The 276,492-nt window shown below is 39.4% G+C and overlaps 6 protein-coding genes and 1 non-coding gene across 18 annotated transcripts; 4 read left to right on the top strand and 3 right to left on the bottom strand.

The window, feature by feature from the left end:
• Window positions 1-39,191: 39,191 nt before the first annotated feature.
• ACTRT3 (actin related protein T3) lies at window positions 39,192-46,208 on the bottom strand. 3 transcript variants are annotated; one of them, XM_007502248.2, is made up of 4 exons: window positions 45,883-46,020; window positions 42,560-42,685; window positions 40,530-40,720; window positions 39,192-40,387 (listed from the first exon to the last, which is right to left on the bottom strand). In XM_007502248.2, exons 3-4 carry the CDS (start codon window positions 40,592-40,594, stop codon window positions 39,469-39,471), a joined length of 984 nt encoding a protein of 327 aa, XP_007502310.1. In that variant the 5' UTR covers window positions 40,595-40,720; window positions 42,560-42,685; window positions 45,883-46,020; the 3' UTR covers window positions 39,192-39,468. The 3 variants fall into 3 exon arrangements, with proteins under 3 accessions (XP_007502310.1, XP_007502311.1, XP_001366003.1); XM_007502249.2 differs by lacking the exon at window positions 40,530-40,720; XM_001365966.4 differs by lacking the exons at window positions 40,530-40,720; window positions 42,560-42,685 and having other exon boundaries at window positions 45,883-46,208.
• A 6,791-nt stretch (window positions 46,209-52,999) lies between these two features.
• Window positions 53,000-53,072, top strand: TRNAV-AAC (transfer RNA valine (anticodon AAC)). Its single transcript has one exon. It is a non-coding gene; the product is annotated as a tRNA-Val (tRNA).
• A 3,873-nt stretch (window positions 53,073-56,945) lies between these two features.
• MYNN (myoneurin) lies at window positions 56,946-83,643 on the top strand. Of its 4 annotated transcripts, none has more exons than XM_001365731.5 (8): window positions 56,946-57,077; window positions 57,650-57,994; window positions 64,708-65,510; window positions 66,191-66,350; window positions 68,402-68,580; window positions 69,365-69,448; window positions 70,160-70,246; window positions 78,000-83,643. In XM_001365731.5, exons 2-8 carry the CDS (start codon window positions 57,720-57,722, stop codon window positions 78,260-78,262), a joined length of 1,851 nt encoding a protein of 616 aa, XP_001365768.2. In that variant the 5' UTR covers window positions 56,946-57,077; window positions 57,650-57,719; the 3' UTR covers window positions 78,263-83,643. The 4 variants fall into 4 exon arrangements, with proteins under 4 accessions (XP_001365768.2, XP_007502305.1, XP_056663368.1 ...); XM_056807390.1 differs by having other exon boundaries at window positions 56,958-57,063; XM_007502243.3 differs by lacking the exon at window positions 69,365-69,448.
• On the bottom strand, window positions 73,188-124,098 carry LRRC34 (leucine rich repeat containing 34). Of its 6 annotated transcripts, none has more exons than XM_056807393.1 (15): window positions 123,719-124,098; window positions 119,441-119,567; window positions 118,805-118,926; window positions 118,655-118,719; window positions 117,851-117,934; window positions 116,743-116,871; window positions 115,903-115,998; window positions 113,952-114,106; window positions 113,298-113,453; window positions 109,360-109,486; window positions 98,971-99,182; window positions 86,755-86,843; window positions 74,162-74,288; window positions 73,661-73,780; window positions 73,188-73,412 (listed from the first exon to the last, which is right to left on the bottom strand). In XM_056807393.1, exons 1-11 carry the CDS (start codon window positions 123,885-123,887, stop codon window positions 98,979-98,981), a joined length of 1,434 nt encoding a protein of 477 aa, XP_056663371.1. In that variant the 5' UTR covers window positions 123,888-124,098; the 3' UTR covers window positions 73,188-73,412; window positions 73,661-73,780; window positions 74,162-74,288; window positions 86,755-86,843; window positions 98,971-98,978. The 6 variants fall into 6 exon arrangements, with proteins under 6 accessions (XP_056663371.1, XP_056663370.1, XP_056663373.1 ...); XM_056807392.1 differs by having other exon boundaries at window positions 86,749-86,843; XM_056807395.1 differs by lacking the exons at window positions 73,188-73,412; window positions 73,661-73,780; window positions 74,162-74,288 and adding an exon at window positions 78,028-78,161 and having other exon boundaries at window positions 86,749-86,843.
• A 28-nt stretch (window positions 124,099-124,126) lies between these two features.
• LRRIQ4 (leucine rich repeats and IQ motif containing 4) lies at window positions 124,127-147,558 on the top strand. Of its 2 annotated transcripts, XM_001365479.4 has the most exons (6): window positions 124,132-124,304; window positions 128,363-129,440; window positions 134,205-134,378; window positions 141,672-141,810; window positions 143,743-143,939; window positions 147,265-147,558. In XM_001365479.4, exons 2-6 carry the CDS (start codon window positions 128,400-128,402, stop codon window positions 147,424-147,426), a joined length of 1,713 nt encoding a protein of 570 aa, XP_001365516.2. In that variant the 5' UTR covers window positions 124,132-124,304; window positions 128,363-128,399; the 3' UTR covers window positions 147,427-147,558. The 2 variants fall into 2 exon arrangements, with proteins under 2 accessions (XP_056663369.1, XP_001365516.2); XM_056807391.1 differs by lacking the exons at window positions 143,743-143,939; window positions 147,265-147,558 and adding an exon at window positions 142,127-143,696 and having other exon boundaries at window positions 124,127-124,304.
• A 14,385-nt stretch (window positions 147,559-161,943) lies between these two features.
• LRRC31 (leucine rich repeat containing 31) lies at window positions 161,944-174,764 on the bottom strand. The gene is made up of 8 exons (XM_007502242.3): window positions 174,426-174,764; window positions 171,519-171,686; window positions 170,512-170,679; window positions 170,165-170,332; window positions 169,357-169,524; window positions 168,177-168,344; window positions 166,637-166,804; window positions 161,944-163,725 (listed from the first exon to the last, which is right to left on the bottom strand). Exons 1-8 carry the CDS (start codon window positions 174,529-174,531, stop codon window positions 163,394-163,396), a joined length of 1,446 nt encoding a protein of 481 aa, XP_007502304.2. The 5' UTR covers window positions 174,532-174,764; the 3' UTR covers window positions 161,944-163,393.
• A 60,331-nt stretch (window positions 174,765-235,095) lies between these two features.
• On the top strand, window positions 235,096-252,629 carry SAMD7 (sterile alpha motif domain containing 7). Its single transcript, XM_056808480.1, has 6 exons — window positions 235,096-235,198; window positions 238,410-238,488; window positions 242,244-242,938; window positions 247,591-247,712; window positions 250,167-250,277; window positions 252,402-252,629. Exons 1-6 carry the CDS (start codon window positions 235,096-235,098, stop codon window positions 252,627-252,629), a joined length of 1,338 nt encoding a protein of 445 aa, XP_056664458.1.
• Window positions 252,630-276,492: the final 23,863 nt, after the last annotated feature.

Below are 276,492 nucleotides of genomic sequence, written 5' to 3' on the forward strand. Positions count from 1 at the left end.
TCTCTTTCAGGATCATGTACTAAGATTGTTCCATCTAAACTCTAAAGCTCTTTCTAGTGACTGAACCACTAGCTGGCTAAGTGACCTTTGTTATCCTCCAAAACGCACTTCAGCTGTTTCCTCATTTGTAAAAGGATCTAGTTGGACTAGGTGATCTCTAAGATCTCCTCCATTAGAATGTAAGCCTCATGAAGTCGAGGTCTGATTTTATCTTTCTCTGTATATCCAGGGCATAGCCCACTGTCTGACATGTAGCAGTTGCTTAATAAATACCCTTTTTTATTGGTTAATTCTACTCATTGGTTTCCCAAGAATTCTAATTAATAAATGACTCATAATAAATTGATGATGTTCACCCCCACATGCAGTGACATGATGGAAATACATTTTTTCAGACTTAAACTCTTCTAGGTATTGAATCAGGAAAGGAAGGCAGAGTTTCATCAGAGCCTAGTAAATGTTTATTAAATTGGGTTACTCTCCTGACTTCATGCAGGATTCAGTACATAATGCATCTAACCCATTTTCAGAGGCATGTAGATTGCATAATGGAAAAGGCTCTGGTCCTGGTGTCAAGAAGACCTGAATTCAATTCCAGCCTCATACATTTACTAGCAGAAGAAAACCTGGGCAAATTCCTTACCCACTTTCTGCCTCTGTTTCCTCATGTGTAAAATGGGAATAAGAAAAGTACCTACCTTCCAGGGTTATTGTGAGGATTAAATGAAATATTTGTAAAATGCTTTGCCAACTTCAAAATCTCGATAAATATCATCTATTATTACTCCCTTCCATTGAGATTAGGCTTCTAGAGGACAGGGACAGTCAGATGCTTTCTCCTTACAGTATTTACTGAGCACTTGTCTTTTACTCCAGAAATGCTATTTTTGATTGGTGAATATGATCATTCTCTGATGAAATTAATAAAGTACCGTTTGATCAGATGACAGGGTGGCATCTTGATTAACACAATATCGCAGGAGGTTGACAGAGGAAGGAGGAAGGGAATAGGAATTTATATAGCACTTATATTTCAGGCATCAGGTAGAGCAGAACCTGGATTTGGAGAAAGAGGGTCTGGGTTCCTGATCCCAGCTCAACCACTTACTACCTTTGTAATGTTGGGAATTGGTTTTGTCTTCTACATATGATGAGGGTAGGCTAGAGAGAAGAAAAATCTCCTAAATCTTTCCAGGCCTAAACTCCATAATCTATAGCACATAACCTATAATCCTTAAGAAAGCGAAAGGAATATTGACTATAATCATTGTTTGGATTTGCTCTGGGCTCCATTTTTCCAGGGGTTTCTGATACATAACAAAAAAAAAAATTTGTGACTATAAACTAAGCTTGAAAAACGCAGACCAATCAACTAAAACGTGTCCTAACTGCACCAACAGGGTCTGTAATAAGAATGATCCTAGGAACCTTCTCTGATAAAACCTTCATTATCTCACTAAGAGGGACTAGAGATTTCCAGATTAATTCTTATCAGTCTATCTCCTAGAGACCCCAAATGTCACGCCATGGAGTTACTGTGAAGAATTTGCTGATACATTTGTCCCTCAAGCAATCATCTTGGGGGGGGGGTCTTCCTTTTTCTCTTCCTCATCCTTTAAACAATAAAAGTTGGCTAATTTTGTATCTAATGGGCTCCTCCCCTCATGAGAGGTTGCCTGCTTGCTCTGCTGAGAACACATTAAAATACACTTTACTTCTTCCTTGTTTTCTAGTGTATTTCTTGTCCTCTGTAGTCAGACACTTGAGAAGGTGGTATGTTGACAACCTAAGTCACTTCCCCTAGTCAAAACAGTTTGGCTTTGCAGTAAAAACAAAAGGTATCGCCCAAAGGTAGAGGAAAATGTAAATGAAGCTTTTGTTTTTTAAAATAGACTAGGAATAAAAAAGAGACTGAAGCTTTGTTTGAAACTAAAGCACCCATGGCTCAGTGGGTTGAGAACCAGCCCTAGAGACTAGGAAATTCTAGGTTTAAATCTGGCCTCAGACCACTCTTCTGCCTTGGAACCAATACAGAATTCTAAGATGGAAGGTAAGGGTTTAAAAAAAAAAAGAAAGAAAGAAACTAAGGTACCTAGACCTTCTGCTTGGACTTTAGGAAATAAAAGAATGTTCCTTCTTGCACCATCATAATCTCTGGCATTTATGAAGTTTCTTAAGGTTTTTTTTTAATTAGTAAGGGGAAATGTCATTTTATTTTTTGTTATATACTTAGTAACCACCAATAATAAGAAAAAAGTTAACTAAACAAATGCATTATGTGAAAGATCACAAACTCTACATTGTTTAAGATATGTAAATTATATATATGCTAATATAAACATCCTCTGCTTTTACGTTCCCTTTGAATTTGTTTTTCTTTTATACTTTTTCTTTTTATGTTGTGGCTATATTTTTTTAATATAATCATGGTATCTCTTTTCATCTGGTCCTATATTTCCCTTGTTTTCTTTATATGCCCAATATTTGTCATTTTAATAGCATAATATATCCATTATTTTTTTTAACCCTTACCTTGCATCTTGGAATCAATACTGTGTATTGGTTCCAAGGCAGAAGAGTGGTAAGGGCTAGGCAATGGGGGTCAAGTGACTCTCCCAGGGACACAAAGATGGAAAGCTCAATCCACTGAGCTACCCAGCTGCCCTTATAATAAATATTATATTCAAATATTACAATCTGTTAGTCATTTCTCTTATCCATTGCATTTGTGCTATTTCCAGTTATTTTGTTTTCCACGAATATTTTCATACAAATACAGATTTAAAAAAAAAAAAAACTCTTACATTCCATCTTAGAATCAATAGTATGTATTGATTCCAAGGCAGAAGAGTGGTAAGGGCTAGGCAATAGGGGTTAAGTGACTTGACCAGGGTCACACAGCTGGGAAGTATCTTGAGGTCACATTTGAACCTAGGACCTCCTTCCTAGTCTCTAGGCTTGGCTCTCAATCCACTGAGCTACCCAGCTGCCCCCAAGATTTTCTTTTTTTAATTAATTTAAATTTTTATTTAGAAGATTTTCCCATGGTTACATGATTCATTATCCCCATTCCCACCTCTCCCTCTCTCAAAGCTGATAACCAGATCCCCTGGATTATCCATGTATCGTTCAAATTCTATTTCCGTGTTATTCATATTTGCAGTAGAGTGATTCTTTAACATCAAAACCCAAATCACATCCCTATTGCACTACATGGTCGATCATGTATTTTTCTAATGCATTTCTGATTCCACAGTTTTTTCTCTCGAGGTATCTTAATATTTTCAAAGCACTTTACATATCTTATCTATCTTTGCAACAGTTCAGTCCAGATAGCTGCCATTATTATCCCCAGAAGGGGAAACTAGGTGGGAGAAGTTGTGATGGCTAAATGTGGCACTGGTAGTGTGCCTGGTTCATTTCTTCCTGACTTCCTATAAGCAATCCACTCATCATGCCAGAAGAATTAGAGACAAGGAATAGAAACTAATTCTATGGAGAGATGGGGCTTGACCAGTAATTAGCCTGAGGCCACGACAGGATCATCTTTGTTTCTGCCCACCTCCAGTGATACTGTGCTAATTGAGGTAGGATACAATCAGTTCAACAATAAACAAGTCTGCTCATCCGGAAATAATCAAAAAATAAATGCTGAATTCTAGGAAGTTAAGCCGTATAAGGTACTTTGCTCTCAACCCTCCCCCCCCCCACCCCAAACTAATCACTAGTTTAATACTAAGACTGAAAACACGGAGGCATTAGGAAGGGGGCTGAAGAGAGAAAAGAAATGAAGTCTATTTAAACCTTTTTTCCCCCTCCAATGAATGGAAATGAAGGGGAGGGGATGAATTTTGCAGTTTGAAATCTGAAGTTAACATTTTCTGATGAAGGCATGGATCTCCTGTTATTTTCTGGTTTATATGGCCTTGAGAAAAGAAAAGAAACTGCCTCAGAAAGTGAGGAAAATAATCTGGGAAAAGCCAAAGTTTAATTTTTTATTTTTAAAATTTTAATTTTTATGAGTTTGGTTTGCCTAACCACAGTAAGGTTCCAAATGAATTGGCAGAATTTAATTGCCTAGATAACATAGAAGAAAAGTTGCCAAAAAGGAATAAGGATAGAGTATGCATTTACAATTTTCGTTTATTTATTTTCAAAATCTTACCTCTACCATCTTAGAATCCAAACTATGTATTGGTTCCAAGAAAGAAGAGCAGTAAGAGTTAGGCAATAGAGGTTAAGTGACTTGCCCAGGGTCACACAGGAAGTGTTTGAGGTCAAATTTGAATCTAGGACCTCCCATTTCTAGGACTTGCTGTCAACCACTGAGCCACCTAGCAGCTCCCTACATTTGCAATTTTTAAAGAAATTAAGTTGGAAATGTTTTACTGATAAAAAAAAAAAAAACAAACAAGCAAGCATCTTTGTAAACCTTGAAATCATCTCTGGACATTTAAAAGTAAAGTTGTGTCAAGATTTGAGATTCTTAAGAAAATTCTGCTAATCTGAAACTATTGGAAAACAGAAGTATGAGATGAAGAAATTAACCGTATTGGAAAGGAAAATACTGAACCATTTCTCAATGCATTTCTGTGACTCGTAGTTAATGGGTTAATCATTCAGGAGAGAGACAGAGACTGAGAGAGAAATTAAATGGACAATCTAGACCATGAACACACTTTTCTGGTTTGTAGGGTTTTGTTGTTGTTGCTTTAAATCTCTTACCTACTTCGATACTGTGTATAGATTTGTAGGCAGAAGAGCTTAAGGGTTGGCCAATAGGGCTTGAATGACTTGTCCCTTTTAGAGGCACGCAACTAGGAATGTATTTGTTTTTTTAAGCCAAGGAGTCGGGGCAGTTTTTTTCCGAAGCACAAATCCAGGCCATCAAAAAAAAATGGCAGGCAATTTAGAAAAAGAAAGACTTTTTCACTCTCTCTGGAAAAACAATTTTGACTTAATTAGTCTCTCTTCAAATGTAATTAGCCAGACTAAGCGCCCCGGATCTTCCCCTAGGGTGATTTTTTGTAGCTAAGGTAATGGTTCCTCCGACCTGGGTTCAATTTTTGACAACGCAAATTCAGCAGAGGTCCTGTTTTTTTTCACTTCAATTTAGATCGAGGAGCTGGTGTTAATCTGATATTGTTGCTGCAGTACAAAATTTTACTTAAAAAAAAAAAAGATTGCTGAGGCGTTTGTTTGTTTGTTTGTTTTAAGGTATTTGTCTTTTAATAGCCCATCAACAATGACACGTGTAAAACCCAGTGGAATTGCTCGCAGGCTACGGGAGGGGGGGTGGGAGGAGGGGAGGGAAAGAACATGAATCATGGAACCATGGGAAAATATTCTAAATTAAGTTATTAAATAAATGTTTTCCAAAAAATAGAATAAATAAATAGCCCATCAATACCATAATATTTGCGATATTATCATATCTGCTTTACCCACGAACCTGGCGCATAATATTGGGAAATGAGACCCAGATAAAAGAGAAAGCTGGTAAATCAGTGGCTAGAACAAGAGACCAGAGTTCAAAGACAGCAAGGAGCCGGCAGTCAAGTGACTTAATTGTTCGCAGTTTTATTTTCCTCATCTGGGCAAAGAGAACGGTGATGTGTGACTTCCTTGGATTGTGATCTATTCATTGTTTTTAAGACAGAGAAAGCTACTCATTTACATAAAAGGGCTTCCTCTTCTGTTATCATGCAAATTGATTCTACAAACCGCTAAATGCTTCAATGATGCTCTTTTGTTATGTATATATATTTTGGGGTAGAATAGAAGTTTACCCCACTGCTAAAGGAGACTCCAAAGCATTCCCCAAACAAATTGCACAAAGACTTTTGTTCCCAGATCACCAGCTGCAGAAAGCCAGGATCCTCCGAGCTGTCTGGGTTCATCTATTCCACTATAATTCACTTTTCTTTCTTGAAAGCTGGAGGCAGAAGTACCGGCTCATTGTGCAAGTATCTTCTCCCCTAGCCAGTGAAGACTTGCCAAGCAAAGAGACTGTATTTTATGAGAGTGGGTCTACATCTCCTGGACGGAAAGCCCGTATATTAATTCCTGATGAATAATCCTCCTAGAAAGAACAGTGAAAGGTTTGAGTACATGAGATGTATCACTCACAGATGTAGATATCATCCTCAAACTCCTCATTTTTTCATTCCTCCTAATACTAGGCAATTTTTCTTTTGCAACACATCTCCAATACACTCTCTTCTCTCTTCAGATGCCCTCATCATCTCATGCATTGATTACCGAAGTATCCACCTAGCTCAAATCTTTCCCCACTCCAGTGCATCCTCCACTCAGCTTTCCTTCTCCAAAAAATTCCAGTGGCTCTCTGTTACCTCCACTATCTAAAATAATATTGTCTATTTGGTGTTCAAAGTCTTTTGTAACCTGACCCTCCCATCTTTCCAATCTTCTTACCCTTCTCTCCTTCCTCACTCATGTACCTGGGACCCAGTGATTGTCATTTTGACTGTTCCTTTTTTTAACTATTATTATTTATTCGTTTTCTACATTGAAATGCCCAGGTATCTCTCTCCCACCTTGCTTCTCTCCATATGAGAGAAGGCATTATTTGACAAAAAGATCTATGTAAATATAAAATTATATCTTGATTATTTCTACTTATCCGTTCTTTCTCTGGAGGTAGACATACACAAATAATTCTTCAAATAATATTTCTATTGCTGTATATAAGGTTTTCTTGATTCTACTTGTTTCACTCTTCATTTCTATTCCTTAAACAAAGACATTCTTCCATCTCCAAATCTGGGCATTTTCACTAGTTGCCCTCCATGAATAATAGAATGCTTTCTTTCCTCATTTCCATCTCTTTGCTGCCCCGACTTTCTTCAATTCCTAGCTAAATTGCCACTTTCTACAGAAAGCCTTTCCAGACATCTCATTTCTAGCACCTCCTTCTTTTAATGATTTCCAATCTATTCTTGTATATAACCGGTTTGTATTTAGTTATTGTATGTTGTCTCATTTATTAGATTGCAAGTTCCATGAGAGCAGACATTGACAGTCTTTATAATGTATATCTTTCTTTGCATTTTGTATTTCCAATCCTTAACACAGTGCCACACACATAGTTGGTGCTCAATAAAATGTATTACATGACCACATATGTAAAATCTCTATCAGATTGCTTACCATCTCAGGGAGAGGGGAACTGAGGAATGGTGGGCAAGAGGGAGAGAATTTGTAACTCAAAAAAAAGTTTTGAGAATATTAAATATTGTTTTTATATGTAATTGAGGGAAAAATAAAATGTCATTTAAAAAAAAAAGAAATACTTATTGCCTGACTGCAGAGCCAACTGTTAAATGGAATTATAACTTTAAAGGATGTTAACTCAGATTCCAGACTCCAAATGCACTCTTGCAAACATTGAGATACAAAGATAAAGAAACCCTCTCTGCCCTTGAGATTACTTCTAAAAGAAGACAAACTGCAGATGTATAAGTATATTGTTAAAAAAAATCACGCAATCATTGAGAGAGAGGCATATACCACTGGAATCTTGGACAAGTTACTTTTTTAAGTTATAATTTGAGCTAAGCTTTGAGGGAAACTGGAGGGATTTTTTTAAATGAGGTTTTTTTTTTTTAATTCTGAATTTAAACACCAAAAATGAGGATATCCATATACAACCAGTAGAATACTAAAAGTCATCTCTATGAAACCATGAATCTATGAAATACTTCTGGCTTTTAAATATATATATGACATTCTACAAGTAACTTTCTTATTCTATTAATGGAACACGAATGCATTGTTGCAATAGCCAAAAATAAAATTTTTTTTAACAATTAAAAAAATGTTACTTTTTGTCTTAGAATCTATACTAAGTGTTGATTCTGGGGCAGAACAGTAGTGGGCTAAGAGATGGGGGTTAAGTGATTTGGCCAGGGTCACGCAGGTAGGAAGTATCCGAGGCAAGATTTGAGCCCAAGGGGCAGCTGGATAGCTCAGTGGATTGAGAGTCAGGCCCAGAGACAGGAAGTCCTGGGTTCAAATTTAACCTCACATACTTCCTAGCTGTGTGACCCTGGGCAAGTCACTTAACCCCCATTGTCTAGCCCTTACCATTCTTCTGCCTTAAAACCAATACCCAGTATTGATTCTAAGATGGAAGGTAAGGGTTTATATAATATATATGTATATGTATATATTTATTTGAATCCAGTACCTCCCATCTCCTAGCTTGGGAATCTAGCCATCCAACTACCCCTCCACAAGATATATTTGCTATCTACCCAAAGAACCATAGTCAGAGGATCGAAAAGTCTTTTTGATGAGCCATTATTACCTTCCTTGGGCATCCCTGAATATATAATGATGTGGATGTAGGGGGTAGAAACCCCTGCTATTGTTATTGCTATTTATATGGGTGGGAAGGGAATAAGCATTTATTAAGCACCTTCTCTGTCAGGAACTGTGTTAAGTGCTTTATTAGTGATCTCATTTGATTCTGCTATGAATTTCTAGATGGCTTGGGTTGTATAGAAATCTAGTAGAGGCTGTTTTTCAAGTGGGTGGTTTCAGTATTTACCATAAATCATGACAGAGCAAGGTGAAGCAGGACAGTGTGTGGATGAAACAGCAGGTGGGTCAGTGAAGGTGTTCAAGGAAGTCCATGAGGACATATTTGCTATGACCAAGCCAAGGTCTCATCTGCTGAAGTGGGCTTGAGTCCTGTTCAGATCAGGAACTGGTTTGGTAACCAAAGATCAGGAAAGAGGAAAAACGAGAGATGGCTCATAAGAAATGTTCAAGCAAACTGTGTCCTAGAAAAAAATCCATCCTCATTCAAGTGAACGGAGTTCCCAAGATTGTTCTAGTCCTTCATCCTTGGGTCCCTTTCAATCAAATGTAGTGGAAATTAATGTTTATAATGAACATAGAACTTTTATCAACCTTTAAATGCCAACTTTTCTTTTCCCTCTTTCCCATTATTCCAGTGGCACTGAATTTTCAAACTCAATATGAGATCTGTGTCTTTAAAAAATGTTATCTGGCTAAATGTAACTAAAGGAAATCTATTTTATACACAGACATTTGTTGATCTTAATTTTAATTTTTTGGTTTTTTATTTGTCAATGTTAAAATATATTTGGGGAATAAAAATAAAAATAAAGAAATAAAATGTCTTGATTTCAAATCTGGACTCAGTCACTTTCTAGCTGTATGGCCCTGCATAAGTTACTTAACCCACTTTTCCTACCCCTTGCCACTGTGTCTTGGAGTTGTTATTGAAACTGAAAGTAAGAGAAAAGGAAGGAAAGAAGGAAAGAAGGAAGAGAGGGAGGGAGAAGAAAAAGTATGACATCATCAAACTTGTGCTTTAACAAAATTCCTGGTAGTTATAGGAAGTATTAATTAAAAGTGAAAGGTGTCCAGCCTTCTTGTGGAGTGCTAAAGGATAGTAGGAAAGGGTGGGGGGTGACAGGGAGGGGAGAAAAAAGAATGAGACAGATTTTTGTTAAACCCTTACCTTCCATCTTGGAGTCAATACTGTGTATTGGCTCCAAGGCAGAAGAGTGGTAAGGTCTAAGAAATGGGGATTAAGTGACTTGCCCAGGGTCACACAGCTGGGAAGTGTCTGAGGACAGATTTGAACCTAGGACCTCCTGGCTCTCAATCCACTGAGCTACCCAACTGCCCCCCTCTTCTTCTTTAAATGAAATTCTTTCATACTCTATTGAGCAGAGTTTTGAGCCTCCTATTCTTGGGGTGAGACCCTGAAACAAACTTGGGTGGGTTTTCCCTCAACATATGGATGGGAAGGGAATAAGCATTTATTAAGCACCTTCTCTTATGACAGGCACTGTGCTAAGTGCTTTATTCGTGATCTCATTTGATTCAGCTCTGAATTTGTAAATGGCTTACATTACTTTGAGGACTCTGTCACCCACCAGAAAAGGCTTTTGGTCAAATCTGTTATTTCAGTATTTACCATAAATCATAGAGTATGGTGAAGCAGGACAGTGGGTGAAGGAAACAACAAGTAAGTCAGTGAAGGTGTCCAAGGAGAATTAAGAAAGTACATGGATAGACATGAGGTCCTGAGTTCAAATCTGAATTCAGATACTTCCTGGCTGTGTGACCTTGAACCAGTTACTTAACTCCCATTGCCTAGCTCTTGTCACTCTTCTGCCTTAGAATGAACACTTAATATCAATTTTAAGACAGAGGGCAATTTTTAAAAAGAAAAATATTTGTAGCATATTTTTCTGTTTGGAGATTCTCTTAGATAATATCATGTGACTGAAGAACTCATTTTACAAGTTATGCAGACTCCAGAGCATGGTTATATTTTCCTTCAAGGTTATAGGGATACCCCTTGAAGGATTAGAAGTAATTCTGTAAAACCACTGGCTTGAATCTCTACCAATATGTCCCCCCCCCCCACAAGATATGAGTTTAGTATTTAGTCTTAAGTAGATTTATTTTTTAAATTAAATCTTTTCAGAGTCAGCAGAAATTTACCATCCTCACCCCTGCAAATTGGGGGAAAAAAAAGAAAAACAAAACCCTTCCTAAAAACAGGCAAAAGAGGGGGCAGCTGGGTGGCTCAGTGGATTGAGAGCCAGGCCTAGAGATGGGAGGTCCTAGGTTCAAATCTGGTCTCAGACACTTCCCAGCTGTGTGACCCTGGGCAAGTCACTTGACCCCCATTGCGTAGCCCTTACCACTCTTCTGCCTTGGAGCCAATACACAATATTGACTCCAAGACAGAGGTACGGGTTAAAAAAAAAAAACAGGCAAAAGAGTTTCCACATTGGTTTTAGTCCAAAAGAAAAATATGTGTATATGTATACACTATGTATAAATACATTGGTGTGTATGTAAAGATATATATATATATATGTATGGATGGATGGATATATACGTATGATGTATACATAGGTCAGCTACAATATATTTTCGACAGCACAATGCAGATAAATACTTTGTAAATGTTAAAAAGCTCTACTAATGTGTGATGGGGCAGCAAGGTGGCACAGCGGATAGAGTACAGGGTCTGCAGTCAAGAAGACCTATCTTCCTGAGCTCAAATCTGACCTCAGAAACATACCAGCTGTATGATCCTGAGCATGTCACTTGACCTCCATATGCCTCAGTTTCTTCAACTGTACAATGGAGGTGAGAGGATAACATTTGTAAAATGATTGACATAGCTCTTAACACAAAAATGCTAGTTATGTGATTGTTTCCTTCATCTCTTCATCTGTCTTCTCTCTAATTCTCTCTTTCCCCTCACATTTCTCAGCTGAGTAAAATGTATTTCTGTATGCTTGTATATTCTACCCTCCTTTGGCCAGCTCAAGTACAAATGGCATGCACTTCTACTTTCTGTCCCCCAATTATGGAAGACAATTTCCCCCTAACCTACCTTTTCCTTTCCCTCTAGTGTACTCTTATTCTCCTATTTCCATTTTATCTTAAGATCTTCAAATCATAACAAAGCCATTCCCTGACCTTCTGTCTAACTGGATTCCGTCTCTGAACCCTGGTGATGCTAGACTTGAGTGTAGGGACTATCTTTTGCCTTTCCTGGTGATCCTAACACTTAGCAGAATGCCTGGCACATAGTAGGTGCTTAAGAAAAGTTGACTGACTAGCCTCCTTAAAATTAGCCACTTAACATCAATTAGCTTTGACAAAGGAATGTTAACTTTGAAGGTATAGCAAAAATCTAGAAAGAAAATAGCAAGACATGCCATAAACATTTCACCTATAACCTCCAGGGCATTCTCTCTATTAAACTACCACCTTGTGTCTCTGGGGAATATGCTTCAGATTTCATTCTGTTCCTGCATAGCCTTTGGTCCTGCCAAATTCATTTCCAGATATGGTAAGATTGTCAGATGAGCTCTTGTCTCTGCCACTCAAGGTCTGGGTCCAGAAAGTCACTCCTAGCTACTTAGAGAATCATTGATTGGACCAACTATAAAACCTGGCCTGGAATAGAAATCCTGGATTCTTTTTTGCTCACTTTCCTGATCTCCAGAGGAATCTCCTTCACCTATAAAGGGAAAGAATAAATGTAAAGGTCAGCCATTCAGGCTAATTGGACTCAGCATGGTTTTTCACTGAACTGGATGAATGGAGTCCAACAGGGAACAGAATAAAAGAACTGAGGCCAGAGGGATGGAGGAAGCCACCTGAGGTCTTTTGAATGACTCCACAGCCAAAGAATCTCCTATTCATCGCATTGTTATCTTGGCAGAACCAATTAAAGAATGTCTATTCAGTGTCTTTACAAAACAATTCACTCACATTCTTTAGCTTTTCCAAGGGGAAAGATGCTCTCAAAAGCACTAGGAACTCTAAGCTCCCCATTATACTTCTATTTTATTCTGAATTTAAGCATTAAAAAAAAGTATCCCTCACTACATACACAGTAGAACAAAAAAAGATGGTTTCTAATCTGACAGTGTCAGTTCCATGCTAATTGCTTTTTTAAGAAAGAAAGTTGGTAGTGTATTTTTAAAGTAAGTTTTTATTGATTCCTTATTTTCAAAGTATACTTATTATACTTATTATAATTATCCTCAGCATCCCTTCCCATTCTCTCCCCACAGAGTCAACTTATATAACAAATAATATTTTTTTCAAAGAGAAAAAAAATCAGCACACCCAATGGCTACATTGAAAAAAGTCTGAAAATGTCTGCAATATGTAACACCAGTGGATCTGTTTCTCCCACAAAGGGGTAAGTGGGGAGTATCCTCTCATGCTTAGGCTTTTAAATTTTTGTTACATTCACTTTAGATTTTTTTGAGTGGGTTGGTTGTTCTTTCCATCCACATGGTTATTGTCAGTTTCTATATTAGTTTTTTAGTTCTGCTTAACTTCCCTCTGCATCAATTCATATGGATCTTTCCTACAACACAGTAATACTCCATTGCATTCCTGCACCACAATTTGTTTACCCATTCCCCAATAGATGGGCATCAACTTTATTTCCAATTCTTAGCTGTCACAAGAAATGTTGATATAAATATTTTAGTGTATGATGGGATTTTTTTTATTAATGACTCTCTTAGGGTATAAAGCCAGTAATAAAATCTCTGCTTCTAAGAGAATAGCTATTTAGTTACTTTTTTTTTTACATAAGTCCAAATTGCTTTCCAAAACTATTGTAGCATTTCACAGTCCCATGAACAACGTATCAATGTGCCTACTACTACTACTACTACTACAACCCCTTTAGCATTGACTACTGTAATTTTTTACTATCTTTGCTAATTTGCAGGTATGAAGTGAAACTTCAAGGGTGTTTTGATTTACATTTATCTTATTATTAATGATTTGAAACATTCCTTTCATGAGGTTGTAAATACTTTCCAATTGTTTTGAGAAATCCTATTTCATCACAGTGACCACTACTGGGGAATAGTTGTTGGAAATTAAAGTATGCTGTATATAATATATTACTTATACAGGTGTGATATAATATGTGAGCAAAGAAATATAGGTTTATATTAAATTAAATAATTAATTTAAATATGTATATAAGTATACATATATGCATATATATTTATATATTTTTGCTACCAAACCCTTTCAGAGAAATTTGATAAAAAAATTTTTTTCTCATTTGCCCTCTTCCCTTCTCAACTTGGCCACATTATTTTGTCAATTCAGAAGCTTTTTGGTTTCATGTAATGAAAATGTGTCTAGTTTACCCTTTTGTAAGTTCCTTCTGTTTCTTATTTGGTTAAGAATACATTCCTCTAAACAAGGCTGTATATGTTCTGTTGCTCTTCTAATTTTTTAGTAGTATTATCTTTGATATTAAGGTCTTATATCCATTTCAAATGTATTGTGAAATTTGGGATAAATTGTTAGTCTAAACAATATGGAAATATGTTTTGCAAGATAAATTCCAGTAAGGGGAAGGTAAGGGTGAGAGAGAGACAGTTTGGATCATATACTTCAGAAAACTTATGTGGAAAATTGTCATTACATGTAATTGGTAAAAAATATCTTGATCAAAGAAAAAGAATTTAATGAAAAATAAATAAATAAATTGTTGATCTAAGCTTAATTTCTGTGAAATTGCTTCCTAGTTTTCTGAGTAGTGTTTTTAATCAAATAAGGAGTTTTTTCCTTCATAATTTGTATTTTCCAGATTACCAAACACTGTCACTTAGTTCTATTGCTTCTGATTCTTTTTTCTCTAGTCCTTTCCATTTATGCATCTCTCTTTTTTAACCAGTACTAGATGATCTTGATGACTAATGCTTTACAATATAGTTTGAGTTCTATAAGTTTTATCTCCTCTTTGTTTTCATTTCCCTTAAAATTTTAAATCTTTTGTTTTCCTGATGAATTTTGTTAATATTTTATCAAGTTCTATAAAGTATCAATGTAGTAATTTGATTGGTAAAGTTAAAAATATGAATTGATAATCTTATCATTTTTGTAATATTGGCATGGCCTAGCCATGAGCACTGGAATATTCTTCTTTTTAAGTTCTTATTCCTTAAGTATACTGTAATTGAATCTATATGTGTCTTTTATATGCTTTGGTAGATCAATTCCCTGATATTTTCTGTATTTTATAATTATTTGGAATGTGGTTTCCTTTTTTATTATTGATCCTTGGTTTTGTTATTATCATGTAGAAATACTATTGATTTTTTGAAGTTAATTTTATAGCCTGCAACTTTACTGAAGCTTGTCTCAATTACTGGTATCCTTCATGATTGCATAGGATTTTCCAAGTATAACATCAGCTTATCAGAAAAGAGAAAGTTTAAACTACTCTTTATCTTTGTGCCTTTCATTTCTTTCTTTTGACTTGTTGCTAGCATTTCAAGAAATTTCAAATAACAGTGGGGAGAATGAACATCTTTGCTTCACTCCTACATTTATCAGAAAAGCTTCTAATGTACCTCTCACGTATATATTTTTTGTTTTAGATAAATGCTTTTTGTTATATTTTTAAAAGGTTAAAAGAATGCTATATTTTGTCACAGATTTTTTTTTGCAACTATTGAAATGGTCATGTGATTTTGGTTGTTTTGTTTTTTAATAATGAATAATTATAATGATTGGTTTTTCTAATGTTGAACCATACCTATATCCCTGGTCATTCTACTTGGTCTTAATGAATGATTTCTTAGATAATTTTTTTTTCAGTTACCACCCAACTTTTTATTTCCAAACTGGCTCCCAAACCCATCACAAGTTTGGGAGTATGAGGTGAAAGAAGGGAGAGAAAAAAGACCTGAATATTGTTATCCATATGCTCAAAAATCTAGCTGTGGACAGGATAGGGGCTGAAAGAGTATCTGGGGTAGGGGCTGAAAGAGGATCTGAGATAGGGAAAAGGTCAGGGGATTTTCAGAGGAATCTCCTTAAAATTTTGAAACTATTAGTTAATGATATTTTTCCTTGTCTTATCTTTCTTTGGTTTGCTTATCAGGACTATATTTGTCTCATAAAAGGATTCTGGTAGGGTACTTTTTAATCTTTTGAGAATAATTTGTAAAGTATGGGTCCTATTATTCTTTTAAAGTTTGATAGAATTCTGTGAGTCAGCATGAGTAGTTTTTTCCTTTGGTAATTGCTTTGTAACAAGAACTATTTCCTTTCCTCATACTGGGTTATTTAAGATCTCTATGTGGTCTTCTCAAATAAATATTTTATATTTGTGAAGGTATTCCTTTATTACTTTTGTGTTCTCAGTTTTGTTAGCATATAACTACATAAAAATGTTCTGATTATTCTTTTTGTTTTTGTTGTGATTTCAACTTGCTCATTTGTGTTTTTATTTATTTGACTTTGTTTTTTATTGATATTAGCTAAAGGTTAATCGATGTTATTAGTCCTCTCAAAGAAAAACATTTTTATAAAATTTTATACATTATTTTAATGGACTTTTAATTTCTTATTTATTTCTCCTCTAATTTTTGATATTTCCTCTTCTGTGTTCATTTTAGATAGGTTTTCTTTGTTATTTAAAAATTAATATATATTCAACTCAGTCTTTTTTTCTATTTAGCATGTTTAAAATAAATGTTTATTTATTTTAATATATATTTGTAGAGATATAATTTTCCCTCTGAACACTATTTTAGCTCTATCCTCCCCCCTCCCTAATTTTGGTATTAGTTTCATTATTATAATTTTCTTTCACATAATTTAAAATTATTTTTATAATTTGTTTTGAACCATAATTATTTAGGATGTCACTTTTAAGTTTCCATTTGAGTCTTTTTTGTCCGTGGCCCCTCAACCAATTTCTATATTTACTGAATTATGCCTATAAAGTATGTTTTTTATTATTGTTGTCTTTTTAGGATTGTTGCAATATCTCTGTGTCCTAATATAGTCAGTTTTTTAAAGTTCCTAAAAGTGTGGAGAAATAAGTATATTCTTTTGCAGTCCTATTTAGAAGATGCCATAATTTGTTTAGATTTAGTTTCTCAGGCAATTTGTTCAGTTCCATATTTTCCCCTTTTCTTTTTCCTTCTATTAGAATCATCTAAAATTGAGAGGGCTATTGAGTCCACTGTCACTATTGGGTTACTTTCTTTGTCTTCTTGTAGCACACTTAATGTTTCTTTTATAAATTTGGCTGCTAAGCCATTTTGGAATTTATTAGTTTATTATTGATATTGATTTATTATCTATGGTTCTTTCTAGCATGATATAGTTTTCACATTTATCTTTTCAAAAATTTTAATGGTAGTTTTTGTGTTATCAGATGGAATTATTGCAATTCCCACCCTTTTTTGGAGGGATGGATTAATTTGATTTTTAGGAAATATTTTTCCTTTCCCCTCAGTTTTATTTTGTGAATGTCTTTCATTATTAATGAATTTCTTATAAGCAACATATTATAGGAAGTTTATGATTTAATCTGTCACTTTTTTGTTTTATTAGATTTTCATTTTGTAGGTTTATTCATAAAGTTATAAGAATTGGGTTATATTCCCTCCATTTTCCTATAATAAATTTCCCCCCCAAGTTATGATTTTCCCACTTCTACTACAACCACATTACTGAGTTTCTTCATTTACTTTAGCTCAATCTTAATTTAGGATGGCAGTAATACCACTGACTCTCTTCCTCTGGTGTCTGATCTCTTGCCTTCTGTTTGTTACCACCTTCCTTTTGGAAATTCACTTATTAATTCTGTTTTCTTATCTGCTTTTATCCATCTTAAAAGTTCTCTCCTTTCCTTTTTTCCCCTTTCAGTTAGTCAAGTAGATTCTCCCTTCCCCCTTCAATAGTACTATTCATTAATTCTTTTACATTTCATTTTTTATACCTCTTTCCACAGATTCTCTCACTTTTTTATGTTTTTATCCTCTTTTTTTACTTTAATAACAAATTCCCACATAAGTTTTCCAAAGTTATATGATCCAAATTGTCTCCCTCCTTTCTTTACTTTCACCTCCCAGAGCTGGAAAGCAATTCAGTCTGGATTATACATGTAATATCAGGCAAAATATATTTCCATATTATTCATTTTTGTAAGTGAATATATAAAACCATAACATATACCCAAATAAATAAGTGATAAATCAATATGATTTCATCTGCATTCCTACTCCAACAGTTTTTTTCTCTAGAAGTAGATAGCATAGCACCCTATCTCTAAAAGGTTCACCATCACTGCTCTAGGTAGTTTCTGCCACTGCCTGATAGAATTTGTCTCACAGATTCTTCTTTTACATTGTGGCTCACTCCCAGAGCAATGCTAATTCCTGCAGATGATAAAGAGGACATCATCCATGTAGGATATTCCTCCACCACCAGCATGCATATTCATTTCACCACTGATCTACACCTATTCCCAGAGAACTTTCTTTTCCCCACATGCCTCAAAATCCCTCTCTGGTCCATGCTCTTCCAGTGTCCAGGTGCTATTTGTCCCCAGGAGTTCTAACTCCACATCCCCCCACCAAAGTAGGATAAGTAGATCTTTCAAGCACTAAATCCTCCAGGTCACACTGAGAGCAAAGTCCAATTTCCCTTTAGAGAACATCTCTCTTCACCCATTGGAGCATTTATCAATGGAAAACTTTCCTACCACCAAATCAAGACTTTCTTCCTTCCCTCCTTTTCCATTAAAAAACAAACAAACAAACAAACAAACAACCCTTATCTTCAGTCTTTGAATCAATCCTGTGTATTGGTTCCAAGGCAAAAGAGCAGCAAGGGCTAGGCAAATTATTTGCCAGGGTCACACAGCTAAGAAGTATCTGAGATCACATTTGAACCTGGGACCTCCCTTCTGCAGGCCTGGCTCTCTATCTGCTGAACCAGCTACCTGTCCCAGACTTTTCAATCTTTACTTTCTCTTTACTCACTCTCCTATAGGCTCTTCTCTGAGAGATAGAAACAGAGATAGATAGACAGACAGATACATAGGGGTCACCTACCTACCCCTCATTGCTAGTACTGGATTTAACCAAACTCATCACACAGTCCCCTTACTCTCTTTGCTCTCCTCCTTCTCCACTCTCCTATTTTGTAACATAGTCCCACAAAAAACATTCACCTATAGGCAGAATGCTGCCAGTTTCTGTCCCTAACTCAGCAGTCAGCTTCTCAGCTGTTATCTCCACTTAATCTTTATCCCTGTCTCCTTATATACATCTAGAAATAAGATTTACTGGTCTCTTTGATGTTACCTTTTTTGTTGTTGCAGTCCTTGGTTGCTACATTTGTTCGTGCCTCATTAATTTCTATTGTCTAAGGTTTACAAGAGGAAAATAATCTCTTCTGGTCTGTTGCCTGCTCTACAACCACCCATCTCCAGGAATGTTTCAAATGCCTATTTGTTATTGAAACCCATCTTTTCTCATTTATAGTTAAGCTTGGTTTTTTAGGGTGAGTCACTCTAGGCTGAATCCTAAGCTCTGTTGCTTTTTGGGACATATTCCTTTCCCTTCATTGTTTTCTAGGTGGTGTAAAATAGTTTTATATTATTTGAATTTCCTTTTCTTTGTATTTGAAAATCTTCTGATCCTTAGCAGAATCTGTTTCTGAATTGAATTGTTGATTTTAACCTGTTTAATGTCTCAGAGTTTGCAGACTTGGTCCCCCCCCTTTTTTTTTCCTTGGAAGTGACTTATGAATACTTTCAACTAGTATTTAATTTTCTGTATTGTAAGTTCTGAACAGTTCTCTTGTATCATCTCTTACTTTAGCATGTTGAGGGTTTTGTTTTGTTTTCTTTTTGTCCTGTTCTGGGAGATTGATGATGTTAGGGTTGTCTTTAGGTTTTATTTGGATACTGAGCATATTTTCTTTGAATGTTATTTCTTGTTGCTTATTTTCTTCTAGAGTGGCTTATTTTCACTTGTACTTGTATTTCCAATCTATTGTTCTCTCTTTTGCATCTTTGATGAGGCTTGCTATTACAGACAGATTTCAGTTTTTCTCATCTATCCATTATTTTTACCTAGCAGTTCATAAATTCTGCTCTCATAATTCTCTTTTAAACCACTCAGACACTATGGGTTGTGGTTCCATAGTCTCTTTACATTCTATAGGATCCTCTCTCTAATCAAGTGTTAGATTCTTTATTTTTCAATACTTATTCAAAGATGATTGAACTATATGGTTGTGATGGGATACTGTTTCGCCATAATAAATGGTGAAAGGATGAGTTCAGGAAAACTTAGAAAGACATATTTGAACTGATGCAAAGTGAGCAGAACCAGGAGAACTCTGTACACAGTAACAGAAATACTGTATGATGATCAACTTGAGGGACTAAACTATTATTAGCAAAGCAAGTTTCCAAGATATTCTCAAGAGACTCTGCTGGAAAATGCTATCCACAGCCAAAAAGAGAACTTTGTTGGAGTCTGATTGTAGATCAAATAATGCTATCTTCCACTTTATTTTATTCATGAATTTTTAAAAATTATATGTGTGATGTATTTCTTCAGTCATGGCATGAACAATATGAGAATATGTATTGCATGAAAGCACTGGTATAGTCTATATCAGACTATTTAACATATGGGGTGGAGGAGGGAAAAGACTGAGAGAATCTGAATTGTAAAATATTGGGAAACAATGGTCAAAAATTGTTTTTACATGTAATTAAAAATGGAAAACTAAGAAAAACATAAGAAAAAAACTGAGGCCAATGGGAAAAAAATGACAGCTAAACTTGTTTATTCAGTCTGGAGACTGTATTTCCTACTGCAATTAATGTTTTCCTTATTGATTTTTCTGCTTTTGTTCAAGGTCTTTGATTTTTTTCTTCTGAGATCTTTAGTAATTTCAGTCTTTTTTGTTTCTCTCTTTCCCCTTATTGCTCACTTTCTAACCCTGTACCCTCTGATGATGGTTTCCTTAGGGACTGAATCTCAAAGCATTTTCTCCCATACTTGGCAATTTACATTTTACTAGCCTTGTTTTTTGCCCCAAGTGACTTTTAGGGAGAAAGAACTGTCCCCATTTGGATGTTGGGCTCTCTCTTAAGTTTAAATTTTTTTTTATTTTTTATTTTTTGTAATTTCTCAGAATGGAAACTGATAAAGGTTTGGCCAAACATCTTATATCTTTTACAATGAAAATCTCTATCATCAATATTATATATTTTCCCCTATATTTAGGGGTTTAGTCTCATCAAATACCTAGTTTACTTGACTCTGCTTTTCTGCTTTTTCTCAGTATAGACAATTAAAAATTGATATTTTAGCTCATCTTATTTATTGGGGCTCCATATTTAATTTAAAACTGGATCAGTTTTCTGGTATAACAAATAAAAAGGCGATTTGAAGGCTTAGTGCCAGAGTTAGAAACATTTGTTGAGACATAGGAGAGAGAGGAGAGAGAGGAGAGAGGAGAGAGGAGAGAGAGAGAGAGAGAGAGAGAGATTTCCTTTAGGGTAAGATCAGGTCCCAGATTTCAGCCCAGCCTGGTCATTTTCATATTGCATTGCTCCTTGCCAAGCATTAACCCAGGGAATCAGTCTGTTCAAGAACAGAAGTAAAGACCTCTCTCTCCTTCCAGAGTTTGCCTTTTAAACTCCACTAGTTCCTTATTCTGTGACAACCTGGCTCTCATGGTGATACTAGGGGATGCCAGGGCTAGACTCTACTCGGGATTGTCCCCTAATTTCCTTCACACACTGCTGAGTTCATTTCAAAAGTGACAACTAGTCCTCTAAATAGTGATAATTCGTAGTAATTTTTTCTCCTCTCTCACCTTTTGGGTGGAAACATTCTTTTATTTTCTAGAGCTAAAGCAAATGATTGAGGGGCTTTCCTCTGAGACAAAGCCATGAGACTGCCTTTTATTGTGATTAGTTGTGGAGTATAATCAAGGCAGTCTGCTTTATTAAAAAAAATGTAAAACTCTAATTCTAATTATCTGGGGCAGCTGGGTATCTCAGTGGATTGAGAGGCAGGCCTAGAGTTCAAATCTGGCTCAGACACTTTTCAGCTATTGATTCCAAGATGGAAGATAAGGGTTTAAAAAAATAGTTGAAGAAACAGTTTTAGAGAAGGGAAATGATTTGGGGTTACAGGATCATAGATTTAGAATTGCAGAATTTAGAACTTGGAGGTCATCTATTAGCCAACCTTTTTTTTTTTTTACAGAGAAGGAAACTGGACGTTGAAGAGGTGAAAGAGTTTACACCATGTTCCCAAACTGCAGAGTGGTATTACAAGACAGATCTGGTGCCCCCAAATCTAGCTTTTCCTGCTGTTTTCTGTACTCAGTTCTACCTACAATATTTGATCATGTATTAATCCCATCAAATGATAATGTTTTCCTATGCTTATCAGAATACAATCATATTAATAATTTTAAAACAGCATTTCAGGGCAAAAGTCACTGTTGAATAACATGAAAGACAAAAGGGGCCAGACAGCCTCTGCTTTCAAAGAATTTACAATCTAGTTGGAAGTGTAAATTGGAGCATAAATGACAGGAGTCAGGTGCACTTTTTATTGTGTAAAGTACCATGCATGTGGAGCAGTAAGCCTATTGCTTCACTGGCTTTCTGTCTTCAGCGAGGTCTTATGTATGGTTTGGGGGCACTGGGATAACATTGGTGCATGTGGGAATTGGACCATTCAAACAAAGCATAGAGGGATTGGATCGTTCAAACAAAAGGGCAGGAGACAGAAGGTGGCAAGGGCTGTTGGAGATCTCCAGGCAGGAAGCTCAGGAGGTACCAAGCTGTCAAGACAGGAAGGAGGCTCAAAGCAGGAAGCAGCTGAGGCCAGGATGTCATCAACAAGTCAGGACCAAGCTGGAGTCAGTTCTGTGGTCTGTTCAGTCGCCTGCTTCCCAAATTATTTCAGTATTCCCTGGAAAAAGGGGAGCTCAACTAAAGAATGATTCCAATTTCACGGAAGATTACTGGAAGGACAATTTTAAACATTTGCATTGATTTGATGCAGCGGTCCTTTCCCTTAAGGAGTAGTACCTAATGTAGTAAAGGCAGGAGAAAGAAATTCAAATAAATAAGCAATTAGTCAGGGTTCACAAAAGAAATATGCAGTGAAATCAGTTCACGACTATCATTTATTACGATATTATTTTAGTTATGTCTAACACAGGCTAGACACAACACTCTGGAGGCATAAGGAACAAGGGAAAGAATTTCTGCTTCTTCGGGGCTCGCATTCCTTGGAGGTCATCTCCAAGATTTCTCAGATGAGGAAACCGGGCCGGTGCAGAGGATTCTCCCTCAGGGCACGCAGGTAGCCAGCAGGCGGGCCAAGTCAGGCTGCAGAGGGGCCTCATTAAAGCTCCAGTTTTTAGGTTCTGGGCGACAGGAGAGGGCGGGGATTTCGGTTAGCTGGTGCCCAGGTTTCATTTTCTCTTTCCGAGTCAGAAGCCAGCTGCGGTGTGCGCAGGCCCCTCCGCCGGCCAGAGAGAGAAGCCGCGGCTGGGCCTTGAGAGCTGGCAGCAGCCCAGCTTTCCCAGGCACTCCGAACCTCCTCTTTTGGCTCGCTTGGCCACCAGAGGAGCCGCGGCGGGCACAAAGCGCGCGGAGTTAGGGAGCTCTTTGTTCCCGCCCGGGTAGAGGCGCCCTGCGGTGCAAGTCGGGGTGGGGTGGGGGGGTGGGGAACGCCGAGTAACCATTTGTATCCTTGGGCACATCTGGCGGTGGCGGTGGCGGCGGCGGCAGCGGCCAATGAATGGGGCGGGCGCGCGAGGGGGGTGGGGCGGGCCTTGTCAGGGTATAAGAGGGTCCTCCGGGCGTCTCGAGGTGGGGCGGCGAGTGTCGAGCGGCGGGTTTGTCCGTCCTGGTTCTTCTAACCCTAAATTCGTGCAGACGGTGGAGGCTCCTCCTGGGTGGCGCTCGCTGTTTTGGTGGCTGACTTTCAGCGGGCAGGAGGAGTCGGAGCGGAGCCGGAGATATGCGTAAAAAACGTCAGCCGAGGTCGGGCGGCCCCGCTCGTGGCCCGTCCGCCCCGTCCGGGCTCGGCCCCGGCCCGAATCCCCTGGGAACGCCCCCCGCCGGCCCGCGCTAGCCCTCGGAGCCCCAGCTGCCCGCGAACAGAGGCGGCGGCCGTCTCGGGGCCCCTGCGTGCAGGAGCACCCACTGCGGTCGCCAAGAGTTGGGCTCTGTCAGCCTCTGGGTGCTCGGGGTGCCGGGGGCACGCCCCAAGGCCAGGCGTGGGGCGGGGGCGCAGGGAGAGTAAACCTGAGCAACCCCCTGCTGGGCACTCCCTCGAGTCATGGGAATTGCCCCTGGGCACAGCTCACACACCCTTGGAAGAGGAGGGGATGGGTAGAGCCGCAGTTCCTCTCCTTTCCCTAGCAGAGTCTCAGCGTGAACAGGGGGTGGGGTAGTGGTAGTGCAATATGGTGAACTTTGGGGGTGAGGGTCGGGCAAGGTCCACGCAGCTTGATTTTGTCTAATGGCCTGAAAAGGGAATGGACTAGGTGTGGGGCTGGGGAGCAGCCCCTTCTAGGGCTGGAGGCTCAGCAAGTGTCCTAGGTTGGGGATGGAGTGGTGGCGGTGAGGACTCATGGAGAACTGAAGGGTGGTGGTGAAAGGAGAACATCATTGTAAAGGTCTAGATCGTAGGGAAGAATTGGAGGGCTTTAGAGATTGTCACCTTTTCAACGGGAGGCATCAGTTTGCAAATCCGAAATGTGTTTAGAGCCCACTGTTCTAGTCACAGCTTCAACTTGAGATTCAGAGCAGATTTATACTTCCATCCTACAGGAAGCATTTTTATGTGTGTATGGGGGGGAGGGGGGTTAAGGCCAGAAGAGGGGAAAATTTCCTGGTACAAGAGCTAGCTTGTGGAGGGTTCTGACTACCAAATTTGTATTCGATCTTAAGAGGGGACAGCGGAGCCATTGGAGTTTATATAGAGCTGGGGGTGATGAGGACAATAACTTGTTGGAGAGGGGAGAAGCTGGGAGGCCATTCGATTTGGAAGATACTTCTGTGGTTCTAGTGTGGGGTGATAAGGGCTTGAATTACGTTGATGAATACAATTAGGGCTTATGAGTAGAGAGGAGGGATTGATGGGAAAGGAACTATTTCACCTCCAAAGCTATTGGCAACTCCGCGGTTCTGTTAGATCCAGGAGAATGGAGTCTGGAGAAGGAATCAGAGTATGGGTTCATGGAAGAATGGTGATGTCCTTGATAGAATGAAAGGGGCATGAAGACAAAAGGCTTTTAGAGTGTTGGAGGGTGATATCCTAGACCAGAAAGGTTAGGAAGGGATCTGTGTTGTGTAGATGTAGAGGGAGGTGGTTTAGGAAGTGAACGGAGAGTAGATTTGTAGAAGGCCAGAAAGACACAGGGTGAGAGCTGGAGAGGCCCAGGATTGTGGGAAGTTGATCCTGGGAGGTGCTAGGCTGCAATCAGGGCAGGAGGGTTGAGGTAGGGGTAGAAAGGGGTAGAATGGTAGGGGGAAAGGACAATTCCCTATAAAAAAGCTAGTTGGATAGAAAAGAATGCTTAGAAGTTTGGATGGATGATATACTGGATATCAGAGGCTTCAAAGCCCAGGCTTCCTTGGATTATATTTGACTCCCTTCAGGATAAAAATACCTCCCTGAGGGGGCAGCTGGGTAGCTCAGTGGATTGAGAGCCAGCCTAGAGATGGGAAGTCCTAGGTTCAAATCTGGCCTCAGACACTTCCCAGCTGTGTGACCCTGGGCAAGTCACTTGACCTCCATTGCCTAGCCCTTACCACTCTTCTGCCTTGGAGCCAATTGACTCCAAGATGGAAGGTAAGGGTTTTAAAAAAAAAATACCTCCCTGACTGGTGTCACTAGTACTGCTTTACAGGGACACAATGTCCTAGAAGTGGCATGAACTGGGTCTCCCTTTTATTTCAATGAAGCATGAGTTTTAGATCAGTAAAATTTTCTAAGTTGGCAACAAGGGTAAACAAGCCTTGGCTTCTCCCAAAATGAAGGTTTTATTCTATAGTATCTTTTGTTCAATGATATGTTTAACCTGGATAAGAGAGTGCTGAGGAAGAACATGCAGGGAGCAGGGAAGAAGGCAACTTGTATAAAATTAGGCATTCTAAAAAAAATTATAATTATATAACTAATTGTAATTAAGGGTCAAGTCCTAGGCCCTGTAGTAATTTCTTGGCATATAAAACTAAAACAACCCCCTCTCTCAAGTAACTGCTATTCTACCTGGGTAGACAATGTGTATATATGTAATATTTATTATTACACATATACTTATATTTTCATATGTGCTAACAGCTTGGATTGGAAAAAGCTTAAAAATTTACAAATATTTTATCCTCACAACCTTGAGAGTTAAGTGCCACTAATATCTTCAGTTTATGGAGGAGGAAACTGAGGCAAAGGTTAAGTGATTTGCACTGGGTCACATAGCTAATCCATGTTGGAGGCTGGATTTGAACTCAGTTCTTCCTGACTCCAGGCCCAATGGGCTGTTTGCTATTCAATTCACTATGATTAACATACTTATCAATAATACTGTACAACTTTAAGTACCAGATAATAGGGAGTAGACCTTAGCCCCTGGGGCTATGGGACAAGTGACATTTTGATCCTAAGATCCCTAAAAGGTAGAGAGGAGGAAAGGCATAGGGACTGCCTGTTCTAATGTCACCCATTAATTGATAATTAAACCCATGTGACCCAGTTAGGTTGCTGATCAATACTACAGAGAAGAAAATAATGTTAGAGACAGCCTTGAAGTATACCCCTATAAGACTTCTAGCCATATAATTTTAAATGACATTGAAGTGAATATTGACAACCATGGACATCATTGTCATGTTAACTTAGGAAGTATATCCTTTCCTTTTGGGTTTTTTGTTTTTCTAGATTTTTTTTTATAGAAATAGGTCATCGTTACAACCCCTATACAATACACTTTTATAGTTGCACAAATCTTTAGAAACATTTCAATATAACATACCAAAAAAAAAGCAAAACATGCATTTTTAAAAGTTTAAGTCCATGAAATGGAAAACTACTAAAATATAAGATTACATGTATAAATAGGAGGGGGATAGTGTTTGTATGATTTGTTGATAAAATAAAATTTAAGAAAAAGATGAATGCAGGAAATATTTTGGAGTAATGCTGGCTTTGGAGTCAAGAAGATCCAAGTTCAAATTTGGCCCCAGACACTAATTGTGTGACCCTGAGCAAGTCACTCAACCCTGTTTGCCTGTTTCCTCATCCTTATAATGGGGACAGTATCACTTGCCTCCCAGGGCTGTTGTGAATTGCAAGTATTAGCTATTATGTCTGAGAATTCCAGTAGAATGTTGAGTCCTCGAGGAACTTGTATTTAATAGATTGCCTAAAGATCTGTTCCAAAATTGCTCAATTTCTTATCTGGTATGGGTTAGACTATAAGATCATAGGTGCAGCCCCCTCATATTACAAAAAACAGCCCAAGAGAAGGTAGGGGACTTGCTTCCAATATCCTCTCTGTGGGGAGTATTTTTCACAATTGGTCTCTGGTCTGTTAAGTTAACCTTTCCTTATAGTATCTAACTGAAACCACACTAGAGCTTTGTAAAGCCCAGGTCTTATAACAGGTTGCCCCAATCTCCCAATTCCAAGTCTTCCTCATTTATCTTGAATTGTGAGTCAATCCTAAACACTGTGGTCCAGGACCTTCCTCATTCCTGATATCTTCACTATATTTGCACTCAATTGCTAGTTGCAAAGAAAATGCCCTAATCGAGGAGCTCTGCTTCTTGGAGGAATCAAAATGTACTCCTCTCTGACTGAAATGCAAATATAGTGAAGATCACCTCTCCCCCACCAAACTCACTTCTCTTACGGCAGATGGGAGTATCTGAACTACCTTGCCTAGAAGCCAATCCTGGCCAGAATCCTCCCTGCCCTTGTAGGGGCATTCTTCCCTCATTGTCCCCTTCTTTTCAAAGCTGATTTTGAGAGCTGGGTCTGAAAGACCAGTGCCTGGGGAATTTAGTTTTGATGTGGGGACAAAATGAACCCTTTCAAAAGCTGACAAAAGGAGGATTACTTGGCTTCAGCAGGAGGGTATTCAACAGGAATAGCCAATGAGGACACCTCAAATTGATCATCTGAGCTAAGCTCCTTATCCTGCCTGACCCCCTATGTTCCACCATTCAAACCACACCACCCCTCTCCCTTTGCCCCCCCCCCCCCCCACTGGTCCTCTTGCTACTTTCCTCAGTCCTTGCTGCCAGTCTCAGCTTTGTCCTCTGATTCCAGTAAGGCTGGACAATTCTCATATCTTAAGGAAAAACTCCTAAAATTTATGGGTAGCAGTGTCCATACAGATCCTAGCACAGCTGACAAAGTAGCAACTGTCTCCTGTATTATTTCCCCTAAATGGGGTGGAGGGTGGGAAAGACCTTTCCTCATCCCCACATCTCCAAAGCAGCCTGGAAGGAAAGAAAGTACCTCATTGACTTTTTTGGGGGAGGAGAATTCATTGTGGTCAGTGGCAATTCACAGACCCAATCCCTGTTAACTGACTCAGCAGGGGCCCCTTAGCTCCTTAGGCAGCTGGTTCTAGCATTCCTTTGAAGATGTAATCAATGGGCTTTATCTTAAATCTTCAGATGCTTTAGGATGTCCCTTTCTTGATCTGAGTTCTAGTGTCAATCAGTGTTTTGTTGTTTTTTTAATCTAGAAACTGTTATTGTGTAATTTATTCTCAGTTTTGCTTACTTTCCTCTGAGGTCTTTCCAGTTTTCCTTTGAAATGTACCTTTTGTCATTTTTTATAGTATAGCATTCTGTTATGTTCACCTGTAATTTGTTTAGCCATTCCCAGTAGAAAAACTCCCTTAATTTCTTAATTTTTAGCTACTACAAAAATAGGTAGTACACATCTTTTCATATGGATCCTTTCCCTCTCTTTAGGTATGGACCTAGTAGTGGTATTGCTGTATGCTTGGGAACTTTAGAATTGTTTTCCAGAATGGCCGGATCACTACACAGCCCCAACAGCTCATTCATTTAATGGCTTCCCAAACCCCTCTAACATTTATCATCTTTTTTTTTTTTTTGCTCTTTGCCAGTCCAGCTGGGTGTGAAGCTTCAATGTCGATATAATTTTCATTTTTCTAATTATTAGTGATTTAGAGTACCTAATTTTTCATCATTCTTTTCCTGCATCCCAATATCAGGTTGATGTTGTTCTGACCACAACTCTCTCCAGTGCTGCCTGAACCAGATTAAAATTTAATTGGGATATTTAACAAATAAAAATACAATAAGACATAATATCAATATGTGGTTTTCTCAGTCAATCAAAGCAGCCCACAGAGATCATTAGAGGCTAATGGCCCTGTTTCTGAATTTAACCTGCTTTAGAGTAGTACCCAGGTAAGGAAGACAAAATAATTCCTTTTAGATATTCCTGTTAGATGGTATCCACATTTTTCACCACCAAGAGGAGACTGGGGCCCCAATAGTTTTTTTTTTTAACCCTTACTTTCCATCTTAGTATACTGTGTATTGGTTTCAATGCAGAAGAGTGGTAAGAGTTAGGCAATGAGGGGGTTAAGGGACTTGCCTAGGGTCAACCAGCTGGGAAGTGTCAATTGCAGATTTGAACCTGGGACTTGCCTTACTCTCAGTTCACTAAGCCATCTAACTGTCTCCAAACTTCAATAATTCTTGAAGATAATGTCCTTGGAGTACAGCTCTAATGAGTAATCTGGTCAAAAGTAACGAGGCCTGGGCCCTCAAGGGTCCCACCAGGTCTACAAAAGAAAGTAGTGGTCAGGGCCCATGAGTACCCATTAGAGAATTTCCAGATATTCTGTTGCTTTCGATTAGCTTTTCAGCATTTTTTTTTCCTTTTGCCCTTTCCACATCTATATGCAGCCTAGTCCTTATCTCTATCCTCCCCTACACCAGGGATCTTTACAACTCCCCACATTTCCCTCCTCATATAAATATACCCTTCTTAGAGTGATTTCCAGTTCTAGGGACTCAGACACCTCAAATTCTCACACAGGGCTCAGAGGAACTTCCTAACCCCTTAGTCCAAGAATAGCCCTGCCTCCCAAAAACCTTGGGGCAAATTTGGACTAATGCACTTGCTCCCTGTAACAGAAAGAATTCTTTCCCCACCCTATAACCTCCATACAGTTCCCTATAACCTGCATGAGATATAGCAATCAAGTTATCAACTCTGGGGTTGAGAAAAACCAAAGCAGACAGTTTACGAGTTGCCCAGGGGAACACAGCTAGCGGTCAAATTCTGACTTTAGGCTCAGTGTACTATTATCAGATAGCAACCCCTGCCTGGCTGCCTCATCTGAGGTCCATGGAGGGTAAGATTCCAAGATGACAGAGATTATTATATAAATACTTTGAGTTAAGGGGAAGTATTTTTCTTCCCTTAACCTCCCCCAATTTAACAGAAAAAAGTAAGAGAATGATAAAGTTTTTAAAAAACCTCCTTACTGGCAACAACAGGATGACTTGACCATTTTATCTTTAAAGAGTCCTCCATCTTAAAGATTTATTATCAGCACAGGATTTTCTGATAAGACCATCAGAGGCTGTAATTTTCCCCAAAGGGAGGGGGAAAAACCATTTGACCTTTAGCAATGTCTCTGCCAAGGATGGGCTATGTTCGGACATTTTTCAGTCCTGTCTGTGATACCATTTTTTTGTTTGTTTTGTTTTGTTTTTGTTTTTTAAACCCTTACCTTCAGTCTTGGAATCAATACTGTGTATTGGCTCCAAGGCAGAAGAGTGGTAAGGGCTAGGCAATGAGGGTTAAGTGACTTGCCCAGGGTCACACAACTAGGCAGTGTCTGAGGCCAGATTTGAACCTAGGACCTTGGACCTCCCGTCTCTAGGCCTGGCTCTCAATCCACTGAACTACCCAACTGCCGGCCATTTGAGGTTTTGTTGGCACTTTCTGAAGGGATTTCCCACTTCCTTCTCCAGTTCATTTGACAAATGAGGAAACTGAGGCAAACAAGGTTAGGGGACTTGCCCAGAGTCACAGAGCTAGTGTCGGAGGCCATATTTGAACTCATGTTGCTGACTCCAGGCCCAGTGCTCAATCCATTAAGCCATCTAGCTGACTTTCTGTTCTGTTAAGAGTTTCTGCCAACATCATCTGCAATGGGGATAAACTAGATGCATTCCCAATGAGATCAGGAGTGAAACAAGGATGACCATTATCACTGCTATTATTTAACATTGTACTAGAAATGCTAGCAGTAGCAATCAGAGAATAAAAAGAAACTGAAGGTATTTAAAAAAATAGGCAATGAGGAGACCAAGCTATCACTCTTTGCAGATGATATGATGGTCTACTTAAAGAATCCTAGAGAATCAACCAAAAAATAGTGGAAATAATCAACAACTTTAGCAAAGTTGCAGGATACAAAATAAACCCACATAAGTCATCAGCATTTATGTATATCTCCAACACATCTTAGCAGCAAGAATGAGAAAGAGAAATTCCATTTAAAATCACCCTAGACAATATAAAACACTTAGGAATCTATCTGTTGAGACAAACACAGGAACTATATGAACACAACTACAAAGCACTCTCCACACAACTAAAAGTAGATCTAAATAATTGGAAAAACATTGATGGCTCATTGGTAGGATGAGCTAACATAATAAAAATGACCATCCTACCCAAACTTATTTAGTACCATACCTATTGAACTACCAAAAAACTTTTACTCAATTAGAAAAAAACCATAACAAAGTTTATTTGGAAGAACAAAAGATCAAGAATATCCAGGGAAACAATGAAAAAAAATGTGAAGGAATGTGGCCTTGCAGTACCAGATCTCAAACTATACTATAAAGCAGTGGTTATCAAAACAATTTGGTACTGGCTAAGAGACAGAAAGGAGGATCAGTGGAATAGACTTGGGGTAAGTGACCTCAGCAAGATAGCCTATGACAAGCCCAAAGATCCCAGCTTTTGGGACAAAAATTCACTATTTGATTAAAAACTGCTGGGAAAATTGGAAGACAGTGTGGGAGAGATTAGGTTTGGATCAACACCTCACACTCTACACCACGATAAACTCAAAATGGGTGAATGACGAACATAAAGAAGGAAACTATAAGTAAATTATGTGAACACAATAGTGTACATGTCAGACCTTTAAGAAAGGAAAGTTTTTAAAACCAAGCAAGACTTAGAAAAAGTCACAAAATGTAAAATCAATAATTTTTTGTAAAATCAATAATTACATCAAAAGTTTTTGTACAAACAACGAATGCATCCAAAATTAGAAGGGAAGCAACAAATTGGGAAACAATCTTCATAACAAAAACCTCTGACAAAGGTCCAATTACTCAAATTTATAAAGAACTAAACCAATTGTACAAAAAAAAATCAAGCCATTCTCCAACTGATAAATGGGTAGGGGGCACGAATAGTCGATTTTCAGTTAAAGAAATCAAAATCATTAATAAGCACATGAAAAAGTGCTCTAAATCTCTTATAATCAGAGAAATGCAAATCAAAACAACTCTGAGGTATCACCTCACCCTAGCAGATTGGCCAACAGGACAGCAAAGGAAAGTAATGAATGCTGGAGGGGATGTGGCAAAGTCCAGACATTAATTCATTGCTGGTGGAGTTGTGAACTGATCCAACCATTCTGGAGGGCAATTTGGAACTATGCCCAAAGGGTGATAAAAGACTGTCTGCCTTTTGATCCAGCTGTAGCACTGCTGGGTTTGAACCCCAAAGAGACAATAAGGAAAAAGACTTGTACAAGAATATTCATAGCTGCGCTCTTTGTGGTGGCAAAAAATTGGAAAATTGGAAAATGAGGGGATGCCCTTCAATTGGGGAATGGCTGAACAAATTGTGGTATATGTTGGTGATGGAATACTTTTGTGCTTAAAGGAATAATAAACTAGAGGAACTTCATGTGAACTAGAATGACCTCCAGGGACTGATGCAGAGTGAAAGGAGCAGAACCAGGAGAACAATGTACATAGAGACTGATACACTGTGGTACAATCGAATGTAATGGACTTCTCCATTAGCGTCAATACAGTGATCCTGAACAATCGGAAGGGATCTATGAGAAAGATCACAATCCACATTCAGAGGGAAAACTGTGGGAGTAAAAACACCTAAGAAAACAACTGCTTGATTACATGGGTGGAGGGGGATATGATTGGGGATGTAGACCCTAAGTGAAGATCCTAGTGCAAACATCAACAGCATGGAAATAGGTTCTGATCAAGGACACATGTAATGCCCAGTGGAATTGTGGGTTGGCTACGGGAAGGGGAGGGAGGAATAGAATATGCTTTTTGTAACCAAGGAATAATGTTTGAAATTGACCAAATAAAATTTTAAAAATTTTTGAAAAAGTTCCTAAAATGCTCTCAAGACTCAAATTCTACCATAAGAAGTTGAACCTCACCAGCCCCAGCAGTTTTCTTTAGTGCGTTAATTTCTTCCCTCCATTCTGTCTACTTACTTTTCACACTTCAGTCTTACAGAGGTTTTAGCACATGAGCTCAGCCCACGCAACAATAGCTTCAGCAGGATTTGAAACCAAGTTCTCAGATTCCGCGGCCATTACAAATCCAGACTAATAACGATTGCCACAGCCGCCGGGGCCTGCTTCCCTCCACAAATACTTATCTTGTATGGCTGTATATGCGAATAGGCTTCTAGCCTATAAATTCTATAGCTCCTGGAAAGGGGGGGTGGGGGGAAGAGAAGGCATTTCGCGCTCATAGACTGGCATCCCAGAACCCACCAGTAGTGGGCACTTTGGAGACTGATGCTTCTCATGCCAAATGAGGGATTCTTGGCCCTCAGTCCCGGAGTCCTTCTGCTTCTCCTCATTTCTTGGCCCCCCAGAAGTGAGCCCCGGGTTCTGTTCCCAAACCCTTTAGGACCTTCCGGCCGTGCAAAGATCCAAGAGCCATCAGGCCCAACAATGCATGCTCCGGGCGGAGGTGAGGTCCTAGTTCTCTAACCTGGAGAAAGTGACAATCAACAGTTAAGCTCTCTTCCTGCCCTCCCCACGCTAAGGGAGATGAGGGATTTCCTAGGAACGCCTCTGCCTCTTGTGTGTGAGGGGCACCCTGGGGGTAGCTCCCATGGTTTGAGGGAGAGCCCAGCCGTCTGAGTGCACCTCTGGATTACTCTCCCTGTAGCCCCGGCCCCCCGCTCGGTCTTGGGGCTCGCCCTGCGGTCCCCCGCGCAGCCCGAGGCTGACAGAGCCGAACTCTTGGCGGCCACAGTGGGAGCCCCGGCACTCAGGGACCCGAGACAGCCGCCGCCTCTGCTGGTGGGCAGCCAGGGCTCCGAAGGCGAGCGCGAGGCCTGCGGGGGGCACTCCCAGGGGGTTCGGGCCGGGGCTGGGTCCGGACGGGGCGAACGGGCCACGCATTGGGGCTTCTGGCCAGGCTGATGTTTTTTGCGCGTCCCTACTACGGCTCAGCTTCTGCCTCCTCTGCCCGCTGAAAGTCAGCCACCAAAACAGCGAGCTGGGGCAGCCGCGACCCTTACCATGATAGAAACGAAACGCAAGCCAGCCAACCCCACTTACCTGCCCATCCTCTCAAGGGCTGCCCCCCCCCCCACCTTTTATCCTGGCCGCCCAATTGGCATCCAGTTTGCCCAGCTGCTTGACCTGGGCGGGGAGGGGGGAGGGGGAACCACACCTGAGTCAAGGATAGTGGGTGTTCCATTGCCTGCCAAAGTTAGCTAACACGGGCACAGCGAGAAAAGTGCACGGAGTTCTCCCTACGCTACCCCAATGTAGCACGCACTCACCTTGTTGCAAAGCGTGCAAATTGAGGGAGAGTGAGAGTGTCTAAGGAGCCCCCCATTATCAGGAAGGTCTGGGTGTGTGGAGCCTTCTGATACTAGGAAAGAACAAGATGACGAAAGACTCAAAGCCCTCTACCTCAGTTTCCTTATATGTAAAATGACTTGGTTGGACCAGAAGATCTCTAAAGTTCTTTCTAGACTCTTCATTCTTTTGACACATTTCATCAAGATCCAGGTGTCAGGGCTTCTCATCCAAGAGTGGAATGTAAAGTACCACAGATTCTATTAACAGAACTGAAGGCAAGAAACCATCCCTCCGAGAGGTCCCTTCCAGAGACCTTGAAATCTCGAGCTCCTTGATTTTGGGCATTTATCATCTTTGGGGGTAGCCAAAGGCAGATCTTTCTAAACGTTCTGATGATGCTTCAAGTCAAGAACCTTAAATGGCTCTCTAGTACCTGCAAGTTGTCTAAATGTTTTAGACTGTAATGAAGACCCAGCCTGATCTGGCTTCAGCTTAGATCTCTAAGTCATATTTCTCACTTTAGGACATGCAATAATTTCTGTAAGGTGCTTTATAAAACAAAGCATCAAGTTAATGCAAAGGATTATTACCTTTATTACTTCCTATAAGAACCTCAGAGGCAGCATGATCTAATGCAATGGGCTCCAAATTCTTTTGATCAGCTAGACTTTATCACTTGTGCACATTCATGTAATTATGTATTTATAAATTATATACATGTACAATTGTTCTAATTTATAATGCATTAAAACAGATTAAAATAAGCTTCTTTTTAAATTGAAAATTTTTATTTAATTTAGAATATTTTCCCATGATTCCATGATTCATGTTCTTTTCCTCCCCTCCACCCACCAGTCCACCAGCAATTCCACTGGGTTTTACTTGTGTCATTGATCAAGACCTATTTCCATATGATAAAATAAGCTTCTTAAAGGAGCAGATTAAAGATGAACGTTTTTATTTGTAAATGATTCAAAAAACTTTTTGGTGTAGCAATTTAGTTGATAACTTTTAGTGAGAGTAATATGACTAAATATATTTAATTATTTTTGAAAATTCCTTGTAATTCCCCGAGTAATAGGGAAAATTTGTAAATTATAATTGTTATTAATTCATTAAATATAATCAATGTAGGTACCCTAGCAGTTGCATTTATTGTTGTTTTTAATATGAGTTTTATTGAAAGTTGTGCAAAACAAAAAATCAAAAAAGTTCTTAAGACAGTGAAAAGTCAAGGTTCTCACTTTGAATCATGTGTCAATTTGAAGAAAAATTAACCATGTACCTTGTATTTCTTGACTCCTCCATAGGAGAGAGAGGGGCAGGATGGAGGGTGGGAAAAATTTTGAACTGAAAATAAAATTTTTAATTAAGAAAAAGAAATATCAATCATGTACAAAGACAAAAGAAAAGGCTCTCTGATTTTCAATTTGAGTTATAGGAAAATATGGGGAAATTTATAGGAACAGATGCAAAGTACAGTAGACTAAATGGGGGGAAATTTATACCCAATGATTACAATGCAAATGTAAAAGGGACTATTAGTGGCACAGCTAGGTGGTTCAGTTGATAGAGTCAAGCATGGAGATGAGAGGTCTTGGGTTCAAATTTGACCTCAGATACTTCCTAACTATGTGACCCTGGGCAAGTCACTCCAATTTATTAGCCCTTAACACTCTTCTGCCCTGGGATGATACTTAAGTATGGATTCTAAGACAGAAGATAGGGGTTTTTTAAATGACAATTGGAAATAAAGATTGTAATTATAATAATAGCATGCTCATTGAGGTTTGTCAAGTGCTCACTTATTTCCTTTGATCTTGGCAACAGTTTCATAAGTGCTGTTACCCTCAAAGACGGTGACACCAATCAAGGAGCTCAGAATTTCAGGATCACAGATTTATTATAAGAAGAGACCGACCTCTTGGAGAGATGATTTCTTACCCTCACTTTAGCCTCTCATTTAAAAAAAAAAAAATCATTACCTTCCATCTATTGGTTCCAAGGCAGAAGATTGGTAAAGGCAATGAGGATTAAGTGACTTACCCAGGGTCACATAGCTAGGAAGTATCTGAGGTCAGATTTGAATTTAGGACCTCCTGCCTCTAGACCTGGCTTTCAATCCACTAGGCCACCCAGCTGTCCCCTCGCCTCTCATTTTTTGGACAAAGTAATTCATCTACCCTACCCAGGGTCACTCAGTTAATAAATGGGTGAGAGGACTTAAACACAGATTTTGAGGACTTGAAGTTCAGGGCTCAATCCACGGCACCGGTTTAGCTACCTATGGATGGGAAACACATTATATTGTCACTTAATTGATGTTAACTGTCACCCCTCCCTTTTACTTTTTTGTTCTCATGAGGGATAGTGATGGAGAGGGGAGAAGCATATTGGCAAATAAAGGTGACATGAGGCAAATGAAGGACAAAAGGGAGCAATGAGTGTTATACAAAAGTTGAATAGGCTGTCTCTGGGGGCTGTGATCCCCCTTTCATCTGAGGTGTTCAGGCAGAGACTAGAAGACCACTTGTTAGAAATATTTTACAAGGGATGTTCATTTAGCCAGGTAGGTGCTGACTTAAGTGACCCTGGAGTTATCCATAGACCTTTATGAGCAATGAGCTTCTCCAGGTCCACAGCTCTCACTCAAATGCCAAGATGCCTTCATGATGGTCCCCCTCACTCCACAATGAGGTCAAGGCTGGGGAGGTCACACACACACACACACACACACACACACACACACACACACACACACACACACACACACACACACGGCCACTGGGCCAAGCAATGTTTTTTGCTTTCTTCTGTGGCTTCTCTGAAAGTCAGCCAACAAACCACGAACTTGATGTAGGAGACTTAGATGACACAGACCTTGTTCCCAAGCCTACTCCTATCATCCTACTGGAAGTCTACAGTGGCCCCCTTGAACCTTTTAGCGCCATTCCAGGCTCACACAGCTAACAAGTCTGAGGCAATATTCAAACCAGATTTTCCTGACTGTGTCTAAAACCCCATTCACTCCACCCAAGTACTTTGCTGTGCTGTTCCCAATATTCCTTCACTTGTGGTATATTCATTTGCCTTCTTAACACTTTCACCTGCCTTTGGCTATTCTTCTAGTCCCAAGCTACTTAGTAACCTCCTGTAGAGAAGGTAAGTGTTTGAAACCTTTGCATTACATTCAGAGAGGGTTGTGATCAGGAGAAAGTGGTTGCCAACAAAGCTTAAAATGTTATTAGAAGTATTAATGGCAATTCGTAAAGTGCTTTTAGCACTATAGCATTTTATATATAAATAAATGTATGTATGATATGGAAAATATATAAATATAATGTTATATATGTACAGAAATATAATTATATTCTTACATATAATTTTATAATTTATATGGCAACTTATAATGAAATTCATAGTGCTTTAAGCACTTTACAGATCTTAAATCTCATTTGGTCCTAACAACCACTCTGGGAGTTGAGTGCCTTCATGATCCTCATTTTTTTTAACCCTTACCTTCCATCTTAGAATCAATATTAAGTAATGATTCAAAGGCAGAAGAATGGTAAGAGCTAGGCAATTGGGTTAAGTGACTGGCCCAGGGTTACCCAGCTGGGAAACTTTCTGAAGTTAAATATGAACCTAAGACCTCTGGTATCCAGACCTGGCTTGAGCCACTGAGCTGCCTCTCATTATCATTTTTTTTTATAGACAAGGAAAATGAGGCAGACAGTAGTTTAAGAAACTTGCCCTAGTCATACAGTAAGTACTCTACTTACACACTTGAGAATGGATTCGAACTCAGGTCATCCTGAATTCAGGTCCAGCACTTTATCCACTGTTCCACCCAGCTTCTATTTATGACTTTGATTACATTGTTATTACAATGCAAGGTATTGCAAAATTTTAGTGGAGTCTTGAGCATTAATAACCTAGAACTCCACTAAGACTTAAAGGAAACACTGTATTTATTTTAAAAAAACAAACAAGTTAATAGGGGGCAGCTGGGTGGCTCAGTGGATTGAGTCAGGCTTAGAGATGGGAAGTCCTAGGTTCAAATCCGACCTCAGCCACTTCCTAGCTGTGTGACCCTGGGCAAGTCACTTGACCCCCATTGCCTAGCCCTTACCACTCTTCTGCCTTGGAGCCAATACACAGTATTGACTCCAAGATGGAAGGTAAGGATTTAAAATAAAACAAACAAGTTAATACAGAATTTATTATACTGAAGGCATCCAGATGGTTCATCTGACAGGGACAGGAAGACGTGAGTTCTAGTCTGGTCCCAGGCATTTATTAGATGCTGCTTAAATTGGGTTATAAAAGTGTTCGGGAAGAGGGCTCACAGCTCAAAGTAAGATTCAGGGAGAAATCTGAAGTGAGTTGAACACAGATCAGAAGCTTTAGAATGTAAGCTCCTTGCAGATGGAGATTTTCTTTGCGCCAGCCGCCGCCCCCCCCCCCCCCCACTGGATATGTATAGAAAAGTTTTCCAAATAATTCTCAACTCTTTGGTTAGGACTATGAGTCTGTCCTTAGGGAGAAGGTGAGATGAGACTCACAGAAGGGGAAATGAGAATTTTGTTGTTAGAAGCTTAGTGTGAAACTCTGACCATTGAATAATAGTCTCTGAGGTAAAATCAAGGCTGTTCTCTATTTCCAATACATTGAAATTTGGGTACATGCATACCAGCTGAGGACACTTTTAGTGGCTATTGTGAGGACTTAAATTTAAGCTAAAATCTGAAGTTCTCAGGAAAGCATGAGATGGAGGAAAGTGAACCAAAAAGTCACTTGGGGGCAGTTCCCTAAATTTGAAATTACATCTGGGTCAAACCAGGGCTTGGCATGTTGGGCTATGAATTACACATTCTACATATCCTTAGAGTAGGTGACCAATAACTATTTGCTGATTAATTATTAAATAAATAGTCATTATTTTCCCCTTCAGTGTTTTATTGTAGATGTGGACCAAAGGCATAGTTAAAATGTCTTCCCAGAAAAAAATTAGGTAAAATCTCTTCAAATCCTCTCTCTCTCTCTCTCATTCTCTCTCATTCTCTCTCTCTCTCTCTCTCTCTCTCTCTCTCTCTCTCTCTCTCTCTCTCTCTCTCTCTCTCCTCTCCTTTCTTTCTTTTTCATCCATTCTTTCTTTCATGTACACATTTTCTTAGCATCTTATCAGTGATGGATGGATTTTCAGAAGCATCGTTGGTGTATAATGTTGGCTCCAACCTCTTTAAATTCTGCAGTAGTGATCCACATATCTTGAAAGGCTGGCAGGGAAGCAAGGATAGACCCTCCCATCCACCCAGATACTTTTCTGTCTGGTGGAGCAGAAACCCTCACAGAAGTGTTGGCAGGTACCATGAGAGCCAATTCTTTTACTAGTCTCTTGTCTAAACCAGGGAAACAGGTTGATCCTCCAGCAAGGACAATATTGGAGAAGAAGGAGTTCCTTAGGTCCATGTCACACTTCATTATACTGCTGTAACAGAGTTTGTCAATGCCAGGGGCCTCCAGATTCAGGTGCCCTGGAAGAAAAAGGCTCTCTGGGCAGCGGAACATTTCATCATGGAGTTTGATGGTCTTTCCATCAGGCAGTTTGTAAGTTTTCTCCAACACAGCAGGATTTTTGGTTGTTTCATCTTCAAAGTTGGCAGCCACATAACAGTAGTTCTCTTTGATGTTTTTTACAACCTTTTTGTCGGATGGGCTAAGTAGCAAAATGCCATGGTCTTGGAGGAGTTTAATAAGGTACTCAGTGAGATCTCGTCCAGCCAGATCCAGCCGAAGGACACCGTGAGGTAGGCAATAGCCTTCAAAGATGGGCACACACTGGGATACCCCAGCACCTGAATCCAGCACGTACCCTGTGGTATAGCCTGAGGCAAAGAGGGCCAGGACAGGCTGGATAGAGACATAAAGGGCTGGTACCTCAAAATTCTCAAAGAATAACTCAGTCATCTTTTCCCTGTTAGCTAGAGGGTTGAACGCTGGCTCTGTGAGCATGACTGGACTCTCATGGGACTTCATTTTCAAGTTATTCTCATAAACATTTCTCCACATGGCCTCCATGTCTGCCCAGGAGGTGATCAGGCCTCGTTCCACTGGATAGCTGTAGAGATTATAGGAGAATAAAAAGTCGCCCTTTGGTTTTCATTTCCTTCCCCTCCACCCCTAAAAATTTTACTTGTCCCCAAGAACAGGAACCCAACTTGAAGGCACTAGGATCCCATGTAGGGATCACTATGTCTCACCGAGGACCTCTGTTCCCAGCAGCTAGTGCCCCTGATGTCTCTTCTCTTTCTTTGTCCCTTCCCATCTTCCTCCTTCTTATTTTCCCCAGCTTCTGGACTTTCTTCCCTCCCTTTGAGAGGGATGGTAGTCAGATAGAAAGAGTGTCACATCACCTGGATATGAGCCTACCACTTACTATCATCCGTGTGACCTTAGGCAAGGAGAAGAAGGAATCATTTATGATAGTAATAGCTAATAGTTATATTGTGCCTACTCTGTGCCAGCCACCGTGCTAAGTCTTTTATAATTATTATTTCGTTTGTTAAATAGCCATAGTACTAATTTGTGGCTAGAATTTATATGGTACTTTAAGCACTTTACAAATATTAAATGACCCTGGATAGTAGATGCTATTAAAATCCCCATTTTACAGATGAGAAAACTGAGGCAAACGGGTTAAGTGACTTGCCCTGGGTTGCACAGCTAGTATTTGAACTCAAATATTCCTGACTCAAGATCCATTGCTCTGTCTACTGCATCACCTAGATGGCCCCCCAAATTTTATAAAGCATTCCTTCCTCCTCCTCCCCCCAGTACAAGAGGTATTACAAGAAGCTCCCAGTACCATAGGGACTGTTTTGGTCCTTTATATTTTCAGTCCTTAGCACAATACCTGGTTCATAGTAAACGCTTAATAATAAGTTCTTATTGAATGATCACAACATCCTTTCACTGATGAGGAAAAGGAGAAAATCATGGCGAGAAAGTGATTTCTCCAAAGTCACCCAGCTAGCAATCATCTACAGGGCTGGGAATCATCAGTGCCATTCAATGAATCAAGCTTCCAAGTGCCTACTTAAATGCCAAGACCCAGCACCATACCCTGGGGAATGGAGTGATAGAAATGAAAGGGTTGGCAGAGTTGCTGAGGTTAAAACCTGAACCTGCAGAGGAAAGAAGAGATTCACATATCAGGCTGAGGTGAGAAGAAATGCATTCCAAGCCCAGAGGTCAGCTTGTACAAATACAAAGAGGTGACAGATGCCATTCCAAGTTCTGGGACCAGTCAGTAGTCCTTCCAGTGCCACCAGAAGAGAATGCACACAATGGAGTAATGTGAAATGAGTGTGGAAAGGTCCTTTCCAAGCAGTTTGTGGAAGACCTTCAAAGCCAGACTGAGGAATATATATGTTTATTAATATATATAAAATAATATATTATGTAAGTTAACATATTATACCAATATAGCAAATATATTAAATTATATATAATAAATAATAAAATAGAGAAATAAAAATAGAAGAGAAATTCTAAGTAATAAAAATATAAATTATAATAAAATAAATTTTATTTATAATACAATCCCTTACCTTCCATCTTAGAATCAATACTGAATGTTGGTTCCAAGGCAGAAGAGCAGGAAGGACTAGGCAATGAGGGTTAAGTGACTAGTCCAGGGTCACACACCTAGGAAGTGTCTGAGATCAGATTTGAATCCAGGACCTCCCATCTCTAGACCTGGCTATAAACCACCAAGCTGCTCAGCTGCCCCCTAGGAATATATCTTTTGCTCTATAGGAGATAGGGAGCCAACAGAAAATCTTTGAGCAGAAAAAGACAAATGATTTTTAGTAAGATCTTCTGGGCAGCTTTGTGGGCTATGGATTGAAGAAGGAAATGAGTGGAGGCAAGGAAGAAAGCAATTACAAAGAACAGTTGATGAGGTCCCAAGCTCAGGAGAGAGCCAGGTGATCTGAGAGGAGATATCTGCTAGTGAGTGGTGGTGTTGTTCGAAGAGGACCAGTGGCCTCGCAGGGTGATGACTTGCTCATGAGTTGGATTGAAGTGAGGCAGAGATGCACAAAATCATCAGCTTCACTTTTTCTGCCAGAGTAATTGAAGTCCAGTGGCGAGACAAAAGTCAGGATGACTGGCGATGGCTCAGGATGCAGTGGATGTCCCTGGTGTCTTCAGTGTCTGAACAAGCTCTAAGCACTCCACAACGTCTGCTTCTGTTGCCTTCATGGCTGTTGGAACAAATTGTACTCACCTTCTTCCTGGGGAAGTCTTCAAATACATGGGGTGGATGCTCCCTTAAGTCTCTCACTGACCAGTTTGAGGCTTGTCGGTTATAGGGTCAGATCAAGGAGAGTGGACTTTTGCCTTTATAGGACTCCTAAACAAATCACAGTGTAATGTACTTGGTAGGTGTCCTGAATGAAAGATGAAATGACTGGGGAAACAAAGGTTCGAGCTTCTGAGTATATTGATTTATTAAGCAATGCATGCCAAATGCATAACAAATTGGGACCAGTTAAAAACAATCAAATAAACCCAATTAATTAAAAAGAAACAGTTAACCAGAATAGAAAATTAGGTAACCTAATTTCTAATTGGAGGAAAGATTAGGGAATTTCTAAGTTGGGGTGGGGCAAATAGGTATAATTCCTTGAAATTAGAAAGAGATGTCCCACTCCCCTCAAATGTCTAGATTCAAAGAAACATGGAAACATTTACTGGTTGACCAATATGGGACCAGTTTTCCGACAAGACATATGGGTTGCTTGAGAGGTTTAGTTATGGAAAAACTCTTGGCATCACTCTTTATATCTGACTGGTTTTCTGGACAACATGACCTAGGTTCTTAGTTAAGGGTCTCTAAGCAGCAAGAGGGGCAGCTAGGTGGCACAGTGAATGGAGTGCTTAGTCTGGAGTCAGGAAGACTCATCTTTGTGAATTCAAATATGGCCTTAGACACTTGCCAGCTGGGTGACCCTGGGCAAGTCATTCAACCCTGTCTGCCTTGGTTTCCTTCTCTGTAAAATGAAGTGGATGGTAGATCATCTCAGCAGGTGGAGATGGTATTGACATTATCAAAGTAAAAAACCACAGGACTTGAAATGTGATATGATTGGGATAGGGAAGAGCCCAGAAAGACTCAAGGTAAAGAATCTGGCATGTTAAATCTGAGATACTGATGGAGGGCATCTAGGAGAAAGCTCCCAGCAGGTAGTTGGTGAGGCAGATCTGGAAGTCAAGGTGACAGCTGAATGTGAAACTGAGAATTAGCTACAGAGAAATATTTGAAGTCACAGAAGTCAAAGAGATGACCAAAGAAAGCCCATAGAGCAAAAAGGGTCCAGAAAAGAACATTGGGGAATACCCACAGAAGGGGGCAGTAGATGGTTGATGACCAAGCAAAGGAGCTATTTAATAGATATGAGGACCAGTAGTCACAGAAGCTAAAGGAGAGAAAAGTAATCAGAAGGTGGAGGGTCAATTATTTGAATCTAAAGCTTCAGAGATTTAAACCTTCTTGAAGTTATAGTTCACTTAAGTTATAATCAAGGCTAGAAATAGAGAAAAAAATGATTCAACAAAGGTATGCTTAATCCACAGTATAAGTATGTTTTCATGATGAAGAATTAAGGAACATGTATCAGAGAGGTCAAGTAGGATGAGGACTAAGGAAAGGCCATAGGACTGAGCAATGAGAAGATCCATAGTGGGCTGTGAGAGAGCAATTTCTGTGGAGTAGTGAAGTCAGAAGCCAGACTGGAGACAGAGATAAATGAACGGCTCTAGAAAGTGGACAGTGGAAGACTGAAGGGATAGAAGGCATGAGCAGATAGGTGGTAAAGTGGATAGAGTGCTGGGTCTGGAGTCAAGAAGATGAATCTTCCTAAGATCACAGCCTGAGATACTAGCTGGGTGACCCTGGGCAAGTCAGTTAACCCTGTTTGCTTCAGCTTCCTTGTCTGTCAAATGAGCTGGGAGAAGGAAATGGCCAACCACTCCAGTATCTCTGTCAAGAAAACCCGAACTGGGCTCATGAAGAGTCATACACAAGTGAACACCAACAAAGGCAATAGGTTAAGAGGACTTGGACCCATATTTCCGGATTCTGGGTCCTGCAAGCACTTTTTACATCTACTCTTGCTGCCGATAAGTTGCTTGGTTTCAAGGGGCTCATCATCTCTGAGTCTTGGTTTCATCCTTTATAAAATGGATTATGGATTAGGAGCTTGGAGGGAACTTCAAGGCTGGGAAGAGTTAGGTGATTTGTCTAGGGTCACATAGTTAATAAGTATCTGAGGTACAATTTGAACTCATATTTTCCCAATTCTAAGTACAATGCTTTTTACCCACTGTACCACCAGGCTGTCTACTCTTGAATGCCTGCTGTCCTCAACAAATGAGATGTGTTAAAGTCTTTTATATGAGATTCTATTTCCCACCCATCAGATTTTTGAGGATCATAATTGTTTGTGGAGCTACCTCAAAAAGGTCATACCAATGTCATGTTGGTGGAGCTGTGGATTGGTCTAGCTATTCTAGGAAGCAATTTGGAACTATGTCCAAGAAACTATGCATACCCTTTGATCCAGCAAAACCCTTACTTGGCCTATACCACCCCAAAAAAGAAAAGGAAAAGGACCTATATCTACAGCTCTTTTCATGTTGGGAAAGAACTGGCAACTAAGGGGGGATGGCCAAACAATTTATGATATAAAATGTTGTGCCATAATAAAGAGAAACTAAGGAGGACTTGGATGAATCGATGTAGACTGACATGAGCAGAAATATAAGGACTATTTTATTTTCATCAACAAAATTGAAGGACTAAAGAACTCTGATCATTGCAATGGGCAATCTCACTCCATTCAATGATGAAATATGCCACCCACCTCCTGACAAAGAGAAACTGAACTCGAGGCATAGAATGAGACATACATTTTTGTACATGTTTAATGCAGGAATTTGTCAAACTTAACTATGCTCGCTATTACAAGAGTCTTATTTTTTCTTCTTTTTTTTCCAATGAGGAAAAAATGTAGGAAGGAGTGAAAATAGTTTATTTTAAAAAATAAAATTATTTGCTTAAAAAAGGGCTTCATAAAAGGTAAAATGCTCTTTGAATATGCTGTAAGTTTTTATGTTCTCCTCTTCCTTTATTTTGCTTAATTCTACCCCCACCCCTTTTCTCCTGGCAGAAAGTAAGGAAACAATCTCCTTATGACCATTTCTGTTTTTTTCTTCTGCCCTTTTCTTTTTCTAAGTCTAATTTCTTCTTCTCTTTTCATAGGCTCAGAGGATTTAGACCTTAGAAAACATATTTCAGGACCCCTCCTTTTTATGACTTAGTAGACTGAGGTCCAGTGAGCTTGACCATACCAAAATCACCCTAGGTAGCAATGAATAATGGGTAACATGCTGAGCGTTGGACCTAAGTGTACAAACTTGAAAAATCCAGTTTCCTTTCCACAATTTGCCAAGCTTCTGTCCCTTTTGTCCTTCCCCTTCCATCATTTGTCATCTCCTCTTCTCTTTTACACTCACCCCCTAACTCCTTAAATAGAAAATGGAGTTTACCTGATGGAGAGGGAACATCTCCTGGCCTGTGCTTCCTCTCCCACAAACAGATCCCTCGGTGAGCTTTCTGAGGCCCCGGGTTTGCCCTTGGCTCTGCCTACTATGTTGGCATAGATGAACTGTGGCTCCCTGTTCCCCGCCAAGCCAGCCTTCAGCACTGAAGAGCCATTGTCTATCACTGCAGCAATGGAGTAATTATTCATCCTGTTGGTGCCTACACTTCCCTCCTTGTCATTGGCCTGGCCACTAGCATGCTCTCTTGGGCTCTAGTCAACTCTTCCCTCACTTCCCTGCCTTCTTTAAGATCTCCACTGGCCCAAGACCTCTACAGTGTGAGTAACAATGCGCTCATTATGAAGTCACTAGGAGTGTCCAGCTTTGGAAATCTACTCTTTAATGGATAGATCCTGAACACGGCATGTAAATAAACTGGGGCAAAATAAAACTGTTACAGTTATTGACTTATAAGAACCCTTACAACTTCTTAAATTAAAAAAAATTAATATGCATTATATTATTTTGCCACTTATTTGTTTTACGAGATTTAGTGTTGAATTTCCAAAATTTTTGCATGTATTTCTTCAATTCTTCACCATGAAAAGGCACATCACATTGTATTTTAAGTATATCCTTGTTGAATAGTCCATTTTTCAATTTCTAGACTTGATTATAATCTTTAGGTTTTTTTTTAATCCTTATTTTCTTTCTGACTTACTATTAGTTCCAAGAAGAGCAGCAATAGCTAGCCAATCAGGGTTAAGTGACTTGCCCAGGGTCACACAGCTAAAGTTCATATTTGAATCCAAGTCCTCCTGACTCCAGACCTGGCACTCTATCCATTGTGCTACCCAAGTGCCTCTAATCTATAGGTTTTCAGTGAGGTATATAAATCAAGACAAGTTCCCATATCATTCAGGCATAGTTTAGCTCCCTCTTTTGAATACATTTCTTAACATTTCATAATGTGGTACAAGTTTGGGTTGTATTTTATCTCTATTTGAGGATTTATCTAATTCTGTAATAATTCTATTTTTCACTACATACATATATATGGATTAGAGTTCATCATTCCTTCCATGGAGATCTGACTTTCAGGCCTACTAGAAATAAAAATCCTCCAAATATTTTGGGGTGGGTATTTTACAATGTCATGAAGAAGCTCAGATTTTAATGACTCGCCTAAACTTCTGACAATTTTTTGGGTAGAGCCTGAATAAAAAAGTGAGATTCCCTTTTCCAGACTTCAGTACTTTAGTCCTTATGTTGTCTTGACCATGAAAAACATTATGTTTAATAATGACAATTGAAAAAAAAACTAGTTCTTCTTAATGTTCTTCCCATTTCAAGAAGTCTATAAATGCACTAGGATAATCAATAACAATCTTTCCAGTTTACTAGTTCCTCTCAAATTCTCTACTTGTTTTTCTGAAATGAGGCTGCTTTAAAACGATAATTTGTCAGTTCTCTTAGCATTATTTTTTTCCACCAAATTTTCCTTTGTGATACATTGAAATTTATCTAATTTTATTATGGGTATTGTTAAATTTTAATTGTGGTTGGACTCTGAATATCCAGGAATTTAATTTCTAAATCCCAAATGAATTACTAAAGTAAATGGAATTTATGGTAGTTTATTTACAATAGAGGGAAGATATTAAGGAATGAGAGAGAGAGAGAGGAAACTCCAGCTTCCTCTGAGCCAGGTAGAAATATTAAGGCCCTAATCAGGGAGAAGAGTTTCAAGAAGATGGCAGGGTCACTAAGTCACTCGCCAATGGTGACCATCTAAATGGAAAAAAGTCTTGGTGTCTGTCTTCTGGTTGCTTCTCAAGTGTCTGTCTTCCAGTCTTTCCTTCGAGTCAGAGAGCTCTTTGATCTCCTCAAATAGAATTTGTATATATATATATATATATATATATATATATATATATATAGTCTTCTGCATCTGGTCCTCTTTTAAAGATCTTTTTCTCTTGTGTCACCTCCCCTAAATTTCACGTCTACCAATCACAGCAGACCCTCTCTCTAGGACTGCCCACTCTTTAGTTCACACCTTTTTTGGGTTAGATTATACCTTTTTGGGTTACTTAAAACTTTTTTTTGTTAGTTCACCTTTTGTAGTTACTTAACACCTTTTGTAGTTAAAATGGGTAGATCTACTTAAAATACTGAGTTATCACCTTTTGGGGATTACAATCTAAAAATAGATTGTGGATTACAATTCAATCTTCCCAATACCTTCACTGTTACAATCAGGAGATAGCTAAATCCAATCTTTACAGTATGAAGGATCCTTGATATGTTTGACCTCAACAGTTATCACAATGTTTCTAATAGTCATTGAAGTATGATCTTTAAGAGCTTCAACTTTTGCATATTTCTTTGGAATAATAGCCAGCTCTTAAAAGTTATAGTATTAAAATCAATAAAAGGAAGCAATAAAATGTGTATTAATGAAATCTAGTTCTCTACTGACTGAGACCAAACTAAAGGTGAGGAAACCAGTTCTGTTCAGTTCCATATGATAAAGGTCAAACATTTCAGTCAACCTAATGTCAATAGAAGCACAAACTTGTAACTACTGTTGAAACAAAAATGAAAACATATCATCTTGACCCAAGTAATTTGAATATCACTATAGTGTATTGCCCTTGTGGTCCATCATTGCATTGCTATTAATAGCAGTCTATTACATTTGATCATCCCATAATATTTCAGTTACTATGTACAGTGTTCTTTTGGTTCTACTTGTTTCCCTCCACGTTAGTTCATGGAGGTCTTCCCAGTTATAGAAATCAAGCAGTTCATCATCTTTATGGCACAATAGTATTCCATCACCATCATATACCACAATTTGTTCAGCCAGTCCCCAATCCAGGAATACCTGCCCCATTTTCCAATTTTTTGCCACCACAAAGAGTGGGGTTATAAATGTTTTTGTACAAACTTTTTTAATCTCTTTGGGGTACAAACCTAATAGTGCTATGGCTGGATCAAAGGACAGGCAGTCTTTTAAAGCCCGTTGGGCATAATTCCAAATTGCCTTCCAGAATGATTGGATCAATTCACAGCTCCACCAGCAGGGTATTAGTATCCCAATTTTGCCATGTCCCATCCAACATTTATTACTTTCCTTTACTGCCATATTGGTCAATCTACTAGGTGTGAGGAGGTACATCAGAGTTGTTTTGATTCTAATCATTTTAAAATATGCTTAAGGAAAGCTTGGATTTCTTCTCTTGAGAACTGCTTGTCCATATCCTTTGACCATTATTACCAATCTGATATGAAGCTATTTTAAAAAATGCATAGAAGAGGATAGAAGGCCAGGAAAAATCATAAGCAAACAGAGCAGCTTTGAAAGTTATGTTTTAAAAGAGTTACATATTTAATTTATTATAATTTGTTATATTTGTATAAAATAGTTATGTATAAAATGTACTTATTTAACATTATATTTATATAGTATCTGTAATTATGCATAATATATAACATGGAAACATAATATTTACTATCTAAGGAATACTTATATATTTATTTAAGTATTAATGTATATAAACAGATTTATACATATTTAATTAGAATGCAAGCTATACATAATTGAAACTCATAGTTTCATGAACAATCTTCTCCTAGTCTACTGTGTTGTATAAATGTGCATTTTATTTAGCATTTAAGTTCACAATTTCAACAATAAAAAAGCGTGGGATGATGCTTTTTCTGATTATCCCATCTAGTAAATACTTCAGCTGCTCCCTTCTAGGTCTCCTGGGGATTTTGGATCTTTCAGAAATCACCAATTCACCATCTGGGCAGTTTTATCTTCAGCTACTCGTTTGTCTAAGGTTAAAAAAGAACAAATGTCATGTGCTCTAGAGGATTGTCAGCCAGTCTGAGAAGAGGGGTGAAATTGGGTCCCCTCCCCCATCAGCCTGCTAAAAGTAATCTTTCCTCTCTGGTTGCCAGGGAGCAGAGAGCTGGGTTGGTGGAGGGAATGGAGGTGGCCTTTTAATAAACCTCTTCTGTTCTGATCAGCCACCAAAGTGTCATCACACAGTATGAACCGATGAATCATCATGGCCAGAAATAGGCTCACCCTAAAGTTTCTGTGTGGTCATTTGGAACTGGATCCAGGCGGAGAATATCTCCTATCCCCATGTTTCAAGCGCGAGAGTTCATTTTTTCATATTTTGTATTAATTCCTATTTATTAGGGAGGATTACTATGTATTCCTCAGTCTGGGATCTGGGTCAGAGATCTGCTACTTCGGCCATTTTCTTTGTCCTCAGGAGTCCAAAGGAATGTCTTCCTTTTTAATAGGATTTGTTTAATAATCAAAGGGGAGAAGGGTATTTTTCTTGTGTATGTGTTTCCCTTCATGTAGGTTTGGGGAAAGATAGATAGAGCACCTCTTAATTGGCTATCACCAATTAAAGATGTCTTGGGATGGTCAAAGGAGGAGCTGAATGATGAGCTCCTAAAAATCTATTTATCAGGCTGCCCTATGAATCTTGTGTTATCCTTAGTAATGACAGACCACTGTGAAGACCTATATCATCTTGTTCTGATGCTGGCCTAACCAGTAAGCCCGATATAATAATTAAATTTATATTCTTACCCAAACATCAGTCTCTTGAGATAATTTTATTTTATTTTCTCTTTTTAAATATTTTCCGTGGTTACATGATTCTTGCTTTCTCCCTCTTCTCATTCCTACCCCCTTCCAGAATTGACAAGAAATTCCACTGGGTTATATATACATACATACATATATGTATATACATATACATATATATATATATATATATAATCACTTAAACCTATTTCCATATTATTCATTTCTGTAAAAGAGCAATTCTTTAAAACCAAAACCCCAAATCACATTCCATATAAACAAGTGATAAATCACATGTGTTTCCGCTCCCACAGTTCTTTCTCTGGATGTGGATAGTGTTCTTTCTCGTAAATCCCTCAGGATTGTCCTGGATCATTGCATTGCTATTAGTAGCAAAGTGTATCACATTTGATTATCCCACAATCTTACAGTTCTTGAGATCATTTTAATTGTACTACAAGGATTGATCCCCATGCGTCACTTCACTTCATTCCTATTACTCTTTCTTGATTCTTATCCTATTTTACCTGGTACTCTTCCTACAAAAAAAGAAATGGTAAGTGTTGGGAGTAGTAAATATAAAACATCACAAAGAACAAAATTAACTCCAATCTAACAGATGACCAAAGATTTGATTGGACTATAAGAATTATCCTGCGTCATCATTGGTACACAGTCAGACTCCTGACTTGTCAGAATTAAGATAAGAATTTATTACAAACAAGAAAGACTAGTAAGAGAAAAAAAAGGATGACAAAATTAAGAAGAATTTAAACCTGAATCATTTAAAATTTACAAAAGGGAAATGGATAAGAGAAATTACATCAATACTGATGACAATAATTTTGATAGAATGTTAAGTAAATGTAAATTAATTACTACAACAAGGAGACCAAAGGAGCTCCAAAGACATTTTAATTAGTAAATGTGTAAATTAACTGTCAAATGGGAGAGATAGCTCTCAAAGACAATGTTGGGTTAGAATGTAAAATTGTTTAAATATCTTTAAAAGGATGATAGATAATTATAAGGAGATTCCAGGTTATATGAGCAATAAGATGGAAGATTAGACATTTTCTGTGATCCCCAGAACTTCTTGAACCTTTCCAAAACAGAAATTATATACCAAAGATATAATGACAAGCTGTCTCTATGGTTTAGGATATCCAGAATGTAAAAAAATAATGTAAAAAAAATACCAAAACAAACCCACTATTTTCACTGACTTTCTGATCACTCGGTACTCCTCCCTCATCTCCCATGAACCCAGGAATAGACCCAAAGTTCAGGCCCACAGATATGCCACAAAATCCAATCTAACACTCAATTGTTCCTCTCCCACTCTCTTTCTAATGCAACAGACACCATGTCCAGGCTGTGGAATAGCCAGCAGGGCTGATACCAGCCCTTCAGGAGCAAAGTCTGCTGGTAACCACAAGCCCAAAGCACCAGCATTGTACAGCTTGGAACTACTGATGCCAGAGCAGAGAATTAAGCAACAATGACAGTGGGAAAGAACACCAAGTCAGAACATTTGTGAGTGAGTGAGTGAGTGAGTGAGTGAGTGAGTGAGTGAGTGAGTGAGTGAGTGAGTGAGTGAGTGAGTGAGTGAGTGTGTGAGTGTGTGTGTGTGTGTGTGTGTGTGTGTCGGGTTGAAGCCACTAAGAGCTGAGTTCAAGTTTTGCCTCTGACACCTCTGGACTGTGATCTGAAAACGCTGCCATCCGTATCCTGAAAGTTTTCTTATGAAAGGGAAATCACAGCACAATCCATCTCCCTTCTGTATCCATTATGTTCAGGTGTCTTCGTGGTATCCATGAGTCAGCAAAGGGCATTGACCAATAGGAAACCAAAGAGGGGGATAAAGGGGTAGGGGAGGGAAAGGAACAGAAGGAGGAGGGGAAAGTGAGGCTGGAAGAAAGAGGGAACCAGATGGAGAAGGAGGAGGAGAAGTGGGAGGAGGGAAAGTGGGGAAAGGGATGGAGGAGAAAAGGATGAGAGGTGGGAGAAGGGCAAAGGACTAGGAAAGAAAGAGAATTGGGGAGAGAGATAGAAGAGAAAGGGATTCCTGGGGCTTGTCTTGGCTGTTTCATTGGCATCATCTGTTGGACTCAAATTTGTCCTTTTAATTTTAAAAATTATTTTATAAAAAATTAACGAGCATTACTTTCTCTTTGTCCCCCCTCTCGTCCCACCTAAAAGAGAAATGAACGCAAAGCCCTTGTTAACAACCACGCCGTTAAGTAAATAATGGCCCACATCCAAAAATGTGCGTCTCATTTTGAATTCCTTTTTTCCCCTTGCATTCTTTTGATAAAGGGAGTTGTGACCCCTCCGCGTCTCCCTACAATCCGCCCCTGCTTTTCGTTGTCTTCTTTCGCTCTGAGAGACCTGGAAAGATAAATTACTTTCACTTCAGTGGCTTCAGCGGTAAAAGAACAACTTGAGGCTAGATACCAGGACTTCCTTATCAGAGCCTTTTACAAGACTCGCGGCAAGTAGGTTTCCGTAGTGTAGTGGCTATCACGTTCGCCTAACACGCGAAAGGTCCCCGGTTCGAAACCGGGCGGAAACACTTTTCAAAATAACCTTTTCCAGTTTTCACATTTCAGAAAAGGTTCATTCACGCATGCACGTATTTTACAACATTTTGAAAAACATCTTCACTCTCAGCGTGTCCTTCGCCTTTGGGTCACATGCTGGCTCTGGATAGTAAAGCATTTTTCATATTGATTCTAAAGGTTCCCAGGTTTGAGAAGGGAGTTTCTTCCTTCGCGTCGAGTCCTCTAGCTTTCCACTGTGCTACCTAGCCCAAGCAGCTCTGGGGCCGGTAATGTTGCTCCAGAACCAGGGCTGAGCATGTCCCTGGCATCTCCCTGGCTCACCTGTGGGGCTCAGGAGGGGAGCGGAGACTGGGGACCAGCCCAGGGAGGTGGGAGTGGAGTCAGGAGAAGGCAGGAGAAAGGGGGTAGCCGCCTGCCAGAACCAGGAAACAATGTCTGCGCTAACAGCAACATTGTATGAACATTGCCGTAGTTCCCTCCGGAGAACCTTCAGATCTGATCCCAGTGCAATGACCAGCCAGAGGACTGATGGTGAAGGATTCCAGCCACCCCCAGATAAGGGACTCTCCATGCAGAATGAAATAGCTCTATTTGGACAAGGTCTACGTGGGCATTTGTTTTGTCTGTGCACATTTGCCACTTTTGTTGCTAGCATTTTGCTTTGTGGTTATAATTTTCTCTGAGGGAGGTGGAGTGTGGGAGAAAGAGAAAAGAAATGCTTAGTAACGAACCAAAAATCTAAGTCCCCCAAAGGAGAGTGGAAATAAAGAAATCTATAGGCTGTTTTTGTTTAGTACACAAATAATTACTCTGAACAGGGACAGGGAAAGGAAGGGAGGGAAGTGACCCAAGGAAGGCAAAAGCTTTGCTTAGCACAGTTCTTGTTTATTGATTGATTCGTGAGGGCTAGTTGAGGAAATCTATTTAACATCTCAGCTTCAGTTTTCTCATCTGTAGAATGGGGATAATAGTGCCTGGCTCCCAGCGTTTTTATGGGGACCAAATGGGATAAATAATTTGAAAACCTTAAAGTTCACTATAAACACTAGTTTCTCTTCCCACCTTCTCACTGTAGATTTCCCACAGAATTCCTTCCTTCTCTTTTCCCTTCATACAACTTCACTTGGTGATCTCATCTTCAATGGATTAACTACTCTCTCTATACTGATGATTCTCAAATCTTTCCATCTGGTCCTAACCTCTCTGTTGATAATTGTATCTAGCAGGGAAGGTACCAGGAGAGGGGAAGAGCTGGTAGATAAATGAAAGAGTAGGGAAGACAGAGTGGGCAATCTGTTGGAGAAGATGTGATCCCTTGGTAAGGATTAAGGCTGAATCATCATGGAAGACACATGGTGAAGGAGGAGACAGAGGCAGAAAGTATGAGTGATAGATGAGAAAGAAGGACCTTCTCTTGAATGTATCAATTTTTTGTAAAATATGATGCTAGGCTTCCAGGTGAGAGTGGTGTAGGAGGGAGCCATGGGAAGTTTGAGGATAGATGAGAAATTTGGGAAGAGCCACTGTAGAGAATGGAAGAGTGACTTGATAAGGCAGGGAGAATAGATTGCCTAGTAACATTGAGGGACCAATTGAGGTTGTGTAACATTAATTTTCAGTGGAATCAGAACAATTGCAAGATTGTTTCCAGCTTTACTCAGCAGTTGATATGTACAAGGGAAGGTGGTAGATTGTGAGGGTAGAAGAGCTGAGTCTTTGCAGGGAACAATCAATAAATTGTTAAAGGGACTAGGGATTCAAGAAGGTGGATAGTATAGAGTTGAAGAGAAGATGGCCTGGAAGAGAATTGATGGGTCAAGGAATTGGGGGTTTCAGTGTAAAAGAAGTCAGGGGAGAGGTGAGAAACCAAATGATTATTGCCAGATTCTTGAATTTGGAGGTGGTACATTTGTGAATGGCAAGATGGAAAATGTGGTCATCTGTGTGAAGGTCAGAGGTAGGGTGGAGGCACAGATCTTTGGAAACAGGTTGAAGAACTGAGTGGTTAGGGCATTTGAGGGAGAGTTCATCAATATACTGGTTGAAAGAAACAAAAGCTGAGACTTTCTGGCTACATGTTTGTAGTGTGGCTACTTTTAGTAAATCTGTAGATAAATTTCTCACATTCCTTACAGAGATTTGTTAACATGAAATTGAAACTTCTAAGTCCATTCTTATCTCATCCAACCCAGTGCTGAACATTTATTGAGCCCTTACTGTGTGTGTGAGGTGCTGGGAATGTATGGATCTGATATTCTACTGGAGAGATAGGTAATTTCTTTGTGGACCGAGGGCATAGTCACCCTGGTGTTTCAATAATCCATTTTTTTTAGTACTACTGAATTTCTTTTTTCCTATTCTCTGAATACACAAAGAAGTTTAGGTGTCTAAGTGAGGCTTGGAGTTGGGAACACTCCGCTTCCTAAGTTCAAATTTGGCATCAGACATTAACTGTGTGAATTACTTAATCCTGTTTGGCTTAGTTTCCTCATCTGTCAAGTGAGCTAGAGAAAGAAAAGGCAAACTACTCCTGTATCTCTGCCAAGAAAACCTCAAAATGGGATCATGAAGAATTGGACATCACTGAACAACAAATCTGAATTTTTAGTAAGAGATAAATAAAAGCCACCTCACTCATTTTTGAGTAGGAGAGAGAAGAGCAGGAAATTGTTCAGATATACACGGAAAAGAATGTCTTGTTGGAATATTTCTTCAACAAGAATCTATTAAACACTATATAACAGGTAATTAGTTAGGTTAGGGGTAAAAATAAAAAATAAAAAAAGGAAATAGTTCCTTTCTTTGAGAAGCTTGGGTTCTAGGTGGCATCATGGATAATGTGGCATAATTGGAATAAAAAATATCAGAATTCAAATCTAGTCTTAGACACTTATTAGCTGTGTATCTTTGGGCAAGTCATTTAACCTCTGCTGGACTCTTTCTTCTTCTGTAAAATGGATGATATTAGCATCTATCTATCCGGAATGTTGTGAGGATCAAATTAAATAATTGTAAAACACTTTACAGTTTTAATCTAGTATAATGGCAGTATAGTATAATATGTTGTGACAACACACACGTGTTGTTGGCAGGGCAGGGCGCAGGGGAGAACAATCTATACCCGCAGAAGGCAGTCAGGTGAGCAGTAGAGAGAACCTAGAGTCAGGAAGAGTTCGAAGTCCATCTCAAAGATACTTGAACTTGTTACAAGTCCTTGAGCAAGTCACTTAACTGATTGCTTCACTTTCCTCTTTCTAGATACTAGTTACCACCCAATTTTGCTGCAAGGATTAAATGAAGTATTTGTATATAAATATTATTTAAAACAAATTTAAAAATAGAGGGCATCCCAAGAGTCATCCATCTATGTATATCTTTAGTCTGGACATCCCCGAAATACAAAGTAAATACAAACAGGTATTTTTACTCTTTGTTTCCAAAAATGGACTGCTGCCATGAGCCAAGAACCACCTCCGCATCCCAAATCACTTTGCGTCCGAGCTCATCCACAAAGGTAGAGGTGGTCTCCTTCTTGATAGAATGTGTAGACTACAAATCCCAGCAAGCACCGCTCTACTCGCCTTCCGGCCCGGTACACCACACCGAACCCAGCTTTGGTCGAGGGACCCAGGCCTGGGCTTGGGCCCCTCAGGCCCGGGAGGGAGTTGCATGCCCTCGAGCAAGAGCGGCTGGGCCCGTCCCCTGGGCTATCTGTGGATGGACTACAAGTCCCAGATGGCAGAGGGGCCGCGGTGGGCGCAGGGGATGATGGGGACCGTAGTCTCGAAGGCTGGCGGGTCAGCTCGACCCGCACTAAGGCCCTGCGGCCCCGGCATAGCCAGGGCGGGGCGCGCACGGGGCCCCCAGTGTTGCTAGGGAACGCCCGCAGACCGGAAGTGAGCACGGCGGGCGCGGAAGCCGGGATCCGGGGCGACGGAGCGCGGCGGGCGCGGTGACGTCCCTCTGACATGGCGTCGAACGAGTGAAGAAAGTGCCTCCCGGGTGGGTGCCACCAGGTGAGACAGGGTGTCCGCGCGCCGCGCCGCAGGCTTTCCCCTCAGCTCGAGTTCTACAGTCGGCCAGCTCTTTAAAGGCACCCCCTTGGTGGATATAGACACGTCCCCCAGCCTAAAGAGGCCCCACGGGGCTTCTGCCTATGGGCTCTGATCCTAAAGGCCTGGTCCCCTCACCCGTCTTCCTTGCACCTGGATCAGCCCCGGAGACCCCAGGCCTCAGTGTCCGCGGCAGTACTCGGGGTCTGACCTCCCTACCCTCATCCCCCGGCCCCCGACGCCAAGCGGCCCAGACCGCAGACCTCCCGCCCCTCGGCATCCCCTTCTCTGGGTCTGACCCCTTCTCCCGCTGTCCCCCCTTTCCTTATCTGGACTTGACCTCTTCCCTTCCTCCACCCCCACCCCCACCCCCGCGTCTGACCCCTCCTCCGGCCGGGGCATCTCCTTATCCGGACCTGACCCTTTCCCTTTCTCCGTCACTCCCCCGACCCCTGGGTCTGACCTCTCCCTCTCCTCCACTACACTCGTTCTCCCCGTCTGACTGCCGCTTTCCCCCATCCCTCCCGCCCCCTTAGGTCTGACCCCTGCCCTCTCAACCCCCTCCCCTGGGCGGCCTGGCTCGAAGACCCCAGCCCGGTGCCCAGGATGCTGCCGGCCGCGGCGCACCACTGCGGGCACCTTCTGGAGCGGCTGAACGCGCAGCGCGAGGCGGGCTTCCTGTGCGATTGCACAGTGGTCATCGGGGAGCAGCAGTTCCGGGCACACCGCAACGTGCTGGCCTCGTTCAGCGAGTACTTCGGGGCTGTGTACCGGGACTCTCCGCCGCCGGCCGACGTTTTCCTGGACCAGAGCCAGGTGAAGGCGGACGGCTTCCAGAAGCTGCTTGAGTTCATCTACACCGGCACGCTGCACCTGGACAGGTAGGGCCCTGCTTTGCAGCCCCTGGACGTTCCATGAGACAGCCCCGGAGCCGCGGGATCAAAGTTTGACACAGTTTATGGGGGGGAACTCGAGCTCGGCTCCGTAGAAGTTAGGAAGACCAGAGGCAGAGCGCCGCGAGGCCTAGGGAGCTCCGGGGGACACAGTCTGGTCAGCTCAGGGGCCTGCCGGGCTTCTGGGGGGCCGCGGTGGGGATGGGGCAGAATCAGGACAGGAGACATGACAGGAGCTGGAGGAGAAGCTGCTGAACTCGAGGAGAATCTGGGGAGGAGGAAGAATATCTTGGTCAACCTCCTCAGCTGTCCTCAACAGAAGAGGAAGGGGGGGCAGTGGGAGATCTCCAGCCCCTCCCCTGATCTTGTGGAGGAGTCTGGGGGTCCCTTTGTCTCCTCCCACCTGATGCTTCCTCTGGGGTGGGTTCCCGACTCTCCCAACCCTCCGGAGCCTTTGGAAGTGTCCCAAGTTCCAGAGAGGAGCGTCTGAGTGCCCGGAGTTTGGGGTTTCTCTGGGAAGCTCATGGCCAGTCTCAGCTGCTGAAAGGAGCTTTTGGTCAAGGAAACCTTCAGTTTTGTCCCCAGATTTTATCCATTTCCTCTAGTGGGATTTTGCCCTGTGTCAGGTCATGTCTGTCCCCCCTCCCCCCAGCAGCAGGTAGAAAGCCAGGCAGAGCTGTGAAGGGCAGACAATGACCACCAGCTCACTGGCGCTTAGAAAGCATTTTCTACCCAGTTGTGGATACTTGATATGCCCATCTCGGAACTGATGGAGCTTCCAGCCAAACGATGGTCTGAGCATTTTGGAGGTGGGACTAAGATTTAGGAGACCTTATGGGGACCCTAACCTCTTGGTGGTCCCATCTGGACTCCCACTTGGTCTTTGGGCAGCTCCCGTCTGCAGCCTCCAGGCACAGGGCATGCTGGGCAGGATCAGCCTTTGGAGGCCCAGCTGGCCTCCACCCTCCTGCACAACCTTGCCAGGCTTGGAGCAGAAAGGTTTTAACAAGCAAGCCACAGGCCAGCCAAAAAGAAAAAAAATACCTTCAGAAAGGAACAAACCACAGCAGAGATGCTCTTCTCACTACTGTTTCTTGCCTTTCCAGGCTCAGCAGGAGCTGTAAGAAAAGCTTTAAAAAAGGCCGCAGCCCCTTCTGTGTGGTCAGAGAATGACCATCCCCAAAAGGAACCAAGAGTTGCTAGTCACACCTCTGGAAGGAGCAGCTCCCCAATGGCAGAGGAAAGAATTCCGGGGGGCTTAGCTTGTAGGGGCAGCTGGGGAGATGGATTCCAGCCGCCAGAGCCCCTGCTGGCTCCCACTTCCCTCCTTTCCTTGAGAGCGATGCTGGCTTTTCACATGGATCCTCAAGGCTGACTGCTGGTGTTTGGTCTAGAAAAGCGGACAAGTCAGCCATAGTCTAGTTCCACCCTGCCTCTCCTTACTTAGCTTCTCTCCTAATATGAGGAACCCCTTATTTTCTTAAGTATGAAAGGGGTGAAATTGAAGTACTATTTACAGAGGGCTGCACAAGCATTAAGGTATTTTAGGTTAAAAGTACAACATTTAAACTTTCCTCTGGCATCCATATTATTTTAAACTTTGGAATGCTTTCTCATTTTTAAGTTCTAGAGGCCTAACCATAGTCCATAAGGAGAAATGAGTTACTTTATGTACTCTTATACAGAACATTTCCAACTTAAAAAAGTACATATTTGAATGACAGGATCATAACTTTAGAGCTGAAAGGGATGTTAGAGGCCATTGAGCTCACCTCCCTCATTTTACAGATTGACAAAATGAGGCAGAGAAGGCCAGGTCCCATAGTTAGTACCTAAGGCTGATTTGAATTTCTGTTCTCAACTTGAAAGCTCTTGAAGATGCCAGCATCCTTAGTTGCTTGGATGTTAGAACATTAAAATTTTCAGGCTAATTCTGAGAGAAAGGTTACTTAACTCACATTAGGATGGAAATACAATATACTTATAATGAAAAATTTCAGAAAGCAATATGGTTGAAATTCTAGTAACTAAATAAAAAAAGAATAAATTTCATGACAGCTTCTTTTGATGACTGAAATTTGAAGACAAATAGATTAATTTAGAGGAAGACAAAGAAGGCGTTAATTTCAAGTATTTGGCACTATTTAAAAAATAAACTTTCAGAATTTATTTTTCTTTAATAGTTGTATCATTAATAATATTTTAGCTTAGCCATGACTAAGATTTTTTCCTACTTCAGTGATAGAAAAGAGAGGGGACCTCAGAAAGTCCTTAGAAGATGCTTGTGGGAAAGTGATTGGCTAAGATATAGGGAACCTTAGAGCTTATCTAGTTCAGCTCATTTATTTTATGATAAGAAAATAGAGATTCTTGAAAATTAAAAGATTGACCCAAACAAGGTCATATAACTAGTTAATTAACAAAACAAGGATTACTGGGTTCAAGCTTCTGGAGGACAGGGTTGTGTCAAACATTTCTAGGACCTCCTGTTAATGCATTATGTGTAGAGTATTCAGTAAATAACTGGTCACCAGGCCTCTAGGACTCTGCTTGTTCCTCGAAGCGCTGCTCTATCCACCTTGTAAGCAGTTAGAGAGAAAAAGGGAAGCGCATGATAGGTCTATTTTTCACCTCCATTCCCCATAAGGGAAGAGAAACTTCTTAGGAAGAGCCATGAAGTCAGATTCTTTCTGGTTCTGGCAGTTCTGTGACTGCCTCTATCGAGCCTCCTAGCTTGTGGGTGATGAGGGCTTTTAGATAAGAGAGGAGACTTTCTTTGCTTGGCCCCAGAAAAGAGAGCTAAGAGCAGTGGGTGGAGTTTACAAAAATAACAGATTTAGTTCTGTGTAAGAAATGACTTCCCCCAGTTTGAGCTGGCCTGACCGGGCATAGGATAGGCCTCCTCAGCAGGTGGCGTGTTCCCTCTTAGTGGAGGTCTTCAAGCAAAGGCTGGGTGACTACTTGTCAGGTAAGTTGTACTAGGGATTCTTGGTCATTTATGGGATTTGCTGTGTAAAAGGGACCCCAATCTTTTCTGAACAGTGTTAAAGGGATTTCTTTATCTCTCTCCTTCTGTCTCTTTAAGAGCAGAAGATTTCTAAGTAAGAGCAGCACATCTGGGAGGAGTTCTGACAGGCTTCTGTGAGCCAGAGCTGAAGATTCCATTACCTAGGAGAGAGGAAGATCTATAGGGGAGGATCAATAGGCAATTAGGACTTTTACTTTTGGTCTTGGAGGGAGCAAGTTGGGCTGTCTTTGTCTCTGTGACTGACAGTTTTTTTTACTACTGACAGGACAGAGAAATGGATTTAAGGAGGTTGTAATTGATTAATGTTTATTGATTACCTTAGGTAGGTAGTGAATATATTTCTAGGTAGGAGTAGTGTAGATAAGTTAGATCTGATCTGCCTGTTTTTTAGAAATTTTAGGTAGGTTTAGGATTTTGGGTATAGTCATAAGGTATTAGAGTAATAATCTCTTTCCTCCTTTCTATTTTCTATCTGAACTTTTTAAAAATTAAATTTAGTGTTTTTATCAATCAAACTGCTCTCCTCACTTTTGTCAAACTACTACCAAAATTAACCCTTAACAGCCTGGTGAGCCAGCTAGGAGGTTGATTAATCTATTAAATCTTCTGTTCCTTTCCATTAATAGGCAAAAGGGTAGAAGTGCTAGATATCATGGGAGAGGTAGTGAAGGAGGAGGTTCCACTCTATGTCAAACAACTCCCACTACCAGAGAACTTTACTGAGATTGAGATGTTACATCTCACAGTTTTAGATTGCCTCCAGTTATTACTGTTTCTGGGATTATTTGTTCTGTCAGGATTATTTCAAGGATACCAACTTTATCAAATATTTGGTCTAATTCTAAGAAAGAAAACAGCTGAAAGATAGCTTAATGGAAACTAGAGTGGCATACCTGGAACATTGTATCTTTCAAATGGCTGAAATTTTCTCAACAGAATGAACCACTCTAGAGTTGCACACCTTGAAGATAGCATCTCTCAAATGGCCAAAACTATTTCTCAACAGAATGAAATTATTTCTTGCTTTACCCAACCTGCCTCTCCTACTGTTTATACTTCTTCCACCAAGGCAACTAAAGCAAAAGCCCCAAAGAAAGAAGATAAAATTCTATTCCCCTTAAGAGAAGTACCAACTTTTAATTCCAAAAAAGAGCTAGTTAATATTAGACATCAAAGACCATTTACCCCTCAGGATATTGAGGGATTTAAGCCGAGGACCTCTTCTTTTGAGGAGGAACCCATGGCTGTTATAAAAAGGCTAGAAACCATATGCCAACAATTTGACTGGATTGATTTTGAGCATTTGCTAGATGAATTGTTAACAAAAAGGGAAAAGGATAAGGTTATCAGGCTTACTAATGAGGTTTGGGGAATGGGTGTAGTTCATTGGCCTCTGCAGGTCCCTCGATGGGATTTTAAAGATGTATAGGACTACAGGAGATTGTGTCAAGCTAGGGAGGCAGTACTTAACTCAGTGAGAGCATGTTCTGACAGACCTGGTACCTGGACAAAATTTGAGAAACTAAAGAGATTGGAGAAAATCCTTCACAGTTCATGGACCGACTCATAGAACTAGGAGGAAGATATATAGCTCTAGATTTGATCAGAGAAAGGGATATTAGACAATTGAGAAGGCAGTTTGTGAAAAATTGTTGCAGGGTGGTCAAGGACTATTTTAAAACCAGTTGTCCTAACCAGATGAACATGGACCTTGATGAATTAAGGAGAGTGGCAGTATATGTGTATAATGGACATTAAAGAAAAGATGACAATGATAGTGATTTAATGGATGTATTAAGAAAGTATTAAAGGAAAAACTTTAAAAAAGAGATACAAATTTTGGGTTAGCTATGGCTCCTGTGCAAGAATATACAAACCAAAGCCCAATGTGTTACTTATGCAGAAAAAGGGGATACATAATGATAAATTGCAAATGCTGGAATCAATTATTCAATAATTTTAAGAATAATGGTGGAAACTTTAGGAATAAGTATTCTAGGAACAACAACTATTTTAGAAATAATAGAAACAATTTCAGAAATAACAATTATGGAAATTATGGGAATGATAGAACTAATAACTAAAATGAGGCAAATGACATGTTATAATATATCCAAAATGGGGCATGTCCATGCAATAGCCAAAATGTAAATCCTCCTCAATGAGAGGAATCTCAGAGAGGCTCACACAGATCTTTATGAAGGGTTGAGAGGGGAGAAAGGACTCTGGAATTAAAGATGGAAACATTTGATTTTCCAGACTTCTATAAAATTACACCAGTCATCCTAGTCCATTCTCTCCCAGATAGCAATGAACCACATGTGATGCTAAAAGTTGGAAATGTTACATAATTGTCTTCTAGATACTGGGGGCATCAAGATTTGTCCTGATGAATACACCTTATTCTAATTGTCATTCTATTGGCTCTATTAATATTGTCAGGGTGTCTGGAACCTTTGGAAGTCCAAAAGCTTACACCATGCATAGTATCTGTGGGACCTTTATCCGTGGAACATTTGTTCCTTCTAATGCCTAACTCCCCTATGAATTTATTGGGGAAAGAACTAATATACCTGAATCTTTTTGGGCTACATCTTCTACTGATGTAGGCCTACTTAAATCAGCTGTCCCGGTCCAAATTAGAATGAGAAGTGGCCCACCTCTGTCTATTTGGCAATAGCCATTATCAAAAGCAATCGAAGGAATTACTCCAGTGATAAATTCTTTAATTAAACAGAAAATGATAATCCCATGCAAATCAGATTACAATACGTCTATTTTGCCTATTAAAAATGAGACAAAAATGGAAAACCTGTTTATTGATTTGTTCAACATTTAAGGGCTATTAATAATCATGTTATCAAATGACACCCTGTTATTCCAGGTCCATCAACTATTATTTTCTCTATTCCTAGCACTACTAAATATTTCACAGTAGTAGATTTGTGTTCTACCTTTTTTCAATACCTATCCATGAAGATTCTTGAAACATATTTGCATTCACCCAAAAAGGGTCTTAATATATGTGGTGTAGTCAACCTCAAGGTTATGTAAAAAGTTCAACTTTATTTTCCCAAATTTTGGCATAAGATTTGGCACATATCGAGTTTAAGAGTCATTTTAATATACTTTGTGGATGATTTGCTCTTGGCCTCACCAAATGCTAAAGCATGCCAAGAAGATAACAAACATCTGTTGTAATTATATAAGAGAGTACACAAGATCTCAAAATCAAAGGTTCAGTGGTGTCTTCCAAAAGTAGAGTATTTAGGATTTGTTTTAGCTGAAGGTTCCCGTTTCATTTCTCCTAAGCATATTGAAGATATCCAAAAATTGAGTGCCCTAGGACACTGGAAGGTGAAGTTGAAGTGTGTATAACTTGGAGTTCCTGTATTTACCCCTTTAAAAAGTGCCTAGTGCAGATGCTTCCTAGCCATGTAACCCTGGGCAGGCTACTTCACTCTGTTTGCCTAGCCCTTACCCTTCTGTCTCAGAATTGTTTATGTTTTCAGACCCTGTAAAATGGAGGTTATAATTTTGTATTTGCACCTTGTTCTAAATTAATTTACTAATATTCATGTTGATTTCTCTGTTCTAAATTACCTGGCCTATTATCAAAAATAAAAGGTTTTCTTTGACCAGAATATTGTCATTGAGCCTTGTTTCCTTGCAGTTGGAATGTTAAAGAAATTCACCAGGCTGCTGACTATCTCAAAGTGGAGGAGGTGGTCACTAAGTGTAAGATAAAGATGGAAGATTTTGCTTTTCTTGCTAATCCCTCTTCTACAGAGATATCTAGTATTACTGGCAACATTGAGCTGAACCAACAGACTTGTCTCCTTACTCTTCGAGATTTTAACAACAGGGAGAAATCAGAAACTTCTGTTGATTTGGTTCAGGCACATGCTAAGAAGGTGCCTTTAGAAAAGAAATCTCCTCAAACCAAAAAGAAGAAGAAGACAACTTTTAGTTCCCAGAAAAATGTGCAGAATAAGCCAGTACAATATTCCAGTGACCTGTTAGAGAATTCTTCTGTTGACATGTTTCTAGATCTAAATAAATTGCCTTCACCAGTAACAGAACAAATTGCACAGGGAAATGATACCTCAGAACTCCAGCTAACTTCAGTTGTGGGAGATGATAGTTTTACAACACAAGATATCATTTTGCAAACGGTCACAGTAAAACAGAAACGGGGAAAATCACAGCCAAACTGTGCTTTGAAAGAGCACTGTATGTCTAACATAGCTAGTGTTCCGAACACTTACCAGCTGGAGGCCTCTGGAGAAGACCTAGATCAGAGGTACCCGAAGACCAAGCCCATGTGTAACACTTGTGGGAAAGTGTTTTCAGAAGCCAGCAGCCTAAGGCGACACATGCGAATCCACAAAGGGGTAAAGCCCTATGTCTGCCAACTGTGTGGAAAAGCATTTACCCAGTGTAACCAGCTGAAAACGCATGTCAGAACTCACACAGGTAAGTTTGTGTATGTGTTTTTTTTTAATTAACATTTCCTTAGGGTCCTGATTATTTGTGGCTTGAGATCTGTATATTTTTGCATACAGAAAAAAATCAGAAGTATTAAATTGTTGAAGTATTGTTAAATGTGGATTTCATGATATTCATGGTTTATTCCTGATGCCCAGAATACATACATAATGCACTAATTCTGTAATTTTTCAGAATTAAAAGCAAGCTGTTCAATTTGATCTTAGCCTGCTAGTCATTAAGAGGAGCAAACATTTTGAAGGCATTAAAAATCCTCTATGAGTGTTTGACATTTTTTATTTGCCAGAGTGCCTCTCTGTCAACTTCTCCCTTTAGCTGATCCACTTCTAGGTCTTTGCCACTGTTTTCATTGAAGTAATCAGAGCTTGCATTCTCCTCCTCTCACTGTTACTTGTACTAATGAATATTCCTATTGCTCTTTTCCCTTATATTGGACTCCATATTTTTGAGAAGCTAACTGATTCTTGTCCCATCAGTCTTTTCATTGAATGAGGGGAGAAAGATCTGGTTGCTGCAGTCAGTTAGCCTTCCTTTGTGCAGATAAATAGGAAAGTGATGACGAACTTCTTCACCTTTTTGGATCCAGCCAAGTACAATACAAAATTTCCTTTTAAATATAAATGCTTTTCTTTGAATTTTTTTTTTAGGTGAGAAGCCATATAGATGTGAACTCTGTGACAAAGGGTTTGCTCAAAAATGCCAGCTGGTTTTTCATAGTCGCATGCATCATGGTGAAGAGAAGCCCTATAAATGTGATGTATGCAATTTACAATTTGCAACTTCTAGTAATCTCAAGATTCATGGAAGGTAAGAAAAATCTACCAGTCTGTTACTTGACATAGTAATAAGGATGTCAGTACTGTGTGGGAGTACATTAGGCAGTTCTAGGTTCAAGTCTGGATTCCAGTGTAGACTTTGACCTGATGGCATTTCTTCAGTGTCTCCATGTGTACAAATGGTCAGAAGTCTGGTGGCCTTCCATCAGGGTGCTGGGACAATACAGGAGATGATATTTTTAAAATAGGCACATTCCGAGTGCTCTCGTTCCTAGAGGAATATGGATGGTGCTTTAAGAGTAGATATTACATTTTTCAGGACCATTCAGATTTCATGTTATTATTCATCCTGTTTTTCCTTCCCTCCTCTACTCGAGTACATAGCACAGTGCCTGGAAGACAGCAGGCCTGTTCCAAGAAACGTTTGTGTGCTGACAGTGACAGAGGAGGACTTCTGAGGGAGAAGACATAGCTTTGTGGCTGTTTCCCACTGTCTAGAGAGGCTTCAACAAAGGCAGAAGTTTTTGGAAAGATTAACAGTTTCTAATTCCTGCTGCTGCTAATCTTGACTAGCTAGTAGACCCTGAAGGTTAAAGTAGCATGAGCTGAATTGTCCATGTGCCTCAGTTGGTCACCAGGCAGCACTCCCAGCTCTTGTGGGGTAGGATAATCAGAAACAGTGTTCTTAAGATTAAATTGGATTTGGAATTTTTTTTAAACCCTTACCTTCTGTCTTAGAATGAATACTAAGCTCTGGTTCCAAGGCAGAAGAGTGGTAAGGGCTAGACAATGGGGGTTAAATGACTTGCCCATAGTTCCATAGTTAGGAAGTGTCTGAGATAAGATTTGCACCCAGGACCTTCTATCTCCAGGCTTGGCTCTATCCACTGAGCAATCCAGCTACCCTCTTGTATTTAGAATTAATTGCCAAATAAGAGGGACATTTTTTTTTAAAATATATTTTATTTGATCATTTCCAAGCATTATTCGTTAAAGACATAGATCATTTTCTTTTCCTCCCCCCCCCCACCCCCCATAGCCGACGCGTAAGTCCACTGGGCATTAGATGTTTTCTTGATTTGAACCCATTGCTTTGTTGATAGTATTTGCATTAGAGTGTTCATTTAGAGTCTCTCCTCTGTCATGTCCCCTCAACCTCTGTATTCAGGCAGTTGCTTTTTCTCGGTGTTTCCACTCCCATAGTTTATCCTTTGCTTATGAATGGTGTTTTTTTCTCCTGGGTCCCTGCAAGTTGTTCCGGGCCATTACACCACCACCAATGGAGAAGTCCATTACGTTCGATGATACCACAGTGTGTTTGTCTCTGTGTACAATGTTCTCCTGGTTCTGCTCCTCTCGCTCTGCATCACTTCCTGGAGGTTGTTCCAGTCTCCATGGAACTTCTCCACTTTATTATTCCTTTTAGCACAATAGTACTCCATCACCAACATATACCACAGTTTGTTTAGCCATTCCCCAATTGATGGGCATCCAAGAGGGACATTTTAATGTTTGTGAGGAGCTGATGGAACATCAATTTTACATATGTTTTTTAAATTATTCATTTATTTACACACATACACCTGAGATATCACATGGTATAGTGGATAGAGAGCCAGCCTTGGAGACAGGAAGGCCTGGGTTCAAGTTCTGTCTCTGACCTATCCTGGCTCCATGCCTTTGGGCAATCACTTCCTCCCTTAGTCTTCCAGGCAGTTCAGGGAACTCTTTGAATTGCAGGAAAGGTGCCAGGTTTCCTAGATAAAGGTATTCTCCTCTGGAAGTTCTCTGTTGTAATGGCAGAGGGTCTGGACCAGTGGTTCCTCTAAACTCTCAACCTCTAAGGAAGTGTGTGAGGACAGATTTGAACCCAGGATCTCGTGTCTCTACCAACCTATTCTGAGATACCTGGAACAGTGGCTTCTGTTTAGAAACACTGGTCAAGTGAAGGCTGAGTGGGGGAGCTTGACTCTTGACCTTTGAAGCTGCTTTGGAAGCTGCCCCAGGCTGTTGGCCAGTGTTTGGGGTGGCCTCTGTCCTGGTCTGATCTTTAACCATTTTCTGTTGCTTCTCTGTTGCTAGGAAGCATAGTGGAGAAAAGCCATATGTATGTGACAGGTGCGGACAAAGGTTTGCTCAGGCCAGCACGCTGACTTACCATGTTCGTCGGCACACCGGAGAAAAGCCTTACGTGTGTGATACGTGTGGGAAGGCATTTGCAGTGTCTAGCTCCCTCATAACTCACTCTCGAAAACATACAGGTGAGAATTGGCTGAGAAAAGGTGATGGATGAAGGAGAGAGAGAGACATGAACCAGAGGAGGAGGGCGAAGAGAGATTCCAGGAGTGGTGTGGGCACAGCTCGAGACTGGTCCTGTACCAGAGGGTGGAGCATAGATTTCCCGGGGCATTCATTCAAGTGTACAGTTAAACAAAAAAGCCAAAGTCTTCTTTAGGGCCATCCTGGTAATAACAGGCACATGGCATTTGTTTTTCATAAAATTTTATAGACTGGAAAAAAAAATCGAGAAGAATGATGATTTAATTTTTTTATTCAACTTAGAATTTCAACTTCTCTATCTTGTATCTTACAAGGAATGCCCTTCAAATTCATAGTATCTAATTTGAAACATTTTGCAGGTTTTCTTTCTGTAGGACTGTTTTTAATAGTCTCAGTTATATATTTATTCTCTTCTATTGATGCACTAGTTTTCTTATTTCTACAGCTTTTAATGGTTGATAAATGTAAATGAATTTTAAAAATTACATTAAAATTCAAAACTTGTTTCTACCAGAAGAGATATTTATAGAAATGAGACCTTATGTGAAAATAATCAACTTATGTTAAAAGTAAAAAATATTAGTTACTAACATTCATGAAGTTGAATCTTTAAAAAATATGCTAGCATCCCTCTAAAATCTTTTAGGAGATTAGAGGTTTTAATTGAAATGTTATTCTAGAATAGTTTATTTGAGGTAATCTGTAATTGATAAAATATTTTACTGGTATAGTACACCACCTCGCTATCTTTTATTTTTCATCTAGGTGAAAAACCATACATATGTGGTATTTGTGGGAAAAGTTTTATTTCCTCAGGAGAGCTCAACAAACACTTTCGATCCCATACAGGTCTGTGTTTAGGGAGAATGTATTATTCTTTGTTCTCGCTTTCTATAATTTCTTTTGATGTAAGCCATAACCCAAAGTTTGGTACAGAGTTGTAAAAATAAATTTTAAACAGACATACTCTTATAAGCAATTCAACTAAAATGAAGAAAATAGTTACTGTTGTAAAAGGTGAAAACGGCATACCGAGGAAAACAACATTGATGTCGGTTATTTTTAATCCTTTTAAAATGGCTTCTTCCTTAGTATTGTCTAGGAAGTGCCTAATAACATTCTCCATTTGTTTGACTTTTTAATATTAAGCCTACTACCTCCAACCCCCTGCTTTGATTTAAATAAAATTTATGTACAATATTGGCAAGTAAGGGAAATTTGTAACTAGTAAAAAATTATCACTTTGTGGTACTATTACTTTATCGAATCAAAATTTATGGAAAGAAAACAAGGAGAAATTTTGTGGTATTTTAGAAGAAGTTTTAGGTCTTTTTCTTTTTAGAGAAAGGAGTTCCTATCTGTGTTTAAATCAGACTTTGTGGAACTTTTTTGTTGTTTTTAGAATTGGACATAACAAAAACTTTGTAATTATATTTAAGAGCAACTTGATATTTAACCATATTAGGTTCATGTACCTGTTGATATGTATATATTTTGCTTTAGCTGCCAATCTTTAGAAATGATGAGTTTTTTTAACTAAACTTTTTCTTTTCATCCCAGGGGAAAGACCATTTATCTGTGAATTATGTGGAAATTCCTATACTGATATAAAAAATTTAAAGAAGCACAAAACAAAAGTCCATTCTGGTAAGTGCTTAATGCTATATTGACATGTTTCTGTCTAAAAGAAATAATTGCATTATATGTAAGTCTGCTTCCACCTTGAAGACTTGAAATTTCTGAAGAGGAGAAGCAAAAAAGTTGGGATTTAATGTCAGTGCATCTTGGTTAGAATTGGGAGGACCGGCAGAGACAACAGTCCTGGTTCTCAGTGCCTCCTGCTGGGGGGAGGCTGACCTTCAGTGAGCCAGCAGGACCCAGGTGGGCTGTGTTCTGGTCTGGAGAGACTTCAAGTCTAATCCCAGACTGAGGCTTCTGGGGCCCTCTTCTGTGTGTGGCAGCAGCAGGGAATGATCATGCAGGATTGCAGAATCGAGCTCCTACCTCTCACAGGCCCTAATAAAATACCCAGCCAAGGACTACCCACATTAGCCTGGAGACTTCTAATGGAGAAACACTTCCTGCTTCCCCTGACAGCTTGTTCCACCTCTATGTCTCTCGTTTAAAAATTTTTTTTTCAATTAACAAGATTTATCCTTTCTCTTCTTTACAACAATATCATTGTAACATATGCATAATAAAACAAAATAATATGAGAAAATAAAGTGTATACAAGGGACCTCTAACCTGATCTTTTTATTATTTTTACTTTATTAAAAAAATTGTTTTTAAACCCATACCTTCTTTCTTAGACTCAATTCTATGTATTGTGGTAAGGGTAAGAGGGTTAAGTGACTTGCTCAGGGTCACGCAGTTAGGAAGTGTCTAAGGCCAGATTTCAACCTAGGACCTCCCATCTCTAGGCCTGGCTCTCAAACCACTGAGCCATTTAGCTGCCCCCTTTTTATTTTAAAATAAAATTTTGATCTCTTCTTTTTATATCTCCTACAGGTTCTACTGTATTCTTCTTCAGTCCTTCCCAAAAAGCTGTCCCTTATAAAAAATTTTTTTTAAAGAGGAAGAAAAAAATTTGTAAAACTCCCAACATTTTTTAAGAGTTTTCGATTATATGTAGTATTCTATGCTCATGGCTTTGAGATACACCTTTTCATATGCTTTCTTTTGAGGCTGTGCTTGGCCATTGAAATTTCCTAGCATTCAATTTAGATTGTTGTTTTTTCCTGTTGACATGTTGTATATTTCCTGTTGTAGTTGTATATACTATTTTCTGGGTTCCATTTGTTTATTTCACATGTCTTTTCCTGCATCTCTGAATTCATATGCATGTCATTTCTTATAGCATAATAGAATCCATTATATTTGTGGACTAATATGTTTAGCTCTTTCCCCATCTTTGTGCAGCTACTTCATTTCTAGTTACTTGCTACCTCAACAATAGTGCCGTAAATATCTTGGGGTGTTGGAGAACCATTCTTTTCACCACTGACCATGTACCCAGCAGTGAATCTCTGGTGTAAAAAGTATGGACTAAGATACATATATATCTGAATGAGAAACAGGAGGGGAAAAAAGTGTCCAGGAGAACTGACCTCATCCAGGTCATTTTAAGGCCCTTCATGCCTGAAATCAGAAGGAAACAATTGAAAAAGACCCATGATGATTCCATAGCAAATGTATTCTCTGTCCAGGACTCTGGGACTCTCTCATCACTGTCCTCAGAAATGGCCTTAAACAGAGGTTGGAAGAGAAGCTGTTGTAGATACTGGAGGGATGTAATGGAGGAGACAGTTTTAGGGGATTGATTGTCAGGGTATCTAAAGCAGGGCGGGAATTCAGGTTTAGAAAGGGAACAGCATTTATTAAGCACCTACTCTATGTTAGTCACTGAGCTAAGTGCTTTGTAATTGTATCTCATTTGATCAACAACCCTGGGAGTCAGGGGCTACTATGATCTACATTTCATAGATGAGGAAACTCAGAGGTGAAATGACTTGTCCAGGGCCACACAGCTAGGATAGGTCTGAGGCTGGATTTGAATCCAGTTCTTCCTGATTCCCAAGTCTAGCTCTCTCTGTCCCTCCTTGTCTCCCTCTTTCCCTCCCTCCCTCCCTCCCTCAAATACAAGAAATGAAGGCTAATTATGCCACTTGGATGTCTTCTGCATAGAGATAATTGATAGACATAATAGAGATATAATAAATCTAATTGAATCCTTGATGAAACCAACAAGGAGAATGGAAAGGAGGCTTATTAACATTGGCTTCTGTGATATAGAAATGGAGGCTAGAGGATGATCCAGCAAAAGGATGTACAGATGGCGCAAGGGAAGGTAGTGGATGAATATGAGAGTACAATGTGGCCCTCTAAGAATAGTACCTGGGATCCTAAAGTGCAGAACAGCAGACAATGGGTAGGAGAGGTGAGGAGGCTCAGCAAAGTTGGTGGATTTTTTTTTTTTAAATAGTAATTGATAGACTTATCACATAACACATAGGGCTGGGCTTGGGGTAAAGGGGACAGTAACTGACCAGTTCCAGATTGGATTCTGTTCTTTCAATCAAGAAGAATGATCTTCGGAATGGACAGAATAGAACAGAATTGGCCAATAGAGATTTTTTTGTTTTTTAGAGGTGGAGTGGGAGCGTGGACCTGTAATTTCCTAGGTGAAGAAAATTCCTAAGAAATCTCTCAGTCAATGAGTAGCAACAACTATCCTGCAGCTTAGAATGTTAAAGAGTTACTTTGGGGGTACTAATAGGACATGTAACTTGCCTACGGTCACATAGTTGGGATGTGTTAATGGTGGCATTTGACTCCAGGCTCTCCTGATTCTATATCTGACCTTACTATGACACACTACTTCCCAGGGGTAGTGATCACAAAAAGCCAGTATTACTCCATCCAGAAGAGATCAAACAGACTCATCTAATTTCCTTTTTTTGACATCTAGAATGTTGTAGATATAGTTTACCTAGATTTTAGCAAACTGGTTTAAATTCAAGTATCTCAACTCATCAGAAGGATGCAAAGTTGTGGGCTAGGTGATAACAAAATAAGAATTCAGAACTGGTTAAATAGCTAGACTTTAGGAGTTAGTCATTAGGATGAATTTAGAATGAGATCACCAGTGGAGTGTCCCAGGGATTAATGCTTCATCCTCTGTTGTTTAACATTTTCATCAGTGACTTGGATAAGATGTTGATGAGATGCTCTGAGATTTGCAGGTGTACATTGGATGTCATATTTAAGATGATCCTCAAAGAGCTCAACAGGCTACAACTCTTGGATGAATCTAATAAAAAGAAATGTAATAGGAATTAATGTATAGACTTACAGTTCGCTTAAAATAAATTCATGATATGGTATCCAAGCCAATCAATGAAAATCTTATTTGAACTGAAGCTGCTTTAATAGAGGCATATTGTCCAGGACTAGGAGAGTGCTGGTCAGATCTCATCAAGAATGTTGTGTTTTATTTTGGATATTACATTTTAAGAAGGCCATTGATAAGCTTAACTCAAATTTGGAGGGTTTTATTACCTGTAGTCTGGTTGTGTGTTGACTATTTTGCCATGGAAAGCCATGTAACAAAAAAAAGATACAAATGACCCCCATTCTTTTGTGATCCTCTTCTTATTCTGTAGCTGTGATGACAGGTTGCTAGGAAAAGGGAAGAAAGGATAATAATGAGAATGATTTAATTTTTAGATGTTCTGTGAGCATTAATCAGCTGTTGATACTAGTGTGAGATCCTTGTCTTTTGAGAGGTGCATAGACATATTACTTGGGAGTGTGTGTGTGTTCAGGGAGGACTAGCATGTCTGGTGTGAGGGTTTGCTGAGCCCTTTCTAGGACTGCTTGTCTAGGACTACTCAACTCTTACTTGTGGCCCCAAAAAGCTATAGCACATGTAGCATTCTTACCCTGGTAAACCACTGGGCAAATGGGCTAAACCAGGTTGAGGGTCCTTGTTATGACTTCTTTTACTCCTCTTTGTTGAGGTTCTTCACAGGCTATATGTAGCATCCTGCTCATACCTACCAGGTGCTTCTCCATAGTCCTTGGTGAGGTAGCTGTTCAAAAAGCCCAGATTTTTATTGATCTTTTTATGTCATCCATCTTTCCCAATTTTATTCTTTTAATTTCTCTCCTCTCTCCTTAGCCATTCCTTATAACAAAGAATAAAGGGGAAATGGTTCTGTAGAGTTAAGCCACATATTGAAAAAGACTAATAAGTCTGCAAGAATTTTGTTAAATATTATATTCTACACAACACAGATCTAAAGAAAAGCCAGAAAAATGTAGTCCCTGCTCTTAAGGAGCTCCTAGTCTAATGGTAGAGACAACATGCAGATAACTGTACAAAGCAAGAGAGAGGGGACAAATAGATCATCTCAGGAGGAGGCCACTAATAGCATTAGGGGGTTTGGAAACATCTTGAGATTTGAGGAAAGCCAGGAAATGGAGATGAGGCAGAGAATTCCTAGGCATGAATTGCCCAGTCAAGGGGCAGTATCTCAGTGAATTGAGAGCCAGGCCTAGAGACAGGAGGTCCTGGGTTCAAATCCAATCTTAGATACTCCCTATGTGGCCCTGGGCAAGTCATTTAACTCCCACTGCCTACGCCCTGCTTCTCTTCTGCCTTAGAACCAATATTGGTTCTAAGACAGAAGGTAAAGGTTAAAAAAAAAACCAACACAATTATGAGATGGAGTTTCTTTCGTGGGAAATGACAAGGTGGCTAGTGTTGCTGGATCCCAGCATGTATGAAGGGGAGGTGAGATGTAATAGAACTGGAAAAGTAGGAAGGGGCCAGGGATAGGAAGCTTTAAAAGCCAAGCAAAGAATGCTGTATTTGATCTTGGTGGTAATGAGGAGGCCCAGATTTACTGAATGTGGGAGTAGTGGGTGTAACATATCATTGGAGGGACAAGGAGAGTTAGAGCTGGACAGAGCTGGACAGGGTCATGTTTTTGGAGACGATAATGGCCTCCATGGGAGTTGATGAGATTAAGGGATGGAGAAGAGCAGAGTACCCAGGACAGAGCCTTGGAGGATGGCAAGGAGAAGCCATATTCTACAGTGGGTCTGAGAGAGTTCCTCAAGTGCTCCACATTGTTTCACTTACTTTAGTGGCTCTTTCTACACATGCTATTGATGTTCTGCAGAATTTTCCTGGTTCTGCTTCAGTGTCAGTTCATAAAAGTCTTCCTATGTTCGTCATATTAAAAATTTCTTGTAGAACTATAATATTCCATTGCTTTACTGCTACTCCCTAATCAGTGATTCGTTTCCAGATCTTTGCTATTACAAAGAATTCTGCTACAGATATTCTGGGATATAACAGGTCTTTTTGCCATTGGCTTTTTGGGGGATGTGTGCTTAGTAGAATCTCTGGGTTAGAAAATATGGAGAGCTGAATCCGAATTGGAGCACCCTCAGATACATCAGTGTGCTTGTCCTTCACAACATCCCCAGCACTCATTATTCTTGTGTGATTAACCGCCCAGAGTTGTTTGGATTTGCATATCTCCCATTGTTAATGATTTGGAGTATTCTTTTAACATGGTTGCTAATGGTGTGCAATTCTTCTCATTAGTATTCGTATCTTTGCTTATCTATTAAGATGGTTTTGGGCCTATACATTTCTGTATAATCAACTATCAGAGATATTTGACATTTTTTTCCTCAGTCATCTACTTCCTTTACTAACCTAGTTGCATTTTGCTCATGAAAAAGCTTTTTAGTCTCCTGTAGAAATTTCTGTCATCACATTTTATATATATATATATCACTCTACCCAGAGCTGTGAATGTACCTTATCTGATTATTTCCTAATATTTTTTATGACATGATGTTTAATATGCAAACACATTGGGAAAATAGGCAGGCTTCTGAGAAAGTATTAATAATTATTCACATTATATCAGAGACTTTCCTAACAATAACCTTATACTAGGGGTTCTCAACCTCTCCATGTGTAGCAATGAGAATACATAATGCATATCAGGGATTACATTCCGAATCAGAACTGTAGCAAAATGACAGTTTGGAAGTAGCCCCCAAATAATCTTTTGGTTTGGAGTCACCGCAACATGAGGAAGTGTGTTGCCGGGTCACGGCATTAGAAAGGTCGAGAACCACTGCCTTATACGATAGGTTTAGGTGGGAAGATGGAGGCTCAGGGAAATCACTTGTCCTCGGCCATGTGGCTGCTAGCAGTAGGAAAGTGAGTTGAAGGAACTTGGTTGGAGAGAGATGCTATGATTGCTTTTGGACTGATTGCATTGTAGTGCCATCAAGGCAAGCAACTGGAAAAAATGTCAGACAAAGCTGGATTGAGAGGTTAGTATTTGAGTGTTAGCATAAAGCTTGATGGCTAGGAGAGTTGAGCAGCCCCAGAGTGCCAGTGATTAAGATTTTGAAAGAAGGTCTTTAAGATTTCATGTATCTGTGGTCTCAATTCCAGGATATGTCCCAGCCCCCAGACTAGCACTGGAAACAAAATAGCTTGGCTGTAAAAATCACTATGGAGGCAAGACGCTCATAACGCAGTAATAGTAACAAATAATAAACTGATTATTCATTTCTTCATGACATTTTACATATATTAGTTCTAAGACAGAAGGTAAAGGTTAAAAAAACCCATATATATGTATGTATATATAGATATAAGATCTCATTTACATCTTACAATATCCCCAAGGGATAGTTGCTTTTATTGACCCCTTTTTATAGATTAGGAAACTAAGACCCAGGAAGATTGTGATTGGCTCTAATAGTCACACAGTTTGAATGTCTGAAGCAGGATTTGAATTCAAGTCTTCCCAAGACCAGTGCTCTATTTGCCACACCACACTGCCTGGGAAAATAAGACAATCTCTGCTCCTAGTGGCCTAGTTTTTTCACTTAACCAAGTGTAATAATGAGCTGGCATCACTGAGTCACCAAGAAAAGGATAACTTGTAAAGTATTTTGTTGTTCAGTTATGTCCAACCCTTCATGACCCCATTTAGGGTTTTCTTTTCTTTTTCTTTTTTTTTTAACCCTTACCTTCCACCTTAGACTCAATCCTGTGTATTGGTTTTAAGACAGAAGAGCTGTAAGGGCAAGGCAATAGAGGTTAAATGACTTGCCCAGGGTCACCCAGCTAGGAAGTGTCTGGGGCCAGATTTGAACCCAGTACCTCCCATCTCTGCACCTGGCTCATTTGACAAATGAGGAAACTGAGGCAAACAGGGTTAAAGGACTTTATCCAGGGCCACACAACTAGTGTTTGAGGCCATATTTGAATGTAGGAAGAAGGGTCTTGGCCTGGTGCTCTATCCACTGTGCCTGCCACCTAGTTGCTTAGAGACCTTATTAATGTGGGGAGTTTGAATGCTTAGACCATGAGCTTGCAATTGTAGAAGCATTGCAGTGTGGCAAGAAAAGGATAATAGTCCCTGCCCTCAAAATGTTTACAGTCTGGTAAAAAAACAAACAAATGTAGTGTAGCTAAATAAATGTTGATCCACATGTAAAAACATTCTAGGTGGTACTAAAAGAGAAGCCATGAGGTCATGTTATAACAACATTGATAATATAGCATTTGGAGATTGATTTAAGATTTGTGATGTGCTTTACACAGGTTATCTCATTTGATCCTTAAAATCACTTTGGGAAGTGCCCTGATTATCTTATCTCCCTTGATAAATAAGGAAGCTGAGGATAAGAAGGGTCTGGGGCTGGGTTTAAATTTAGCTTTTCCAAATTCCAAGGATGGAAAACACTTAGGTGGGAGTTGAGGGAGGTCAGCTTCTGGGAGCAGTTAATAGAGCAGATGGGCTTCTAGGTATTTGATGTCTTTAAGAATGTTTATTTTGTTTTTTCCTTTCAGGATCTGAAAAAACTCTAGATTCCAACATGGGAGATAACACTTTTAATGAACAAGATTCCATGCAGAAAAGTCCTTTGTCAGAACCTTTAGATGTGAAACCTTCTGATATGACTTTACCATTAACTCTTCCCCTTGGAACGGAGAACCACCAGATGCTGTTGCCTGTAACAGATAATCAGTCTCCATCATCAGACACATTGTTGAGATCAACTGTAAATGGGTATTCAGAACCACAGTTTATTTTTTTGCAGCAGTTATATTGACTTTATAAGCAATATGGAATTAGCGAAATAGCTCTGGTAGTGAACATAGACCTCTCTGGCAAGGTGAACATACTCATTAAATGTCATTTGGGTTGTGATCATTTTTCATTCAGCTAAGTAAAGGCACCTGATCCTGCGTCTTCACTGTGCAATGCTTTCTGTGTTTCGTTTTGTTTTGTTTTGTTTGCTTCAGAAGTTAAGAGTACGGGCACACCATTTTTGGAGAATGAATCATAGCATAATGGTATTTTAAAAAGAGGGAAAAAACCATTGTCATCAGTAGTTGTCCTGAAGACTACATTTTTGTATTTTTAGACTCCCCATCCTTAATTTCTTTGATAGAATTGATCACTTCACTAAATGAAATACCACCCTCCTAATTTTCATTTTTTCTATTATTCAAAAGGATAAAATGATGAGTTCTAGACTTCATCTAGAATTAAGAATTCATGTTTCTGGCCAGAAAAATCTAAAGACCAAATTAGAATTTTTTTTTTCTTCTCTAATACTACTCATGCCAGTTTGGGGCAAGCAATCCTTTAATAAAATGCAAGGAAAAAGTATAATTAAGCATTGTAAAGCTCTATTCCACCCCCTTTCTCCAACACTGCTTTTTCAATATTCTTTTAAAAATAATCTATCAATAGATGTTTAATGCCTTTATTATTGGATCAAAAAGCAGTTTCAAAATTTGACCTTCATTGATAAAAGCTTTGGAAAAATTACTGAGTGCACTTTTGGCAAGGAAAGTACAGGCTGAATTTATTATGGCAGAATTTTTTAAAAGAAATATTAACTTTGTCTATTTTGTGCCTATTATGTACACATCTTTAAGATTGAAATTTAATCCTGACAGTGAAAAAAACAAAAACTTTAAGTTTAAAACAAACTGCAAGCAACTGCTGAAACTTGGTACCAGGTACCATCTATATAAAATACTAAGATGCCAGATTTCAATATTAGAAGGAAAATAGATTTTAAAAGCCTACTTTTTTAGAACTACAAATGTATAAATCTTCACCAATATGACTTCTTTCCCTTTTTAGTGTTCTCCATCTTCTCTAAACCATGGCAATAAGTTGTTTTGGTAGCTTTACAAAAGTTCTTATCAACATGAATTAGGCACAAGCTGAGATTATTTTCATATTTATTTACCACTAAATCACTCCTGTCCCGATTCTCGTCACCAAAATGGCTTTTTGTGGTGTGTTGGTTTCTTTTTAAACCATTCTCTACTGTTTGATTAATAGGAGTTCAAGTTCCATGAAGGCATTTTGTGTACTGCTGATTAAATGCCTTGACTCGTCATTTCTGCCAAGTAAGCAATAGTCACAGGTTTTTCTTTTCTTAAGCTACTTCTGTAATAAATCTAATGCATTTTCTATTTGTCTTGAATTCCCAATTATAGTCTTTTCTACTTGGTGCACAGGTCGAGGTAAAACCTTGTATGTACTATATCATATTATATAGTATAGAAAATCTTTGTAACAGCTGTGAGAACATCACTGACCTCGCCACACCCTTTAATTAATGACCTGGTGGACTGAATAGTGGGTTTGAAATATTACTTTTATTTGGGGGAGGGCACAAGTAACTTTATTGTAACAAATTAAAGGCAGCATTTGAGTACAAAAGAAATTAATTAGTGGACTAGAAACATACATTTTTGTTGATCAGATATATTGATTACTATAAATTTCCTAAGTATATTTCAGAACAAAATGTAAAGTGACTACTAATCCATTCAGATTTAAATTGATCAGGATTTTAGTGGAGTATAAAGAAAATATAACAGTCAAATAAATCCCATTCCTGTAAGATAATACCAAAAAGTGACAGGGATTTCTAAAATCATCATTAAGTCAAACATCTCATTAAGAAATTGCTTGTTTCTAAACTGCTACTCTGCTGTCATCGCATTCTAGGTTATCTTCTTAGAGTAATCATGAGCCCTCATCAGGGCCTTGGCATGATGCAATTTGGGTTTTGTTCTGTGCTTCCCCCACCCCTTCCCCAAGTGCTGGCTAGTTGCTCTGTTATATCTTTTTGATCACATATCATTTGCTTTATAATTTAATATTTCATATTTATAAGTCATCCTAAATAATTAAACTACTGCCTGAGTCTGTTCTTACCTGCTTTCCCAAAACAGCAATATAAAGAGAACATAAAATCCTGCACCTCCTTGGGAATGTTCTTTTACTAGTTGGATTTTTTTATGATATGCCTCTGCTTTTCTTATTGCTGATGCTGTTTAGTATTTATATGATGCCAGCCTTACAAGAAACTCTGTGTCACCCACATTGAAACTATTTTAAATGTCTTCTTTTATATCACTTTATGGGTTCTTTGGGCAAACTGGCAATTCTATAACTGAAAAGTCCATTGTAAAAGACATGACCCTGGAATTTGACATACGGCTTTTTGTAGCTCAACCTACTTCAGTCATTTATTGTTTTTTTTTTCTAACCAAATCTATGTTTCAATTTGTGTACTCATTTAATAAGTTGTTTCTTGGCAGACTTTGTCTATCTAAAAGAAAACATTTTAACCTATGTGTCAGATCATACAGTTAAAGGTTATGGTAAGTTCATCTTTTAACTGTTAAATTAAATAGATCTTCAATGTGCTATTGTGGGAAGAGATTACTTGTTCTTTTAAAATGAATTTGTTATTTACATTGAATTACTGAATTAATTCTGAAGAGCACACTGAGAGGTGGAATGTACTTTCTATGTGAATTTGTTTTGTACTTGTAATATTAGATTATTTCTACTGTATTCTTAGATTTCCAACTAAAAAGCTTAGATTTATATATCAGTCATTTTAGATGTTTGTAAATAGCATTTGTTGGTGTTCTTTATTTACAGATTATTTTTAATACTGATTTTAGAAAATTATTTTAAACCTTTTCAGAGTCTGATATAGTTCTATTGCAGCAATAATTAAATAGTATATCCTACAAATATGCTGTTTTCAGAATTCATGGAAATGACTACACTTGATAATACTTAACTGTTACATGAAATTAATGTCATATATACTGACTTTTTAAGCATTGTTCTTCCACATTTCTTGTCACTTAAGCAGTAAGAGATGTTTTCATGTAAACTTTGCACCTACTTCTAAGAGATTTTTACATGTTTCTGGATGTTGGCTGGAAATATGTTGTGGCAGAAAGACATGTTTTACATGATTTTAAAAAATAATTTTCAAACTTCACTAAAATTAGGCACTGTAAGAGGTTCTTTTTTCTTTTTCTTGAGTAATTCTTCATATCCACTTTTATTTAGGAGAGTTAATTGAAAGAGTTTAGAAAATACCAGAAAATTTATGGTATAAACAAGGCACTTTTCTAAAACTATAGAACAGTAGTGAAATTTTTTGTTAACTTAAAGAACAAAGGACATTACATAACCAAATTTTTCTAATAATAGGTAATCTGCTTTTGAATATCAGATAAATATGAATTCATACTCTATTGCCTATAGAGTCACTCCTTTGAATATACTACTTGGTGAATTTTTGGAATGATCTATTTTATAACTTCTATCTGACAGTTTTTGATCCCAAGGTAGGGCACAACATTTAATTTCTAATGGATGGTCAGAATTGGAACATAAGAAAGTCATGAGAGTCCTTTAATAACCACATGGTTCGCCACTCTGTGATATGGCTGTTTTGTATTTAGCCACACAATTGAAAGTGAAGTGATCAACTTTAGGAAAGAAATGTACAGATGTGTGACTCTAATCCCTGAACCAGTCATATTCTCTGAGGGAGCAAGTAGTCAGTCCCACCTTCCTTTAACATTTAGCTTTAAATACAGACTAACAATTTCAATTGAAATAGAAATTCACTGAATTTAGGGAAAACTATCTGGCAGTTGGGCTGTGCCAGTGAGTGCCCACAGGACTTTGAAAAAGGATCAAAGTGGTTGAGTCAATCTAGTCTTTTTTTTTTTTTCCGAACCTTACCTTCTGTCTTAGAATTGTTACTGGGTATTGGTTCCAAGGCAGAAGAGTGGTAAGGACTAGGCAGTTGGATTAAGTGATTTGTGCAGGGTGGCACAGCTAGGAAGTATCCGGGGCCAGATTTTAATCCAGGACCTCCTATCTCCAGGCCTGGTTTTCAACTCACTGAGCCATTTATCTGCCCTGAGTCAATCTAGTCTTGAGAGCAGTGAGTCCATGGAAAGAATTCAGTGGAAGAACAACCCAAGATGGATTAAAAGCAGAGATAATCGATTTGGTTTATCTGTCCTATGGGGAATTGAGTTCCCTCCCCCAACACTTGCCTTGTGACTTTGTGGTAACACAAAAGCTTCATAAAGTTGAAGAATTGCAATTTAAGCAATAATAAATTTCCTTTTTAAGTGCTGCATCGTGGACAATGTGATCCAGTCGGTGTCTGATTTTTTGGGATATAGCTATATTTGATTCTATAAATTAATGGAAATGATGCATTGAAGTCCCCATTGATCTAAAGTGAAGAGTGAAAAGTGTTTTACTATATGTGGGGTAAGAAAGAAGTCAGAGGATTATTGCATATCTTACATACTTTTTCTTTTTTTTTCAGAAACAAAAATGCTACCAACTTTACATAAATTATGACTCCCACCTCAATCACTTACTAGCTTGTAAGAACAAATCAATTAATTTTTCTGAGTTCCATTTCCTGTGGAAGAAGATGAGATGGTACCGTTTATTTCCTAAGCCTATTATGAGGAAAATCGAGAAGGGTATTTAGTATAATAAAGAGTTCTAATCTGAGAGCCAGAGGATTTGAGCCTTGCCACTTAGGAGTTGGGTGGCCTTAGAACAGTCACTGAATTTCTTTAGACCTCAGTTTCCTTGTCTGCAAAGCCAAGAGGTCAGCCTGGATGGCTTAGTCTCTTCCAGCCCAAAATCTATGATCCTTTGTGTGCCATGGTACTTGGCAAACTTTAAAGCATAATAGGATGCTTTCTAGTAATATGAATTTTTGGTACGATATATAGGAATGAGGATATTTGCTTGTATTTATATCAAACTAAAGTTTATAAAGCAATTTGTATATGTTACCTCGTTTGTGTCAGTAATCTTTGAAATTGGTAGTTATTATCTCCATTTTGCCTATGAGGAAACTGAGTCTTGAGTGGTTAATTGAATTGTTCATGGTTAGTAAGTGCTAAAAGTGGGGTTTGAGCTCAAAGTTCAGGTCAATTTACCTTTGCATATTTAGGTAAATTACATTTATGAAAAAGGATACCTGACTTTTTCTGGAAAAGAACAGCATAGTTTCTGTTACTAGTGTTTATTGATTGTTTAATTCTTATTGGCAAGTGTACCAATGTGTTTAAATTAACTTCATATTAAAATTCAGTTCAGCGTTGATACATATTTGGGCACATGGAAATTTCTTGGTGTTTTATATGTATTTTTGTATGCTGAATTCAGTAATGCAGATGAATTTCAAATATACTATTATTCTATGATGTAATTTAAACAAATTTTTTAATCTTTATTTTTCATCTTAGAATCAATGCTGTGTATTGGTTCCAAGGCAAAAGAGTGGTAAGGGCTAGGCAGTGGGGGTTAAGTGACTTGTTCAGGGTCACACAGCTAGGAAATGTCTAAGACCACATTTGAACCTAGGACCTCCAGTCTCCAGACTTGGCTCTAAATCCAGTGAGCCACTCAGCTGCCCTTGTTGTGATTTGTTTTAATAGAAATTATGCAATTTGAGGTGGTGATAGAATGGTTTGGTTGAGGAAGAGGGAGAGCTGAGGGCACAAGTCTGAGGAATCAGGAGCTGACTTGTTTTCAGATCATTCTCTTTGATTTCCTATCTTCTTTGGCAAGGCAGGTTTGGGTCATTTATACTCTTGCTCCTCCAGTAGACACTGCCTTTCCTTGCTAGAATGTGAGCTCCTTGAGGGCAGGAAGAGACTCACCTGCTTGTATTTGTGTTCTCAACAGTTAGCACCCTGCAGCTCATTGCTTAATCATTAAATGTATTTTTATTCATTTGTGCATTTTCAGTAATCCACTGAAATTTAAAATTTAGCAGTCAGTGGTGTGCCAAGCCAAGGATCAACTGGTAAATGTTGTTATTTTTAGTCTTGTTTTCTCAGGTGTTTGTTCTTTGTAGATGTTAATATGCATTATGTAAATTAACAGTATGCATATCAATCATCTGAAAAGTTTTTCTTACTTGTGTGGTGGGCTTCATTGTTAATCTTGGGGATTTTTATCCTCTACATAAGCCATACTCCTCCAATTTAGAAAGCGAAGGAACTCAATTTTGGTTATCAAGTAGAAGAAGCTCAGGAAAGGGAAGTCTTGGGCCCCTTCAGTTCTGTTGTGTCACTGCTATTACTGTATTAAGTGGCTTAATGGCTTGCTCATTTTTAGGCTGCTTATTCCTATAATTTGAAGTGAACAAAAAGAATATTCAACCAGTTACAATTTTTGCTTAACACATATCAAGAATTTTCTCCCAAGTTAAAACATATCATGCAGTATGTAATTCTACTAGATTTAAGACCTATTTTATTATACAATGAAGACTGCCTATATCAACTCACCAGAAACTTGGAATTTGGGCACAGATACATCTATAGGTTAATCGTAATCTCAGGGTGTCAAAGTAGGAAACCAACAAGGTTGGGGTGATTTCTCCATATAAAGTAACTTTCTACTCTCCTTTAAAAACTAGAGCAGGGGGCAGCTGGGTAGCTCAGTGGATTGAGAGCCAGGCCTAGAGGTGGGAGGTCCTGGGTTCAAATGTGGCCTCAGACACTTCCCAGCTGTGTGACCCTGGGCAAGTCACTTCACCCCCATTGCCTAGCCCTTACCACTCTTCTGCCTAGGTAAGGGTTTAAAAAACAAACAAACAAAAAATAGAGCAGATTAAAATGACATGGTTCATGATCCAGCAATCATTTAGCTTCTGGACTAAGGATGTAATTACAATGTGTGGAAAACATGAATTTTTTTTTGAGAAGGGTTAAAGATAAAAGTTTCCTGGGAATAACTGTGGGGACCTGAAAATGATTTCTTTCTTAGGATTACAATGAGGTATACTGCAGCTATATTTCTGAATCAGCAGAGCTGGGGGAAAAGCATATTAAAAAGCAAACTGTGAAGCAGCTAGGTGGCTCAGTGGATTGAGAGTCAGGCTTAGAGATGAGAAGTCCTGGGTTCAAATTTGACTTCAGACACTTTCTTTGTGGCCCTGGACAAATCACTTAACCTCCACTGCCTAGCCCTTACTACTCTTGTGCCTTAGAACTAATACAACACAGTATTAATTTTAAGAAGGAAGGTAAGGGTTTAAGGAAAAAAGGAAAAAAAAGACATCAGACATTTTCCATTATGCTAGTTTTGCTTTTATTCTTTCATTCCTTGATAGGATTGGGAGGAGAAATGGTGGGAAATGGAAATATTATAATAGAGGTAGTTGTGGTTTAATGGACAGAGAGAGCTTTGATGAAAAGGACTGAATATAGAAAGAAAAATGTGGTAAACCAAACAGTGATTAGTTTTGAAAAAGTTTTCTTGCCACCATTGAACATTAAATTTTGTTCAAGGAAAAAATTTTGTTAGATAGTGGGTTGAAATAATACTCAGGTTGGAAAACTGCAGGCCAGAAATTGTCAGTAGCCTATGAAGTTAAGGATTAGAAGAAATATTCAGAATTCATTTCTTTTAGTCTTATTTAGACATCTTCCTGGAAAATCTAGGAATGGGAAACACTTCTTTTAAGATCCTGCCAGTAGGAAAAAGTGAAGCCAGGGCCAGGGGAGTACAAGCATGCTGGTGAATGGGTGTAGAAATTTTAGGAAGCGATGGTCCATTGATAAGGACAGCCAATCATTAATAGCCAAATTTTACTGAATTAAATAGGTATAATTTTAATAAGCAGTAATTGTTAAAAGTAAAACCAATTCCTGGGAAATCAGTGAACGATAAGACAAATTTTTGAAATCAGAACCAAAAATACTAGGTTTTATTTCTACAAATGTGACCAAAAACATTTGGCTGCTTTTAACTTGCATTAGTTTTTTTTAATAAGTATTTTTCATACCTTTTATTTTGAAAGAGACTAGATCTATAATTGTATTGGTATAGGGAACTTCCAGGTGAGAAAATGTCTTCTGCCAATGCAGACCAACCCTTTCTTTATATCTTAGCAAATTGCCAAGAGCGCCAAGGAGATTGGGTGACTTGCCCTTGTTCACCACAGCAAGTTGTCCCAGTTTCAAGGCCAGCTCTCTGTCTGTTCTAACATAGCTGCCTCTCAGTTGCCTCTGTTTTAATATCACCTACATTTCTCACTATTTCTGTTCCCAGGTCTTCCAAGGAACCAAAGAATAAAAGCAAAACCAACATATTGGAAAGTGTCTGATGTTATATGAGATGTCCCATACCCATCATCCCCCATCTCTGCAAAGAGGAGGTTTTTTCATATACCTTTTTGGGGCATCTGTGGTTCTTACTTACCCGTACCTGTACTGTCCCCCTGCAGCTGTTACTTTCACGTTAATCTGTAGACAGTATACTTGATGGAGTCAGTATATAAGACCCAATAGAGAGTTCTATGCAGCCATAAAAAGAAAAGAAAAGCAAGCCTTATAATCATCATGTCTCATTCTGTAAATATATAACCCCCCTTTTTCATTGTCTGCAAAAAGCGGAGAAATCAGCTGAATTTATAATCTTGATTTTACTTTGATCAAAAGGGAGGTGTTGAGGTTATAAAAGATTTCCATGATGAAAGTACCCAAGCTTTAGAACTTTAGTGAGACTGCATACTAAAGGGTTTGTAAAGGAGCCATTTTTTCTTAATGAAACCATCCATCTCCTGTGAAAAGAAAGGGCTGGTAGTTGTCTGAACAGGACCCTGCAAGAAAACCTGAAATAAAAATGGGAAAGCCATGATAAGTGGAGATTTGATCCTACAGACTGTGCAGGGCTGTGGGACAAGAGCTAGATCTGGAATTGGAAGAGGCTAGGACAAGTCATTTTACTAGTTTGAGCCTATTTCTTTATCTGTGAAATGGAGCCAATAGGATTTGAAGTGCTTTATGTAAAATGTTTTACAAGCCTTACAGGACTTTATAAATGTCTACTGTCATACCTCTTAAGACTATTAAAAAATTAGAGTGGGGGGCAGCTGGGTGGCTCAGTGGATTGAGAGCCAGGCCTAGAGATGGGAGGTCCTGGGTTCAAACCTGGCCTCAGACACTTCCCAGCTGTGTGACCCTAGGCAAGTCACTTAACCCCCATTGCCTAGCCCTTACGGCTCTTCTGACAGTATTGATTCTAAGATGGAAGGTGAGGGTTTAAAAAAAAAAGAAATTAGGGGTTTTAGTAAATACTAATTAAGTGCCAGTTGTTCTGTGTAGGGCCTGGTACTGGGTATTCAGTTCAATATAAACAGGATCTTAGAGCTTGACCTAAATGAAGTCCATCTCCCTTATTTTACAGATGATTAAATTGAGGTCTAGAGGTGTTAAATGACTTTAACAAGTTAATTAAGTGGCAGTGTAAGCTCTCTGACTCAAAATAGGGCTTTTACTTCTGCATTATCTTGAATATTCTCATGCAGATTAGAATGTTACATAGGAAAATCGATGTTATAAGAATTGGAGGGATTTCGGGGGGAGCTGTGGATAGATGGGGAAAGGTTTCATGGATGTGGCGTTTGAGCTGGGCTTTAAAGAAACAGGATTAGCATTTCAGAAGGGTAAATGATACAGGGATAAAGTCAGAGAGGCCAAGATGAAAGTTGTTGAAGACAGTGAAAACTTGGGATATCCTCTAAGTTTTACATCATGCTTAAGAGAACAATAATAAACAAGAGACTTTAAAAATTATGTTGCAAGAAGGTTGCCATCAACTGATAATACATTTTTTCTCATACATTATGAAAAAAAACTAGTTGGCTTTAGATTCAAAAGACCTATTCTGTTCTGTCATTACCTGTGCAATCTTGAATAATCATGCGACCACTTGCACATATTATCCTATACCAGACACTGGGCTAGCCACACAAGATACAAAGACAAAAATGAACAGGCCCTGCTTTATGGAGCTTACATTCTATTGTATGAAGCAACTTTTGCCTAATAAGAGTTTGTACAATGTAAGCAAGTCACTTAACTTTTGGGGACCTCAGTTTCCTTTTATGTAAAAGATGACTGGACTGGATCTCCTCTAAAGCTTCTTCTAGTCCCAATTCTGTTTGCAGTCTGCATCAGTGCAGGAGAGCCACCCACATATTTGAAATAATGGATCTCTTGAAGTATGGTGCTACAGTATTAAGAGTTTTATATAACATTTGCTCACAAAGTAAATATCAGATGGCAAAACTAGCAGAAGGATCAAAGTCGAGGATCACCATTATTCCAGGACAAAATTCTTATACCACCTACCAGGGTTTTCTTCTCATCTGGATAGATGGGCCAAAAATTAACTCCAGACTGTGGGCCACAGAATGATTTGGCAAGACAGACTCATTTTACATTCCCTTACACTAGCCTCAGGCTACTACTAGGTTTGGCTTTGTTTTTGGGAAATCCTCAGCTTGAATGATTTTCTGAGATCTTAAAATGATGTGACTTTTGTGAAAAGGAAATTTATGACAATTTGTTTTTATTCATCCTTGCTTAAAACAACTGCTTAAGAAATGTTGGTTGAATTGTCTAAAGAGATTCTAAGCAGAACATGATTCTGATCAGAAGGATAACTCGGAGGTCATCCATCCTTAAGTACGATTCTCTGAAATGGGATACTGGTGGCAATATGAGTTTATACTTGGGTGCTTCCACTCTTCAGATATTCCTTTTCTTCTTTCATTGTCTTATTTTCTCTCCTTTACTAGTAGCTATCCAGGGAAATTAAGGAAGGAATACATCATGTCCTTGGTAACCTAGCTGAAGGGTACAAAATGTCAATTTTTGCTAAAGAAATCCTATTCAAAAGAAATTTACAGATTTTGTATGGTTCAAGGTAACAGATCATTGCACTTATGTGTACCTCCGCCCCATTCTCTTCACTCTGAAATAGTGTAATATTTATGCAATTCCATGAATAAAATGCAGTATACAACAGGAGCACACATAATGGGATCTTGCATTTTTGACATCTCAGTTAATTGTGTGATTGTGAAGACTGAAGATTTTGGGCACAGTAACAGAATTTTAAGAGTTGGAAGGGACCTTCGAAGCCATTTAGCCCAATCCATACTTGGACAAGAATGTTCTCCAAAACATAACCAATAAGTCATCAGCTTTTACTTGAAGACTTCTGATGAGACAATGTGTTTTGCTCTTGGGTGACTGATGGAAATTTTTCCTCATTTCCTTGCAATTTTGACCCACTGCTTCTAAGCTAGGGCTGGACTATTCTGATTGGTGACTGAGTGAACAGCATTAAGTCCTCTATTTTTAGGTGGCTCCAAATCAGATCATCCAGACCCTGCCTCATGTCCTGTCCATCTTATCCTCAAGAAGCTGGATGAAGCAGTGGCTGAAACCCACCTTGGAAAACTGAATGTGATGCTGATAAAGCTGACAGAAAAACAGTCCCAGCAGCTGGGCCTCCCTGTAGAGGGCTCCTTCAAGTCTGACCACCACCCTACTGAATCCTGGCCAGCCCAAAGGCTCCAACAGACCAACCACAGCTTCTTGCCTATCCAGTCCCTCCTGCAAAGAGCAATAAATGGCATCTAGGTTAAAAAAAAGCAAATGGTCCAGTATTATCCCCCAAATAGATGCATCTGGAGAACAGCACCCTGTGGGCAATCATTCTTCTGCTTGACTTGCAGTATGTTTTCTGTGTGTAACTGTAGTGTGGCAAAAAAAAAAAATCCTGGACTTGTTTAAATCCTATCCCGGACATGCAAGAAAACCACCTGCACTCTGTTGGCCTACTTCGTCATCTGTAAAATAAAAGTGATACCTGTTGTGCCTAATTTACAAAGTGGTTATAATCATAAAGTGAATTCAAGTATGGAAGGCCCTCATAGACCTGAATGGGTTGTGTCAGCATCCAGGATCATTATCCTGACCCTGGCAAATATCTTTCTTTCGCAAATCTGTCTAATGATAGACCCTGGGACCAAAACCCCTTTTCCTCTTACCCAGTCTCTGCTGAGACCCCACCACCACCCCCCTCCTTCCTCTAGCACCTGCCCGAACCTGGGACAGAAACTGCCACGATAGCAACACCTGGCAGAACATCAGGACTTTGCTGTCAGGTCTATACAAATGACCTCCTGCATCACTGACCACTGTGCCTGGGAGCTTCCCACCCCAGGGACCAAGGTTCCCAACCTCCTTAGGGCTGTCCTAGCCACTGAACCCAAGTACCTCAACTTTAAACCTTTACCTTCCACCGTAGAATCAGTACTATGTATTGGTTCCAAGGTAGAAGAGGAGTAAGGGCTAGGCAAGGGGGGGTTTAAGTGATTTGCCCAGGGTCACTCAGCTAGGAAGTGTCTGAGATCAGATTTGAACACAGGGCCTCTAGTCTCTGGGCCTGGCTCTCAATCCACTGAGCCACCTAGCTGTTCCCCTGCCAAGTACTCCAACTTTGATAAGAGATAACACAGGTTACCTCATCTCAGATTGTCACCCAAGAAAAGATTGCCCCTTCCCCCCATGCTCTTCCTTCCCCCTTCCTCCTTCCCCTTCTTCCAATTGAGCCTTGCTGCATTACTCAGTCTCTCTGTCTCATTTGCCTCAGGTTGGTCCCCTGTCAGTCAGGTCTGACATCTTCCTATTTTATGCCTGCAATTGTTTTCTTGGTGGTCTTACTTCCCTCTGTGCTTATCCTGAGCTCTGGAAATAAAGATGTAACGTGCCCCATAAAACACTGGTCCTTGTTGCCTTTGGCTATTTGAGGAAATCAATACCATCTCATAGTGTAATTCTTTTCTTCTCCTCTGATCCTTCCATTTTAATAACAATTTCTTCATTTCTTCCCCTGACCTATAGGATGAATATCAGTAGTAATATAGTTCAGTTCCCCTTACACAGAGAATATTGCCCCTTATGATCTGGTGCTGAACCTGCCTTTGAAATCTTACAGTCTGTAACTGCAGCTTAATGGTTGTAGGAAGTCTGAGACGACAGGACTCGAAGCACCGTTTGCCCCTTGTCTACTACTCCACCAGTGGTCCACCCAGAGATTCTGTTCCTGTCTGTTTTATGAGTCACCACAGCCAAAGTTTAGCCTTTAGTCTGTTGCTGGAGTTGAATCCTCTCCTATTCATTTTCCTCCTCCTATTGCTGAAGTCCTTCCTAGCTTGCAAGAATCTACCTGAACTTGCATTCCATTGGCGTTGCCGTTGAAAACTGGCATCACTTTGGGTCCCAGGGAGGGAGATGTCAAAGGAAGACATTAGTGAAAGATAACATGAAATGAAGCTGTGCTGTTAGTAATTTATCTGGGTTTGATTTTGGAGTACATGCACTGTGGGTGTTCTGGAGAAAGAAAAGCAGCTTTGGAACTAGTGTGAGAAGTCTAACAATTCTACTGTTGAGACATGAACTTAATTGTGACGGGGGGATTGAATTGTAATTCTGGGATAGGAGATGGATAGGTAAAACATTAAGCATTTACTACTTATCGGTCACCATACTAAGTGCTGGGGATATTTTAAAAAAAAGGGCTCTACCTTTAGGGACGGTGACATTCAAATGGGGGAGCACAGCACTTCTGAGGAGCTGGAAAGGGTGGATTACTCATTGGCACAGCATGGAAATGGCTAGAAATTTAGGGGGAAAGCGATAGCAAGGATGTTTGGTAATATTTGGATATGAAAATATTTTTTAGCTGTGCTTGAATATCATCGTAATTTTTACACGAACAGCATTTCAAAAAATGAAACGCACTACCCAGAATGATTTGAAATGTGCTTAGTTTGACTCTTGAGGCTGCCTCATCAAACCTCTTCCAAAAAAACTGATTGGGAAATCCATGGGAAAGTCAGTGTGGTTTTTACCAGCCCAGGAAAGCTTAGGGAAATGAGTCTATGACACACAACAGTCTTAAAGAGAGCTAAGGCTAGGCAATAGGGCAGAAAGCTCTCTGGAATAAGATCCCAGGGGCTCCCTGAACTAGCACAGGAAGCAGGAATGGGTGCCATCTGGCAGTTCTGTGTGCCCTAGTTATAGGTAATGAATAAGTTCAGAAGCAAACAGTAACTGTTCCAGTCTCTAGCCCAAGGTGGAAACCTGTAGTAGAAAACCAAGGCAGAAATCCTCTATTCACTTGCAGTCTCCCAGCAGGCTTATAACAGCTGTCTCTGGTGGCAGTCTACTGAAACTCCCAACCAAGGATAAGCCAACAGACCCACAGTTGAGTCAGGAACTTGCAGAACTTGAAGAGGAGGACAGTAAGCAGACTATAGATTAGATGATTTCACATTGGGGCAGCAGGCCCCCTCTTCCTGCTAGTGAAGAAAAAAAGCAGGAGGTAAAAGCTCCAAGCTAGACATTACCCCCCAAAGAAATGCTATTTATAATAGGGAAATTCAAGAAAAAACCCCAAAGTAGAATGACTAAAACATCTACAAACAAAGCCTCAAAGAACAATGCAGCTTGAAAACAAGTTCAAGAATTCTTGCAAGAATTAAAAGTTTTAAAAAGAGCTAAAAAAAAAATTCTTAACCAAGTGAGAATAGTGGGGAAAATGGGTGAAATAAGAGCTATGGAATAAAGTATAAAACATTACCCAAGAAAAGACTTGAAAATTAAACTATTAACTTGATTATTAACTTCAATTAACTTCAATTCAATTAACTTGAAAATTAAAATGGATTTATAAAGAGGAGTTATTGAAAAGAAAAAACAAAAAAGAAACTGAAAGGACAAAAATTAGAAAAAAGTGAGATATCTCAAAGCAAAAAACAACTAACCTGGAAGATGAATTGAGGAGAGAGAACTTAAGAATCATTGGACTACTTTCAAAATCATGACCTAGATATCATATCTTAGGAAGTCCTAAAAGAATATTGCCCCGATCTCTTAGAATCAGAGAGTAAAAAGAAATTGCAAGAATCTAATGGTCCCTTCATGGAAGAAATCCCTAAAAGAAAATTACCAGGATTATTTTAGTCACATCACAGTCCTGATTTCAGGTAAAAAAAAAATACTGCTTGAAGCCAAAAGAATGAACTTAAGTTCTATGAAACCATATTAGAGAACACAAGATTTAGCAGTTTCTAGAAGGCAAATTTATCTAGTATCATAACCAAGAATAATTTCCTGTGAAAAACAAGGAGGAAAAATGGATCTTTAATGAAACAGGACTTCTAAGCATTCCTGATGAAAATCCTGGAGCTTTATAGAAATTTTACATGCAAGCACAAGAGTCAAGAGTTCCAAAGTTAAACATGAATGAGCAATCATGAGACATTTAAGCGATGTTTACATTGTTTATGGAATCATGATACACTGTTCTTTAGTGGGAAAGATGATACATGTATACCCAGAGAGGGAGTCTAGTACGATGAATTTTTTCTGTTATGTTTTGGTGATTTTAATAAAAATGGAGAGAATGAGAAAGAGGAAATCACTGGGAAAAGGGGGGGAGGAAGAGGAAGCAGGGGAAGATTTACCTTATATAAATGGGATACAGAAGTAGTTTTTGCAGCAAGCAAGTAGAGGGAAAGTAGGCAGTACTTGATCTTCTGTTATAAGAGAGAATACACAAAGTTGGGTACATAAATATATTTCACCCATCAGGGAAATTGGAGGGAAAAGTCTTAAGGGAAGGAAAGAGAGAATAAGAGAATAGAAAGGATAAGTCAAGGGAATAGTGAAAAGCCAAACAAATTCTTAAGCAGGGGCCTGGAGAAGAATTAAGAGAATAGGATGAAAAAAATAAACAACAGTCATAACTGAATGTGAATAAGATCAACTTACCCCCATGAAATAGCAGATAGATTAGAAATCAACAATATGTTATTCACAAAAAAACCCTCAATTGAAACAAAGCTACACAGTTAAAAAGAGGGGCTAGAGCGGAATCTGTTATATTTAAGCTGAATTTAAAAAGCCAAAAGTAGCAATCATCATTTTGGACAAAGCAAAAGCAAAAACAGACCTCATTAAGGGAGATAAACAGAAACTACATTTTGTTTAAAGGTATATATGATAGTGAATTAATATTAAACACATGTATCCAATGGCAAAGCATCTAAATTCCTAAGTGAAAAAAGGTAAATGAATTATAGAAAGATATAAAACATTTTATTTATAATAAATAAAAGGAATATAAAGTAAAAATATAATGTGGGGGAGACTCCAGTTTACTCCCTCTGAGACCTAACAACAAAAATAAAACAAGAAAGAAGTCGAGGACCTAAACAAACTTTAGAAAAGTCAGTTGTGATATCCCTCTTAGTAATACTGAATAGGAAAAGGAAGGACTATTATACCTATTTTTCAGCTATTCATAGCATCTTCACAAACAATTAACCATATAAGTAGGGCTCAAAAGCATTCTAAACAAATGCAGAAAATCAAGAATATTGAATACATAATTTGCCAGTTATGCAATAGACGTTACATTCAATAAAATTCCATTGAAGATTTTAAAAGTATTGGGAATTAAATTCTAAAGAGTGAATAGGTCAAAGAATAAATTAAAAATGACCAATAATTTCATTAAATATAATGACAACAATGAGAACCCACCAAAATTAGATTCAGGCAAAGAAATACTTGAGGAAATTGATGTGTCTAAATGCTTTTTTTTTTTTTGAGAGAGCATACTATTTTATTTTATTTTTTTGGTCAATTTCAAACATTCCTTGGTTACAAAAATCATATTCTATTCCTCCCTCCTCTCCCCCCGCCCTTCCCATGGCCAACATGCAATTTCATTGGGTATTACATGTGTCCTTGATCAGAACCTATTTCCATGCTGTTGATGTTTGCATTAGGATGTTCATTTAGGGTCTATATCCCTAATCATAACCCCCTCCAACCATGTAATCAAGCAGTTGTTTTTCTTTGGTGTTTTTACTCCCACAGTTTTTCCTCTGAATGTGGATAGTGCTCTCTCATACATCCCCCCGGGTTGTTCAGGGTCACTGCATTGTCACTAATGGAGAAGTCCATTACATTCGATTGTACCACAGTGTATCAGTCTCTGTGTACAATGTTCTGGTTCTGCTCCTCTCACTCTGCATCAGTCCCTGGAGGTCATTCTAGTTCACATGAAGTTCCTCTAGTTTATTATTCCTTTAAGCACAATAGTATTCCATCACCAACATATACCACAGTTTGTTCAGCCATTCCCCAATTGAAGGGCATCCCCTCATTTTCCAATTTTCCAATTTTTTGCCATCACAAAGAGCGCAGCTATGAATATTCTTGTACAAGTCTTTTTTCCTTATTATCTCTTTGGGGTTCAAACCCAGCAGTGCTACAGCTGGATCAAAAGGCAGACAGTCTTTTATCACCCTTTGGGCATAGTTCCAAATTGGCCTCCAGAATGGTTGGATCAATTCACAACTCCACCAACAATGAATTAATGTCTGGACTTTGCTACATCCCCTCCAGCATTCATTACTTCCCTTTGCTGTCATGTTAGCCAATTTGCTAGGTGTGAGGTGATAACTCAGAGTTGTTTTGATTTGCATCTCTCTGATAATAAGAGATTTAGAACGATTTTTCATGTGCTTATTAATAGGTTTGATTTCTGTAACTGAAAATTGCCTATTTATATCCCTTGCCCATTTATCAATTGAAGAATGGCTTGATTTTTTGTACAATTGATTTAGCTCTTTGTAAATTTCAGTAATTAGACCTTTGTCAGAGGCTTTTGTTATGAAGATTGTTTCCCAGTTTGTTACTTCCCTTCTAATTTTGGTTGCATTGGTTTTGTTTGTACAAAAACTTTTTAATTTGATGTAATCAAAATTATTGATTTTACATTTTGTGACTTTTTCTAAGTCTTGCTTGGTTTTAAAGTCTTTCCTTTCTCAAAGATCTGACAAGTATACTATTCTGTGTTCACCTAATTTGCTTATGGTTTCCTTCTTTATGTTCAAGTCATTCAGCCATTCTGAGTTTATCTTGGTGTAGGGTGTGAGGTGTTGATCCAGACCTAATCTCTCCCACACTATCTTCCAATTTTCCCAGCAGTTTTTATCAAATAGTGGATTTTTGTCCCAAAAGCTGGGATCTTTGGGCTTGTCATAGGCTATCTTGCTGAGGTCACTTACCCCAAGTCTATTCTACTGATCTCTAAATGCTTTCTTTGGGATAACAGAATAGGTCAGTTAATGGGCTATGCAGCTAAAAAAAATAGAAAATGAATAAATTAAAAATCTATGATTAAACAACAAAATAGGAATCCTGAAAAGCAATGGAAGTTCCACAAAATTCAAAACAAAAACATTAATAAAAGAGCTTTTTTGGGGTGGGAGGAGAAAACCAATCAAAATAACAAAGTAGATAAGCTATTAGCTCATTTGGAATAAGAATGAAGAAACCAGATTACTAGAATCAAAAATGAAAAAAGTTGAATTCACAACCAATGAAAGAGAACTTATTAGGATTCTTTTGCCTACCATATGCCAATAAAACTGACAATCCAAAGGAAGTGGATGAATATTTACAAAAATATGAGTTGTCCAGATCAACAGAGCAGGAAATAAAAGAGTACTTAGATAACCCTATATTATAAGAAGGAACTGGATTCAAGCCATAAATGAAACACCCCAAGGGGAAAAACACGCCAGGACCAAATGGATTTAAAAATTAATTATTCCAAACATTTAAATAATTCTAATACTACATAAACTTTCTAAAAATAGGAAAAGGAGAGATTATTTCCAAATTCCTTTTATGACGTTAAAGACATCCTTAAAGAGTCAAAGAAAAACTTCCAATATCTCTAAATGAATATCGAGGCAAGAAATTTAAATACAATATTAGCAAGGAGACTATAGCAAGATAATCACAAAGATCATATACTATGACCAGGCTGGATTTATGTCAGGGTTCAGAGGTGGTTGGATATTAGGAAAATTATAAACATTAATAGCAAAAACAAAAATTATATTGGCAAGTAAAATAATCATTTTTTGACAAGATCCAATGCCTATTCCCGTTTGTTTTTTAAAACATTAGAAAGCAGAGGAACAAATGGAACTTTCCTTAAAATTATAAGTAGTATAGAAAATCAAGAGTCAGCATTATCTGTAATGGGGATTATTAATTTTTCTAATGAGACTGGAGGTAAAGCAAGGATGCCCATGATCATTTACTTTACAAAAATCAAATGCTAGAAATATTAGCTATAAGAATAAGAAATTGCAGTATAGACAAAGTTAAAATGACCACTTTTATGCATGTGATGCTGGTTTCCTTGTGAAAACCCTAGTGAATCCACTCGAAAACTCCAACAACTTCGACAAAGTTGTAAAATAGAAAATAAACACAAAATCATCACCGTTTCTGTGTATTACTGACAAAATCCAGCAAGAAGCAATAGGAATTCCAATAGAAATAACTAGTCAGTATAGAATACTTGGCATCTGCCTGCCAAGACACACACAGAAACTATATGAACACAATTACAGAATATTTTACATAAATACAGACATCTAAATAATAGGACAAATAGAAATGACTTCTGGATTGGCAGAGCCAGCATATGACAGTACTATGAGTTAATTTACTTATTCCCTTCCATGGAAGTTGAACTAAAGGATTTTTTTAGAAGAAAATAAAATTCTGGTGGGATCAAAGGTGAAGAACTTTGGGTAAAATAATGAAAAAAGGTGGGAAGGAAGGAGGAATCTTGCAGTGCCGAATACCAAACTATCCCACAAGGCCATAACAACGAAAACAATTTGGTACCAGTTTAGAAATAAAGAGATTGATCGGTGGAATATATTGAGAATACAATCGAAAGAAGCAAAAAGTATAGTAACCTGATATTTTATAAACAAAAAACTTGGCAATTGGAGCATGAACTCATTCAACAAAACTTGGGAAAAATAGCGAGCAGTCTTGGAGAAATGAGGCGCAGATCAAAATCTCACAGTGTATAATAGGATAAGCGACAATCAAATTAGGGGAGCCTGGGAGAAATTGCTTGCTATTTCCATGGATGAGTGTCCGTGCTTTGTCCATGACCAGAGGAGATAGATTCGTAGGAGGTAACATGGACAGTTGTGATTACATTTTTGTCTCTTACTTGGGGATCAGCATACAGTGGGTCAGTGTGTGTGTGTGTATTTGCAAAGGGGAGAGGTCAAGATTTTGTTTGCATGCATGTACATGTGTCTACACATATAGATACATGTATGCATGCATGTGTGCATAGGAGTCAGGGATGAGGAAGAAATTTAGACTTGTTATTCATAGGTGTGGGTGTGCACTTAGTATGTTCTTTTGGACACTTAACAATTTCAGTGATTTACCCATAATTACCAGTGAGTGTGAGAGGTAAAGTTTGAATCTAAGCCTTCTCGTTTCTGTGGCTGCCTCTCCTACTTATATTCATTTTTAAGAACTTCAGCTATGTTTTGGATAATATTGGTAGAAATTTAGATTATATTCATTGCATTTATAGCCTTTTAAACAATGACATGCTATTTTAATCAATTAAGGGAAATCAATTAACTACCCTAAGTAACATATCAAATCTGTGACAATAAAACAGAGATAAAAAACCAACGTAGAAATGACTTACTTTTGTTTTCATAGATGTGCAGCTGTTGGCACAACGGCATACCCTGAATTTGCTTCAGCACTGTTCACTTCTCCAAAAGTTGGTGTCCAGTAATAATGTCTTTTAATACCATGAGAGAGCTCGGCAAGGTACACGCAGCCATCGACTTTATAGGGCTCCACATCTGTATTTTCTTGTTTTAGACGACCCGTTTCTATTAAGTTTGAAAACGCCTGAAATGAAAATGAAAGCATCGTCTTTGTGGGCGATTAACACTGGTTTACATGAAAATAGTTTACTTTCTACCACATTTTATATCAAAGTTTAAAAAATAAAGACCAAGTTTCACAGGGTGGGGCGGCTTTAGGGGTATAATTCCTATATTTGTTCATTAGCTTCGTACAATCCAAGTGTTCTAGATCACTATAATTCATGCGGTAAATGGTATTTCTCAATGAATGTATCTTTGAAACCCCTTCATTTTTACAGCTGGTTAACAAATCTTTGCATTGCTCATTCTGGTGGATGCACAGTTACCCTGTCATTCAGCAGTCCTAGTTTAGTATTCCTCCATTTAACTTCCAAATTTATTTTAAAATCCTATCAGTCAAGTCACTGTATGGATTCACTTGACCCAATTCCTGCCTTTGCTACCTAACATTTGGGTGACCTTACGCCACTGTTTGTTTTTTACTTTAGTTTCTTCATCAGTAAAGGAGATGATTTTTTTTTTTTAAACCCTTACCTTCTGTCTTGGAGTCAATACTGTGTATTGGCTCCAAGGCAGAAGAGTGGTAAGGGCTAGGCAATGGGGGTCAAGTGACTTGCCCAGGGTCACACAGCTGGGAAGTGTCTGAGGCCAGATTTGAACCTAGGACCTCCCATCTCTAGGACTGGCTCTCAATCCACTGAGCTACCCAGCTGCCCCCTAAAGGAGATGATTTTTTAACAAACCTTACCTTCCGTCTTGGAATCAATACTGTGTATTGGCTCCAAGGTGGGGTTAAGTGACTTGCCCAGGGTCACCCAGCTGGGAAGTGTCTGAGGCCAGACTTGAACCAAGAACATGCCCTCTCTAGGCCTGGCTCTCAATCCATTGAGCCACCCAGCTGCCCCCTAAAGGAGATGATCTCTAAAGCTCTTTCTAGCTTTAAATCAGTGATCCCTAGAGGTGGTGGCCATTTGGTAACTTCCAACTTGAATTATGTTTAACTAGGTGCTAAATTTAATTATTTCTTCATACTTGCCATAGAAGAGGCCAGATTAGATGCTCTTGAGAGGGCTTGAAGCTAATTTCCATTTCCATATACCCTCAAAATGTCACATTATAGCTAAAAGGATCATTTAGGGATCATCTAACCTAGTCTTCAAAGGAGGAAATTGAGGACTGACTAAAAAGAAGTGACTGATTTATAGTAATATTAGGCCAGGTTCATTTGGTTCAACGTGGGCTTCTGAGGTGTAGTCAAATCGAGCCCAGATCTCACAGTTCTAGCCCAAGCTGGAGGGCATCCTAGAGAGGGTATATATATAGCTCAGCCATTTTTGCTAGGGACAGAAAGCAGAGATCTGGGGTTAGTGTTCTTCTGGTTCCTAAGCTTATTTTTACTGAAATACAAGTAATGGTCCCCGGTCTCATGTCTCAGTAAATTTGGAGCTGGATGGGACTCCAGACACCATCTAACCTAACCCTCTCATTTTATAGATGAGGTCCATGGAGGTTAAATGATTTTGTTCCAAGTCACAGAGCTATGACCAAACGAGATAGAGAGCATTATAAGATGCAAAATGAATAATTTAAATTATATTAAAAAGTTTTTGTACAAATAAAACTAATGTAACCAAGATTTGAAGGGAGAAAAACAATTTTATAATAAATTTCTCAAGTCTATAGAGAATAAAGTCAAATTTATTTATTTATTTAAATTAAAACCCTCACCTTCCATCTTCTGTCTTGGAGTCAATACTGTGTCTTGGTTCCAAGGCAGAAGAGTGGTAAGGGCTAGGCAATGGGGGTCAAGTGACTTGCCCAGGGTCACACAGCTGGGAAGTGTCTGAGGCCAGATTTGAACCTAGGACCTCCCATCTCTAGACCTGGTTCTCAATCCACTGAGCTACCCAGCTGCCCCCTAAAGTCAAATTTATAAAAGTACAAGCCATTCTCTACTTGATAAATGGTCGAAGGATATGAATAAGCAATTTGTAGTTTTCATTTTCTATGAGTGTGGAAGTGTGTTTTGCATGATAAGAAAAAATGAAAATCACAAAGGTGAGTAAACTTCAGGGGTTGGATTAGAACCCAGGTCCTCCAATTCCAGAACCTGTGCTCTTTTTCACTGTGCCAAGCTACCTCCATAGGAAAGTTCAAGTAGTTCTGAAAGGCCAGAGCAAAGAAGGTCCTCCAATAGGGGTTTAGGGGCTGGTGCTGTTTCTCCCTTGTAACTGTGCCCCTACTCCACTCCCCATTGCCTCCTTCACGTTTCTTCTCTCTCCTGCCCTGATCCTGTAAATCAGGCTCAGTTAAAACATAGCCCCATAGCTCTCCTCCATCCATCACCAGGTCTGCCTGGGACAAATCTCAGGTTCCCCAGCTTTGGTTCTTTTTCCAAACTAAATCAAATTAGGCTCAAGTTAAAGGAAATGCAAAGCCAAGTTTAGGAGAAATAAAATTACGCAGGTTAGACGCAGTCTTTAAAAGAATAAATGGACACACTTAGAAACAAGGGCCAGTCAAATTCATCCGAGGTGGTGGGGAGAGGAGAGAAGGCGGAAGAACCATTAGTCGCCATATAGCTTTACTTCAGGACTCCGGCCACTTGAGTGGCCACCTCAGTAGAAAACAGTACATCCTGCTCCTCACCACTTGTCCCGTTAGCTTTCCCCTCTAGGAGGATACCTGGTTTGAAGAAGGAAACTACAGATGCTATTGTGACTGGAACTGCATTGTTGTTTCTTGGGCTGGAGGAAAGTTTCCCCTCTCCCCCCTCTTTAAATGTGCTCAAAACTTCTGGTATGGGGTGGGGTGGGGGGCTCCTTTCCCCAGGGCTAGGCTCACATTAGGTAGAGGAAATACACTTCTCAGGATCTGCAAGTTAAGCCCTCTTGCAAGATACACCTTAAGCCTTACCAGAAAGTTACTTTTATCTATTTTAATGAGTTCCCGAAGATACCTTGGAAATCAGACCTTTATTAAAGAATCTGGAGACAGAGATTTTCTAGGTTAGTTTCATTTGAACTGTATTTTGATTTGTACAAAATCTTTTCAGTTTTAATCAAAATTGTCCGTTTTTATCCACTATGATGATCTTAATCCCTTTGCTGGATGAAATGCTCTTCTTCTGTTTATAGATGCAAAAGGTTTCCTGTTTTGATTTGTTTATAATGTGACTTTATGGTTAAGTCATGAATCCATTTTCAGCTTATTGTAGAATATGGTATAAAATGGTGGTCCAAACTGAGTTTCTGCTGGACTGCTTTCTAGTTTTCCCAGCAGTTTTTGTTGAATAATGAATCCTTTCTCTAATAGTTGGGGATCTCTGGGTTTATTGAACACTGTTACTATTATTTAAATCTTGGTATTATGTCCCCAGTCTGAATCATTAATCAACTTTGTTATTATTATTATTTTTAAACCCTTACCTTCTGTCTTGGAGTCAATACTATGTATTGGTTCCAAGGCAGAAGAGTGGTAAGGGCTAGGCAATGGGGGTAAAGTGACTTGCCCAGGGTCACACAGCTGAGAAATGTCTGAGGCCAGATTTGAACCTAGGACCTCCTGTCTCTAGGTCTGGCTCTCAATCCACTGAGCTACCCCCAACTTTGTTATTTTTAAATAAATAATGAATAGTTTTAATAATTGATAATAAGTATTGAGGTCTGCTGCTGCCAAATAGCTTTCCTTTACTTTTTCCCCCCTTGATATTTTGATCTTTTGTTTTTCCAGATGATTTAAAATTTTTTTCTAATATAATTTATTCTTTTACACTTTTGATGAAAAATGCTATCCATTTCCATAGAGAGAACAGATGAGGGGGCAGCTGGGTGGCTCAGTGGATTGAGAGCCAGGCCTAGAGACGGGAGGTCCTAGGTTCATATCTGGCCCCAGATACTTCCCAACTGTGTGACCCTGGGCAAGTCACTTAACCCTCATTGCCTATCCCTTACCACTCTTCTGCCTTGGAGCCAATACACAGTATTGACTCCAAGACGGAAGGTAAGGGTTTAAAAAAAAAAGAACAGATGAAATCAAGGGCAGATTGAAATATTTTTTCTTTGCTTTTTCTTTTTCTGTAACATGACTAATATGTAAATTTGCCTTGTATTTCTTTACATTTCTATATTCTATATTCTATACATTTATCATCTTGCTTGCCTTCTCAGTGGGCAGGGGAGGGGCTAGAAGAAGAGAGAATTTGGAGCTCAAAACAAATCAATTATAAACATTTTTTTAAAGTACAAAGAAGAGTGGTGATACTACAGATGTAGAATGTTACATGTACTTTTAGATAAAGATAATATAATATTCATTTTGCTTAATTGTTTTCTTTGCTACATTCTCTAAAGGTTTATAAACTTTAAAACGTTTGGTAACTTGATTAACACCCTCCTAAATAATATTATACTTTTTATTATATTGGCATGCTCAAACCATGGGTAATTAACATCTCCAACTATTTGGGTCCAATTATTTCTGAAAAGAGTATTTTGTAGTTGTTTTCATATAATTTCTATGTATATCTTGGTGGTTAGACTCCCAGATATTTTCCATATTCTGTAGTTATTATGAATAGAATTACTTTGTCACTTCCTGCTGGTTTTTATTGGTAACATACAGAAAATCTGCTAGTTTGCAAAAGTTATTGTTACAGTTAACTTTTGGTTGAATCTCTAGGATTCTCTAGATGATTATATTATTAAAAAACTAAAAATTGTTGCATCTTTGTTTATGCTTTTCCCCTCAATTTCTTTTTCTGGTCTTATAGTGAACACTTCTAAAACTATGCCTAGTAGAAATGGCGATAAAGGGTATCCATGCTTTACCCCTGATTTGACTGGAAAGGGCTCTAGAGTTTCTCTGATATATAATGCTGGTTCTTGATTTTAGATACACACTATCATATTATCAAAAGTGTGAGATAACTTGCCCCCAACTAGCTTTCCTTTTCTCTTATACCAGTGTGTTCTGTTTCTCTTTCTTATCCCTCAATTTTGTTTTTGGATATCATCCCACTATGTTCAATCTACTCCTTGATTTCCAAGAATATTTCTTCCCAGTATCATAGTAGTGATAATGATCTTAAGTATCCTAAATACCCTAAGAACTTGAAGTACTCTTTTACCTTAAGTATCTCAAGTATCATAGATATCTTCCCATGTAGGAATGTAACCAGTTTAACACCACTGAATCTCTGGAGATTTCTCTTTCTGTGTACTTTTTAATGCTTCTCTTGAGTGTTGAATTTGATCATCTTTTCAGCTCTAGTGTTTTTGTCAGGATTGCTTTGGAAGTTCACCATTTCATTAAATATTCATTTCTCCTTTCTGAAGGATTATGCTGTTTTGCTGGGTAGGGGATTCTTGGATGTAATTCTAGATCTTTTTGTCTTCTGAAATACATATTCCAAGGCCTCTGGTCCTTTAATGCAAAAGCAGCTAGGTCCTGGCAATCCTGACTGTGGCTCAATAATATTTGAATTTTTTTCCTTGCTACTTGCAATATTTTCTCCTGGTTCTGAGAGTTACAGAATTTGAATATAATAGTCCTGGAAAATTTTTTTTAGGATTTGTTTCAGGAGGTGGTTGGTAGATTCTTTTAATGTCTATTTTCCTTTTTCATTTGAGAATATCAGGGCAATTTTTCCCTGATGATTTCTTGTAATATGCTTTCCCAGATGGCTTAAAAATTGTATTTATTCATTTTTATGTATTTTCCCATGGTTAAATGATTCATGTTCTCTCCTTCCCACTCCCAGAGCTGAGAAGCAATTCCACTGGGTTATATATGTATTACAGGATGGATTTTTTTTTTTGATCATGGCTTTTAGGTAGTCCAATAATTCTTAGACTTTCTCTCCTAATTTTCTGGGTCAGTTTTTTTCCCCCAGTGAGTTATTTCAAATTTTCTTCCATTTTAATTCTTTTGACTTGATTTTATAGTTTATAATGTCTTAAAAAGTCATTAGCTTCCATTTGACCAATTCTGTTTTTTTTTTAGAAAGTTCTTTTCTTCAGTGGAATTTTGTGTCTCCTTTTCCATTTGGTCAATTCTAAGTCCTTAAGGAGTTGTTGGGGTTTTTTCAGTGTATTCCACCTGACCCCCAAAGCTGTTGGTTCTTTCTCTCATTTCTTTTCCCAATTCTTCTTCTACTCTTATTATTTAATTCTTCTAATAGTTCTTTTTGGGCCTGGCATCCTTTTACATTTTCCTTTATGGCTTCACATGTTTCTGTTTTATTGACCTCTTCTGATCTCTGCTCATTACTAAAGTAATTTTGTAAGCCAGTTCTCTCTCTCTCTCTCTCTCTCTCTCTCTCTCTCTCTCTCTCTCTCTCTCTCTCTCTCTCTCTCTGTGTGTGTGTGTATGAGTGTATGACCTTGCCTATATGTTGAAGTTCAGCTACACTGGGCTGCTCCTTGCATTGCTGGTTTCTGTGTCTTGTGATGCTTCTTCTGTTGAGGTTCTTCTGGATGCCATGTGCTGGACTGCTTTTCCCTTTTGCCCAGTGAGAAAGGTCTTTCCTGTTGTCCTTCTATGGTGTCTTGGACAGAATACTTATATCACCCTATCTTTTGTTGATTCTGTTGCTCCAGAATTTTTTTTTGAGGCATTTTTTTTCTTGTTTGTGATTGTTTAGAGGTGGGTTTGAATGAGTTTGAAGAGTTCCTTACTTTACCATCCTAGCTCCTGGAAGAGGAAAGTCCACATATGTATATTGTGTGTGTATAGATATGTATAATCTTGATTGAGCCACAATATGATTTTCTATGCTTCTTAATGATTTAAAAAATTATATTTTGTCAAAAATGATTTTTATCTATTGCCATGATACTATATCTTGAAGTTAATACAGTCTGTTATGTTATAATCTTCTTGATATTAAATCCACCCTGAATTCTTGGTATAAATCCATAATTACCTTTTTGCTAACATTTTAATAAATATTTTTGCATCAGGATTAATGAGGAACATTAGTCTGCAGTTTTCTTTTTTGTTCCCTGTTGGTTTAGTTATCAAGATCATATTTGTATCACAGAAAGAATGTGATAAGTTTACTTCCTTTTCTCATTTTGGCAAATAGTTTATGCAATGCTGAACTGTTTCTTGAATGTTTCAGAGAATTCATTTGTATGCCCATCTGTTACTGGTTTTGTTTGTTTTGGTTTTCCAGAAGCTCATTTATGGCTTTTTCAGTTCATTTCAAGAATGAATACTTCATCATCATTTAGTTCCTTCCAGTAGTTCAAATGCGATTTATCTGTGTATGTTTCTTTTGAATCCTCTATATTTTAAAGCTTCTGTTTGTTTCTGGTCTTTTCATTTAGGAATTGTTTAAAGTCCTTTATTTCATTATAGAGCCCTTTTTCTTTTAGGATTATATTCAGCCTTATAGAGGGCATTCTTAATCATGAGCTTTTTGCTTTTTAGAATACTGTATTTTTTCTAAGACTTTTTTCCCTTTATAGGGAAGAATTGAAGCTTCCAGGTCTTTTGCGATCCTGACTATGATTCTTATATTTGAATTCTTTCTATCTGGCTGCTTGCAGAGCTCTTTCTTTGATGTGGAGGATTTGCCTTTCTATACATTTTCCAAATCAGTTATTTTTAATAGTATATACCTTACCCATTTTAAAATCTATTTTTTCTAATATTTTAATTTTGTTCTCATACTTCTTATTGTCTCATGGAATCACTTATGGAATCTATTACTTGAATCAGGTTTTTCCACTTTCTGTTTATAAATTATTTCTCCCTCCAATTCTTTCCTACACTTCTAATTCTATTTTTAAACTTCTTGCTTTATTTCTCCCAGCTATTTTTCTCATCTTTGTGACCAAATTATTTTTTTCTGATGTTCTGCTTATAGAATTTGTAGAGCAGGGGTGTTAATCATGTGGTCCATGAGTCTTAAGGTGTTCACAGCACTCCAGAGTGTGGTGCAAATGAGATTAAAATGTAACTGGGAAATATTTAACAAAATAAAGAAAAATACACTAAAACATGGATAATGTTAACATGTGGTTTTCTAAGTCACTATGTGTGTGGAAAATTAATGCTGCATTGGAATATTAATGAAGAGTCCTCTTTCCCCTTTGCATCCCCAAGCAGTTTGATTTTTAAAGCTGAGGTAAATAGTGCCTTCACCCCCATCCCGGCTATGTAATTGGGTTAGGTCTTCCCTTGTCTTGTTTAGATCTTTTAAGGGCTGGCTGGGTATCTGCTCCTTGTTTGTGTTTGGGAACTAGGTAATGAAGTTGGCTAGGCAGCTGCCATGTTGGGAAATGTACAGACATTCAGCCATTCTGGGCTACCACTTGGTGAGCCTCTTGGTTTCCTTGGGGCACTTCTCTTCCTGTGACAAAGGAATTCCATTCTCTGATCCTATTAACTTTGAGCCTGTTTCTGATCTCTAGCTAGAGACCTCTTGGGATGTCCTGGGGAGGAGCTGGATGATGATGTCACAAAGGGTATATGAGACATACTGGGAGAATTTGGCTTTTTGGGGCCCCGCTCTTCTGTCTGCACTCTTGCTTTCTTTTCTTCCCCAGCCTTGCTGCCTGGCTGTTCACCATCATGTCTCTCTTTTTTGATCCCTGCTTGAGTTTTTGGCATCTGTTCAGACTGTCAAGGGAATCTCTACTGGCTAGTTAGAAATTTTGAGCGATCATTAATAAATTAATATTTATGTGGCATCTAGTTGGCTCAGTAGACTGAGAGCCAGACCTAGAGATTGGAGGTCCTGGGTTCAAATCTGGTCTTGGACACTTCCTAGCTGTGGGTTTCTGGACAAATCATTTAACTCCCAATTGCCTAGTCCTTACTACTCTTCTGCCTTGGAATACTTAGTATTGATTCTGAGATGGATGGCAAAGATTTTTGTTTGTTTGTTTGAATATAATTGTTTTATTTTGTCAATGAATCACTCAATCAATGAACTTTTATTAAGTGCCTACCATATATCAGGCACTATGTCATGCACTGGGAATTTAAAAAGAGGCAAAAGATAATCTCTGACCTCAAAAAGCTTAAGGTAAAGTTTGTTTTTTTTTTTTTTAAAGGGGATATTTACTAAGGGAAAGTGTAATAAAATGGTTGGTACAGAACATCTCCCCAAAGGTCTGAGGTTCGGGCTTTTGAAAAATATTTATTTCCTAAATAAAAAAATACAGCCTCCAGAGAATTTCATTGGTTATAGGTATATCTGGACCCATAATATTTCTTAATAGTGTTTGGTACCTTCTGTTTACTCATATTTTTAGCCTTAGTTCCTGATTTAGCACATGGAGCTAGACCAAGCTCTATCCCCTCTTAAATGGGGGTTGGTCAAACCCCATTTGGTTCCAACTTTGTTTCCCTGGGTTCCTTCCACTGGCTTCTCCATCTGGTATATATGTGCTGAGAGCGCCAACAGTTGTCAAGTGCCCATCAGAACCCTGCAGTTAGTTGTCCTAGGCCAGGGCATTGCCATAGTCTTCTATCCCTCGTGGAGATTGCTGGTTGGGGATGCCACTCTTTTCCATGAAATTAGCCCAGTTCAGGCACTGCTATAGTCTATCGTAGCTCCTTTCCCCAAGGATTTCTCCAGTCAAGGTGCTGCCACTGGCTTTTGGCTTCTTTATCTTCATTTGTGCTAGATTCTCTGGAAAGACACCTTTTGTGGCATCTACAGCTTCTGGCTGTCTTGCCATGCAATCTTAGGATGGATAAAGGTGCTCATTTGTGTTTCTCTTTGCATTTCTTGTTCATTTTTCAAACTGGTGCTCTTTTTAGATCATACGTGGAGCACAACTGGGAAGACCTTTCCTATGACTAACTCAAGCAGAAGTCTGAGATTTCTAACTGATATTTTTTTCTTTTAATTCTTTTCAAGCTTGACATCCTTAACTATTAACTAAATATGAGGGGGTTATTGTCCTACACACAGGAGATACCTTTCCTCAAGGAGCTTACGGTCTAGCGGGGGAGAGCTCGCAAAGTGTCAGCAAGTATGGATCAAAGAAATCTTATCTATAGAAATTTTAATCTCAGAAGTTACTGATATAAGTAGATTTTATAAAATGTGTTTTTTATCAAAATTTTAAAATTTCCTGCAGAGAATCAGAATTCACTCTGATAAGACAGAGGTGACACACATGCATTAGACATGAGAAAAAAAAAAGAGGATCTTGAAATGCAAAGAGTGAACTACTTACCTCACATGTTTCCTTATCAAATTTGTTTCCCCAGATATAAATATGAGAAAGTGTGGTATTTGTTTTCATTGATTCTGAGAAACCAATAAGTCCTTTTCCAGTTATGTTATTGCTCACTATAGATAGTCTAAAAAGAAAATTGTAAAATATTAGGCGCCTTAGAAATCCAAAGCTACAAGAAGAGTTACAGATTCAAGGGTTATATATGAAATCTGTTGCTAAAACAGTTTGTTTAATCTTAACAAAATCTTAGCAATAGTCTTCAAAGTGTTTCATAATTTGTACTTGTCAACATGGAAATCTAGAAGTCCCCGGTTTATTTAGTTTGAGGGTAGAAACCCCAGCTTTTGACCTCCTCACAGGAGAGGTTTCCCCTGAGCGAAGGTCCCACTTCACCAGACAATAGATGTCCACTTTGGCTTTGGCACAGTAGGTAGTGTGTCAGTCTCGCAAGCTGAAGGTCCTGAATTCGATCCTTGGAAAGGAGGGTGTGATATACTGGAAAAGGCTTCTGGGGACAATAGAGTTACTTGACTTCGGATGGGGTCTACCTCCCACCTGAAGTGGATGTCTATTGGCTGGTGAAGAGGGACCTCTCAGGGGGAACCTCTCCTGTGACAAGGTCCAAACCTGGGGTTTCTACCCTCAAACTAAATAAACTGGGGACCTCTGGATTTCCATGTTGACATACTATATAATTATCCATGATTATCCAAAAAATGTAAGTACTTAAAATCATCTACGATTGGATGCTTAAAAATATGATGCTTTCTCATTGAGCTATGCTTTTGAGTCTAGATCTTTTGTTTTAATAAATGACAAATAAGGTTTTTAACTCCTGACCTTTTTATTTGAGCTTTATGATTGAAGGGTTATATAGAGTTAAACCCCTTTTAATAGCCCTCAGTTGAAAAGAAATGTAGCAGGGACCAAGGAAGGGAAGGAGTATTGTTCAGTGGGTGGGACACTCTAAGACCAGAATCTAACTGTATGAGTTAACACCAAACCTCCTGACTTCATGAAAGACTATGGATCTCACTAACCCTCTGATAATGCAAATACCTTTTCCTTCAGTTTCCTTTGGCTATTATACTTCTATATGATGTTAAAGGCATTCCTGAGAAGAAAGTATTCTTAAGGGCAAGAATTTTCTGCTTTAATTCTTGAAGAGGATTTAGAACTAGTATCAAATTGGGATAATTTATTCTTTTTTTTATATACCATATTGTTCCTGTATCAAGATCCTGGATTAGAGGCTTCAATGAGTCTTTGACTTTGACATTTCCTTTGTTCTTAGGGACTCCCAGGAATGTTTTTCCCAATAAAACCTGATTGGTAGATAAAACTCTTCCTGCTAGGTACATGACTGCACCTCCCCTTCCCCAATCCAATCACCTTTGGAGATGGGGAAGGTTTGAGAGTTTTGATGAGCAACTTTATTAACAATTTTTTTTAAACCCTCACCTTCCATCTTAGAATCAATAGAGTATCAATTCCAAGGCAGAAGAGCATTGAAGGCTAGGCAATGGGGGTTAAATGACTTGCCCAGGATCACACAGCTAGGAAGTGTCTAAGGCCAGATTTGAACCTAGGACCTCCTGTCTTTAGGCCTGGCTCTCAATCCACTGAGACACCTAGCCGCCCCCAACCTCATTATCTGTTCACCAATCAGAGAAGTCTTGGTCTATCCAAGGGAGGAACTGAATAGTGAACTCACAAATTGTATTTATAGACCTTCATAAAAGAACTTCCATATCTTTGATTATCAAGAGGATCACTAACTTATTCATTTATTAATTAAATGCTAGCGTAATCAACAAATTTATAAAATGGCTACTGATGAAGAGACTCTGACTCTTTCTTTTCCTGACCAGAAAAATTTTACTCTGGACCCAAGTAGAGGTTTTATTCCACATGGGAGTGATTGCTTTTCTGATAGGTAAAAATAGAGGTTTAGTGGAGGTATCTCCTTATTCCCAACAATCATATACTCTTTGGGTAATATCCATGTTAAATGTATTACTTTGTGTCTGTATTTTTTTACATAGATAATCCTGGGTGACTGACCTATTTTTATATTGTTTAAAAATATATTGAGAGAAGGAAAGTACGTTCATGAAGTAAGGGGTATTTGGGGAAGAAACCGGTTCCCAAAAATTAATAGGAGGTTTTTCTCTGAGTGTGGTTTGCTCTTGGAGGCTTCTGGCCTTTCAAGAAAGATTTCCCTTTGGGGAAGTGATCCTCCCAAAGCTTTTTTTAAAGGAAGGGCCTCCCAGAGAGGGGAGGCCTTTCTTCCAGAAGCTTAAATAAAAATAGGCTTCAGGTTTGAGGCACAGTCCTGAATCTCCTTACTCTCTCACTTTTACCTGAGGGTAGACATTTGTGTTTAACATTTTACAAATTAAAGGTTTAGCTGAATTCTAAAACTAAAGCTTCTGCTTTTGACAGACTTCTTTTCCTCAGGTTAAATTAGTGACAAATTGTTGCCTACGTGGAAATCTATTTAGGAAGTTCCTACATCACTATACTCTGAATACAGAAAATGAAGATTAACTGTCTCCTCAGTCATTTTAGCTATCAAGTCACAATAACCTGACCAATAGCCTTCCAGAAAAATTCCCTCGGGATACTGCCTCTGACGGCTGGAATCCTGCTCTTCAATCTCTATTTCTGAGTATAAAAGAAGAGACAGATATAAAAAGGGGAGGAACAGGCATGAAAGACAGAGGTAATATTTTTTTAATTAAAAAACAAAACAAAACCCTTACCTTCCGTCTTGGAGTCAATACTGTGTATTGACTCCAAGGCAGAAGAGGGGTAAGGGCTGGGCAGTGGGGGTCAAGTGACTTGCCCAGGGTCACCCAGCTGGGAAGTGTCTGAGGCCAGCTTTGAATCTAGGACCTCCTGTCTCTAGGCCTGACTCTCATATCCACTGAGCCACCCAGCTGCCCCCAGAGGTAATATTAAGTGGAATTTTGGCCCATGTGGGAAGGACATTTATCCATTTTGGGTAAGTCACCATCATTGCAAGATTTATGGCCAGAATGGGTTAGGCTTCCCAGGTGTAGGAAGAACTTTTTGAGTGGTAATGATTAAACAGCATGCAATTGCATGTGTGATATATGACATAGATCTGTAATAATTTAAGCTGAGAATGTTTTAATTTGGTTATTTTTGCAAATTGAAAAAGTTAAAGCTAGCAATAATGGGATGGCAAAAGAAATGAACACCAGTCATGGAAACATTCTACTGTGCTGTCTTTGTGTCTGTCTTTTGTATCCTAGTTAATGTTGCTTCAAAAGATTAGAAATGTATCCAGCCAGAAAAGCTCCATAGAAGCTGCAGAGGCTTTAGTATGTTGAAAAAGTTTGATGAAATTTTATACTTGAAGAGTATGTCTCAGCAAATAGCTCCCATTTTAGAGTTCCAGCTGGAAAGATGAATAAAAAGGGGGGTCCTTCCTCTTCCCCACCCGCACTAAAGCTAAACTGTTGCATCTGCATCTTGCCTTCTCTAATAGATTGGGAGAGGAACACTTCCCAAGTTATGTGTCTTATATGTGTTCTCCTGTCTCCGTTTTCTGCTAATTAAGACTGACAGTGGCATCCAAACCTTGCTTTTCCCTGTGATCTGATCAACCTAGAGCAAAATAAAGATTAATTTTTAAAATACTGCTTTCTAAAGCCAAGAGCAGACTGCACTATCTTTTCATGATTTATGAGGGGCAATCTTTGTATTCAAATGCAATATAACAAACTTTTGGTAAAAGGGGAAAATCAGAAGTAAAGTAATAATAACACTTATAAAGTAGTACCAAAAAATTTCAAATTAAAATCTAAAATGGCCATGAACATTAGGATCCCATTAATGATCTTCTATGAGTAACAGGCTTTTCTGAAATTAAATGAACCGTAACAAATTTAAAAATCCATACTAACACTTTCAGACTTGTGTTGTAAAATGCCAGGGCTTCACACACATACATAGAACCCTCATCTTCGATTCTGTTCGAAGAAAGATCTATTACTTCCAATACATTATTCCTTTTTAATAGCTCTCCCAAAAATTTCATTGCATCACGAGTTATTCTGTTGCTAGGATAGGAAAAAAAATGAATTGTTTTTGAAACTGTGTGATCACGATGCTTCTTATTCAATAGGTAGAAAATGCATGTATAAAAAGGACATTTAAATACCTAATATGTAGCAATGAACAGTATTAGATGAATGAATGCTTTTAATCAATTGATTTCCAAGAAAGCTGCTTAAAACTAGACTTTTAAAATGTTTGCATCCCAAATAATCTCATTTAACAGCAAAAATTACCCATGTAATATCAGGAACATAGGTTGAATTTACATGTTGAGATTATGCTTCTGATACCTCACCAAAATGAAGAAATGCTACAACTTTGTGACACATTCTAAAGTTACATACAAAAGATTACGGAATTTTCCAGGCATTTAAAAAAAGGAAAATTGCTGCCAAATTGTTCCAGCTATTACTTTTACTATTCTGTTCTGCGTGGGGTTCTCACAAGAGGAGTGTACTCGAGTAAACTGTCTCTGATTGTATGGCCAAGTCTGCTCTTACCACGTAACGTCCAGGTAACGTAGAGCAGTGTTTTCATAAAGGGCTTCACACAACTGTTGCATGCCAAAATTTTGAATATCATGCTTAGACATGTGCAGTTCAATAAGAGTGGAGTTTCTTTGCAACATGTGGCTTATATGGACTGTTGACTCCTCCTAAAAAGAGACTTGGCTTTATTTCTATTCTCCATTCAACACAAAAGCTATCAATGGCTAAATATTAATTTGTCCTATTCTAGGGCATCCTCTAAACACAGTCATTTTCATTCAACAAACATTGATTAAGCCCCTTTTTCATACTGACATTGAATAGTTTTCATCCATGCCTTCTCTCCCATTGCACTGCGAGCTTCTTGAGGGCAGATCTGCTTAAGGAACACCTATGGACTGCCTGGCCATACCTTATGGCTCCTGTGCCCACGTGCACAGTACCAGAACTATCACTAGAAATCCTGCGGTCAAACAGCTGGCCCAATCCCAGGTCCTCTAGAGGTGGGTGAAATCAGAGGACAGCACCCTTTGACGGACTTGGGAGAAATGGGGGCTTAATGGCTGTGTTACCTAAGCAAGTGACTGAACCTCAGTTTCTTCCTCTGCAAAATGAGGGGAAATACTTGTCATCCAGAAAGTCAGAGAAGGTTGTTGTAAAGAAAATACTTTATATTCCTCTGGCAAGTCCAGTCAGCTGGCATTTATTGGAGTTTTTCTTTTGTGCCTGGCACTAGCTGAACATAAGGGAGATGTTTTTATTATTGACATTCAGTTCTTAGAGGATCATAGGAAGACCTAAGGAAGACCAAGATGAAGTACGGTCTTGGTGGCAGCTTTATGAGGATCATGGCATTAGGACCCCCCTTCTAGGGAGGTGAGAAAGTGAAGGCCAGTGAGGAAGAGGAATTGGGAGTGTCTGAACTAAGTGGTAACTCAGGGATGTGGCCTGGCCATCATCGTTCCATGGCTCGTGCCTCCAGTGGGCAAGGGCACTCTGATGCCCACGGGACCACGTTTTCCTGATGTGTGGCAGGAAGCTAGGATAAGTATTCCAGGTCTGTTTCTAGTGTGTGTGGGGGTAGCAGGGCAGTCATTTCCTAATCCCGCCTCTTCCTCAGAGAGCTTTGAGTTCTCCAGAGCTGTAACACCACTCTTAGAAGCAGGTGTTTTCTGTGTCTTTCATCGACCACATTTCTATCACTTGGCTAAACTGCCTGAGAAATAGAGATGGTTCTTAAATCAAGAAGCAAAGAAACCTGTCTTTTTTAAAAACCCTTACCTTCCATCTTAGAATCACTACTGTATATTGGTTCCAAGGCAGAAGAGAGGTAAGGGCTAGGCAATGGGCCTTAAGTGACTTACCCAGGGTCACACAGCTAGGAAGTGTCTTAGGCCGGATTTGAACCCAGGACCTCCATCTCTAGGCCTGGCTCTCAATCCACTGAGCCACCCAAGTTGCCTTCCTGTTTTCTGGTGGTCACAAAGACTTCTCTGAGGAGAAGGGCTCTTCAGTAGAGGGAAGGGAACCAGAAGTGGGATCTAGAGACCTAGGCTCAAATCTCTGCTCTGACGTTAGTGCTCTAAGACACGGAGCAATTACTAAGCCATTCTGAGTCTGTTCCTTATCAGTAAATGTTCCTTACCGTAAGGAACGTAAAAAAAGTTCCTTATCATAAAATGGAGATACTAGTCCTTGCAATATGTAACGTCACAGAAGTGTTGGAAGGAAACATTTGCCCACCCTAAAACACTACAGGATTGGAATGGGCTGTTTTGTTTTTAAATTATAGCCAGGATTGATGTAGGATATTTGTTTTAAACAAAATGATTTTTCTTTGTAGCCTGCAGTTCACAGAAGATAGTTTGTACCTTATCCTAAGTTTTTCAAGCTGTTTATGAAATAAAAAACTTTACATATTTATTCACACATTATGGTAATGAACTGCTTTACAGGTTCTTACCTGTTCAGTCTTAAGAATAGGGCGGTTTAAGTTTATTCCTTTAATTGAGTCATTTTTGGTCAGAACAGTTGCTATTGCTATCAAACTCTGCATCCCCTAAAAAGAAGTGAATTCTTACTGAGTTACTGAGAGCAAAGACACGATTTTTAAAATGATGTAACATATGGAAAATAAAAACCTGATGCTTAAGGAAATGAGTGTATCCAGGTCAAGGGATGGCACCTCCTGGCCAGCCAATGGCCAGCTTGTTTCAGCCTTAGTTAGCTCTCTACAGGCAGGACTTTTCTAGGTTCTGGGGGGTTGACTCCTCTAAGTCCCCTCAGATTCAGATCTGCTGAAGCTGGAAAATGCAGGTAGAGCAGGATAACTGGGATGTCCCTGGACCCTTCTCGAGTGCTAATCGCAGAATGAATCCTATTACAAGGGTGACCCCACCTTCCAATGGACATGGGGAATTCTCCTGGAACTGCTTAAACTAGAGTTCCCCAGACTCATGCTGACCTGGACCCTGAAGCTGCGGCACAACTAGTAACCACAGCCCTGGAGATGAGAGAATGAGGAGCTAAGTGAAGGCTACAAAAGATGGGGACAGGCAGGGGGATGACTCAGACCCTCAGGGCCTCTGAATGCATTCCTTTCTGGTGAGCTTTCAGGGAACTAGATAAAACCATAACTTGAGTAGTCAGTCGTCTCCTGAATAATGTAGAGTTGGCAAAGTTATTTTTTAAATAGTTTTTTTAATTCTTTGAGCTATTTCCCACTACTTCACATGCCAACTTTCCTAAAAACAGAATGTGGCTGCAATGTATTCTTTTAATAACTTATTCTTACTTTACTCACCAGATCACAGTCTCCCAAATCTAACTTCTCTAATGATGAGTTAATTTGAAGCATCGTGGCAAAAGACATTCCACCTTTATTTTCAATCTTGTTCCCAGTCATTCTTAGGTGTTTGAGAGTTTGATTTCTCTAAGCAGGAAAATTTTCAAAAGTTAAAATATTGAAGTTTTTTAAGTTATGGAATTCCCCTGAAAGGATTTGGCTTGAGATTGAGAGTCACAGGAATCTTTAATATTAAAAAATGGGCAAATTCATCTAAGTGATAAAGAGCTTCTTTGGCTAATGATTTACACTCATCAGACAGTAGCCATGTGAAATGGTTTTGGGTAAGTCACTTCTCTTTTTCTGGCCTTAGATTCATAGGCTAGTAAATTTAGAATTGGCAAGTCCAACTTCCTTTCACAGATGAGGCCAATTGCCCAAAATCACATGACCATGAATGTCTGAGGCAGGATTTGAATCTAAGCTTTCTTGATTCCGAATTGAGGACCCTAGACACCTGTAAGATGAGAAGTTGGACTAGATCCTTTCTAAGGCTCTAAGTAATCACCACCGAACCTGGAAGTAGGTCAGAAAACCTGAATGCCATCGTGGTCATTTCTATGGTCAGAATTTAGGAAAATTCTCCCCGATTAAATGTTTTTTTTTCCCCTGACTTTGGAAAATTGTATACAGTTTGTTTTATTCTTTCCATAAATATTTTGCAAGGCTATCTCCAGATGCTTCGTAGTTTTGACAAGTACATTCTTAAAAGTGCTGTGCTGGCCTTGGAAACAAGAAGACCTTGTTCAAGTCCCACCACTGACAAAGATTGGCTTTGTGATCCTGAGCAAGTACTTTAATCTCTCAGTTTCCCAGACCACCTTCCACAACTAGAAATTGCAGAGAAGATGCTAATTATGTCTACAGAATCAATAGTCCAGTCTTATGCTACCTGACCCCTCTATCTCCCATACACTAAGGGGTATAAAAGTACTTTAAAGTGTCTAAGGCTCAAAGAACTAAAATAATCTCTGCAATTCCCTGCGATACATATACAAAAATACAAATTTGCTCACAGTCAAAAAAGAGATAGCTGTCTTTGCTTTGTTCAGAGGCAGATACTTACATGGAGAGCTCTGGCTATTATTTCTCCTCCTTCAGTCTTAATGTCATTAAACATAAGATTTAGGTAGACGACTGTTGGGTTTTCCTGTAGTAAGGAGGGAAAAAGAGCTGTCACTTCTGTGTTTCTGGAGTTCGCCAGGATAAATCTTTTATTTGTATAAATTAAAATTTTTATTTTTTCCAGATTACATGTTGATACAATTTTCATGGTCCCTCTGACCTCCTCCCATCCCTCCCTCCATCCCCGAGACAGCATGGAATATGATTATAGTTTGTACATGTGTTATTCAATACATATTTCCATGTGATGAAAGAAGACACATCACATGAGAAGAATTCGTGGAAGAAATAAAGTGAAAAATGGCATGTTTCAATTTGTGGGATGCATCTTTTTATAGGGAGGTTCATTTATTTTATTTTGGAAGGAGTTTTCCCCAATAAAGTCTTGCCCAATTGAATTCCATGAAAAACACCTGTTTAAACCCAATACACTAAACATAATCCCAGCTACTATTTGAAAGAGGAAGACTGCACTTGTAGTGTGAATGGGGAGTTTGCCATTTGTGGGATGTTTTGTTGTTACCATGACAAACTCGTAGTGGATAATTCTAATATTCTCACTGCAACCGCTGTTCTCTGAGTCCAGATACACTCAAAAAGTATCAAAATGTAATCTGAGATTGTAGATCTGGTCCTAAAGGACAAGACTCATGGGATTCTGGAGAGACGGTGTAATCTCTTAAGGCTAAGTCGTAGGTATCCCCATAAAGAAAACTAGTATTTTAGGAGTAAAAATAATGCAAACCTCAATTAGCTGTGCGGCATAAATCGATCCAGTATCAGTTATCAGGTTATATCTAACATCCAAACCTAAGGGACACAAATTAATAGATGGCTGACTACCTTGCTAATATTAAATTCTGAAGGCACTAAGACATTAAGTTAAAACTAATACCTGTAACAGTTCTATGTATTTTTACGACATAGCTAATAATTTCAAAATCGTCATCGGTGAGTCTCTGCATGGGTATTACACGATTATTGCCAGCTAGTTTTATTATGATTCCATTTTGAAATCTGAGTGATAGAGAATATTTTAAAACACAAAAAAGAAGCTCAGTGAAGAAAGCAAAATAGTTTTTATTCACGCACAAAGACAAGTGTAAAGAGTCTCATCAAGGGTAGCATTTGGGGGCAAGTGTCTAGAACAAGGCCCTACTCTTGCAAGGTCAAATAAGACTCAAAAGAGGAGCAGTGATATCAAACATCTGTAGGGTACACCTCGGTTTTCAGAACGCTATGACATACATTTTCTCATTTGTCCTTTATGAGGCAAAGTGCTAGTAATCTTCAGATGGAGAAACTGAATTAAAACACTTAAAGGTCTTACTCAAGGTCAGAAACACAATGATGAGTTTAGGGTCTAGACCCCAAGTTCTAGGCTTTCTAAGCCAATGTACCTTGCCTCCAAAATTTAAACTTCATTAATATATACCCAAAATATGTGTATACTTTCCGATGGATTTTTAAATGGCTGTAGATGGGGATGATTTTCGGAGAACACAGACACAATGTGGTATTATTTTCTTACCCTACTTTAGTTCTATTTTCTTTTTCTAGTTGCTGGAGCGCTTCATATATAAATGGATTGGGCGGCCGGTCGCAACCACTACAAAACTCCAGATAATCTGCTGGGAGAACGCTGAGAGCTGCCACAACTACAAAGAAACAAATGTAATTACAATTCCTTGCACAAGGGCCATTTTGGAAACGAGTTACGTGAACAATTGTAGCTTGTCAGTCTGATGCTACAGGATCTTAAGCCATCCTATAAGGGGAGCCATCCATCCTATCTGTCTAGTAGCTGTATGGAGGACATAATGACCGACACATCTCCCTGTGGATGTGTGCACTGATTCAGAAGCTACCTTCCTTCAAATGTGAGATGAGATGAAGCCAGGGCTTCTTCAATCACAATCCACTCGCAGGATTATACACACTTGGGTAAGAAAAGAAATTACATCTTTACTTCGACATAATGTTTCCATTAGGATTTGATGTATTGAAAGCATTCTTCTGAGCAGGGGTCTACTGTAGGCTTCACTAAGCTGCTAAAAAGGTCCATGGTGCTTAGAGATCAGTGTTGGTATCTCAGTTCAGGGTGCCTGGGCCGTTATTGTAAGGGAGTCCAAGGCTTTATAACCTCCATAATTACCAAAGCAGCAGATGATTTAATGAGCACATTAGAGGTTATCTCTGCATTATCCATAAACAAAAGCTTGGTAGGCACATTATTACTAACTTGACTGACTCTTAGGAAGAGCGTGCTGGGGAAGACTGAGGGGATCTCTTCTGCAGACTTTACTCCTGAGAAGCCACTTGGGCTCCTTTCTTTTTGGCAATAGCCACTAATTCTGACTTTCTAGGATGTGGACAAGCCCAAATGTTGGAATATAAACTCCTTGAGGGAAGAGACTTTTTTTCTTTAGCCCCAGTGCCTGGGGCATAGTAAATGCTAAATAAATTTTTGATTGATTCCATAGTGGAGAAGTACAAGGGGGGGGGGGAAGGCCCTAGCTTTGGGGGTCCATTAGGCCCTGGGTTCTTAACTTTTGTGTCATGCACCCCTTGGGGCAGTTAGTCTATTGATGTCCATGGACCCCTTTTCAGAACAATTTGGGGGAAAGATGATGTGGGAGAAAAAAAAATTCTATCCCAAACTTGGAGGTAATACCTTAATTTCTGCTGGCTTGGCTCCCCTTCTCTTCATACACTTATGACATAAAAGACAATCATGAATAGTGAGTTTTATCAGAGCAAGCAGTAAATCACTAAGGGGGAAGCCAAGCTAATTCCTAAGGGTAAAGGAAACCCTGCAATCGGGGAGTGAGATGAAATCTTAGCTCAGCCAGGGAGAAAACCATCTCACTCAGACTAGTTCTGCTCTTACTAGCCTTTGGGAGGAGGTTCAGGTGGTGAAAATCAGGTCCATATTGGGGTGCTGTTTCTTCCCCACAATGTCTAAGGCTCTGAGGGCCTCCCATCCATCATCCACAGTTTTTACCTTCTCCTCTTCATATCTGTGTCTGCCTGTCTCTCCCTCTTTTCATATTTCTCCCAGTTTCCTCCAGTCAGTCAAGCAAGGAATGCACCCTATGCACAGTGCCACAGGGTTATCCTTCAGGGGACCCCCAAAACCACTTGAGGTTGGGATATATATACATGTGGCTTTCGATAAAATGTGAGCTCCTGGGGAGCAAGGATTATTTTCTCATTATCTGTAATCTCAGGACTTGGCACAAAAACTGGCATGTGCAGTAGGTGCTTAATGAATGCACTGACTGATCGACTCCCTATCAACTTGGAGTGAGTGGAGTTTTCATCCCAACTTTCTGAGCCCATGATAAATTGTTAAACATCAAGTAACTATTGAATGATCCTGATTCTTACTGCCATGAGAGACACAAACAAAAACCCATACTCTTGTTAAATGGGTCCCACCATTGGAAGGAGGATGTCATCCATTGAGGCCAGATAGACATGGGGTTTTCTCCATGTAGGGAGATTCTCTAGCAGCCCTAGTTGAGGATAACATGGTGCTGACCCCTCAAAGTCCCTAGGAGTACTCAAGCCTCATCAGTGACATCCATAGCTTCTCCAAAGTTTGACCTGACCAAATTCATAGGGAAACCAAATGGATCAAGGAAGCCCTTTGGGCAGATGAAGATAGCCGGAAGTTTGATGGAGAGTCCACCAAGGCAGGACACAAATCTTAGACAGGTCCTGAGGACCTGAGAAGAAAAGCAAGTTAGAAAGCAGAAACTGACTCCAAGGGACTCCCTGACATAAAAACAAATCTCTTTTTAAAACCACTTATCTTTCATGTTTTAAGAAAAATAATGGAAGGCCCAATGGCAAAGACTAGGAAATAGGTCAGGGGCTGGATTTGTGATTTCAGAGAGTAAGGAACTTCCCTCTTCTAGTTATCACCTTCCCTATAGCCTCTCTAGACTCTTAGATCAGTCTCAGAGCAGTCCTAGTGACACTGAATAAAAGAGTGTTTAGAAAATCACATATTAACGTTATCTGTGTTTTATTATATTTGAGTTAACTCAATATTTCTCAATAGTTCAATATTTCTCAGTCACATTTTAATTTGCCAAAGAGAGAAGGTGGGAGGGTTTGACACTGAGATTAATGGCAGAGCCCAGGGTTAGGATGGGTAAGGCAGAACTCAAACCCAGGTCTTTTTGGCTATCTTTTTTTATTACCATACCCAGCATTTTCACTCAGATAATTAAGTGCATATTTAGGACAGGGTCTGGCACACATAAATGTTTGATGACTGATACGGAATATAAGGAAGGCCAGTCTCAGTTTTTTTCTATAGCCCAAGTTGTCTCCAAAATGTTCTCCCTATTTAAAAGCTCTGCCTCCTTTTCAATAATATAACATCAAATGAAATAACTTTAATATATATATATATTTTAAAAACACATATTAAGTGTAAGGTATTGCTGGTGCTGGGGACACCAAAACTAAAACAGACCTGGATTAGTAATGAAGAATTGTAGAGAAGTGAAGCTAAGGACACCATCGGAGAGAGTTGGGAAAGGAAAATGATTGGGGCAGGTTATGAAGAGAGCTCTAGGGGAAGGTGCCCAGTGGATAGACCCCCTCGCCCTTGAGAGAATATAGGGGAGGCCTGGAATAAGAGCTGCCCTGGATGAAGTGAGGCTTGTGAGAAGTCACAGGTCAATTACAGATTGCCCCTAAGGAACTGACAGTCCAAAGGGGGAGACAACACCAGGCAAAGCTCAAAGGGATGGGAGTCCCTGAAGCTCCCTGGTGCTGAATGGGTCTAAGGGGCAGGTAAGTACCATCTGGGGGTGAAGGGGCACTTTCGCAAGCTTTCCCACTCCGATTTAGAGTCTGGGTGTAGGCCAGGGACTGAGGTACAGCTGTACTAGGCTGACTATGCCTAGAGAAGGAGAACCCACAGATAAAATTAAGACTTTTTAAGTATCACTGCAGACCAGGGCTTCAGTGTCTACAAAACTGCCATCAGGGCTGAAGTAATGTCAGCCAACCTTATTATTCTCATCCCTCCAGCCTCATATTGGATATGGAGAATCAGGGGTTCAAATCCTGCCTCTGCCACTTATTGGCTGTGAGATCTTGGGCAAGTCTTCTTTTTTGGGGGAAGGGCAAATTACTGTTATCCTTTATAGGACTCAGTTTCCTCACTTGTAAGATGAGGGGCTTGGGTCAGGCGTCTTCTAAGGGTCCTTCCAGCTTGAAATTTATGATCCTATGGGACTGGAGAGGTCAAGAGACTGGCCTCCGGTCACACACCTATTAAGAAAGGATTCCAATTGTGGTCTTTGAGGCTCAGTTCAGAGTGTCTCCTTTGGGGTCCCCCTGACCACTGAGGGCACTTGTGGCGTGCCAGGCACTGATCAAGTGGGCAGGCTCAGAGGTTGACATCCCAGAACAGCCCGGGCATCGTCCTGGCTCTAGGTCAGGAAGGGAGCCCAGAAGGGTTCAGGGGCTTGTCTAGGGGTCGGTCCCACGGTACTAAGGAGGCATCAGAGGCACGATCGGAACCCAGATGGCCCCTTCTCCTCCCCCTGGTCCCTCGGACACAGCTGTGCCCATCAGGCATTCACTGAGCACCTCTGAGGTGCCAGAGATCATGCCCAGCTGGGGAGGGGGGGCAGAGAGATATGGGGACTCGGCCCTCCAGAACCTGCCCACTCGTGTGGAACGGAGGTAGAGTCAGCCCGGGTGTCGGGGAGAGCTTCTTCAGTCCCCGGTGGTCCTCCTGGGCCGCGGGAAAGGAGAGGGGCTGGCTCCGTACGCTACCTACTCGCTGCTGGCAAGGCGGGCAAAAGAGAGGAGGCGGCGGCGTTCTCGAAGGACGTGGCGGTGGTGGAGGCGACGGAGGCGGCGACCGAGGGGCCGACGGAGGGGCCGTAGGTCTCCCACTCTCCCCCGGTGCGGCTCAGCCCCTCGCCCACCTGACGAGAATTAGACATGGCTATTCCAGCAGTTGCTCCGCCCTGCCTCTCTGGGGGCGTGTGGTTTCCCCTGCTTCCAATCCTGTCCTAGCCGATCGGGGAGTAGCGAGGCTATCACAGGCCTCAGAAAAAAGAGGATGACGAGCGGTAGTCGTCTTGGCAACCCGACGCTGCCGGTCCTCTCTCCTCCCCCGCCCCACCCCTATAGAGGGGCGGAGCCACGTGCATCTATGAGCGTGGCCGAGGAGGTCGCGGGGGTAGTCATGGCGCTACCTCCCAGGTCCTTCCGCAGGCTATCCGGAGCCTAACTGACCGCTGCGGCAGAGGCTCCGCCCTGCCCCCAACTGCCCTCCCCCTCCGGCTCACTCCGGAACACTGAGTCTGCGCACAAGCTGGTTCTAGCTGGTTAGAACCCGCGGGTGCCGGGGCGAACAAGTAAGTGAGAGAGAGGTGCGCCCCGCCCCCACGGCGGTCAGCCAATGGCGGGGAGGCTACGCGTGGTCCAAGAGCGGGCCTGCGCGCCCCCTCGAGAAGGCGGATTCGAATTTTCCCACTCTTGGGCTGGGGCCTGGAAAATTGGTGACCGCCTCCTCTGGGAAATGGAAAGTTAGAGGGTGCGGTGGAGTAAATGATGGAGAATTGTTCTGGAAATGGGTGGGGCGATGTGGCGCAGCCCTATTGTACAGAGAGGGAAACTGAGGCAGGCATCACCTACTACAAACCAGGCCCTCGCTAATCGTTTGACCAGTATTTATCTCGCCTAGAATGATTATGTACGTAATATTATTTATATAATTATATGGTATTACCCCCATTATGCAGAGGGGGAAACCAAGGCAAGCAGGCTAACTTCCCAAAGTCATGCTTGGTACTAGGCTGAGCAATTTGCAAATATTTATGTCGTGTGATCCTTGAAGCAATATTAGCCCCATATATAGGTGAAGAAACTGAAGCAAACAGTGGTTATCTGACATGCCCAGAGCCACACAGCTGGTGCCTGAGGGAGGATTTAAATTTGGGTCTTCCTGACTTAAAGCAGGACACTAGCCACTTCACCCTCTAGCTGCCCATTTTACAGATGAGGAAACCTTGGCAAACAAGTTCAAGGACTTGTTCACGGTTACACAGAACTAGTTATGGGTCAGAATTGAATTTGAACTCGGGTCTTCCAGATTTTAGGTCCAAGGCTTTTTATCTACTGCTCCCCCTAGTAGCAAGCAACTCCTTGAGTAGACCAACAATTTTCTTCTCCCAACTTCAAAACTACTCTCTATATTCGTTTTGTGTCTATTCTGTATCCAATCATCTGTGGACAGGTTGTCTCCCCCATGAGAATGGAAGTCCTTGAGAAAAGGAGCTGGTTTTTGTCTATGTATCCTTAGCACAGTGCCTGGTACATAGTAGCTGTTAATAAATAAAAGCTCCACCACTGGGGGAATAAGGACAGCCAACGTTTATAGAGTAAGAAGGAGAAATGCAAGACTATAGAGAGAGCTAGAAGGGAAATGGCAGGATGGAACAGACAGACAGGCAGACAGGCAGCCAGCCAGATGATAGCTAGAGATGATCCCATAGAAAGATAGATAGAAACAGACCAACAAATGATACATGATAGATAACCAGGTATGCACAGTTAGATAAGACAGATAATTAATGGATGGGTATAGCCAGATATAGACATAGATAAAGGACTGATAGCTAGGTTGAGACAGATGATACATAGATATAGACAGCCAGAAGAGATTAGACAGATGATCAATAGCCATGTATAGACAGATGAAATAGATAATTGATAGCCAGGTATAGACAGACATAGACTGAGGAAACAGATGATTGATAGCCAGGTATAGATAAATAAAACAGACAGATAGTTGATTGATAGCTAGGTATAGATGGATATAGACATAGATATGATTGCTAGTGTGTAATTAGAATTTTGTACCCTTGAACTACATTTCCCAGCATTCCTACTTTTGTCCTTACATTTTTTACATAAAGATTCTGTCATTCGCCCCCCCCCCCACCCCCCCAGCCTTGCTCTCTTCTCTCGCTTTTGTGGTCCAGGAAACTGCTCCTTATTCACGGTTTTTACTTTCTTCTACCTCAAATGATTATTAATAAATCTTATAAAATATAATACTTGGAGTTATTGTTTATTAATTTTTAATCTTATAATAGCTGGGAATAGACAGACAGATATAGAAAGATGAAACATAGATATAGACATGATTGATAGCTAGGTATAGACAGACATAGACATAGATGATTGATAGCTAGGTATAGACGGACATAGACATAGATGATTGATAGCTAGGTATAGATGGATATAGACATAGATAGATGATTGATAGCTGGGAATAGACAGATATAGAAAGATGAAACGTAGATATAGATAAATGATTGATAGATATAGGCAGATACAGATGATACCTAGATATAGACAGCCAGATGATTGATAGCTGGATATAGACAGATAGATATGGACAGATAAATACATAGATATAGACATAGAAGTTAGCTGGGTACATACATATAGAAAGATGAAACGGGCATAATTAATAGCTGACTATAGGCAGGCAGATATAAAGAGGTGAAACAGATAGAGTCAGATGATTGATAGCTAGATTTAGACAGATAGAGAGATAGACAGATGATTAAATGATAGAGACAAATGTTAGAGATGGATGGCTAGATGGAGATGGTAAGTAGATAACTATCTGATGGGTAGAAAGTTTAGATCCGTGATACAGGATAAACAGATATTCAGATGGATGGATGGATGGACAGATGTAGATAGATGGCTGGCCAGAAGGTAAATGGGTGGCTCTTCAGATAGATGATGGGTCATAGAGACAGATAGTAATTAGAGAGATGATAGATGCGTAGCTCACTGGAGCAGTTATTATGCACATACTGTTCGCCAAACAGCATCTGTGGTGCAAGATGGTTTAAGGAGTTTCCATTCTAATGAGGGAAGGCCATATGCAAAGGGTTTCTGGAAAGGAGGGGGCTCAGGGTCATAGGCCAGGAAATGGTGTGGAGATCCTGGGCCCTGGCAAGAGCAGGAAAGAGCTGACCTATCAAAGAGAGTGCACCCAGGGGTTGAGTCTGAAGTTCTGATGGGAGGGTGAGGGGGGAGCAAGTACCAGATGTGTAGGAAGTGAAGCTGCTTCCCATATGCATTAATGGGGGGAAGGTGGTAAAGGTAATCTTTTCTCTGTTGATTAAATAAGAGAACCAACTGCTGTAATTCCTCTTATCCTGGAGAAAAGCCCAAACAAATGCCTTACTGTCTATCTACTGGAGCATTTGAAATGCTATCAAAGGGAGGAGAATTAAGTTTTGTACCAAGAGCCATCCCCAGAACCTTCTGTTGTCCACTGGATCAAACAGAGCCCCCTCCCAGGCAACGAGAGCTATCTAGTCTGACTCCGACTCGCTTCTCCAGGGTCATCCCATTCTCCTTTCCAGGCTGACTGAACTTCTAGTTGGCTCTCCTCCCTCTCCAGCACTCCCTCTGCTATGCCTCTGTGGGTGTACATACATGGTCCTCCTTGAATGCCTTCTCTCCTTATCTCTGCTGTTGAAACCCTCCTCTTCCTGGTGACCCAGCCAAGAGACTGGGCTTCAAGCAGGGCCTCGGAGGCTTACCAGCCATGAAACTCTGGGTCAGTCACTCTGTTTTCTCAATTGCAGAGTGGCAATAAATAACAGGATTGTTGTGAGAATGAAATTAGATAATAAGTAGAAAGGACTTAGCATATAGGAGGTACTACAGAAGTACTTATTTCTGGAGGCAGCTGGGTGGCTCAGTAGATTGAGAGCTAGGTCCAGAGATGGGAGGTTCTGAGTTAAAATCTAGCCTCAGACACTTCCCAGCTGTGGGACCCTGGGCAAGTGACTTAACCCCTTTGCCTAGCCCTTTCCACTCTTCTGCCTTGGAACCAATACACAGTGTTGATTCTAAGATGGAAGGTAAAGGTAGAAAATAAAATATAAATGTTTATTTCCTTCTCTTTAAGGTCTTACTCAGGTGCCAACAAAGCATATTTTGGCAAAATATAATGTGGAAAAAGAAAAAATACAAGGTAGAAGAGTCTAATAATTAGAATTCTCAAGAATGGAATTGGATACTTTCTGATGCAAATAATAATAATAGCTGCTAACTAAGCTGATTTAGTGATGCAACGTGAGCAAAGCCCTCTATATGTTATCTAACTTGATCCTCAGTGAATGAGGAGCCTGGTTGTACAAGTAAAGAAATTGAGGCTGAGATGAGAGTAGGTGACTTGTGCAGAGTCATACACCTAGTAAGAATCTGGGGCAGGATTCAAACTCCAGTCTTCTGACACCCCATCTAATACCCTATTCCATACACAATGAATTCTTTATCACTAGAAGGAGAAAGAAAAAAACCACCTTGGGGGGAATGTTGTTGTGTTGTACTGAAAGCCAAATTCTGCATTTTCCCCCTTCCCTTCACAATACTTTAGATTAAAAATATTTGGATTTCATCATTCTGCAACCAAGATGTTTGCGGACCATGTTTTGAAACTTCTGTCGGGGAAGCAAAAAACTTCTGTAACCAAGTCCCAACCAGAAGCCCCACCAGAACGAGTAGGTGACAAAAAATATTTCCTGGATGCTTCCAATAAAAATCTCACCTTTATCCCAGCTAACATCTTAGAACTTTGGGAGCTTGAAGAGTTACACTTAGAAAACAATGTGCTTGAGGGTATCGCCAGAGAAATCCACAATCTCACCAACCTGAAGATTCTCTACCTGAACAACAATGACATGAAACTTATTTGCAAAGACCTCGGAGAATTGTCAAATCTTCAAAGTCTGGACTTCAGCAACAATCCCCTGGTTCCCACCACTTTGCCTGTCATTGCCCATCTGCGGGCCCTTCGACAGCTCCGACTTTATAAAATCCAACTGGAGAAATTCCCCATTCAGATCTGTAAATGTCTGCACCATCTGGAGCTGCTGGGCTTGTCTCACAATAAGCTGAAGGATCTGCCCAAAGAAATCGTCAACCAGACCAAACTGAAAGAGATCTACCTGCAGGATAACCACTTTGAAAACTTCCCTCAGGAGCTGTGTGCCCTTTACAACCTGGAGATCATAGACCTGGAGCAGAACCGAATCCCAGTCATCCCGGACGAGATCAGCAGCCTGACAAAATTGGAGAAATTCTTCATCGCCTCTAATGTCGTGACGGTCCTCCCCGATTCTCTGGGAAGTTGTAACAAGCTCATAGTCCTGGATGTCTCCAATAACTACCTGCACAATCTGCCCTCCACCCTTAAAGAGCTGACAGAAATAAGGGAGCTGGGCCTTTCTGGAAACTGCATGGAGAAGGTGCCCAGGCTCATCTGCAAGTGGACAATGCTTCATCTCCTGTACATGAAGAACACCTGTCTGAAAACCCTTCGCCGCTCCTTCAAACGGCTGCTCAATGTCACCATCTTGGATTTGAGTCAAAATTACTTTGAATTTTTCCCTCAAGAGATCTGTGCTTTGAAAAACCTGGAGCTCTTGTCCCTGGATGACAATCGTATCTGCCAGGTACAGTATCTTGCTTTCCTAGGGCTTCCGTGGGCATATTAACCAGAGCTGGAAGGGGTTTGCAGAGATCATCTGGACTCATCCATCCATTTACTGAGAAGGAAACTGAGGCCTAAGCTAGGACTTGTGACCAAATTCAAATTCAGACTCCTTCCTTTAAGTTCATCCCATCCTATTCTATCTCATCTTCCCACCCTTCAGTTTTAGCTTCGTTATTGGGATATATTTACCGGGATGACTGTGAGTCATCCTCACTGAAACTGAAAATGGCTAGATGAAAATATTCACTTAGAAAATAGATACGTGCAGGGCAGCTGGATGGCTAGCCCTTACCTTTCCTCTTCTGCCTTGGAATCAATGCATAGTATTGATTCTAAGATGGAAGGGAATGATTAAACAAAAAACACCAAAAACCAAACTAAGGCATTGATTCCTGGGAATCCCAAATATGAGAATTAGAGTTTAATACTGATGTTTTTCTCAAAGGCTCTATCCTGGGTCTTCTTCTCTTTCTGTGCTCTGTCACTTGGTGACTGCATAAGTTCTGATGGGTTCCATCATCTTCTCTTTGAAAATGATTCTTGGACCTTGATATTTAACGCTTGTTTCTCTCTTGACCCCCCCCAGTCCTGAATCACAGACTGTCTTTTGGATATTTCCAAATGGATCTCCCATAGGCACCTCCAACTCGAAAACAAAACTCATTATCTTTACCCCCACACTGATCCCTCTTCTCAGCTTCCCACTTTCTGTCAAGGGCACAAGCCACCTTCTAGTCACCCAGTTTCACAATCCCAGCATCATCTTCAGCTCTGCCTCCCTATGCTCACAAATCAGGTACCAAAGCTTGTTTCTACTCCCACAACAACTCTCACCTCCCATTCATGCAATGCCACCCCACCTTGATCATTGCAGGGTCCTCCCTTTTGGTCTTCCTGCCCCATATCTCTCTGTACCCCAATCCATCCTTTTATACAGCCCCTAAGCTGATTTTCCTAAAGCACAGGTCTGACCTCCCTCTTACCTCTAGGACCAGATAGCAACTTCTCTGTTTAAATTTTAAAATGAAAATAATTTCACAGCCAAGCCTGATCCTCCTTTTCCAGCTCTGTTATACTCTCCTTGCCTTCTGGCTGTTCCTCACACGTGACCCTTCATCTCCCATCTCTGTAGTTTTCCTTCATGCACTACATGCTGTGGCTAGAATACACCCCCTTTATAGGACTCCCTCTTTGAATCTTTGATTTCCTTCTACTTTCAGCCCAAAGCCTCTCTGGTCCTGCAACTGCCTGGAACTTCCCACCCTGGATTCTGTTCTATCTACTTTGTATGTATTTTTGGCTATGTATTTGTCTGCTCTATTAGAGCAAAAACTCTTGGAGGGCAAGAACTTTGTATCCCTAAGTGCTTAGCACATAGTAGGCATCTAGTAAATGCTTGTTGATTAAATATTGATTATGGGAAGCAATTTAAAATAATGAAAATAGCTTTAAATTCCTTTTTTTTTCTTCAGAGTTTCTCTGATCTTTCCCTCTTTCTTTTGGAGGTATTCCAGAATTCTAAAGTTTCCAGATGAATTAAAAATTCCTAAGTTTTCAGTTTGTGAGGCACCATGATTAGCCAACTAACTTTTCTTTTTTTTAAACAATGACATTCATGGAATCAGGGGTATGCTGGTAAATATTTAATAACCAGTTCTCCAAAAAAAAAAAAGTACCGACTAGTACACTTTTCAGTGTCTTCTGCATTTTCTCCATCAACATCTTATTTATCATTTTCTTAGGTCTAGACAATCAACAATACAGAAAGCTCTCATTTCTGAGGCTAATGTGCACCTCAAACATTGAATAATCTGAGCTGGATGGAGCTGGCTCAAATGTAGCCCTCGCCCTATAGGGCATGCTGGTCAAATCTGAGAAGACACAAAGTTGACGTAACTAAACATAAGATGACGGGTTTAGGTTTCAGAAAGACTTGGGCCAACTAAAACCAAAGCACCAAGTTAATGAATTAATAATTCTTGAATTAATAAAAATCAATATAAGGTCTCCCAGTTGGGTTCAAAAAATGACTCCAACAAGTACAAAAATGGGGGAGCCATGTCAAGACTTTACCTCCTGGGGGAAAGATTTGGGGATTTGGAAAATTATAAGGCCAATGGGAGTCAACAATTCAAGATGTCGGCCTCCCAAAGCTAATTCAGCTCTGGGTGGCCAATCTCAAGAGACACATAGTGCCAAGACCAAGGAAGGAACATTCTGTTTCAGACAGAATGTATCAGAGTATCCTGTTCCACTCTGCATGCGATAGTTTAGAGGATGTTGACAAATTGCAGATCATCGATGGTGATCTGAAGCTAGGCATCCTGCTATGTGAGGATGAAGCAGCGAGGAGTCAGGAACCCCTCAGTGCAAATCCAGCAACAGGCACTAACTAGCTTTGTGACATTTAATCTCTCGGTGCCCCAGTCTCCTCTTCTGTGAAATGCAGATAAGAATAGCACCTGCCTCACTGGTAGGGCAAGATAAAATGAGATAATACTTAAAAAGTGCTTTGCAAGCCTTAAACCCCTCTATAAACACTAGGTATTATTATCAATTGATGGAACTAGCTATGTTTATCATGGAAAAGAGTTGGGGTTGTATAATAACCATTTTCATGTATTTGAAAGATTACCTTATGGAAGAAGAATTAGGTTTATTCTGCTTGCCTGAGGAGGGAGGAAGCAGACAGGTAGAGCAGTGCATAAAGCAACATTCAGGATGATGGATGACCGAAGTTCAAATCTTTAGCCCTGTTCTTTAACCCTGGACAAGGCACTTAACCCTGTTTACCTCAGATGTAAAATGAGCTGGAGAAGGAAATGGCAAACCACCCCAGGATCTTGGCCAAGAAAATCCTAAATAGAATCACAAAAAGTTGGACATGACTAAAATGACTGAATAAGAACAAAGATGGAAGGACATGGAGCACTGGGTGAAAGTTACAGTCAGGCCAGATTGGTTTTGATGTTAGGGAAAACTCTAGAGCAATTATAGTTGTCCCAAAGTAGAATAGGCCACCACTGGGAAATCTAAGACATCTTTCATGGCCCCCTCCAGACAGGTGTACCCACTGAAGGGATTCTCAATTGGATCTGATGAATCCTGGCCTTTAGGATCAATGGCCTTTAGCATCCATTCCAACTCTGAAATGCTGGTAATCTGTGACTGTGGTTTTGTTCCGTGGTATGGGTGGGAGAGTAGTGAGAGCCATTTTCTTCTCTCTTCCCTCTTGTGTGTATTGGGATTGGAGGGAGGTAAACAAGCCAGGACAAAGGGGAAAGGAACATCCAAAAGTGTCAGCTTTTGGGGTGGCATGGGGTTCATGTCCTCAGATGGAACTAAGACAAGGAAAAGGCAATACCTGTGAGTATCACCTGGCACATAGCAGCTGCTTATTAGATGCTTATCAATTGATGGATTGTGCCACTCTCCAAAATCTGTGATTAGATCTACAAGTTAAATTAGGATAAGAAGGCTACACTATGCTAAGTGATCTGTTTTATTTTTTTCCTGTAATTTCTTAGTAAAAGTCCATTAAAAAAAATTCTTACCTTTCCTCAGCTGATCCAAGAATTTTCTACACTTTTGCCAAGGTAGATAACTTTTCTATCCATCCTATTAGATAAATCATCTATCCATATATTTTTTCTTTGACTACTACCAGTACTACCACTATTATACTACTACATTTTTTTCCCAGCTTTTACCTTCCATCTTATAATCAATACTGTGTATTGGTTCCAAGACAGAAGAGTGATAAGGGCTTAATGGGGCTTAAGTGACTTGTCCAGGGTAACTAAGCTAGGAAGTGTAAGGACAGGTCTGAACCCAGGACCTCCCGTCTCTGGATCTGAGACTCAAACCCCTGACCCACCTAGCTGCCCCTTCCACTATACTTTAAAAAAAGGATTATTAAATATCTTTTGTTTTTTTTATAGCAAAGTCCTACCCAGAGGCATATGCCACTGCAATCAACAAATTAACCCTCTTTTGGGGCAATGAAAAACAGTTAAGAAAAACCAGCTGACAACCAGAGACCATGTCTGACAATGATGCCTGACATTTCACACCATCATAGTTCCCAACTTGCTACCACTGATGCCTTCTTTTTTAAAGCATTTCTCATTCCATGGCCTTCAAGCATTTGACCATGTTAAATCGTATACATTTGCATGGGGATTAAGAATGGTTTCCACTATCTTTTAATTTTTGAGACAAAATTTTCACAGAAAGGTCGATTGATTTTTCTAATTGATTTTTCTAGGTTACTTTCTTACAGTGTCATAAATAAATTTTCAGGTCTACTAACTTTGTATTCTCCACTCTAGCCACATTCATTTCAAGGACTTTGCAAATCTGACTTCATCCCAAATGGTCCCAAATTACCTCTGAATTCTGTTGATTAATAACTTATTGTTGCTGTTCATTTGCTCAAGTCATATCTAACTTTTTGTGACCCCATTTGGGGTTTTCTTGGCCAAGATACTAGAGTGGCTTGCCATTTCCATCTTCAGCTCATTTTTACAGATGAGGAAACTAAGGCCAAAAGGTTAAGAGTCTTGCCCAGAGTTCCACAGATGATAAATTTGAGGCCAGATTTGAACTCAAAAAAATATTTTTTTTCCTGACTCCAGGTCCAGAAGTCTACCCACTGTGCAACCTGATTTTCTGATGTCTTCAAACAATTTTGAGAACTTAACTTTTTTTTTAATACCTGTAGGTCCCTCCAGAGGTGGTCAACCTTGTCAAACTGAAGGCACTTAGTTTAACTGGAAATAATTTCATGATATTTCCAGAGGAAGTCTTGCTAATTGAATCATTAGAACAACTATATCTGGGACAAGACCAAGGAACTAAACTGACCTATATCTCAGAAAACATCATGAAGTTAACGGTATGAGTTCAAACTTTACACAATGAAATATTCACTAAAAATGCTCATTTTTACTGGTAGACTTCAAAACTTGCTGGATCTGTGATGTCATTGATCTGGGCATGTTTTCCATTGCTGGAAACTGATGCCAGTCAGATATTCTCATCCTGTGTCATACTTGTTCATGTTTCGCCAAAGGTCCTCCACACAGAGCCCACCTACGATGTTGGAGACCTTTTTCTAGTTCTCGTTACTTGGTGGTAGTACCAATAGAATATTCATATTGATCAGCTGGTATCCTTTACTCATTGCTGTGGTCAAAGTTGCAGTTTACCTGATCCCACAACTCGTCCCTCCACTGTCCCCTGGGTCTTCCACAACTTTTATCCTTGAGGGATTGTGGTGATCTAAAATTCAAAACCATAGAATATTTTTTGGGAGAGCCTTTCTATTGAAAAGATGACTGTATTAAGCTGAGTGACTAAGCAAATCAGTGCTTCTTAGGTTTGAATTAAGAAATGCAGTAAGTGTCTACTCTAGAAATTTACAGTTACATAGGGAATCAAGTGAATTAAATTAAAGAGTAATGGATAGTTATGGAGAGAATCAGAAAGATCTATGGAGCAGACATGGGACATGGGAATGAGCATCCTATTTCACCAGTGAATGCAATCTCAGCATGTCCAAACAGCCATGTCTCACCCTAGACTCCTCCCCATTTCCGGTTACACAATGAGTCCTATCAACACAATAACTTAGAAATTGCCCAGGAAGCCCCTGAGAATGGTACCCAAAACATTGAGTGATTCAGTGCCCCTGGGGGGGGGGAGGAGGGAGTATTATATAGCTTGAAGGAGGGCTTGGTGGGAAAATATGGGCAGTTTCCTTATAACATGCCTCTGGCAGTCTTTCCCAAGGCAACTCAAGGAAAGCTCTGGACCAGTGGGAACTTGAGGTAGATGGGAAGGAAGTGATATATCTCTGGAAGAGGGCTATAGGCTGGAAGGCAACCCCTGGTAAAGTTAACTTAAATGGGAAAGCAGAAACTTAAAGACTTGATGATAATAAAGGCTAGCTAGTAGAACTAGTCCAGCAATACGGAGTACCTGATGCCCCCTCACATATGGGCTCTCAGAAAGTTAAGAGTTAAACTCTCTAAGTTTGAGACAGACTATGGGTTGGCACCCACTCAAATCCATAGCTCATGAGCTCCACTACTGTATTTCCTTTGATACAGAGGAAATATTAGTTCAAAGCAAAAGATATTTGATCAGCAAACATTTATTTGTTTGCTACATTAAAATTCCCAGTTATCTCCACCTTCCCTCTCCTTCCCACACTAGAGAAAACATAATTGAACAAAAAGTGTGTTTATATATATATAACTATGTCTTGTTGTGTTTTGCTTCTATCAGTTGTTTTTTTTTCCTGGAGGTGGACATACCCAACTTGTTTTTCAAACAATATTTCTTTTGCTGTATATAATGTTCTCATGGTTCTGCTTCTTTCATTCTGATACAGGCCTTTCCCATTAAAAAAAATTATTCTGCCTATTGTTTCTTACCGAGCAGTAGTATTCCATCACAAACATATGCCACAACTTGTTCAGCTGTTTCACAACTGATGAGCATCCCCTCAATTTCCAATTTTAAAAATTCTTATTTTTCCACTAAAAGGCATTTATTTTCTCTCCCTCCTATTCTCCTCAGCTGAAAAAAAGAAATTCAAAACCCACCTAACAAGTAAACATAATCAAGCAAAATAGATTCCTATATTGGCGATATCCAGAAATAGAGGTTTCATTTTGCATTGAATTCCATTGAATGATTGGAATTCCAAATTCCAAATGATGATTCCATGAAATCCATCACCTTTCCCTCGGGAGGTAGGGAGCACACTTCATCACTGTGACTCTGGAATGATGGTTGGACGTGGAATGGATCAGAATTCTTAAGTCTTTCAAAGTTGCTTATTCTTATAATGTTATTATCTAAATTACAGTTTAGTAAATTAAGTGACCATAGAATGTTCTTTCATTGGTACAGTCTCCAGCAGATTACTGTGCCCTCCCTCAGTAGTGATATGCACACACACAGAGCACATGTGTGACCAGGGCACATACATGGAGGGGCCTGTGTGTGGCACACACAGAGAAACATGCATGGCTAGGGAATAACCATACTGAGGCAATTTATAGCCCCCTTTGCAGAGCAGCTTAGTTCTCCCAGTGCTGCCATCTTTCTGCTTACTGCCAGGTATCTCTAGGTGCCATGTCTACACTTCCCACTGGACTTCAGGTTGGCTAGAGTGCTCACTGCATTGCTTTCCTTCATCTTTTCATCTCTGTTCAGCATCTCTACTAGTCCCATGGTTGCTGGGCTGTTCTCTTCTACCATCTGCTGGTACTAAACACTTAAGACTTAGCTCCTCCGACTTTCAAGGCTCCAGTTCTTTTCTCCAGTTCTGTGCTGCTTGTCTTCAGGGACTGGTAAAGGAGAGATCAAGTTCTTTGAAGGTATAGCCTCAGACTCTGAGCCACCGCACCCAGGCTGGCAACTCAGGACCATATTAATTTGTCCTCCCCACTCCATTTTCTTGATGCTGACTCTAGAACCCTGGTCCAAACCAACCATTTGATTTTGGGTAAGAAAAGTCCTGTTAACTCTTGTTAAATCTCTAGTTGTCACTCAATATCTCTAAAATCCATGTCACTCAATATCTCTAAAATCCATTTCAGGGACTTGTCACAATAAGACCTAGGAGAGAACTTGGGAAGGAAGGAAGTCTCCAATTCCTATAAGAGTCCCTGATTGCAGCAATGCAAAATAAATGTTGGAGCTAGAACCTGCTAGGCTATTTCTGAAATAAAGAACGATGATCAAGTGGAGTTTTGTGTTTTCTCCCAAGCTAAGAGTTCATTGATTCATTGCTTTTTTTTCTTAAAAATTTAAACCCTTACTTTTTGCATCCGTTGTTTCTTCATGTAGGCTGCTTCTATGTGAGCAATATAACCTGGAGAGTTGAAACAGTTAGCCAAATAGATCAGCCCTAGAAGCCTGACAGTGAGGAGGAATCGATGGGGGGTCATTTTGTACAAATCTGTATCCTTATAGCCCAACTTAATTCTACTTCACTTATATATTATAGGTATAGACTTGTAATAGAGACTCCTACTAAGTGACATTTGTTCATTATTTATTCAAGTGCTCATTAGGAATGTTTCTAAACCCTTACCTTCTGTCTTAGAATCAATAATGTATTTGGTTCCAAGGCAGGAGAGTGGTAAGGGCTAGGCAGTGTGTCTTAGCTGACTTGTCCAAGATCCAAGCAAGGTCCAAGCTAAGAAGTGTCTGAAGCCACATTTGAACTCAGGACTTCTTGTCTCTAGGTGCATAAGAATTTGCAAAAAGACCCTCATGAAAATAATTGGTACTCATGGGCTAACTGCCATGGTAGAGGATGGAGAGGTATAGAAATTTCATGAGGAATCTGATGAACATTTCCAGATTAAATCAGTGTCTTTTATTCCATGATGTCTTCAGTGCCAAAGTGGGCATATATAGGTGAGACAGAGAAAAATACAGTTTGAGAGTAAGCAGAGAGTCCAAAGACTTGTAGAGTGACCACGCAGAAGCCTTACATCATGAGCACTCTTTTTTCCCACCCCTCAAAAAGGAGAGATGGTTTATTATATAAAAACAGATTATTATATAAAAGAGATGGCTTATTATATAGAGGCTTCATTCAAACAGAAAATCAATGTTGTGTCAAGAGGGTCCACAGTACATAATGGAGTGAGTTTATTTCAGTGATGCAAATTTTTTTGAATTGAAAATTTTTATTTAATTAATTTAGAATATTTTTTCATGGTTACATGATTCATGTTCTTTCCCTCCCCTCCAACCCCCCCCAAAACCCTTTCCCCCATAGCCAATATGCAATTCCATGGGGTTTTACTTGTGTCATTTAAGTGATACAGATTTAAAAAAATATTTTATTTTTCCCCAATTATATGTAAAAACAATTAACATTAAAAAAATTGAATCCCAAATTCTTCCCCTCCTTTTCCTCCCTGAGACAGTAAGCAATCTGATATAGATTTTACATGTGCTATCACATAAAACATTTTTCCATATTAGCCCTTTGTGGAAGAAAACTCAAATTAAAAAGAAAACAAAAAAAATGAAGAAAAGTAAAATATAGTATGTTTCAGTCTAGATTCAGAGTCCATCTGTTCTTTCTTTAGAGGCAGATGATATTTTTCACGAGTCCTTGGGATTGTTTTGGATCATTATATTGTTGAGAATAGCCAAGTCTTTCACAGTTAACTGTACAATACTGCTGTTACTATTTATAGTGATCTGGTTCTGCTCGCTTCATTTTGCATTGGTTCATGTAAGTCTTTCCAAGTGTTTCTGAGATCATCCTTCTCATCATTTCTTTTGGCACAATAGTTTTCCATTATAATTATAGACCACAAATTGTTCAACCATTCCCTAGTTCATGGGCAAGAGATTTCAGACCCTTTTAGAAATGGAATAGCCTTTCTCAAGGAGGATTCCAATAATGGGAAAAGTCCTGTATCAGGAGACCCAAGTGAGAATTCTGGGTAATTTGGGAGATTTGATACAGTCCTGACAGGGATACCATCTCCAAAGACTTCTGCCAAATGTCCCTCAGAGTCTGCTCTTCCATATTCCCGCTGTTCTGGTGTCAGGGCAGTCAGGCTCCTTGGACCTCTGACTCGTCTTTCTCCTCTTACACTTCAGCCTGGGTCTTTGCCATCTCTTCCACTTGGTTCTCATTGTAGGGTGAAAATAGACAAGATGGTGCTAAGATAAAAGGAAATACTTCCTTTTGAGAAAATTATGGAGGAAGATGGATATGGTGAGCACAGAGTAACATCACAAAAAAGAAATCATTTTATTTTAATAAATAGCAAACAACTGAGGTAGGAGTTAATTCCTAAATCACCCACCCATATACAGTGGAGCTACTTACTTTTTGGATCAAAGATAAAAGTTAGTTCAAAACTTGATGAAAGAATAAAAATGAGAAAATTATATACAACTTCAAACCCAAGTAGTTAAATTATTCATGATTCCAAATACTAAATGTATGTTAGATGGACATCAATGCTGATTATAATACTGTTGTATGGAAATTTGATTCTTATAAAATAGTTACCATACTAGCCCTTACTGCTCTTCTGCCTTAGAACCAATACATAATATGGATTCTAAGATAGAAGTTAAGGATTTTAAAAAATAAAATGTTATTTTAAAGAAGAGACCAAATAAGAGTCTTATTCAGAAAACGGATGGTGAAATATATTATCTCTCTCTGGACGGAGAAAGGATGAATTCATGAAGCAGAATGAGATATACATGTTTGAACATGGGAAATATGGGAATTTGTTTTGATCAATTATGCATATTTGTTTCTTGCCAAGTGGAGAAACATGTCAGCCAAGGGCAATACTCAATAATCTGGCAATGGCATAATCTGTCAGACACTTCGAACTTGCTCCCTGAGGGTCAGCTGAAGACTCCAGCATCTTGTAGCTTCAGTCTCAGCTGACTCCCTTGGCTTTGTTATTCCTATCCTCTTCCAGAAAGAGGAGACACCTCATAGGAAGGGTAGAAGCCTCTCTAGTTCTGTTCTCTCAGGACCTCAGACCTGAGGTTGGTCACCTCCAAAAGGAGAAGCAATAAATCAAAGGTTTCTGATCTTTCTTTTTGGCCATTCTTCCTGATTGGGGATGGAATGCTTTCAATGAGAGATCACCATCACTTATGATAACCATAAATGAGCCTGTTCAAAATTGTCTTTCTTATTTTTTATTTTAATTTTTTTGTCCTCAGACTTAAATTTTTCTTTTCCCTTGTTATTTAACATTTTATTCCATTAATATTAAGTGCTCTTTGCATTGAATCAATATGTTATTTGAACGTGTTAAGCATAAACTACATTGGCAAGGAGCTCCTAGGTGTAGAAATGAAAAGGTGCTGACCCAGTCAATATCTCCAACTTGAGAAGGAACAAAGTGCCCTAGTCATGCAGGGACTAAAGTGCCAGGCTATACCAGGAGTTTTAATTTTCTCAACTTTGCTACCATGCTACAGGGTCTTCCATATACACACCATAGACACATATGTTTCATGTATATGCATATTATTCATATATGTATACCATATGGGCACACATGTAGACACATACCTATGAATATACATATACACCTATATCAAAGTTATACATGAGTCTTTAAAAGTTATAACAGAGATAAAACTTTATTCTACTATCCTCTGATTATTCATATCAAGCAAGGAACAAAACAAGGGAATGTTGCTGACCAGAGTTGTCACCACTGTCACAGAGAATGCTGAGCACTAAATTCACATCAAAGAGGGATTCTTTAGAGAAGGGAGATGATGAGGGTTGTCATATGCTTCTTTTTGAGGATCAGGTTGCTGTTTTCATCAAACCCTGAAACATCAGAGAGACAGAGGAATGATATCCATAATCACTCAAGAGATTTTGACCCCTAACCAAATGGATGAAGAATGTCTAGTGTCCAGAAGTTACTGTATGCAGTTGGTTGGACAACATGTATGACTCCTCCCTGTATATCTAAATATCTACACATCTACACACAAACATATATATGCATATGATATAATACATGGATATCTATTGCTCTATGTATCCATCCATCCATCCATCCATCCATCCATCCATCCATCCATCCGTCCGTCCATCCATCCGTCCGTCCATCCGTCCATCCGTCCGTCCATCAATCCATCCATCTCTCTCCCTGTCTGTCTATCTATGACAGATATTACAAATGTACAATGATCTGGGCCCAGAATTGAGCCAGAAACATAGAGGGAGCTAGATAGTCTTTGAGAAATTGCAACATTCTTTTAATGACACCAAACTTCTCTCTGAAACACAGGGTCATCTTTCTTAACAGCAGTGCTACTATGTGACTGTAAGTCTTAGAGCAATACATTCTTCAAAGAATTCCTATTTATGATGTCCCAGAGGTCAGTGGAGAGGGGCAGAGATTTTGTAAGACATAACAAGTGAGCAGTTACACAGTAAATGCAGCATAATATAGATCATATATTATCTAAGAAATAAATGTAAGATCAGAAAAAAAGATGATCCAGGCACTGATGTAGGCAGATGACAAATCTAATGTGTTGTTTTTTCTTTCATCAGAATATATTAGAGAGCAGAGACTTGCAGATGATTCTATTTATTCATCTATCAAGGTGAGAATTCTTACACTGAAGTTTTATTTTATTTCAGAATCTGAAAGAGCTGTATTTAGAGAACAATAGCCTGGAGAATCTGCCTGATTCATTGGGTTCAATCAAAACCTTAGAGATGTTGGATTGTCACAACAATCAGCTTAAGGAGCTTCCAGACTCTATATGTGAAATATCAGGTGATAAATCTTCCTCTCCCTCTCCTCACTCCTTTTTGGACCAAATCTGTTATTTCATTGGTCTAGGGAACTGCCAGGAAGGACCTGACTTCTCCCAATGTAGGGCCATGGCACTTTCTCAGCAACTAGGGAGCTCTGAGAGATTAGATAACTTATCCAGGCCTATGTGTCCGAGGCAGTGAGGTCTTCCTCACTCCAAGGCCAAGGTCCTACATTTCACTGTTGTTATTCTTTTTGGTCGTGTTTAACTCTTCATGGCCCCATTTGGGGTTTTCTTGGCCAAGATCCTGGAACAGTTTGCTATTTCCTTCTCCAGCTCATTTTACAGATGAGGAAACTGAGGCAAACAGGGTGAAGTGGCTTGTCCAGGGTCATCTGCCTGCTAAAGGTCTGAGGTTGGATTTGAACTTGAGAAGGTGAGTCTTCCTGACTCTAATCTGTACTCTACGGTGCCACCTCCTGAGATACTGAAGATTCAGCATGGCTAGATTACTCTCCTTGTGTCTCAGTTCCTGATACCAGAGGCCTTTGCCACTGGCTTTTGTGAATCCTGCAAAGAATGCTGATGACAAGGTCAGATCTTCACCTGGTCACCTGTATATGGGGGGAGGAGTCTATGGGCTTGCTCCCCTTCCTCCAGTCTTCTTCCACCTTGCTTCTGACTGCTCTGGAAGTTCCCCAATCTCAACCACTTCCCTGCTGGCTTTTGGGCTCCTGCTTGGACTTCTTGTATTGCACATAACCCCATAGGGCAAATTCTCTTCAGCCAATCAAAAAATGGATTCCCATGTTGTGTCATCTACTTTTATCCAAAGACCAAAGCACTTCACTCCTCCTTTAATTGATTCAGGGCTCGGCCCCTCAGTTAAACACCTTTGACTATCCGTCTATGAAGTTTAGGACTCTGTTCACATTGATTGTGGTGGGTTTCTCCTCCAAATCTTACAAACGAGTCACCCACAGGAAATATGGGAATGAGTCCTTCTGGATACTCAGTTCCACTCAAGTGACTGATAAGTTTATCCTCAAAGCGTTTTGCTTGTCCTATTTTTAGAGATGGAGAGACAGGACTTGGCCCAGCTATCTTTGCATATTCTCTTTTCTTACTTACTTGCCCTTATTTATCCTGATCCTGGCCACTTTCACGGAATGAACAAAGAAGAAAGGCTTGTGGCTCACCTATCAAAGCAAAGGGAACTACAACTCCAGCTCTCATCCCCAGCTAGTGTTTTTCTAGGTACGATAGAAAGGCTTTGGTTACTCCTATTAGAAAGCTTGGGAAATGCTAGTTGTACTGAAAAATAAACCACTGGGTTCACTCTCTTATCCCCATGTCTCTTAAAGAAAGGAAGCTTCCCCAGGGCTGGAGTTATCTACTTTTGTCTGATTCTCATCACACAGGAATATTTTGCTTTTTTCCCACAAGTACATGTAAAAACTGTTTTTAACATTAAAAAAATTTTTTTTGAGTTCCAAATTCCCTCCCATCATCCCTCCTCAACCATTTCCTTGAGCCAGTAAGCAATCTGCTATAGTTTTACATGTGCAAGCATGTAAAACACTTTTCCATATTAGTCATTATGTGGAAGAGATCTTGAAGAACAAAAAAATGAAGTGAAATGTAGTATGTTTGGGTCTACATTCGGGCTTCCTCAGTTCTTTCTCTGGAGATAGATGGCATTGCCATCACGAGTCTTTGGGATTGACTTGGATCATTGTATTGCTGAGAATAGCTAAGTCATTCCCAGTTAATCATACAATATTGCTGTTGTAGTGGACAGTGTTCTTCTGGTTCTGCTCATTTCACTTTGCATCAGTTCATGTAAGCAGAAGAACATGATATTTTAAGTGGCTGGCATGTAGACAACTGACAGTCATTTGGTTCTGCTGACAGTAAGCCCTCTCTTTTTAAAAAAATCTCTTTTATTTTAGCTTTGAAAACATTGCTTCTTGAGAACAACCAGCTGACTGCACTTCCATTAAAAATGGATGAGCTACAAAACCTCCAGGTTCTCAATCTAGAAGGAAATCCCATGGAAGCCCCTCCGCCGGAAGTGTTGCATGCAGGGATTGAGGAAATATGGAAATACTTAAAGGAAAGAAGATTGATGATCACAATGGCTACTAAGGTGTGTGTGTGTGTGTGTGTGTGTGTGTGTGTGTATGGGAGGGGAGATACTAAACACACCAAAGACTCCTTCTTCCCCCTTTTGGTATCCTGGCTCCTTGTGGCAGTCTGGAGAAGCCTGTGGACTCCTGCTCAGAATAATACTTTTAAATACATAAAATGTGTAGGACTACTAAGGAAACCAATTATATTGAAATACAGTGCTCATGATATTAAACAATAGTTCACAGCCTTGGTAAAGTACCTCTGGTCTAGGGATATCACAGTTTAATGATGGTCAGATGTTGGAAAATGCTTTGGAACATTCCACTTTGAAGAGTGTGGGAGGTCCAAGAAGGTGTCCCAATTTCTTATTTAGCATCTTTTTTTTGGAGCATTCTGGGTATTTCTTGTTTTAGAGCAGAATGCCCAACCCAGATCATTAATTGCCACCTATTCAAAATAGTATGTATAGTACTTAAATACAAAGCACAAAGAGTGCTGTCCACCTCCTGGAGTCAGATGCAGATCAAAGCAGACCTTCACATTAGTTTATTTATGGTTTTATTTGGAGGTTTTGGCTTTATATAAACATTTTTTACAACAGGGACCAATATGGAAGCATTTTTTGCATGATTATGCATGTATAACTCAGATGAAGTTGCTTACCATCTCCGAGAAGGGGAGGGAAGGGAAGGAGGGAGACAATATGGGATTTAAAATTTCAGAAAATGTGCATAGAAAATTATTATGTGTAGTTTGAAAAAAAAGAGTTTTTCCTAGAAAGATTAAAATTTTTCCAAATTCAGAAATATTTTTTAATTGAAAGTAACCATTGATAACAAAATATCTAAGAAATACTTAAACAAATTTATGGTCCCACAAATTAGCATTAAACTAGATGGTCTGTGTTGATATTCAGGATCTTTACAGGCTCCTTCTCCTCCCCTACCTCCTTCTATTTCTTTTCTCTTGACCTGACACATTTGTGAAATTGGAAGCAAAAAAAAATGCAGAGCAAAAAAAACCCAAAACAACCATCTGGTCAAAATCCTACAAACTTTAGAGGTATGTGCATAGTGGCTAGAGTTCAGACTTAGAGTTACCAAGTTGCTTCTGACCCTGAAGAGTTATGTGACCCTGGGTAAGTCACTTAACCTCAATGTGTGGTAGGCTACTCCTCAGGCAGAGACTCTTATGCAAGGGACACACATTTAAATAAATTCTTAAAAAAGAGTGCACAGACTTGTTTTAAAACTTGTATTTCATACAATTGGTTTCCTTTGTAATACCATGAATTCTGTTTTATACAGTTAAGAACATCATGTCAAGAAGGGGTCCAGAGGCTTCACTAGACTACCAAAAGGGTTCCTGACAAAAATTGAAGAACCCCCTATTACTACTTTATCAAGGAGAGTCTTTTTTCTTTTGGGGAGAGGGAGCTCTCACGCTAGGAGTTCTTGAAGTCATAGACATGTTCAGATATAAAACTAAAGGCCAGTCATGCAAAGAGACTTGCTTAATCTAGCAGCCAGATGGTTGATTATTCAACAGACATTTAGTAAGCATCTAGTGTGTGCAACCCTTTACCAAGCACTGGGTTTCTCTTATGATAAAGGATTCCAAGGACCAGGCATCTGAAGACCGAGCTCCCAGATCTAGCCTCGTCCCGGCCAAGGTTCTGGCTTTGGAGCCTTCGTCCACTTGCCTGGTCCCAGCTTTGTTCCCCTGTCCCAGGAGCACCATCAGATTAACAGTGACTCTACATGGAATAGTGGCAGGATAAATGGAAGAGCTCTAAAGCAAGGCTTCTCAGGCCAAAAGAAACCATATAATACACCACCGGAACCTTGCTTTTGGAGGACCCAGGAGTTTTCTATTCACTGTTACATTTATCCTCGGCTGTTTTGATGTAAAGCTATGCTGAAAAGCTCCACCATAGTACAGGGGTAAAAACCATTTCCCTCTCTGGCTCCATGACTCTAGATCTCTTTCATAACCCCTGAACGTCTTCCTACAAAATCATTTCAGCTCTCCCATTTCACTGATGCCTGATGCCCCTGGGGCCCCTCTCTGTCTCTCTCCCTCCTTCTCTGTCTCTCTCTTCTCCCTCTTTCTCTCCCCCCCCCCCCCCCCCCCCGTCTCTCCTCTCTGTCTCTGCCTCTGTCTCTCCTCTCCCCCTCCCTCCCCTCCTCATATTCTCTTTGCCTGTCTGTTCTCTGTCTCTGTCTCTGTGACTCTGTCTCTCTCCCTCCTTCTCTGTCTCTCTCTTCTCCCTCTTTCTCTCTTCCCCCCCTCTGTCTCTCCTCTCTGCCTCTGTCTCTCCTCTCCCCCTCCCTCCCCTCCTCATATTCTCTTTGCCTGTCTGTTCTCTGTCTCTGTCTCTGTGTCTCTGTCTCTCTCCCTCCTTCTCTGTCTCTCTCTTCTCCCTCTTTCTCTCTTCCCCCACCTCTCTGTCTCTCCTCTCTGTCTCTGCCTCTCTGCCTCTGTCTCTCCTCTCCCCCTCCCTCCCCTCCTCATATTCTCTTTGCCTGTCTGTTCTCTGTCTCTGTCTCTGTGACTCTGTCTCTCTCCCTCCTTCTCTGTCTCTCTCTTCTCCCTCTTTCTCTCTTCCCCCCCTCTGTCTCTCCTCTCTGCCTCTGTCTCTCCTCTCCCCCTCCCTCCCCTCCTCATATTCTCTTTGCCTGTCTGTTCTCTGTCTCTGTCTCTGTGACTCTGTCTCTTTCCCTCCTTCTCTGTCTCTCTCTTCTCCCTCTTTCTCTCCCCCCCTGTCTCTCCTCTCTGTCTCTGCCTCTGTCTCTCCTCTCCCCCTCCCTCCCCTCCTCATATTCTCTTTGCCTGTCTGTTCTCTGTCTCTGTCTCTGTGTCTCTGTGTCTCTATCTCTCTCTGTCCCTGTCTCTCTGTCTCTGATCAGAGATTGGGGCTCTTTGTATTCAAGTGAGCCATCTCTTCATTCTTGCCTGTCCTCACACTCCTGGATTTCTCCATCGTCTCTCCCAACCCACCCCAAGAGCCTTTCCCCCATCTGCTGCCTTTCCTCTCCCTGTTGTATGTCATCTTCCCCGTTAGAGCACAAGCTTCCTGTCTTTCTATTTCCAGCACTTAGCCCAGTGCCTGTCACCTAGCAGACATTTAATGAATGTTTCTTGACTACCTGTTCCAGGAGGTGGAGATGAAGAAGGAAACATTCTCAGTACAACAGGCTGCAGAAAGGCGCCAGGATGGGGGAGGGAGTGTCCTCTGATGGGATCCCTTTTCCTTCCCTTTGATTTGAAGACCGTCCTAGAAGCCGTGACTGCCCAGCTTGGCCAGCGATTGACTCTATACTTCTTGGTTTTCTTTTCAGCTTCAGGCTTGGTACAGAGCAGTAAGGGTGAGGAAAGGATTGGGCTCCAACGAAGAAATATACAAACTACTGAAGAAAGGAAAGACGTCACCCAAAGACAAGAAAGGAAAAAAGGGAGAAAAAGAGAAAGGAAAAGCACCAGCCAAGGGCAAGAAGAAGTAATTCTTTTCCTTGATGAACGTCTGAAAAATGTTGAGTGGCCTGACCTCAGTTCAAAAGAGAGGAAGACAAGGCTGCCAGTCATTCCACTCTTAAAACTGTGGTGAGCATTAAAAGACTCTCATACCAGCCATAGTTATGGTCGCCTCCTAGAAGTTGAATTAGTAAACATCCCACATTAGATTGTCAACTCTTTGAGGGCAGGGGTTAGTTCATTTTCTTCTTTTTCTTCTTTGTACCCACAAAGTCTAGCCCAGAGCTTTCACAGAGTATTCATTTCCTAAATGATCTGGAATGGATTAGTACCATGGAATGAGCGATGGTGCATTAGATTTGTAGTCAGGACGACCTGAGTTCAAATCCAGCCTCCGACAGTTACTATGTGACCCTGGGCAAGTCATTTCACCTCTCTCTGCCTCAGTTTCCTCATTTTAAAAAGTTTGATAATAATGGCATCTAGTTGCAATGAGGATCTGATGAAATAATGATCATAAAAGGATTATTAGCCTAGTACCTGGCAGAGGAATCACTGCATACAGTTTTGATATTATAAATTATTATTGTTATGATTATAAAATTTACTTGGCCTTATTTTTATTGACAGTAACTCTAAAACCTAAGAGCCCCAGAGAAGCCATCTTTTTCTTCTTATTAAAAAACAAAATAAAACAAATCCTAACCGACTTTCTTAGAAGCGATACTATGCATTGGTTCTAAGGCAGAAGAGTGATAAAGTTTAGGCTATGGGAGTTAAGTGACTTGCCCAGGGTCACACAGCTAGGAAGTATCTGAGTCGAGATCTGAACCCAGGACCTTCCACCTGTAGGCCTGGCTCTTAATCCACTGAGCCACTGAGCTTCCCCTTTTATTATTGTTATTTTTTAAATAAAAAACAAATAAATTCAGTCTTGGTTTCATTGCTGCATGGAAGGATGGCTCTGTCTCTCTGTTTCTGCATCCCTGTGTTTGTGGACAAGTACATGGTAGGATCCAGGTAGGTACTTACTGGATGTTTGACCTTGGACAAATCACTTCCTTCTCTGGACTTCCATTTCCTACCTAGCAAAATGAAGGAAGTGGAACTGGTTGTCTTTTAAGGCTCTTTCTATGACCTGTAATTGAAGCTTTCAATGTGGGTTCTTCAGGCTTGATGCTTTACCCTTGTTGGCTGGGTGGCTTTGGTCAAGTGAATTCATCTCTCTGGTCCTCTGTAAGATGGCGGTGGCAGCGGGGTGGGGTGGGGTGGGAGGAGTGGCCTCGTTGACTTCTAGGATCCATTCCAGCTCTAGGTACCCCATTCCAAGACCTGGTCCAGCCTCTCTTTTCCTTTATCGGTAAAATGGACATGCCCACTTGTGACTTCTTTGACTTACAGTGAGACTCAAATGCTACAACAGTGGAAGTTCTCATTAGATTTTTTTGTTTGAGGTTTACAAAGTGTATTCTATACATTGTTTGCTACGAGCCTCACAATTTCCTCCAGTACTTGGCTAAAATGCCTGCTTTATTTACTTATCTTCACTGTGTATTGGTTCCAAGGCAGAAGAGTGGTAGGAGTATCCATTCTGAGACCTGAGAATCCCACATGCGCTTGGGACTCTTCTCCGCTGCCTTCTTGTCCCGCAGCATCCCTCTGCCACAGGCCATCCCCCTTATCCCTTGGGCAAATTCCTTTTGGGGCTCCCATTTAGGGAATGAGTCCAGGTCCACCACGCTTCTTCATTTTCTCTGGATCTTCCCCACTCCCTTTGAATAAAAGCAATAATAGCCAACATTTATCTAGAACTTCAACACTTACAAAGCCTACAACAACCCCAGAAGATAGAGAGGTGTTGCTATTATTTCCATTTTCCAGATGAGAAAAGTGAGGGAGACAGAGGGTAAGTGACTTGGCCAGGGTTATACAACTAACTTTGATTTCTCAAGTCAGATTTGAATTCGAATTTTCCTGATTCCAGGTTCAACTCTCCATCCACTGCCCACCTTGCTCACTTTTGTGTGTGGTCTTCCTCCAACAGAATTAAAATTCCTTGAGGGCAGAGATTGCCCTTCCTTTTGCTCTGGATCAAAGGGTATGCACGGGTTTATAGCTCTTCTGGTAGAGTTCCAAATTATTCTCCAGAATGGTTGGATCAATTCACAATTCAGTACAATAGTACAGTCCCAGTTTTTTCACATCCCCTCCAGCATTTGTCATTATCCTTTTTGTGATGTTAGCTAAGCTGATAGATGTGAGGTAGTATCTCAGAGTAGTTTGAATTTGCATTTCTCTAATCAGTTGTGATTTAGAGCATTTTTTATGTGACAATCAATATTTTTATTTCTTCCTCTGAAAAATGTCTGTTCCTAGCCTTTGCCTATTTATCAACTGAGGAATAGCTCTTATTTTTATAAATTTAGCTCAGTTCTTTATATACCTGAGAAATTAGGCCTTTATCAGAGGAACTTGCTTTAAATTTGTTTGCCCAGTTTTCCACTTTTCTTTCTAAATTTGGCTGCATTTGTTTTGTTTGTGCAAAAGCCTTTAAAAAAATTCTTGTAATCAAAATGATCAAATTTACTTCCTCTAATCCTCTCTGTTTCTTGTTTATTCATAAGTTCTTCCCTTATCCTTAAATTGACAGGTGCAGTTTTTCCATTCTCCAAAGCCCTGAAAAGGACTCACACCAGGGTGCTAGCCCTCTCTGAACACCCATACACCTGCCCCAGCTAGTACCAATGTATCCTTGTAGGTCTTCAACTGCTATCCAATTCTTGCTCTTGTTTGCATGTTAAATGATGTTCTCTATTTTGCACAGACAATATGGGTCAGAGGCAGACCTACATTGGACTCCAAGGCCAGTTTTCTAGCTACAAAATCATGCTGTCTTTTAATTAATATTTCCTAAAATATATTTCAGAGTTTTGGGTCAAACAACCAACATTATGGAAGACTAGGCATTTTCTCCAATTCTTCTGACCTCTCAAACTACTCCAAAATAAGGATTATGAATGAGATAAAGCAATTTCAGCATTAGTTTAGGACACAAAGAACATGAAAAGGCAATGGTTTGATTAACAGCAAAGAAGATAAATCTCTAACCTCTAACTTAGTCACTGAGAACATTCCCCCCACCCCCTTCCCACTACAATCTAGCAGCAGGGCTGGCTTATCATAGAACTCAACTCCATCCACCTCCTTTACCCCATTTGATAGAAAAACTAAAAAGCAGAAGCTTAGTTGGACTGGGACAGAGGCATTAGTACTCAGCCAGAAAACGAAGGAAAAGAGTAAAAAGGTCATGACTGTGTGGTAGTCCCTGAAACCTGAGGGGAAAAACCCAGCATCCATCTGGGGTTACTAATGAACCCCCAGAGGTCTCTTGGTTTGAAGGTTTGTGAAAAGCAGGAGGACGTTGAGATAGCTTTAAGGTTTTCCCCCAGGGAAAGTACCACCAAAAGAGGAGGAATCAGAAAGGGGGTAATAGAGGAAGAGAAGTGGGGAAAAGACTGAAATGAACAAAGATCAGGAGGAAGAAAACTCAATTAAAGAACTGGAACATCAGCTTATAAATCAACAAGAAGGATCTTCCTAAAAGGAATTATGGTCTCTAATTCAGTTTAAAGTGTCCAGAAAGGAGGGCAATTTGGAACTATGCCCAACTGGTGCTAAAGACTGTCTGCCCTTTGATCCATCCATAGCACTGCTGGGATTGTACCCCAAAGAGATAATAAGGAAAAAGACTTGTACAAGAATATTCATAGCTGCATCTTTGTGGTGGCCAAAAATTGGAAAACGAGGGGATGCCCATCAATTGGGGAATGGCTGAACAAATTGTGGTATATGTTGGTGATGGAATACTATTGTGCTAAAAGGAATAATAAAGTGCAGGAATTCCATGGAGACTGGAACGACCTCCAGGAAGTGATGCAGAGCGAGAGGAGCAGAACCAGGAAATCATTATACACAGAGACTGACACACTGTGCTACAATTGAATATAATGGACTTCTCCATTAGTGTCAATGCAGTGATTCTGAACAACTTGGAGGAATCTAGGAGAAAGAACACTATCCACATCCAGAGGAAACACTGTGGGAGTAGAAACACAGAAGAGAAACAACTTTTTTTTTTTTTTTGCAGATTAATTTTTTTATTTTAAGTATTTTTCCATGGTTACATGATTTATGTTCTTTCCATTTCCTTTTCCCTCCCACCTTCCAGAGCTGACAAAAATTCTACTGGGAGTTATTATTATTAATAAGTATTATTGCTCAATACCTATTTCCATATTATTCATTTTTGTAATAGAGTAGTCTTTTAAAACCAAAACCCCAAAACATATACCATATGAACAAGTGATAAATCAAATGTTTTCCTTCTGCATTTCTTTTTTTTTTTTTAAATATATTTTATTTGATCATTTCCAAGCATTATTCGTTAAAGACATAGATCATTTTCTTTTCCTCCCCCCCACCCCCCATAGCCGACGCGTAAGTCCACTGGGCATTAGATGTTTTCTTGATTTGAACCCATTGCTTTGTTGATAGTATTTGCATTAGAGTGTTCATTTAAAGTCTGTCCTCTGTCATGTCCCCTCAACCTCTGTATTCAGGCAGTTGCTTTTTCTCGGTGTTTCCACTCCCATAGTTTATCCTTTGCTTATGAATGGTGTTTTTTTTTTCTCCTGGATCCCTGAAAGTTGTTCAGGGACATTACACCGCCCCTAATGGAGAAGTCCATTACGTTCGATTATACCACAGTGTATTAGTCTCTGTGTACAATGTTCTCCTGGTTCTGCTCCTCTCGCTCTGCATCACTTCCTGGAGGTTGTTCCAGTCTCCATGGAACTTCTCCACTTTATTATTCCTTTGAGCACAATAGTATTCCATCACCAACATATACCACAGTTTGTTCAGCCATTCCCCAATTGATGGGCATCCCCTTGTTTTCCAGTTTTGGGCCACCACAAAGAGCGCAGCTATGAATATTTTTGTACAAGTCTTTGTGTCCATTATCTCTTTGGGGTACAGACCCAGCAGTGCTATGGCTGGGTCAAAGGGTAGATATTCTTTTGTCGCCCTTTGGGCATAGTTCCAAATTGCCCTCCAGAATGGTTGGATCAGTTCACAACTCCACCAGCAATGAATTAATGTCCCTACTTTGCCACATCCCCTCCAGCATTCATTACTTTCCTTTGCTGTTATGTTAGCCAACCTGCTAGGTGTGAGGTGATACCTCAGAGTTGTTTTGATTTGCATCTCTCTGATTATAAGAGATGTAGAACACTTCTTCATGTGCTTGTTAATAGTTTTGATTTCTTTATCTGAGAACTGCCTATCCATTTCCCTTGCCCATTTATCAATTGGAGAATGGCTTGATTTTTTGTACAATTGATTTAGCTCATTATAAATATGAGTAATTAAACCTTTGTCAGAGGTTTCTATGAAGATTTTTTCCCAATTTGTTGTTTCCCTTCTGATTTTAGTTATATTGGTTTTGTTTGTACAAAAGCTTTTTAGTTTGATGTAGTCAAAATTATTTATTTTACATTTTGTGATTCTTTCTATATCTTGCTTGGTTTTAAAGCCTTTCCCCTCCCAAAGGTCTGACATGTATACTATTCTGTGTTTACCCAATTTACTTATGGTTTCCTTCTTTATGTTTAAGTCACTCACCCATTTTGAATTTATCTTGGTGTAGGGTGTGAGGTGTTGATCTATTCCTAGTCTCTCCCACACTGTCTTCCAATTTTCCCAGCAGTTTTTATCGAATAGTGGATTTTTGTCCCAAAAGCTGGGATCTTTGGGTTTATCGTATACTGTCTTGCTGAGGTCGTTTTCCCCCAGTCTATTCCACTGATCTTCCTTTCTGTTTCTTAGCCAGTACCAAATTGTTTTGATGACTGCTGCTTTGTAATATAGTTTGAGGTCTGGGACTGCAAGGCCCCCATCATATGTGTTTTTTTTCATTATTTCCCTGGATATCCTTGATCTTTTGTTCTTCCAAATGAACTTTGTTATGGTTTTTTCTAAATCAGTGAAGAAGTATTTTGGTAGTTCAATGGGTATGGCACTAAATAGATAAATAAGTTTGGGTAGGATGGTCATTTTTATTATATTGGCTCGTCCTATCCATGAGCAGTTAATGTTTTTCCAATTGTTCAAGTCTAGTTTTAGTTGTGTGGTGAGTGTTTTGTAGTTGTGTTCATATAGTTCCTGTGTTTGTCTTGGGAGATAGATTCCTAGGTATTTTATTTTGTCTAAGGTGATTTTGAATGGGATTTCTCTTTCTAGTTCTTGCTGCTGAGCTGTGTTGGAGATATATAGAAAAGCTGATGATTTATGTGGGTTTATTTTGTATCCTGCAACTTTGCTAAAGTTGTTGATTATTTCAATTAGCTTTTTGGTTGAATCTCTAGGATTCTTTAAGTAGACCATCATGTCATCCGCAAAGAGTGATAACTTGGTCTCCTCCTTGCCTATTCTGATGCCTTCAATTTCTTTATCTTCTCTAATTGCTACTGCTAGTGTTTCTAGTACAATGTCAAATAGTAGAGGTGATAATGGGCATCCTTGTTTCACTCCTGATCTTATTGGGAATGCATCTAGTTTATCCCCATTGCAGATGATATTAGCTGTTGGTTTTAGATATATACTGTTTATTATTTTTAGGAATGACCCTTCTATTCCTATGCTTTCTAGTGTTTTTAATAGGAATGGGTGTTGTATTTTATCAAAGGCTTTTTCTGCATCTATTGAGATAATCATGTGGTTCTTGCTAGTTTGCTTGTTGATGTGGTCAATTATGTGGATGGTTTTCCTAATGTTGAACCAGCCCTGCATCCCTGGTATGAATCCTACTTGATCATGGTGAATGATCCTTCTGATCACTTGCTGGAGTCTTTTTGCTAGTATCCTATTTAAAATTTTTGCATCTATATTCATTAGGGAGATTGGTCTATAGTTTTCTTTCTCTGTTTTTGACCTGCCTGGTTTTGGAATCAGTACCATGTTTGTGTCGTAAAAGGAGTTTGGTAGAACTCCCTCTTTGCTTATTATGTCAAATAGTTTGTATAGTATTGGGGTTAACTGTTCTCTGAATGTTTGATAGAATTCACAGGTGAATCCATCAGGCCCTGGGGATTTTTTCTTAGGAAGTTCTTTGATGGCTTGATGGATTTCAATTTCTGATATGGGATTATTTAAGAATTCTATTTCCTCTTCTGTTAGTCTAGGCAGTTTGTATTTTTGTATATATTCATCCATTTCTCCTAAATTGGTGTATTTATTGCCATATAATTGGGCAAAGTAATTTCTAATGATTGCCTTAATTTCCTCCTCATTGGAGGTGCTGTCCCCCTTTTCATCTTTAATGCTGTGAATTTGCTTTTCTTCCTTCCTTTTTTAAATTAGATTGACCAGTACTTTGTCTATTTTGTTTGTTTTTTCAAAGTACCAGCTTCTTGTCTTATTTATTAAATCAATAGTTCTATCACTTTCGATTTTATTAATTTCTCCCTTAATTTTTAGGATTTCTAATTTGGTTTTCTGCTGGGGGTTTTTAATTTGATCGCTTTCGAGTTTTTTCAATTGCATTTCCAATTGATTGATCTCTGCTCTCCCTTGTTTGTTAATATGAGCTTTCAGGGATATGAATTTGCCTCTGATTACCGCTTTGGCTGCATCCCAAAAGGTTTGAAAGGATGTTTCGCCATTGTCATTTTCCTTGATGAAATTATTAATTGTTTCTATGATTTCTTCTTTAGCTAAACGGTTTTGGAGTATCATATTGTTTAATTTCCAATTGGTTTTAGATTTGGTTTTCCATGTACCATTACTAATCTTTATTTTTATTGCCTTGTGATCTGAGAAGGCTGCATTCATTATTTCTGCTTTTTTGCATTTGTGTGCTATGTTTCTGTGACCTAATGTATGGTCAATTTTTGTGAATGTGCCATGTGGTGCTGAGAAGAAGGTGTATTCCTTTTTATCCCTATTTATTTTTCTCCATATGTCTATTAATTCTAATTTTTCTAAGATTTCATTCACTTCTTTTACCTCTTTCTTATTTATTTTTTGATTTGATTTATCTAAATTTGATAATGGTTGGTTTAAGTCTCCCACTAGTATGGTTTTATTGTCTATTTCTTCCTTCAATTCTCCTAGTTTCTCCATTAGAAATTTGGGTGCTATATTATTTGGTGCATACATGTTGATTAATGATATTTCCTCATTGTCTAGAGTCCCTTTTAACAAAATATAATTACCTTCCCTATCCCTTTTGATCAGGTCTATTTTTGCATTGGCTTTATCAGATATCATGATTACCACTCCTGCCTTCTTTCTATCAGTTGAGGCCCAGAAGGTCTTACTCCATCCTTTAATTCTGACCTTGTGGGTGTCAACCCGCCTCATGTGTGTTTCTTGAAGACAACATATGGTAGGGTTTTGGATTCTAATCCATTCAGCTATTCGTCTACGTTTTATGGGTGAGTTCATCCCATTCACGTTCAAAGTTATGATTGTCATTTGTGGACTCCCTGGCATTTTGATTGCCTTCCCTAATTCTAACCTTTTCTTCTTCGGCTCTACCTTTTAGTCCAGTGATTTACTTTGAATCAGTCCCCCTTGTCCCCTCCCTTGATGTTTCCCTTTTTAGTCCCTCCCTTTTTGTTCCCTCCCCCTCCCCCCTCTCTTTCCCTCCCTTTTTGTTCTCCCTCTCCCCCTCCCCCCCTTGGTTTTCCCTAATCCTTACCCTTGTTGGGTAAGATAGAATTCAAGATCCCAATGGATCTGGATGTTTTTCCCTCTCAGAGTTGATTTCCCTGAGATTGAGGTTTAAGTAAACCCCCCCCCCTTCCTCTCCTTCTTATAGGAGTTTTCTTCCCCTCCCCTTCCCCTGTGAATCTTTGTGTGAGAACCATTATTCTATTTGGTCTTTCTTTACCCCCTATTTATACATTACATTTTCCCCACATATTAGTATACATAGGTTGATATAAATGTAGTCCTTATAGAAGAGAGTTTGAGTAAAAGAAGGTAACATTTTTCCCCTTTCCTTAATATTTACCTTTTCAGGTATTCCTTGCTCTTTGATTTTCGGTATCAAACTTTCCACAGAGCTCTGGTCTTTTCTTTGCAAAAAGTTGGAAGTCTTCTATTTTGTTGAATGCCCATACTTTCCCTTGGAAGTATATAGTCAGTTTTGCTGGGTAGCTGATTCTTGGTTGGAGACCCAGCTCTCTTGCCTTTCTGAAGATCATGTTCCATGCCTTACGATCATTCAGCGTAGAACTTGCAAGGTCTTGTGTGACCCTGATTGGCAGAGAAACAACTTCTTAATTACATGGGTTGAAAGGATATGGTTGGGGATGTAGACTCTGAATGAACATCCTACTGTAAACAACAACATGGAAATAGGTTCTGATCAAGGACTCAAGTAATACCCAGTGGAACTGAGCGTCAATGGGAAGGCTGGGTGGAGGGGAGGGAGGGAAATAATGTGATTATTGTTACCAAGGAATAATGTTCTAAATTGATTAATTAATTCAAAAATTTAAGTGTCCAGAAAATGACTCCTGAGAAAAAGGAAAAGCATTTTAGGAGAAAGTAGGTTTTAAAAAGCACCACCAAGTAGTACAATAAGCTTCAAATAGATGTCCTACTTATATTTAAAAGATCATATTATTTAAAAAAAAAAGAGGAACAAAAAGGTGATTCCTTTTACATGGATTTACTATGGATTAAATGGAAATTCTTGGCCAAATAAAGGACAGAGAGGATCACAAGATATAAAAATGGAAAATATCAATTATATAAAATTTAAAAAATTTTTGCTCCAACAAAATCAATGATATTAAAATTAGAAAAGGAAAAGTCTGACAGTCATAAGTAATTTATTAAATTTTAATAAGTATCATTTCTCAATAGAAAAATAATCCAAAAATATGAATAGAAAGCTCTTAAGGGGAAAAAAATTTCTTGCTCCAAGAAGCTGTAGCATGTAAATGATAGATCAGTGGAATAGATTAGGTATACTATGCAGTAGTAAATGACCATAGTAATTTAGTATTTGGTAAACCCAAAGATCCAACTTTAGGGACCCAACATTTGATAAAATTTCTGGCACAACAGGAAAACTGTTTGGCAAAAAATAGACATAGACCAACATCACACCTAGTATACCGAGATGAGGTCAAAATGGAAATATGATTTAGACATAAAGGGTGCTATTGTAAGTAAACCATCTTGATGGGTAGGCTAAACCAGGTTGAGGGGGTCACTTGTTGCTGAGTTAGGGGAATTTCTACCCCAACTATGTGAAGATTTCCCCTGTCAGAAAGATAGAAGAGAACAATTTGTTCCAATGGCCATGAAGACAGCAGAAGCAGGCATTGTAGAGTACTTAGAGCTTGGTCAGACATCAAAGATGTCAAGTTCATCCACTGCATTCTGGGACATTGTCAGTCATCTTGACTTTTGACCTGTCACTGGACTTTGCTGACATTGGAAGAGACAGTGAGTTGTTGTTCAGCTCTCCCACACTTACATCCAATTCATTCACAAGTCAAGATATCACCTCATGATGTCATCAGCCCTCTAAAAATGAAGGATGAACAACAATTTGTATTTGCATCCCCAGTACATAGAAGACACTTAATAAATGTTTATTAAATGATTAATTGTCTCCCTCTCTCCTCCAGAATCAAATATAAACTTTTCTGTTCGGCTTTTTTTTTTTAACCCTTATCTCCCATCTTAGAATCTATAATACTGTGTTTCAGTTCCAAGGTACAAGAGAGGTAAAGGCTAGGCACTAGCCATTAAATGACTTACCAAGAATCACACAGCTAGGAAGTATCTGAACTTTGAACCCAGGACTTCCCAACTCTAGGCTTGGCTCTCCATCCACTGTACCCCATAGTTGCCCTCTCTATTTCGCTTTTAAAGCTGATCACAGTCTAGCTCTAAACTTAGTACACAGGATTACCATTCACTGACCCTTTTGTCCAACAAAAATGACCTATGAGCTACCTGAAGTATACCCCCTTTTCTCCTCTGCCTCTTAAAATCCATTAATTTTCTTCAAAGTTTAGCTTAAGTGCCCCCTTCTATGTGAGAAGCCACTGGTGCTTGTCGTGGAGTGGGGATAGCATTCCTGGGCTTTGGGAGCATAATGGGGGTAGCTTTGGAACATGGATTGGAGAGCCCAAAGGACAATGAAAAGGCCATTGCAGTAGCTTAGGTGAGAGGTCACCAAGGTGGGGGGCAGAGAGTGGAGAGAATGGAACAGACACTAGAAATATTGAGGTAGAATCTACAGCATTTGGCAACTGTTTAGATATGGTGGGGATGATGCTGAGTAAAGAGTTCAAGATAACATTGAGATGGTATCTTTAAAGCAATCATTTTTTATCTTTCCCACCTTTCTTTCGCCCATTGGAAATAAGAGGAAAAAAACTTGTTGCATCAAATATGCAGGTCCAAGCCCAAATTCCCAGATTGACCTCATAAAAAAGATGTGCGTCTTGTTCTGCATATTTAGTCATGACAGCACCCTTGACAGAAATAGGGGAAATTGTTCATGTTGTTCAAAATGTTGAAACGTGTTGGTCGAAGTCTGAAAAGGAATTCTCAGAGGTTTCAAATTAGGTTTCAAATTTTCTCAGCAGCAGCTAAACTGATTGGCAGATTTGGGGAGGAGAAATCAGTTCATCAACCTCCAGGTATTTATTTACCAACTCTTGGGTGCTAGACAAAAGTGAACCTCTCCTTTGCCTCAAAGAGTTTATATTCAGTGTGAGAAGATAAGATATATATAAATCAATACAAGAAATATTCAGAATAAATGCAGTGGTTAGAGTGCTAGTCCTAATGTCAGAAAGATTCAGCATCCTAAGTTGTGACCCTGCACAGCACATTTAACCCTGGTTGCCTCAGTTTCCTCATCTGTAAAATGAGTCAGAGAAGGAAATGGCAAACCATTCCAGTCTCTCTGATAAGAAAACCTCAAATAGGGTCATGAAGAGTCAGATATAACTGAAAAATGGCAAAACAACAGCTGTGTGCAAGGCATAGTGCTAAATGCTTTATAAATATTATCTCCTTGGATCCTCAAACACGATAACCCTGAGAGGTAGGTGCTATTATTAGGAAGACAGAAAGTAAGTTACTTGCCCAAGGTCACACAGCTATTAAGTGTCCAAGGTCACTTTTAACTCAGACCTTTCTGACTCCCAAGTACAATGCTCTATCCACTGTAGTGTCACCAAGCTGCATGGAGAATAACCTCATTCTGGATACCAGCTAGGTGACTTTGGGCAAGTCTCTTGACTTTTCCAGGCCTCCTTATCTATAAAATGAAGGCTTTGGAATAGATGATGACAAATTTATGATCATGTGATTCGATGCGACTTTCTGATGTACAATGTAAGATTTGTGGAATTCCAGATTTCTTGGCAGAATTTCAGGAACTATCTAATGTGACTTATACCATGAATATCATCACTAAGAGGTTCTTTAGTCCTCACATCCAGAAATGAGGAAGCTACTTCTTCCAGGAGGGGGTCATTCTAAGTTGTTTACTTTTTAATTTTAAGGTTTTTTTATTCTACGTTTAAAAATGTTTACTTATTACGTTTTTTAAAAAATTCAATTCTGTTTTTTATTTCAATTTTCCATTGAAAGCAAGAAAATTAAACCCATTACAAATATGTATAATCAAGCAAAATAATTTCCTGCATGAGTCATGTCTGCCCTCTGAGCCCAAATAAATGCCTTTTAAGGCTGGAGGTGGATAGTGTGTCTCATCACAAATCCTTTGGGACTGTGGCTTTTTATTACTTTCAGTATTCAGCTGGGTCTGTGATCTTATCTATGTTGCTGTGCCCTCCAACAGGACAGACTGCCCCCCCCATGTCTGCCCATCCCGTGTGACTCTTGTCCATCCACTCCCATAAGTTTGCTATTCAACACGATGGAGAGGATACCAATGGAACGCATGGCTTGTCCGCCATTTATCCTTTGCTCTCACCATTGTGGCCAGCCCATCTAGTTGTTTGATTACTTATACTCTGATGAAATCCTTTACCTTTCTTCTTCTTCGTTCCTTATTTGTAAAGCGTCGTAGCCTCCTCATTTCTCCCTGAGTAATTTTATTCCTGTTCATCCAGTCATGTCTGACTCTTCATGACTCCAGGGACCAGTCTGTCCATGAGGTTTTCTTGGTCAAGATACTGGAATGTCATTTCCTTCTCCAGTGCATTAAAGCAAATTAGAGGTTAAGTGACTTGCCCAAAGTCATACAGCTAGTATCTGAGGCCAGATTTGATCTTCCTGACTACAGATCTAGCACTGTATTTAGCAGCCATCTAGCTGCTTGCTCGAGATAACACTCATTTTTAATTCTTCAGAGATTGTGGAAAGATTTGAGGGGATTAGGACTGCAAGTGAATTGTGGGAATTGAATGAGCCACACTGATTCCATTTTTTGACTCAGTTCTGGGGCTAGCTCGGTCCCCTTTATATTCAATTATGTACCGAGCCCAAATTTTGTCTTCTAAACAAAGTTTATTCAGCTGTGAAATTGGAGAAAATCTGATTACCTAGCCATGCATGGCTGGGAAACTGGACCACCAATATTCTTGCTCTAACTCTAATAAACTTCTGGCTTATTTGTGACTGAGGGAAAATTCAATTTACTGGAGTCTTTGGGTAATGGAACAGCAGATTATATTTTAAGATTTGTGGGTAGAGAGACATTGGGAGAAGCTGAGGAATGAACTGGCCTTTTTCTTGTGACTTCCCTCCGTCCAAATCCTCTGAGATGCCTGTAGAGCCAATAACTCTCTTTGACATCTCCCTTCTTGGCCAAAATTCGATCCTGTCTTTGCTCCTCAAAGGCATGTGGGAAATGCCATGTTTGCTCCAGCCTTTGGTATCCTGATACTGAGAATCTCTCTCTTAGGCCCTTTCCGAGATAGCATCTTCATTTTATACAAGTTGTTTAATTCATGTCCAAGTTTCACCCACACAATGGCTTTGATTGATCCAAGGAATTGTACAGAACCTAGATACATTCAGTTCTGATTGTTTGATTGATGAAATGTGTTTTTATTTCCTTAAGGGATCAGAGGTAAAAAGAGGTTTGGTGCTTTGCCCAGTCACCTTTAACCTGTACAATGAGGTAGTTAGAATATATAATCTTTAAGGCCCAATCTAAAACTAAAGCTATGATCCCAAGACCCATTCTTGATTGCTTTTTGGGTCTGTTCATTTATCCTGTTTGATATCTCTACTATCCTCTGGCCCATATCTCTCCATCTTGTTCATAAAGTTGACAAGAAGGACAAATGCCTTTCTGAAAAACTATTGATTCCTTCTGCAATTTATTAAAACATCTAGGTCTTACATGAGTCATTTTCTACAATGGTCAGCCTCCATTTTGTACTGAAGCCATTGATTTTTTGAGCCCAAATGTCTCTATTAAGTGTCATTTTATTTTAAACTAATTTCTTAGTTTATCCAATACAACAAACCACACTCACAAGTGGTTTTCTGGCATAGGATTTATTGAAGAATATACAAAAATAGAGAGAACTTAGCAGTCTTTAGATGGATCTAAACAGTAAGAGCTGCCTCATAGAGTTCTCCTGTCCCCAAGAATGTCTAAATCCCTGGCCTGGGAATCTTCTATACACAGATTGGACTTCTGTTAAAAATTATATTTGTGAAGGGAATTCCCATTCCTGAATCCCACATATTTGTACTCATGCAACAGGTTTTTTTCCCTCAGATTTTGAATGTTTCTGCTCCAAAGGGTTGGCAATTAACCACTGATTTTTAAAGTTACTTTTGCAAAAGTGGAATGGGCTACCTCTGGAAGTAGTGAGCTTTTCTTCACTAGAAGTATTCAAGAAAAGGCTGGGTGACCTCTAGTTGGCCAAGTTGTAAAAGGGATGTCTGTTCTGGTCCATACTGGACTAGAGGGCAACTGCGTTCTCCTCCAGCTCTGAGGTTCTATTATTATCAAGTGAATAGAGAAGAGACATGAAGATGAAGTATAAAAAGAGTTCACTGAGAACCGAGAAGTGCCTTCTCCAGGCGTGGCTTTCAATCTACCGAGCTGCCTAGGTGCCCCTAAGAGACTTTTAAAGTGCATCACGTGGCAAGTAAGCAGTGTGAAGCAGGATTCAAACTCAGATCTTCCTGACTCAAGGTCTAACACTTTAATCTTAGTTGCCTGCCAATGAAGAAAGGGGGGGGTCTTGTTTTTAGCATCACATCCAATTCAGTCTTGGAGCCAGAAGAATGTATGCTCAAACCCTTCTTCCTAACAGAATGGGAAACTGTGGGCAAGTTGGCCAGCTCCCCTGAGCTGCACAGGAAGCACCATGAGCTTAGTGAGAGACAAAGTGGCATCAGGAACCTACGGGTTCTAGTCCTGCCTCACCCCATATAAATGGTGGTAACCCTTGTCAGACTCGCTCATAGGGTCATTGTGAGAGCATGTCTGTAAAGCACTTTGTAGACTTTAGAGCACCGTATCTGTATTAGTTACTGTTATCACTGCACTTTGATCATATACTTTTATATGACTTAATAGAATAACATTGTATCTTAATAATCTTAATTATATTATCATACCCTTTTACATTACTTAAAATATTTTCTAGTAACATTATATTACACAGTATGCCATATAATATTAATTATATTATCATACCCTTTTATATTACTTAAATATTATCTAGTAACATATTACACAGCACGCTATATAATATTAATTATATTATACCCTTTTATAGTACTTACAATATTATCTAGTAACATTATATTACATAGCATGCTATATAATATTAATTATATTATATTATCATACCCCTTTATAGTATTTGATATGTTGTATATTAATGCTGTCCCTGAGTTATCATTCATTATTAAGAGAGAAAGATTTTTGTTTTCTTTTCTGTAGCCCTGGGAAAAGAGATGTCACTGGAATCCGCCATAGTCAAAGTGGATGTTCCTTTTGTGTTCTTGGTTAAAATACTCCAGCTCTTCCTCCTGGGGCTCTGGGATCCTCCATCTTTGGATTCCTAGCTCAGAGAGCAGGGGCAGTTTGGTCAAACCATTTAGCAAGTGTCCAAACCACAGTCCACATTCACGAAAGTTGGCTGGCCGCAAGCTGATGTCCAGCTCGGTCAGCTCCTTTAAGAACGGCACATTTTGACTGAAAACGGCCCACCCTTCATCTGAAATGTTGTCGTTATAGCTCAGATCCAGCTGTTGCAGCTTGGCAAGATGACCAGTTTGCATAACGGATGCTGAGAAATACCAAAAAGGAAGCACCGTGAGCTTAGTGAGAGACAACGTGGTAGCAGGAACGTAGGGGTTCTAGTCCTGCCTCGCCCCATATAAATTATGGCTCTGGGCAAGTGTCTTAATCTCTCTGGGTTCTAGGAAACTCTGAGACTCTAAGTTGGAATATGCAACCTAGTCTGAGAGAGGGAATTTTCTCATCTGAGAATTCTCTATATTGTGGGGCGTATATAATCCATATAACATAAATCACGAATCCAATCACTATCTCAATCTCTATTCTATGCCAGGCAAGGTGATTGCTATTGTGGATACACTGCCAAAAATGCCAAAAAAAACAAAAAAAAAAAATCCTCAAGGAACATACATCCTGTCCCCTCTAATTTTGTTTTATTTTTTTTTCAACTAAAAAAAATCTATTTTCTCTCTCTCTTACCTCTTTGTCTCCTCTTGGGAAAAAATTAAAATGAGACCCCTTTTAGACAAATATGTGTAATCAATAAAAATTAATCCCCAAACTGGCTGTGTCCAAAAATATGTCTCATTCTGCGCACTATCATAAGGTACAGGAAGCACCCTTTGTCAGCAATCTTCAGGAATTGTGGCCAGTCATTGCACTGAGCAGAGTTCTTAAGTCTTTCAAAGCTGTTTGTTTTTATGATATTTTTACATAAACTGTCCCCCCTGGCTCCTTTTACTTCCTTCTTCATCAGTTCCTATGAGTCTCCCCAGATATCTCTGAAATCACTCCCATCATCCTTTCTTATGACACAATGGCATTCTATTGCATTCATAAACCATTGATTTTTAAGCCATTCCCTAACTGAGGAGCACTCTTATTTCTCAGTACTTGCTGCCCCCCCCCAAAATGGGACTTTAAAGACTTTAGGTCATATGAGTCTTTTCTTTGATCTCTTTTGGGAGTCCAGTAGTGGTATTGCTGGGTCAATAGACACTACACAGCTTAATAACTTTTGAGGCATAATAGAAAGCTTATATTCTATCAATAGAGACACATATGTATGTACATATGTGGTGGGTAGGTAGTACAGTGGGTAGAGCACCAGGTCTGGAGTCAGGAAAACTCATCTTCATGAGTTCAAATCTGGCCTCAGACACTACTGTGTGACCCTGGGCTAGTCACTTAATCCTGTTTGCCTTTGGGTCATAGATAGGATATGGTACCAGGGTGATATAGAACTGGCAAGTGTCTGCAGCAGAGAACTGTCAGATATATAGTGGACTTGTCTTTAATTTTCTACCACCCTGAAGTTATAGTCAAGTAGAAGAGATAAGCATAGTCTTTAATTATACCCAAATGTAAATATAAATCACTCTTCCTAGGTAATAACCCTCAAATTCTCCAATCTGGGGCAAGAGTTAGGGGTAGGGAGGTCACTGCTTTAAGGACCAGGTAGTTGGAGCTGCTGTGACAAAGGACTTAGAGAGGAGGGGACTTTTTATTCAGTCATGCCCAACTCTTCATGACTCCATTTGGAATTTTTTAGGAAAAGATACCATAGTGATTTGCTATTTCCTTCTCCAGCTCATTTTATAAAGAAGGAAACTGAGGAGCTAGAAGGACTTGTATGAAGTGATGCAAAGTGAAGTGAGCAGAACAGGAGAACGATGTACACAGTAATAGAAATAATGGGTGATGATCAATTGTGAATGACAACTATTATCAGCATTGCAAGGATCCAGAACAACTCCAAAGGACTCATGATGAAAAAGACTACCCACTGCTATAGAAGGAACAGATGCTGTATGAATGCAGATTGAAGCATGCCATTCTTCATTTTATATACTCCATGAATTTTTCTTTAGTGTAAGCAATATGTATCTTCTTTCACATGGTGAACATGGAAATAGATATTGTATGATAATGTATGTACAACCTATATCATATTAACTGCTGTCTTGGGATAGGGGAATGGGTGGGAGGGAGAGAACATAGATCACAAAATGTCATTAAAATGATTATTGAAAATTATACTGACTTATAATATGGAAAAATAAAAAAATCAGAGGCAAATGGAGTTAAATGACTTGCTCACAGTCACATAGCTAATAAAGTATCTGAAGCCAGATTTGAACTCAAGAACATGAATCTTCCTGATTCCAGGTCTGGTGCCCTATCCACATCACTAGCTGCCCCAGAGGAGAGGGTAAGCCTCTGTTAAATGAGACCGGAAGTGCTTGTAACAGGTTTGGAGATGATAAGAGCAACAATTTGGATATGACTATGGGAATGCAAGATAAAGATGTCCAGATTGACTCTGCCCTTCTATTATGATTAAGGGAAATCCTAGCATGATCTGCATGAATTCAGAGGCATTATAGGAGTTGAAAGGAATTTATATTTCCAACCCAAATATCAAACTGGTCTGGTGGAGTTCCTGCTAAGGGAGAAACAATGTAGTGGGAAACATAGATTTGAGGGATTCTTATTGTGCTGACCATATGAGACTGTGGGTCTGACTCATAAAAGAGCTGAAGTAAACCTGAAGCTTTCCATGAAGGTCACAAATGAACTATTAAACTTTTTGGGGGTTAGATAAGAGAGATCAGGTAGTCTGAGAACATCATTCCTCTCCATGACAGCCCCCCTCCACCACTCTACCAACCATTTCCCTGCTTGTATACAACACAGATATCAGATCTGTTCAGGGTGATAACAAACACAAACCTCAGTTTTAGAGCAAAAAGAGGTTTAAAAAGTATTTTAGCACAACTCCTCCATTTTACTAATGAAGAGAGTTGAGTGACTTGTCCAGGGTCACATAATGATAAGTTTCAGAACCAGGAATCAATCTCATGTCCTCTGACTACATATTCAATGCTATTTCCATATGGCACAATGTTGGAAGGTAGGCTTTAGGCACCAAGACTTCACTGTAATAGGTAAATACATACCAAGGAAAGTCATATCCTCAGCAACTAGAGAGCAGCTTCTCAGTCTCAAAACTTGGAGGGCAGCTGATAGCTTTAGAGTCTCTAAAAGCATATTGAGGTTTCCTCCTACATACTTATTCCAAGAAAGGTCAAGTATCTTCAGGGCAGGGAGATACATGGAGGCTTCAGCTGAAAACATGAAGAGATTTTTTTTTAATAAGAGAAAACATCATAAATTGGATCCAGGGAAAAAGAAATGGAGCATGAATGAAAGAAATGTGCTATTCTGTAACAGATGAACACAGCTATTTAATCTATCTTTTCCTTCTTCTATAAATACTTGCTCCAGTTCAAGGTTATCTATTTTGATTTGGAAATACTAAGAAAATATCAGCACAGGAATAACATTATAGGCAAATCCCAATCAAATAAATACTCTCCCAAGATTTATTTTCTTTATTTCTCTTTTGGGATCATGAGACAAAAATCTAGATACTAATTCATATCAGAATTTAAATTTTTTAAAGTTTTTTTTAATTTCAGCAATGTTTTTGACAAGGCTATACCTTAAGGTTCTGCCCCAGTCCAATCTTCTTAGATAATTTGTTGTCTTACTGCTAATAACAAGGTAGAAGATACTTCAGTATGGCCACCCCTGAACTTCAGGCTGTGGTAGCATGCATATAACTGTTCAAGCAAGCTAGATAAAAGATAAATAGGAAATAATGAAAAGAGGAAAGGCACTAGAATAAAGAGGGGTTGGGAAAGACTTCTTCAAAAGGTGAGACTTATGGGAGACAGCCAAGAAAATGCCTGGAGTCAGGAGATGGAGTGTCTTGTTCAAGAAGCAAAATGGAGGCCAATGTTACTGGACTGAAGAGTATGTGGGGATTGGGTAGAAGGTGGAAGAAGACTGGAAGAGGGTGTAGAATATGAAGGCCTCTGAATGCCAAACAGAGGATTTTATATTTGATCCTGTTGGCCATAGGGAGCCACTGGAGTTTATTGGTTGAGGGAGGGGTTTAACATTCAGACTTGGACTTCAGGAATATCACTTTAACAGCTGAACAGAGAGGGAATTGGAGGGGGAGAGACTTGGAAGGCAAATCCACTAAGAGGCTATTTCAGTAATCTAGGAGTGGAGTGATAATGTTCTACATGAGGGTGAAGATGGTGTCAAAGGAGAGAAGAGGGCATATTGAAGAGATATTGCAAAGGTAAAATCAATAGCCATTGGCAACAGCTTGGATATAGGGTTGGGGGAAGAGAGGGAGTGAGGATTCCAGATGGGGAAGATGGCATTGCCCTTTACAATAATAGAGAACATGGAAGAGAGGATGCTTGCGGGGCAAAGATAATGAGTTCAGTGGGTGGGGAGGGAGCAGAAAGGAGATACAGAGGACAGTTAATCCCTGTCAGGTGCACGAGGAGAAGAATATTTCATCCTTTTGAGAATACAGCCTTGATGCACGCTCATGGTATAGTCAACCCCCAAGTCCATTAGATTCCCTCTCCTGGGCATGTATGTAGAGTAAACTCAGTGCCTGGAGAGTCATCTTACCAAGAGCAGCGAATGCATCTTTTCCTAATGCACAGCCATTGATGAGCAAAGTTGCCAACTCTGGTAAGAATCGCAGCCTACTGAGGAGATTTTCAGAAGAGCTGCCCACCTTCTTGTTGGCTGAGAGGTCCAATTCCTGAAGACTGGAGAGTAGAGGGATGACCTGGGCTGTTAAAATATCACAGAATGACAACACTCAGGAGTGGGTTATAGACAAGACTGAGGTCTAACGGTCAGACTGCCCGACATTCATTAGTCATCCTCAAGGATCAAAGAAATGGCCATTCACCTCTCCCCATGAATTGGGATGATGCACTGTATTTTTCCCCTCAGAATTGAACAGGATGAGCTGAAGGTAATTCTTTGTGATTGCTTTCTAGTAATTTTCAGCTGCCAAAAAGACTGCTCATTAGTGATAGTGCTGAGAGGTAGATACTAAAGATAAAATTCTCAGCATATTGCTCAAAACGGAGATCCTCTATCTCTCAAACCATCTTCTTTGAAGAATAAAATGAGAACTTGACTATATAAAGACACTGACTGTGGGACCTTGGCCCAGTCATCTAACCTCTGTGCCTCAATTTCCTCCCTTGTAAAATGGAGATAATATCACCTACCTTTCAGGGTTGCTGTGAAGCTCAAAGGAGGTAATATTTGTTAAGGTGTTTTGCAAACTTTAAAATGATATATAAATGACAGCTATTATTTCTGATCATGATGACTGACTATTATACTGTGAGATGAGGAAGAAAAGTAAGAAGGATAAATTGGGTGGCCTGAAAGAATGCTTGTGGAGACAAAGCAAGAAAAAGAATATTGGAGGCACAAAAGACACACTTTTCCCTCCTGTTGGATTTAAAACTAGGAAACTTCCAATCATCATTCCAATGTACCCATCTTACAGATATGGAAATGGAATGATTTGTGCAAGGTTACACAGGCAGTCAATAGCGAGATGGGCATGAAGCCCACCTCAACTTGAAATGCCCCCGCCATAAACACTCTTGCCTCAAGATCCCCGGAGCTTCTGCTTAATGTGGGGCCAACCCAACATGCACTAGCTGGACTGCTGTCATGGATCAGGGCAGAGGAAGGAAGAAGTTCCAATGTGAAAATGAAATGGTCAGCGGTCAGTGACCTCCATTTGTGGAGGCATTCCAAGATCAGCCTCAGCTCTTACTCAGAGATGCTACATCCTCTTCCAATAATGAACACTGGTGAAGGTCCAAGACTTGGAGATACTTCAGATGGGCCAAGTGGGCAGCAGAGTCTTTAAATCCTCCCCCTAACTCCTTGTTGCCGGACAGGTCCAATTCCCTCAACTCAGACAAATGTCCAAAAGCAGTACCTACCAAGAAAAGAAGGATCCTTTTCTGACATTGTGCAGAGGGTGAGAAAAAAAATCTAAGTATATTTTGTTCCCCATAGCAGAAGGGTAGGAATAGCTGAGGACCTCTTGCTTTTAAGACCTCCTTGTGGGAGCAGCTGGGTAGCTCAGTGGATTGAGAACCAGGCCTAGAGATGGGAGGTCCTAGGTTCAAATCTGGCCTCAGCCACTTCCTAGCTGTGTGACCCTGGGCAAGTCACTTAACCCCCATTGTCTAGCCCTTACTACTCTTCTGCCTTGGAACCAATACATAGTATTGATTCCAAGATGGAAGATAAGGGTTTAAAAAAAAAAGACTTCCTTGAGAGCTTCCTCTCCCACTATACCCTGTTGTGGCACCTTTTTAATTGTTCCCCTTTGAATCCTATAAGCATGTTAGGTTCTATTGTCCAAGGACCAGCCTCACTGAGATCTGAGAGACTCATTTCTAGGAGTGACAAGTGGAGATGAGGAGGGAGTATATTTCTCTATTGGGAGAAGGCTTCAACGTTGGACTACGATCTAAGAACAATTTCTAGAGGTCTCAAAATTCAAAGTGATGACTTATTCAAAGGATTCCATGTAAAATGAAAAAAACAATTCAGGCATTTTTTTACCTCACCTAAAATCTGGATGCTGTCTTGAGTTAATCCACAGGTATGTAACTTTAATATGTTCAGCCACGGGGTATTTTTCAGCCCCTGAGCAATGACAGTTAGATTGCAGCCAATGTTTCTATTTATGGAAAGATCAAACACTTTGAGATTCTGCATCAAGAGTAGCACATGACCTGGAAAAAAATCACTGATTATGAAATTAATTGGAATACAGCAATAATAAGTCAACTCTGTCTTTTGATTTAGGGAGGAGGAGCAAAAATTCTCAGCTAAATTCTTTTGATGAACTCTTGAGTTCTAGGAGATCTTCTGCCATTTTGATTTTGGCTCATCTTTCCCAAGTGTCACTCACCTACAGATGCTGCATCTTCTGCTGTGAGGTCACAGTCTATCAACCTTAGGATTTGGACCTTGCTTCCTTCTTGGATGCCCTGGAGGATGTGGCTTAGATTGCCTCCTACACAACTGTTCCAGGATAAGTTGAGTTCTTCCAGGTCCGGGGAAGTTTTGAGGACTTCTCCTGTAACAAAGTGGGCATGGGACCAGCTCGACTCAGTATTCTACTCAACATGGTGGGGAAATGGGAAAAGAAGCTTCTAGGAACTCAGTTGGGTACTTCCTTGAATTGCTTGTGGGAGGGGATTTGTGTTCTTTCTGAGCTCTCCTCTGTTCCCCTTGTATCCAACATTTATGAGATGGCTGGGCAAGATTAGCAGTGGAGAGATTTAGCCCTCTTTGGCTCCATGAGACAACAAAGGCAGAATAACAGAATATTAGAAAGGAGCAGCCTGACAGGGGTACAGTGCGGTGGCTGTGGGAAAGGCTAGAAAAGGATGCTTAGACTGCTTCTGGCCCAGCCAAGGGAGCAGAACTATGGAGAGAACAATGGGATAGAGAGAGATTCCTAGGTTTGGGAGAGTGAGAGGCCCAAAGGCCTTGAAAAAAGGTCGGGGCAATGAGGGGAGGGAAGACGGAGTAACAAGGCAAGCAAATGCTTTTTCTTGACAAGGAGGGATCAATTTAACAAGGGAGCTCTAAATCTAGAAATTTATGAGGGCTTTGAAGAATGTAAAACAATAATGTTTTTTACAGGTGGAAAAGTATGTTTTGAATGATTCCTGGTCTTTGTTTGAGGATAATTTACTGACATTAAAGCTCTGGATCTATGATTTCAGGTGAGAATTTTCTATCTTCTCTCATTTTAAAAAATCCCTTCCCTTCTGTCTTAGAATCAATAAAATGTATTGGTTCCAAGCCAGGAGAGTGGTAAGGGCTGGGCAATGGGGGTTAAGTGACTTGCCCAGGGTCACACAGCTAGGAAGTGAATATCTTCCCTCTTTCAAGAAGCATTCATCTTACCCAGTTCTAAGACATCGTCAACTGTGAGTCGACAGTTATTCAGTCGGATGACTTTTAATTTGCTGACATGATGAAGTTGCAGCATGATTGGCTTGAGAGCTCCACCTATGAAGTTATTCCAAGAAATATCTAGTTCTTCCAGATCTGGGAGAAGAGGCAAGAGAGCCACTAGGAGGAAATAGAAGACAATAGGCACGTGCATCAACTTCATGGATATCACTAGACAGTCATTGTTCAGCTCTATATATTCACTGGGCCACTTAGCTGAACTGCTCTTCTTTTATTCTTTGGGATAAGGGGTTACTGTGGATGGAAAAGAGGGAAGGATGCTCAGGGGAATGAAAGTGATATAAAAACAAAAGATAACAGGTTAGTGAGTGGCAATATATCCAGGGAAAAAGAGAGAGACAGGAAGACAAAGACAAGACAGACAGACAGAGAACCAGAGAGACAGAACGATATTTGATAACTGCTGAGGATATTCTGAGAATGAGAATGAGAGCTAGATAGAAACGAGATTTTATTGATTCACATTTTTATAACTTCCCCAAAGCAAAGTAAGATTGAAGGAATTTAGACCAAAAGAGAACTGAACCTATAGTAGTCCTTGTGGGGAAAGCGCTGGAGTGAGCTTTTCTGAGGTGAGCTTTCCTCAAATTCCTACCTTCCAGCCCCTATAATTGGTTCAGGGTAAAAAAGAGCAGGTGTTTTTGTTTTTCTAAATAACATACAGTTTGTAAGCTTCTGTAACCTCAGTTTTTATTGACTACAGAAGTGTGTTGCCCACTCAGGATTTGAGATGATTTTTCAGAGTGATCCTCCTTTCATCTGTTTTCGCCATTTTTAGACACCGAATAAATAAATTTGAAACACTTGATTAATAAAAAAGACAGACTGAAAAATTATTAGATTCCTTAAATATCTGATCACTGAAAATAAAATGAGGGATACTTCCAAGTGATGTGGGGAAAGTATTATGTAAGGCATAAATACATTTATATTTGAAAATTATGTAGGGAAAGATTAGTGTTAGAAAATTAAAGAAGTAAAGAGAATTTGATACGTATTTATACCAAATGCAAAGTCCTTTGACAACAGAAAATGTTAGGCAAATAGGTGGGCATCTAGGTGGGGTTGTGGAAAGACTCATCTTCCTGAGTTCAAATCTGACTGTAGACACTAGTTATGTGATGCTGGGCAAGTTGCTTAACCCTGGAAAATAAGTTAGAGAAGGAAATGGCAAACTACTTCAGTTTCTTTGACAAGAAAAGTCCAAATGGGGTTATGAAGAGTCAGTGAAAAGAGGGGGAAGAATTGAAAAGGGTGGGACCAGTCACAGAGAGTGAGTGCTGTCCTCTGCCATTCAAAGGAACTTGGTGTTTAATAGTTGAAAATGCAATGAAATGAGCTCCTTATAGAATATTTACTAGTTAACAAAAGGAGGTTGATTTAGCCTTAGCATGGAAAGGACATTTAGTATGGAAGATGTCTTAATTTGCTGCTCTAGTCCATCAGCCTTCTAACCAAAGATGGAAAGCATATTTTATTATTGATTTTCTGGGGTCATAGCTGGTCATTGCATCAATCAGAGTTCTTGAGTCTTTCAAAATGTTTTTTAAAACAATGGTAATTATTCTAAATTTTGTACTTCTGATTTTGCTCACTTCACTCTGAATCAGTTCATAAAAATCTTCCTACATGTCTCCGAATTGATCCATTTCATCATCTCATGTCACTATCAGTTACTTTAGCAGAAGTGCTTTTCTTTGTTGTAAAGAAGGCTTCAGTGCCCAAGCAGCGATTGGATTAGGAAATAACACATGTGAATAACAAAAAGCATCTTCCAGATTCCAAATAAAATAAAAAAATCTAAGCAATGTCATGCTTTCTTTAGTAGGAGGAGCTGTGACCTCCTACTCACATGCCATAGTGATGGAGAAAGGTTAGAATGTTATAGCAGAAAGAGCATTAATGCCTAGGCATTGGGAGACCCAAGGTCCAGCCCTCGCTTGGCCACTCATTAACAGTGTAAACATGGGCAAACAACTTCCCCTCTTTGGACATTTGTTTCTATATCTGCAAAATGAATAGGTTGGAGTAAATTCATTCCAGGTTTAATATATGAATTTATAATATTTAAGATTTAAAGTTGTTTTACTATAAGCCTACTGGCACCTTTATATGAGACCATGAAGGGATCTTCCTCCTAGAGGAGGAAAGTGAGGCTCCTGAAGGGAAAAAGACTTCTTCAAGGCTACCCAGTTCACGGTAGGCTTTGCATTGGATGGTTATGGTGGCATTCCTGCTAAAGTCTCCTCCTATTCCTTTGCATTAAAAACATCAACCATAAGAACCCCCACCCCCAAAGTCAAACCTAGGTGTATTCTTTTTATTTGTAGATGCCACGTGCATAATGTTTCTATGTCAAGATATACACCAAGTTTGCTTAAGTGAAAAATTTTTTAGGGAAGAGCCAAGGTCATCTCTTTCCTCCCCCCTGCCCCCAGGCTCCGATTTAGGTTGAGCAGTTGTTTCTTTGCTGATAGTCTACATTTTACTCTATGACTAATTAAAAAGCCACATATGACATGCCTTCAGGGACCCAGGCAGGGCTCCAGCTTATCAGCACATTCTGAGACTCATTTAATCTCCAACAACAGATGTTTATGGAGCAAGAGGCAATTAGTAACTGGATGATGCCACCAAGAGGAAACAGAAACTACTCAACTCAAACTCTCTGAATCTACTTCTAGAATAAATATAGGCAACACGTGATCTATGATAACATGAGCATTATTATTATCCCCATTTTATAGATGGGGAAACTGTCTCAGAAGTTTTGCCACTTGTCTATAGCCCCCAGGCTAACGCGTCCAATCTTGGCCCATTTCTCTTGTATGTCCATACCTAATTCAGCAATATCATCCAAGGTCAATCCACAGTTGTTCAGGTTGATGCTACTGCTATTGGGTTTCTTTCCCAGCTTCTGGAAGAACTGCTCCATCTTAACCATATCAGATCTTAGATCTTTTTCTATGCCAAGCGACTGAGACTCTACTGAAGCATAAAAATGAAGAGAGATTTGAGATTTTGTTATTATTTATAATAATAATATGATGTAATAATAATAATAACAATAAAAGAAAGATTCATTCCTTCACTCCATTGAAAACCAGAGTCTAAGGTTGTACAAGACATTATGCAAGGTGCCGAGGTAATACCAACAAAAATAATACAAAATTACAAAAATACAAAAAAAAACCCAACAAAAATAAAACAAACAAAAAAAAGTTTGTGAAATGCTTTATGTTCATAGCACCTTAGACCTTCTAACTGTCAGATGCTCAGAAAGCTAAGCAGAATCTTCTCTACACAGTGGTTCAGAAGCCCCCATCATTGAGCTTGCTTTTGACCAGAAACTGCTCAAAACCAAAGACATTTAATAAATAGAAAATAGTAGAAAAAAGTAACAACAGAACAGCTTTCCCCCACCCTTTACCTATAGACTTGGTGCTTACTCTTCCACAAATTATATACTTTATGGAGGAAAGGGAGATGTGTAAAGAAATCACATGTGGATCATAAGCATACATGGAATATGTGTGCGGGACACACAGGTACAGGGGCAACTTATTGATCCAAATTTGAAGAACTACCAATGTCCTTTGGTGATATCATAGCACTGTTGTCTGCTGTGTCTGCCCCTAAATGAGTATCATGAAACACCATACTCTACTGGATATCTCTTCTCCACTCCAGATGGTCTTTGCTCATCTCTGGGGATGCCTTATTCCCTATCTACCATCCACTGGGAATGTCATGCTTGGTAAGCCTCTCCCTGACAGGGGAAAGCAACAACTCTTACAACCAATAACTGCGAATCTCCTCCCCTCAGATTGCACCAGAAGGTAGCACGTGACCAGGCGACGATCATTTCTCCTGTATGAATTCTGTCCTCTATATTTTCCTCTTACTCCTGCTCTTCAACTTTCATCTGATGTATTGCCAGAAATCCATTTTGGTTTTCATTCCTTATCGTAACCCATAATTGAAGAAAACTTCCTCATGGCTCTATTTTTTAAACTAGGAAAGATGCTGCATTAAATCATGGTGAGGAAATTTCTTTCAATTTTCACTTATCATTCTCCTTCATTCTATGTAAATCACCAGGATTTGATTAGTGGGAAAAGAATGAACAGACTCCTAACCTTTTATCCCACCTTCTACCATCACTGCTCTAGCACCTCCTAATCTTTCTCTCTTCTCTTTAAATCCTTTACCCAGGTAAAAAGTTTACAGTTTCAGAAAATTGCATGCAGCTACATTTAAACATTCGCAACACAACATCATTTAGTAGCCCATAGATGCCAAAATGAATACAAAATATAGTTGATGGTAATGTTCTCCAAAGTAGTATAATTAATGACATTATAGGGGTATGCTATAAACAGGAGATCTTAGGCAATGGAATATTCAAAATACAATTATTAAAAGCTTGTACAGTTAGTAGTACAGGCATTTAGACCAAAGCATCACTTATGCAATAAGTAATTCTTACCACATATTAGTACAAATAATATATATAATACTGCATTTAACATATATCGTGACAAAATATTACACTATTAAAAAAGCCCCTACCTTTCATCTTAGAATCAATACTTTGTATTGGTTCCAAGGCAGAAGAATGGTAAGGGCTAGGCAATGGGGGTTAAGTGACTTGCCCAGGGTCACCCAGCTGGGAAGTGTCTGAAGCCAGGTTTGAACCCAAGATATCCCAAACCCCAAAGCAGAAAGACAATGGCTAGGTAATTAGAATTAACTGACTTGCCCAGGATCACAGAACTAGGAAATGTCTGAGGCTAGATTTGCACTCAGGTTCTCCCAACTCAATTACTGGCACTTTATTTTTTTTATAATATATTTTATTTGATCATTTCCAAGCATTATTCGTTAAAGACATAGATCATTTTCTTTTCCTCCCTCCCACCCCCCATAGCCGACGCGTAAATCCACTGGGCATTAGATGTTTTCTTGATTTGAACCCATTGCTTTGTTGATAATATTTGCATTAGAGTGTTCATTTATTACTGGCACTTTATTGAACCACTTAACTGCCCCCCAAATATTATATATATAATGCAATATAACAATACATCTGCTAAATATGGGTAGTAGTCTCTCAGTAACCGAGGATGACGATTGTCTTTGTGCGCTTTCATCTATGATAGATGAGTGTGCACAAAGACACTTGTGCGTGAAGGAGATTTAAGTGGAAAAGTCGATGCACAGAGACAGTCCCACTCTCTCGGCGTTGGAAGCCTGGGTCCAGTGGCATGAATCTGCTAAATATAGGTGTGTATATATATATATATGTGTATATATATATGTAACATTTATAGCATATGCTACATATAGAGAAGCATTATATAACTATAGTCACATACTAGATAATAAATCATAACTTTGATTTAACACATAATAGTATGTTCTAGTTCTTTACAAATAATCCAACATGTGAACTATGCAGATAATCACATTTTCTATGAAACATCATAAAAATAAGCCGAGTCCTCAGCTGAATAGACCTGGCCCTTGTCCTTGAATTTGAGCTTGACCCAGACTGACCATCATTCAAGAGACAGAATGACGGAGTGGAAAGGGCACTCAGAGTCCAATCAACAAACATTTATAAAGCTCCCACTATGTGCAAGGCAAAGCATTGAAGAAGCAGGATGACAAATCGTCTTCGGGGACCTCCCAGTCTAATGGGGGAAGACAACATAAAACAATTACATACCAACAAGTCATGTACCAGATATGTCCACGGTGGTCTCAGAGGGAAAGCACCTCTGTTAAAGAGAATTGGAAAAGGCTTCTTGTGGGAGATGAGAGTAGGAAAGGTCAGACTCTGAGCTGACCATCTCTCTCTCTCTGGGGAATCCGAGTCTCCTTGGGGCTTGGTATCGACTTCACCAAATTCTTTCCCAATCATACATGGTATTTATGTATTGCTTTGAGTTTTACAAGCCCTTTGCACATGTTATTTCATTTGAAACTCACAACCCTGTTGGATAGATGCTGTTATCACCATTTTACAGGCGAGAAAACTCAAGCAGAAGTTTTCTATACCAAGTGACTGAGACTTTGCTGTGGCATAAAAATAAAGAGGAATTTGTGGGTCTTGAAAGATGCTGGAGTCATACCGATAATAATCACCTCCCAGACCAGCATTCAGCAGCTTTGGCTGCTAGACTCATGTAGCAACATCCAGTGGTTTGGGTCAGAAACCAGAAAAAGCTGGGGACCAAAACCAAAAAGGATCTTAAGGAGAGAAGTGGTACCTGGGAGGAACCTTCTGGTGCTTTAAAATCTGACCTAAATTCTCTATCATTATTGAAAAACTGAGCTAAGCTGACCAAACAACACAACTGAACTGATGAGATTCCTTAATTAAATGTCATCAGTTCATTCTAGCTCCAAAACCAAGAAGACCCAAAAGAACACACTCCAACAGGGTACAAGAAAAGTCTTTAAAGATCAAATGTTGAGAGTAGCTGGGTAGCTCAGGGAAGAGAGAACCAGGTCTAGAGGTGGGAGGTCCTAGGCTCAAATCTGGCCTCAGACATTTCCCAGCTGTGTGACCCTGGGCAAGTCATTAACCCCATTGCCTAGCCCTTACTGCTCTTCTACCTTGGAACAAATACACAGTATTGATTCTAAGATGGAAGGTTAAAGTTTAAAATAATTTTTCAAAGTTGTAAGGTGGATTTTTAGCCCAACCCTTTACATTTTTCAGAATTAAGATGTCATTAAAAATAATGTAAAAGTTATTCAGAGCTTACCTGCTTCTGATGTGGTTGTTATCTCAGCCTTGGTCTCAATTGTAGCCTTGATCTTGGACTCAGTCTCCATCTGCTTATCAGTTTGAGAATCATTTGTTTCCAGCTCACTGGTCTCCTTTTTAAGGTCAGGTTTGGGAGGACTGGGTTTTGATGCCCTGAACAATTTGCTGACCAAAGAGCTCTGAGACTTCCCCTCTTTGTCAGAGGACTTTTTCCCCTGTAGATGATTCATGAATAAGTTAAAGGGGGACTGTCTCAAGCTGCCCCCTTCTGGTTTCTCTTGTTTGGTTTCTGAGAGAGAGAGAGAAAAAAAAAAGGATACTGTCCAAAAGCTTTAAGTGATCCATTCCCAAGAGGCTCCACCACGCTCTTCTCTCTTTATTTTGATCACTAGTATTGTTTGAGGTAAATAAGAATGTGATGAAGAATCTGGAAGCCAAGGCTGGACCAGGCTGGACCAAATCTATCTGTCTGTTTATTCCTAACATGAGGGACCCAAGTCACTGTTCCCAATCTGGGCATGCAACACAAGTATAGATATTTTGAGGCACTCCTCATTCCATAAAGACATCCATGTCTTAGACCCTCAGTTTCCTCATTTGTAAAATGAGCGATTTGGGCTAGAAGAGTTCCTGACAGCTTGATGCTTAGGATCCTAGTTATGAATTAAATAAAAAGTAATTTCTTCAGGGGTTACTAGGTTTGAAGGTCTAAGCTAAATACTGGACCACTGATTTTTATTTTCATTTGACTTCATCAAGTTAGAAACAACAGAGGAGGAAGGACAATGGCTATCCTTGAAAATCTTGGGGAAAGTTCTTTATTTTTAAAAATGACAAAAAATGGAAGAAAAAATCTTGGGGAAAGTTTTTTATTTTAAAAACTAACAGAAAAATGGAAGGAAAAAAGCTTCTTCAGCTTTTGAAGAGTTAAAAGGAAATTAAAGGTGTAGCAGGATATAGTCTTGTTTACAAGGGAAACCACACCCACCCATGCTGTGGTCCAGGACTAAACCAGAGGTAAATGATGACCTTTTTTTAGAGTTGAATGGGGATGGAGCCAAAGAGCCTGAGCATTTCAAGCTAGGCAGAGGCTCAGCCCTACAGACTGGCAAGTGAGGAAATTGAGTCATGGAAGAGAGTAATAAAAAGAAATGGTAGGAAAAATAGCTATTCATAAGAAAGAGGAGATGAATGGAGAAGAAAAAGGAATATGAAAGACTGGGGAAGAAATCACAGAATTTCTAAGCTGGAGGGGACTGCATGAGAGAGTCAGTGGGTCCAATATGCTCATTTACAAAGCAAATAATATCTACTATCCTTCTTGGGTCTAAATGATATGAATATCCATGAATGCCCACCATATACCTGTTCTCTTCTCTGCCTTCTTGCACCCCCATTGGCTCAAGGGGAAACTGAGGTACACAGTTAGGGAAAACCAAGAGTCAGGTACCCACAGTCATGAGTCCAAGAATAGATTTGAGTCCAGATTTCTGACTTTCCCCTCCTCCCCCAAAGGCAGAGTGAATCAGAGCTATAATTTATGATGAACAACAATAACACACATTTCCAGAGTGGTTGAAGGTTCCCCTAAAGTACTTTCCAGGCAACTGCTCTATGAGGTAGAGTGCAAATATGGTATTGCCATTTTACTGAAGCAGAGAGCAGGTAAGTGATTCATCCAAGGACATACAACTAATAGGAATCTGAAGTCCAATTTTAACTCATCTTCATTACTTTCAATCCAGCACTATCTATCTGACTGCCTTAGAAGTCAGCTTTTTTAGCTTCAGTTGAATACTCTTTCCCCTTGATACTCTACTGCTTTTTGTCTATCATGGCATAATGGCATTAGCATTTTAGGGAGGGTTCTTTAAAATCTAGATTTTTATTTTTTCTTTAAGAATTAAAAGCCTGGGAGGCAGCTGGGTGGTTCAATGGATTGAGAGCCAGGCCTAGAGTTGGGAGGTCTTGAATTCAAATGTGGCCTCAAACACTTCCTAGCTGTGGGACCCTGGGCAAAACTGAATCTCCATCACTAGCCCTTACCATTCTTCTGCCTTGGAACCAATACACAATATTGAATCTAAGATGGAAGGTAAGGGCTGAAAAATTAGTTAATTCAAAAGTTTAAAAAATTAGCAGCAATTTTCCAAAAGCCTTTTGGCAAAGTTAAGAGCCATGCCAACCTGTCTGACCACTCTTTCTCAGTCTCATTTGCTTGGATCTTCTTTGAGGTCATGTTCAGTAACCAAGGCAACCCCTAGGGTTCTGTCCTGCTCCTTCTCTTCTCTATTGATGATTACATCAGCTCCCACGTGCTCAAATATCATCTATGCAGCTGACTGTTGGATCTATTTATCCAGCCCTTACCTCTCTCTTAAGTTCCAGTTGTACATCACCAAGTGCCTTTTGAACATCTCGAAATAGATGACCTACATGTATCTCAAACTCAACATGATCAAAACAGAATTCATTATCTTACCCTTTAAGCCCTTCCCTCATCTCAAAATTTCAACAGTAATATGTTGAGGGCAATACCATCTTCCCAGTCACTCAGGCTCTCTTGGTGTCATCTTGTCATGTTTATTTTCATAGACTCGTATACATATCTTCTCTTCATGAACAAAGCTACCACTCTGGCACTTTATGTTACTGCAATTGTCTTCTGGTTGGTCTCTTTGCCTCAACTTTCTCCCACTTCAATTCATTCTCCACTCAGCTGGTGAAGTGATTTTCCCAAGTGGAAGTTTGACCAAACCATCACCCCTGCTCATTAAACTAAGGCTCACTACTCTTTTCTGGATCAAATATAAAATCTATCTGTCTTTCTCCTCCAGAGACACCGGCTTTTTTGCTCTTCCTCTCATCCAGCTCCTGTCCCCTGCCTCTCCCACACTCTATTCTGCCTTGGAACCAATACACATTGATTCTCAGATGGAAATTGAGGGTTTTATTTTTATTTTTTTCTAGTTTAAACATTATTTTTTATTTGGTCAATTTCAAACATTATTCCTTAGTTACAAGCATCATTTTCTATTCCTCCCTCCCCTCCCCTTTCCCTCCCATAGCCGATGCACAATTCCACTGGGTAGTACATGTGTCCTTGATCAGAACCCATTTCCATGTTGTTGGTATTTGCACTAGGATCTCCATTTAGGGTCTACATCCCTAATCATATCCCTTCGACCCATGTATTCGAGCAGTTGCTTTTCCTCGGTGTTTTTACTCCCACAGTTTTGCCTATGAATGTGGATAGTGTTCTTTCTCATAGACCCCTCCAAGTTGTTCAGGTTCCCTGCATTGCCACTAATGGAGAAGCCCATTACATTCGATTGTACCACAGTGTATCTGTGTACAATGTTCTCCTGGTTCTGCTCCTCTTGCTCTGCATCACTTCCTGGAGGTTGTTCCAGTCGCCATGGAATTCCTCCACTTTATTATTCCTTTTAGCACAATAGTATTCCATCACCAACAGATACCACAATTTGCTCAGCCATTCCCCAATTGATGGGCATCCCCTCATTTTCCAATTTTTTTTGCCACCACAAAGAGCGCAGCTATGAATATTCTTGTACAAGTCTTTTTCCTTATTATCTCTTTGGGGTACAAGCCCAGCAGTGCTATGGTTGGATCAAAGGGCAGATAGTCTTTTATCGCCCTTTGGACATAGTTCCAAATTGTCCTCCAGAATGGCTGGATCAATTCACAACTCCACCAGCAATGAATTAATGTCCCTACTTTGCCACATCCCCTCCAGCATTCATTACTTTCCTTTGCTGTCATGTTAGCCAATCTGCTAGGTGTGAGGTGATACCTCAGAGTTGTTTTGATTTGCATCTCTCTGATTATAAGAGATTTAGAACACTTCTTCATGTGTTTATTAATAGTTTTGATTTCTTTATCTGAGAACTGCCTATCCATGCCCCTTGCCCATTTATCAATTGGAGAATGGTTTGGATTTTTGTACAATTGATTTAGCGCTTTATAAATTTGAGTAATTAGACCTTTGTCAGAGGTTTTTATGAAGATTGCTTCCCAATTTGTTGCTTCCCTTCTGATTTTAGTTACATTGGTTTTCTTTGTACAAAATGTTTTTAATTTGATGTAGTCAAAATTATTTATTTTATATTTTGTGGCTCTTTCTAAGTCTTGCTTGGTTTTAAAATCTTTCCCTTCCCAAAGGTCTGACAGGTATGCTATTCTGTGTTCACCTAATTTACTTATAGTTTCCTTCTTTGTATTGAAGTCATTCACCTATTTTAAATTTAGGTTGCTGTAGGGTGTGAGATGTTGGTCCAAACCTAAGCTCTCCCACACTGTCTTCCAGTTTTTCTCAGCAGTTTTTTATCAAATAGTGGGTTTTTGTCCAAAAATCTGGGATCTTTGGGCTTGTCATAGACTATTTTGCTGAGGTCACTTACCCGCAGTCTAGTCCACTGATTCTCCTTTCTGTCTCTTAGCCAGTACCAAATTGTTTTGATGACTGCTGCTTTATAGTATAGTTTGAGATCTGGTACTGCAAGGCCACCTTCCTTTGGATTTTTTTCATTGTTTCCCTGGATATCCTTGATCCTTTGTCCTTCCAAATGAACTTTGTTATGGTTTTTTTCTAATTCAGTAAAAAAGTTTTTTTGTAGTTAATAAGTTTGGGTAGGATGGTCATTTTTATTATGTTAGCTCGTCCTACCCATGAACAGTTAATGTTTTTCCAATTGTTTAGATCTAGGTTTAGTTGTGTGGAGAGTGTTTTGTAGTTGTGTTCATATAGTTCCTGTGTTTGTCTCGGCAGATAGATTCCTAAGTATTTTATATTGTCTAGGGTGATTTTAAATGGAATTTCTTTTTCTAATTCCTGCTGCTGAGTTGTGTTGGAAATATATAGAAATGCTGATGACTTATGTGAGTTTATTTTGTATCCTGCAACTTTGCTAAAGTTGTTGATTATTTCCACTAGCTTTTTGGTTGATTCTCTAGGATTCTTTAAGTAGACCATCATATCATTTAAAATTCATTTAAAGGATAAACATGCCCAATTCTGTCCTTATTTTATGATATCTGTACACAAGGGGGCTATGTGGGTTTTAAATGAAGACTTATATGTGCATATAATATACAGATCATATGCATGTTATAATTATTTGCTAATTTAATAAATCAAATACATATATCTCAAAAAATGATAACTTGGTCTCTTCATTGCTAATTTTAATGCCTTCAGTTTCTTTTTCTTCTCTAATTGCTATAGCTAGTGTTTCTAGTACAATGTTAAATAATGGGTTTCATTTTTAAATGATAGGAACCTAACAAAAATAGAAACACAGTTTAATACATGGTAAGTGATTAAGAAATGCAAAAATACTACAGTGAATAGTAGTGGCATCAGTGTTGTTGCTCTACCAGAGGCCATGGGCATCCCATGGATCTGAATTGGCAAGGCTGACATCTTTGGGCAACATTGAGACTCATTTAACTTGGGATATTGAGGAGGATTTTTTATATAGAAAAGTTCCCAAATGGGAAACTGCAATCTTGTAGGATACCACAGGTGGTCAGCTGAGGTAGCTGGCATATGTCAGAGGTTTGTGTATATGTCAGCTTTGTATAAATCCCTACTTAGTTCAGTTTCTGAGTTTTTTGCATTGATGGTGTAGAAGCAGATACAAAGTTCATGTCATCCTCAAATTGTTCTCTAATATATCAGATGAATTAGAACAAGTTTGCATTCAGAAAACAAATATTAGACCAGAACCGACTGTACGGATCTCGTATGTTCTTAGTTACTTGCATTTTTTGTGTGTGTGGTAATAAGGAACTGAAAGCAAAGTGAGTGGCCGCCCATAGAATGGACACCATATAATAGTGATAAAGCTTGGGAAGTCATAGGTCCCGGTGTAGCGTGAAGAAAGCAGACCAGGAGAACTGGACATGCGATGGTTCCAGTGGAATGAACACCAGATTTGACATTAGAGAAGACCCAGTTCACCTCCATTTTCTATTTACTGCCCATGAGACCTGGTCTTCGGTTCATTCATCTGTAAAATTAGGGAAATTAAACTCTGGGCATTCTAAGGTACTTTCCAGCTTTTAAGTTTCAGATTCTATGAACTAATGATGAAACACATCCCTTCGCTCAGTAGAGAGGGGGAGGTCTACGGGAGCAGATTGCCTCATACACTGTCAAGCATAGTTCCAGCAATTTCCCCCCAAATTATAGCTGTTACAAGGGAAAATTTCATGACTGGGGTCCTGGGAGAGGGAGAATGTTGAAATCACTATGGTGTAAAAACAAAAGGTACAAATAAAACAGTTAAACCCCCAAAGAGTGAAGATTTCTGCCAGTTTGCTTTGTTTTCCAGAAATAAAATGCTAACCTTTCGAGAGAGAAACTTTCTGATGAGACATCAGAATCATGCATTTTCATCAGGAATTTTTCTTGAACATAAACTACCATCCACCATCTCTCTCTGCCTTTCTGTCCCTCTCTAGCTCTGCCTCTTTCTGTCTGTCTGTCTTTCTCTTTGTCACATTAGAAAAAAGTGACTTACCTCTTTTTTCCATCTCGTGGGTGAGGTTCAAATGTGTTAGCAATCCAGCAAGTGTGGTTTCAGGACCTTGAAGGAGGACTGCCCCAGCTTCTGGGATAAAAATATGCTTTTAGAGAGGCTTGTCCAAGAGAGAGTGCATATCCTGGATGCTCCTTTCTTCCCAAATTTGACCTCAGCAGCTCAGTTCCAAAGCCACTTGGCGGTCCATGACCTTCCCCAGCTGAGCCTCAGCAGCCTGACTCAGAAGACTAGTCTTGGAAAACAGGCAGGAGGCATGACTTCAGACATGGACCAGAAGTGGAGCTTTCCAGGCAGCCTTCTCCCTTTGACTGTGAGATGAAAAAAAGTGGAACCCCGCCTCCCCCACTCCAGGAAGTGGCAGGAAAGACGTGGCTTTCCTACCTGCCAAAGATTGCCTGCGATGCCATAGATTGGGCTCACCCAAGAAGATGGAGTCCCCAGATTTCCTGAAGGCTGCCTGAGACACAAACCCTTCTTTGACTTTCCACCTGGCTATCAGCCTTCCAGAGGCTGGTGACAGCTGTGAGGCCCCCACCCACCCCAGGCTCCTTTCCACACAAGAGCTGGGCAAATAGTGGGCAGCAGGTCTCTAGGTCAATTGTGTTCTTGTTGAAAGAGCAGGGTGGAGAAAGAACTTCCGTGGACTGATGTGATATTGTTACACCTAGTAAGAATGAGGAACACAAGGGCTGCAGAAAGACTTGGATAAACGGATCCAGAGAAATAATATACACACACTGTGACTATCGTCACACAGCAAAAAGAACAATCAAAGGAACGCGGATGCCATGTAATTCATTTTTTCCTTTTCAAAAAAATTCTGAACTCATCCATACTCAAACAAAATGGGTGGTTCCATATACATTGCAAATAGGGGACAATTTTGCATGAAATTGTAGAACTGTATTAGGTACAAATTGTGTTTCTTTTAGAGAAATTCAGTATGCCACTTTCAAAGCTATCCAACTGGAGTGTGATTTCTCTGGCCTTATTTCTGTTCCCCTCTCATTATTTTTAGGGAGCCCTATCCTTTAGGGTCTTCTTCACTTTCCCACCACCCTTTTCTCTTAAAAAAGAAAACAAAAACAGAACCCTTGTAACAAATATGTGCCCTTTTCTGAAAGAAAGAAAGAAAGTGAGAGAGAGGGAGGGAGGGAGGGAAGAAAAAGAAAGAAAGAAAGAAAGAAAGAAAGAAAGAAAGAAAGAAAGAAAGAAAGAAAGAAAGAAAGAAAGAAAGAAAGAAAGAAAGAAAGAAAGAAAGAAAGAAAGAAAGAAAGAAAGAAAGAAAGAAAGAAAGAAAGAAGGAAGGAAGGAAGGAAGGAAGGAAGGAAGGAAGGAAGGAAGAGAGAAAGAGAGAGAGAAAGGGAGAGAGAAAGGGAGAAAGAGAGAGAAAGGGAGAAAGGGAGAAAGAGAGAGAGGAAGGGAGGAAGGGAGAGAGGGAGGGAGGGAGGGAGGGAGGAAGGAAGGAAAGAAGAAAGAAAGAAAAAAGAAAGAAAGAAAGAAAGAAAGGAAGGAAGAAAGAAAAAAGAAAGGAAGGAAGGAAGGAAGAAGGAAAGGAATAAAGGAAGAAAGAAAGGAAGGAAGGAAGGAAGGAAGAAAGAAAGAAAACAAGAAAGAAAAAAGAGAGAAAGCAAGAAAGTGAGAAAGAAAGAGAGAGAGGGAGGGAAGGAGAGAAGGAGGGAGGGAGAAAGAAAGAAGGAAAGAAAGGAAGAAAGAAAGAAAGAAAGAAAGAAAGAAAGAAAGAAAGAAAGAAAGAAAGAAAGAAAGAAAGAAAGAAAGAAAGAAAGAAAGAAAGGAAGGAAGGAAGGAAGGAAGGAAGGAAGGAAGGAAGGAAGGAAGGAAGGAAGGAAGGAAGGAAGGAAGGAGGAAGGAAAGAAGGAAGCTCTAGTAATAAAATATGTATCATCAAGTCCAACAAATTTATACATGGCCCTTGTCAAAAAATGTGAGTCTCCTTTTTCACCTTCGACCCATCATCCTCTCTAAGGAAGAGGTAGTTAGGATGTTTCATTATCTGTCTTTAAGGAATCATTATTGGTCAGCTCATTGATCAGAGTTCTTAAGTTTTCCAAAGTTATTTATCTTTATAATATTATTTTTATTGTTACAGCTAAGTGGTTCACTGGATAGTGAGCTAAGTCTGGAGTCTGAAGGTCCTGGGTTCAAATGCAGAATCAGACACTTCCTAGTTGTATTACCCTGGGCAAGTAACAATCCCAATTGCTGAGCCTTTACTGGTCTTCTGTTTTAGAATACTTAGTATTGCTTCTGAGACAGAAGGCAAGGGTTTAAAAATGTTTTTAAAAATATTGTTATTGTATAAGTTGTTCTCCTGGTTCTTCTTACTTAATTCTGGATCAGTTCCTGCAAGTTTTTCTGAGCTACCTTTTCCATAATTTCTTATGTCATAATAATTATTCCTTTAAATTTGTGTATAATTTGTTCAGTCAATCCCCATTTGATGGACACTATCTTAGTTTCCAAATTTCTGCTACTACAAAAAGAAATGCTATAAATATTTTTGAATATGATTCATTTTTCTCTTTCTTTGATTTATTTGGGGGTAGAGGTCTAGTAGTGTTTTCATTGGGTGGCTAGGTGGCTAGATAAAACATTGAGCTTAGAGTCAGGAAGATCTGAGTGCAAATCCAGCCTCTGTCATTTATTGTGTGACCCTGGGCAAGCCATTTTACCCTATTTGCCTTAGTTTCCTCATCTGTAAAATGATCTCCTGGAGAAGGAAATGGTAAACCATTCCAGAATCTTTGCCAAGAAAACTCCAAACAGGGTGATAGTTGGATATGACTGAATAACAAAAATGGCTTCATTGATTTAAAAAATACTCATTTTTCTGACTTTGGGAGGATAGTTTAAATTGTTTTTAAAATAGTCAGTCTAATTCATGACTCCTCTAATGAATCCACAGTTTTCTCCCAGCTCTTCTGACATTTGTCATGGTCATCTTTTGTCATCTTTGTCAGTCTGATGAATATGAGATGGAGCCTTAGAATTCCTTTAATTTGCCTTTTTCTAATTACTAGTGATTTGGAATACTTTTTTCATATAGACTATGGAACTGTAATGACCAATCATGGCCCCAGAAGAGATGAGGAGATATTATCTTTCTCCTTTCGCTCTTCAGGGCTGGGCTACAGACTGCTACAGACATTCTGAGATGGGGCTACTGTGTTGGTTGGTTTTGCTCACCTGCTTTCCTTTGAAACAAGGGAAGACTCCCTGATGAGGGTAGAGTGGACAAGAGTGATCAGGGCTTCATCATTCTGGAAGGGACCTTCGAGGCCATCTAATCCAACCTCCTCATTTTCCAGATGAGGAAATCAAAGCCAGGAAGGAAAACAAGTGGCTTGCCTGGAGTCACACAAATATAAGCATCAGACACGAATTTCAAACGTAGGATCTTTTATTCCAGAGATAATTCCTTTCCCATTGTACCATGGGAATGGCTTTGAAATAAAAGCAAAAGACAACAGTAAAACTTTCTTTTAATGCTCTAAAGTCCAGGCCTGTTTGTATTTATGTCTTGTCTACTAGATTGTAAACTCCTTGAAGGCAGAGGTCTGTCATTCATTTTTGTGCCACCTCATAAATATTTATTTGATAAATGATTCAGTGAATAAAAAAACAGAAAGAAGAATAAATTTTTATACAGGAAACAAGAAGGCCATTTGATCAAGGCTTCAAAGTCAACAGGATTCCAAAGATAGCAGGTAAAAAGCTCTCTCCTAGATGGTGTAATGGATGTAGACTGTTGGAACTTGAGTCAAATTCAAATCCTGACTTGGACATTTATTAACTTATTAACTGTATTACCCTGGGCTTGTCACTTAACCCCTATCTGCCCTAGTTTCCTTATCTGCAAAAAGGGAATAATGACAGCACAACTTCCCAGGGTTGTTGTGAAGACCTCAGCAACCATCTAATTGTCTCATTTTGCAGAAGAAGAAACTGAGGCCCAGGGAGTTTAAGAGGGTTGGTCAAGGAAATACAGGTAATAAGTGTCTAAGATGAGATTTGAGCTTTGGTCCTCTGAATTCTGTAGTCAATGCCAGGAATAAAACAAGCAAGTCACAAAAATGTTTTCCTGGGTCCCTCCCCCCAGTGACCCACCACTTCTTTCCCAGTTCCAAACTTCCAAGTTGGTTTGTAGCTTCCCATTCTCCAAGAAAACAAATGCTTTCAGAGGCCCCTGATTGAGCAGATTCAACATAATATTATGGTTATAGATGAAGGGAAAGGTCTGTTATTATTTCTAGGATTGTTTCCTCTTTCCCAATTCCTCCAAATTCTAGTGTCTTCTCTTGCCAACTATTTCTTATTTATGTTATATATAACTTGTTGATCATTTGCATGTTATCTCTCCCATTCGATTGTAAGCTCCTAGAGGGCAAGGACTGTCTTTGACCTTTCTCTGTATTGCACATAGTAGGAGCTTAATAAATGCTTACAGACTGACTGACCTCCACACTGTTCCTCACACATCCTGTGACACTCACACCACACATGATGGACAAACCTATCAGTGGTCCATGAAGGAGACACAATCCTCAGGACTGGGAGTGAGGGATCAAGGAAGATCAGAGGCTCCTCCAACACTCAGCTCTGTCAGCTTTGGTGATTCCAGAGTAACAGGGTTCATGTGAAAGAAGGCATTTCTGAGCACATCCTAGAGGGTTTGAATACTGAAGATTTTATCCTTTGTGCCCTAAGGACCAGGATGAGGATGAACGTGGTCTGAAAAACTAAGCTGTTAGCTAAGCCACACACCTTGCCTTATCTCCTTGTCAAGAGATTAACTTGGAATTTTGTACTTTGCCTCATGGTGACTTCTTAATGCAGCACAGATTCTTGGAGAATAAGACCATTAGAAGATTAGTGTGATAAGTTGACTTTGACGATGGTAGGGGGGTCATGAGGAAGAAAGAAAAAAGCTCAGTAGGTAGAGCTCAGAACTCCTAGTAGCTGTAAATCGTGCCGAGGTTTTCTCTTCGTTTTTATAGAGTCCATTCTAAAAAAATGGAAACATGAGGGGGAAACATCCTGGCGCAATGGAGATCATAATGGCCATAAGGTCTGCGTTACAAGGTTGTTGAGAGGCCCAAATGAGAAAATGTTTATAAAAGGGCTTTAGAAGCCTTCAGACCCAGTATAAATGCCAACTAACAATGACAATGACAGCACGCATTCACATAGCACCTTAGAGTTGCAAAATGCTTCATGAATGAATTGTTTCCATTAGATGGATTTGGTGCTTTCTTTGCCTCTTTCCATTTATATATAAATGCTTTAAAAGATTGCCTTAAGGATGCCTTAAAAGTTTTATTTCCCAGAATATTAATGAAATTTTGATTTAAATTTAGAAGCAGATAAAGATAAAGTGATGATGTAGCAGAGATATCACTGGACTCGGGCTCAGGGAGATCTGGGCTCCAAACCTGATTCAGACACTATAACTTTAGGCAAATCTTCTGTTCTTTTTGTGTCTTAGTACCTTTATCTATAAGATGAGAGGCTGGATTCGATGCCCTTCTAGACCCATATCTGCTCTAAATCTGTGATCTTATGAGTCAAGGACTGAATTTTTTAAAAATCAAATTTTCAATTTTAATTAAAAAAAACAAATTTCACATCCTCCAGGGACAATGTTTTATTCTCTTTTGGCATAGAAAGCTTTAATGTGTTAGTATATTAAACTATGGGCTAGATAAATTCATCTGAAGACAGATGCTGGAATAACAAATAACTCAGTTTGTCAGGACAGCTTTTGAGAACTAGAAAATTCTAATTGACTGACTTTATTCAGGTGTTTAAATCCCTCTTCTTTGCCATTTACTTCAGTGGTCAAAATCTGTTGAGTTCACCAGGAACTTCCTAATGAGGAAGTAACAACATTTTATATGTAGTTATGGCACTGTACCATTTGGCATAAGTAAGAAGCATTGAATATGATAATCTAGGAAACTTTGTGTGGAAGAAGCCATGGGAGTTCCAGCAGGGAGAACATTTCAGTGACTCCTAGGGTTTGAAGCTAATGGGAAAGGGACCTTAGAGATGAACTAATTCAACTTCCTCAAGTAGTACTTAAGGGCACCATCACTTTCATTTGGACTTTTAAAACAAAGTTTACCATATTCAAGATACTTTGTGTCACAGACCTTCAAAACCACAACTCATTAGCCCCCATCATTGTGTCTCCTTCTATTAGTCAGTCAGAGGAAACAATTTTAATAGCAAAAGTATTTAATGAGAGAAAATAGTAAGAAAAGTAACAACATGACAACTCCCCCATAAACAGGGGGTTAGAATGCCCTCCAAATACACAAATGGGAAGAGGGCACATGCAGAGAGGGGACACATTTGGATAGCATGTCTGGCCAGAGCCTCTGAATGAGATGTTCTACTCAGAGAGAACATCTGTGGCCAGAGCACATGAGTAAAGAGTCATTGAAAGCTTAACTCCAAGGTGATGGGCATCTCATGATTCTCATTAATCTTGTGGTTAATGCTAGGCACAAAACCTCATGATTAGCTTCCTCTAGAGCAGGGACTGACTTATGCCTTCTTTTGAATTCCCAGCACCTTGCAAAGGACCTGGCACAGTTTAGGAGCATAATGAATGTTTATTGATTAGTTGATGATTGTAGAAGTTTTCTCTGATAGTAGCTTTTGGCTTCAACTAGAATCCTCAGCTGATACTCCTTCTTCCCTATAAAAGGAAGAGCAGGTTCTGCTGTCTCACTTTTAACTTAGAGCCCTAACACTTAAATTTCAGTTCCATCAATGGGAAGGCAAATTGTGTGCATGCTTAATAAATAAACAAGGCTGATACCATTAGTTGTGTTCTCTCCATAAGTAGAGAAACTGGTGAATATCAGTCTCCAGAGGCAAGTATTTTGGCGCAAAGAACAGCCAGCTATCAAAATAGAACCTCAAGATGTTTTGCCTATCTCTGAGCATCATTGCTCTTGGTCACTAGTATCAGGATTTCTGATTCAAGACACTCTTTGACTTAGAGTTAGAAAGTCTTTACAGCTACTTTTTATTTCTGATTACTAACCTGTATTCCTACAAAATCATTTCAAGGAAAGACTGCCTTCCAATAAATGATAGAAGGATCATCTAGGTCTTAAGAAATTGATTTTAAAATTCTTCTCCTACCTCTAGATCCATCATGGAATAAAAAGGAGAAAGAAAAGCAATAAAGCAGGTAGAGTCTCTGTAAGATATCACCTACCACAAATTTTTTTATTCAGAATTCTTTTTTTCTTTTAAAAAAATTTAGGATATTTTCCCAAGGTTACATGGTTCATGATTCCCACCCCCACCCCACCCCTGCTTCTTCCCTTCTACCTCCGAGAGCTAACTTGATGATGACCTCCATATCCGTGCTGCATCTTGGGGCAGGACCTGTTAAAAGAGGGTTCACAGGAAGATTTCGAGATTAAGAGGGAAGAGAGAAGAGAAACAATGGCATGCATGGATTTGGAATACAGGGTATCACACAGCCCCTGGGATGGCAATGGGTGATAATAGCTGAGCAGAGTCCAGGAATTTCTAAACCAAACCCAGACTCTGAGGAATCGGTCAGATGTGAGCCAGAAAGGAATAGCAATGAGCCCCAAGTCCATGACAAGGAGGAGCAAATTCAAACCTTGCCCATCCCTAGTTCTGTAAATTGTATGGATAGTGCAGTTCTGGGGGAGGGGACCCACCTTCTTAACAACCTGGAGTCTTTTCCCAACTCTGGGGGGCTGAGGTTCAATTTCATGATGGCATTTCAAGTTGAGAGCCATAGCACGGGTCCCTGGGGAGGCAGTTTTCATGAGAGGAGAAGACCATCTGATTCTTTTATGGTACAAAAGTCTTTGTCTTTTCTGGGTAAATTCCATCCAGGGTAGGACTGTAAGTCTGAAGGTCTCTGGGAAAAGATGGGAGACTCACAAGAAAGGAAGGGGAGGTGTCTTGACTGTTTATGACCTCCTATGTGAATATTATGTGTGAGGTTTTTTAGGAATAAATGCTTTTTTAATCTGACTTTTTGAACAAGAGCTAAGGGTCTATGAGTATGTGTAGACCTATGTAGAAAGGAAAGGAAGAAAAAAGAAATAAGCCTTTTTATCATACCTACTGTGTACTAGACATTGTGCAAAGCACTTTATATATCTTATTTGATCTTCACGGACCTATGAAAGAGTTGATGTTATTATCCCCATATTTCAGCAGAGGGAACAGAAGCAAACAGAGGTTATATGACTTGTCCAAGGTCACACAACTAGTTAAGCATCTGTGGCTGGATTCGAACTCAGGGAAAAGCCTTAAAAACAAAACCTTAGTGCAAGTCAGAGAAGCCCCTAAGTCTGAATCTAGTCTGTGAAAAACAGAAATACCAATCTTATGACAGAGTTTACAATAATAACAACAAATTCTAATAATGATTATAAGACATGGGAAATAATTATAATAACAACGAAAGCATCCCTCTAGAGCCAAAGGGGACCCAAGAATCCATTTAGCTAGCACAAGACTTCTCTTTTTACAATGAGGAAACTGAAAGTTTAGTGATTTGTCTGATGTCACATAGAGACAAGATTAGAATCCAAATCCTCCTAATCTAGAAGCAGGGCACTTTTCACTGTACTGTTCTTCCTCTGACCTCTCTAAAGACATACAATTTTTTGAATGAGAGTACTCCATCAATGAAGACTAAAATTCCTTCTGTGTCTTAGTAAATTGCTGTCAGGCTCCTACATCCTTAACTGCAACAGTGTCCTCCAGGACAAAGAAGGTCTCAGGAAATCAGACTAGGAGATTTAGGACCATCTAGTCTCACCCTTTCATTTTACAGACTAAGAACAGAATCCTAAAGCATTTAAGGGACTTGTTTAATGTCGCATAGACAGGAAGTATTGCAAATACTTATGGATCTATGGATCTACTATGGAGCAAAGCCCTGGTCTGGCTCCAGATCTGGTTTGGCAGTCAGATTAGTGGCAGAGTCAGGATCCGAACTGAGCTCCTTTGTCTCCAAATTCACTCCTCTTTCAATGACACCATGTTGTCTCCTGGGCCACTGAAGATTTGGCTGTCACTAAGTCCATGCCATAGCCTCATTACTGCCTGACTTCTGTCTATACTGTATCTAAAACTTTCAGCAGCTCAGGGTACAGACCAAAGTGTGAGACCTTCCCAGGGGATGTGGATAAAATGGAGGAACACAAATATAGATCTATAGGGGAAACTACCCAGGTAACCAGACTCCCCAGAGCTACACGGCTCTTCTCCAAAAGGGACTCCCTGGGCAATCTTGCTATTCCTTCTTCCAAAACATTAGCCTTCCCAGCAACCATACAAGGCATAGCCCAACACCAGTCTGGTCTCTCCATGCTTTAATAAAATGTTGATAGCTACCTTTGGAAAGAAATAGAGGCTGGTGCCCTCACCAGCATTACTCTCTGCCTGATTCTCCTGCAGATCACTAGTCCCAAGTGAAAAGCTGTAGAACTAATGCTAGATTCAGTGTCACGAGGAATCTGAGTTTTAATCCTGCTTCTGCCGTTTCCTAGCTGTGTGACCACTGACCGGTCACTCTGAATCCCAGTTCTCTTGCCTGTAAAATGAAAAATGAGGACATGGCCAGCCTGGGTGTCTTTCTGAAAATGGTGGTTCTGAGGAGCCAGGCAATCAGAGGGAAGGGTCATGCAGCAGAGTGTCCTTCCAGGATGAGAAATCCAGAGGCAGAGTGAACTTCCAAGGTGAAGAGGCTTCTATGGAATGAGAGAGAAAGTTCATAGAGACTGCAGTGAAGTCTGGAGAAGATGTGGCTGTCACTGACTCCATGGCACCGTCTCATTACTGCCTGACTTTTGTCTATGCTGTTCCCAAAACTTCGGGGAGCTGGCCAAATAACTGAAGAAAAAAACCTGTGAAGATCAATGAGATTACGAATATAAATCTTGAAGTCCACATAAATGTAAACTCATCCTTTAAAATTTTTTTTAATTTTAATTACAAATTTCCACATAAGTTTTCCAAAGTTTTATGATCCAAATTGTCTCCCTCTCATCTTTCCTCCCCCTCGTGGAGCTGACAAGCAATTTAATCTGGGTTACATATTCATTATCATTCAAAAGATATTTCCATATTATTTATTTTTGTAAGTGACTAATCTCATAGAACCATAAACTCATTCTTCTTAGCAGTTGTGATGGCAGAAGAAGTTCCTCACCTGGGCACTAGATGGAGAGCCTTGGCATGTTTGGCTAGGTTGGTTCTGGGATGATAGAGCTAAGAGCCAGGTAGCTGGGACCTGCCAGGGTTCGAACTGGGCTGGCATTTTCCTCGAGAGACCAGGACCATGTTTTTCCTTGGATGGGACATCAGAGCAAAATGAGATAATGCATGTAAGTCAGCTTGAAAGGGTTCAAGCATTCTCCTGGGATTGGTGAGCAATGCCCCCATGGGAGAGAGGGGTCTTCATGCCAAGGGATACTCTATCAGCTATTATGTCTTTGTTTTAAGGAGTCGATATTTCAGACTGTGGGCATGTCAGGCTCATACTGTTCCATTCCACCTCTGGACCATGGCCAGAACCTGATAAATGTACATGATATTTCTGATTTGAGTCCTCCTGGGAAATGAGGCAGGTTTGTTTTTTCTTTCAACAGAAAAGGATGGTTTTATCTGTGGAACATCAGCCTCCTTGCTCAGTTGAGACAGCAGTTATTGCAATCATAACCAGCAATTTTTGTGACCAGGGCAGGAAGCACAAAATGAACACTCAGTTCAGTTGAAAGGAGGTGGGCAATAATGCAGTTCTGGGAAAATAATATGAGATGATTGAAAGGAACAGAAAGAAGTGGATGAGACGACTGGGCAGGAGTTCACGTAGCAGAGAATGGTGCTCTCTGATAGTTTCCTATTTTGACTCTTCTCACTAACTCAAAATTAAGCTCAATGAGTCCTTAACTAGGTACTAAGGAGTTTCTCTGCTGCTCAAATGATGCTCAAACCACTCTAAATTTTGGTACCTTGGGACAGAGCTCTGGTCACCCTGGCCTAGTTACTGATCTAGTTTATTGACATACAGACTGTACTTTTGCTTTAGGCTCATTGAGCAGCCAGTCCCCTTTCTTTTTAAGATGATCTTGGGTCCTAAATGTTAGATTGTTATTTTTGACTGCTATCCAAAAGTTTGTACCTTGTATTTTTTTATTCCTACCCACACAGTGTGCAAGATGTGCATGTTTTAAATAAATAAAGACAGAAGGAGCTCCCCAGGTTCTCTAACTCAGTCTCTGTTTAATATTTAGCAGAATGGAATCCAACATCAGGGACAGCCTGAGGCAAAAATTTGAAATCAACTTTGTCTTTGGCTCTCATTCTTTTTAGTGCCCTTCTTTCTCCTTCCCACCTTTCCAACACACATACATTGTTCATATATCTTGACATTCCTAGAGGGTCTCAATTTGTCCTCCAACGTACCTCCATAATTTGTTCATTTATAATGGGTTCGAGAGATGGCATATTAGACAGACTGCTAGACCCAGTGGCAAGGACCATAGGTCAATCATGTGCCTCTTTGAACCTCAGTCTGTTCATTTGTAAAATGAGGAGGTTGGCTAGCCATGTTTGCATATACCTGTGATCACTGCTCCTGAGGGTGGTTGACCATGATAACACTAACGCGGAGCATTCAATCTAGCATCAATATGGCGGAGCCCTGAGAAATGCCAGAGGGCTGCTGAGCTGTCTAAGGAGGACCAAACTGACTCAGGTCATTAATCAATCAGGTCAAAGCTTCTTTGCTGAGTCTCAGTGAGATTAGGTTCTTGAGTGGCTGCTGCACTTCTAATCTGCTGGAGAGAGTCCTTTTCTCAAAACTAAACTAAAATAAAAGGAAGGAGCTGGACTAGAAGGTCCTTCCTAGCTCTAGATATATTTATCCTATGACTTAAAATTCTTATGATGTTCTGACTTTAACACCCTTTAGAGTCTAAAGAAAATGAATTCCTACTGATGAAATGGCATGCAATAGAGTTGATATTTTGGGTGGTGGGATTCTACCTAGTGCTCTTTTAAATCCCATAACAAGTAGCCCTGAGAGTGTTCCTCTTCAGTCTTCACTCTGGTCTCTATGGACTTGTCCCACCATTCCACAGAAGTCTCCTTACTTTAGAAATTCATTCCACCCCTGGATTTCTCATACCAGAAACACATTCTGCTCCATGGCTCTTCCCTCTGATTAGCTGGCTCCCCAGAACCACCATTTTCAGGAAGATTGGCCATAGCCTCACTCTTTTTCAAGCTCTGCTTCAGATTCTCTATACCACATCCCCTTGTAATACTTTTATCTCTCCATTTCACCTTTCTTATTGCCTTCCTCCATTAGATGTAAGCTCCTGGAGGTAAGGGATTGACTTTCTTTCCTTCTGCCCCATTTGTATTCATTTCCCACATTTATCACAGTGCCTGGTCTATATAATAAGTGCACACTAAATGCTTGTTGCCTACTTGGGGATGCCCTCTCCATTATAAGAAGTGATTCTGGGGGGTAGCTGGGTGGCTCAGTGGATTGAGAACCAGACCTAGAGATGGGAGGTCCTGGGTTCAAATTTGACCTCAGACACTTCCCCAGTTGTGTGATCCTGGGCAAGTCACTTAATCCCCATCGCCTAGCCCTTACCACTCTTCTGCTTTAATTCTAAGGCAGAAGGCAAGGGTTTTAAAAAATTAATTAATTTTAAAATAAGGAGCGATTCTGAGAATAATGGGTTTTGAAATATAGCCTGACTAAAAATACAGGATCCTTTCCACATGGCAACTTTCCCCATTGCCGTTTTTATATATCGCAGATCAACATAAGAAATTAAATGTGAATCTGGGGGGAGTTTTGTGGAAGCCACAGATGACACAAGAAGGCCCACAGACAACACAAAAAAAGCTGGAAGCCCAGAAATGCCTAAAATACATGCATAGTATTATATAACCAACATGTTTTATTTTTTAGTACCATAAATATACACAATTATTGTCAACACCTCAAAGAAGAAAAAGAAAAAATTCAGACTTCTTCTCTGGTATGCCAGGAGGGCCAAAAAGGTTATGAAGATTTTCTGGGGAATGGGGGTGCTATGTCCCTAACCTTTGTGATGTGGAAGGAATACCTTTACATCCTGAAAGGGATGATGATGTCTCAGATACTCTGATGCTTGCTCCTATCAGTACATCTGAAAATGGAGAGATGGCTTAGAATAGGTTCTTTTTTTAACCCTTAGCTGTCTGGAATCAATAATAAATATTGGTTCCAAAGCAGAAGAGTAGCAAGGGCTAGGCAATTGGGACTAAGTGACTTGCCCAAGTAGCAAGTGTCTACTCTACCCCTATTCTAGGTCTGGTTCTTCATCAATCCACCAAGCCATCTGGCTGCCCCGAAAACAAGCTCTTTAGAAATGCAGCTTTCACCTAGTCATTTCTCTCCAAGCCTCAGTTTTCTTATCTGTAAATAAGAGGATCAGATTGGATGATCTCTGAGGGTTCTGTGATCCTACCACATGACGGTAAAAATCTGCCCCAACCAATGCCCCTTAGCAAACTCCATGTTCAAAATACTAAGCTGTCCAGCCACTGGGAATGTGGAGAGACAAGACTTAACCAGGTCAAATATAACCAGAGAATCTCCCCAGAGGAAAGCTATCTATGCAGGGCCCTCTGTTAAAATACAAAAGAATGAGTCCAGTGGAATTCAGTCATCACCGCATCCCTGACCTTTCCTTGAATATTTGGAACCCAGTCAGGTTCTTATTGCTTAAGGTCTCAGAATTCATGGAAGATGGAGCTCAATGACCTGAGAGAACATTTAGTTCAACTGCCTTCATGGCTCTCTACCTCCTCCAGTCCCTGCTCTCCAGTCACTCTTGTGCTTCTGCTCCATGAGTGACAATCAGGAAGAGATGCTGGAAAACAAGACAAGGAAGGAGTCTATCCCAATGCATGACAAACCATCTAAAGTGATCCTTGATGGGTCAACAGCAAGATTTCATTAAGTGCTTACCATGTACTAAGGTATTGTGCTAAATGTCAGGAATGCAAATATAGGCAGAAAGAAAGAAGATCCCTGATCTGGAGAAGCTTAGAGTCTAATAGGAGAACACAATGCATAAAACAGAGCTGAAAGGCAGGGTGGGGGATGGAAGGAACATGATGGAAAAAGAAGTCTGGACCATTGGAACAGTGTCAGAAAAGAACTGAGTGTACTTGGACAGTCTGATTTTTTTTACATGAGAAAGAAAGACAAAGAAAGAAAGGAAGGAAGGAAGGAAGGAAGGAAGGAAAGAAAGAAAGAAAGAAAGAAAGAAAGAAAGAAAGAAAGAAAGAAAGAAAGGAAAGAAAGAAAGAAGAAAGAAAGAAAGAAAGAAAAAGAAAGAAAAGAAAGAAAGAAAGAAAGAAAGAAAGAAAGAAAGAAAGAAAGAAAGAAAGAAAGAAAGAAAGAAAGAAAGAAAGAAAGAAAGAAAGAAAGGAAGGAAGAAAGGAAGGAAGGAAGGAAGGAAGGAAGGAAGGAAGGAAGAAGGAAAGAAAAGAAAGAAAGAAAGAAAGAAAGAAAGAAAAGAAAGAAAGAAAGAAAGAAAGAAAGAAAGAAAGAAAGAAAGAAAGAAAGAAAGAAAGAAAGAAAGGAAGGAAGGAAGGAAGGAAGGAAGGAAGGAAGGAAGGAAGGAAGGAAGGAAAGAAAGAAAGAAAGAAAGAAAGAAAGAAAGAAAGAAAGAAAGAAAGAAAGAAAGAAAGAAAGAAAGAAAGAAAGAAAGAAAGAAAGAAAGAAAGAAAGAAAGAAAGAAAGAAAGAAAGAAAGAAAGAAAGGAAGGAAGGAAGGAAGGAGGGAGGGAGGGAAGGAAGGAAGGAAGGAAGGAAGGAAGGAAGGAGGGAAGGAGGGAAGGAGGGAAGGAAGGAAAAAAATGACTTAGATTGTTTGGAGGTCCTTCCTTATAAAAGAGATCCTGGGAGAACCACCAATCAGATGAAGGGGTTAGAGGGGTTGAGGAATTTTTTGGATGAGAAGGTTTCTGGAAAATGATGGAGAAAGGAATCCAAAAGAATTTAGAATAGAGCCCAGAGAGGATTGAAGGAGAGAATATAGATGGTCTAAAGGTGGAGTTCTTTTCTTAAAATGGAGGTTGTAGGAAGGAATAACTATTTTAAAAGAAAGTTGTAGAATCTTCCAGTGTGAGAAGATTGCCTCATCACCATCCATCTCCTTTCCACTTTTTTTACACACCCCAAAGAAGTGGAAGGAGACCACTTAGAATTTAGCAAAGCACCATTTTGTATTCTCATTTGTTTCATGGATTGCCAAAAGTCAAATAATTCATCACCATGTAGCCAACATAGACTGACCCTCAGAGGCCACCTAGTCCAATTTGATCAGTAACAGAGCCCAGGGTTGAGGTGGGGGAATGTGCCCAAAGATGCACAAGTAAAAGTATGATTGGAACCCAGAGCCTCTGTCTTCAGAACTAGTGCTCTTTCCTGGAAACATGTATATTGGCAATGAACCTCTCTACAATTACCTGGGCTGTTACTTAGATAACAGACATATCCAAGTTGTTCAACAGAAGAGAGATTTCCTCTAATGGATGCTCCAGACACTGCCCTTGGATTCCCTTGCTCATCTCTGACTCATAAAACCATACTTTGAAACATCAATTGTGTTTCTACTCAGTTGCTTCCTATCTTCCATTGATGCTAGATGGCCACGAATCCTGGCCCACTGCCATCTCCAGAGTCAATCCCACAGAAGGCAAATGGAAAGATACACAGAGGAAGCAAAGTCACTGTAGTCTGTTACCTGACTTGCTGGCAAAAGTGGCAAAAAGGATCTCATTTGGGAAAATACCATGACAGAAAGAGGCAGGCAAGTCTAGAAGCAAGCCTGAGGGAAAGACAGTAAGTGGGCAGTCCAAGTATTGCATTGATACCAGTGTGGTACTGATATGTTAAAAATGGAAAGCTAAACATTAAAGGGATATTTAAAAAAGAATAAAGGAAGGTTTCCAATACTGTTATGAGTGGAAATGGTGAGAAGGTCCAAATGGGTTGAGATTTGAACTCTTGGACAAATTACGCACAGCAGTAAGATAGTGCCAACATATATGCATGTATAAGGGACCTCTACCTAAAGGGTTACCATAATCCCAGAGTACATTGGGACAAGAGAGACTCACCTGTTAGAGGGAGGGTCCTAAAATGCTTTTACCAGAATTCTGGATTTGAACACAGAGCATGAGAATAAGTCATCGGAGGTTTTGAAAAGAACCCTGCTCCCGAGGGAGCGAAAGACAAGCATCAATGTCTTTTTGGTTTTGTTTGGGGGTTTTTGGTTATGTATGACTTTGCTCTTACAACAATGACCAATATGGAAGTGGGAAGAAGAAAAGAAAGAAAGAAAAGCATTTCAACACAACTAATCAACACCTCAGTTGTATCTGACTATATATGTGACATTTCCCTGCCCAAAGGCTCCCACCTCTGGCAAAGAAAGAAGAGGAGGTGCATTTTTCATCTCCTCCCCAAGGCTGAATAATTGAATCATTATAATTTTATAGAGTTAAAATTTTTTCTATTTATTTTGTATTTGTATATGTGTATGGATAACATATGTGTATTATATGTGTGTGTGTATGTGTGTATATATGTGCCTCTTTTCCCCTTTAAAACTGCACTTGGTGCTCATTTTAAACTAATTTCATCTCTACCAAAGTGTCTGGTCTGGGGCGTTCATGAAGTGAGCTTCATTCCATCTGACACTCCTCCCTAGGGGTAGCCTAGCTCCCGGACCAGCTGAGATTGACTCATCTATTCAAGGATCTCTGATTTCATCAGTATGGGCTCTATTGCCACCAATTCAGACAGCCCCACCCCATCATGCCTCAGTAGACTTCCTTCATGAGACATTGCTATTAAAAAAAAATCATTATCCTTGGCTTCCACTCCTGTTCTCCCTCCCCCCACCCCCATCTCCAGCTATAGACAGTTCTGGATGCTTGGCAAGTCCCCTCTCTAAGATTTAGGAGGAGGAGGAGGAGGAGGACCCAAGCTGCTGGGGAAGTCGGCTAGACAACCATGCCCATATCACAGAATGTCAGTTACCAGCAACAGCTCCAGTGGAAATTTTCAACTGAAGAGTTCAATTAAGAGTGTCCAACTCACTTCCTGAGTGGGTTATTTAATACAGCAAGACAGGAATAGTCATCAGTCTCCCGGTTAACAGAAACTGCTTTTGGCAGCAACAAAACCTACATGTGTCAAAGAGAAGAATAACACAACCCATGTCCTTGAAGAGAGCCTGTTTTAAATCCCCCAAAGGGAAGGGTGAGTCTATTTACATCTTGAGGTTTATTAAAGAGCACAAATTAATCCCCCCCCATCTTATTTTGGCCAGAAGAAAAGTTGTGTCTTTGCCAACATCCTCTGACCTCCCCTTTTAATTTGAAGCCTGTTTTTATTTGAAGAGAAATTTAATCCTTATGTTTCTGATTCATTTACACTTAACTCATTGAAATGTTTTATGACAGATGCTTTTGGAATGTTTCCCTTTTTCCCCCTTTCAAGTCTTAAAAAAATCTCTTTAAAAATGTAAGGAAGCCAGTTTATTCACAACATTCTATAATTTCCAAATTATGGAATTATTCCAACTAATCCAGCTTTGGGTCATAGATCATTAATAATGTAACATTCATACCTACCTGGAAGTGAAGTTGAAAGGAACGGGGAAAGAGAAAAAAATGCTCTCACTTCTCCTCTATCCCTTTGGAACTAGGACATTGCCAGCTAGGGCCAGACACTCCTTCTCCCCTCTCATCCCATTAGGCAATCTTGTCTTGGATTTCTCTCATCTAGAGTTCTCTCTGAATAGCTTGGGACCAGGGAGGATGGATACATAAGTAAATCCTCCTGGAATCAAGAGTTGAGCTATTGCAGACAGCAAAATGGTGCCCTAACTCAGCTGAACTCAAGGATCAGATGGAAAATCCGAGATCAAGATTACTTCTGGCTTTTGAGAATTTTACCCAAAATTGATACAGTAAAATCATGTGACTCTTCCTCAGTTTAGCTCCATTACCAGCTAGTAGAAAGCCTGACATTTTTGGACTAGGGCATGGATCTTGTCCTTTTCTGTATATCAAAGCCAAACCTTATTTTTCCTTTGTTGTTCACAATTAAGGGACATATATGAATCATCACCAAAGCTCCCTCTTTTGCTTTAGGAGCAAATTACCAAATAGCACAGCTCCTTTTTTCTCCCTGCTTATTTTCTCCCCTCATATTCCTAGTCTGGAGTTTAATAGGAGTGAGAAGAATCCCTTCCCTTGGCCATCCACAGGAACAAACAATGGTGGGCTTGCAGGAGAAGCCATGATAGCTGACAACATTCACTGATATATAGCTCTTTATGATTGGCAAAACACTTTCCATATAGCTCCTTATTCAATCCAAAGAACAACCCTGTGAGGTAGGTCCATTCTTATCTCCATTTTGTAGATAAGAAAACAGAGGCATGGAAAAACAAAGTGATTTGCACAGAGTTATGCAACTATTAAAGGTCTGAGGATGGATTTAAATTCAGGTCTTCTTAGCTCAAAGTCAATATATAGTCAATATAGTCCTTTCATAATAGTTAGTTATCTAGAAACACACGACTTGTCCAAGTTGACTGAGGGAGAAATTCAAGGACTTATTTCTATTTCCTTTTTGGGGGCATCAGTTAGAAATGAGACTATCCATGCAAATGAAGATTTTCCAAATTTGAGTTCCTAAGGTCAAACTTGGAGCACTGGACCTCATCAGGGGAGAAGGTTTCCACTAGAGTATAACCCCATAGCTGAAGGATAAAAGCCATGACACAAGCACTCAGGAGATTTGGACCTTGTCAATTCTCCATGATAGATCTGAGTAGCTCAGATAAGTCCAAGGTCAAGGAGGCCCGTCAACCAGTATTAGGCACCTTCTAGGTGCCAGGCATTGGGCTATGCCTAGACTTAAAAAGAAAAGCCAAACAGAGTCCCTGCCCTCAGGGAACTCCCAGTCTAATGGTATTTATTTAGCAGTCCCTCAGAGTGTGTTCCATAGGGATTCAGTAAGTTTAGTGGACTACTTCAGTGATTTATCTTCTTATTTTTTCCTAAGTGTTCTCAAGTGCTTTGTGTCTTGGGCATTATATGAAGTTAATGACATAAAGGCTGCCCCATACTTCCCACCCCAATGGTTCATTCATGATTGTATGTGGGATCCTATCACCCACTAATGAGGAAAACCTAGACATTAACCATTCCCAAGCTTTATTTAGCTTTTTTACTTATTTTAGCTATTTCCTTAGAAGGGATATGAACCAAAGAGAGGAACCTGGTGCTGTTGGGGTCAAGGCCCCCTAGGATCAAACCCAGTCTGTGTGAACTCAGAATTTTTTGGAGGAACTTGGGATACAGATGAAACTATAATACGTAAAGTTGAATATTGGTATGCGAGCATCAAGAGATTATGACCACATAGATTTCAGCTTTGTCTTCTCTTTTTAAAAAATAGTGTGGGGCAGTGTAGTAAGTAATTAGAGATTCTCAAAATTAGAAATAGATGGTTGGCTGGAGAGATGGTATTGAGGGGTGCTGGGCTCCTTAACTCAGAAAAAGGAATGTTCAGGAGATGATGGGTATAGAATTCCCTGTGATCCCAAGGAGAGGAGAGTGGGAATAAATGCCACACTCTCTCTCTGGCTTTGGCTTGTCTAGAGAGGTGGTCTGTGATTTTCTCTGGAGAAGGTCAGCTAGGAGTTTGGCTAAACTTAACTGGGGAACCTCACCAGAAGATCTTTGAAGGTAGAAAGAGAATTGTCCATTTGGAGAGCAATTCCCCCAGAAGGGAGAAGCTGCTTCCAGCAGGAGGAGCTGTGTGGCTATCCCTGATCCAGCTTGAGGTCTGATTCCTGTTGAGCAGAGTGAGAGAAAGCCATCTTGAACTCTAACAACAACTCTTGCTGTAAAGAGTCAAGAAAGCCATTTTGGTCCTGAACAACAAACCCTGTTGTGAAGAGAGAGGAAGCTAATTTTTGATCCCAACCATCCATTTGGGGTCAGTTAGGGAATACAACTTTTTACTTGTTCATAGTTAAAGGAGATTGATCAATATATGTCTATCCATTAGAATAAGATAGATAGTTAGATTTTGGGGTAGGTAGAAAGTGGTAGGGTGGAATTTAAGGAGGATCACTTTTGGGGTGATCAAGAAACAAATCTGTGAGGGTTAGAAATTGGGAGATATAGATTAGTATTGATTAGTTATAAGGAATGATATCTCCTATAATTGCCTTTCTGTTTCCTTTTCCTTTCCTTTCCATATATTCTTATAGTTCAATAAAAAGGGTTTTTTTTTTTGTATAACCAGTCTGAGCAGATTTTTCTTTCACTTCCAAGACCAATCATTTTTTCCAACTGTCTACAACACGATCAAACCCAACCCAAGAGCCTATCCATAAACACTAACAACTATTGATACCAATATCAATCAATACAAAGGTTTATATTCTCCATTACAGCAACTAGTTGGCTCAGTGGATAGTCAGGCCTAGAGATTGCAAGTCCTGGGTTCAAATCTAGATTCAGACTCTTCCTGGCTGTGCGACTCTGGGTAAGTTATTTAATCTCCATTGCATAGACCTTACTGTTCTTCTGCCTTAGAACCAATACTCAATATCAATTCTAAGGCAGAAGATAAAGGTTTAAAAGTCTTTGTATTGTTATTTCTCCATTAGACAAGACTGGAGGTAACAACTACCATCAATTTCCAAATTCCCTCTGTGGCTGGAAGCTTCTTCTCTAGTCAGGATTATTATACTCTGGGCCACATAATTAAATTAGTCTGTTGAGCTTAGTTTGGCAGCTAGGGCCATGTTCCATCCACAGCGGGCACCCTATGACTAACAGTTGCTGGCCATGAAGTCACTGGAAACTGTTTTGTCAGTCAGGAAAAAATGTAGTCATGAGACCTGCTCCAAACCAGTGAAAGAAACTTTTGCTCTGTTTTCTTTGAAGTATTTCTTTGTTCAGAAGAAGATTTCCTCTTAACAGCAGGAGACATTTTTTCAAAACATGATAATAGATAGATTCTTGGGAAGTGTAAGTCAGGAAAATGGCTCCTTAGGTAGTAAGGTCACATCTCAACTTTTTGGGTGTGGATGGAGGTTTTTTTTTTCAGCTTAAACATTTTAGAAGATCCTGTTGACTCATCTTGGGAAGCCTGATGGGGCCCTGGAGGACCCATTCTCAGATGGTCCTGATGCACTTGTTAGAGGTTCACTTATAGTTATGACTCCACAAGGACAAGGGAGGGAATTGGCTCTTCTTGTATGAACAAGGTCGTAGAGGGTGTTGAGGATTCCATAGTTTCCCTTTTAGCAGGAGGGCACATATATCCTGGGCTGCTGTTCTTGTTCTCCTCCCCATGGCTCTAGAGATTAAGGTACTCCTTAAATTTCTGTCTCTCAAGAATCAGCTTCACTGAGTTCTTGCCTCATTGGATAATATATTAGAGCTGGGAGGGGTATAGGCTCTATCAAACAATAATAACAGCTAACATCTAGATAGTGCTTTAAGGCATGCAAAGTCCTTGGTATGTGTTATCATAGTTGACTCACAAAACAATCTTGAAGTTGGGAGATCCTTGTCTCCCATCTGGCCTCAGACACTTTCTGGGCAGGTTACTTAACCCCAAATGCCTAGCCCTTATTACTCTTCTGCCTTGGAACCAATATTTAGTACTTACTGATTCTAAGACAGGAGGTAAGGATTAAACAAAATAAAACAAAACAATCCTGTGAGGTTTGTGCTATTGTTATCCCCATTTAATAGATAGGGAAACTGAGGCAGAGCTAAATGGAGCAGTAGATAGAATGCCTGGCCTTGAGTTAAGAAGACTTGAATTCAATTCTGGCCTCAGACATTTACTAACTGTTTGAGCAAATCATTTAGCCCTATTTGACTCAGTTTTTTCGACTGTAAAATGAGCTGGAGAAGGAAATGACAAACCACTCTAGGAAATTTTCCAAGAAAACTCCAAATGGCGTCATGAAAACTCAGATATGACTGAAAGGACCAAATAATGACAATGTCATACTCGTGTCATTCTACCTATTTACCATTTATCCCCACCACTTATGGAAGTAACCAATGACTATCATTAGTTTCCAGCACATTTCCTGTGTTTCATTAAGGCAAGTTTCTCCTTGTTTCAACTCATGAACACACATATATACACAAGCTGAGTCTTCTTTTCTTCAACTCTACATACTCTTTTCCTATAACAATTCTTTTATATAACATGGAACTTAATTCCTGCCTTTGATCATAGTATTGTTCTCTACCCACAAAACCTTCCCTTATATCTTCCATTCTGTTCTCAAATTTTATTAGATCATATTAAATATATTTAACACCCCAAATCATACTGAATCTTTCAAACATATTTAAGTATGAATCATTTTCATCCATATATGTATGGTATTCTCCCCATCCAGGCAGATTATGTGCTCCTTGAGGGCTGGGACTGGGTCATAGTTCATATTTAAATCAATGATTGCCTAGCACAGTTCTCCCATAGTTTAATGAAACTGAGTCTCCCTAGGGTGAAAGGACTTGACTAAGTCGGCTTCCAGAAAGGCAGGATGATTTTCAATGGAAGATTCTTGCTTCCTCATTGAGGAGGCCAAAACATTCTGTAACTGGCACTGAATTATAACCATTTGTTGAAGAGATGGATTTTAGACTGGCTACTGAGCTGGGCTTAGGTACATTCAAAAAGCACCAACCAGCCAAAGGGAGGCTCTTTTCCTGCTCTCTTGAATGTCTTCTGTTGAAGTATCTCCCCCAAAGAGTCTCTGGAACCATATGCATCTCTTTTCCAAGGAGTTCTGGCAAAAACTGAGTCCCTTACAGAGGTATACAGAGTAGTCTTAGCTATTTTTAGCCAACAAGGAATCATATTTCTTTCTGCAAATGCAACTATAAGCAAAATGCCCATGGCTTAGTTGTAAGCATGATGACATTCCTCCCTGGGTAAAAATATCTTGCAGTCCCTTAAAGCAATCAGTGAATGGCAAGCTTGGATCTTTTGCCTTTACAGAATAAATACAAACATCAGTGCTTTAAATTCAAGCAACAAGTGTGATTTTCTTGGTGTTACAGGAAACCAGTTTAGGATACTGTTGAAAATACAGGAAGACAAATACATGCTAATAATACTTGTGTGCCACACAGTAAATAATAAATGCTGGGCCCTGACAGTCACAGTCCATGTAATAATATTCATGGCACTCTGGCAGAGTATCACCTGCCAGGATACCACGGTAACCACACGCCCAAGTCACATGCCAGACATAGAACATGCCCAATTCAAGAGTACATGAATATTTATAGTACAGAGCAATTAATTATGAGTAACAAAGCAAAGCAAGGCTAACTACCCATAACAACAAATGCTAGATCAATAGGTCTATGTAAAAAATACCACTTACCTATAAGCATTAGTCTTGTATATATAAAATAATTAACAAATTAATTACTATAGTATAAACATCAGACAAAACTCAGTCGAACATGGCAGCAAATTGATTAACAAGCATTCCCAGGAAGGCAATTATAGGTAAGCCATTCCCTGGACAATCTCTAGCATCCTTCACATTTCTTATAAAGCTTCATAAATCAGTCTAATGATTTGTCTGGTAGGTCCAATTTCCTTGTCTCTGACTGATCTCTCTGCTCTTATACCCAAGTTAGTAGATGGCATGAGCTGACCATCAGGACCATATAGAAACTGGTGGGTCTTTACTTGGTTTGGCAGAGGGGCAGGTTAGTTATCAGTATATTTTTTAATCAATCAATCAATCAATAAACATTTACCTACTATGTGCCAGGAATTGTGCTAAGTGCTGAGGAGGGGGGTACAAAAACAGGCAAAAGACAGTCTCTGTTTTCAAGGAACTTGCACTATAATGGTGTAGATAACATGCAAACAAGCATATGCAAAATAAGGTACTTTCAGAATAAGTAGGAAATAAGGAACAGAGGGAAGACATTGGGATTTCCAGGCACTGGGGGAAGGCTTCCTGTAAAAGGTGGGATGTTAGTTGAGTTGCCAGAGAGGTCAGTAGTCTGAGTAAAGGAGGGAGAACATTCCAGGTATAGAGAAGAGCCAGAGAGAATGCTCGGAGCTGAGAAATGAAGTATTTCTTTTTTTTTTAACCCTTACCTTTTGTTTTAGAATAAATACTGTGTATTGGTTCCAAGGCAGAAGAGTGGTAGAAGAGCCACTCCAGTGGCTGAATGGAGGATGACTGGAGTGGGAAAAGGGTTGAGTCAGTCAGACCCATCAGTAGCTATCGGATAGTCCAGTTGAGAGGTGATGAGAGCCTGAAAGAGGGTGGGGGCAATGTCAGAGGTGGGAAAGGTGAAATCAACAGGTCTTAGCAGTAACTTGAATATGGGACGCTGGGGTGATGTTAGAGATTGTGAGGAATCCAGGATGATTACTAGGTTGCAAGCCTGGGGGACTAGGAGGATAATGTTGCCCACAACAATAATAGGAGAGATTAGAAGTGGGGTGGATTTAGGGTGAAAGATAATTAATTCCATTTTGTATTGAGTTCAAGATGTTTCCTGGAAATCCAGTTTGTGACATCTGAAAGGTAATTAGAGATAGCATTAGATTAATTAGTTAGATTGGAGATCAGTAGAGAGATTGGGTCTGGAAAGGAAGATTTGAGAGTAGTCATGTCGACATGAAAGAGCTGGATCAGTTTGACGAATTTTGCTGGGCAACCGAGCTTGCTGAGGATCACTCACAATGCATCCCTGTTCACTGTGTCGAACGCCTTTGTCAGGTCTATGAAGACAATGTAGAGACTCAGGTTCTGCTCAGGGCATTTTTCCTGCATTTGCCTCACTGTGAAGACCATGTCGATGGGGCTGCGATCTGGTCGGAAGCCACATTGTGATTCAGGCAGGTTCTGCTCTGAGATGACAGGAGTCTGTTGAGTATAACACGGGCGAGGATCTTTCCAGCAGTGGAGAGTAGTGAGATGTCTCTGTAGTAGTCACAGGCTGCTCGTGTGTGTTTGTTCTTGTATAGGACTACGATGGAGGCATCTCTGAGTTCTGGGGGCTTCACTGCATAGCTGGGAGTCACCAAGTTTGCCCAGACAACCACCATCCAATATTGCTGTCATTGTGTAGCGTGTTCTCCTGGTTCTGCTTATTTCACTGGGGAAAGTCAGGCACAACTCTAGGGATGGAAGAGCTGCAATTCACCCCAGTGGAAGCAGTATGTACATGGATGGGGACCCCCCAAAACAACAACAACAACAATGTTTAGTTACTTTTTTTGGTGGGTTTAACTTCTTTAAGAGCCTGCAAGTAGAGATGGCAGGCTCCTTTATCAGAGCACAGCCTGGAATGAATAGTCAATTTTAACTTTTAGAATCTCACCTTTCATAGGATCAGGGATTCAAAGCTGGGAGGAACCTCAAAAGCCCTCTAGTCTAACCCTTCATTTTACAAATAAGGAAACTGAGGTTCAGATTGATCGGCTGAAAGTTTCACAAGTAAACAGTAGAGGTGAAATTTGAATCCAGATCTTCTGACTCCAAAGCCAGAGTCTTTCCCATCATAATGGATAGAGATACTGATTTTGGAGTCATGAACACTTGAGTTCAAACCTACCCAGTGGGACAGTTAGTTGGCTCAGTGGTTTGAGAGGTAGGCCTAGAGATGGGAGGTCCTGGGTTCAAATATAACCTCAGACACTTTCTAGCTAAGTGACCCTGGGCAAGTCACTTAACCCTCATTTCTTAGACCTTACTGCTTTTCTGCTTTGGAAAACAATGCATAGCATTGATTCTAAGATGGAAGGTAAAGTTTTTTAAATTTTAAATTAAAAACTTTAACTTAAAATTAAAATTTTAATTTAAAAATTAAGATGTTATTAACTTGTTTTAAATTGAAATTAAATTAAAAAAATTTTAAATTTAAATTCCACCTTGGACATTCAGTAGCTACATGAGCCTAGGTAATTCACTCAACCTCTCTCATCCTAATTTTTTTATCTGTAAAATGCACATAATAATAACACCTATCTCCTCAGGCTGTTGTGAGCAACAAGGCTCTAGTATATAGAAAGTACTTTGCAAAACTCAAAATAAAAATATGTAAATGCTTAGTACTATTATTATTATTTCTATTATCATTATTGTCATGACCAAGCCGTCTCCTAAAGTCTTCCTCTGCTGGTTCACTGCATCATGGAAGTGACCATACACTCACAAAGGCTTGGCCAGTAAGGCATAAGTCCTATCAGGTTCCACTGGGGAAGTCTTACAGAAGATAGCAACTCTGTTGTCAAGGACCAGGTTCAGAGAGGCTCAGCTCCAGGTTGGCCACAGAGGATGCATTTTTGGCCCCAGTAGCTCTCAAAGAAAACCCATTAAATTACAGACTGTTGATCTGGGGTCTGTGGACTCATTGATTTGTTTTTTAACATTTTGATACCCATATTTCAATATAATTGGTTTCTTTGGCAATCCTACCGAATCTGAGAAGGGGTGTCTAGGCTTCATCAGATTGCCTAAAGTTTCCATGACACCAAAAAAAATATGAAGAATACTTATGTTAAATGGAAGCAGGTCTGGTATAGATATTAGGAAAGGAGCATTGGCACCAACAAGACAAGTCTTTAAAGAGCGAAGCCATCTCATAAATCTGTCCTTAGCATGATTACAGTACCCAGAATTTGCTGGCAGCATTACTCATTGCTATTTCAAGGCTTCTAGTGCTCTGGACCTTTTATTCTACAGATTAAACACATTCAAATAACTGGTTCTTGCTCTCTTGAGGCTCCCATACCAAGAATATAAACGATGAAAACACTGTGGAATTTCCAACTCCATTGAGCAGGCTTCCAGCAGTGTGGACTATTTCCTTGATCACTAGATTCTTGATTCGTGGATTCTTGGTTAGAAGGTGGCATCAATGGGGTAACATCATTCCATAAAGAATGGCAAAAACTAGAAGTAAAAAAAAAGTCCAAACACCTGGATGAAACAAAAGCTCCCTGAAAATCAAAGGATACCTTTTGGAAAGGTGAAAGAAAAATGCAAGTCTAAAGTAACAAGCCTGTATCTGTCTATATCTGCCATCTTCCTCCTCTGATGTTAGGTTCTTATGTATGCTAAAATCTCACATGACTGTGCCTATCTGAGCATGGTGGGGAACAAGGAGAATGGAAGACTCTTGAGGGAAGGCCCTGCTTTTTCATTTTATCTTTGAATCCTTAGCACTTAGCACCCTGTCCAGCACATGCAGCAGGAACTAAATAAATGCTCAATGATTTGAATTAAACAATGCAAAGCACTAGAGGGATAATGAAAGGCAAAAATCATCCCAGTCCTCGAGGAACTTGCAATTTAATGGGGGAGAAAACCTGTAGACATTTATGTACTGGGTAAATTGTAGATCATACCTGGCAAAAGACACTAGCATTAAGGGTAACCAAGAAAGGCATCTTGCAAAAGGTGAGAGTTGGAGGAAGTCAGAGAAGTCAGAAGGCATTGGTGAGCAAGGAGATAATACCAGGCAAGGGAGTACATCCATTGAAAATATGCACAGAGTTGGGATGGAAGAACAGCAAGAAGACCAGTGACACTGACAATAATCTGAAAGAACTACTTAATCAGAGAACAGCAGTAATAACGCCTGGCTATTTGGTGACTGTCAGGAGATAATAAAGGAAAATCTGAGCCTGACACAGACTACCAAGCTGGTGGGCTAAAGCCATGGCTACAGAAATTGGGGCAAAGACAGAACTAGCTCAAAGGCTTAGAAGGAAAAGAGAAGTCACACCCTTGAGTCTTTGTTAGCTGTTTCCATAGAAGGATGCTGAGGGTAATGACACTTGGCCAAGAGAGTTGACATGAGGGTGGGCATGAGATGTTATCTTGAAATGTTTTGAACATTTTCAGAGATATATAAAACCTCAAGGACTAAAGGAAAAGCATTGGAGGGGCTTTTGTACCTGAAATATTCAGAGTTTATATCCATCAATTGGACAGCATAAAAATAACAGTTGCTCTGCATTTGGGTGCTTTAGTTGACTTTATGTACCCCACCACCACCACCAGCAGCTTTCTTGAGCAGCCCATTCTGTCCCATGTACTGCTTTGACTTCTGGTTGCTTCAGAGACAGCTTTCCCTATCTTTATTGACCACTCAAAGTAAATCCAACCTGCTTCTTTTTAGATCTTGTCTTGATCTCTACATCTGTAAGTTGGGGTTATCTGTGATGGTATGGAAAGACTCCTCCTACTGTGGAAGAGGCATGAAGAAAGAGAGGATTTTCAGGACAAGCCAGGCATGCCAACAAAGGTGAAGGATCTGATCTGTCAATCAAGGTGAAGATTCCAAATGGAATGTTCCCAGGAGAGGCAGTTGGACCCCACCAGAGGAGAGGAACTGAGATTTCTTCTCTGGGGGGTTACTGACCAAGGGAAAGACCTCTTTGCTGGGGGTTCCTGACCAAGAGAGACTAGCTTTTCTTCTGGCAGAAAGCAAAGATTTTGGAGTCAGAGGATCTCAGTCAACTCCTAAATCTGTTACTGACTAGCTGTATGATCTTGGACTAGTCATTTAATCTCTTTATGTCTTGCTTTCCTCATCTGTAAAATGTGGGGGGGGGGGGAATGATGCTACCTATATTATAAGCAAGGCTAGAATTAGGACAAGGAGACCAATCAATCTACGCACATTTATTGAGTGCCTACTTCGTGCCAGGCACTAGGGATGCAAAGATAGAAATGAAAGGGTCCCTACCCTCAATAAGCTTCCATTTTAACAAGGAAGAAAATTTATGCTAACTGAAATATATACAAATGATACACAAAACTGATTATAAGGGAATCTTAGTGGAAGACAGTAGCTGCTGGGGGTGCAAGAGAAGGACCAAGAAAGGCTTCATGCCTAAGGTAGTGAATTCTAATGAACCAGTCAAAAAGTATTTATTAAGCATCTATTATTTGCCACATGGACAACTAAGTGTACGGTGCATAGAGTACCAGACCTGGAGCCAGGAAGACTCATCTTCTCTAGTTCAAATCTGGCCTCTGACACTTACTAGCTATCTGACCCTTGGCAAGTCACTTAACCCTGTCTGCCTCAGTTTCCTCATCTGTAAAATGAGCTAGAGAAGGAACTGGTAAACCACTCTAATATCTTTGCCAAGAAAACCCCAAATAGGGTCACGAAGAGTCACACACAAATGAAATGACTAAATAACAAAATCGATCAGGCATCATGCTATATGATGTAGATAGGGGAAAAATGAATGAAGCAATTCCTAACCCCAAGGAACTCATATTCTTTCAGAGGAGACTCCAAGGAGAAATATATAGAATAAATATAAAGAGAATAAATACAAAGTTGTTTTATTTATAGGGCTTAGGGAGGGTCGGGAAAAGCTTCATGTAGAAGGTGATGCTTGAACTGTTTCTTGAAAGAATAGGGAGGATTCCATGAGGAGGGGCGATGGTGGGGTACATTCCAGGAATGGGACATACATAGTCAAGGAAGTGGGAATTATGAATGTTGTGTGAAAACAAAGAGAAGGCCATTTTGCCTGAATTACAGAAGATGAAGTAGGAGAATGATGCGAATCTGAAAAGAGGTTGGGGCCAGGTCGTGGGGGGCTAAACAGAGGAATTTACATGTGTGCGTGTTGGGGGGATTTGAGAGACTTCTTTTGTTTTGCCCCTGTAGGTCATGATTGTCTACACAGGCTTGTCTAAATGTGACTTGAAGGGAGGCAATGAAGTCTATCTCTAGCATCTCCTCCCCACACTTTTTCCAAGGGACACTTTGATTTCTGCTAGAAGGGGAAGCAGAAGGTTGGCGCGAGATCCTGGCCACTCTGCTCTACTCAGAGAGAGGGGACACAGGGCTAGAATTATAGCTCTCTGTTCCCTTAAATGTTGTTAGTGAAGGGAAAATAAATTTTGGGTTCAGATGCACTCCTGAAATATATGCCCCCAAACAGACTGATGCCTGCAGATTTGAGGATCCTGAGGGCTAAGCTGCTCCTCTTTCAAGATGTTTCCATGTCCCACATACATTCTGGAATTATCCTTCTGCTCCAATGGTTTTCCAGACATGGCGCCAAACCCACAAGGGCTTTAGCTGCCCTTCTTCTGGGTAAACAGTCAGGAGAAGGGAAAACTTCCATTCTGAGGTAGTCATGTCATTTTTCCCATTGGGTGGAAAATTTTGCTGCAAAGCAGCCTTGTTCCCTACTGATGGTGTAAGATTTAGCCTGAGTTCTTCATGCCTCAGGCTCTGCTCTCAGAAGTAAATGGCTGTCAAGTACCTGAAGGGTTGTCGAGTGAGAGAAGGATTCCACTTGTTCTGCAGAAGCCTGGGGTACAAATAGGTGGGGTAGATTTTGCTCACTCCTCCTGGGAAGTGACTACGGTTACTAACCAGAGGGCAGGCATTGTCTTAAGTTCTGGAGGATTCAAAGAAAGGCAAAAAAACCTTGATCTCTGCCTTCAAGGACCCCACATTCTAATAAGGAAAATAAGTAACTATGATGTACATAAAATATGCCTTCAGAGCAAAAGAAGGCCATATCAGAGGAAAGATACTAGCAATGGATTCCAGGGCAAGCGTAGAGCCTCCCACAGAAAGCAAGATGCGAACTGAGTCCTAAAAGAAACCAGGAAAGTCATCGGACAAAGATGAGGTGGGAAGGCATTCCAAATAGGCGGGCTAGCCAGTGACAAGGATCAGAGTCAGGAGAGGGAAAGCCAAGGGTGAGGAACAGTAATGAGGTCAATGGCATTGCATCAGATGGGAGTAAATTGGAAGAAGACTGGAGAGGTAGGAAGGAGTCATGTTGGGAAAGACTTTGAATGTCATGTAGAAGATTTTATATTTGATCCAGGAGGTGATAGGGAGCCACTGGAGTGTATTGAGTAGTAGAGTGACCTATGACTTAGAAAAAATGATTTTGACAGCTGAGGAGAGAATGGATTGGAGTGTGGAGAGATTTGAAGCAGAGAGATCAACCAGGACGTTATTGTAATTGTTCACATATGAAGTGACGATTGCTCATATCAGTAGGTGGCTATGAGTGAAGAGGAGACACATATTAGACATGTTGTGAAGAAAGAAACAACAAGAGTCAAATCTGCCACTTACGAATTGTTTCACCTTTGGTGACTCAGCTCACTGATCTATGGCTTCCTTTTTGGAATTATATTTTTATTTTTATAAAATGAAATGTATAAGATTACAAAGGAAATGCAATTGGATGTATATATAGTGTATAATATAAAATATGATATAAATATAAAATATAATTTTATTTCTCTATGTATATATGTAATAAATATATATATAAATATATAAAGTTCATAGAGACTAGATTAAAACCCCTTATTCTACTCAAACTTCATAATTTTATAAATGGGAAAGCTTAGGGCTAGGGAAGTTACATATTTGCTGAGATTATACAGTTCATAACTAGAATTTGAATTCAGATCCTGAGAATCCAAATCCAGCATTCTTTCCAAGCCATTTCTTTACTGTGCTGCCTGCATTCCCACTATCATCTTCAATTCCCTCTGTGCATCTCAACCTTTTATTCTATCCCTGCATCCTCTGGCTGTGATAAATAATAGTAATAATAACAGCTAGCATTTATATAGCACCTACTATGTGCCAGGCACTATGCTAAAGGCTTTATAAATATTTGCTCTGTGAGAAGGGAATTTGTATTTTGATTTGATCAAGCAGAGATTTAGACTTCCCTTCCATTTGTTTTGAATTTGGGTCAATCAGCAACCAGGGAATTGATCCCACAGACTCTGCCTCCCTGGGTGGTGCCAGGCTAATTGAGGAAATGTTCCTGCAGGGTGACATAGGAGAGCTAGTGGGTGAAGGGAATGGCTCCTAAGGCAGGCAGAGAAAGACTCAATAAAATTCTGTCCTCAAATATCTTATAGTCCTATCAGAGGATCCAAGATGGATATGTTGTGTTCAGTCATTTTTCAGTTGTATCTGACTCTTCTTGACCTCATTTGAGGTTTTCTTGGCAAAGATACTAGAATGCTTTGCCATTTCCTTTTCCAGTTCATTTTACAGATGAAGAAAGTGAGGCCAATAAGGTTAAGTGCTTGGCCCAGGGTCACACACTGACACTAGGGTAGGTCACCATTTTCTTTTCCAGCTAATTTTACAGAGAAGGAAACTGAGGCCAATAAGGTTAAACAACTTACCCAAAGTCACATAGCTAAGATAGTAAGATAGTTTGTCATTTCCTTTTCTAGCTAATTTTACAGATAAGGAAACTGAGGCTAACAGAGTTAAGTGACTTGCCCAAGGTCACATAGCTAAGATACTAGGATGGTTTGTCATTTCCTTTTCTAGCTAATTTTACAGAGAAGGAAACTGAGGCTAATAGGGTTAAGTGACTTGCTCAAGGTCACATAGCTAAGATATTAGGATGGTTTGCCATTTCATTTTCTTGCTAATTTTACAGAGGAGGAAACTGAGGCCAATAAGATGAAATAACATACCCAAGGTCACCTAGCTAAAATATTAGGATGGTTTGTCATTTCCTTTTCTAGTTAATTTTACAGAGAAGGAAACTGAGGCTAACAGGGTTAAGTGACTTGCCCACAGTCACATAGCTAAGATACTAGGATGGTTTGCCATTTCCTTTTTCTAGCTAATTTTACAGAGGAGGAAACTGAGACCAACAGGGTTAAGTGACTTATTCAAGGTCACCCAGTTAGTAAGTGTCTGAGACCAGATTTGAACTGAGAAAGATGTCTTCCTGACTCTTCCTGGCACTCTATCCACTTCACCACCTAGCTGCCCCTAACATGCATATATTTGCATAGAAATATATATGAAGTATAAGCAAAATACCCCAGAAGATTTTGAAGGAAGTGGCATTATTACTTGGAGGAATCAGACAAAGCCTCATGTTTGAGCCGAGCTTTGAAGGAAGCTAGGGATTCTAAGAAGTGAGGTGAAGAGGGAAGGCATTCCAGGAAGGAAAGCAGATGGGAGAGGGGATGCTGTCATGTGTGAGGCACAGCAAGATTAGTTTGACTGAAAACGAGAGAGAAGGGAAAACCCTGCTATTTCACCCCTTGTAGTACTCCCAGAAGGGCATTATTATTTTTGCAGCAAAATCACAACATGAGATTACATTGTAATAGCATATACATTAGGCAAAAGTTTTAATACTAAAGTAAGTTAGGATTCTGGAGCCCTAAGTTTTGTTTCTAATGTTGAATAATAATCACTTTCATTGATATCACAAAGCCTCAGATCCTCCTTATTACAGTCTTCCAAGTGTCTTTTCTCCATTTTACAGTTGAGGAAACTGAGGCTCATCAAAGATAAGGATCCCAGGAGTAGGAAGTGTCAGAGGAAGGATTCCAGCTGAGCTTTCTTTGAACTTCAGATCCAATAATCTTTCAACTTTTGAATACTGCCTCTGTTTCTTGCTGAGTTATCTGTTGGGTGATGGAAAGTCATTCATTTCAGCTTCTGTATTTCTGAATAATTAATTCATTATTCCTCTGTACAAACTGAAGAATTTATACTTAGGATGAGAAGAGGTTCAGTGGGACTGTATTTCTAAAACCTCAGCAATTAAGAGATTATCACTGGGAGGCAGCTAGGTGGCTCAGTGAATTGAGAGCTAGACGTAGAGAAAAGAAGTCCTGGGTTCAGATATGACCCAAGACACTTCCTAGCTGTGTGACCCTGGGCAAGTCACTTAACTCTCATTGCCTAGCCCTTATTGCTCTTCTGCCTTGGAACCAATACACGGTATTGGTTCTAAAATGGAAGATAAAGGTTTAAAAAAATAAGAGCTACAAGTAAGGAGTTAAAAAATAAAAAAAGATTATCCCTGGTGCCTTTTCTCATTTGTGGTAGTTCCCATCAACTTTTTCAAAGCAAACTGGCACACTTAATTGATCTGGGCCAGAGAGCTAATCCTGGGAGATTTTGTTGGCTCAGAGGGCAATATTTAGTTTCCAGCAATCAATCTTGGAAAGCCTGCTTTTTATAACTGTCAAAGTCCATCATTAGCTCGATTTATTTTTGGCACTGGATGCTAGTATTCTGGCTGAGAGCATTCAATTGAAATCACACTCAAAGCTGTTATAATTCTAGTTTCTTCTTGCATGTGTTCTATTAACAGGCAAAATAAGACCTTTATATAATGATAGGCCATGATTCATGGTTCCACTCAGCTAAACAGCTCTTTCTTTTATAATTTGCTATGATGGCAACAGGCGATTCCTCTGGGCTGTATTTTTTTTATCATAAAGATATTTTACTTTGCCAATTAAATGCGATAACTAATTTCCACATAAGTTTTCCAAAATTATATGATCCCAATTGTCTCCCTCCCTCCTCCCCTTCTTTCCTTTCCCCTTCTATGGGCCATATTTGGACAGAAAAATGTAGGAGTTGAAGGAATATTACCTCTTTCTTCTTCTGTTGTTCATTTTTTCAGTCATATCTGACTCTTCAGGACCCCATTGGAAGTTTTCTTGGCAGATACTGGATTGGTTTGTGATTTCCTCCTCCAGCCCATTTTATAGATGAGGATGAGGAAAGAGTTAAGTGACTTGTCCAGGGTCACACAGCAAGTAGGTGTCTGAGTCTGGATTTGAACTCAGTTTTTCTTGACTGCAAGCCTGGCATTCTCCAATTTGCCACCTAATTGTCCTCCTTTCTTCCTAGGGAGTCCCTTTTTTACTTGGGAAATGCAAGGCAAATCCTATTAAAGTGTATTCCCCTGTAATATGGAGCTACAGTGTAACAGAAGGATTTTATTAAGACTGGAGCCTTTGGCTTTTTGGACAAGGGATGAGCACCAACCTGGAATTCAAGTTAAGGAGCATCTATTAGACAAGTCTCAAGCGCCAGGCATTGTGTGAAGAGCTAAGAGTTGTGCTAAGACAAAGGAAGTGTCCTCGTCCCTGTCCCCAAGGAGCATCCATTCTCTTGGAGGAGGCAACGCGCTGCAAGAGAGAGTGGCTGCCCAGATGCCAGTTCCCTGGAAGACTCGTCCCTGAGTTTATTATCCAAAAGCAAAACAAAACCAACTCTCAAGGGACTTGCTTATTCATCAGTTTCACGTAATGATTTTTTCCCATCAACGTCCCTCTTTGAGAGCCCAGGAAAGGTCAATCCTGGACTCCCTTCTCTATACCCACACCTTCAGCTTCTTTTCGACCTTGAGTGGAATAAGCCATAAAAAGAGGAACTCATTAGAATCAGAAGCTGGTTGGTTCATGGAAAAAGAAAGAAGGAGGCAGCTACATGGAATAATGAATAATGATAAATTTGGAATTCGAATCCTGCCTCAGATACTTATTAGGCAAGTCATTTAATGTCTGATTGTCTCAGTTTCCTCTTTAGGAAAAAGGATTAATTAAAGAATAATTATAGGGGGCAGCTGGGTAGCTCAGTGGATTGAGAGCCAGGCCTAGAGAGGGGAAGTCCTGAGTTCAAATATGACCTAAAACACTTCCCAGCTGTGTGACCCTGGGCAAGTCACTTAACCCTGATTGCCTAGCCCTTACTGCTCTTCTGCTTTGGAATCAGTACTCGCTATTGAGTCTAAGGTGGAAGGAAAAGGTTTAAAAAAGAAGAATAATTATAGCACCTATTTCACAGAGTTGTTGTAAGGAACAAAGGAAAAGTGTTTGTAAACTTGAAAGTACTTTATAAATGTAGTATTATAATTATTATTATTATAAGGGATACATCCATAGTATGATGTAAGCTGCTTAGTTAATAACTGATATTTGTATAACACTTTAAAGTCTGCAAAATACTTTACAAATATTATCTCATTGTATACTCATAATAATCCTGGGAGGAATATGCTAATATTATCTCTATTTTACAGATAAAGAAACTGAGGCACAGAGAGGAGAAGTGATTAGCCCAGGATCACATAGCTAGTAATTATATTTGAACTCGGGTCTTCCTGACACCAGGTCTAGCACTCTATATATGCACAGACATCTAACTGTCTTATGGTAGAAATTACTTTTTTTTTGCCTTTGTATGGCTCATGTCTAGCACAGAGTAAGTGATTAGTAAATGTTTTTCACTGAATCGAATGGCCCTGGAGTATAGGATTCTTGACTTCTCAATACAGCAGGATGATCACTCATTGAGGATGATGGAGTTGCTTTCAAGACACTTTTCTTGATGCTCTATAACTTTTGAAGAATGCTAGCCACCGGTATTGATTTCTTTGTCAAATCTGGAGAAGAGAAATCATGGGAAACAGTACATCAATTTAATTAGAGCCGAGGCAACATGATGAGTTGGGAAGAGAGTTGGAGTGGGAAAAAAACCTGGTGCAAATCCTGCCATTGCTACTTATTCCTGTGAACCTCGTGCCAACCCCATAATTATTTAGAAACTCAGTCTCCTCATCGGTAAAATTTGCAGATTGGATCAGATGACCTGTGCCCATCTTCTGTCTAAAAATACATCTCGAAATCTATGATCCCATTAAATGAATTGAATTGAAAGAGGACTTGTGCTCCCAAAATTCAAGGACACGACAGTATCTTATGCCAGCTATAAAACTGTGCATACCATTTGATCCAGTCATATCACTACTAGGTCAGTATCCCAAAGAGATTTAAAAGGATGAAGAGGGAGACCCTATTTGTACAAAAGTGTTTATAGTGGTCTTTTTGTGGTGATGAAGAATTGGAAATTGTGGCGATGCCCATTGATTGAGGAATGAATGAATAATTTTTGGTATATGATTGTGATGGAATACTGTTATGCCATAAGAAATAATGAGCAAAATAATTTCAGAAAAACCTGGAACAAGCTACATGAACTGATGCAAAGTAAGGTGAGTAGAACCAGGAGAACACTGTACACAGCAACAGCAATATGGTATGATGATCAATGATGAATAGCTTAGCCATTCTCAGCAATACAATGATCCAAGACAGTTCCAAAGAACTTATGCTAAAAAATGCTATCTACTACCAGAGAAAGAATAGATGGAGTCTGAACACAGAGCAAAACAAACTAATTTTTCACTTTATTTTCTTTGTGGTTTTTATATGGTTTTGTTTTATAGAAGTCTTCTACAACTTGACTAAGTTAGAAATGTGTTTTGGATGATTCCACATATATAACCAAGATCAAATTGCTTACTGTCTCAGGGAGAGAGGAGGGGAGGAAGAGAACGAATATGAAACCTGAAATTTTGGAAAATGGATGTTAAAACTTGTTATAGCATGTAATTGGGAAAAATAAAATAGTCCATTTAAAAAATACTTCACGACCATTTCCCAAGATTCTGATCCACCCATATGCACATAAAAGGCAATCTGAAGAAGAAATCCTAAACAGTGCACAAAAGGCACATCTGCAGGACTTATTGAAGACAGAATCATAACAGAATTTCTCTGTTATGATCATCTTCCCCCAAAAGAAGCGAAGAGCAGAGGAGAAAAGAGTTAATATGTTTGTTTCAGTCATTCAGTAAACATTCACTGGATGAGAAAACTGGGATTTGAAAAGTGTTTGGCAGGCTGGCATGATGGGCTGAATCTATAAGTAATGGTAGACTAACCTTTTCTTTTGTTTCAAGGTTATTAAACTGGTAAATCAAGGGAATCCCATACAAAAAAAAGTCTCTTAATTTCTGCAGAACATTTAACAAAGCCCCAAACACGATTGTTGCGGATAAATGGAGAGATATGGAAGAGATAATAATGCAATTAAGTGTAACCAGAACTAGTTGAATGCCCAGACTGAAACAACAGGCATGTGAAGTAGGTGCTATTATTATCCTCATTTTACAGATAAGGAAACTGAGACAAGCAGAGGTTAAATTACTTGTCCAAGGTCACACAGGTAGTAAACATCTGGACCAGAATTTGAATTCAAGATGTCCTAATTCCAGGGCTGGTACTCTATCTGCTATACCACCTCAGAGTGACAAGTATCCACAAGTAGAATGGGCTGCCTTGGGAAGTAGTGGATTTAACCTTAATTCAGGTCTTCAAAATGTTGAGTATATTATAGCAAGGATTCTCATTCAGGAATAATTTGGACTTGGCAATCTTTGACTCTCTTCTCTTACCTCTCAGAGATTCTGGGATTACATGCTTCTAAAAGGAATAAAGGCGAAGTCCTGTGCTTAGGTTTTTAGAAAGGTAGCTGAATAAATGTAAGAAAAAATATATAGCTAAAGGACAGTTAATGTAAAAAATACTTGGACAGTTTAGTGGACTTTGACCTCAATATGATTCTACAATATGACATGGCAGCCAAAAAATGCTAATGCAAACTTGGGCTACATTAGAGGAAGTATGGTGATTAGAGAGAGGAAGCTGAGAGTCCCCCTGTACTCTGCCATGGTCATGCCACATCTGGAAGCTATATTCAGCTTAGGACGTCACATTTTAAGAGGGGCATTAACAAATTGGAATATGTCTGGAAACGGGAACTCAAGATGGCAGACGGAATTGAAACCATGTCCCAAGAGGCTCATTTAAAGGAACTAGAGATGCTTAGCCTAGACAAGAAATGTCTTCGGGGAAGATGTGATTGCTGCTTTCATTTATTTGCAAGGCTGCCACATGAAAGAAAGACTAGACATAGATTTCTTGATCCTAGAGGATAGAAATAGGACCAATGGGTATAAGTTTCAAGGAGGCAGGTTACATACAGTTCAATATAAGAAAGAACTTCTTAATAAATTGAGCTGTCTCAAAGGCAAGTGGTCTCCATGGAGGGATAGTGATTTCCATATAAATGGAGCTCTTCCAGGGCTAACTGATGTCTGGTTGTTAAGGATGTTATTCAGGCTGTCCCAAAATATAATTGAACTATAACGGTGTCATTGCTATTTGTAGCATGTCGAGCAACAGTGTAAGCACATCAATAGAAGCACCACATACAGTCTCTGTTGTAACCACTCAACTTCAGCGCCATAGTGCCAAAGCAGCCACAGACAATATGCCAATAAAACGTTATTTATGGACCCTAAAATGTGAATTTCAAATAATTTTCACATATCATAAAATATTACTGTCTTTTCTATCTTTTTTCTCAACTTTTTAAAAGTAGAAAAGTCATCCTTAGCTCACAAGTTGAACAAAAATAGATGGAGGATGTGGCTGCCATGGGCCAACTCCTGGTCTATGTCCTGAGTTAAAGAGATTTTACAGATTGGATGATCTATTTCCAGTCTTTCTAATGGCGCTTTCCGAAGGGTTCTCTAAAGGGCCCTGATGTTTTTCATGACATGAATAAGGTTTCCATGAGAAAATGCCAAGGGTAATTTTCCTCCAAAATATTGACTGTAAAATTGGGAATTATGAAGATAATTTAGATTAGGAGGGTTTGAAAATGGATTCGATTTTTTCTATTTTGCTCTCAACTTTTCCAACATTCACATTTTTAAAAAAATCCTTAATTTTTGTCTTAGAATCAACATTTCATCTCTGAATTTGTAGAATTCTGTTAACCTAACAAACAGTAGGTTAGATCCATTTGAGATGGGCTTATCATTTGTTGCATTGTTCCAAGCAATATGTTGTTTTCATTTCGTATCAGGTTGAATGATGACTTTAAGTGAATTCACAAAGCATCTTAAAGGCTAAGGAAAGATTAGCAGGCTAAACTTTGGAATTGGTTTAGGGGTTCTTCATGGGGCTTTTCTTATAATGATAGTTTACAGCTTGTTGGGACAGGAGATCAGACAAGCAATGGTGATGTCATAGTAGGAAAGGTTTAAATACAAGAAGGGAAAGGAATCATGATGAGCTGAATTTGCATTGAAGCCAAGTTAGATTTAACCAAGATAGTTCTTAACATGGTTATCTCAGCATGTAAATTATAGTCATTTGACTCCAGATCCTTGAAAAAGACTCTTGGTCAAAGCTTGGAAATCTCCGGGACCTTGCTTTTCTTTTCAAATCGTCCAATTCAGGGGCTTCCTGACAATTGTAAGTACACAACTAGATAGATGGTGAGCTAGCACAGGAGATGGGGAAGTTGGTTACTTTAAGTAAAATGTTTCGGTTGAGAAGTTGCCTATCTTGTTTTCTTGCTGTTCAAAATCAGAAAAGGGGAAGGTGACATGCACTATCAGTTGCAACGACACAGTTGAATGGTTTTGCTCAACTGTTCTTGGAAAATGTTCTTTGATAAGGGATTCGTTGGGGCTGTTTACTGGGAAGTTTCTGTCTCATCAAAACAAGGCATTGAGAGCAGCTGGGTGGCACAGTGAATTGAGAGCTAGAGCCAGAGATAGGAGGTCCCGGGTTCAAATCTGACCTCAGATACTTCCTAACAAGTCACTTAAGCCCCATTACCTAGCCTTTACCACTCTTCTGCCTTGGAATCAGTACACAGTATTGATTCTAAGACAGAAGGTAAGTGGTTGTTAATGTAGCAACACATTTTGAAAATGGAATAAGAAAAAGAAGAAATGTTGAATATTTATCATGAAAAAGGCAATTCTACATTTAAAAAAAACCCAGAGTTAAATCCAAAAGACCAATGGAAAGGCAAGGAGATAAGTATAGCACCAGCAACCTATCTTACAGAATCAAAAAGTGTAACTTTTTTTTTTAAACCCTTACCTTCCGTCTTGGAGTCAATACTGTGTACTGGCTCCAAGGCAGAAGAGTGGTAAGGGCTAGGCAATGGGGGTCGAGTGACTTGCCCAGGGTCACACAGCTGGGAAGTGTCTGAGGCCAAATTTGAACCTAGGACCTCCTATCTCTAAACCTGGCTTTTAATCCACTGAGCCACCCAGCTGCCCCCAAGAGTGTAACTTTTTAAAATATTGCAAAGTGTTTGGACAACAGAAATTTATCTAGCAATGTTAAAGTGTATTGAAACATTCCCCTTCCCTGAATTTCTCTTTATTAACTTAATTTTGGCTAGAATCACAAGAATTTTTTATAGTTTGTTAAAGAATCATGCAACTTCCAAGTAACTTCTATTTGTTCTTTGGATTCTAAATGAAAAGGGAAAACACCACCACAGCTAATAGAAAGTTATTGCCAGTGTGTGGCGATCATTATGGCTCAGTATGCCCTTATTACATTCAGATTAATATATTTGCCTGTGACTCTGGGAAAATATCTACTATTATTTTATATTAAAGAATTTCCATCTCATACATTGTACCATTCGCAAAGTTGTTGTGGTCCAAGCTTTATCTAGCATGGAGAGGATGGAGCAAACCAAGCTTTTCTCTAGGACTGCTTCTCAGGAGGCTGCCTTCTCCCTGTGGTGACTTCCCCACTGCCCCTCCCCTCCTGGTCCTCTGTCCATCCATGCCTCTATGAGGCATGCGGAGGGTCCTATGAGGGTGCCCCTTTCCTGGGCTCACCTTACTATCTCTCATAGACATCACACATCCTTTCTTTCTTTTAACAGTGAATAAGCTGAAAATCAGCCACAGGAGTGAGGGATAGACAAGATGCCTCTTTCTCTGACACTACCACCTCTCCCACTCAGGGGTTTTTGTCCCAAGTTTTTAAAAAACCAGTTACAGATCTACAGAGTAGAAGCAGAATATCTAATGTTTATCTCAATGAAAAAGACACTTCTTAGCCAAACCTCACCCATTGGTGAAATTATTTTTAAATAGTCAATTATTCGTGTGATTATTATTTAGGACCAGGAGAAGACAACCCAGTGGATAGAACTCTGAACCTGGAATCTGGACTCAGACATTTCTTGCTTTTGTTTCCTCATCTGTAAAATGGAGATAATAATAGCACCTACCTTTCAGAGTTGTGAGGGTCACATGAAGTAATAATTGTAAAGCACTTAGCAAGGTGCCTAGCACATAGTAGGCATCGTGTCACTGTGACTTTGGTAGTTCTTTCTTTTTTAATTCCTTACCCTCTTATGTATTGGTTCTAAGGCAGAAGAGCAATAAGGGCTAGACAATTTGGGGTTAAGGGACTTGCCCAGGGTCAAAAAGCTAGGAAGCATCTTAGGTCACATTTGAACCCAGGACCTGCGTCTTCAGATCTATCACTTCATCCACTGAGTCACTTAGCTGCCCCTCAACTCCTAGGTAACTCTTAAAAGTAGCTGCAAAAACAAGTACAAGTCCATATTGTCAGAGGGAGAATCCCCAAATTAACAAATCCACATATACTCTTCCCAAAGTGTATCAAATTAAACAAAGTATACTTTTCTTCTTTAATGACATTGATGATTTCTCTCATGTAGGGGATACCTGGTAAGAAATTTCAGGCCATGTAGATAATAATAATAATAATAAAATGGTATTTACAGGTATTTACAGGACACTTGGTGCCAGGCTCTGGGATAGGCACTTTACAATGATTACATCCGGTGTTCTTCCTAAGGACCCTGGGAGGTAGCTACTATCATGAACTCCACTTTACAGATAAGGATGTTGAGAAAAACAGGGATTAAATGATATGCCCAGAATCATACAGCTAGTAAATGTCTCTGGAAAGTTACTAAGCCAGTCCCCCAGTCAGTATGTGATGAAGAGGGTACTTGAACTTCTGATTTCCAGCACCAAGGCCAGTTCTCTACCCACTATACCAGAGTATGTCTGTAAGCAGCATAACCATAGAGTGTGGAACTCTCAGGTCAGGAGGATCTCACCTTTAGATACTTTACTAGCTCTGCAGCCCTGGCCAAATAACACTCTCTTAGCCTGAGGTCCCTTATCCCCTAAAAACAATAGTTCCTACCTCACAGCTCAAATAAGATAGTATAAGTAAAGCATCACATAAATGCCATTATTGTTATTAATAACATATAAAATGTAGAGAGTAAAAAGATTTTATCTTCACATTTGAAATGTTCAAACCCATAACTCCCAGAAAGAGATCATCTAGATCAGTGATGACAAACCTTTTAGAGACCAAGTGCCCTGTCCCTTCCCTACAACTCCCCCCCCCCTTACTTCAGACAGGGGAGGGAGAAAGCATTCCCATTGGGCTGCTGGACAGAGGGGTGGGTGATGAGAGGCTTGTGTGGAGAGGGGGAAGAGAGAGGCCCAAGTGCTCTGTTCCTCTCTAGCTCTGCTCCCCTCCAGCTATGTGCCATGCTGTGAGCTATGCTCTCTTCAAACCTAACTCCTCTCCAACCCCACCACAGGAATCACCTTCACCACAGACTCAAAAGATACCCTCTGTCCCACACCCTCAAGCAGCATGTGAACCCTCCACTCCCAGTGCCTTACACCAGACAGGGGAGGGAGGAAGCACTCCCCTTAGTCTGTTGGGCAGAGGGGCAGGTGAAGTGAGGAATGTCCTTGGGTTCATGGAGAGGGGGAGGGGAACAGCTCTGCCCCCAAGTCCCTCTGCCTTTCTAGTAACAAACTCTAGTGGGCTACTGTAGTTGTGCCCACAGACAGGACTCTGAGTGTGGGCACATGTGTCATAGATTCACCATCATGGATCTAAATGAAGGTAGGTGAGGAAACTAAGACACAAAGGGACAAGTTTCCCCAAGGTAATTAATTGCTGTCTGCTTAATGATAGAGAAATTTCTTTTTTTCTATTTCCTGTGTAACATTTCTTGGATGTTTCCCAGATTCTAAATTTCAGAATAAGAAAGAGAAGTCTATTGGAAATGAGCTTTGGGGTATAAAAGAGGTGAGCAGAGAAATGATGTTCTTTCCATGTCATTGGACTTCTGAAGCATAACATCTGGCTATTTTGCAATAGCCTTTTTAATGAATGGTGCCCTCACTAAAGTCTTCTTCCCAATAAAATCCTAATAAAACATCAAGTATATTTTACAAAATATCTACAGCATAAATGCAAAGTGAATAAATTCCACCTAGTTCCATAGGAGGAGGAAAGGCACTAAGCATTTGGGAAGCAGGGATGAATAAAGACTTCATGCAGAATGTCCCTCAAGCTGCACCTTAAAGGAAGAGAGAGATCAATTTGATGAGGAGAAAAAAGCACATTGCAGGCACAAGAGATAGTGCAGAGATGATTGAGTATGAGTGTAGTTAACAGAGAGAAAACCAGTTTGACTGGATAGCACAGTGTAAGAAGGGAAGTAAAGTCCAAGGAGGTAGGAAAAAAAGCTGGTCACCCTGAAGTGAAGGGTTATAAAGGCTAAACAAAAGAATTTACATTTGGTCTTAGAGACAATAGTAAGCCACACAATAGGGTTTACTGAACAGAGAAGTCACTGAGTTGGAATTGTGTTTCAGTAAAATTACTTTAGCAGTCGTGTAAAGGATTGACTGGAGGGGGAATTTTTGAAGCAAGGAGACCAATTAGGTTATTACCATGATCTAGAGGAGAGGTGATAGGGGATTGAATTAAGGGTATAGTTCTATGAGTGAGAAGGAGTTGGATGAAAAAGATGATGAGGAGAAACAACAAGATTTGGACATGAATTGAACTGTGGGATGAGGAAAAATAAAGAGTCCAGGGGACCTGGAAAAAGAATTTCCCACTACAACTTACACTATGTGTAGTCATTCAGCATTTGAGGGAAAGTCTCCAGAGAGGGGGAACTCACTAACTCCTGAGGCAGCTCATTACCTTTTTGGATAGTTCAAGGGAATTGGAAAGTTTTTCCTAAGAACAAGACTAAATTTGCATCATTGCTACTTTTACTTTTACTTTACTTTTACTCATTGTTACTGCTTCTTCCCTTGGGCACCAAACAGAATAAATCCAATCCCTTTTTCTCATGAGAGCATTTGAAATACTTCCAGATCACATCCCCTTTGAGTTTTCTCCAAGCCATATATCCCCTAGTTTCTTCTCATATGATGTGGGCTCTATGTCCTAGAAAAATATGAAGATGTAAACTAAAATATGAATCAAGGTCTTTACACTTTGATGAACAAAAATGTTGAATGAATGAATGTATAGAATTACCATAATGAATATTAGTGGAAAATAAGTTTAGACCCAGAATGGAACTTTAACTCACCTCCTTCATTTAACAGATAAGGAAACTGGGGCTCAGTAAGGTTTGGTGACTTGACTGCCCGCCATCAAATAGGTATTAAGTAGGACTTTGAATGTAAGCTTTCTAGTTTCAGGTCAATATTTTTCTACTGTGGTACTAATATACCATGCCACTTTATCTTTGAGGTATAATTATATTACAAATATCTTAAATTAAAACCCCTTAAATTGTCCTTCCATTTTAACATTCCTTTCTTGGAGCTGTAGAAATCTAATAAAAGATCAGAAAAAGGAAAAATAGAAAGCTGAAAAAACTGTTGGAGAATTTAAAGCTGACTTTTTAGTCTTTAGAATGGAAATATTAAAGAATATACATATTTTTCAGCACCAAGTGGTATCTTTAAAAATAGACCATGTATAGGGTTCAGAAAAATTATAACTAAATGTAAAAAAGCAGAAATATTGAACAACATATCCTGTAAAGACCATAATGCAGTAGAAATTGGAATTGATACATAAATACAGAGAGGCTTAATAAGGATATCCTGAATGCTGAATGGATCAAAGAACAAAACAGAAAAACAACCATATTTCTTTGTGAAAGAGAATGGCAATAGTGAGAGAAGAAAGTTGTTTCCCTTTAACTTTAACTTACAAATTTATACTGGCTTTGCTATATCTTGTGAATAATAGAACTCCCCAAAACTATTGGGGTGTTTTCAAGTCTAGATTGGACTAGAAGGATTCCTTAGTCTTGTCCAACACCTCTGTGCTTGTGATATCCTGTGAGAGGGCCATTGATGCCAAGTCAGAGTTTTAAAATTGATGTCACTGAAATTATGTGAATCCCAAGCAAAGCTCAGCACAGCTACTCCAGATCTTCTAAATATAACTGCTTGGGTTGGACTTTGGCCATGCCCAAAGGCAGACAGCTTTTAGTGAATTGTCTTAGTACATTGCAGTATTAGCTGAAGTCTGAAATGAATCGTCCAGACACAAAGATGTTGCTTTGTCTATTGGCAGCTACTTTTAGTCTGTGAAGTTTTCATCCTTCTCCTTTGGTCTTAATTAGTTGAGACGGAATTAGCCTTGGTTGAATCCTTCTATCATCTGCCAAAAGGGGTTTGTTGAGGGTAAGGCTCTAAAGACAGAGGTTAATTCATCTTCATCCCCTTAATGTGCTGTCCATCCCAGATTTGAGACAGGGGGTCAAGGGAAGCCCTATACAAATGCAGTCCAAACAGCTGGCCAGTTTCCTTGAAATCCACCTATCTTCCTATTTCTGTCAATCCTTCCAGCTTCCTGAGTTCACAATCTTGGTGTCATCAATAGACTGTAATGTCCTGGCAAGTAGGGATCATTTCTTTCTTCATATTTGTATCCCATGCTTGGTATATAATAGAGGTTTAATAAATACAGACTAATCCTCAACTTTTCTCTCTTTCTTACCCCCCACATGGTCAAAGAGTTGCCTAATTATAACTTCTACCTCTACATTTCCTCTATCTGTCCCTTCTTTCCATTCACATGGAGCTCACTGCCTTGTTCAGCCCCTCATCCCTTCTTTCTTGGTGTACTGCAGGATTTGCTCATTGGTCTCTCAGCCCCTAGTCCCTCCCTTTTCTAATCCACTCTCCAAATACTTGCCAAATTGGTATTCCAAAAGCATCAGTCCAAGTACGTACCTCCTTTAACAAAGAAACTTGCTTGTAGGACAAAATAAAAATTCCCCTGGCCTTTCAAGCCATTCACAATGTTGGCTTCAAACTGTCTTTCCAGATAGGTGTTACAATCTGGAAATGTGTTTTACATATCTCCTGCCTCATCCATTTTATGCTCCAGCCAAACAGGCAAACTTACTATCCCTCTTTACACAAATCCCACTTCCATACTTTTGCCCAGGCTGTGCCCCACACCTAGAATATAGTCCTTCCTCAAGCCTCTGCCTCTGAGTCCCTGGTTTTCTTCAAGGATGAGCTTAAATATTACCTCCTACAATAAGTCTTTCCTGATCACCTCAGTTGTAAGCAATTTCCACCACCCTCAAATTTTCTTAGTATTGATTTATCTGTTAACATATCATTCCTCCCAATAGACTGTAAATTTCTTGAAGGCAGAGATTATTTTCACTTCATTCTTTTTATCCCCAGGGTCTGGAAGGTAGGTGGTGCTAATCAAAATGCCCATTGAATCTATTTGACTTCCTTAACTTTGGGATTTGTGAGACAAGATCTGCAGAAGAGAGTTAGTAGTTTAGAGTTCAAATAGTCTATTTGTCAAAGGCATTTTCCCCCTATAACTTTCAAAATGTTTTTTGTTGCACATTAATATTCTGAAAATCACTGATTTCCTAAAGCCCACTCCAGTAGCAATGGGGAAAAGCCCTCCTGTTCTCAGGTGCAGCAGAACACGAACTTGGAGGAAAAGAGAGGGTTTGTGGAAACCTAGATTTGGAATCTGAAGAGGAGGCATGAAGGTTAAAAAAATTTTTTTTAAAAAGGAGTATCTTTTAAGCAAGGGAATATTCCATAGAGAAGTCTGGGAAACACTTGTGTTTCTGCAAAAATCTGAGGAACTTCTGATTAAAGAAAAGTTAACTTGCATTTTAAACCATCTGGCCAAATGGACCTTCTTGCTGTTTTTCATACACAACCCTCCTCCTTTTATCGCTGCACCTTTGCCAGAGCTGTCCCCCATGTATTCAATGTACATCTTCCCTCAGTCAGCCTTTGGGAATCTCTAGGCCCACACTGGCAAACCTATGGCACATATGCCTGAGGATTCCAGAAGGGGCTGCTCCCTTCCCCCTCTCCACTCATGCCTGAGGGCATTTCTCACCTGACCTGCCCCTCTGCCCAGCAGCCCAATGGGAACACTTGCTCCCTTCTCTGTCTTGGGTAAAGCAGGGAGCAACGAGGGGAGGCTCACATGCAATGTGAGAGTTGCAGTTTGGGCACTCAGTCTCTATGGTCTCTAAAAGCTTCACCATCACTGTTCTAGGTTCTTTCAGTTGAAATACTGCCTTCTACAGGAAGGTTTTCCTGATGCCCCCGGCCCTTCTCCCCACCGGCTCCTGCCTTTCCCTCCCTCTCCCCAATTATTTCCTATTTATTTTGTAAATTTTTACATATGTACACAGTGTCTCCACTGACTGAGTGTAAGTAAGCTCTCTGGGGACTAGGATTGTTTTGGCTAGAATTTGGCAGAGTGTTTGGCACATACTTAATAATGATTAATATTAATAAAATAATAACAAAGTATTAATTAATATAACAAATAGTTAATGGTAAATAATAACTAAATAATTATTATAAATAATTATTACTATTAATACATAATAAAATAATGATTATAAAATCATTATAAATATTTGTTGGTTGATTGATTGATTATAGATTTGATTCAATTCAATTCAACAAGTGTTTGTGCAAAGCACCATGTTACACGACCTCAACACCCTAACCCACAATAAGAAGCAAAGTAGGATACAAATGTGACTGTATAGCTCAATTATCTCTAGACTGCACTGTCAAATAAGGACAGTTTGTCTTGGATTTCCCCTTGTATCCCACACTCCCTGGCCTAATGCTTATAGCACCTTGACTACAGTAGGATTTAGAGACATGTTTTGAAATCAGAGGATGGGAATCATAGGATTGGAAGGGACCTTGTAGGTCATCTAATCTCATCCCATCATTTTATGGATGAAGAAACTAAGACCAAAGGCCAAGTACCACAATGAGAAAGTAACAGAGGCAACATTGAACCGAGCGATCCTCCAACTCCAGAGCCAATGATCTCTCTGCCTACCTTTCCCCTCTCCTTTCTTTTTAGATTAAAAAAAGTTGGGCGCAACTACGTGGCACAATGCCAGGTTTAGCTAGGGTCAAGAGGACTTGGGTTCAAATATGGACTCAGATGTGTGATCCTGGTCAAGTCATTTAACCCCCGTTGCCTAGCCCTTGCCTCTCTTCTGCTTTGGAACCAATACAAAGTATTGATTCTAAGACAGAAGGTAAGGGTGTATTTTTTTAAGTTTTATTGATGTGTTTTCTTCTTATATTGTATACATTTACAAATTATGGTCACCTTATAAGAGGTATCCTGCAAAGTAAAATAGTTAAATGAAACTAATAACATAGGGACTTCATCTAAAAATGCATGCAATATTTCATATCTATAATACTCTCTCAAACCTTCCAATTAAAAAAAATAACAGAAACCTATTTTCTCTCCCTCCTACTCCTATCCCACTGAAAAAAGGAAAAATTAATTTCTTGTGATAAATATGCAAAGTCAAGCAAAACAAATTCCCTCAAGAGTAATGTGTGTATAAAAAACTGTTGTTGAGTCATTTTCAGTCATAGCCAATTCTTTGTGACCCCATTTGGGATTCTGTTAGCAAATATACTGTAATGGTTTGTCATTTCTTTCTCCAAATCATTTTACAGACAAAGAAATTAAGGCAAACATGGCTAAGCAACTTGCTCATGGTCATACGGCTAATAAGTATCTGAGATCAGATTCTCCTCGTCAGCTTATAAAAGTCCTCAAAGTTACTCTTTTAAAAAAATACTATTGATGTCATAGTACAAGTTTTTCTATCTTCCAAAATATTAGCTAATCTGATAAATATATACAAATGTGCCAAAGAAAAATACAAAATTCCTTACTCCGAGTTAAACTTGTGCTTATTATTTTAGAAATAATACCCACTTTGGCCTGGCTTTCAGTGATGAAGTGGGCAGTGCCATGAAAAGGTATAGAGGAATAGTGAGTGGATAGCGCCAAGGGAAATCTTGAGGGCTGGGGGAAGGAGATAGGTTCTGTCCCTATTTATCTCATACTGTATAGTTGGCTTCCTGATAGCATGTTCTGTGTGATAGTGTCCCTAGTTCTAGATTTGCTGTTGAGTTCTGTCCTGGACTTGGTTTCAACATGTTTTTCAGAGAAAGAATGCATTGGAGACCTATCATTAAAAATAGTCATGTTGTGAAGGAACCAAATAACCAAGAGGTTTCCATTCTTCTCTTGAGTCCTTACTGACTTGTTAGCTTTCTTGATAATCCAGGGGGACATCCTGATGTGACCCTGTCCAAGATGATTCCTGCAGAACATCTCAGAAAACTGTCTCCCCTTGGGGAAGCTGGGACATTAGAAGAAAAGAACTTTTATGGATTAGCAACTAGGATGACAACAGGAGGTGAGTCTACTACCTTTCCAATCCAAATGGGCTGGACCCAGTCCGAGTTTTATTCACTGGTTCTTCTGTTGATTCTAAAACAGAAGGTAAGAGTAATAATAAAAGAGGTAGATGTTCTACTAGCAGTGGTTCCCACATGTACAAGACACTCTATTCAGCATGGCATAGACAAGGGCTAAATAATTCTTCCAAAGTGGCATGCTGAATGGCCAACCTCTATCCTTGGTCAAGGAGAAGTAGGTGAAAGGCATGGTTATATCCAGGTTTTCTTAGGGAAGAGATTTATAAGTATCACTTTCTTAGTGTTTGGGGGGTAGATTGCTGAATTGGGGGTCAGGAATAGATGAATTGTAATCTTTCTGTGTGACCCTGGACAAGTTATTTAATTTCTCTCTGATTCCATTCCCTGATCTGTAAAAGATATAATAATGCCTCTACATGAAGCTCCCATCAATAAGATTATCATGGGACTTACAGGTGATAATATACATGAAGCCATTGTCAACTGACACTTTTATTGGGGATGGCAATGTGATTGGAAAACTGGGATGTCCAAGTTTAAAAAGACCCAAGTGCCATTGCTAGTTTGGATGTCATGCTCATTGCAGAGAAGAACCAGCAGTTCTGAAATGGTAGCTAGTCTGGTCACCTGCATTGTATTCTTGTGGGAGGCAATCATACTGGGTTTTTGTTTTTTTTTTAAACCCTTACCTTCTGTCTTAGAATCAATACTGGGTATTGGTTCTAAGGCAGAAGAGTGGTAAGGGCTAGGCAACAGTGGTTAAGAGACTTGCCCAGGGTCACACAGCTAGGAAGTGTCTGAGGGCAGATTTGAACCCAGGACTTCCCATCTCTGGGCCTGGCTCTCAATCCACTGAATCACCCAGATTCTCCCTCAGACTGGGTTTTTAATGGACTCTGCAACATGCCAAAGGGAGAATTAACTCCTAGAGTTCTTAGCATCTTAAACTAATGGATCATCCAACTCCCAAGTACTTGCTTGAAGTAGCAAAAACCTTTCATACCTAGAAGCCTCTCCCTGTATCAGAAAAGAATTTGGTTGTAATTACAGACAGTAATTATTGTTGGTGGGGGTGGCATTTCCTAAATAACAGGTTGATCTGGTTCCTACTAGAATTGCACCAACAAGAAGTGCTGATGAGGAATCCAGTGATGACTGTCAACCCACCACTCATAGGCTCAGGACCACAGAGAATCCAATCTGTTCCCTCCCAGTTGGAAGCACGGTTTATGGACAGGTATAGTTTTCTTCACTATAACATTCCATCCAAACACAAGCCAGGATGGTTCTTGAATAACTATGGAATCAGAGTCTCAGATGTGGAAGGAGCCTCAGAGGCCATTTGGTCCAGGTGGCATCTGAACAAAAATCCTCTCTAGATCATCCTAGTGGTCTGAAAAACAAAGATCTAATGCTGAGAGGAAGCCTGGGAAAATAAATGATTTGGGACAGTCAATGCCCAGGGACCTCTATTATTGACCCCTTGTGGAATTATGTCTGTTAAATAAAGTGGAAGGGGGCAGGGAATCCTGTGGTCATAATAGTGGAAAATCTGAGAATTGATCTGATTAGGTCACAAGATTTTGTCTCCCTGTCCCCCACCCCTGCCCTTGGTCACTTTCCATGCCAAGTTAGCCCCTAGGCCAGTTCTTGCTGACTCCAAGGCTCCTTCAAAAGGTTCTCTTTACTTCCTGATGAGGTAAGAGAAGTATTCTAGCTACGTATGGTGGAAGAGCCCAATGCTTCAGAAACAGGATGAGATGAATAATCATTTTCTCACTTAAATTTCCTCTTTTCACCTAGAGATCTGTTGTCTTCAGCTGAAATGATGGTTCCACCCTATCCTAGACAAATCCACTTCACTTCCTGCTTGGGAGCATCCATTCCATCTCATGGAAATATTCCTCATTTGCCCAATCCTGTCTACCCAAGTTTGAGTACTCACGGATGTGGTAATGCTCAAAGAGACTGTGTGATTATGCCTATTTCCCCTCTAAAGTTTTCAGAGATTCAATGGGTATTTTTTCCCTTAATGGTTTTCAATGGCTCAATGATTTCAATGGATTTTTTTTTCAACAAGGAGTTAGTGAGAGCAGGGCAGTGAGGAGAAAACAAGTATTTCTTAATTATAAAAACCAAAATAAATCACAAGGTACCTGTGGAATGTGGCTACTTAGTAGGAGTTCACTGATGGTCTTTAATAATAGTAACTATACTAGTTAAAGGAAAGGGAAAGACTCCATTGTCCCTTTTGTTCCTGACTTGGAACTTGATGATTATATCGGATACCTAAAGTCCAAATTCTTGCTCTTAAAGTTATTAACTAGGGAGTTTATTATGGTCACTGGGCCAGAAAGACAGATTGGTGTAGTAGGTGGCGAAATGGATTCGGAGTCAGTAAGACTTGGGTTCAAATCCTGACTTTGAGACAGGCAAGTCATTAACTGCTCTATGCCTGTTTTCTCATTTGTTAAATGATTCAGTGATTTCTAAGGTCCCTTCTAACTCTAAATCTAGAATCTCATGAGTGATCCTTAGTTGCTATGGGCTCCAGTTTCTACCACTGGAGGATGAAGGTACACCTAGAGTAACGTTTTGATTATTTCTCATTTGGAGAGGTCTCATTTTCATTAACTATCAGGAATGGCTATTGAGCAAGAAGAGGACATTTGCTTTTAAAAAAATATGTTTTTAAAAATGATCTTGGACTCCACGCCCCTCAGACTTCAAAGGCCCCTTTCATCTTTTTTTGCCTTTTGAAGGATGGAAGGGAAAACAGTAGGGAGGGAAGGAAGGAGAGAGGAAGAAAGGAAGGAAGGAAGGAAGGAAGGAAGGAAGGAAGGAAGGAAGGAAGGAAGGAAGGAAGGAAGGAAGGAAGGAAGGAAGGAAGGAAGGAAGGAAGGAAGGAAGGAAGGAAGGAAGGAAGGAAGGAAGGAAGGAAGGAAGGAAGGAAGGAAGGAAATGAAGGGAACAGAAAGGAATAGAAGGAAAATGACAAATCAGGAGACTTTCTCCTCCTGTCTATTTCTCTCATGGCCAATGAGATGCTAAGTCACATTTCAGGTGGGATGATCCACCATATTGATGGGCAGGCTTTTGTTTCATTACTGTTCATACAGTGCAATTTGCTTCTGCACAATGTTCCATTTGTATTTCTCACTTAGAACTTGGTTTGTGTTTGTTTTTGAGGATATGGCTTTCTACAGCCTGAATCCATGGAGGCAGTGGCCAGAAGGCAAGAGTTGGTGCAGAAGCAGAATCTAGCCAGGTGGGTGGTTGAATGGTGTTGCCTGTAATCTATAAGTGTGGAGGAAGGTGTTTGCCCAAAACTGATGGTTATCCCGTGAATGCAGACTTGGGAGGGAGCTGTCCTGGATCATTTTGCAATTCATTTTAACATCTCAGTTTCAAATGACTTTTTCTGTCCCTCAGCAATGTGCCAAATTTCACAGTCCCTCTTCAAGCCTGAAATGCTTCAGGTAGCTCTTATTTCAGCCCAGAAGAAAACATCCCCAGTCACCTAGAGCCCCTCACTTATGGTGGCTAAAGAAAAAAGATAACTGAGTCTTAGTCAAAGTATTGACTGGCCACTGTGAGAGGAGGTCACATCATACATCTTTACTTAATCCTCCAGAACCCCAAAGAATGACTCTTGTGAAAAAGGGAGTAAACAAACAATACCATGTAGTTCTTTTTTTCCCACTCAATTCACAACTGAAAGATTGCATTGTTTTGACTTAGACTTAGATCTTCCCATTTCCTTCAAAGGATTTATTTTTAAAGTTTTATTGACAGCACACACTCTGGTGGTTTTACAGTTCATCTCCTGCCCTCGGATTTGAGTGTTCTTCCTTTGAAAAATATTTGTTACATAAAAATACCCAGGCAACTCTTTGTCCCCCATTAAAGAAGGCATCCTTTGGCAAAAAAGGTGTATCTATTAAAATATTTCTTGCTTATTTCTACTTATTAATTCTTTCTCGGGAGGTGGACACACACAAGCCTTTCTTCAAACAATATTTCTGTTAATGTATATGATGTTATCTTGTTTTACTCTTCACAATTTCATGTAGGTCTTTTCCTGTTTTTAAAAAAATTAACCTGATCATCATTTCTTATGCAGTGGTATTCCATCATAATCATACGGCACAAGTTGTTTAGCCATTCCCCTACTGATGGCCATCCCTTCAGTTTCCCATTCTTTGCCACCACAAAGAGAGCTGCTATAAATAAAGGTATGCAGTTTTTTATAACTCCTTGAGCATAATTCCAGATTGCTCTCCAAAATGGTGGCTCAGTTCACAGTTCTCTCAATAGTGTACCAATTTTTTTTCTATCTCTGGTTTATTCATAAATTCTTTTTTCCACATCCTTTCCAACTTTTGTCATTTTCCCTTTTATCGTTTTAGCAAATATGATAACTGAGAGGTATCTGAGTTGTTTTGATTTTGATTTTCTAATCAATGATTTAGAACATTTTTTATAAAATTATATATAATTTTTATTTCTTTACCCCAAAGTTCTCCATTCATATATTTTGATAATTTATCAAGTGGGGAATGATTCATAGACTTTTGAATTTGAAAAAGTTCTATATATATTTTTAGATATGATACTTCTATTCTAGAAACTGTTTATAAAAAATTTCCCCAACTTTCTACTTTCCTTCTAACTTGACTATATTACTTTTATTTATACAAAACCTTTTTAATTTAATATATCCATTTCATATCTTAACAATTTTTCTATCTCCGGTTTATTCATAAATTCTTCTCCTATTCATTATTCTAATAGGTAATATGTTCCCTGTTCTTCTATTCTGTCCATGATATCTCCCTTAATGCCTAGATCATATATCCATATTGATCTTATCTTGGTTAATAGTGTAAGATTATTGGTCTATATTCTGCCAGACTACTTTTCAATTTTCCCAACAATTTTTACCAAATAGTGAATTCTTATTCCAAAGACTTGAATTTTTACTTTTGTCAAATACAAGGTAACTATAATTTTTTGCAACTCTTTATTGTGTGTCTGTTCTGTTTCACTGATCTGCTTTTCTATTTCTTAGCCAGTACCAGATAGTTTTGACAATTACTGTTTTATGATAATAGTTTAAAATCTAGCACTGCTGGACCTCCTTCCTTTACATTGTTTTTATTAATTCCTTTGATATTATTGACGTTTTGTTTTTCCAAATGAATTTACTTAACATTTTTCTATTTCAATAAAATAATTTTTTTGGTAATTTAATTGGGATTACATTGAATAAGTATAGTAGTTTAGATAGAATCATCATTTTAATTGTATTGGATCCACCAATCCATGAACAAGTAATATTTCTCCAATTATTTAAATCTAACTTTATTTGTATAGTCTTTTATAATTATGTTCACTTATTTTCTGGATTCTTTTTGACCATTATACTCCTAGATACTAGGATTTAATTCTTTCCTTGATGAGCTGAAGACCCCATTAGGAAAAAAAAACCCAGCCAACACAGAGACTACAGTAGACGACGTGTATGAATTCTGTACCCCATAGGTGCCCACCTCTCTGCCAAGAGGAAGGAAATGTGCTTCATCATCACTTCTCTGGGTCATTAAAATTAGTCAGAATTCACTGATTAGCATAATGGCCAATAACAATTCCAGAGATCTCAAGATGAAACATCTTACCTCCTGGCAGAGATGTGACGGAGTGAATTTGGCAGGGGGCTTGGGGGGGAGATACGTGGCTACTATGGGAATCTGTTTTGCTCAACTATACATATTTGCAACAGGAATTTGTTTTTCATGCCTCCTCGTTGTGAGGAAAGGGATAAGGAGGAGTGAGAAGGAGAGAATGTGAATCTGAAGGTTTTTTATATTTAATTTAAGAAATTAATCAGTGTTCAGTTGACATTTAGTGCCATTTTCATTTATATTCTCTGGTTGTAACGCTCTCTCTAGGCTCCTTTCCCAGAGTGTGGTTGCTCCTCTTGGGTTCTAGGGATCCCTGTGGTCTGGACCTTCCAGCCCTCTAGCTTCTAAGTTTGCTTCCCTTTAGCAGTCAGCCATAGATAAAATTAGCTCTTGGCAAAGACCTTTCCTAAAATGGCATAATAAGGACAGGAGCTATAAAATATTCATTGCTCCCATAAACCTGGGCCTTGGTCCCAGAAAAAAAAAGTTGAATCAATGAATCTCCTTCCTTCTTTAGTTGGGGGAAGGGGAGAAGTTATAGAATATTGTATATACTTTCAGACATGGTGGATTCATTTGCTGGTTTTGCTGAATTGGTTATGTCTTTCTTCTTCAGTCTTTCTAACAAGGGATGACTCATTGGGTAGGGGAAGAAGAATGATATATTTCAAAATGTAGTTGACAGTTAAGTGGCAGTACAGATAAAATACTGCATCTGGAGTCAGGAAGATCTGGATTCAAATCTAGCCTAGATATTTGCTAACAGTGTCACCCTGGTCAAGTCGATTTCCTCATATAGAAAATGAAGATAAAAACAGCACCCATTTCCTAGGGGTATTATGATCAAATGAGATAACATTTATAAAGTGCTTTGAAAACTTTAAAGTGGTATATAAATGCTAGTTTTTATTACTTTTATTGTTCAAATAAAAGCAATAAATTTTTTTTCTAAAAAGGGAAAACAATACTCTTTTCCAGCAATTTAAAATCTTTTAAAAATTAACTTATAGCAACGGTCAATCCTTAACTCTATCTTTATAGTGCCTGCTTCTTGAACATTGTTCTTCTATGCTAACATAGCAGTTCCCGCAGTCTAAGAGAATGTCTTGGGATTCCCCAGTGAAATCCATTGGAAGGATTCCTCCCCTGTGACTCTGTGAGTGGTGAACCATTATAACCTATCAAAGTTCAAGTGACAAGAAGAGGGTTCCAGATAGGACGCCATCTTAGGAGGAATGGACATTCATATTTTGGATGAGCAGCTGGCTATTAAAATTCTATTTCTAATATGTTCCATTGGGTTGTTTATGCGCTTCTATTTTTCTTCTTTAATTTTTAGAATGGAAATGGAAATGGGAACCATTTTTCAGCAAAGAGAGACAGGAAAAGCTCAACAGAAAGGACTGATGGGTTTGGGATTGGCGACCCCATTCCTGTACCAACATGGAATCCCAACAAACCCACTTGTGTTCCAAGGAAGGAGCAGGCTCTCTGAAGTGCATCTTCCCAATGATGTCTATATCCACAGAAGCTCTCTAGATGACCTACATGGAAACACCAGGCTAAGGACAACTGGTCCCTACCCACTACACAGTTGCTGGCAAAAGGAGAAGGGTCGCCGGCTGGGGAGAAGACCGGGAAATCATAAAGCTTCAGCTTCTAATGCCAGGAGCTCCAAAAACCAAGAGGAAAACAGAAATCCAGACCAGACTCTTGAAACTTCAGCTGCAGAAAAAGAGGACAAGAAAGACTTTGACATTGAACCACACCATAAATATGAACCAAGTGAGAACAATGGAGAGCCAGCCATTACGCCAACAAAAAACTCAAAGGAACATGAGCATAGCTCCCCCAAACCCTGTGAAGAGCATGGGTGGTCCACTGAAACAAGTGATAGCAGTGGTGGAAATGAGAAGGATTCTTGTCATTCTTCAAGAACCTCTGATGAAAAATATCTTCTTCACTCTCCAGCCTCCCTCGATCCCCTGCCACATGGATTTCCAGTCCTCAACAATAGCTCATTGCTCCCTCCAGGTTTGCAAGTCCCTTAAATTACAGTTTGTGAACATTAATTCTTTACTTTCCCATTTCTTTTTCTTAATCCTATTACTTGCCCATTCATGAAGCAAGAGGATATCTGATTCAGGGAAGCAAGCGAGGGATGGGTTCTTTAAAGCAGGTTACCTGATATTCTATGACCCTTCTGCCTCTCAAGTCTGTTTCCAGTTGCAATAATTGTTTTGTTTCCCAAACCTATAATAAATTGTTTCATAGTGGCTAGGTACTATATAAGGCAGTCCAGTAGAGTAATAAAAAGAGTGCTGGGTTTAGAACAGAGCTTTTTAACCTGGAGTGAACCCCTTCGAGTCTGTAAATAGATTTCAAGGGGTTTGTGAACTTGGATGGCCAAAATAAAAATTACACTTTTTTCACTAATTTTGGTTTGTTTTCTAATCCTATGTATTTTGTTCATTTAAAATATTTAAATTTTAAATTGAATGACATTTAAAATGAATAAATTTGAATTGAATATGAATTAAATTAAATTTTAAACATTTTTTTTCTGAGAAGGGGTCCATAGTCATCACCAGAGTGTCAAAAGAATCTTTGATCAAAAACAGGTTTTAAATACCTGGTTTAGAGTCTGAAGACCAGGGTTTGAACTCTAGATCTGCCAGTGACTACCCATGTGACATTGGGCATGCCATTTCCTCGCCCTGGGCCTCAGGTTTTTTTTTTAATCTGTATAATGGGAGATCACGCAATATAGTGATCCAAGACAATCCCATGGATTCATGATGAAAAATGCCATCTGCCCTCAGAGAAAGTGTTTGAATGCAGACGATAACATACTATATTTCACTTTCTTTCTTTTTTTTTTGTATTTGCAGTTGTTTTGGGGGGTGGTTGGTTTTCTCCTCCACAAAATGACTAATATGGGAAAATGTTTTACATAATTGCACATGTCAAATCTACATCAGATGGTTTACCATCTCAGGGAAGGAGGAGGGGTGGGAACGAGAAAGAGAATTTGGAGCTCAAAATGTTTCTTGAGTTTTTTAAATGAATGGTTTGTTTGTTTTTTTAAGGGAGATCATGAGATTAAGAGATGGTTAAGGACTTCAGACATCAACCCACTCCTTTTATAAATGAACTGGTCTAAATGGCTTTTAAAGTTCCATTTAGCTCTCCATCCATCCCATGACCAAGTAGAATAAATAAGGCAAACTCTACTAGAGATTAAGTTTTTATTGACTGTATCTGAGGATCTCACTTTAGCATAATCTATCCCCAAGGATGCTTGACAGGATGCTTTTCAAAGGGGCACAGCAAATATTTAGGAAATAACTATATTATCCTATTGAAATTAAACTTGTTATTTTCCATCTTATTTGCATATGACGATAAACTCTAGAGTTTATTTCCTTTTCTATTGAGTCAAGGGCACAGTAAGATTTACTCAAAGGCAAGGAATACAGAGACCAAAAAAGATTGTGGAGGCTGGATGATACTGATTCCCTGCCCAGAGACACTCCTTCATCTAAGTAAAGGGATGCCTTCCATCAGCAATCCAGTGAGCTGTCCCATGTCTGGTGCCTAATGGTTTACTCCTTTAAAATTCCAATTGGGCATAGGGGCTTGCTTTTTTGTTTTTGTTTTCCCCTGTTAGAACTAAACCTTGATACTGTTTAAAAATTAAGAAGTGGTGAAATATATTTCCTTGATGGCAAGTGCTATCGTGCTCATGTATATTTTAAACTAAGAACATAAAACATAAATGCAGCAGCCTAGATAGGGGTGAGAATAAAATATAATCAGAATTCTTCTCTTGCTTTCTAGCTGAGTGACTTACAGCTCCTGGAACTCTGAGATCCACTGTTAGGGAAGGATATTAACTCCTTCTAGCAGTATTGCTCCTGCTGTGTACAAAAAAAATACCAAATAACCCATTAGAGAGAAGACAGCCTGGAGTAGATGAAGGAATTCAGGGTTTGGAGGCAGGAAAGAACAGGATTTACATCTGACTGCTGATGCTTTATGGGGTCTTTAGTCAAGGGCTCTTAATCTTTTTGTGTCTTCTGAACCTTTTGATCAGTCTGGTCAAGCCTATAAATTCCTCAGAATAATGTTTTTAAAAGCATAAAATACAATGTGTAGGATAAAAAAAACCCATTATATTGAAATACAGCTAACAAAATATTTTTTAAAACAAGTTCATAGACCTCAAACTGTAACGATAGGTAGTGGTTAATGTCACTTGAGCCTCAGTCTCCCCATCTGAAATATGGTAACAATAGTAGATCTCTCACAGGTTTATCGATAACATCAAGATAAAGTGTGCTTCGCAACCCTTAAAGCATTAAATTAGTGTTAGCAGCCATATTGGCCAAGTCTAGGTAGGGGATAGCAGGAGTGGAATGGGCTATATACGATCTAATTCAGTTGATAGTTTGGCTAGTTGTGCTAGAATTGATTCTAAAATGGAAGGTAAGAGTTTAAGTTGTTGTGTTGTTTTTTGTTTTTGTTTGTTTTTTTGTTACAATCAGTGCTTCTCTGTGAAGGGCAGAAGGAAAGAATATCTTTTGAAGTCCAAGTGGTGTAAAAACAAACCAAAAAAACCCTATTGATTATTGTTTAAAAGAGAGAATGAGCCTCAGCCACTTCCCAGCTGTGTGACCCTGGGCAAGTCACTTGACCCCCATTGCCTAGCCCTTACTACTCTTCTGCCTTGGAGCCAATGCACAGTATTGACTCCAAGATGGAAGGTAAGGGTTTATAAAAAAAAAAAGAGAGAGAGAGAATGAACCTATCTTCTAAATGAAAGTCCTTTAGGCATTCTTGGGGTTTGGGGTTGCTTCTTCTTGTTAGAGTTGTCAACTTCTTTATTTAGTGTATGTTCAGAGAAGTCTTTGGGGGGTATTAATCCCCATAATTCCTTGTGTTTTGTGTTTCCCATAAAATTCAAAGTTAATTGACTGAAAAGTGGATTTAAGGGGACTCAGAAGAGATCTCAATACCATGAATGCAAGACTTCAGTTGCTTCTCATAAAGCTTTGTTTTCTCCCCTTATGGAAGATGGCCCATTCCTTCAGCCAGAAAATAAGCCATCAACTAGTCAACTGGTCTACTAGTATTCTTTGGGCTCCTATTATGTGCCACGTATTGTGTTAAGGACCGCAGATAAAAAAAGAAAAGGCAAAAGAGAGTCTCTGCTCCTGACTAGTGTTAACTGAGAGATGGGAAACCACAAAGCATCTCCTGCATAATGAGGATTTCTGAAGAAGGCTGATGTGTTATAATGACTCATCTGCTTACTTATCTCTTTAGCTGAAATAGTATGTTCATTTAATTTGGTGGAATTCACCAAACATTGCAATATGTTGCCATGGAAAACACTAGATCTGGAGTTAGACATCATTATTCAGTTGTTATAGTGGTGTCTGATTCCCCGTGACCTCATTTGGGGTTTTCTTGGCAAAGATACAGGAATGGATTGCATTTCCTTCTTCGGTTCATTTTACAGATGAGGAAACTGAGGCACACAGGGGTAAATTACTTGCCCAGGGTCACCTAGCTTCTGAGTGTCTGTGGCTGCATTTGAACTTAGGTCTTTCTGACTCCAGAACCAGTGCTCAATCCACTGGTTGCCACTCAGCTGCCTAGTCAGCAGACTTTGGTTCAGAGAAAAGTTGAATTCTGTCATGGTAGAGAGAACATCACACTGTCAAAAGTCCATTTCCTCAGTGTATGAAAGTAAGAGTTCTTAAGTCCATGAACTTACTTTTTCATTATCTTAATTACATTTCAGCATAGTTGGTTTTATTTATTACTTCTTCATTATCTTAATTACATTTCAACATAATCGATTTCATTTATTGGTAGGAAGTATACCCACGCCACTCAAAGCGCAGTGCCATGACGTTTTAAAGTAACGGTTTTTAACCTTACCTCCACAAACGGAGTTTTTCAATATTTCTGTATTTCAATAATTGGTTAGTTTCCTTTGTAATCTAATTTAGCTGATTTTACGCATCTAGAAACATTTTCACTTCACCAGACCAAAGGGATCCATGACACACAAAAAAGGTGACAATTCCTGTTTTAAAGTTCTGAGATGGAGCATCTACTAGAGCCAGGGAGATCTGACTTCAAATCTGGCCCCAGACACTTCCTGACTGTGTGATCCTGGACAAGTCATGTAACCCCATTTGCCTAGCTGTTGCCCTTCTATCTTAGAATTGTTTCTAAGACAGAAAATAAGGATTAAAAAAAAGTATGCAAGACCATAGCAATAGTAGTGAATGAGATATATGCACATACTTTTTAAAACATTCTACTCAACTTACTGTTTTTCTTATCGAATATCTTTCACCCCCAAAGGCTATCTTTTCCATTTAAGTTTTAATGATGATTTTTGTTTGCTACACTGCAGTTATTTTCTCAGTAGCTTCCTTTATTGATTTATTCTTCTTTGTTTATACCATCCCAAACAACAAAGAAAACCAGTTACTCTTTACTAACAAAGAAACTTCATCAGATAGTCTATGTAGTGAGCCTTGGAGCCCCCCCCCCCACCTTTGGACTAAGAGGAGGAAAGAGCGATTCATCGTATCATCGTCTGTTCTCTGGGACCAAGATGGGTCACATTGTAATTACTTTCTGTTCATTCCCTGATCACTTTATAGGAATAGGTGACCTATTTTTAAATGGGGAAGATCTTTCTTCTGCTGAAGACATTCGGAAATGGGCCGTGGATGATGTGTTTGACTTCATTACTGGGCTCCCAGGTTGTTCAGACTATGCACAGGTGACTTATTTTCTTTATTAAAATAAAATAAAATTTTAAAATAATTTTAAAATATATTTAAAAATAAAAATAAAAAAATAATTAAAATAAAAAATTAATTTTAATTAGTAAATTAAAAAATAAAATAAAATTAAGCTGGAAACAGGGGGCACACGTTGATCATCTTTGCTACCAAGGAGGCTGAGGCTGGTGGATTGCTTGAGCTCGGGAGCTCTGAAATACGGCAGGGCCAAGTTGGTCTATACTCAACCTCATGTCAGTATGGGGACCTCCCTGGTAGTGGAAGACCATTGGGCTGTCTAAGGTCACTGGGCTGCCATACTGATCAGAAGTGGGATTAACCACTAGTTAACTGGCTATTGAGCTTCCAGCCTGGGCAAGACAAGGACACCTAATCTCCAATCAATCAGTAAATAGAAAAAACAAACTGAAATACTATCTAAGGAACCTTGAAATATATTTCTGTTGACTTTCTTGTCTTTTAAACCCAGAATATGAGTTTTCAAAGCCACTCTTAATTATGAAATCAGTGGGTTGCTTGAAATAATCCAGGAGATTCCTTCTAGGTCTAAATCTATGATCCTATGAAATGTAGACAGTATATTGAAGTCCAAATTTGGCTCTTTTAATTGCCCAGGAGGTTATGGAAAAGATGACGTCAGTGAGGTTATCACTTGGGGAATGTGGCACTCCATGTGTTCATTGTTGATGTTTACCCTCTTGCTAGTCGAAAATATTGAGCTTCTTGTTAAGTCTTTAAGCACAACAGGGTATTAATTCAGCAACTCTGGACTACTCAGAGACTCAAATAAAATTGTGAAAGAGTTCATTCAATCTGGAAAAGAAAAGGAAGGTGTAGGACAAAAGCACCAGCTTTAAGATTTGCCAAACGTTTGGTTTGGAATTTTGTCTCTGCTAAGACTACTTGAGCAAGTGTCTTCCCCCTCCTCTGAGCCTCTGTAAAATGAACAGTTAGACTAGATGATATCTAAAGCTCCCGCCTCCTTAAAATCCTACAAAAATATATATAAAAGCTAAAGAAATTAATATCTAAAAATTAATGTCTTTTGTTTCTATATCTTACACATCCTTACTTTCTGTCTTGGAAACAACTCTAAGACAGAAGGGCTAGGCCAACAGGGTTAAGCAACTTGCCTGGGGTCACACAGCTAGGAATTTGAACCCAGGATTTGAACCCTGGATGTCCTGTCTCTAAGTCTGGCACTCAATCCATTGAGTCATCTCACTGCTCCCTAACGCCATATTTCTTGACAATCAATGTTGTTATTTAGGTGTTATAATCAAGGACACCAAGTCTTTGAGTTATGCAAATAGTAAGTGATGGAGCTAGAACTTGAACCCTATTCTTCTGGCAGCAGGATGAGATGGAATGAGTGCTGGGTTTGGAATCAGAAGTCCTGGGTTGGAATGCTAATTCAGCTACTTACTTCCTATATGATTGTAGACAAGTCACTTCATTTCCCCAAGCCTCAGTTTCCTCAGCTGTAAAATAAGGGTTCCAGCTCTAGGTCCATGATCCCAATAATCTCTAAAATTAAGAAATTTGACCAGATCATCTCTAAAGCCCCTCCTAGCTCTAGCCCTAGGATATGATTACCCCAAGGCCAGTGCTCTTACCCTACCCTGAGATATTTAGGGTTCACAAAGCTCATTTCTCAGCTCTTTGATCACAGGATGATTCTAGCAAGGTACCTTCTCCCCCTAGCACAGCAGGGAGGAATGTCTCCTTTGATGTCTCTGGAGCATTCAGCCCCCCGGCTGCCTGCACTGTTTGGAGGAAAATAGGAGTGGCTGTGTCCACTTCAAAGAGAGATTAACTAGGCTGTTTGGAAAATCACAAGAAAGCCAGTTGTGCAGTCTTGACTCAAGTCAACAGGCTTTTGCTGATCCCTTAATGGGACAGACAACTATGAACTTCTTGGAGATGGAAGAAAAAGAAATAGAAATAGACCGAGTTGATGGAAGGTTCTTGGAGAGGGGAAAGCTTTAGCAGGTAGGGCTGAAAGGATAAATAATCACCCAGGAAGCTTCTTCCTTTCCTGCCTGCCCTAGAAATCCCCATATGCCCAATAAGATGAGCAGAAAATACTGAACAGCAGAAAGTGAGCCAGCCAGAAGCCATTCTTCTTTCTATTCGTTTGGGGGAAATATTGTCCCTGTGGTTCCCCAAAATCAAACCCACCAAGAACAAAATAAAAATGGCATGAAATAGCATAAGAGACAATTAGATAGAGCAGCACGCATTTCTTTTTTATTTCTGAGTGGATTCCCTTTTTTTTTTACCTAAGTTTTCTGATGTTATAAGATCTAAATTGCCTCCCTCCCTCCTTCTCTTCCCTCCTCCTTTCTAGAAAGGGTAAGCAATTTGAGCTGGGTTATACATGCTTTATCATGCAAAGCCTCTCTCCACATTGTTTCTTTTTTGTTTCTAAGATTTTTAGAGACCATGCCATTGATGGCGAAACCTTGCCCTTGCTCACGGAAGAGCATCTTTTGGACACTATGGGCTTAAAACTTGGACCGGTCCTAAAAATTCGGGCTCAGGTATGGTCATGTAGAGCCATTAAAAGTCAAATAATGAAGGGGCTGCTGGGTGGCTCAATGGATTGAGAGTTAGACCCAGAGAATGGAAGTCCTGGATTCAAATCTAGCCTCAGACATTTCCTAGCTGTGTGACCCTGGACAAGTCACTTAAACCCCATTGCCTACCCCTTACCACTCTTCTGCCTTAGAACCAGTACACAGTATTGATTCCAAGAAGGAAGGTAAGGGTTTTAAAAAAAAAAAGTCAAATAATGAAACCCAAGGGAGGCTCTTGATAGCAATGGCCTTAAGATAAATGAGACCTTTTCCCCCACTAACATTTTATGAATGTTATCTTCCTATCAAGTCTTTAGAACCTCATTGTTCAACAAACAGAATCTGCGTTTCCTCTAAGGGTTGACTTTGGGAGCTCTGGAGTTTGTTTGCTTGTTATAAGCTATTTGAGAACATAGGGTTTCATGTCTTAAAATTTTATCCTACACGAGCTATCTAACGTATTTCCTATTTGCTAATGACCAGATAGAATCTTTAACTCATTATTGAATAGTTACTGGCATTGGGGGTGTCATGTATAGAGAGGACCTGGATTCAAGTCTCACCTCTGCCACAAATTGGTTCTACAGTACCAGGCAAGTTGATAATTTTCTCAGTGTTTCAGACAACAAGTTTAAGACTATATACTTAGGGAAAGTGAGGTGGTTCAGTGGATGGGGAGTCAGGTCTGGAAACAGGAAGCTCTGGGTTCAAATGTGGCCTCAGACACTTTCTAGCTGTATGATTCTGGGCAAGCCACTTAACCCCCATTGCCTAGCCTTTACCACTCTTCTGCCTTAGAATGAATACACGGTGTTGATTCCAAAAAGGAAGGGAAGGATTTAAAACAAAAATCTACTGAGTCACTTAGCTGCCCTCTATATAATTCATTCTTAAAGGAAAAGGTACAAGTTGCATTGGCAGAAAGAGTTTCCTCACCTAAGAGTTCACTATGCCAGTGAAATCAGTGATTCAGTGCAGTTCTTATCCCTCTGGGCAAGTCAATTAACCTCTGTCTGCCTCAGTTTCTTCATCTGTAAAATAAGCTGGAGGAATAAGTGGCAAACCACTCCAGTATCTTTGCAAGAAAACCCCGAATGGAGTCATGAAGGGTCAGTCGGGGCTGACGTGATGGAACATCAATTTCTGGCATACCCTCTTGGGTCAGAGCACATCTGGAATATGGAGTTCAGTTCTTGATGTCAGCTTAAAGAGAGAGTTTGATATGTTGAAAGTGTCCAGAAGAAGGTAACCAGTATGGAAAAAGGTCTTGAATCACACCATATGAAAACCAATTGAAAGAATGGGCATAATTTGCCTGGAAAAGAAGAGCCTTGGTGAGGATATAATCGCCATCTTTAATTATCCAAGGATTAGTATTTAAGTATCTAAACACTGAAATACCCCATTTTATAGCTATCAGGTGGGAAGAATTAATCAGGTTTTCTTGGGTAATAATGAGGTCTTTTTAGCGTAAATGAGCCATTAATTAATATAATTGATGGAAGAATAATAGCTCAGGTAACTTCATATAAGATGGTCTGAGGTCCCCATAGAAAAAAAGATTACATTTGTGTTGCTTGGCTCCCTGGGATTCCACAGATACAATGAGAGACAGAAAATTTGTGCTTGAGAAAAGGGAAAGCTTCGTGACAATTAGGGCTATTTCCAAAGTGAATTGGCTGCCTCAAGAATTATTAAGTAGGTTTTCCCTCCTAGTGGGAATTCGAGCCGAGCTGGATGAATCCTTGCTGGGTATGTTGTTTTCAGATATAGTTGTCCCAGGTGGCTACTGAGATCCTTCCAACGCAGAAATCCCATGATTCTGTGATCTGTAAAGATGATACACAATCTGGTAAACGGAATCACAGCCTTTCATATATTCTCACCACAAATGAAATAGAAGACTTAAAGGAGACAGGAAACTATCTGGACCACTCTCAGGCTCTCCTCAGAAAGACCAGAAAAGGATTGAGCAGAGGTGGTCAAGGTTTCTTTTATCACAAAACCAAAGGCAACAAGAAATCATTTCTTGGGACTCTTGCTCATCTTGTTTTGCAGTGCTTGTTAATAGTTATTATATGCATATAGACCCCCACTATGATGATCATAAACTCAGCTTCAGAGCCAGAAGGTACATCAAAGGCTATTCAGTCTATCTGTGGCAAGAATAAAGTAGCAGAAAGATCCTACAAAGAACGTGACAAAATTCTGAAAGGTAAATCAGGTGCTGAAATTCAGCAATTCAATTGCAGAAATGAGAATGGGGAAGATGATGAAAACTATCTTGGGAAACAACGAGGTGGCTCAATGGATTGAGAACCAGACTTAGAGATGGGAGATCCTGGGTTCATATGTGACCTCAGTCACTTCTTAGCTGTGTGATTCTGGGCAAGTCACTTCACCCTTAAGTGACAACTCAACTCACGTAACCCAGCCTAGCCCTTACTGTTCCTCCTCTTTGGAATCCATATATATATAGTATTGATTCTAACATACAAGATAAGGATTTTTATTTTTAAAAAGAACTGAGAGCAGCTAGGTGGCTCGTGGATAGTGAGCTAGCCTTACAGATGAGAGGTTCTGAGTTCAAATCTGTCCCAAGACACTTCCTAGGTATCATATAGACCTCATTGCCAGCCCTTACCCCTTACCACTCTTCTGCCTTGGAACCAATACACAGGATTGATTCTAAAATGGAAAATAAGAGTATTTTTAAAAAAATAAAAACCATCTTGGCAAATACAGCTGAAATGAAAACATGTCAAAGACTGGTTGACTACACAGAAGCCTCACACACACATATTTATGTGTATATATATATATATATATATATATATATATATATATATATCATACTCCCAGAAGAATATTGGAAGGCATGACAATCAAGCAAAACCAAAAGAAGCAAAATTATATAGTTATATATTTAATGAACAGAAAATGATTGGTTACATTATATTTTATTAACAATAGCCATTATTTCAGAATCAGCTATCTATGTATTTCAAATTGAGCAATGATTGAAATCAATACCAAATGGAGTGGGGCAGTTTGAGGATAAACACAAGAAAACCAGAGAAGTTGCTAGTTATTTTAACTCCAACCCAATCTTTTCAAACTAGCTCTTATCTCCAGAAAATATTAAAGGAACAAAAGAAAAGGTGGAATCTAGAAGGTGCTTTTCATATCTCAAGTCTTTAAAACTCTCTTAATACCATAGAATGGCTAATAATGTTCCTTAAAGAAGTATAATCCATGGAACAAAGTTGCAACAGCAATAAGGCCAAAAGAATCTAGAAATATGAGCCAGCAAATGCTTGATTACCTTGCCAAATAAAAGGACATGGAAGCCAAGCACAATGATAATTTAGGTTACAAATATAAAGGGAAGATGTTGTAAAGCAGGGGAATGGAAGATTATAGTCAGTATTGCTATTAGAAAAAAATTGAGGGGAAAATAATCAACTGATGAAAATTTGACCTGAGACTTAACTAAGCCAGATACCTCAAAAGCATATAAAATAAAAATCGATGTGAAGAAACAGTTCCACTGGTGATTAAAATAAATCTATCATATTTTAAATCTACCACCATAGTAATGGATGAATCGTATTACGAAGTGGTAATTAATGGGAGGTCCTGGGTTCAAATCTGGCCTCAAACACTTCCCAGCTGTGTGATCCTGGGCAAGTCACTTAACCCCCATTGCCTAGCCCTGACCACCATAGTAATGGATAAATCTTATTAAGAAGTGGTAATTAATGGGAGGTCCTGGGTTCAAATCTGGCCTCAGACACTTCCCAGCTGTGTGACCCTGGGCAAGTCACCTGACCCCCATTGCCTAGCCCTTACCACCCTTCTGCCTTGGAGTCAATACACAGTTTTGATTCCAAGATGGAAGGTAAAGGTTTAAAAAACAAATAAACAAGTTAATACACAATATTGACTCCAAGATGGAAGATAAGGGTTAAAAAAAAAAAGAAGTGGTAATTGTATCAAGAAGGGGAAATCAAGAAGAATTTCTGGACCCAACCAAATGTGGGCAAAGGAAAAAATTACAAACAAACAGAAAAAGTCTCAATTTTTATAGAGAATTTTCTATAGGAAATCAAATCTTTATAATCACACAACTGAGTGAGATATTAAAAAATGGAAAATAGTCAAACATACAGACATATTCTTGGTTTGTAGTGGAAATTTTATATATTCATATGTACATATATATTTATTATCATATAGAAACATTACAATGCCAACTTGGCAGCAATTTCAGAATCATCTGTCATCAAACAATGGAGGTTTTCAAACCATGAATGGATTGATGGTTATTTCTCAAATGTATTCTATTCTTTCTCAAGTACTGATTGGACTACGTGGTCTCTGACATTCTTCTAGTAGTGTGATTCTATGAACACAGAAGGAATTGTGCCTATTTTTATTGATTGAAAAAAATGTTGGCTTAGAAGCAAATGTAGCCTTGAGTGATATACTTAAATAATGCTTCCTCTGTATATGTTAAAATCCTATGGGAGGCACATATTGTCAGTGGACACATGAATTGGTCTAACCACACTAGAAAGTCATTTGGAATTATATACTCGAAGGCATTAAAATGTGCATACCTTTTGACTGAGAAATAACATTACTAAGCATAAATATTAAACAAAAATCAAAGATAAGGAAAGGACATTATGTTCAAAATATTTAAGGTAGAAATGGGGAAAAGTGGGTACCCAGCATTGGCAAATGTCTAAACAAATTATTGTATAAGAATGTTATAAGATACTAGTGCCATAAAAATGATGAAAATGATTGATTTGGAGAAAATGGGAAGTAATTCTGGGAACTAATGTAGAATGAAGAGAACAGACCCAGGAGAAAAATTTATATAAAAACAACAATAGTATAAAATAAAATAACTTTAAAAGACAAGAACTCTGATCTCTAGGCAAAGATTAATCATCAGGTGTCATCACCAATGCAATTAAATGGCATGGCACTGAAATTTGACTCAGGAAGTCATTAAGTTCAAATCCTGCCTTAAACACTAGCTAGGTGTGTTGTCCTGGGAAAGTCACTTAACTTCCATTTGCCTCAGCTTTGTTAGCTGTCAAATGAGGTTGTTGTGAGGGTCAGATGAGACCAGTGCAACTATGTAAATCTTAACTTTGATGATGATGGCAGTAATGATTTCAGTGATGATGAAGATGATTCAAATGACATAATGAAATATGTTTCCTACTTCTTGACAGACCGATGATGAATATGAGCAATGCATGAATCTATTTTGTTTGGATATACTTAGTCATTACAAGAAAGAGTTTTTATTTTTGGAAGGGATTATTGTGGGGAGAAAGTAGGGGGAGAGCAGGATAACAATGTCAGAAAGAAAAAAAGAACAGCAAAAAGAATTAAGAAAAGAGAGAGAAGAGATCAGCAGGAAGTTCAGGAGATACAAATGAACAAGGAAGTGTTGCTACTATTTATAATCTGTCCCTCCCATTGCCTGTTGCCATTTAACAGACAAAAATAAATAAATAAAAACCATCATTATAAACATTCACAGTCCAGCAAAACAAATTCCCACATTGTCAAAAATACATGTCTTTCTGCATTTAAATTGATTGTTGCTTTAGTGGGAAATGAGTGGCATATTTCATCTTCAGTTATATGAATTGTGGCATTATTTCCCTCAGAAATACATTTTTAAAATCTTTAACTTGCTTCCAGTAAGGAATGATTTCATCTTGATTGCAATTATATTCCTGGAATTAAAATCTACTTCATATGATATATTCTACCTTAAGAAAAGATAGAGAACTTCCCTCCTATAATATCCCTTCAACTATTTGTAATGTCATCCAGCAGTTTTCTTTTCTCCAGACTAAATAATTCTTACTCTTTCAAGGTTTCCTCACAGACCCTAACTTTTGGATAATTTCTTGTAATATGATGTCTAGGCTGTTTTTTTTTTTTATTCCAGGCTTCCAGGTAGTACAATAATTTTCAAATTGCCTCTCCTGGATCTGTTTTCCAGGTCAGTTGTCTTTTTTTTTTAAACCCTTCCTTCCATCTTGGAATCAATACTGTGTATTGGTTCCAAGGCAGAAGAGTGGTAAGGGCAAGCCAATGGGGGTTAAGTGACTTGCCCAGGGTCACACAGCTAGGAAGTGTCTGAGGCCAGATTTGAACCTAGGACCTCCTGTCTCTAGGCCTGGCTCTCAATCCACTGAGCTACCCAGCTTCCCCCTCAGTTGTCTTTTCAATGAAATATTTCATGTTTCTTTATTTTGATTTTGCTTTATTAATTCTTGCTGTCTCATGAGATCATTAGCTTCTACTTGCCCAATTCTAGTCTTTAAAGATTGATTTTCAGCTATGAACTTTTGATTTTTCCTTTTCGGTTTTGGAAAAATGGAGATTTGAACCCTGGACTTCAATTCTCTGGAGTCCTTGGTAGCTCCCATAGTTCCCCATAGTCCCAGGTGAGGTCATCACCTGGGCCGTGAGGAGAGAGGGGTTTTTAAACTGACTCTGCCTTCTTCTTGTTCTCTTGGCTTCTGCTCCTAGGGACAGGTGGCTCTCTCTACCTAACTGGAAAAATGTAGGTTGTGCATGCTTTCTTATTTTGTATTTTCTTTATTTCTTAATCTTTAATAAACCTCTAAAATATATAATACTTTTATTACTAGAAACTAATTTTAAATATAACAGTTTGATCTATCCTGCTTTTCATGACTTCCAGCAGGTCATTTCTGGTCTTCAATTTGCTTATTACCTCATTTGATTTCTGTGCCTCTTTTTCTCTTTGGGAAAGTTTGTCTGTTAAGCTGTTATTTTCTTTTTGTATTACTTGTATTTCTTTTACCCATTTTCTCCTATCTTTCTTACTTGGTCCTTAAACTCCTTTTTGAGTTCCTCCAGAGCTTGTGACCAAATTCCATTGGGGGAGGGGGGAGTTTGGGTATGTTTAGTTGTTTCTCACTTTCTGCTATTGCTTTTGTATTTTGGTCTTTTTCTCCATAGAGATTTTCCAGGGTCAAGAGCTTTTTTTACTGTCACTTATTCCTTTTGCCTCTAGAGGCTTGAGATTCCTACATGTTGGTGGTCATTGTTTTCTTAGCTTGCAGGGCTTCACCTTGGAACTATCTTCCCTTTGCTGCCAGAAACCTGAGTGAGGGCAGGTAGATGAGTAATGTTTTTTTTTTTTTTTGTAGCCTGCTTTAAAGCATTTTGCCTTGAGGCTATCTTCCTCAGATGCTTCTCCTAGCATTTTCAGGTACACTGTGTGTTTTTCCCTGGGGCTATCTTCCTTTTTCTCCTGGTGCCTAGGCTGTGGCCAGCCATATTACTGTCCCCCACCCCCACCCTGCTACAAAGACCAAGTTCCTTGTTATTTAGCCTCCAGTCTTGCTGACAAGGCTTAGCACAGCCCTCAGGGGTAAGTCTGTGGTACTTTCAGCCAACCCCCAAGAATTTCAAGATAATCCTGGCCCTTGCTCTAACTGTCAGGGTAGGTGGTAAGGGGGAAGGGTGATCAGCTTGTGCTTTGATTAGTGCATGGGAATCTCAACTCATTTCCTACCTTTCACACTGTATCCAGTGGGAGAGTCCCTTTACTTGCTTTGTAATGATTGGTTGGAAGGAGATTCAGAAGGCTCCTGCTACTATGTTGCCATCTTGGCTCTGCCTCTCTGACCCCAACTTTTAAAACATATTCATTGCTCTCAGCAGAATGTCTTCCACTTCTATTCCTTGATAACATTATAGATACTATGTTACAATATGAACCCAAATTCCCAGTTTTCCAAAACATTCTATTTAAAGAGCTCTGTGTTTTGTTCAGAACTTTTATTTCTTTAGTAGAAAATTCCCAGGGATGAAATAATTAGTCAGGCCCCTTTTATTAAGTGTTTACTTTGGGCCAGGCATTGTGCTAAGCAATAGAGTTATAAAGGAAAGCAAAATCTGTCTCTGCTCTCAAGGAGCTTACATACTAACGAAAGAGACAACATTTAAATCACCCAAATACAGAATATTTGTTTAGAGAGGGTTGAAGGAAAGGAGACGAAGAAAGACTTCCTGCAGAAGGTAAGATTTGAGGTGAGTTTTGAAGGAATATAAGAGGCAGTGGTGAAGAGGGAAGAAAATGCTAGGCTTTGGGGACAACCAGTGAAAAGCTTCAGAGTTCATAGATGGAGCGCTGGGTGAAAAGAAATAGATGACTTCTGCAAGTAGAGTGGGGAGGGGGTATAGGGAGAATAGAGAGGCAGAGAGACAAATTAGATTGTAATAATTCTATTGTAATAGAAGCAAATTTCTTCCCTCTTGAGTTCTTATGTAACTTTGGACAAGACATTTAACTTCTCTGGGACTTAGTTTCCTCCTCTGTAAAATTAGATTAGATTAACTAATCCTTTGATTAACCCTGAATCTTATGATCCTATATAATAATCTAATGAAAGAACCAAAGAGTCTTAACCTGAAGAAGTGGTGTTTGGGGCAGAATGGTGGGAGGAAGCCAAGGGGGATGAACACTATCTTTGGATATTAGAAGGGAAAGTCTTCTTGGACCCGCAGAACAGAAAGAGGACCAAGAGTTGGAAGTTATGGGCAGACAGAATTCAGTTCAATATAAAGAAAAACTTCCTAATAAGATGTTAGGGTTCTAAACTTGGAGACATAGTAACTTCCATGTGACCCTCAGGCAAGTTACAAATATCTCAAAGCCTCAATTTCTTCATTTGTAAAGTCAGAGGGTTGAACTTAATGACTTCAAGATTTAAGCTCTAACATTTATGATTTTCATTAAAGCTATACAAAAATTCAAAATGGAAGATAGTGAGTTCCCAGTTCTTTGAAATCTTTGAATAAGGGCTGGATGACTATTTGTTGGGAATATATCTGAGGTGATAAAAGTTTCAAGTAGAGGTTAGACAAAAAGACTCATTATTTTCCTTCCAGTGCTAGAAATTTATCATTATAAGATATAACCCTACCTTAAGTTAGAAATGATAGAATTACAGGCAATTATTGGAAAATATTTCAATTATTAATCTCTTTCCCACAATCCTTTTGACCTTTTCATTCTCTTAATCTTTTTTATATTGTTATTTGGGCTTTCTTGATGCTTCTGCAGCTTCTTAATATTTGAACTGTCCTTTGGGGATGAAAATAAAGATTTCATGTCTGTGAGAAAGAAACATGGTTAGATGGATTTTTCACTTAATTCTGCTTTTTCTTTCCCTAGGATAATATTCTGAAAATGAAAAAAAGATTACTGTTAGTTAGCTTGAATTCTTGGTGGATGCGCCAACATCCTTCTAGCCAAATCAAAATTATTCTTTGACTGTGTATGCAGTTGTGCTTTCAGCATTTGTGTTTAATATGTATGATGTAACTTGGGCTACTTCCCTTGAGATATTACTAAACAAAGAAGAACTCATAGATGGAATGTTTTATTGGATCGCTTTGTCTCATGTTGAGTATAGATTTTCTTGGCTTTCCCTTTATTAATTTGGCTTATGTCTAGTTCTTGTCTCATCCCACATCTTTCTTTGTACTTCTTCCACTTGCTCTCTGTTTCATTACCACCACCCTCCTCATACCTCTCATCTTTACTTCTTTCCTACATTTTTTGGACATTTCTAGTACTCCCGTCAAATATGATGGACATACACAAAATCAACTAGTTGGGGCTCAGCCTACCATTCTTAGTACCATGGTCAGTAACTATAGAGAAATTGAGCAGCCACCTGATTTGCTGCTAAAGCAATGGAGTTACTTACTGGCAGCTAAGTGCCATTATTCCATCTTTGCACAGAATGTAGAGACAATATGACTAGGAATATTAAAGTAAGAGGAAGGGCTGTTCCAAGAGCTAGTAAGTTTAATATGACTGGCTAAAGTTGGAATCTTTAGGTGGTTTTGATTAGCACCAGAATGAGAGTAAAATCCAAGTAAGCATACTGGGCATGGGAATGGTGAATTTCTCCAAGGACAAACTTTCCAGGAATGGGTATGTCTTTTTTTGCCTTAAAAAAAACTCTAAGGCAGAAGATAAGGTTTTTTTTTAAAAGAGCATAATAATTGATTGGGGGAAACAGCTGGGGTAAAGGAGGTGCATCTGTATGTACATTTCCTAGGTATCTGGCATCTTATGGCAGCATTTGGTACTGTCTCTATGTGGCAAGGGGTCAATGTTTGAATAAAAGGTGATTCTATGATCAGTAGGTCTTTCACAGACAGTTCTGACTGCATTTCGCATGCATCACTGTTCTGAGATTCCTCCTGAGGGTATATTTTAAGAGATACCCAGGTATAACATACAAAGAAAAGAAGTTCTTTTTCCAAACCGAATGCAGAATTCAGTGTGCTAAGCTGCTAAAAGTAGAAGACGAATTTGAGCCTCAGCACAACTGGATAGGAGTGCTAGATGAAGAATGAAGGAATTAAGTATTTATTAAGCTCTCACTATGTGCAAATCACCTCACTAAGTGCTGGGAATACAAATTAAAAAGTGAACCAATCATTGCTTCCAAGGAGCTCACATTTTATTTTATTTTATTTTTTGGTTTGACAGAGAGAGGGTTTATTGAACAAGAAAAATCTGATCTCCTTGTACTATTAACCAGGATTAATCTTGGTCTTAATTGCATGCCTGAGTACAGAGTTAAAAGTAGTCCCTTGGGGGGAGGAATTAGAAGTCAGTGTCATAGTCTCTGAAGAACCAGCAATAATTCCTCTGACTTATATATGTATCTGTATTGTTTTCCCCTTAAAATTCATCAAGGGCTACTCTTACAAAAGCAGCCATACCCATCATACCTATCATAGTTTACCTCTGAAGAATACCACTAGATAAACAGGGAAACCTAATCTAGGTGATGTCAAAGGCATAGCCATTAGATTTCAATTATTCCTTTTTCTCTACTTTATTTTTTTTATTTTATTTATTTTATTTGCTTTAGTTTCCTTATCTTTTATTTATTTATTTTTAATTTTTATTTGGTCATTTCCAAACATTATTCATTGGAAACAAAGATCATTTTCTTTTCTTCCCTCCCCCCCCCACCTCTCCCATAGCCCAATTCCACTGGGTATCACATGTGTTCTTGATTCAAACCCATTTCCCTGTTGTTGGTATTTGCATTAGAGTGTTCATTTAGAGTCTCTCCTCAGTCGTATCCCCTTCCCCCCTGTAGTCAAGCAGTTGCTTTTCATCGGTGCTTTTACTCTCACAGTTTATCTTCTGCTTGTGGGTAGTGTTTTTTAGATCCCTGCATATTGTTCAGAGACATTGCATTGACACTAATGGAGAAGTCCATTATGCTCAATTGTACCACAGTATCAGTCTCTGTGTACAATGTTTTCCTGGTTCTTCTCCTTTCGCTCTGCATCACTTCCTGGAGGTTGTTCCAGTCTCCATGGAATTCCTCCAATTCATTATTCCTTTGAGCACAATAGTATTCCATCACCAACAGATACCACAGTTTGTTCAGCCATTCCCCAGTTGAAGGGCATCCCCTCATTTTCCAATTTTTGGCCACCACAAAGAGAGCAGATATGAATTTTTTGTACAAGTCTTTTTCCCTTATGATCTCTTTGGGGTACAAACCCAGCAGTGCTATGGCTGGATCAAAGGGCAGACAGTCTTTTATCGCCCTTTGGGCATAGTTCCAAATTGCCCTCCAGAATGGCTGGATCAGTTCACAGCTCCACCAGCAATGCATTAATGTCCCTACTTTGCCACATCCCCTCCAGCATTCATTACTTTCCTTTGCTGTCATGTTAGCCAGTCTGCTAGGTGTGAGGTGATACCTCAGAGTTGTTTTGATTTGCATCTCTCTGATTATAAAGAGATGTAGAGCACTTTTTCTTTTTCTCTACTTTAAACAAATTAACAAACATTTATATTTATTTTCACTCCCTCCTACTCCTTAATTTAAAGAAAAGGAAATAAAGAAACCCCTTGATACAAATATACATAATCAAGGAAAAGAAATCTCTACATTGCCCACATTCAAAAATGTATCTCATTCAGCATTTTATATCTATCACCTCTCTATCAGGAAGAGGGCAGATTGAGGAGCTCTCATTTTAATGGGGAAGGCAACACTGATGAAAACTTTCAGCTGCAAGTCAGATGGAAAGGACCCAGGGTCCTTAGGGTGGGTGGCAAAGTAGTTAGTGCCTCTTCTTTAATGTCATTTCCATGTATAAAATCATATCTGTTTCTTATGTTGAATTATTTTACAAGGATAAAGACTTAAATGACAACAAATTTCCTTTTGGGTCTCCAAAAGACATGACTGTAGCTCCTATGGGAGCCATTCCTAGGCTAGATCTTTCTGTGGGTTGTTACATATTGGTAATGACTAAAGACATTGGACTGAAATCATTGCCATTCTCAAGGCTTTTGCATTCAAGATCCTGGGATGTCTCCATCAGCATTAGAGTGAAGATGGAAAGCAAGATGGTGAAAATGAGCACTTTAGAGGGAAGGATCATTATTAATTTTTACTGCCCAGTTTAAATATTAATTTTATTTAATATTGAAACTATATCCAGTGAAATATAATAAAGAACAATTCACATTCCTGTATCACTTTAAGGTCTGCAAAACTCTTTCCCTCACCACCCCAGTAAGGTAGGTATTGGAAGTATTATCTTCATTTTACAGATTAAAATAGACTTAAATTTTTTTTTATTTCTGTCTTAGTATCAGCTCTAAGACAGAAGAATAGCCAGAGCTAGGTAATCAGCATTAAATGACTTGCCCAAGGTCATATAACTAGGAAATGTCTGAGGTCACATTTGAACCCAGGTCCTCTTGACTCCAGACATGATGTTCTCTCCATTGTGCTACTTAGCTGCCCCTTAGAAAACAAACTTTGAGAGGTTGAATGGCCAGTCTAGAGTCACACAGTAAGAGTCTCAGTTGGGATATGAATCCTTGGTCCTTTACCTTCTAGGCAGAGCTCTTAAGGCATATGAAATGAAAGGCATGGCCTTAACTGTAGCTGTGGATCCAAAAGTCCCAAAGCAAATTGATCCCAGATCTCCCACTCAGAGTTTGAAAACTGTTAGTGTTATTGAAAATATTTGAAGAATCAATTATTATAATGATTTCTATCTTCATAGGTATTGAGACGTCTTGGAAGTACGGTTTATATGGCAAGTATTCCTCTCCCTCATCCCATCTCATCTTCTACGAGAAAATCATCAGATCCACCGACAGGTACGACATCTTCTCTGAATTGTACCAGTGGTGCCATGTTGGACATTTCTTGCTCTCAGGATATGGCATTTCCTAAAATAGGCAAAGAGATAATGTCAGAAGCCAGACACAATCCAGGTACCCAAACTGACTTACAAATAATTAGTTTCTCAAAAGGCTGAAGATCTTAAAAATAAAATCACTATAAAATGGCAGATGTTTCTTCCCCTGTAAATATGGCCTTGGGTTATGGAATGACCAAAATGCAGATTCTTGAGATATAAAATAGAGGCATTTTACTTTGTCTTTACCAGGATATTTAAAGTTCACAGAGTGTAGACATATGTAGTTTTATAGCTTTGCTTTTGCAGGCCACACATTTTTATGCATTATGTGCTTATTGCAAGACACGAGACTCTCTCGTTCGTGGGAAGATCTTAATGGTCGCATTTTCTTCAGTCTCTTTATAAATCTCAAGAACAGAAGAAACAACCGCTCCCACTGTAGTAACGAGGCACAGTTTATGTATTTGTTTCTGTTCTTTCATTGTCATTCTTTACACAAACAAAGGTGGGCATTCATAGGGTCATAGACTTACAGCTCGAAGGTACCATGGAGGTCTTTGAGTCCAACCTCCTCATTTTGTAGTTGGGAAAACTTGGGCACAGAGCATTTAAGTGACTTGCCTAGCACATAGGTAGGTGTTAGAGAAATGCTTAATCCTTTCCTTATCCTTTCTCTCCCCTTCCCTTTGCCTGTGGTGATAGTAAGCATGTGAGATAGTCTTTCTAACTATTGATTCCGTTCCCTGTGTGTTAGTGGTATTTAAGTTCTTAACAGAGTACCTTGCACATAGTAGGCACTTACTAAATGCTTGTTGAATTTATTTGAATATTTAGCAACTTTGGGGAAATACTGTACCATTTGAGAGTAATGAGATGCTTGGTACCAGGAGATTGGAAAAGAGGGAAAAAAAGATACTACCTGCTCTTTGCTGTTTCTCTTTCTTTTCCTTTATTCTTTACTCCTGGATCTACCCCATTCCTCTCCCCACCACTTCCCACATCTGTCTTACTTACCAGGAGAAATTAAATTGAAGAAATAGAAGAGAAAGTTGTGATGAAAATTTCCTTCTTTCAAAATCATTTTTGAATTGAGAGGGGCCAGAGAAGTCATAATGTTTATTGTGAATTCAAAATGCCAGAGTAATCATAATGTAAGTTGGGAATTCAAAAGTGGTTGTCAGTAGGGGAGTTCATTGGATAGAGCTAGGTCTGGAAATGGAAGGTTCTGGATTCAAATGTCACCTCAGACACACACTTCCTGCCTGTGTGACCCTGGGCAAATCACTTAACACTAACTGCCTAGCCCTTACAGCTCTTCTTTCTTGGAGCCAATACTTGAATTGATTCTAAGACAGAAGGTAAGGGTTATTAAAAAAAAAAAAGACATGACACCATGAAGGATTATCTATCTGCTACAGTAGACATCATGGGATAGTTGTGGTGAGCCTAGATGGAGTAGTGAAAGACTTAAATACACGAAGGGGTTAATATAAAGGCAGGAAGAAGCTGGAAGAGAAATGAAGGTTTAGAGGGGAAATATCAGAGATGGGAAGAGGAAGAGGAAAATTTTCAGAATGTAAACTCCTTGAGGGCAGTAACTCCTTTTTTTTCCCCTTTGCATTCCCAGTGCTTACTTAGCATGTAATAAATACTTATTGACTAACTGGTTTGGAGGATCTAAACCACAAGTACGTGATAAATAGAATCAACTTTCATAGAGTGGTTGTTATAACAAAAGAAACTGGAGTTGACCCAAGACCAGTTCAACCAGGAAAGAATGAAACTAGGGCAAGATTTTTGGAGCAAAAGACTGGGTTAAAATAATTTAATTCTCATGGCATATGGCTATGAAGAGAGAGGTTTTAAGATTGTGAAGGGGGATGACAATGCTATTACTGCCTTCTTCTAAGCATTTAGTAAACCTTAAACTGGTATATAGGCTTCTGGGTTTAAAGTGAGAAGCGATCTTTTTTTAAATTAATATTTCATTTTTTAAAGTTTTGAATTCAAAATTTTCTCCTCTTCTTATCCTCACTCTCTCTTCTCCCTTCCTGAGAGAATAAACAATCTGATATAGTTTTACATGTACAATCATGTAAAATATTTTCCATATTAAGTCATTTTGTGGAAAAGAGCTCAAATAAAAAAAGGAGGAAAACAATAACAAGAAGAAAGAAAGAAAGGGAGGGAGAAAGAAAGAAAGAAAGAAAGAAAGAAAGAAAGAAAGAAAGAAAGAAAGAAAGAAAGAAAGAAAGAAAGAAAGAAAGAAAGAAAGAAAGAAAGAAAGAAAGAAAGAAAGAAAGAAAGAAAGAAAGAAAGAAAGAAAGAAAGAAAGAAAGGGAGGGAGAAAGAAAGAAAGAAAGAAAGAAAGAAAGAAAGAAAGAAAGAAAGAAAGAAAGAAAGAAAGAAAGAAAGAAAGAAAGAAAGAAAGAAAGAAAGAAAGAAAGAAAGAAAAAAGAAAGAAAGAAAGAAAGAAAGAAAGGAAGGAAGGAAGGAAGGAAGGAAGGAAGGAAGGAAGGAAGGAAGGAAGGAAGGAAGGAAGGAAGGAAGGAAGGAAGAAAGAAAGAAAGAAAGAAAGAAAGAAAGAAAGAAAGAAAGAAAGAAAGAAAGAAAGAAAGAAAGAAAGAAAGAAAGAGAAAAAAGAAGAAGCAAATGAAGTATAGTATGTTTCATTCTGCATTTAAATACCATCAGTTCTTTCTTGGAGGTCAGATGACATTTTTCACCATGAGTGTCTGGGACTGTCGTGGATCATTGCATTGCTGAGAACAACTAGATCATTCACAGTTGTTCATCAAGAAAGATCACTGTCACTGTGTACAAGGTTCTTCTGGTTCTACTCACTTCACTTTGTATCAGTTTATGTAAGTCTTCCCAATTTTTCTGAAGTCATTCTGCTTGTCAATATAATAGTATTCCATCACTATCATACACCAAAACTTGCACACATTCCCCAACTGATGGACAACTTCTCAATTGCCAATTCTTTGCTACTGTTGTGGGGTGCAGAGGTGAACTCCTGGAGTTTGGGTAGGATATCTTTTGTGAGAATGCAAGACTCTGAAACTTAGCTTAAAAATAAAAAGAGAAATTTATTAATTTAGAAAGTAATGTTGAGAATGGCCAGGAGGATAGTACAGGTGGAACAAGATGGAACTCTGTTCCTTGGGAGGGCAGCATGGATGGAAAAACTGTCCCCCAGACAACATCAATTCTGGGGATTTTATACTCTTTACAACAGATGCTATGTCATGGTGAGGACATGACTCTAGAGTGGTAAACCCTCAGGCATTCGGTGGGGGGGGGGGTTGGTCATCTGACTGGGGTCTCCCTGGAGACATAGGGAATGACCCTCATAAAAGATTCTTTAGTTTTAGGGAACAGATGAATGTCTAAGATATAGTCCAATGGTATCGAGGTGTAGCCTGGAGGTGCATCTCTCTGTCCATCCTAAATCTAAAGGAGGATCAAAGCGGGGCAATCCTCTCAGGGTTTTATAGGAGTTATTAGATGTTTTGGGTTAGGAATCAGGAGGATATAAGGGAGCAAGGGAATTTCCCTGATAATAGTTTGTCTGAGTTTCTTGGGGGTACAATGCCCATGCCACTACCACAAAAAGAGTTGCAATAAATATTTTTGAACAAGTAGGTCCTTTTCCTTTTTTATCTCTTTGGAATATAGACTTAGTAATGGTATTTATGGATGAAAGGGTATGGATAATATTAGAGTTTTTTGAGCATAGTTCTAAATTGCCCTCCAGAATGATTGGATCATATCACAACTCCACCAACAGTGTATTAGTGTCCCAATTTTCCCATATCAGAAAGGCAAGCAATCTTAAAGCCTGTTGAATTCAACCCATTCATTTTATATATGAGGAAATGGGAGCACAGAAAAATTTCCTCAAAGATCACTACAAATGCCATGAATGACAACATAGGGATTTGAACTTCTTAACCCACATCCAGTATTCCTGATGCTAGTACCATGATCTTTGTCATAAATATGGACTATTATTATATTTTAAGTTCGTCTGACATGTTTACAGAATGGAGTGTTCTGGTTAACTGTCAACTTCTGCAATTCACAGGACCAGATACTGTAGTACATGGCCTCAGGCTGACTGTGCAGAACATATCATCACACAGATCCCCTCCTTGATATGCCCTGTGCCTCAGACCTGGAGAAGCTCCAGACTTAACGAGGAACTCACACAAAGGCACCTGGGAGAATATACATGCTGTATGAGCTCCTGGCCATCTCTCCTAGAAAATAAGTAAACAGAGACCCCCAAAATGGAGAGGAGCACTTGGTCACTTCAATAGAAGGTTTACAAGCCACGGAAGTCTTCCCTTGCTATCCAGCTGAACAAATTATCACATTATACTAGGAATCTCTCCTTGAGCTTGCCCAAAGACTTTGTCCTCTCTGACAGAGGTCAGGGCCAAACTTGCAGAGGTCATCTGTGCTCATGTACCTGTTCTTAATTCTAAACAAGTATTTTGTCTAGCAGAGAGTTCCCACAGCTTTTCATGAGCCCACAGTTCTTGCAGGGAAAAAAAAAAGGTTGGAAAGGCTGACAATTTGGGTGCTAAAGCTATGGGAGAACAAGAGGAAGAGAGAGGTAGCACTTGCTCTTTGACCATCCTTCCTCCCTAGGTCTTGTTGCCAAGAGATTTCTGGGGAGGCTGATTCTTACTTAAAGTAACTCAAATTCTCTAAGGTTATATTCTTTGGTGTCTGCTTAAGCAGGGGGTGAATAACCTGGAAACTTCTCCCTCCTTTAAGCCTGAAAAGCATGATTTCCTTAAGCTTCTTGGGAAAATAATCTCTCCTGTGCCCATGGGAAAGTCAGTGTGGTACAGCGGATCTCAGAGCCTGGAAGACCTGGGTTCAAATTCTACCCCTGATACATACTGGCTGTATGACACTGAGCAAAGGTGCTAAATAGCATTGGTAAAGAGTAGTTCCTCCTCTGGGAGTTTCCTTATTCCAAAGAAATCACAGGTTTATCCCCTATCCCAATTTCCCTGTTACATATATATTACATATATATATAATTATCATATATATTTATTTCACATAGATCGCCAAATTCTAAGGAATTAGAATACAATAAAATAGATAGCTTCTTCTTGATCATTTGATAGCTTGAGTTCACCATTATGGACACCAATGAGCATTGCATGGAAGGTGTGTGGAAGTGTGGCTTAATGGACTCTTCATAAATAGATTGGAAGATAACAGATTACTTATTGTATTTATTTGACTTCTTTTTCTCTTTTACCCAGTCCTTGAAAAATGATCCATAATTCTCGGCATTTGTGCTATGAATACAAAATTAGCCTCGAGATGACATTGGAAAATGCCAGGAAAGATGAACTGATCTTGAAAGTCAGACAATTAGCCTAAATAGCACTGGCTGCCATTTTGTAAAAATCTGAAAATGTTTTGGCAACGCATATATGAAAAAAGCCAAAGTTTCTCAATTTCTTCATATAACTGGCTCACTGTCACTCTCAAATTACATTGTTTTTGACTGGAAGTAATGTTCCAGTTTGATAAATTATATTTTATTGAAATAAAGTGTGTCAATATGGTACAGTAAGTTGAGTCAACAATGTGGTACAGTAACTTGAGTTAACTCTGGGGGGAAACTGGGTGGCTCAGTGGATTGAGAGTCAGGCCCAGAGATGGGAGGTCCTGGGTTCAAATCTGCCCTCAGGAACTTCCCAGCTGTGTGACCCTGGGCAAGTCACTGAACCCTCATTGCCTATCCCTTACCACTGTTCTCTGCCTTGGAACCAATACATAGTATTGATTCCAAGAAGGAAGGTGAGGGTTACAAAAAACAAACAAACAAAAAACAAACAAACAAAAAAACCCCTCTGACACTCAGTATCCATGTGGTCCTGACAAGTCTCTTAGCTTATGAATCAATTCCTCATCTATAAAATGGGGATTCATGCTGCAGATAGCACCTACCTTATAGGGCTGTTGGGTGGGTCAAATGAAACAAGGTATATTGTGTTTTTGATCTTTAAAGCTATTCATAATTCTGAGTAATTATTGTTCATAAAAGATACTTATAGATATGTCTTCTCCCCATACTAATTCATGTGGTCATTTCATCAGCATGGATTTAATGACCATATTTATGCTAATGATTCTCAAATCTTTCCTATCCCAGCTCTCTGTTGCCCTTCAATCTTTCATCTCCAATTACCTGTCAGTCATCTTGTCAACATGGAATCTAGAAACCCCAAACTTGTAGCCTAGTAAGATCTGATGAACCCCAAGTTTTAGGACTAGCTTGTAAATTGGAGACCCCAAAGCTTGTACTTGTTCCCTGTTCCCATGAGAATCCACCCTGAGGGGAATCTCAGGCTAGCAGTTTCAGACTGAATAATGGACCCTAAGGTAAAGGACTATCCCAGTTAGGTGGAGCTAAGCATATGCCACTGGAATTATTGGATATTCTCTTATTATGTTTTAAAAAAATCAATACCTGTGATGGGTATGGAAAACACTGCAATAAAACTTAGGAATGTATCTCAAAAAACCCCCAAACTTGGGGTTCATCAGATCTTACTAGGCTACAAGTTTGGGGTTTCTAGATTCCATGTTGATAATCTCAAACTGGATTCCACTAGATATCTTAAACTTGGTATATCCAAAACAGACCTCTGTATCTTCCCTTTAAGCCTTTCCCTGCCAACTTCCCTCTTACTCTAGAGAACACCTCCATACTCTCAGTCCATCAGACTCCCCACCTAGGTTTCATCCTGGCTTTCTCCCTATCTTTCACCCCCCCCACATCCAAGCTATGGCTGAGCCCTGTCTCTTTTACCTTTGTAGCTTCTCTTGATTATAACCCTTTCTCTCCTGCACTACCAGCACCCTGGTTCAGGGTCCCATCGCCTCACACTTGGGATATTGCAAAAGCCTATTGGTGGGTCTGCCCACCTCAAGTCTCTCCCTTTCTTAGTCCATTCTCCATTCATCTGCCAAAGTGATCTCTATTGCCTCCAGGATAAAAAAATAAAAGGCTCTGTTTGATTTCCAAAGCCCTTCCTAATCTAGTCCCCCTCCTCCCTTTCTAGTCTTCTCACACTTTACTCTTCAACACAAACTCTTTGATCCAGGGACATTGACCTCCTAGCTGTTCATAAACAATACTCTATCTTTTGACTCTGGGCATTTTCTCTGGCTATTCCTGGTACTTAGAATGCTGTCTCTCCTCTACTGTGAATAGGGACCTTCCTGGGAGTGGGGAGGGAAAAAAACATGAATCATGTAACCATGGGAAAATATTCCTAATTAATTAATTAATTTTTAAAATTTAAGAAAAAAAAATAAACAAAAATTTAAAAATAACAAAATCTAATCAAATTTTAAAAATAGTGCCCTCCTTGACTTCTTTTAAGTCCCAATTAAATCCCACAGGAAGCCTTCCCCAACCCCCTCTTAACCTCAGTCTCTTCTCTCTGTTAATTATCTTCTATTTATCCTGTATGTAGTTTGCTTTGTATATGTTTGTTTATATGTTTTCCTCATTAGATTGTGAGTGCCTTGAGAAAAGGGGGCCGCCTTTTGGATCTCCCCCTCCCCCCAGTGCATAGTACAGCTCCTGACACATTGTTGTTAATGAATGATTAATTGATAATCAATAAATGATTATTTATTGATTCTTAATTGATATTAATTGAATTATTGATACTTAATAAATTATAAATAAAATACATTAATAAATGATTGATTGATAATAAAAACAGCACAGAATTTGAGCTCTAGAAGGGACCTCTGTCACCATCAAATCTGGCTCGTAACTGGAAAAAGGTTCCCTATATAACATATCTAACAAATATTCATCTTGCCCCTGCTTCCAGAGCTCCAAGGAAGAAGAACACCATCATCTCTCAAGGAAACTCATTCTACTGTTGGACAGCTCCATTTGTCTCTTGGCAACTTCCCTTCTGTTCCTCCTCTATTTCTTTTCTCCTAGTTCTGGCCTCTGGGGCCAGACACAACATAGTCCCTTTTCCACAAGACCATTCTTTAAATCCTTGATCATAGCTATCATACCTCCCCCACCCATGCTTAATTAATCATTGTTTTACTCCATGCTAGGATTAATGATATGTATACTGATTTGGAAGACTACAAAACTAGAATTCTATCTTTTTATAAAGGTGTTGTTCATAATTACCTTCTCCATCCCAACTTATTCCCTCATTCTGGGGGACTTCACATACATAATGATGCTCCTTCAAATACCCCAACCTCCCAGTTCTTTGGTCTCCTTAACTTCCATGACCTTCTCCTCCACCCCTACCTTAGCTGCACACAGAGATGGGTCACACCCTTCATGTTGCCATCACTTGGAGGTGTTCCACTTCCATGATCAAGAACTCTGAAACGCTTTTATCCAATCACAGTCTTTTATTGCTCCATCTCTCCCAATGCTTTACTCCTCCCAAACCTGTTTAACATCTTAACCATCACCATGCTATCTCTTAACCCCTTAGTATTTTGCTAGGTCATCAACCCTGTTCTTACTGACCTCTTCTTAATTCTGACCCTTGGATGAACTAGTTTAACTATCCACTATCCAGAACTCATAATCTTCCCCTAACATTCTTCTTCTTAACTTCCCTGCTTCCATGGAGGGTATGCTTCTAATGTGGAGGGATGCTTCTAATCACCTAGGTTCACAACTTCCCTCTCTTTCACCCATCTTACTCAATCAATTGCCAAAATATGTTGATTCTACCACCACAATATCCTTTGTATCTTCTCACATAGTCACTACCTAGACCCTCATCATTTTCCCCCCTAGAAAATTATTTAAAATTTTTTCTCAAAAACAGGTACATCTTTTAAAAAAATATAATTCATTCTCAGATATTTCAACCCATACCTCCCCACACTACAGAAGGCATCACTTGAAAAAAAGATGTGTATATATAAATGATATCTTTTGTGTTTCTATTTGTCAGTTCTTTTCTCTGGAGGTGGAAATTCAGAAGTCAATTCTCAAATATTAATTCCATAGTTTTATATTTTTTCTTGGCTCTACTCATTTCATTCTTCATTTTTTCATGTAGTTCTTTCCAAGTCTTTTAAAAATTAACCTTATAATTGTTTCTTATGATGCAGTAGTATTTCATCACAATCATATACCACAATTTGTTCAACCATTCTTCAAGTGATAAACATTCCCTCAGTTTCCAGTTCTTTGCCACCACAAAGAGAGCTGATACAAATATTTTGGAACCTATAGGTCAGCATTGGCAAAGAATTGGCACACAGGCAGAGCAGGCACTCGGTTCCCCTTCTTCCCAGTGCCCAAGGACATTTTTTTGCATGACTGACCCTTCTGTCCAGTGGCCAAAGTGAGCACTTCCTCCACCCTTTGGGGTAATGTGGGGGGACTCACAGGACACTTTAAATTTCAGTCTGGGCAAGGAAACTTGAGAAACTTCACCAAAGCTGCTATAGGTTCTTTCCCTTTTCTCCTGGGGTCTTAGGATATACACATTTTAATAAATCTCCAGGCAGAATTACAAATTGCTCTCCAAAACAGTTGGATCAGTTCACAGTCCCACCAACAATGTATTAACATACTCATTTTCCCCATCCCTTCCAATACTTGTCATTTTGTCCTTTTGTTATTTTAGCCAGTCTGATGGGTGTGAGGTAATATCTCAGAATTGTTTTGATTTGCATTTCTCTAATCAGTAGTGACTTATAGCATTTTTTCCTATGACTACATATTGCTTGGATTTATTTATCTAAAAACTATTTGTTCATAGCTTTTGGCCATTTATCAATTGAGAGATGGACCTTATTCTTGCAAATTTGACAAAGTTCCCTCTATATTTTAGATAGGAGTCCTCTCTCTGAGGCACTATTTATAAAAGCGTTTCCCCAATTTTCTACTTTTCTTCTAATCTTGGTTCCACTAGTTTTATTTTTACAAAATCTTTTTAATTTAATGTAATCGAAATGATCCATTCCCTCCTCATCTTTTAATTGGACCTCTCCTTTCTCTTTTAATTTTCAGTCAATTTATTAAGTGCTTACTATTTGTTAAGCCTTGTGCCTAGTGCAAGTAGAGATACAAAGATACTTAGAGCCCTTATAAGTTGTAAGAATCCTTATCCCACTCAACTCTGATGAATCAGGTCCAATAGAGCAAGGCTAATACCTAGAACCCTGAGGGATTGTGGTGATTCTTCTCTAATGCCAGCATTATCAGTTACCAGTTACAGATGATATTTCCTTTACAATCATTGATACCCTACTACATGATATACTACACTGATATACTACAATGACAACAGTCATTGGAGTCCCGGCAGTGGATAGAGCGCTGGCCAAAAGTCCTGAGTTCATATTTGCTAGTTGTGTGACCCTGGGCAAATCACTTCACTCTATTTATCTCTGTTTCCTCATCTGTAAAATGAACTGAAGAAGAAAAGGGTAACCCATTGTGGTATCTTTGCCCAGAAAACCCCAATCATGAAGATTCGAGCATGAGTGAAAAACAACTGAACAACAGAAATCATTTAACCAGTTAACATCTACTAATTCTTACGAAAGGATATTTGCCGGAAAAATACAGCAAGAACAAAAATTGCAAAGCGTTACAATCTCCCATGCCACTTCAGTCCCCGAGGGCCTCTCTCCTCTCCAATTCATATTCCACACAATTGCTAAATCAATATTCCTAAAGCACAGAAATGGCTGGTGGTTTCTCTGCTTAAAAAATCTCAGTGATTCCCTGTTGCCTCTAGGATAAAATACAAACTCTGTTTGACCTTTAAAGTCTTCTTGATCTGGCTTGGACCTGCCTCTCCTTATGAAATATCATGACTTCATCTCTACGTTGCAATTACCCTACTTGTGTTCCGTGTACATAACATTCCATCTCTTGGTCCTGACCATTTATACAGACAGTTTCCTGTGTCCTCCTTACTTCTGACTCCTGGAATTTTTAACTTTCTTCAAGGCTCCCTTCAAACCCTGCTTCTTTCCCATACTGCTCAGACGTAGTGCTCTCCCCTGCTCCTAATTATTTTTCATCTATTTTATTTTTTATTATTTCATGATTTATTTTATTTTTTAAATGCCATTTTATTTTATTTTCAATTGTGTGTTTTCTCTCGCCTCCTCCCCTCTCCCATCCATTAAGAAATACAAAACCCATTAAAGTATATTATCTCAAACATTTTGTATTTGTTTAATTATACAGGAAAATGTAAACTCCTTGATCACAAGAATTATTTCATTTCTGTCTCTGAGCCTTCTGAGCCTAGCATCATGTCAGGAATGTTGTTCGTATTTAATAAAAGCTTATTGAATTGGATGTAGCACTTATTTCATTTATCTTTGCTAGAGGGAAGGTTTGTTGGAGGAGATGACCTTGAATGGACTCCAAAGGATCTAGACAGGATCATCCCGTGCAGATGGAATTGGTGGTAAAGTTAGGCAGTCATCCACTCTAGCCATAGGGGATGGTATAAGTGAAGAGCAGTCAATTCTGTGAATGGTATACTTTGTTTTTGTTTTTACAAACCCTTAATTTCTGTCTTAGAATCAATTCTGAGTATCAGTTCCAAGACAGAATTGTGGCAAGGGCTAGGCAATGGGGGTTAAGTGACTTGCCCAGGGTCACATAGCTAGAAAGTAGCCAAATCAGGATTTGAACCCAGGACCTCCTATCATTAGGTCTGACTCTCAATCCACTGAGCCACCTCGCTGTCCTGGTCTATTTTAGTTTTGCCACAGCATATGTAGAAGGGTGGTAGTATGAGGCAAGACCAAAAAAATCAGATTAAGGAGGGTGGAGAATGTCAGTGATAACACTGGATCACAAGGGCAGTGATGGACGCTTCCTCGACACTGTTTTTCTGCTATCATTGCAGAGGTTGGGAGAACCTTATAATCAGAGGTTTCTATAGATGTCACTTTCTATAGATGTCTCTTATACCTCAGACTATTAGAATGTTTTTGTGACATTTGCTAGATGTTTTCCAAATTCACTCCTTTTGAGTGTCGATTATCAAACAAGGATGGAGCATCGGGGCTGTCAATTAGTTTGGAACCCCTCAAAGTGGAGCTTAACTCATGCAGTCCTCATGGCTTTTTATGCCACTGATGAATTCCTATGGGTTTGTCTTTAAAACCATCCGTGTAATTTAGCCAGCATCAGACTCCTTGGAGGGATGATTCACCCCTGGGTGGAAATCACAGGCTGAATCAACAAACATCCATGATGGCATCTTGGGTGTGTATTGTGAGCAGACTCAGAGATTCACAGAGCTAGGCACAGGCACCAATCTGGTGGTTGTGTTGATGTAACATGCGGTACTCTGGTGTTGAAAACAAACATAGCTGCTGGGGCCAGTGGAATGGAAGGAATCAGACAAATCACTCAACAGCCACCTGACATTGACTCAAACAATAGCAACTGACCAATGGCAGAGGCTCTTCATCCATGCCTTATTCCTCCTTCAGAGACATTCCTGATCTGAGATTATCTGATTAAATACTTGCTGCCACTAATTATGATGAATACTTATAGAGGCAGCACACTACAGAGGAAAGAAGTCAAATGACATGGATTCAAATCCTGCTTCTGATATTTATAACCTCAGGCAAGTCATTGAGACTCTTCAAGCTTTATGAAGAGTTTGAACTAGGTTATGTCTAGAATCTCTTCCAGTTCTAAATCTAGGAATCTTACTGAAAGCAAAGAGTGTATCAATCCATATCATTCAATGTACTAGGATTCAGGAAGGGAGGTTAAGTTTCTTTGACAGATTCTTCTGTTTCTCATTTTAATTTCCTGTTTCCCCTATGAGTCTCCTCAGTCCCCTGTAAATACTGG

This window comes from Monodelphis domestica, chromosome 8 (genome assembly GCF_027887165.1).
Source record: "Monodelphis domestica isolate mMonDom1 chromosome 8, mMonDom1.pri, whole genome shotgun sequence".
NCBI lineage: Eukaryota > Metazoa > Chordata > Mammalia > Didelphimorphia > Didelphidae > Monodelphis > Monodelphis domestica.

Excerpts from the sequence above, each read along its gene's own strand:
- ACTRT3 (XM_001365966.4), bottom strand. The coding sequence starts at position 46,085 with ATGAATAATTACTCCATTGCTGCAGTGATAGACAATGGCTCTTCAGTG. Across the intron at positions 40,388-45,882 it reads AGATGTTCCCTCTCCATCAG|CTATCCAGTGGAACGAGGCC; the intron begins GTAAACTCCATT and ends TAATCTCTACAG.
- MYNN (XM_001365731.5), top strand. The coding sequence starts at position 57,720 with ATGCTGCCGGCCGCGGCGCACCACTGCGGGCACCTTCTGGAGCGGCTG. Across the intron at positions 65,511-66,190 it reads GCATGTCAGAACTCACACAG|GTGAGAAGCCATATAGATGT; the intron begins GTAAGTTTGTGT and ends TTTTTTTTTTAG. Across the intron at positions 66,351-68,401 it reads AATCTCAAGATTCATGGAAG|GAAGCATAGTGGAGAAAAGC; the intron begins GTAAGAAAAATC and ends CTCTGTTGCTAG.
- LRRC34 (XM_056807393.1), bottom strand. The coding sequence starts at position 123,887 with ATGTCTAATTCTCGTCAGGTGGGCGAGGGGCTGAGCCGCACCGGGGGA. Across the intron at positions 116,872-117,850 it reads TAATAGCCAGAGCTCTCCAT|AGAAATCAAACTCTCAAACA; the intron begins GTAAGTATCTGC and ends TTTCCTGCTTAG. Across the intron at positions 109,487-113,297 it reads TACAACACAAGTCTGAAAGT|ACTATCTATAGTGAGCAATA; the intron begins GTTAGTATGGAT and ends TTTTCTTTTTAG.
- LRRIQ4 (XM_001365479.4), top strand. The coding sequence starts at position 128,400 with ATGTTTGCGGACCATGTTTTGAAACTTCTGTCGGGGAAGCAAAAAACT. Across the intron at positions 129,441-134,204 it reads ATGACAATCGTATCTGCCAG|GTCCCTCCAGAGGTGGTCAA; the intron begins GTACAGTATCTT and ends TAATACCTGTAG. Across the intron at positions 141,811-143,742 it reads CTCTATATGTGAAATATCAG|CTTTGAAAACATTGCTTCTT; the intron begins GTGATAAATCTT and ends CTTTTATTTTAG.
- LRRC31 (XM_007502242.3), bottom strand. The coding sequence starts at position 174,531 with ATGGTTAAGATGGAGCAGTTCTTCCAGAAGCTGGGAAAGAAACCCAAT. Across the intron at positions 168,345-169,356 it reads AGAGGATGTAGCATCTCTGA|CCCAGGTCATCCCTCTACTC; the intron begins GTAAGAGCTGAG and ends ATATTTTAACAG. Across the intron at positions 163,726-166,636 it reads TGAGGATATGACTTTCCTTG|CATCCGTTATGCAAACTGGT; the intron begins GTATGTATTTAC and ends GGTATTTCTCAG.
- SAMD7 (XM_056808480.1), top strand. The coding sequence starts at position 235,096 with ATGATTCCTGCAGAACATCTCAGAAAACTGTCTCCCCTTGGGGAAGCT. Across the intron at positions 235,199-238,409 it reads AACTAGGATGACAACAGGAG|GATATGGCTTTCTACAGCCT; the intron begins GTGAGTCTACTA and ends TTTGTTTTTGAG. Across the intron at positions 242,939-247,590 it reads TAGCTCATTGCTCCCTCCAG|GAATAGGTGACCTATTTTTA; the intron begins GTTTGCAAGTCC and ends ATCACTTTATAG.